This window comes from Rutilus rutilus (genome assembly GCF_951802725.1).
Source record: "Rutilus rutilus genome assembly, chromosome: 3".
NCBI lineage: Eukaryota > Metazoa > Chordata > Actinopteri > Cypriniformes > Leuciscidae > Rutilus > Rutilus rutilus.
In genome coordinates this window covers 50583027-50798682 of record NC_140211.1, presented here as the reverse complement: position 1 = coordinate 50798682, position 215656 = coordinate 50583027, and the positions used below count along the sequence as shown (strand labels likewise).

Sequence of the window (215656 nt, the reverse complement as noted above, 5' to 3'; positions counted from 1 at the left end):
CCTACAATTTGAATCAAGTGAACCAATTAGTCGATCAGCACTGCTAATAAAGGCTACACCTACAGTAAACCTCAATAAAGTCTGGTTTGTACAAAATCAGAAAACTGGTACAGTCAGAGAATTATACTGTTGTACAAAATCAAAAAAGCTGCCTGATCTCTAACAAGGATGTTGGAATGGAATTTAAAGCCATTTTAACACTATAATTATAATGATTTTTTCTTCTTTTTGAATGAAAGTCTATGGCCCATAGAACCATTTGGTAAGAAGTTATGAAAAGTGGTACAGAGGTGGAGGATGGTTGGAGCTTTAACCTGAAAAATGTTGGTGTAGGTCTTTAAAACTCTATAGCGCCACCAATGGGTCAAAGATGCACTGTTGGTGAAGCTATAACTTCAAACCCATAAGGCCTAGAAATAAAATTCCTTTCTTCTTATTCCTGGGCTCATGTCGAGTCGAATGCACACTATGCATTTTCAATTTTCCTTTTCAGTTTCCAACCAGCCAATGCAATAGTCTCTATTTGGAGACCACAGAACCACTGCTGCGACCACCAAAGCACGCAAAAAAATTGATCATACTTGTTCCATTGACTTGAATGGTCAATATAAGTCTTCAAAGCCCTGACCGGACAGAGATTATGCAACTGTAACTGTAACTGTTCCTCTGACTCAAACAGGGGAGAGAGTCTGTAAAGTAATAACTTGAGACCTAAAGGATGTAGAGACAATCTTGGTCAAATATTCCTGGATCAAAGTCCATTCAGGTCACCAACTCTCTTAACAGGTTGTGTTCGGGTCATTTTGACCCGGAGAAAATGTTCTTTTCCCCCAAAACACTAGTTAATGTTATCGCATTGGACTGAAACTTAGTGACTTTGTTCACAAATCGTATAACTACTTCTCAAATGTTTTTTGACAATTTTCGTACTTTTTTAGGGGGGGTTTTGTCACCTTGTTACACTTGTGATGTTCCCGGTCAAAAATGACCGGCCTACAAAAAATAGCTTATAAATCACTCATTATACTATATTATCACCCAATATTGGATTCAATCTTTTTGTCAACTTGTTCTCTTTCAATTAGGACTGGTTTTATATTTCTATTTGCATCTGATTAATCGTAGGCCTCGTTTATCTGAGAGTAGGCATCACATTTTTTGAGTAAAAAAAGCATTATTTATGAATAATTTTGGAAATATTAAATAAAACATGAAAAAAAATTGCACTGTTGATCACACTAGTCTACTTTAATGTTTCACAAGGAAGTTTGTTTTGAAAAACGTTTATTTTGTATAAAACCATTTTGTAAAACGATTGCTTGACGTGTGAGAACCAATGAGGTTTGTTTTTGCGTGTCAAGCAACTACGATTGAGCTCAGAGACCAGCAGGCAAATGTGGAGGGGAAAGGAACTGAACTCAGTTTTATACCAAGCAATTGAACCAAGAGTGACATCATCCTAGATACTTCTTGGGCCTGCTGTATGTATTCACATTATACAAGCAAACTAGATTTTTCCGGTATGGAATTTTAGAAATGGTTAGATTACCTTCCTAAGCCTCTGACCTTATTGTTCTCTTCCTTTCAAAGGCCTTCATCTCAGCTGTGGTTCGCACTAACAATAGCCATTCTATTTTTATCCTCCGTCACATGCAACACATGCCAAAAACAATGTGTGTGTTTGTGTGTGTGTGTGTGTGTGAGAGAGAGAGAGAGAGAAATAGAGAGATACATATAAATAAATAGAAAAAGGGGGAGGGGCCCAGAGGCAACCAGACAGTGTCTCATGCAGGTCTAACAGATATGCATAAATGGTGCCAGACTATAAAAAAAAAACAAAAAAAAAAACATAGAAACAACACACACTATCAACACTTAGCTATCTACAGTAAACAGGAACAGTTCATAGAATTCTATTGTTTTTATATACAGCTATGGTAATACATATTATAACCAAACCCTGCACGACAAATCCTACCTCTAGAGAAAACGTTCTGCATTTTTACATTTCTTTTTAAAACAATATTTTTTAAACAAAACTTAATTTACTCTATTGTATACCATTTTTACAAATGTGGATTTTTTTTTGTCAAGTAGCTCACTTCTGGGAACACATTTGTCCCCAAAATATGGCTGAGGTACATGCATGCAAAGTCAGTATTAGAAAGTTAACAGTTTGTTAACAGACAGTTTGCCGCTGAGAACAAAATTTTATGAAAACAATTCAACAAGGGCATCAGTAAACTATTATAGAAAGTCTATTAATGCACATTTGAGTGATTCTGAGAACTTAAAGTTGATGAAAAATTTGAAAAAAAAAATAATCAGCTCTAAACATTCATGTACAAAATTATTCAACCCTCAAAATCAACTTTTGTGCAGAATCTCTTATACTTCATACTTCATAATTCTCTTGTACTTTATACTACTCTACTGCAATCTTGGCCTATTCCTCGCTTGATAATCTTTGGTTTTCACGTTACCACTGCTTTCTTCAAATTCCACCAAATATTTTCAATGAGATTTAAATCTGAAGACTGTACAGTCCACTCAAGAACATTCTATGACTGATCCCTGAACCAAGCTTAAGTAGATTTGGATGTATACTTTGGGATGGCTGTTCTGCAGGAAAGCCCATTGACCATCAAGTCTCTGCACCGAATGCATCACCATCTTTGCCAAAATGGCTTGATACTTCAAATAATTCATGACGTCCTTCATACGGTCAAGATTTCCACTTCCTGCAACAAGCACCCCCTTAACAAGACTGGAGCACCTCCATGTTTGACCATGTTGATGGTGTTCTTCTGCTCATAAGCTTCGCCTTTTTTGCACCAGACATACTGCTGATCCATGTGTCCAAAAATTTCCATTATATCTACATTCTGTGACAGAATAACAGACCCTCAAATTGAGTATATTTAAAAGAAAGGATGGACTCACCAATGTTGCATCTCCTTCTCCTCCTCCCCAAGAACCGGAATTTGCTGGGATATTTGAGCTGGATGCTCTGGAACGGCGGCCACTCCATCACGGCCTGCGAGCCTGAGGCAGCCACAGTGTTTGTCCTGGAAAAGGAGCCGGCTACCATCAGATCCAAGGAGTCTTTGCACGCTGCTCAGTCCATCCCAGAGCCAGGAGCGGACCTCTGCCTTATAGATCTGTGGTCCGCGCATCCAGATCCCTCCCGAGTTCTTCACCTTCCACGCCAGTTCCGCCCAGCGATCTGGATGCTCTGGTCCCATCCGGAATTCTTCCTCCTCCAGAGTTCCTGCCCGACTGCCTGGTCCTATCCCCACTGCTGGTTATGTCCAGTACCCTAGCTCAGAATGAAGCTGAGCCCCGACTGCACCTCAAGCTTCCAGGCCCATGTCTCCACTTCGGCCTGTCAGCCCGTCGGCTCCGCCCCGGCTCTCCGCTCCCTCGACTTCACCGTGGTCCTGATCTGCTCTGGTGGTCTTCTGATCTGCTATAGTGGTCATCAGCCCATCTGCTCCGCCGTGGTGGACTTCTGCTACGCCGTAGGGATCTTCAGTTCCTCTGAGATGGTCTTCAGCCCCATCAGCTCCGCCGTGGTGGTCCTCAGCTACGCCTTGGTGGTCTTCTGCTCCGTCGTGGGGGTGTTCAGTCCCGCTGTGGTGTTCATCTGCTCCGCCGTGGTGGACTTCAGCTCTGTCGTAGCGATCTTCAGTTCCACTGAGGTGGTCCTCAGCTCCGTCGTGGGGGTGTTCAGTCCCGCTGTGGTGTTCATCTGCTCCGCCTTGTTTGTCTTCAGCTCTGCTGAGATAATCTTCAATCCCGTCAGCTCCACCCTGATCACTTGCCATGCCGGTTCCACCCTGGGTCCTCGATCCGTCTCAGTTCCAAGTCTTGTTTCCTGTCCATGGACCTGGCCCTCCGGCAGGGGCGCAGGAAGATGTTTTAGGTTGGGGGGTGCTGTGTTTTTTTTTGGGTGGGGGTTCACCACTTTTGAATAAGAAACAATATCAAGTCTATAAAACTTGTCAAAACTCCAGACAACAAGCATATCGGTTAGTACACTTGTTTAAACAGCATACACACACCCGTCCCGGACATTTTGACTACACCACATTTTTGACATTAGTGATACGGCTTTACTCAATTGTTATGCAACGGACCGGTCTATGGGACAGAAATCAAGCCTTTAAATAAAAGGGTTATTGAGCTGTTTACACTGTCATATAGACCCCCAGCATTCCTGTTCCCCTTCCGCCTCCGTGCCACCTCCCTCCTGGATTTATGTGACTGTTACTTAGTGCTTCCACCTGTGTATTACCTCGTTTATGTTCTCATAAGGCCTGGGACACACTAGATGATTTTCAAATCTTAACCGATTTTAAAACTGTGGGAGACCACAGACATAATGACAGTTTCAACCGATTTTTAGCATTGTAATCCTCTGAACGCACACACTAGATGATTCAGCCGGACCGTGAGCCCACACACTTGTTGACTGTAGGAATGATTTCACAGTGAGATGAAATATCACGGAGACTCGTGAGATCAAACCTGACAATCGACGTCATCAGCTGGCTCTCCAAAGTAGAAAGTAGAAAAAAAGAATATGGGTGATCTTCTTTCTCAATACACTTTCATGGCATGTTTGTGGCTGCTAAGTTTCAGTTATAGAAGCACGCAACATCCGGTAGGTGACGCTTGCTTGCTCTCATTGGCTATCGCGGGTATCACGTCAGAGGCAGCCCGATCAAGAGTCGTAAATATAAAACATGTTTGATATTTGCGATTTGGGATCGTGGAGGCTCTGATGCGATCGGGAGCAGTAAAATAATCGTAACGCAATCGAGGTTTTTTTTGGACAAAAAGTCGGTTACGACAAGCCTCAAATCGGGCCACACCCACCAGATCGTTGGGGGTGCAAATCGGGCTCAAAATCGGCCATAGAAGCCCTGTGTGTTCAGTCATTCTTTGTGAAGTCTTGCTGCATTTCTGAGCACTATTTCTGGTTTCCCGTGTCATGGTTTTTGATCTTCTGCCTGATTTTCCGGATTTTCCTGTTTGCCTGTGTTTTCTGACCTTTTGTTTTCTGGATTGTTTGGCTTATGGTTTTGATCATTTGCCTGTTTTGTGGACAGATTGTGCTTTTGATCTGGTCAGTTTGTGGTTTATAGTGTGCTACAAACACATTACAGCTTATCTTAAAAGATTGCACCTCTCCTAAACACCAATTCCATGAATGAACGTATTTGAGCTAACATTTTGAGAACATGTTCAAAGACCAGATAACTTTGAACAAACGTTCGATTAATGTTACTGGAAGAATGTTCATTCACTCAAAACTTTGAGAGAACCTTGCCAGAATGTTCTGAGAAAGTTTCCTGTTAGCCGGGAATGCATGACGTTCCAGTTATATTGATGCCAATCAAACCAAAAGAGAATACTCGTCCTGGAAAAAGTGTGTGCATGTTCAGGCCAGCTGCCTGTTTCTGATTTGTTGTCATGAATATGCTTGTGTATTTTCGTCCCTCATTAAAGAAGCTTTGTGATAGTGTTTGGAAGAACACACGTTTGGCTGACCCTGGGATTGTAGCATGGGTTTAAACACAGCTGCTGCACTACGTCTTCTTCTGAAAATATGCAGTGAAACTACAAGCCTTTCAACATGATGTCATACAATAAATCGCACTATGTCATTGTTATAATGTTCAACCCTGTGTTATACACCCTGTGAAGTATAGCCTATTCAAAAATTAATTTATATGGATATTTTTTCATAGTTCATAATTTTGAATGCCTCCTTGCATGTAATAACTAATGTGTGACTACTGGAAAAATAAAGTTTGGCAGAAAAATATGTCATAATGGCTTCTCAAAAAAGTCTGCGCGAGTACATGCGCTAATGACTACAGCACACAAGTACGCTCTCTTGTGGTCATACAGTAGTATTGAAATTCATTTTCAAGTAGGCTTATAAAGACCTTTTTACAGTCTATCTATGATAAAGACCCATTCATACTATTGAACAAAAAAGTTACATTACATTAATTTTTTTTCTATTCTCTGTAGTACTGTACTGTTAAATGTATTATTATTTTTATATATTTTTTTATATTTATATTTTACATTAATATTTTTGTTTATTTATCCATTTAAATCAAATGCATTTGTTTATTTAGTTAATTAGTTGAATCTTCTTTATGATTTTTTTTAATTATTATTATGTTTACACTGCTTTTCTCTAAACCTTTACACAGACGTTTCCACTTGTCGTGTGGCCCCCGTTTGAAAACCCCTGATTTAGGGTATTTTTTTAGGGTATATCTTTATTGTTATTTAAATTTTTTATGAATCACTATAGTTTTTCATGTCTGTGTGATAACAAGCAAATCTTTCTGTCTCTAAAATCACACCAAACAACAAATTAGTAAAACAATGCAGTAAATATTACGTCCGCTCACGCTGAACAGGGGGAAAAAAATGATTTCAGACCGTATATGGTCATGTTTAAGAACGATTACGTGACTGTGGGCGTGTCTGGAGAAACTAACATCGAAGAAGTACGGGAAGAGCATGTTATTTATGATACTTGTTTAAATAATTTAGTCTCATAATAAAAGTCTAGTAATTGAATAGATTTGTTTGTATAAATTAAGTTCGTTACGGTTAAGTGCTTGTTACTGCAGGTTTCGTAAGTGTTTATCTTCCACCCGTGACACCCTTTCAGTTGTGTGTTGGTCTGGTCGAGGCTTGCGGAAGCGACAGTGAAATCCGGAAGTTTGGGCGGTGGTTGAAACTAAGCAGCTGTCTATCGCGGGTGTTCGGTGAGAAGCTTATTTTTCTTTCTTTTAAATTCTTTGATCTGTAGTTACCGTTAGCAAAGATTGTTTATAACGTTTCATTTTAAAAGACTATGTATTTTCATAACGTTCAATACAACCTATACGAGCAGGGAGATTAAACGAGCCACCGTGTGCCTGATTGCTGACGGTTCGGATTAACAATCTATAAACATATTGCCTATAAAATGTTATCCACTAGAAGTATAAACTGGCTTTACATCGGGAAATATGTAACGTTAATCTATTGCTAAAGTGCATTTACTTGCTTCCTGTCTCATGTTATGGTTAACTTTGACCTTGTCATCGAAATTAGGCTAAAATAGTTTTGAGCCTCGTCTGTAAATAGTGGATCTGTATTCGGTAACTAATGTGCTATAAATAAATCAAATGGGTCACAAATGTAGGTTATGATGATGATGATGATGATGATGCAGAAGACTCCCGGCCTCCTCCCGCACTCTTTATTTCGACGTTGTTTTCGTTGTCCTTTGAAATAAAGTTTGCTTAAGCAGTAATTGTAACTTACATGTTTTGTTTTTACATTTTTCTCAACGTTTAGCTTTTAGGTCCCAGTATAAGGAAAGTCTAAAGTAGATTTTGTTATGCAGTGGACTTGCCTCAGCACGCCAACAAATATGTAGGCATTTTAGAAGATACCATCTTAGTGTTTATTGCATCTAGAAGGAAGAGTTACTATTATATCATTAGTAAAAGACATGTTTGCTCTTACTTTTTTGAATGCACAATTCTTTTTGCAGAAGAATCTAGTGGGGATGTGTTTGGGGATGTGTGTGATATGTCTTTTGTCTTTTTTAAGCTTGTAGGTAAAGCCAAATACAGCCAAAATGTCGAGCAAACGTGCCAAGGCAAAGATAACCAAGAAGCGCCCTCAGCGCGCGACTTCCAATGTCTTCGCTATGTTCGATCAGTCACAGATTCAGGAATTTAAGGAAGCATTCAACATGATCGACCAGAACCGGGATGGTTTTGTCGATAAGGAGGATCTTCATGACATGCTTGCTTCTCTTGGTAAGATTTTATAGCATTGAGGACCACTATCTGTGCTCTTTAAAGTCCCCTGATGGGTTACAATTCTTGCTGTTGTTTCATTATACATTTTAATGTTTTCAGTTTAATCATATTCTTCAGAATGCAGATGTGAGAGGAACTGATGACATTTGGAAGATTAAATATGTCGGATATATACGTGCATAGCACAGTTCTCTTATTAATGACTGTTGAAGGATTGATCCAGATTACAAAACATCTCAAAGGAATAGTTCACCCAAAAATGAAAATGATCTCATCATTTACTCACCCTCAAGCCATCCTATGTGTATATGACTTAATTATTTAAGCCGAACATAATCTGAGTTGTGTTAAGTCAATATCCTGGCTCTTCCCAGCTTTGTAATAGCATTGAATAGTGCATTGAATAGCATTGAATAGTGTCTTGAGTTTTTGAAACTTCAAAAAGCACATCCATCCACATAAAAGTAATTCATACGACTCCAATCAATTCTGAAGCGAAGCAATGGGTTTTTGAAAGAAAAATATCCATATTTAAAACGTATAAACTATAATCACTGGCTTCCGGCAACGGCCGTACGCGTGATCACGACAGAATAGAGTTCGGGTGGAAGTGTCACCTCTGACCTGACAATAATTTAATTTTTTTTTATACCAATGCCAGATAACAAGTTTAATACCACAGTGGAAAATATCCTATTAATAATTTATATGTTAATATAAATAATACATTTAAGCAACAACATCTACCCTTCAAGCAACTAAAGTTTATTTTTTATTTATTTTTATCTAGTAATAACTGTCAGTAATAAAATTAAGAAACACATTATAGTCAACTGAACAATTAAAAACAATAAAGCAAGTACTGTTTTACTAAAGTACTGTTTTTCATGTATCTGATAGCAGTATCTATATATTCAAGTAAATATTCAGAAAGTGGTTTAAAAATCCAATTGTGTGAGCCATTCAATACATTTTTTTAATGTCAATATAGTGAGACCAGCTGGCTAAAGAATGTTTTGCATATGAATAGATGGTTAAATATATTAAATGACGTAATTGCAGTTGTGGAACTTTGGATGACGCCAGCAGATGGAAGGTTTTTAACCGTTGTTTACAATAAGTTTTTGTTGGATTACTGTCGTTGTATTGACTTTTTTCTTTTTGTGTGAATAAACGAAACCGTCGTATTATACCATCTCATCATCGGAGCACTATTCAACTCACTGTAATGGCATCTAAATGCAGTGGCATGAAAACCACACTTTAGATATAAAATAAAACGGTTTAATATAACATTACAAACTGCTTGTAGGGCCTGGCAATATGACCAAAATCTTATATAATTGTGTGTGTGTGTGTGTGTATAAGCATGAATTCACATAAATGTTTTATCTAAAAACTAGACTGAGTAGATTCACAGCCTAATAGAATGAATCTGTTTTTCACTCTTTCAGGGAAGAACCCAACAGATGACTATTTGGAGGCCATGATGACAGAAGCTCCCGGGCCTATAAACTTCACTATGTTCCTCACTATGTTTGGAGAGAAGCTTAACGGCACAGATCCAGAGGAAGTCATTCGCAATGCGTTTGCCTGCTTTGACGAGGAGGGAACAGGTAAAATGATTGTCTCATCAAATCCATCCATGCAACACAACTTCTGCTACAAGTTCTGTTCTGCATCACTGAATCCCTTTAGAATGAATTGCTAAATACTGCAGCTGGCTTCTGCACAAAAAGAAATAACAATTAAAGATGTATGCATTTGAATTTAACATGAACTTAATGTGATGGTTTATTATGAACTATTTTTATGCATATTTGATTGTTTAAATCATAAAATAGTTTTCAAAATGCATTTAAATTTCATGAATCCACATAAATTGCTAATTTTAAATAAAAATCATATTTGATTTAAAAAGTATGAACATGGTTAAAATATGACTAGCTGTGGAACAAGCAGTATTCAGTGAGTTAAAATATATGAGATTGAAACAAATTGGAATTATTGATGATAACTGTATAAACTGGGTGATTGTGCATTTAAAAGCATTGTTTATAAGTGCTATTTGTAGAAATCTTACCCGTTTAATTTATGAATGACAGACAAATATGCATCACATTTAAGCCTGCTTTCACAGACAGGGCTTAGATTAAGCCAGGATTAGGTTTTAGTTCAATTAGGACATTTAAGTAGCTTTTATAAAACATTACTGTTGTGCATCCTGAGACAAAACAATGACACTGGTGTATTTTAAGATATGACGGTGCAAGTTGCTTTCAATTTATACAGCACAAATATGTATTTTAGTCTGAGTCTAGGCTTAAGCCTTATCTGCGGGGGTAAGATTATTAAGGCGATATACTTAAAGCGAAATCACAGAATTAACTGATGTGACGTCATTTCAAACAAAATCAGGCAGAAACGAAGTTCTCTCTCTGGAAAAGTTGGCTCCGGCTGCTAAACACCTTCATGCTCTCATTGGTCCGTGGCGATTACATATTAGGTAGATGTGCGCGGAGGCTCCGCCGCCTGTCACGTTGAAAATCTTTTCTGGTTCATGTGGCCTGTGCAGTCGGTCGAGGTCAGACGTCAGTGAGTGAAAACATGAACACACTGGAGAGCTGCTTTATGATGAAATGAGACACTGACGCTGTTTATCATGTTTAATATGGTAAAACTGCTTGATTTTAAGCTATCTAGTGCAGTGGTTCCCAAACCTGTCCTGGAGTACCCCCAACACTGCACGTTTTCTTTGTCTCCCTAATCAAACACACCTGATTTAGCTCATTAACCCATGTGATAATGAGCTGATGAGTTGAATCAGGTGTGTTTGATTAGGGAGACAAAGAAAACGTGCAGTGTTGGGGGTACTCCAGGACAGGTTGGAGTGCCGCAGAGCTCCAGCAAACATAAACTCGTTGCTATGATCATATGCTTTATTAAAATGTCTGCCGTGTTGTGTGTATCTCTTATTAATTATTCATCTAACAGTCGCTCTCAGCAGGGCGGGCGGCGTCAGATGTTTGATAAGATAACAGCATATCGCTGCTCCTTTGTTTTACCCCTAAACGTTGAATGAATAAGAACTTTGCCGTGAGCATTTCGAGGCCTTTAGTTTGTTTGTGTTGACTGTACTCCAAATTGATGGAAGTTTTATATGCAATTCAGATACTACTCAAAATCTCTTTGAGTGTGAAGAGTTCTACTCAGTTTCTCTCCAAAACGGCATAGCTAAAATATTAAAACACTGAGGAAAGAAAATCACACTTGGAGACTTTCACCAGACCAAGAGGATAATTTGTTTCTTTCTTTTTCTCCCCGTAGGCTTCATTCCGGAGGACTATCTGAGAGAACTTCTGACCACTATGGGCGATCGATTCACAGATGAAGAAGTCGACGAGCTCTTCAGAGAAGCGCCGATCGATAAAAAGAGCAACTTCAACTACGTGGAGTTCACCCGTATTCTTAAACATGGAGCCAAAGACAAGGACGATTAAAAAAAGCAAACAAAAACCGCCCTGCATCTGTTTTAAAAATCCCTTTTAGGCTAGAGAAATCCCGTGCTGTCCCCTGGAGAATCCACCTTTAACTCTGGAAATTAAGTGTTCACTCTTCACCACTCACTAGACCTCATATTTTGAACGGGTTATGATACGGTATCGCAGATAAAGTCATGTCACTCTAATACTGAAATCCTCATGGTTTGGGCTATCAAAATCACTTCGGTTTTGAGGTGTTTAAATGTTGTCTTTCTTACGTTAGCATGCCAGTGTTTTGTTTTTTAGGTGTATGCCAACTGGAACAAATTCCACTTTATTCGTCACCTTACTGTTAATTGGGGAGGAATTTTGTAAGTATAGGGCTCTCATGGATCATGTTTTCGTATATTTTGTCCATGTCTAAGGTTTTTTTTAACAGTGTAACTTTGTAGTTACATTTAGCTAGTCGCACACAGGTAAGTTATCTCAGACCTCTAAGACAGTCTTGTTTTTGTTTAATCAGACAGTAAAAAATGTGAACATGTTGATGTGTTTAGATGCATTTGATCTCATTTGATTTCATTGCCTAACTGAGTTTTTACATCTGATAAGTATTTTGAATAAATCTCTCATATTAAAACATTTTGATGTGTAATTTTTGTTTTTGTTGTAATTATGAATACAGTCATAATTGCAGTGCTGATGATAGTTTTATAATTCTGTTCAGACAATTAGCTTAGCTTGTTGGCTTGTTGCGAAGAATAAACAATGCTGTACAATGTCACTGTTTAGCCTGTTTTCATGTGCAGTTGTATTTAGCATTTTCACATAATCTGAGAGTGTAAACTTTGATTTGAAGCAAAAAGTATTTAAAAAAATCTGACCAAAACACAAAGGTAGAAGACTGTGTGTCTAACTTTATGAAGCACAGCTAATCTGTTGGCTTATGCATTGTTATTTTTAGTTTTTCACTATGCATTTGCAAGCATGGTGTAGTGTTTAGATGCGTTTATCTGCATTTATCATTATTCTGGAGTTAACTGAGTTTTATTGCTTCAAATCTAAGCGACATTTGGATTTTAAATCTATGCCTGAGTGTATCTAGTATATTATATATCAGTTAGTATTTTTATACATATATTTAAAATACAAAGGTGTGTGTTTAAAATCCACACACACACGTATATGTATATAAATAAAGTGGGCATACCTATCACAATTCACAACAATACTATTTTAAATTATTTTTATTATTATACATTTTAATAATGAGGCAAGAAAGAGAGCTGGTCTCCGGGCATGTTAAGGTTACCATATATAAATGGTATCTCGCATGACTCGGTTGATATTTTGATATATTTACCCCTAGTGGTTTTGCAAAGGAAACAGTAGGTGGCGGTAAGTGATTGCACGAATGCGTTCAAATACGAAGAAGAAGAACAACAAAACAATTCCGCTTACTTATGGTTAAAATTAGCCGGTAAGAGCTCAAAGGCATATGAATTTATGTCCTTTTGTTTAAGAAACATACACAACTGGCTGAGTCAAAACACGTTTTTCATGTGTTTCTTTGAAATACCGGAAAAATAGCTCGCACGTGGTCTTTATTTACTGTTCGAGACCCTTGCTTCCTGTTGATTTCTATCTAACGTTAACGCAGTTGTTTTTGAACACAGGAACGCGCGTAGTGTCATTTTTTTATTACATGGCAATGTGGAAGACTGTAGAACTGAATTACTTATAGTTGTTTTACAACTAATACTAATGTATTTGTATGTTTCCCCACATGAGACACGATGTCAGTTTTCCCTCAGCTTTCCATGAAGTCAGAAGTGCGAGAACATCTTTGCAATGTTTATACAAGGAAAGAGGTTAGCACTTTAACTCAAATTCATGTTAATTGACCTTTAAGGTCAAGCAAATTGGTGTTGTTGTTTTTCCCAAATGAGTTATATGGAAATGTTGGTTAAACTTTATTTTATGATGACGTTCTTTACAGTGTAATTACACAAACAAGTACTGAGTAATATTAATTAACTACTATACATGTACTTACTGTAGGGTTAGGGTTCGGTTTATGGTCAGTTGCTTGCAATTATGCGTCATTTACTATTATTACTATAGTAAATACATACTAGAATAAAGTGTTATCAAAATGTTCTTCCTTATGACGGGCAAAGTTTACAATATGCCATTTAAAAAGACAGTGACATGTCTGTTCTCATATCTTTTTTTAGGTGGTGTCTGAGCTTGATAAAGATGAGGTGTTTGAAGCTCTGCTGTCCTGTCTGTCTCATCCACCCTTGTTCACCTGTCTGAGAGCCAGCACACACCTGCATCCACTACTGGAGATTCAGCATAGACTGGAGCAACATTTAGAACAGGTCTGTGTGTGTTCGTATGTGCACACACAGACAGTGTTGGGAAGGGTACTGGAAATGTAATAGGTTACAGATTACAAGCAACCCTATTTAAAACCTAATAAGTAGTGTGACTATTTCAATTAGGGCTGGGCGATAAAACGATAACGATATGTATCGCGATAGACACGTAATCAATATCAATAAAAAATGCGTTCGATAAAACGTTCGATAAATTTTTTTTTTCTTCGTCGGAAGAAACCAGAGGTTGCGAAAGCAAATTTGGTTGAATGAACAAAGGAACTCAACTCTCTGGTAACCTTGCAACGTAGGGGGTGACACGCAACAGCCAGTCAGTATGGTTGCGCAATATTGTTGTCTCGTGTTGGATTCTTCAGTAACAGAACCGGCGTGTAGTGATACAGCGATTGTTGATAAAACAGGAAAAGTCAGCTCGCCTGACTTGAAGTCTGACCGTAGTCAGACCATGTCGTCTGCAAATTATGCAAGACCATCGTCAGTTTCTCTGTTATTCGCGTGCTTATGAGCTGTTTTAACGTGTGCGTTTCTCAGCGCGTAAAGTTACATGTGAAGCTCACATGCACTCTGTCTACCAGCGCCTGGATACTGGACTGTATTTCGAGTCTTATTGTGCTAATACTGTTATATACACACAAGGTTTACATAAACTAGTCGGATATGTCTAAAGTGAAAGCAAACTTGAGAAAATTGAGAGAAAATCTACTTGTCAAATGAGTGTATATTAGACGCGTCGCGCGCAGCTCTTAAAGAGACAGTAGTTATAGTAAACACGCTGCCGCTTGTCCTTAAAGGGATAGTTCACCCAAAAATAAAAATTCTCTCATTATTTACGCACTCTAATGTTGTTCCAAACCTGTATTAATTTCCTTCTTATATTTTCAAATATTAATATTTTGAAGAATGTGGCTATCCAAACAGTAAACAGAGCTATCCCTTTAATGTTAATAAAACAACAAAATGCAAAGAGAAAATCATTCACTGCTCTTGACTGATAACTTTAATAGTAGCTTTAATAAGTATCAATGTATAATTTATACAGTGAAGTCTGTTTTGTTTTATTTTCATATTTGTTCATTTAATTACTTTCTTCAATGCTACTGTTAAATACACCTACTGTAGCTGAAAACATAAAGCACTGTTTATTAAATCTGTATATTAGGTTGTGTGTACGTGTAATGTGTATCTTTGATCTTAATATTTAATAACAAAGAACATAATGAGAACTTTTTTATCTTCACCCCTGTCTCCCATTCTTTTTTTATTTTACATTTTGTTACCTAAGGCTTTGAGCATTACAGCCAAACTAATGTCCATATTTTAAAAACAGCCACAAAATAGTAAAACCAACATAAAAAAGAATCGTGATAAAATCATTAATCGTGATTTTCCTGAAAAAAATCTTAATATTATATGTTTGCCATATCGCCCACCCCTTTATAAAGCATTTCTTACGTATTCTTTAATTTTGCACCTTAATGTTAGGAGATAATTGTTAAGTGTTCATTCAGATTTTAGACTAATTATTTGAGTGTTTTCCATGGTCGTGTTGACATTTCTGCCTTTATAACTGATGGGATTATAATCAGAAAGTTTAAAATAAAAAATCTTTAAATGTAATGTATTTGTCTCCTGGACTGGACCTTATTTTAAATATGTCATAAAAAATATCAATAATTATCGATATCGACCGATATGAAACACTTATATCGTGATACAGTTTTCAGCCATATCGCCCAGCCCTAATTTCAATTACTTTATTAAAGTGGATTACTTTTTCATTACTTTCTAACTTCCAGCGCTGGAACGCATTTTTATCACTTGCCATGGTGGCAACTCTCAGACAGGTCTTAGCCTAAAGCTTTCAGTTGCAATGTGGATTGATGTAATTGGCAGATGTGGTGCTGCAAATTCAAACAAGAGAACCAATCAAAAGCATCAGAATAGAATCGCTTTACTAAACGGCCTTTAAATGGCTGGAGGCATCGTGCACATCAAAAACAGGCAAAGCAACAAATTAATATTATTCAACATATCCTAGCTTTTTACAGAAAATATTCAGATGTAACACCCTTTGTAATCGTTAACATTTTCATAAGTAACTAATTTAATTACACATTTTTTCTCAGTAACTGATTACAGTTACATTTATTTTGTAATTAAATTATGTAACTCCGTCACATGTAAGTAGTTACTCCCCAACACTGAATACAGATGTTGTCTTACTATGGAAGCTTGTATTTGCATCTTTTAAAATCAATTCTGAGAAAAAAAGTCCGAATTGCTAGGTATAAACTCGCAATTATGAGAAGAAATGTCTGAATTGTGAGATATAAAGTCGCAATTACCTTTTTTTTGTTATTTTGTTGTGAAAAAAAGAAAGAATTGTCAGATGTAAACTCAGAACTCGGAGGATAAAAAGTCAGAATTGTGAGATGTAAACTCGCAACTTTGAGGAAAACAGTCTGGATTGCAAGATATAAACTCGCAATTATGAAAAAAGGTCGTAATTCTTACTTTTTTTCATAGAATTGTGATATATTGTGAATAAACTCACAAAAAGTCAGAATTGTGAGATACTATCACAGCTAAAAGAGCCATATCCTATAAGTTAATCCTTTTTTCTTTATTAGTCAACCAAATAAAATAAAACATGCTAATAAAGATTAAATATTTTATTTGTCTACCAGCACGTCAAATGACCCTTAACTGACATCAGAGAACCGTGAACATGCAAATATTTAAATATCTAAAAATCACTTTGGTTGGTTAAAACTTAAAAGTAATTAGGCTACATTAAGTAACAAAGTTACATATGAATACTTTTTGGGGTCACTGTATGGTGCTATGAGAAATCAGTGTAACTTTAAACATGAGTTTAAAGTGAAGTGTTGATTGCAATGTATGTTTAAATATATTTGTTTCTGAATGATTTTCAGGATCTTTTTTTTAATGATCTCAACGTCATGTCTCTTTGCAGCAGAAAAGAGCTCCAGCTGTTTACACTCACCCACAGCTTCCAGATGTTCTACTGCTTCCAGTCCACGGCCCGAGGTATGCTGAGAATGTAGTGGAATATTAGAAAATGCTTGTATTATCTGTCTTACTCTTATTGTTTTTAAAATAGAAGTTGTATTTAAGGTCTAAGATGATGATGAACTGATCATTGGCATGACATTTTTTCTCTCAGAAGCTTGAGGGGCTATTCACACAGAACACGTTAAAAACATGAGACGCAGGTCAATTGAACTAAAAAAGCAAAGTCTAGGGTACGTTTGAACTTATTTTAACTTGAGCTCCTTGTTTTTAGAATGCTGTGTCATTCGTGAGACACTGCAAAAGACTCGAGATGCCAGTGCAACAGTCAGACGTGTCCATGTAGCACGTGTTTGCATAGAAAAACAATGGAAAAGTAGTTCGGTGGAATGGAAAAACACATTCTGTGTGAACGGCCCCTAACTAACTATAGTGTCTCTTCATTTATGTGCATGCTTCTTGTTCTACAGGCATGTGGATTTGCTGACCGCTGAAGTTATAGTTGGCGCTCAGTGTGGCAATGCTGTTCTTCGAGGTGCTCACGTATTCACGCCTGGCATCCTCAGCACGCCAAAGTGTGAGCAGCACATACACGTCACTTTGCATCTTTATAATGTACTTAGTATTATTGGTAACACTACAATAAATAAGGTCGCATTTGTTAACATGAGTTAATGCATTAACTAAGTGGACTAACAATGAGTAATATTCAGGGGCTGGAAACTGAAACCTTTTAGACCACAATAATTTATTAGTATGGTGTATGGCCTCTTTTGCGGTCAATACAGCATCAGTTTGTCTTGGGTATGACAGATACAAGTCCTGCACAGTGGCCAGAGGGATTTTGAGCCATTCCTCTTCCAGAACAGTGGCCAGGTCACTATGTGATGCTGGTGGAGGAAAACGTTTTCTGACTTGCTCCTCCAAAATACTCTAAAGTGGCTCAAAAATATTTAGATCTGGTGTAGATTTTAGTTGGCAAGTTGCTTGAAAGAAATTATGCTTGCTTAATATTCTGAGGCCATTTAAAAAAAAAAGTTGTCCACTTTATCAACATAGCACTGGTTATTTGTTTAATTTTTTTGATTATGACAACTAGTTGTCCAGTCCGTTTCCATTCACACAGACCAAGTTTTCCCAGAATGCAGTTGTGAGTCCTGAAAATTTACGGATGTGAGTTTGGTTGAATGCGGTTGTCATCCTGTAAATAACTGTAAGTAACTAAGTATTAAGGACTCAAATACAGGACTTACAACTGCATTCTGCAGCTGTGTGAACGTGGCCTAAGTATCAATACTAGCTTCTTTTAATAAATAATTAATAATCTAGTGTGATCCGCCCGTTTATTCCCAATTTCTGGAGGGCCATAGGAAATCTCTTTAGTTTGGGAACGCCTACATTTTGATTGAGTAAAATGTTCAGTGTGTTTACCTTGTTGCATCCATCTGTCTGCCTTTGTGTGTTTCTCAGACATGAAAGTGGGTGACATGGTGTCTGTGTTCTCTGATGTTGAGGGGAAGTGCACACGTGGAGCCAAAGAGTTCAAGGGCAAGAAGGTATTTCTGGGTAATGGAATTTCTGAGGTGGATCGCTCAGAATTATTCTGCTCAGATGGACCTGTCAAGTGAGTCAAGTTCTCTTTTTACTCTGTTGAAAGCCAGTTCGCTTTAACATGTGGATGTGTGTTTCTGTCACTCAGGGGTGTTGCGGTTAGAATGACAGAGCCTCTCTATCAAAGTCCTTCCTTTGATGGTGTTCTTACTGATGAGGTCTTTCTCCAGGTACTCCTCATGTTTCTGTGTCTCAGATAACTGCCATTCCTTGCGTTCATTACCATTATTAACAAATAATATATACACTATATGGACAAAAGTATTGGGACACAACTCTTAATTATTGAATTCAGGTTTTTCAATCAGACCCATTGCCACAGGTGTATAAAATCAAGCACCTGGCCTGGCCTCTGCATTTACAAACATTTGTGAAAAAAATGGGTCGTTCTGAAGAGCTCAGTGAATTCAACTGTGTGGTACTGTGATAGGATGCCACCTTTGCAATTAGTCAGTACGTGAAATTTCATCCCTGCTAGATATTCCACGGTCAGCTGTAAGTGGTATAATTAGAAAGTGGAAGTATTTAGGAACAGCAGCAACTCAGCCAAGAAGTGGAAGTCCACGTAAAGTCACAGAGCGGGGTCAATAAGTGCTGAGGAGCATGGTGTGTAAAAGTCTCCAACACTCTGCTGATTCCATAGCTGAAAAGTTCCAAACTTCCACTGGCATTAATATCAGCACAAAAATTGTGCGGCGGGAGCTTCGTGGAATGGGTTTTCATGGCCGAGCAACTGCATGCAACTGCCTTACTTCCAGTGAAGGGTTCTAGCATACTTCAGCATACCAAGACATTTTGGACAATGCTATGCTTCCAACTTTGAGGGAACGGTTTGGGAAAGGCCTTTTTCTATTCCAGCATGACTGTGCCCCAGTGCACAAAGCAAGATATATAAACACATGGTTGGATGAGTTTGGTGTGGAAGAGCTTGCCTGGCCCGCACAGAGCCCTGACCTCAACCCCATCCAACACCTTTGGGATGAACTGGAATGGAGATTGCGCGCCAGATCTTCTTGTCCAACATCAGTGCCTGACCTAACAAATGCTCTACCAAAAATTCCCACAGAAACACTCCAAAATCTTGTGGATGGCCTTCCTAGAAGATTGGAAGCTGTTATACAGAAGCTGCAAAGGGGGGACCAACTCCATACAGCTGCCATACACTATGTCTATGTATATATGGCGCTTTTCCACTACACAGTACCAGCTCGCCTCGGCTCGGCTCTGTTTGGTTTTCCACTGTGTAAAAGTTGTACCTGTACCTGCTTCCAGGTACTTTTTTTCGTACCACCTCCGGCGAGGTTCTAAGCGGGCTGAGGCGAGCTGAGGCGATACTAAAATGTGACGTGAAAACACGGCAGACTGCTGATTGGTCAGAGAGAATCGTCACTATTCACTGCGTCATCATTGCACGCGCCAGACGGAGTATCCTGAATAAAAAACAGCAAAAACAAAAACATCCAAAAACAGCATACACTCGATTTCCTCCATTGTCCTGTGTGTGTGGGTAGCTGTGTCTCGCACATCTCGCGTAAAAGATTAAGTCACGGCAGTTTCCTGCGGCGTTGCTATGACTACCAGGTACTATTGTGGAGGTATCTGCAATGGAAAACGGAGCGAAAAGCGAGCCGAGCCGAGCTGAGTCGAGTCGAGTCGAGTCGAGTCGAGTCGAGTCGAGCTGGTACTGGTAATGGAAAAGCGCCATTAGAATGTCCTAATACTTTTGTCCATATATATTGTGTGTGAATATATATATATATATATATATAAATATAATATATATTAATTGTGTGTATATATATATATATATATATATATATATATAATTGTGCATTAAATGATTTTAATACAAACAAAGTGCATTCAGATCATGTTATGCACAGCTAGCTGTGGATTATCCGCTTACATCATGGTCATTTGCCAATATTGACCAGTTAAAGCTGTTATTCATGTTTGCAGCACATAATATGTGTAAAAATTATGGTTATTTTTGTCAGTTACAGCTCATTAGATCTAGCATTCTGTCTGCTTTAAATCTGACAAAGAGATAAAGTAGTGTATGAATGAATGAATGATTTATAGCATTTATTAGAATGAATTATTGAGAGAGAGATGCGTGTGTGAATTACTTGCGTCTTTACAGCATCTTTCTATTAATAGTGAAGAAATATAATGTAGCGATTCACTAGTGAAGCTCTTTTATTAATAAAAGTCGCGGCGCAGCGCTAAGTTCTGTGCTCCTGAATGTTTCTGTGTGTGCGCAGCGCGATCTCTGTGTGCGAGCGATATGTGTGTGTGTTTTAAATCACACCTTCCAGCCATGAATACATACAAATCGAGGTGTTTTTTGTGAACTGATGTGTTTGTATTTTTCATACAGAATCTGCCGTCAGTAGTCGTGGGTCATGTTTTAGGACCTCGTCCTGGAGAGCGAATCCTTGACATGTGTGCTGCTCCTGGAGGAAAGACGACACACATTGCTTCTCTTATGGGAAACCAGGCAAGTGTTTTTAGCAATTCTGTAAGGACAGTTTGTGATAAGTGTCCTAGTTAACATGAACTAACAGTGAACAATACTACAAGCATTTAATTGTCTTAGTCAGTGGCATAATCATTTTTAAAAACCAAGGTTTTATTTGTTAGCATTTGTTCATGCACTGTGAACTAACATAGATTTTTACTACCTAACGTTAACAAAGAGTAATAAATGCTTTACAAAAAATATATTGCTCATTGTTAGCTAATGCATTAACTTATGTTAACAAATAGGATCCTATTGTAAATTGTTACCACAAACTCATATATATTTGCTGTCTCTACAGGGTACTGTTGTGGCTTTGGACAAAATCCGATCCAAAATGGAAAAGATCATTCAGAATGCAAAGATGCTGAAGTTGGACTGTATTAAAGCATATTGCTGTAACAGCATACATGCGGTGAGCTCCGACCCTGCTCAGGAAAACAGTGCTGGTAAGCCTCTATAGTCTAAAACCAGTGTTACAAAACATAATAATCACCAATTATATACATTAATGAGTTCATTTCTTTCTTTCTGCTAATAGTGTAATATAACTACTAGAACTTTTTCACACGTGGTGAATTATTGCGACACGCAGTTGCATTATGGGCTGTTATTCATGCTTTTTATTTGAGTAAATACTTTATAAACATTTCAGGTTCCTCTTATTTCCTATTATTATTATCACTTTGTTTTTAATCTATCTTTCACAGTGATTAATAATTACAATATATAATTACAATTATATACACTGACAGTCAAAAGTTTAGAATAGAATATTCTTTCAATGTTTCTGAAAGAAGTCTTTTATCCTCATCAAGGCTGCATTTATTTGACCAAAAATACAGCAAAAACAGTAATATTGTGAATATTATTACAATTTAAAATAACTGTTTTCTATTTAAATATATTTAAAAATGTAATTTATTCCTGTGATGCAAAGCATCATTACTCCAGTATTTAGTGTCACATGATCATTCAGAAATCATTCTAATATGCTGATTTAGTGATCAATAAACATTTCTGATTATTATATTTGTGATCAAATTAATGCAGCCATGGTAAGCATAAGAGGCTTCTTTCGAAAACATTTAGAAAATCTTAATCATGCCAAACTTTTGACCATCAAGTGTATTATTTATAAAAAGCTTTCATTTCAGTTTAGATCAGATTTTCAGCTGAACACATTTTTGTTAAAAACTTTTTGTAGACTTACTAATTGCAACTTTGTGTATATTTGTTGATGGTCCCCCATATCCTGAGGAGAGTTTTGACCGGATATTATTAGACGCTCCCTGCAGTGGACTGGGTCAAAGGCCCAACATGACCTACAGCTGGAGTCTGAAAGAAGTCTGCTCCTACCAGCCTCTACAGAGAAAACTCCTCACTACGGTAACACTCATCCAGAACATGTTGTCTTTCCACCGTGGTTTCCACGCTGCTTATAACATTCTTTATTAAGTTTAAAATGCTGTGTGACAAGTAGTGTACGCTTATTTTTCTCACGCGCTCCACAAGCAAGTTCACCGAAACTGAGACACACAATGTTTTTTGAATGTCTTGATCTATTATCTGCATGACCAAAAATGACAAAGTATTTTAAGTTCTTTCCGCAGGCGCCTCAAGCGCGCACACACACACACACACACATATCAGTTCTAGCATTGCTAACATGACATCGCAGCCTGTTCATTATCAAAATAAAATACAGTCAACCAAACATAGTTTATTGTATATATTATATAACAAGTTACTCTGCTCGATACACTTCTCGTACAATCAGCGTCCACCGCCCCAGCAAACACATTGCCGGTTTCAGTTTTGCTTTAAATAAATTCATATTGGCTTGATGTTTATATGTTATTTATAAAGAATGGCACTATTATTAGTGTGCTTTAGCTACTTATGTTTTTCATTCTTGTTCTGTTCTGAATACCGTTCAATTTAAGGGATTTGTCGTGGAGTGAGGGGAACTAAAATAGCCTAGGTTATAAGTTTATAATGTTTGTAAACATTTTGTTTTATTTACCGGTATTTTACATTATTTCTGAATGTAACCATAAAATGCAACATGTTTTTTTTTCCCTCTCAAAAACTATTTTGACTGATAGTGTAGCGTGCTTCTTTGAATAACTTATTTAGCCGTTTAACTGATAGTATTAATCAGTCAAAAGCAATTCCTATTGTCGGTTAATGGGTTAATTATGGTCGTCCCTAATTGACAGTGAAGGAAAAAACAGTTATTAAAATGTACTTACTTAGTTATGCTACTTCTTGCTTTTGCCATGTCTTTATCACCGCCATAAATTAAAGTCTCTGAAGTTAGGAACAGTGATATTATTATTCAGAGGCTAGTGTAGTATTTATTATATTTTTCATGTTCGTTTTAGTAATCTTTTGTGCTTTTTTTTTTATTTGTTTTTATATTTTTTTATTTAGCTGTTAATTTATTTTTATTTTAGTTGTATTAATTTTAGTATTTCAACCTTTTATTACAGCTAGTTGCCAAGGCAACATTTCCAATTATCGTTTTAGTTTATTTACGGTTTACATCGAATATATTTTATTTCAGCTTTATTTAAATTAACGAAACCGATTAGTGATAGTTTTAGGGAAGGATAACACTGTTTGGAGCCATCTTTCTCTCTCATTTTATTTAACTACCCATTGAACGTGTTTCTTTAAGTCAGTGAACAGAAGGTGGTGCTGTGTACTACATGTTACAGTGCAGGTCTTTTATAGCTTATAGACTGTGTCTGTTGCAGGCTGTACGTTTGTTAAAACGGGGAGGTGTTTTGGTGTACAGCACCTGTACTGTGACTCTTGCGGAGAATGAAGAGCAGGTTGCCTGGGTTCTCAAGACATTCCCCTGTTTAACACTAGAACCACAGGTAAGAATGAAATACATTGCTAAAACTACAAACGTTTTTTTATAACCCAGAACTGTCCAAACAAATTGAGTAGTGAATACTTTTAAGTCTAGCTAAAACAGAACAAATACGAAGGGAAACAATGAAGTGTCATTACCGGATCTTTAAACAAGGCACAGAAGATCAGACATGAAAGTCACCTCAAGTGGCCAACAATATTGAATCTTTGAATCTTGAGTCTCTCATAATCTACCTCGTTTTACAGTTGGACTGTTGGACAGTTTTTATAAAATCCTGTTACCAATACCAGCGGCTTAATGGAAAGCCGAAACAGTGAGTGAAACCTTGTGTTTGTCATCTCTTCCAGGTGCCTCATTTAGGATCTGAGGGGATGCAAGGAGCAGGTCTGTCATGTGACCAACGACGGCTACTACAGAGATTTCGTCCAGAATTAGCATGGAGAGGAGCTCGCTTCGCACATTCCCCTGAGAGCTTTCTACAAAACGCCAACACTGATACTATTGGGTTTTTTATTGCCAAGTTTATTAAAAATGGTAAGAAGTGCACACAAGCCTAATACAGAACAACTGGCAGGGTTTTGATTATTAATATACACACCATTTATCATCTCTATAATGTTTTGTTTCCAAGGATTGTTTTCATCTTTTTTTATGCAATGTTGTACATATTAGTAAATATTTGTACTGTATAACTGTATTCAATTAAAATAAATAAGTTAATTTATAAGACTGACTTGAACTATTTGTTTAAATACAGACCATCTCCAAACATAAATGATTTTTGTGGACTTGGCTCATTAGCCATTTGTGTCATAATGTAATATAATACCTAGAAGTCACATAGAAGTAAATAATTAAAAGTTAGATAAATAAAAAAAAGAAAATTGTGTCATCATTTACTCACCCTCATGCCATTTCAAACCCGTAAGACTTTTGTTTATCTTCGAAACACAAGTGAAGATATTTGAATGAATTTAATTAAGATTTAATTCAGGCTTTTATTCACATGCTCGCACATCAGTTGTGGTAAACGGAAGCTCAAGCATGTTCGCTTGACGTGCGAAAACCAATGAGATTTATTCTTGTGTTACGCAGCACGTTTGAGCTTCTGCAAGAACCAATGAGATTTATTCTTGTGTTACGCAGCACGTTTGAGCTTCTGCAAGAACCAATGAGATTTATTCTTGTGTTACGCAGCACGTTTGAGCTTCTGCAAGAACCAATGAGATTTATTCTTGTGTTACGCAGCACGTTTGAGCTTCTGCAAGAACCAATGAGGTTCATTCTCGTGTTACGCAGCACGTTTGAGCTTCTGCAAGAACCAATGAGATTCATTCTCGTGTTACGCAGCACGTTTGAGCTTCTGCAAGAACCAATGAGGTTCATTCTCGTGTTACGCAGCACGTTTGACCAATGAGGTTCGGCTGAGCTTCTGTTTATGTTTGCTGATCAATGTTAATATGTGAATAAAAGCCTAAATTCAATCTGTTCGTCATATAAAGCGATCGAGTCTCTTCGGAAAAATTGGACAAAACCGATCAAATCATATGGATTAGTTTCACAATCTCTTTATGAACTTTTTGAAGCATCAAAGTGTCAGTTGCATAGCTGTCAATGGAGGGACAGAAATCCTCAGATTTCTTCAAAAAGGATTTGGAGTTCCAATTTGGATTTGTAACGGCATGAGGGTGAGAAATTGATGACAATCTTTTAAGTTTTCAATACACTAAAACATTGCCAAGATACAGCCTCAAGTGCCTTTTGTTGTTCTCGCCATCAGTGTTAAAGAACTGGCGAACGGTTTGAACTATCATGAAGCCTTTGTTTTTTTTTCTCTGCCATGATCTAATGCCGAACTGAGTCAAATTTTGTGAAGATACAACGAACAGCCTAGAATAAAAAAAGTCTTGTTTGGTGGAAATTGAAAACATGGTATGCATTTGGCAACTCAGGATTGGAATAAGATGGGGGAAATGGTTCAATGTATACAATAGGTGCCATCGCAAATTTAGTCCTAGGTCCCTAATTGCAACTAATTGCTTATGTCAGATATATATAGATATATATAATAACCCCCAGTTAAAGGAATAGTTTACACAAATATAGAAAACTGTCATCATTTAGTCACAGAGAATCTGCTTAGAAATTGAACACACAACAAAGATATAAATCAGTTGGTTCCTTGGACTTTTATTGTATGGACAAAACAACTTACATTTTTCAGAATATCAGGTGACGTTTCTGCAGTGGGTTTTCATGTGCCTGAATCACTTATTTGAGGGACACAAATTACATTACAAAGGTTAAAAACATTTATTGATACTCAAAAAGACAATACAAGGGGATGTAATCTTTTCAATAGGATGGTCTGTGTAAATTATTCAATTTTTCTTTTGGGAAATATTCAAACATTTTACTGCTCTTCAAAAGATATATATTAACGTATTTCCGAAAGAAACAGTTTTACTGCAGTGTGTTGCCTTGACCATCTAATTATTATTTTTCTTCGTAACAGTAGCGTGATCGTCCAGGGTAAAAAAAGCTGGATCTCAGCATCATATAGTCACTGTTTAACTATCCCAGAAAAATCTGGGATTTATGAACAACTATCACATGACATACAAACAGCCATTGAAAATGAAAGAAGTTACAGAGCATAATAAGATCATAGGGGAGGTAGAACAGGATCATTTGTGCAGTAAATGTTAATAAAATAATAATAATACAAACACTTTTTATGATCCTTATTTAATTTTTTTTAAATGATAAACATCTTGCCACTTCCGCAAACTTATGAGCACAACTGCATAGAATCACATAGAATCAACGACTACCCTGTGTAATTATTAGGTTTGTGGGTATATTATTATCAGCAATATGTAGACGACAATACTCTTTACTCATTTTACCCACTCAACAGACTACAGATTCTGTATTATTGCATCAAAACGAATGGGAAATGCGAACACTTTCCCCCGGTTTCACGGACAGAGGTTTTGAGGTGTTTTAACTGAAAGCAACTTGCCCTGACTTATCTTATAATATGTCAGTGCCATTGTTTTGTCTCAAGATACACACCAGTAATGATTCTTTCTAAGGCACGTTTATAAAAGCTACGTAAATGTCCTAATTTAACTAAGACCTAATCCTGGCTTAATCTAAGCCCTGTCTCCGAAACCAGGCCTAAATGTTATATCAATATAATACATAATAAATCAAAATATATTTAATCGACAATTAAACAATTTTATGTGTAATTTTGAAATTCTGATTGACAAATAGTAGTGTGATTCAAATAGATGTCTGACAAATTGTCACCAGTTTTCAAATGATGGCCAGAAGTATCTAGACTGCAGATGCTGTTCCCTCATTCTGCGGGTGGTTTTGAAGTCACAACAATCAAAATGACTGAATAACACGGTTTTACAAATTGCTGTATTATTATTATTTTTGGACTGGAAAGGTCATTTCTATGTTTGCATATTATATTTGACAGTTTTATTTCAAAAGATCATGGAAATTCATAAATTTATTTGAGTAAGTCTTTGAAAGACCATGTTTGAATTAACCATTTTTTTGTCCCCGCCCTGACAAATTCAGTGATCCAAAACCAGAAACGTCCAGCTGCAAGACTATAAAAACATAAGTCCCACTGCTAAAAGACAACGTTACAGCTCAAATAACACATTTTGATCAAATACTATTATGAGCATCTTTCAAATCTCTAAATAATTCATCTTTTAATTTAACTGTGGCATTTCATTAACTCCTGGTCAATTCGTCAGGACAGCAGTTTAAGCAAACCAAAACTATCATGTCATTTTTGTAATGTCTTTATCCTATATGCAAGGCAATACACACCTTTAACACACAATTACCATTAAATAACAATTCTAAATGACATCCACACAACATATAATAAATAAACTATATTGTTTTAGAACTAACCAAAAACAGCAGTGAAGATGCATTCACGACACATTTTACTTCTGTAATGTGACATCTTTCTGGGAGAACAACAGCAAAATAATAATTAAAATGATTACTAGTAATCTAGGAAATATATCAGATACAAACAAACAAACAAACAGATTTCTAAACGAGGCACATTCTGCCATTTTTGTCACTTTCGCTGGAATTTTTCATTTCTGAAAATGTCACTGACATACGTGACATTTCAGAGGCAGAGCAAGTTATTGGATTTTTCTTTTTCTTTTTTTTTTCTTTGGAATAACATGCACCTATGATTCATTCAATAAGACCAGGAATGCAAATATAAAAATAAATAGGCAACCTTTAAAAGACAAAATTTCATCATTCATGCCATATTAAATTAATATATAACTGTCTTTAATTTGTCCACACTTGGAAAAAAACTTGTATGGATGCACGTGTCATAAACATTACACTGCCCTGTAAAAACACATAACATTGACGTGAGGCCATGGAAGAGGTCAGCAGTGGTGTGTGTTTGTATCACTGCTCTATGTATTGCTCTCTCGCCCATTCCCCCTCGCCTCGCTTCCTGTCCCTCTCGTGGTGATGTTCTCGCTGCGATCTCGGCTTTCCTCTTTGCCTGCAGTTCCTCTCATTGTGGTCATATTCTTTCTCTTTGTCCCCGCGATGATGATGATGGTGATGGTGATGATGGTTCGGCTGAATCGACGGGTCCAGTTCCTCCGCATCTCTGTGAGTCTGTGCATGTCCAGCAAGAGGCTCGGGATCCGTGGACTCTAACGTCTCTTGTTTGGAAAATGTCCGCATGGTCCGATTGTGATGGCGGTGATGATGGTGAGGATGGCTGTGGTGTTCAGTCCGCGTGGTTGAGGAATGGTGATGTTTGTGACTGCTTCTCCATTCGCTCTGTAACTGTTGTTGGTCTTTAGCATTTCTCTCCTCAATGTTGTCTTCTTCCAAACTTTCTTGCTTCTGATTTTGGTAGTGATGATGATGATGATGGTGATGATGGTTTTCAGAAAAGCCTGTCCTGTCGTCCATTGGTCGATCTGCTTCCTGGTCACCGCCTGTGCCCTGTTTTAGCAACACGCGCATAAATCAATGCAGTTATATGGATTTGCACACCCAAAATTGCAAGGATGTTTATATATTTTGACTGGAAAACAAGACAAAATCTGATATCTTTAGGAAAAAAGATCCAAGGCACTTCTTCCAGTCCAAAAAAGATAAGCCTTTATTCACATCATGGCTTTCAGTAGAAAAATAACAAAAATATTTGAGTCATTTTTCATGTTTCTAGTGTGAGCCATGATGTGAATGAAGGCTTTTTAACAGTTTTCATCTGGAGGAAGTGCTTTTTAGAACTTTTTTTTCTAAAAATATGTTTGAAACCCAACCAAAGATCATCCTCTGGGATTACTTCACAAGGTCCTTCCAGCAAGTAGCGTTCCAAGATGTTTTCCTTGAAATGATGGTAACACTTTACAATAAGGAGGTCCCATTGAAGGGTAGTTCACCCCAAAATGAAAATTTGCTGTTGATTTACTCCGCCTCAGGCCATCCAACATGTAGGGGTCTTTTTTTCTTCAGTAGAATAGTAAAGAAGATTTTTAGCTGAAACCGGAGTCCTTGATGATTCATATAATGCAAGTCAATGGCTACCATAACTTTGAGAATAAAAAAAACATAGGCAAAACAAAAGGCTGTGGATTACAGGTACTAATGTTGTAAATAATGTTCAGTTTCTTGCACAGACCGATCGTTTCGCTTCATAAGACCTCAATGAATCGTCAGGAGCCATTGGTATTAATTTTGTTTTGCCTGTATATGTTTTTTTGACTCTCAAAGTGACGATAGCCATTGACTTGCATTATATGAACCATTAAGGACTACGATTTCAGCTAAAAATCTTTTTTAAATGTTCTACTGAAGAAAAAAAAGTCACCTACATCTCGGATGGCCTGAGGCGGAGTAAATTAATAGCAAATTTTCATTTTTGGGTAAACTATCCCTTTAATTAACACTAGTGTATGCATTAACTAACAATGAGCAATAGAGTGTTGCAGGTATGACATCATTTTGTAGGCCAGAACGCAGAAGCGAGTTAGCATTTTAGCACGTCCGGTTCCATCGTTACGAAGTCAATGGGTTTTTTGAATGGGGTTTTGGTTAAATGGCTGAAATAAGGTCTGTGGTGAACACGAGCTCAAGACACTTTCACGTTTTATTCTACAACATAAAATACATCAGTATTACCCAACTCATGATTTTTTTTAAGCTGTTAAGTGTCTTGAAAAAGGTGGTTGCTAACAAGTGGCTAAATGCGACTACAGAGGCTGTCGGGGAGATTAAACATGTAAACTCAGTCCGCTTTTAAAGCCTCATTATGCTTATAATTGTGTTCTTATAAACTATTCTTATGCAAACGTTCTGGGAAAATGTTTTTAGATAAAAACTGAAAGCTTAGTGATGGTGACGTTGAAGTCGAGCGACTGTTGTAGTTCGTTTATAGCCTCCTTTAGCTTTTAACTTCTGGCGACTGCATTTAGGCTTCAAAAGTTGTGTTCATCTGTGAAAATCTTGATGGACAAAACATGCAAGTATCATAAACTTTTGTTGATTATAGAGCTTGTTTTTTGTGATAATCCAAAAGCCTATGGGAAATTCCTATTGGGTTTTTGTCGAGGGAACCAGTGTGATGCTAACTGCCGATTAGCCTATAAAGTGACGTCATACCACTCTATACATTTGCTACAATATGCATCAATCTTTGTTCATGTTTGCTCAGGTCCATTAAACAGATACACTTTATTTTAATAATGTATTAGTAAATGTTGAAATCAAGGCAAGACACTACAGGTAAATATAAATTTTTTACTAATAGACGTCACCATACTTCCCCAGTTGATTAATCACAGTTTTCTAAAATGTTGCGTTTAAATATGCAATTGAGGCGTTATCTAATTAAAAATGCACTCATTTGCCTGCATTTCCAGAAAACTGTAATAAATCTGAACATTGGATAAAGACAAGTTCAACATTCTTGTTTCATTTTGTTTACATATGAGTTAAAAGTTTTTGCAGAGGGGATATTTTGGATAGCTCTTTTTTTAATCACTCCATAAATCAGAAACTGCAGTCAACTGGGTATTTTTAACTCACTGCCTTTAAAGATATTTATTGTAATCTAAATCCACAGACACAAATAGATTAAGTGTAATAAAATAAACTCTTAAATGTGTATTCTGGATGTTTTCTTTCCACTATTCTGAAAAAAAGACCAGGCCAAAATCTCAAAATTGACCAGTGCATGAAATAACAATGGGTTTGCCTGTAGTGTCTTGTCTTTACATTAAGATAAAAAAATGCTTTAGAAGTATTTATCATTGTTAGTTAGTAGTATGAACTAATGTAGATAACCAATGTTAACAAATGAAACCTTGTAAAATGTTACCAAAATTACTAGTTATTTTGCACCACAACACACACGCACATGCAAAGTCTTTAAAAAGTCACTGCAAACCACTTTAAATCTACTACCACTCTTCCTAGAATGCCAATGTAATAACTCCATATTAAAAAGCTTAAAAGTCATAAATAAGATCAAAGGAATAGTTCACCCAAAACCGACCTCATTTACTTATCCTTATGCAATTTCAAAACTATGATTTTCTTTGCCCTGTGGAAAAATGGAGGTTGATGCTGGTCTTTTACATATAATGAAAGCACATGTGCTGTCAAGATTAAAAAAAAAGAAAAAGAAAGAAATGACAAAAAGCTCCAACGTACCATAATAGTAGCCCATATAAACATCCATTAAAAAAGCTTTGTGCACATAAATCTCATTTGTGCTTTGCATATTCAAACTTGCCCTTTTCTCTGGAAAACAGCAGCTTCAATTTTTTTTGCGTTTCATAGAAGAAAATATAATATGGGTTTGATGTAAATGATGACAGTATTTTCATTTTGGGGTTTTGGGTGAGTAATTCCTTCAGGCTAAATCCTAATGAAATGTCACCATTCTGAACTTGTTCAAATGAAATCATGACCAAGCGTCAGTGTTGCACATACGCACACACTCACCGTAACTGAGGCTACTAGTCTTTAATAGGAGTAACCTCCTCAGTCTGAGCAGCAGCAGTGTTTGTCAACAGAACAATAAGCATATTCGCAAAAACATGAATATTATAACATGTAGTATGGCTTGTAACTATGATAAGAGTCTTGATAATAGTTTAAACAGCTACGCTCCCAACAGCTGATTTTACAGCTGTCAACACTGGAAACTCAGACGATGCACCATTAGTTAATATATGGCCCGTTTATGTGTAAATCAATATTATTATTAAATGTTTATTTACAAGTGTAATGTTTGTGACTTTTATTCAGGATTTTTATGAATTTTTGTCTATTTGTTGCGACTGTTTCTGAAAATTCCTTGATTTAAAGGTACACTATGTAACTTTTGGCCCTCTAGCCGTAAAAAAAACAAAAAAAAAAAACGTTTTTTTTTTTTTTTTTGTGAAAGAACATTGTTTTGGTTGTGCTTTGGCTCTGCGTGGCCATAACCATACCCATCTGCACATTCATTACTAGGCTTAAGAGATATAACTAGTTTAGATGGAAAAGATCTCAAGTAGGGCTGCACAATATATCGAAAAATTATCGTTATCGCGATAATAGTATATGCGATATCCGTATCGCAGAGAGGTGCGATAAATTGCATTTATTTAATGTGCCAAGCATTTGTGTGATGTTCGACCAAAATCCAAATTCGACAAATCAAATGGGGCCTTACTATATTTATACCCGCCTCCCCAGTAGGTGCTACTATGCTATTGGCTAGATTGGGCCCAAAGGGGAACCTAGTGGCTCAGAGCAGAGAGTGGAAAATAAAAACTAATGACGGGAGTAGAGACAAGCGAGGAAAATGACAACAGCGAAGAACCTGTGTTTAAAAAAACTGTACATCTGAAATATGGCAATATTTTGGCTTCAATAGAGAAGACGTGTCATAAATGCAGGAGCTGTGTAAGGGGCCATTCACATATCGTGTCTAAAAACGCATCTCCTTCTTTCCACAAGCGCATGACCTGTGTCATGACCAGCTTGCGGAATTCTGAAAAGTTGAGATGCTCTCATCTCGTCGCGGCATAGGCGGGCCTAGAAAAATGTGCTTCCATTTTGAGCGCGCTTGCCACGTGCCTGCATTTGAAATAACGAATTTTCACGTGCAAAAAATGCGATATGTGAACATAAGTGACGGTGTCACTAAGTCGAAAAATTTTGGCCACGTCAAGAGGAAACTAATCTCCACAGTCATCTGGAACGCAACCTCAGGGAGCTATATGAAGACTTCAAAAAGTGTAAGCCCAAATCTACCAAAACTGCTAACAAAATGCCAAGTAACAAGAACACAGTCTCACAGACAACCATTAATCAAAGTGTTGCATGTGTAACATAACTCCTTATGAAAAAACTGAGATATTCTTCTGAAGATCAGAACCTGTTTATTTTAGTATGATCATTACATATATAAATTATATAATTTTTTTTATAAAAATAGCACTTCTCTAGGGAAATGTTATATCGCAAGAAATGCTTATCGCAATACCCAACAACAATATCACATATTTTCCCAGTATCGCGCAACCCTAATTTCAAGCTCACTAACTGAAGACGTTCACCCATTAATAGACATTAGTGGTTCAACTGATCACAAAACTCACGGTTCGGATCATTTTTGATTCAAGGGTCGGATCATTTTTCTGATCAGCAATAAAGAATGTTTTTTGGGAGCCGGGGGTGGCAGATGTAACTGCTTTCCATTTATAACTTAAAGCACATTTTAAGAACTTTGATACAACAGCAAAAACTACTAGCCTAAATAATAAGTTCAAACGTTATTAAAGGCAAGTGAACAGTCAGTAAAAAAATAAGATCAAATACACTAATTAAGTATATATAAATACAATATAACACTCTACTGTAGTGTATATAATTAGGACTAAATGTAAAATAACACTATAGTGTTCAATTAAATATAGATTAATCTTTGTTAAAGCTTTGTTTTGTGACTGTTAAAGGCAGGGTAGGTAGAAATGGTCTAAAAATTTTATTTTTCAAATTTGTTTAAACTTTATGTACATATCAATACATAATTAAAATGTAAGTACTCTGAAAAAGAAAGTATCAAAATCGAGTGTCTGTAGACCTCTCACGACTGTTTTAAAGACATCTCATTATTTCCATTCACTCCACCCCCTCATTTCTGTGCTTCTTCCAATGCCACGCCCCCAAAACACATGAACGCGCGACTCCGACCGCTGAGCTAGAGGACGCATTATTTACCTGAGACAAGCGGAGGGGAAGGGGCATTTTTTTGCCTGGTTTGCCTTCACTAACTGCATATGCCGGTACTGTAAATTTAGATTGCTCTTTCTCTGCCATTGTTTTGGTATTCCTAGGTTCAGTGCCTTCTTCTTCTTCTTCGATAGATTTTATTGGCAGCTTGCAAACATAGTGCATTACCGCCATCTACTGGACGGAGGTGTGATCAGGTTCCGTGCCTCTCGCACTCCTCAAATCAAACGGTCGCGCGCAAGTGGGCAGGTGCTGTGTGGCAAAAGGGTGGTTGCCATGGTTGCGAGAGAGTGACAGTCGCCTAAGCCAATCCTTTGATTCGTCCCGAATCGAAATAATGAGCTGTGTTTAATACAGATTAAACGGTCTAGAGTCACTTGATTTTTATACTCTTTTTTTCAGAGTTTTTACATTTTAATTATGTATTGATATATATAGAAAGTTTTAACAAATTTGGATCTTTAATTTTTTATAAATCCTACCTACCCTGCCTTTGAATGTATTGAATTTTAATTTTGAACAAAAAAAAGTTATATAGTGTACCTTTAAGCAGTCTACATGATTTAGCTCAAGCAATATTCAGAAGCATGTGTGGTTATTTTAAAAAATATATATATAATAATTATATATATATATATATATATATATATATATATGTATCTGTTTAGGATTAAGAATACTTGGTATTTTTTAAATAATATTTTTTAAATGAGCTAAATTACTGCCAATTTTATTCAAACTGCAATTTATACAGATTCCAATTTAACTTTTTACATCTGCAGAATTAAGTGAATAATTTTTTTAACTTGCAACGTTATGAAATAAAAGAAATGTGTAGTCCAGAAAAAATATATATTGACAAAAACAAGGATGAGTGAGTGTTTTTTTTGTTTTTTTTAAATCTTTTAAAATATTATCTTTTTAAAATGGTATATTATAATTCCATAATAACTTCTATTGTGTTTGAAAATGGGTAAAGTGTACTGCCGCATATACTGACATGCATATTATGGTAAACTAAAATATACATGAATGTAATTTCTATTCAAACACGTATGTCATGTATTTAAATATACTGTAAATGTCTAAATCATGACTCACATGTCTAATGAAGTTGCTATTTTATACGTTGAAAATATATCAACTTTAAATGTAATATCGAATAACACACTGCAGTTAGAATTATAATCAAGCACTTGTGCTTTAGTTTGTTAGTCAACACATTCAAATAAGTGTACTTCTTTTAAGCATGACAAGAGATTATTAAAATGTACTGAAGTTTCATAAGCACCTTCAGTTGTGGATTAGACAGTGCTTCCTTGCAGGCCATTGCAGCCGCAGCCACTGCGGTGAGCTTTTCTAGCAGAGGGTTTGCCTGAGTGTCACTGGGAGGATGAGTGGACTTCCAGTACGCCTCCAGGTAATCAGCCATGTGCTCACAGGCGTCTTCCAACTGGTTCTCGTCCAGGATGATGTCAAAAAGCTCCTGGACGGAGAACAAACCAGGACAGGAAAATTAGTTGTTAGAGAGTGGAAAATGTCAGTTGTATCTTAAGTAATTATTTATAAAATGTTTGCTTTACACACAAATTAGTTTGGCTAGTTATACAAAATACATCACGTAAAATCATTTTGCGTTGACAAATATCAACCATCAAGGGAGAGAAGCACTTTGGGATAAAGTAAACTTTTTAAATAATGAAAGTTTAGTAAATCTAGAAGAAATCACAATTTAAGTTATACAACAATTATTTTGTTTATACAGTTAATGTTTGTGAACTTTTGGGAGTACAATTGGAGTTGAGTTAATTTGTTGTAAATTATTTTAAAGTGTGTGTGTGTGTGTAAACTCACTGAAGGGCACTGGGCCAATTTGTCTGCTGCCACCATCTGCACATTGAGATGTTTTGCCTGAGACTTCCCTCTAGATTTTATTAACCTTTGCAAAACCTAAAAGATGGACAAGCCAGAAACAATATTTCAGCTAAATTTCATTGTTGAACAACAGACAATGTGAGAGACAATCAGGGTCCCTTGTAAAAAAGAAGTGTGCTTAATTGTATTAAATGTACACTTGAAGTGTACATCAAACCTTAGAAATATTTTTTTTCCCCAATATTAATGAAATAAAACCGCACTTAAGTGTGCTTAAAGAGAGTACACTTTCATGACTGTTTCTTAAAGTCTTAAAGTTGTGATAGTCTTTTCTTCCCTATTGTGACATATATCTGTGTATCTGAGAGAAAAATGTAAGCTGGGACTAGATTTTGTCCTCGGGAATGATTGGGTTGTAGGAAGTTGGACGTTGCAAATTAAATGGAGGCAGATCTGAATGCCAATTTGCAGTCAGTGGTGGAGGATATTTAGTCCCACCCTCCGGCGGGACACGCCAAGAACAGAACAGATATTTAGTCCCACCCTCCGGCGGGACACGCCATGAAGAGAATAGATATTTAGTCCCGCCCTCCGCCGGGACACGCCATGAAGAGAACAGATATTTAGTCCCGCCCTCCGCCGGGACATGCCATGAAGAGAACAGATATTTAGTCCCGCCCTCCGCCGGGACACGCCATGAAGAGAACAGATATTTAGTCCCGCCCTCCGCCGGGACACGCCATGAAGAGAACAGATATTTAGTCCCGCCCTCCGCCGGGACACGCCATGAAGAGAACAGATATTTAGTCCCACCCGCCGCCAGGACACGCCATGAAGAGAACAGATATTTAGTCCCGCCCTCCGCCGGGACACGTCATGAAGAGAACAGATATTTAGTCCCGACCTCCGCCGGGACACGTCATGAAGAGAACAGATATTTAGTCCCACCCTCCGCCAGGACACGCCATGAAGAGAACAGATATTTAGTCCCGCCCTCCGCCGGGACACGCCATGAAGAGAACAGATATTTAGTCCCGCCCTCCGCCGGGACACGTCATGAAGAGAACAGATATTTAGTCCCGCCCTCCGCCGGGACACGCCATAAAGAGAACAGATATTTAGTCCCACCCTCCGCCAGGACACGCCATGAAGAGAACAGATATTTAGTCCCGCCCTCCGCCGGGACACGCCATGAAGAGAACAGATATTTAGTCCCGCCCTCCGCCGGGACACGCCATGAACAGAACAGATATTTAGTCCCGCCCTCCGCCGGGACACGCCATGAACAGAACAGATATTTAGTCCCGCCCTCCGCCGGGACACGCCATGAAGAGAACAGATATTTAGTCCCGCCCTCCGCCGGGACACGCCATGAAGAGAACAGATATTTAGTCCCGCCCTCCGCCGGGACACGACATGAAGAGAACAGATATTTAGTCCCACCCTCCGCCGGGACACGCCATGAAGAGAACAGATATTTAGTCCCACCCGCCGCCAGGACACGCCATGAAGAGAACAGATATTTAGTCCCGCCCTCCGCCGGGACACGTCATGAAGAGAACAGATATTTAGTCCCACCCTCCGCCAGGACACGCCATGAAGAGAACAGATATTTAGTCCCGCCCTCCGCCGGGACACGCCATGAAGAGAACAGATATTTAGTCCCGCCCTCCGCCGGGACACGCCATGAAGAGAACAGATATTTAGTCCCGCCCTCCGCCGGGACACGCCATGAAGAGAACAGATATTTAGTCCCGCCCTCCGCCGGGACACGCCATGAAGAGAACAGATATTTAGTCCCGCCCTCCGCCGGGACACGCCATGAAGAGAACAGATATTTAGTCCCGCCCTCCGCCGGGACACGCCATGAAGAGAACAGATATTTAGTCCCACCCTCCGCCGGGACACGCCATGAAGAGAACAGATATTTAGTCCCGCCCTCCGCCGGGACACGTCATGAAAAGAACAGATATTTAGTCCCGCCCTCCGCCGGGACACACCATGAAGAGAACAGATATTTAGTCCCGCCCTCCGCCGGGACACGCCATGAAAAGAACAGATATTTAGTCCCGCCCTCCGCCGGGACACGTCATGAAGAGAACAGATATTGTCGTGAGGGGAAGGGGATGTTAATATTTTTGATTAATAAAGATCTACTTAAGTCCTACTTAAGTGGGACTTAAGCACTGTAAAGTTCAGCTAATTGCATTTAATAAATTTAAACTACATATTTTCATTTAATTGCAATAAGTGTCTGAAAAATTACATTCAGTTCGCACTTAAATATGTTCTTTTAAAGGATATTATTTCTGTAATAAGCACTCATTTTAAAAGTATGCTTAAGTGTGTTTCTTTTTCACAAGGGATAGTCAGTGAGAGAACAGGTCTTTCACACAAATACCCTTGATTGTAAGTTATCTATGTGTGTACCTTTGGAGAGGTGATCTTGATGTAGACAATAATAGGTGCAAGAGAAGTTTTTCCCAGTTGGGCTGGGTGGTTTATTGTGTCCGCGTCAAGAACCACCAGCTGCAATGTCCGAGCCAGCTCAAAGATCCTCTCAATCTCACTCTGTACCTCCCCTATAAACACACACACACACACACACACACACACATACACACGAATTAAAGTGTAAAGGTAAAATAAAGCAAATCACCTTTTGAAAGTAACTTCGCGCTTCAATGGTTATATCAATTACATTGTTACCACCAGGTAGCAACAAGTGACTGGTAACATTTTTTTATTTGTCATTGAATCATTCAAGAGATTTGTTCAAAAATGCAGTCATCCAGTAATGAAACAAGTCAAGTATTTATGAGTGAGTCATTGAATCATTCATGATTTAAAAAAATGTATTCAGATTAATTAAACATTTAAAATAGACAGCAGCATTTAACATTTTGTCAGAACCTCTAGTAAATAAGATTATTTATTTTTATACTACAGAGCCGTTGAATGCTTGAATCTGATTGGTTGACGAACGTTCTAATCTAAGGTGTGCAATTATTTTCAAGGAAATGCACGGCTAAAGTAGTTCCAGGCAGGTCTTGACCGGATTACAGTTCCATATCACTTAATACTGTAATAATGGAAAATAGGATACAATTCATGACAAGAAAAAACATGCAGCCCCATGCGCTTGATCTGCAATTTTCGATGTTTAACTTCACAATCAATGGAAACTTGCAGTTTAATTTGAATAAATAAAGTATATAGTCCTATCTATAATCAATAGAAAATTAAACTGAATATATAAATAAATTGATAGTCCTGCTGCAGAGGTTTTCGTAATTATTACAGATAATATAACAAATAAATAATTATTGATAGGTCTACTTGTTAAAATGGCTTTGTGTTTCATTTATTAGGCTAGTCTACCGTCAATAATAAAAAAAAAGAATGAGCGAATTAATTAAAACGAAATGAATTAATAAATAAATAATAATATAGACGCACATGCTTCTCTCTCTCTCACACTCTAATAACTGCATTAATAACTGCATAAAGCCGGGGACACACTTACTGTAAGGCTGGTTATGAATGTAATTAGATACTTACAGTAGGCCTCTGACTGATCATGCCCAAACACGTGTTCAGCGCGTTCATTCTGTGTTTAGGTCGGTGTTTAAAATCTGCTGCAGTCGATGGAAACAGTCAGTCTTAAATGTCTCAGCTAGTCGTTAAGTGTGTCCCCAGCATTAGTCTGCTATCCTCTGTCACTAACTTTAACATGACGGAATTAGCAACGGAGGCATGGGATTAGATGCGTAAGAAATTAGTCCTACATACAGGAGTGTTTTAATGACAAAAACTTGACTAACGTCTTGAAATACATCATCTGAACAATGTTTCGAGGTGTGGTAACTGTAGTATTAGTGGAATAATTGACTGCCAACCGCTTCGCGTCGTGACCGCATTACCACCTCGGGTGTGCATTATTTTTCTAATAATTCAATTATTCCTTACTTATTTTTAATTTATTTTTAGAATTGTGTGAGAGTCTCTGCTTGAAACCAAAAAACATGATTCTCTCTCTCTCTATATATATAGTTCGGAACGGATAGTTCCAGTCCTTGATTCTGATTGGTTGAGCTGCGTTCGAAGCCATTGTAAATTACTCAACAAACATACACCTGTGACCGCATTACATTAGTATTACTGCGCAACTGCCGTTTGTGATTCTTGTGTTGCTTAGCAACCTCTTTTGAACTACATTGCTTGGCGGAGGAATTAATGTGTTATAACGTTATAGTTTATGTTGCTGGTGTTTATTTTATGAATAAAATAAATATTAAAATAAATATTTTTATGGAGTAACCGGTTTATACTCCGCTCCGCGTCGTGCCTTACAACGCCCCTTAGCTGTTCTAAATCCACTGTAAAACACAGCTTCAAGGGGCTTATTGCTTAAATATATACAGTGGGGAGAACAAGTATTTGATACACTGCTGATTTTGCAGGTTTTCCCACATTTACAAAGCATGTAGAAGTCTGTAATTTTTATCATAGGTACTCTTCAACTGTGAGTGACGGAATCTAATTGTATGATTTTTAAGTAATTTATTTGCATTTTATTGCATGACACAAGTATTTGATACATCAGAAAAGCAGAACTTAATATTTGGTACAGAAACCTTTGTTTGCAATTACAGAGATCATACGTTTCCTGTAGTTCTTGACCAGGTTTGCACACACTGCAGCAGGGATTTTGGCCCACTCCTCCATACAGACCTTCTCCAGATCCTTCAGGTTTCGGGGCTGTCGCTGGGCAATACGGACTTTCAGCTCCCTCCAAAGATTTTCTATTGGGTTCAGGTCTGGAGACTGGCTAGGCCACTCCAGGACCATGATATGCTTCTTACGGAGCCACTCCTTAGTTGCCCTGGCTGTGTGTTTCGGGTTGTTGTCATGCTGGAAGACCCAGCCACGACCCATCTTCAATGCTCTTACTGAGGGAAGGAGATTGTTGGCCAAGATCTCGCGATACATGGCCCCATCCATCCTCCCCTCAATACGGTGCAGTCGTCCTGTCCCCTTTGCAGAAAAGCATCCCCAAAGAATGATGTTTCCACCTCCATGCTTCACGGTTGGGATGGTGTTCTTGGGGTTGTACTCATCCTTCTTCTTCCTCCAAACACGGCGAGTGGAGTTTAGACAAAAAAGCTCTATTTTTGTCTCATCAGACCACATGACCTTCTCCCATTCCTCCTCTGGATCATCCAGATGGTCATTGGCAAACTTCAGACGGGCCTGGACATGCGCTGGCTTGAGCAGGGGGACCTTGCGTGCGCTGCAGGATTTTAATCCATGACGGCGTAGTGTGTTACTAATGGTTTTCTTTGAGACTGTGGTCCCAGCTCTCTTCAGGTCATTGACCAGGTCCTGCCATGTAGTTCTGGGCTGATCCCTCACCTTCCTCATGATCATTGATGCCCCACGAGGTGAGATCTTGCATGGTGCCCCAGACCGAGGGAGACTGACCTTCATCTTGAACTTCTTCCATTTTCTAACAATTGCGCCAACAGTTGTTGCCTTCTCACCAAGCTGCTTGCCTATTGTCCTGTAGCCCATCCCAGCCTTGTGCAGGTCTACAGTTTTATCCCTGATGTCCTTACACAGCTCTCTGGTCTTGGCCATTGTGGAGAGGTTGGAGTCTGTTTGATTGAGTGTGTGGACAGGTGTCTTTTATACAGGTAACGAGTTCAAACAGGTGCAGTTAATACAGGTTATGAGTGGAGAACAGGAGGGCTTCTTAAAGAAAAACTAACAGGTCTGTGAGAGCCGGAATTCTTACTGGTTGGTAGGTGATCAAATACTTATGTCATGCAATAAAATGCAAATTAATTATTTAAAAATCATACAATGTGATTTTCTGGATTTTAAGTGTACCCATGATAAAAATTACAGACTTCTACATGTTTTGTAGTAGGAAAACCTGCAAAATCGGCAGTGTATCAAATACTTTTTTTTTTTTTGGTTGAGCGACTTCCAAGGGAGTTGATTAAGGAACAATCAACTCTCTCTCTCTCTCTCTCTTTCTATAAATAAATGATATATATAAATTAATATATATATAGTTCCTTAATCAACTCCCTTGGTAGGTGTTGAATAGATGATTGAATAGAGGTGTTCAATAGATGAGAAAATAACAAAATGTAACTGCCTAAACTAAATTTTCCTCTACACTGTTCAAAATCATTTCCAGATTTGAGAACATACTGTGACAAATATACCTACTCTATTGTGTGAAAGTGTGTATATGTCTTCTGGATACTGTAGAAAGTAAATTCAATAATACAAACTGTAAAAGAAATTACAATTCATGTAATCAATAACTTTTTGTTGTCAGAATGTCTCTGAAGGAAATTGTTTAATTCCCAAGTCTCACCATTTCACAAAATATTTCATTTCTTGGTCATTCACACCAAACCATCATACCAAATAAAAAATAAATTCAAACACTTTCACTGACCTAAATTGGAGCGTATATTTGAGCGCTCAATGATGGCGTGTTTACTGGGGTTGTTCAGCACAGAGCGCTTGGCCAGAGAAATATCAGCAGCTACCCTTGTGATTGATATCCTGAGTCAGAGAAAACAAGAAGGGTGAAAGAGACGGTGAGAGCAGCAATTACCAATGTCCTGAATCTAGATCTACAACTGTGTGTATAGCTTCTGTGTATTTGGCTATGAAATTCTAGTATTTCAAATGCATTAAACACAATGTTTTCTGAGGGTTTCTTAGTTTTACACTAGTTTTTACAAGATTTCCATTTAAACTACAGTGGAATTAGTCATTGCACACATCCGTTTCTCTATATCCAGTCTACTATTATTTTTCTTGTATATGCCTAGGAGATACTAGAAGAAAACATGAAATTAATATCTTTGCATCCATTGTACATGACGTTGCATATACATGGCGCAGATGAAAAATGTTAGAATGAAATGCATTTTTTTATTTTTTTATTAACCGGATTTCAAATCATAATGAATTTGGTCAGGATTAAGTTTGTAAAAAAAAAAAAAAGATTTAAAAATGACCTGAATGAGATAAACCAAAACATTCACCACCAGATTTTTTTTTAAATGTCATACTGGAAATACAGAGCAGTGATGACTCGTGTCGGGAAAACTGCAGTCAAGGGAAGGTACAAGCATGTGACCCAGCTGTGTTTATGGACCAGCATGGCCAATTAAGGCAATGAGATGGGACTATTTTAAGAAACACTGAACACTCACGTGACATACACATACAAATATATAAACTATCCCTAAGGAGCGTGAAGGACGAAGAGAAACAGCTTAAAGACTTACCTTCCCTCAAAGCGGTGCTTCAGAAAGTCAAACAGCGCTTTCTGCATCATATCTGTAACCTGTTTACACGCAAAAATGGAAAATGTCAAGGTTTTTTTGGTCCTGTTCCTGCCTTAGCCTTAACTTTTGCACATTGTATTTCCAGAACATTCATAAAGCCAACATACTGTAGATCTAAATGCTTTACAATTAAGTGTAAATATGAAGTAATAAGGAAGTAATGGGTAATAAAATGTATTAAAAGCTCTCAAATACTGTGCATGTCTAAAAAGACGGGAGTAATGATGCATGGAGATTTATGACATTTAAAGAAATAGTTCACCCAAAAAAATGAAAATCCAGTCATTACCAACTCAAATTTGTGTCACTGAACATATGAATAATTTTTGTCAGTTGATACTTGTCATTAGTTATTTACACGTTAGATAAGCAAAATGTCCAGGTTTCGCTTTTCAAACTGTATGCTGAAGACATCAGGAGAGCTAGTGCATATGGCAAGATTTTCAGTGAAAACCAGTCTGTTCCTCATAGAAACATAAGACTTTAGAAGACTTGAAGTATAGCGCAAACGTTTTAGGGGCCGCTATACACATGAAATAGTTTTAACATAATTGCAGACATTATTACGAGAACAAAATAATGTTCTTATGTTTTATCAAGAGTCATCTGGGTAATGAATTCAAACACCGCCGACATAAAGATGCAAAAACTCCTCACAGAATGTAATATTATATTAGATATTAAATATTACACAGATCTGTTCTTTAAGATGAATGTCACTACTTGCATTGAAACTTATTTCTTAAAGAAACACTCCACCGTTTTTTGATATTAATATTATGGCGGAATAGCACTTGGGAGCACTTCGACTCGGCGCAGTAATATCATCACTCCTGAAAAATCCTCTCCCACTCACTTCTATCATTAGAACCAACGTGACTTTTTACTGCGCCGAGTCGAAGTGCTCCCAAGTGCTATTCCGCCATACATTATAGTTATCCTTTTTACCCGCTTAGAAAAGCGCCACGTTTTATTTTGTGTTACCATACTTGGTCGTGTAACTACTCGTGTAACTGTATTTAAATAGGGAAAACGTGGAGGTGTTTGGTCATCTCTGTTTGGACCCTAATGAATGAACTGGGCTAAGCTAAGTGCTATCAAAGTGTTGCCGCGCACCAGAGCGATTGAGTGCACGCACTGAGACGAGAGAGGTATGTATCAGCACGTCTTAGTTAAGGGAATAACATAGTTTAATATGAAAAAACGGTGGAGTGTTCCTTTAAAGGTGCTCTAAGCGATGTTGGGTGACGTCACTTCTTGTTGACGTTTAAAGTATTGTCAAACAAAACGGAGGCTAGCTAGACCCCCCTCCTCCTCATTCGTGCACTAACCCCCCCACCCCCACCCCCAAATCCTTCTTGTCGGTTATTGGCTGGAACTGTTTGTTATGTTTTGTGGTCCAGGCTGGGCCAGTTTGTTTTTCTTGCCGTTTGTGGAGCCTGGGCTGTCTACAGAGACCGCGGTTTTTTTACATTGTGTTCAGGGGACAGGCAGCTAGCGGATAGTGAGGAGATGTTTGCTGTATGTGACAAAAAAGGTTTTGGCCTAAAAAACACGTGCCATCGCTTAGAGCACCTTTAAAGGGAAGAGAAATAAAATTTGCCTTGATCTTTTGACAGAGGGTTTTAATACGGTTTGAGCCGCCCCTTAAAAATGGATAATTTCAGACAGGGCCAGAATGAACGTTTTTATTTATTTGCAATTTTTTTTTGTTAACATTAGCATATAAGTGACCCTCAAAATCCATGTCATGACCTCTTTAATGTTTTAATTTGTTTAGTTTTTTGGCTGAACCAAACAGTTATATATAATTGTGGAAGCTTATATTCTATTTCAAGTATTTAAATTCAAAGATAAAAACACTGCAAACACTTTCTCCTAAAAAAAAAAAAAAAAAAAAAAAAAACTAATCCATACAGTGATGTTAAAAGCTAAAAGTGATTAAAAATTGTGAAAAACTTATTGTAATTAATGGTGACCAGGTTTTGCACCTAAAATATAATTTTTTTCAGTAACTACAATATGTCAACATCAGTTAACTACATTAGTTAATATGAACTACCAGTGAAAAATACTTCTAAAGCATTTACTAATCTTAGTTAATGTCAATTTCAACATGAACTAATACATTATTAAAATCAAAAGTCGTATCTGTTAATATTATTTAATGGACCTGAGCTAACATGAACTAACAATGAACAGCATAGCATTTTTAATAACTAACTTTAACAAAAATTAATAAATATGTAACAAATGTATTGCTCAATGTTAATGTTAGTTAATGCATTCACTAATGTTAACTAATAGAACCTTATTGTAAAATGTTACCCCTTTTTCAACAAAAGGCCATGGGCATGTTATTTTTTAACTATTTACAGTGCATTTATTTTTAGTGCTTACTGATTTCCCTTAAAACAACCTATGTTTGCAATGTTTTGTAATTTTTACACCTCGACAGTACTTTAACTTTATGGAAAACAGCAGCTTGGACATTCTGCTAAATACATAAAAGACATGATAAGAGGTTTGAGTGACATAAGTTCATTTCTGGGTGAATTAGCCCTTAAATATCTTCTCAATGAAGTCACAATGCTTTTTGCAGCACCTGACCTCGTAGCCCTTGAGCGAGGGTCCCACTAGCACCACTGGTCTCATAGAGGGCACCACATCATATGGAGGAATGTGCTCTGTCTGTGGAGCACCACAAAAACACAACATTAACCTCACAGAATACAAACACACAACACCCCATTTACAATCACATCTAGGAGGGATAACATTTGTATTTGATTGCAAATACTAATTATCCATATTCAAGATCAAGATCTACATCGCAAGTGTCAAATTTAATGTCAGCAGGCTGAGTATGTCCTGTTCGGCTGTATAGCTAATTATTTCATTTCATTTAAAGATTAAAAAAAGTAGTTATAACTGTAATGCATTAGTTTTGCCTGTGCTCAAATTAAGCTTGACACCCAACTGAAAACCCAATTTACATACAAACATCAGGTGTTTCAAACATACTGGGGAGATAAAAGGATTTGTCAATAGCAAGCTTTTATAACAGCACTGTTATTAGAAAATTATTATATATACAATTTTGTAAAGAATTGTATAAATAATAATTGAATTATTTAAACATGCACACACAACAAATGCTAATTCAAAGCTGTATAGGAGAAACGTCAGAAGGGAGACCCACACAGGGTTAATAGGAAGTGGCCATCCGATCATTCCTGTCGTACATCTTCATGTCTTAATATAGATAATATAATATAGATATGACCAAGAGTAGGATTCATAGCAGATTATAATAGTTACCTTTCTTATAATTAACTAAACATAAGGTTAGTTAACATCTTATGCCATTTGGTGGAAAAACAACAGCACAAACATCTCTTGTACACTCTTCAAAATAAAGGTTATTGGCATATATGGTTCCATGAAGAACCTTTAATATCCATGGAACCTTTCCAATGCACAAAAGGTTCAAATTAAAATTCACACTTAGAATGTTTTGTTACACTTTATTTTAAGGTGTCAGTATTAGTGTAATTATACATTTAAGTACTGAGTAATAATAATTGACTACATGTAGTCCTACTTTAGGGTTAGGATTAGGATGAGGGTTTGGTTTAGGGTTAATTACATGTAATTATGCATAATTTATAGTTATTACTAGAGTAATTACATGTAACATATGTAACAATGACACTGTAAAATAAAGTGTTACCGAATTTTTTATTTAAGAACTGATCACTGAAAGGTTCTATGAAGGACCAAAAATGATTCTTCTATGGCAGGGGTGTCCAAACTCAGTTTAGCTCCAGCTTGCCTCAACACTCCTGCCTGAGAGTTTGCAGGACAGTGGCTGTCCAGGAGCAGGATTGGACACCCCTGTTCTATGGCATCGCTGTGAAACCCCCTTTTGGAACTTTTATTTTGAAGAGTGTATTAAGGTGCAGTCACATTAGCAAAATTTCACAAGCAAAAAAGTCCATTCTAATCAGTCTATTGTCAGTAGTGATGTATAAAGCACAGCTCAAACCAAGCAGCTTTTTATTGGTTTTGTTTCAGTGAATTTGCGTGACCAACTTAAAAATGAGCGTAAACTGCGTGGGGAAGTTCTTTACAAAACTCCCAAAAATGGATTTCTATTGAAATAACTGGATTGACTGTGAAATTTCGCCAAACACCAGTAAATGTGTTCGCACCTTTAGAGATATTTTATGGTGCAAGTCGGTTTCACTGTAAACATTCTATTCTGTTATATATAGTATAAATCCCTCACTGAGCAATGGCTCTTTATTTCTGTTTCCCCTTAGGCATCCTATGTCATTTTTCCATTGTGTAAAAAACAATAAGCTATAATGAATAAACTACAGCACAAGCACAGGTACTGGATAACAGGAATGACCAGCAACAGGCCTCAGGAATACACTGCACGGTTCTCTGGCCTAACTTACCGACTTATGCCTCTGTATAGCTGAGGAAAGGAGGAAGGGATACAGACAAAAAGAAAAGACCAAGGGAGTGTGAAAGATTGGGGTACAGAGGAACAAAGAAAAGACAGGGAGAGAGAAGAGAAAGAGTAAGCTGGCATGAACATTGAGACAATGACAAAGAGAACAGGCTCTACATGAAGCTGCTGCTGCAGTGCAGGAGGTGACGGACACATGAAGAACGAGGGAGCGTCCATCGGCAAGCTTTACCTTCTTAAAGAAAGGCATTCGTTTCTCGCGGGCTAAAGGGGATATTACTGTGTTTGGGCTGGCTTTGGGAGATCGCTGATGGGGAGGAGGGTCACTCTCCTCTGGATCTAACCCTGCAGCATCTATGTCCACAGCTAAACACACATATATAAATGCACACACTTACATATGAGCCTCAGCAAAACACAAGGGGGAATTCATACAGACCGTAAGAGAGACACTTAGCTGTTGTAAATGCACAACATTCATTTTAAAACAACACTTCATAAGGCAACAATTTGGTACTTTAAAGAATAAACACAAAAATGAAGCATACTGCATTTCATTAAAATCAGACCCTTGTGAAAAAGTACATATATTATTAAAAAGAGTACTTATTATGGAAACAATATACTTTAAAAGAATATGCTGAAGTGCGAACTAAATGTAAATGTTTACAAACACTTAACTGAGTATTAACTGTAATTAAAGTGAAAATTGTTTATATTTATATTAAATGCAATGTGCTGAAGTTCTTTTTTGACCCACTTAAGTAGAACTTAAGTACATCTTTATATGTAAAAAGATCCATGGTCTTTGAAATATGGTTAAAGTGAATGTTGAATGTACTGACAAGCATTTATGGTAAACTAAAACATACTTTAATGTCATTTCAATTGAAATTGTATTTACGCATTTGTAAAGATGAAGTTGCAATTTAGTACATTTAAAATATATTAACTTTAAATGTAATTAAATGATTATATGATTATTAAAACATAATTTCATTTGACATTATTACAGATTGGACTTTTTAAAAGTGTACTTAAGTGTGTTAAGACAGAACCATGAAAATATGATTTTTAAAATGTAATTTCATTTGACATTATTACAGATTGGACTTTTTAAAACTGTACTTAAATGTGTGTAAAGACAGAACCATGAAAATGTCCCTTCTCTAAGTGCACTTAAGTTACCGTTTATTTGATTAATATTATATTATCTGAAAATACAGTTTAAGTACACTACAAGCACCCATTCAATACAGTTAAGCACACTTTGTAGTGTTTCAGTTTGCTCTAGTCAAAAAATTCTGTCATTTCTATCACAATTTCCAATCAATCCTAAAGGATTTTAACTGGAATTGTCTTATAGGATTCCAACATTACACAAAATGGTGTTATTAAAGGGATAGTCCACCCACAAATGAACATTCTGTCATCATTTACTCACCCTCATGTGGTTCCAAACCTGTATGCATTTCTTTCTTCTGAGGAACACAAAAGACGACATTTTGAAGAAGGCTGGGAACCGAACAACACTGAAGCCCATTGTACGCACAAAAAAAGAGAGATTTCTCAAAATATCATCTTTTATGGTCAGCAGAAGAAAGTTTTGAAGTGACAAGAGAGTAAGTAAATTATCACAGAATTTTTATTTCTGGATGGAGAATCCCTTCACACAAACAAAACTTCAGGAGGAGCAAGTCCATTCTCCGACCAATCAAAATGCTCGAGTAACATATATAAACCGCTGCTTCCCTCGCACATTTGGCTCCACAAACTCATTATGGGTGGTTCACTACTCTCAAATCAAATAGTGTGTTCTCATCATTTGATGAAATTTCTTCATCCCAGTTTACCGGGATGTACTTCAGAAGCTGACACAGCAACTTACCTTTTTAAATATTTTCTTGTAATCGTGACTGCCACTGCATTTCCAGCGCTTTCTTCCTCCATTCTTTTCTCAATTTTTTTACTCTCCACAGTCCCCAGTATTGTTAGCTTTAACAAACTCTCAGCATTAAGAGAGTTTCCCTTTTGTTGCTTTCAATGCTTGCACATTGACCAAAAACCTTTGCTGATCAAGCACAGACCGATTTATGATAATAAATTATAACTAAAATTAGTTCCATGCTACAATAGAAAATTCCTAAAAGTGAATCCTGTTCACATTCATCTAGAATTTGTTTGACCAGGGCAGAGGATGTGTACTAAGTACATAAAAAAATCAAATTAGTTTGATGCACTGAATAATGGTGGAAATATAACAATTTTGATAACTTACCTGAGGAGGGAGGGGTTGATTTACGTGAGTTTGAAACTATGTCTCCTAAACTAGATGAAGAGTTTGCCCCTGATTTACTGTGAAGAAAAATAACATACAATCAATTAATAAAAAAGAAAGGTGTAAGGTGTATATATTTCTTCTTTTATGTATTTAAACGTACACTATGTAATTTTTTTCGCCGCTAGGGGTCGCTAACCTCTTTCAATAACAAAGGCGTAGTTTGATGACGCAACATTTGCTAAGAATTATGGATCTTGTCGTCAACGTCAAGCCGACCGATCTAATAATGTTTATGGATGAGTAAATACATCTATGTTTTTATCATGACTGTGATATGAAGCAGGTCGGGATTGCTAAGAGACAGCTATCAGCTCCACACGCGACGCGAGTCCCGCGGATATAAAAGGAATATGGACATTTCATTCTTCTGAACTACACGCAAGTGCAGAATTACTACTTACAGGTCAGTTTATAAGACAAATTAAACTTGTGAGGTAACGCAGCGCTGTTTCACTTGGTCTAACATTACACTATCACACTAAACTGCATTTGAATGTGTTGAAATTTATGTGTTAGTTTGTCTGTATGAGACTAGCAGTAAGCTAGATCAACATTAGAATAACATACAGATCATATTCTGACATTTTATCATTGTTGAACTATATAACATTGATTAGTTTTATGTAAATGTGCTCACCTGTTTAATAAAGTACAAGTAGGAGCGGTCGAAGTCTCGGACATGGAGCTCTCATTTATATACTGTCTATGGGAGCTCTAGGCATCTCGAAAACACCGCGCTGATATTGATTCTCCTTTTAGTTGTCCTTTTTTATCCAAATCTGCTTGCCATGGTCCATAATGTTTGAACGAAACAACAACAGCGTGCAAATAGACATTGCGAACTACACAGTTGTCCACGTCTGTCGCCTTGGTTACTATCAGAGGGCTCTGGTTGCTATGGCAGTACAAGCGGAAACCAGGGAGAACGCGGATATGACGCCATTGGCGGCGACAAAACGGAAATAAAGAAACGGTACGTGTCTTCGAATTAAATTACAAATTTCTCCTGGTTTGAAAGTTGTTGGAAACTTAGGGATAATGTAAGTACACAACTAAAAAATATATATAACATAGATATAGTGATTTTTGCTATTTTTAAAGCAAAAAAGTTACATATTGTACCTTTAAGAGTGCTCTGCTGAAGAAAAGACACAGCTTACACCAGCTGAGCAGGTTCAGTGGGCGACAGTTTAAGGGTATACGTTTACACGACAACAATGTACTAAAAACAGAAACGTTTTTCCTTTGCGTTTTTTATGTACAGACGACAACGTTGTCAAAGCGATCTCCGCTCTCAGGGATCCGCGAAAACGATTAAACCGCTGTATTCTGCTGCCAGGCCAGTAGTTGGCGATATCACTTTGTAAAGAAAAACTAAATGGGTATAGACTGAACATGTTATACGCATGTGCATGACGTCATAGTTTTCACAAATTCAAGTTTTTTTGGTTTACATGGAGACAATAACGATATCATTTTCAAAGACGTGCACTTTGAACCACGTTTTTGTTAGCGTTTTCAGGCCCCCAGTCGTGTTAATGAGCGGCCAAACCGCATGAAAAGTTTACCGGTTTACCGAGCTTTAAAAATTAAGATAAAAGGCATCATAAGTCTAAGTACATTCTAGAAACCATTGGCTCCAATGGTCTCTAAATCTAAAGCAAAAGAGTGCTTATTACGGAACTGAACTTAATTTGACATTATTACAAAGTGCACTTTTTAAAGTGTACTTAAAGCCATGAAAGTGTACTCTAAGTACACTGAGTGGCATTTTTTAATTAATACATTATCTGCAAGTACAGTTTTTAAAAAATATATACTTTTAACATTTGAAGTACAATACAAGTGCACATTCAATACAGTTATGCGCATTTCTTTTTCACAAGGAATGCCTTTGAGAAATGCAGTCTAAATCTAGTTCTGTATGTCAAAGCTATATTTTCTGTAACATTTTGTTTGGTGAAGAACTTTATGTATAGTGCGTTTGTGGAACAGATACCTTGAGTAAAATCTTCCTTGTTTTGCACGTTGGTCCTGGTGGATGCGAGTGTTTTCAAGCTTCACTGGACTTGGGATGAAACCAATGTCACACCCTTCTTTCACCAAGCGACCAATCCACCAGTCGTTATTAAATTTCTGTCATTAAACACACAAAGTATACAATACCAATCTCACAGAACCTTACAAAGTAAAAATGTCTATTTCAGAATTGGCCATAAACAATTGTTTTATATGCGTGTCTGTTTGAGTAAAAGACTCTGTTTGAGTCTGCTTTGTGTTTATTGTGATATAGACATACGGTATTAATTTGATTTGTTCAGGTTTGTTCAGCATTAAAAATGATTTTAACTCAACCGTAATAAACAATTCTTAATTTTTTTTCTGTATGTGTATATACATACCTCTTTAACATGGAGGAAATCTTTAGCCTCAAATGATATTCCCATTCCAGGCACAGGGACATCATCTTCAAGGGAGGCGCTGTAGCCAACATTAGTACGTACTGCAAATGCCACAGGTTTAGCCTGTGTAGAAGAACGAAGAGTGAATACAGTATGAAATATTAACGAGTAAGATTGGAACATTACAAATCTAATGCTATTCCAAACCTTTGGAACACAAAAAAAGTTATCAGTGTTTTGACATTGTCCGTACAATGAAAGACAATAGGGTCCGATTATGTTGTTTGGACACCAACATTCTTTAAAACCTTTTGTGTTGCATTCAGAAATGCACACAGATTAGGAACGACATGAAAATAAGTAACAAGAGTAACAGCAACAGAATTTTCATTTAAAATGTCACAGAATTATCACAGATTTATTCAGTTACAAGCTAAATTTGAGTTTTCTCTTCTCCTGTTCGGGTTTAGCAGATTTACAACCTATTACTTTTGTTGCTTTTTTGTCAAATAAGGCAAGACACTACAGGCGAAAACATGCACATAACTGGTTATTTCAGACTAGTGCAAAGAAAACATCCACAATCTATTTAAGTGTTTATTTTATTGCATGTTATCAATGTGTTTGTTATTAATTTGATTGCATTGCATGTTATCTTTAAACAGCCTTTAAGGATACGCATAGTACATTGTTAATGTTTTTTTTTTTTTTTTTTTTTTTAAAGGAGTTTTTTCTCCTGCACACATTGAATACATTGAACTATCTAAACCGCTTACAGAGACCTTGAAGGGAGGAAAGCCAGGGCCAGAACTAATTGAATGGACAGAAGAGATGGAAGATGCAGTTGTTCGTATTAAGGAGACTCTTGCTTCCACACCAGCTTTATGACATGCTGATGGCCAGCAAGCCATTTCATCTGTGGACTTGGTTGAGTAGTAAGTCCTATTCAGCAGCCCCGGGTTCAAGGGAGAATGTCATATGGAATAGTAAGATATTCCTCAACCCCAATTCCTACCTCAATGGCAGGACAGCATCACTGCTTGTTGATTTGTGACTGTGCAGAGTGGCCGACCAAAAGGTGGTACACCAGGCATCAGATCCTGAAACTGTTAACAAACAGGCCTAGGCTCAATCTCTTCTCAGAGACGGGCCAAGTGGGAAGCCACTCTTTTGAGCGAAAATGTGGAGATACAAATTGACTTAACTTCCTTAAACTAACTGAACATGTCACCAAGAGCCCTCTAAACACTGAGCCACTACCCAATGCCATGAAACTGTTTGCTGATGGGTCCAGCTTTCATGAGCAGTGAACACGCTTCACAGGCTGGGTGCTTGTAAATGAGCATGGTGAAACTGTTGACTGTGGTTCTCTTTCAGGCGGAAGGTCTCAAGTTGCAGAACTTGTCATTTTGACACGAGCCCTGCAGTTTGTTTAAGGAAAAATGGTCAATGTGTACAGTAGATATTTATATAAAGTGATGTATGATTTCAGACCCGTATGGAAACTCAGAGGATTGTTAACTATTGCTGGACTTCCTATCTGTCACCAACAGCAGGTCATTTAACTAATGGATTCATGTGCTCTCCCTTGCAGAAGGAGCTGTTATCAAAGTAACAGGACACTCAAAGGACGACTCGCCTGAATCCAAGGAAAACCAAGCTGCAGATGCCACTGCCAGGGGGGCAGCAAAACAAACAGAAGGAACTGTCAGTCTAACGTCTCTTTCTCCACAGGAGGAGGAAACACATTTTTGCATTATATGCAGTTGATGATGTTGATGAGGTAGAGCAATGGACAACATTAAGTGCACACCAGAGCTCAGATGGACTGTGGAAATTTACTGAGTGACTTGTTTGCCCTTCTTCTGCTTGTACTGAATTAATGTCTCTGTATCATGGTTTGGCACATGCAGGTCCCGAAAAGTAACATGCAATGATAATGATTTAAAAAAACATGGTGGTGGCCAAAGATGAGAAATGCTTGCTCTGATTTATGCAAAAGGTGTATAGTATGTCTTAAAGTGAATTCTCCGTCAAAGCATAACATCTCTTTTCTCTGCTGACACACCTACAAATTGACTCAATAGATCAGCTTTAACTTACAGGTAACTTACACTTTAATGATTGTTTATTAGTTTTTTTCCACTTAGAAACCTGCACAGCAAATGCAATAGCCACAATCTTGCTGAATGAAGTTTTTCCGAGATGGGGGTTAAAACAATTCTAATTTTGTGTTCTTTGGGGAGGGGGATTTTTCAATGTTTTTAAAACGCAGGGAAAAAGCAGGAGCATGTACTAGAGGGCAAAATCAATATGGACACAAGACGGTCTGCACTGCACACACAATGAATTATGGGTATGACAAACAGAGGACACGGTGTCCTTTAATGGCAGTGGGGATGGTGTGCTTACATGCACTTCATGAGTCTCCATGATCTGTCAAGACAAAGCTCCTTTTAGCTTTCCTTTATTTTGAGCTGCCTTTCACCTTTATTTTATAATAAAAATGCAAAATTATGCAATGTGTAATATTTATTATAGAGCTTTAAATTATATATATAAATATATTTTTAAATAGTGTGCAGTTGTCTGTTCATTTTTAAATCCCTGTTTTGCTTTCACAGGCCACTGTCCGCCTCTTATGTAACACAATTTTCCATTATACATGCAGTATTGATCAGACATAGTGATTGTAACCTTGTGTGTACAAGCTATACGCTTTCATTCATTATCCAAAAAGACATTTGACAACAATTTACTAATTTCAACTGCCTCTCCAGAATATCAGAAAACATTCAGATTTAGCAAGATAACAAAGCTAGAGATTTCAACCAAGGCTGCATTTATTTGAATGAAAATACAGTAAAAACAGCAATATTGTGATATACTGTATTATAACAATTTAAAATAACTGTTTTCTATTTGAATATTTGAAATTGTAATCAATTTACAATTGTCAAAGCTGAATTTTCAGCATCATTACTCCAGTCTTCAGTGTCACATGATCTTTCAGAAATCATTCTCAATCTTAATAAAATCACTTTTGGCTGGTACTGTACATTTCCAAAAAAAGAAGAAAAAAAAAGAGGTATGCTGTCCACATTAATGTTATACCTCTATAATCTTAATGTTTATTATGTTTTTTTGGAGGATGGCTTTAGAAGTCTTGGAATATATTGTGATGTTTTGCTCTTTTTGGAGCATTTCTCTTTATGATAAAGAAAAATAAATGTGGGTGTACTATTCCTTTAAGGATTGATTTGTCTATGCGTGTGTGTGAGAGAGCAGATGCAGATATTTCAAGAAACATGGTCAGTGAAGAATTTCTTCTGTCTGAATATTTTACTGCCATCTGGCTTTATTTCAATATTAATGTGAGTATTCTGCATAAATAAATGATCAAATCTGATTGATGCCAAGCACTAAAAATAGCTACCTCCCCTAGAGGTAAAAAAAGAGAGTGACAATAACAAGATTAAATAGACAGAAGAATAAAAATAGATTGGAAAGACTACTGTAGTGAGATTTCATGTATTGCCTTGAGATGAAGCTTTCAGGCTTCAGGCTAAATCAAGCTTTAGAAGATGGCATTCAATGTGCAGACAAACCCTCAAGTTTTTGAATCAATATGGAAAATTGAATTTAAACTTTAAAATTTTACAATTTAAAAATTGTAAAATAAACCGATTTATGTTTCAGCAACTTCTTGATTCTGTAATCCCATTACATTTACATTTATGCATTTGGCAGACGCTTTTATCCAAAGCGACTTACATTGCATTTCAAGGTACACGTTTACATTCTTATCAGTTTAGTATTATAGTACTTTTCACAAATAAATAAATAGTTAAAATGAATAATAAGGAAGTATACACTTTAGTGCAGCACTGATAATCATACTTTCTCAAAGCAAAGACCAGGTAATGCAAATTGTACAGTCCACAGTGACATATGACAAGAATATGACAATTTATCTTGACATCAAGTACTGCGTTCTCAGCGCTGTTAAAATAAAAGTCCTGTAGCTGTCAAAATAAAAGTCCTGTAGCTGTTAAAATAAAAGCTGCTTCCAAAACTTCGGCCAAACAGAAATACTTATCGCACATGGCTGGTTGCATAAACAGCTTAAATTAGTCTTAAAAGTTAGTCATCTAATTTTTTCTTTAAGACTGGTTTTAAGACTGTTTTTTTCTTTAAGACTGTTTTTTTCTTTAAGACTGGTTTAAGACTTTTTAAAGTCATTTACTTAAAAAGGTAGATTGGTCCAGTTTAAATCGGAAAAGTAAGACGGATTACCTCTTTTCGAACTGCTAGTTGGTCAAACTAGTCTTAATATAATATAGATCGGCCCCTGGTCGATGCCAGTAATTTGAAAATCCCTACTACTAAAGATATAGCATGAGTAATATGATATTCTGAATACAGCTACAGATTAGGCAGAACAACAGACTTGACAAACCCTTATCAAACTGCCAGTTAATCAGACATTGATTCAGTCACAGTAAGTGAGTAAAACATGCAGCCAGACCTTGGCCTTTTCGAGCTGAGTCTGAGCCTGTCTCTCAGCTTCTCTGCGTAAGGTCTCTTTATCTTCCTCCAGAGACACATCTGAGTCCGATGGCCGACTAGTGTATGAGTCCGCAGAACCCTATGGCAAGAGCAGAGAGATTTATTTTTCATGAATAAAAGAATGCTGGTAACCAACAGTTTTGGTTTCCATTGAAACAAAACATAAACAAACAGCTTCAGCAGAAGTTTATCAAACTTAATGCATCAAGGGCCATGTGTGTCAGTATAAAGTCCAAAACCATTGACCGTTTGGGATGAAACAGAGCCAGTTAAAAGTAAACAAAATCTTACTGAGCACATTTTTATGTGCCATGGATAATTAGAAAGAAAGATATACCCTGCTAAAAAAAGAAATACATTTCTGTCATGACAGATCTCTTGAGTGTTTGGCATGGTCGATATGTTTTCTTGGCGAAAATAGATCTGCTGCTGCAGAGCGAGTACAGGACTTGCCACTGCCAATACGTACACGACACGCTGCTGTGAGCGTGTAAGACATTATTATTATGTAAAACACATGTAAAGCCACTTTTCCGAAGAGCCGTAGCTATGTGTGCCCTTTATGCCGAGTTCACACTCGATTTTCTCTCACAAAAAAAAAAAGGGTCTGTGAAAGAGTTCTGACTGAAAACGACATGGGCGATGACCTACAGCCAATGAGAGCAATACAGGACAGCGGGATATTTGGGGAGGAGTTACAGACCACAATTTTTAACCACAACTCTCTTTGAACACACTTGCTCCCCTCGTCTCCCCAATCTGTTTTTCTTTTTCTCCTTTTCCTGCAAATCAGCTCACAGACAATTTGGATCGCAATCTTCCTGCATGCTATCATTTTTAATAACAACTTCAGTCTCACGCGTGATCTTGCATTATTTCCTTATCTCTTCTCGCGTGTGTTTGGTTGTGGAACGTAGATTGCGGACCAGACAGAAGTTGTCGGCAATTCTTTCTTTTGAAAATCGTGCAGTGTGAACTCTGCATTAGTTTTATTTGAGTATAAGAAATGGGGCATGTGCTTGGTCTTGGTATCCCCCCAAGCAGATCTAGCCGTTAGACAAGTTGGCTGCCATGATGTGCATTTAAGGTGTGGTTTTTTTCACTTTGTTTTTTTAAGAGGGGTGTCCCTAGTGATCTACCAGTTAGGGCTATGCGATTAATCCTAAACTCCTCCCCAATATGTGAAACGATTATTGTGCAGCAGCCAATACATCCAAATCTGCCAAATAAGTGAGTGTTGTTAAATGCAGTCTACTGTTGCTAAACTGCGAGACGTGTTGATATTAAACAGTGTTATTAAAAGCATATTAAGCCGCAAAAGAGATGCTGTTCCCTAGGCGGCCTCCAGAGTGCGTGCTCCGAGACAGGGCAGAACGCATGTAAGCAAAGTATACTGTGGGGTTTAGGCACACGCCTAAACGGTCAAATAGCCTATACACAAATACATCAAAATGCCATTTTGGCAAGTATCCTCGTAAACACAGTCGGTTATGTTTCAAGGTAATGTAAACACTGAGAAAGAGCACGTTTGTATCAGTATATTGGATCTGTGCAGCTCTTAAAGTGACAGCAGCCTAATAAATCAGTTGCAGTCATTATTGCTAATCAAACAACAAAAGACAAAGATAAAATCACTCACTGCTCTTGAATGAATAAACTCTCGTTTTAATAAGGATTAGTCTATATTTAATGTATACAACAGCGTTATTTTCCATTTGATTACTTCATTCAATTTCTTTTGTTTGGTATTACTTATCTGAATACCACTGTTAGGATATTTTCCTGAAAAACCTAAATAATTATTTATTTTATTTAATTAGAAAAACGACAAAAAATACAACAGAACAAATTCAGTTTCTTTGTTCTTATTGTACTGCTGAGCGTTTACATCTCTTCTGTAACTGTTTTGAGGACTTTTTACTTACATTAACCCAGTATTAGTTTTTGAAATTTTGATAATTGTGATATTTCACTGACATATCAATATTGAGCAAAATAATCGTGATTATGATTTTTGCCATAATCGAGCAGCCCTACAAGTGTGGTGTTAGCTACATGCCTACACTGTAAAAACAATTTTTGTAAAAAAGGGCCAAATTCTGACAGTAACATGCTGTTTTCCATTAAAACACCAATATACCGTAGAAAACAATGCATTCTGGGTGATATTTGTCATTTTCGAGAAAGTAGCCTACAGCAATATACTGTGGATTAACACCCCTCAAAGTCGACACTCAGAGGCTGTGTTCCAAATCACACACCATATACCTTCATTTACTATTCCCTACATTAGTTCACCAATATAGTCCACTTGACTGAGTGAATAAAAATAAGTGAGTTAATTTAGACAATGATGAACACCTGCTGTTAACAAGCAGAATCACTGAAGAACAGAGAAAAGTTTAAATCAACTGCAGATAAAAGAAGGCATTATATCTCTGAAGATCTCAGCAGAGGAAGATTAAACAACTCCACAAACAGCATTACCAGCTTAACTTATTACTAACCAGATTGACCTTATTTCTGTCATACGTTTATAGAAGTTCTGATTAAAAAGTGACAGAGGTTTAGATGTCATTTTATTGTTTCATTTGATGTTACCATGATGGTGATCAGTGTTTGCTTCAGTTGGGCTCTTGACCCTTGACTTTTGAACATTAGTTTTTCTTTGGCTGCTGTAGCTGTGTCTATAAAATACATTTGCTATGGCAAAAAAGAGCTGAAAGAAAACGGGATCAGATGACAATGGCTGTTTGTTAATGATCACAACCATCATCTAGTGGCCTGATAAACTGATCTCATTTATAGTCTAACGTATTTATATGGGTGATGCTTTGTATTTTTGAGTATGGCATCACTGTGATTCTACAGAATGAGATCAATCTGTGTTTTGACAACCAGAAAATATGAAGGATTTTGAAAACAGTTTATGCTTGAAACGTTGTGAACTTCTATATCAGCCAGACACACACAGACAACAAGAATCGGCGTATGAATCTCAACAATTTTTTTATATTTTTCTTACACAAACTCATCGCTTTGCTTCAGAAGGCCTTTATTACTTAGTCTCCAGGAGCCGTGTGGAGCTTGTTTATGATGGATGGATTCACTTTTTTGAGCTTCATACTGTTGGTTGCAATTCACTGCCATTATCAAGCTTGGAAGAGCCAGGATATTATTTAATATAACTCCAACTGTATTCGTCTGAAAGAAGAAAGTCATACACATCTAGGATGGCTTGAGGGTGAGTAAATGATGGGCTAATTTTCATTTGAAAGTGAACTACTCCTTTAAGACACTACAGTGTTTTATTACTTTATCGCAACATTGCTAGCGTGCTGTTGATAAATAATATTTGCTAACATTGCAATCTGAATTAACTATACGCTGCTGCTGAACAAAAGTACTAGAACTGCTATAAGGTCCATTGAAATATGCGAATACGAAACCAAACAAGTCAGTTAAATTGCCAGCAATGCTTTGTCACTGTATCCTCATAGCAACTGCATTGTCCACTTGCTGCTGCTGCTGCATAAACGCAATATTGCACATACGCTAGCTGCTAGCTTAGTAATTCACTCTAAGCATTAAAACAGGACTGTTAACATGACGCATGATTTTAAACCTTGTGTATGGTTACTTCATAAGTAATTAAGGCAGACCATGCAATAATGCATGGTATTGCACAAGAAAGACTTCACTTATCTTAGATGTTGAATTTCAGAGGAATTCTGAAAGCGTGCTGCAACTGCTACAGCAAATGCTGACCAAGTATTTGAAGGTTGAGCAGCGAGCTCATTGGCTACTGATACAGCAGGAACCAATCAGCTGTGCCCTATAGAGAATGATGTGATTGCAAGCAGATTGACAAAATAGTGTTGTCTCTGAGGCATGGTACAAACATGTTACTCATGGTAAATCAAGAAAAACAAGAGATATAAACAAGACGACTAACCGCGTTGAGCTATATAACAAGGATTAGTTTTCTGTCAATGAAGGTATCCAAACAGTTGCTCACCTGTCTAATAAAACACATAATATATTAAAGCGGAAGTAAAACCGGAAAGTAAAACCGGAAATCGAAGGTAACGCGGATATGAGGTCACTGACAAGCAACGCAATGATGTTACACTGGTTAAAATTGTGTATTTCTCTGGATTTAAACATTTTTGGAAAAAATTGGGATAATGTAAGTACACAAGTCAACTAAATGTATAGTGGTTTTTGGATATTTTAATCCAAAAATCTTACATATTGTGCCTTTAAGAGTGCTTTTTGACATACTTAAGTAGGACTTAAGTACATCTTTATATTTTTGGATTGTTTTAGTATGTTAGTCACATCAAAATAAGTATGACAAAAGATTTTTAAAACATAATTTTTAAAAATGAACTTTAAATAAAACTTTTAGGCCTGGTTTCACAAACCAGGATTAGGTCTTAGTTAAATTAGGACATTTAAGTAGCTTTTATAAACGTGCTTTTGCATTACTGATGACAGTGATGAAAGTGATACAGTACAGACTGATACAGTAATGTAAGTGTATTCTTTAAGTACACTTAAGTTGCTTTTTATATAAATAATATTATATTATCTGCAAGTACAGTTGAACACTACACATGCACAATCAATACAATTAAGCACACTTATAAGGCTAGTAATAATAACAAAACATATTAGAATGTGTGCATCTCTGTATGTATTTCTACCCCCTTTCGTGCACTCGGCTTTAGAGAGAGATTCAAGGAACTGTTTAGAGATTAAACCTTAACACTGAATAGACACTATGTTAACATCGAATCATGGTAACCTAATGTCAAGCAAGGTCAGAAGTGAAATGTGGGTGTTGTTATCATTCAAGAACATGCAGACAATAACTCACTCAGTATCATACTAGCATATCCTTTCGCTGTTAATTTTCAAACGCACAACTCACTCAAAAACACAAATAGTGTTGATTAAGAGCTTCTTACGCCAATGTTGTTCTTGACTCGGTTTCCTGTTGCTCGTTTCAGCAGTCGTATCCAGGAGGCCTTCATCAGCCAATCCAGTTAGAGCATCTGCTCTCCTCACCATACCAACCACAAACTTCAATAAACTCTAAAAACAACTATACACTGACCATCATCTACCAAATTATATGCAAACATTATACTTAAACCTGAGAGCTGCTACTGTCAAAAATGAAATGATCGTAAAGTTAAGAAAAAAACAGCTAAATCTATATCAGAGTAGAAGGTCCTTGTTTGATAAAGTGCACAAGAAAAGCTTTGACTAAAACTACAATTTAACCCAGATAAAGTCAAGTGCTACCTAATATCTTGGCAGTTGCCCGGGCTAATGTTATCAATGCTAGATGTGCTGTCGCTGTGGGAACGAAGAGTTCTGCTGTGTTGTTGACGATGGCACGCAATTCCATGTGCTTGCTCGCGATCCCTGCGCATAGTGTAGGCTATGATGAGAGCTGCAACGGCCTATGCATTTCCTCCTAAAATGAATGAGACTCGGTCCATCCCGCTGCAGCAACACCACCGAGCCAGGCTGTCATGCTCCTCTATGAAGAGCCCTTCCCCGCTCCCCAGAGCCCAGCACTCCGACGCTAAAGATGCAAGCACGTTTGCTGCAGTGATTTGCACCTCTAACAGCCAGGTTTTATTTCACACGTTGTCATTCCCGCCTTCTGCATATTCCTCAGTTAAACCATCAGGCATCCAGATTTCTGTAAGATTTAGTCTTCCTGTGTCTCTGATACGTCCTCTGTTTTGCCTCCACTCAGCCCTCTTTTCTCATCTCCCACCCTCCCCATCCTCCTCGCTCTCTGCCTCTGCGTTGGTCTTCAGTCTCTCCATCTGTGAGTCGTCTTCTGTGATTTTAATCCTGCTGCACGTTTACTTGTGTGTGTGCGCGGGAGCATGTGTGCGGTTTCTGCAAAATGTGCATCTGCCCTTGTGAAAAAAGAAGTGTGCTTAACTGTATTGAATGTGCACTTCAAATCTTAAAATATTTACATTTAAAAAACTGTACTTGCAGATAATGTAAATTAAACTAATTGTAGCCTACTTAAAGAGAGAACACTTTTGACTGTTTCTTAACACACTTAAAAATGTAATGTCAAATTAAAAGTTCTACTTGTACATTTTAAATAATTATCTATGTTTTAATATTCTTGTTGTGTTTTAAAGAAGTACACTTATTTTGATGTGTTGGCTAACATACTAAAGCACATGTAAAGTTCTTGATTATAATTTTAACTGTAGTGTGATATTTTGTTGTTGTCGGGGAACTGGTTAGTTCCTACCTGTGCGAAAGCCACTTAAGTGTCCAAAAAACATTGCATTAATTTTACGGTCTTCTTAAATATATTAAAATATATTATAAGTACACTTTTTAAAAGGGTTTGAATGGTTTCCCAAGAACCCTTAAAAACTGTAAACAGCACATAAATTGTCTCTCATTTTATACTAATACACAAAGGTCTTATAAGCATTTAGTCTGAGATATAACAGGTTATTTATTGCATTAAGTGGAAGAGATTGTTGAGAAACTTGCACAACTGACACTTGCTAATATTGTTATTATTAAATAAACCTATTAAATTTACAACTGATTGTCAGTATATTATTTAGGCTATATCAGTCTACAAAATGAAATTTTTGAGAACTGTCTTGCACTGTCTCTATTTTGTCTTACCTTGTAAAAGTCAAGGACTGATTTACACAAAGTCTAATTTTCCAGCACCAAAAATATTATATATATATATAGATAGAGAGAGAGAGAGAGAGAGAGAGAGAGAGAGAGAGAGGCCAATCTACTTCTAGTGTAACTAAAATGAGCCAATGCACATTGGGATCCCTGCAGGGTCGCACATATGGCCCCCAGCCTAGACCTGGTTCTCAAGGATTCAGTGGGATATAGGCCTGGCGCCAGACGCTCCGGGTGCCGAGGGTAACGGAGGATTCAACAGGTTTTTCACTCTGGAGACATGAGCGCAACATTAACCGGCTCTACACGTAAAAAGTAACCGGCTCAACACGTAGGCTATAGAACCTAGCGAATGTGTTGGGTGTCCCCAGCCCACAGCTCTACAAATATCTGTTAGCAAGGTGCCACGTGCCAGGGCCCAGGAGGATGCAACACTTCTTGTTGAGTGAGCTCGCAGCCTAAGCACGCAAGGCACGTTTGGGTGCTTCGTATCCACTATCCAGTGGGCCATCCTCTGCTTGGAGACAGCCTTTCCCTTCTGCTGGCCTCCGTAACAGACAAAAAGCTAGTCTGAGGTCCTGAAGCTTTGAGTTCTTTTTACGTACCGTCGCAGAGCACGGACGGGACAGAGCAAAGCCAGGGCTGTGTCTGCCTTCTCCGAGGGCAGCACTTGCAGGTTTGCCACCTGGTTCCTGAAGGGAGTGATAGGAACCTTGGGCACATAGCCAGGCCGGGGTATCAGTACCACATGGGGGTCGTGGCCCGACACATAATTTTAAGTCTGCTGACTGCAAAGGCTCGAAGGGAGTGTTCTGAAGCACCAGAATAAGGTCCCAAGAGGGTATGGAGGGAGGTCGAGGAGGATTTAACCGTATTGCCCCCCTAATGAACCTGACGACCTGGTCATTGCTTCCTAACTAACTTACCTCCTATGGGGTCGTGATATGTGGAAATAGCAACAGCATAAACTTTGAGGGTGGAGGGAGACAGCCTTCACTCCAACCCGTGCTGCAGGAAGGAAAGTACGACACTAATTGAACATCTTCAGGGACCCTCTCTGTGAGAGGAACACCACTCGACGAACAGGCTCCACTTCAAGGCGTAAGCGTGTCTCGTAGACAGTGATCGTGCAGAAGTGATGGTGTTAAAGTATAATTCCGGTATTTAGCACTTTGAGTCTCTTTTCTGGTTTGTTTTGGATGAACTAGAGTGGTGGACACAGAAATTTTGACGATGGGTCCTGTTTCGACTTTTTGACTCGTTTAGAATCGCCTTTGACCGCTTCAAAATGTGGCTGGCTACGGGCATGCATGAACATGTCCTTAAAACAACCCTTAACGTTGGTTTTCAAAACTGTGCAACTCACCGAGTGGTTAGTGGTGTTCGTTGATGATTAAAAACAAATATATCGGCGCAATGTATGATATCAATCCGTGTTATTTGCTATAGTGGAAATATTTTTTTAGATACCTCACAACCGCGTATAAACTTCCGCTCGATATTTGAGTCTGAAGCGCAGTAATATCAACGAGCAATGAGTCCTCTAACAGAAATCAATGGGATTTTACAAAATGCCAAATAAAACACGACAGAAACTGTATTTCGCTACGCTACTTGTTTTGGAACATCAACGAACATCACTAACCACTCTTTGAGTTGCACAGTTTTGAAAACGAACGTTAAGGGTTGTTTTAAGGACATGTTTGTGCATGCACGTAGCCAGCCACTCTGAAGTGGTCAAAGGCGATTCTAAACGAGTCAAAATGTCGAGACAGGACCCATCGTCAAAATTTCTGTGTCCACCACTCTAATTCATTCAAAACAAACCAGAAAAGAGACTCAAAGTGCTAAATACCGGAATTATCCTTTAAGTACCTCTGGGGGTAAGTCACCTAGAACCTCTGCTTCCCATTCAGGGACCAGACATGGAGTTTCCAGAGGTCTGTGCGCAGGTGGCATAGGGTGCCCCGTCTCTGAGAAAGAAGGTCCTTCCTCAGAGGAATGCGCCAGCAAGGGGCTGTCGCAAGGAGCATGAGTTCTGTGAACCAGGTCCGGTTGGGCCAGTAGGGCACAACTATTAAGACCTACTCCTCGTCCTCCCTGACTTTGCACAGAGTCTGTGCAAGTAGGCTCACGGGGGAAGCTCCCAAGTCTGCTACTGACTGCAAAGAACTGCTGGGCCAGTCCTCGACAGTGTCGCCGAAAAGGCCACCTTGTGAGATGGGAGCATTGAGAAAGTGTACTTTGACGACCTCTCGGACCTCTGCAAGGCCAGCCAGGGGGCACTTCTGGACCACCAAGGTGGACATCGTCTGGTCGAGTGCCTGCGCCGTGACTTGATCACGGTCAGTCAATATGCGCAGCTCAACCCCGACTCAGAACTACCCTTGTGCAATAAGAGTGCCTTGGCCTAGCATGCAGGGCGGAGGTGGCCTTCCAGAGGCATAGCCACCCCACCGTCAAGGGTAGTGAGAGAGGTGAAAACTTTTATGTAGAATTTGGCACTTTTGGCGTTCCATATTTGGCATATTTAAAAGGACCAGCAATCCCATCCAGAGGCTGCACAGCTTGTGATGCGCTAGAGGGGGAGGGGCCCTAGGGGGTTGGTTCCCCGAAGGAGAAGCCCTCACCGCTCAGGTCACCCAAGCTATTTTACCGAAGTAGACCCTACAACAGAGAATAGGCAAGGGGGCCGCGCACCTAGAGCGGCGAGCGAATGCTGGGTTGCCGTGACAACCCGCCCTGCAGCCCGGCAGCTTGACAGCACACAACACGCTGAGGAGCGATAGACCTCGTGATCTCCATGGTCTCCCAGAGTGTCGAGCAGACCAACAACAGAGGGGACTCAAGCTTTCCGGAGAAAGAAGTACATTTACTTCGTTACATTTACTTGAGTATTTTTGGGGTAAATTTGTTCTTTTAAGAGTAGATTTAAATGTGGATACTTTTACTTTAACTCGAGTACATTTCTTCTAAAAAAAACGGTACCCTTACTTTGTTATGCTGGGCAACGTTCCTCTAGTTACTTTAATGCAATGCATGATAAACGTGTAGTTTATTCCAAGCGCGCCGTCTCTTTTTTTTCTGGGGCATGAGCGATGCCCTATTCACAAATGAGAAATGAATCACTCTTTTGAGTCAATTCTGTTTAAAGACTTGATCAAACAAGTTGGCAAACCGGTCTAAATTGGTTCGCGAATCTGAGTTTGAATGATTTGTTCAGTTTCCTGCATGCACTAAATCGTCTGAAGTGGTTTCTCACTTGGGAGTCGTAACAGGAAATTAAGAGCATTGGATGAAGTGGCCGTGGACCTACAGTCAATTAAAAGCAAATCTGCAAATGCATCCTATTGTTTGCAAGCGATGATGAAGATCTTTATTAGTTAAACATTTATGTATGCTGTCTGTGAATGATTCCACAGGTAGAGCTACATTCGATTTCAATTCATTCAACAGATTACGCCACGATACCAGTACTACAAAGTATGACATTACCATTTTTTATTTATTTATATTATGCATTAAATAGCTACCATTGTTTACAGAGTGTGAAATGAACACCTGCCAACCCGCAGTCATTTTGGGGTTTTGCGCAGTGGAGGCAAACTGTTCATCTAGAAAACGAATGCCTTTGCTTAGACACAATTAACCAGTTTATACGCGCCTGCAGAAATATACATTTGATTGCATTTTGAAGAACAGACGGAAGAAGATCCGTCAATGTGCATTTGATCGTAAATTTGTGTTCAGATGTTCAGTAGCGGTATAAATACACAGAAGGTCATAACTGAAAAGTTCAGGGAGTGGTGCTAAGGTTAATGTGTATAGAGACCATGTTTGAAAATAACATACCATCTACACTAAACCCTACACTAACCTAACTAATAGTGTTATCAAAATCAAATATTTGCTAAAGCAACTATACCATTGCTTCCACAAATATTTGAGTTCTTTTGTGGAGTATCATGACATTCTACATTCTACATTGCTTTGCAAGGACACCCGGAATGCTGTACCAGATGAGCTACCGAGCAAGTTTACTATATCTGAAAAGTTGTACGGCATATGGAGTTGATGATGTTACGCAACCATCAAAATGTATTAGTTTACAAATCATGCAAGTGTTTTGAGGTCATAACATAATATTGCACAAGGAAATGTGTGAAAATAAGTTGTTATTAATCGAATTTCTGCCCTTGTAATCATAATTGGTGTGAAAAGGAATACAAATTGGTGTTTACTGCATCTAATGTTCATTTCAGCTGGAAACTGTAGTGACTTGTATGTACGTTTTTGCAGTTTAGCAGAAATGCAGGTAGAGGCACATTTTTCCAATGAGCCCATGTTCATATTATTTTATCCCTTATAATTGTCTCGCTTACTCACACACACAATCACATAGACTCAGCTGTGCTCCTCAGGCAATTTAGAGAGTGTGAAACACACACACACACACAAATTCACTTGGATGTATTCGACCATGTTGCACTCTGTCATTTCAAATTAGAACACCACACATCAATGTGGATAATTACACATATTGACTAAATCCCAAAGATTTACATACACACACACATTGGGACAGTCACTATGTAATCTTACATCTATGATTTAAGAGATTAGCTTACATTTTAAAGTGTTTAAAGGTTGCAGTTAGTAGTGCAAGTTATTTGTCTCTTTTTCTCACTTGTCTTTCCTTTTTCTCACACTTTAAATATTAAGCTGTTTAATTTGTTGTGTAGTTATTTGTCCTCGAGATGACTAGCAAAAAATATTACCCTGGTCTAGCCACCTACAAAATCACATGCTACAAATGCACACATTTATATTATAAGTGGAGCACCCATTAACTGCATTAAATGGTATTTTCCACACCTTTTCACTAAACAAAAAACAATAAAAAATTAACAGTTGTATTTACTATTCTTGTTTTCGGCCTATATGCCGAACCCAGTAGGAAACGTGTATGAATGTTATAAACGAGTCTTAAAAGAAAAAGTACAAAAAGTGATCCAGACATTACAGATGAATTTCTAGTTATTATTACTTGAGTTTTATCAAGCCAAGCAGTTGCAGACAGTTCTTAAGAAACCTAAAGTTCAGTATGTCTATGTACCATGGCCTACGAAAGCTGTACTTATTCTATACTTGATGTTGAAACCCATCGCATACGTAGTTAAGACAATCACAGGCTTGTAATAACACCTTTACAGTCTCTAACACATTCAAACATCAATGCAAGGTTGTGAAAAAGTCTTCTGGAAACTTTCAGGAAATGTGTTATTACCACCCACAAAATCCTAGCCTAGAAAATTCCAGAAAGGAGCCGTGCATTGTTTAAAAGAGAAGAAAAATGGAAGTTGAACGTCACAAAGACTGACAAAAACTAGTGTGTAAGCAGCTTAAAACTCATATTGGGACTCACCAAATCAGACTCCTCGCTGGTTGAGAGGTACATGTCTATGAACATCTGTCTGTGTGTGTGTGTGCAAAATGTGTGTGTCAGAGAGCACTACTCCACCCAGTTGCTCTACAAACAGTCCTAGTAAGAGAAGGGGGGAGAAGGAAGAGCGGTTTCCTCTCGCTCTTGTGGGCTGAGTTTGAAGGGGCTCAAATATGTGCTTGTAAAATGAATGGTCTGTTAGTCTACATTCTCTCTCCTCCCAAAAGCACGTCAAGTTGCTCTGCTAAACCCAGAATTCTCTCTCTTTCCCACGCTAAGAAAAAAACCCACTGTGACAGTCCATCCCACAAACAACCCATGCTCTCTCAGACATGCACATAACCACATGTGGAGTCACACACGTACCAAAGGTTAGTAAAAATTATTCAATGCAAATAAGGGTAAAATGACTAAATAAACATATTAAAGTGACAGCCCTATAATTCAATAATACAGATTTGGGATATCTGAATACAATTAATGCGTTACGTATTCTGAATCCAGCCCTATTCAGCCTTTTTTTGAATACATATGTTGTTTTGACTATGTACAGATGTGAAAGAAAATCAAGTGAGAAACGCTTGCTCTCCCTTCCCCAACGTTGCCAAACTCCTCCCCCTAAAAATTGCCCTCAAAAGTGGTTTTGTGAAAAGTTTTATTCAAAAAAGAACCATTTTCTTCCCCTCAGTGTAAAGAATAACAATGTAAAGAACCCTTTTCCACTATAAAATAACCTTTTGTGGAATGGAAAGATTCCATTGATAGAACCATCAATGCCAATACATTTTTTTTAAAATGCTTTGTTTTTAGGAGTGTGTTTGAATAAAAGTGTAATTTTGAACTAAACTTTGTAACTTTGTACTGTACATGGCCTGACTGAGCGCAAACGTTAGGTCAAGGCAGGGCACCCCTTACAAAAAAGTATTCAGCAAATTCATTTTATTCAGGAACTTTACATAAAGTTCAACAAAAACAAATTGTTGAAGTTGTAAATAAAATAGATTATTGGGGTAATTTTTACAAGAAAATTCTCTAAATACTTCAAAATGTCATGTTTAATGTAACGTTACTTGCAATTTCTTTATAATTATTTTTACAAAACCAAGGTACTTCTAATTTACTTTTAAGTGTATTTCAATATTTCTTGGAACTAAACTGGCCCGCTGTAAATGTATAATAATTTATATTTTATAACTGTACTTTAAGTGTAACAGATAGAGTTTACGTCAACATTTATTTTGTATTGCAAGTATGCTGTAACTATATACACAAGTACTTTTTATAAACTAAAATTGGACCAATTTAGTTCCAAGTATTGAAATAGTACACTTACAAGTATACTAGTACTATATTGACTTAGAGTATACATGAAAAATTTACTTGAACTTAAGTTTACTTAAATAAATGAACCTGAAGTATAATTGTTTTGTAATGGTTATCATTAAAAAAGTTTTCAAAACTGTTCCAAACACACAATGCTTATTTCATATGCAAATATAAAATCAAAGAGCCAAAATATATATATATATAAAAACGGACAATTATTTTTTATCACCGTTATCTGTTTTGATGTAAAAATCCTACAAACATGATTAGTGTTACGTCTGATCTTTTGATTGTTTGAGTTTTGTTTGATTTGGATTTCCTGTTCAGTTTCCTGTGTTAGTTAATGGGTGTGTCTCAATCAGCTCCCTAGTTTAGTAGTCTGGGCACTGATCAGGTAGTCGGCTATTTTTTATTTTTTTATCTCTATCGCGAAATCCTTCCAGTGCACTGAAACGTTTGTTTTCTAAAAAGTCCCACAATGCACCGTTAAAACCAGGGAGCATCAATGCTATGTTCCCTTAACGGAAGTTCAAAAGGGTGAAACCACTACAGCCAACTCACTACACATAATGACACGCGATAGATGTTTTTTCAAATACAAACCATTATTCAATTATTTGTCAGCATAAACATACATCGCTAGACAGGAAATGAACATAACCGTTCAAGAGGGAATTTTGGTGGAATTGGACTGCCTGGAGAGGCTGATCAACTTGAGTGACATTGAACCAGTTCCCCTCCTTGTTTCAGTCCTTGAGCAACCTCCTTCCCTGCCAGTCCCATCCTGCTGTTTAAATGTTTCAGTTCCATCTGAAGTCCCACTCTGCTGGTTCTGTTACCCAACACCAAGCTTGTTTCGTTGTCCAGTGATGATGCTCCAACCCTGTCTCCCACTTCCAACATCTCTGCCTGTCCCATATTGGCCAAGGAGGCTGTCTGTGAACTCTGTCTGTCATGTATTGACCAAGGAGGCAGTCTCATAACAGTCTTCCTATGCTAGCCAGTTCTTCGGCCCAGTCTCCGCTGGCTCCCTTCGGCTCCTCCTTCGTTGGCTCATCCTAGCAGCTCGGATCTGCCTTGGACTTCCAGTTCACCAGCTCCGCCCTGGTGTGTCGACCCCCTGGCTCCACCTCGAACCACCATGCTCGCCATCTACCTCGGCCCGTCGACCAGTCGGCATCATCCTGGTTCCTCAATCACTCGCTCCACCTGCGACCATCGTCCTTATGACTCCCTCCGGCTCCATCTTGGTCAGTTGTGGCTCTGCCTACACCACAGACTTCCGGCCTTTGGAGGAGCCTGACGGAGATGAAAGTCTCTTCACCTTTTCAGCTCCGTCGTGCTCCTCCTTCCTTCGGCTGCGCCTGGGTCTCCACCTCCACCAGCTCCGCCTCTGTCAGTTGACTCCCTGGTTCCATCTTCCTGGTAGCATGGTTTAGGGTCACTTCCTGGCTCCTCCTGCCGTCGTCTCCTCCCTGGATCCTCCCTCGTCCTGGCTTGTCTCCTCTGCCAGCACCTCATCCTCTGCCTAAGCCCTCTCCTGCCTTCCTCTGTTGGACATTTTTGTTAAGGCGTGCTTTTTTGAAGGGGGGCTAATGTTACGTTTGATCTGAGTGTGTTTTGTTTGAGTTGGACTCAAGTTGTTAGTTTTGCACTGTGTTCTGATTTAACCCAAATTAAAACTATTCAGATTGTTATTCAGCTAATACAGTTATGCTTTGTTTCTCAATTTACTGAGTTTACAATCTAGACATTACATCAATATTCTTTTATAATCACATATTTCTTGTATGCTGTCTATGACATGAAAGAAAGTCTTATTAAAGAAGACTAATGCTGTACTCTTAAGACAAAGAGTTTTATATGGTTACTTAGATGCACACCAACATATGCACACACTCAGTTTCTCCCTTTCTCACCGTAGCCCCAACACTAAGTGCGTAAAAATATAAATATATATGGCCGTTACAAATGAAACAGAGACCATTTCCTTACCTTGACCTTCTTAGACATGTTCACTATCTAACAGTGGGGAAAAAAGGATGGTTACTACTGCAACTGTCCCTCTGATCAATAATTCAGACTTGAATTCACAATGACTACATGTAGTTTCCAATTACAGTTATCAGGTTAGTGAAAGAGACTATGTTAACAAACAGCAATCACAAAAAGCTGTTCGTAAATTCTTGTAAATATCGGGATGTAAAGCAATTCGTCAAAGGGAATCTATAATGCTTAATTACCCTAACCCTTCTAGAAAAGGTTTCATGCTTAAATGTTCAAAAAACAAATTTTTGAAATATTTTATATTACTGCAGCACCTCTCTTCCCATCTGTTTGGTTCCTGTCTATATGAAGCCCCTCCTTTGAAAAGCACAATGTGCTCTGATTGGTCGGCTGGAGCAGTGTGTTCTGATTGGTGAGCGTGTTTGGGAAATGTCACTCCCCTAACCATAACCGCGAGTTTCAACACAGCGCTAACGCAACTCAACCACTTTTTACTCTTTTTTAAAATAAGACTGCTGTGAATTAAAATGTTGCAAATATGAAATGGTTTGCAAAATCAAACTGGATTACAAAACCTTAAATGCTACTTGTGTTTTTTAGATTGTAACAAGACTCTTCCACAAATCTGCAGTCAAGGGACTTGTGGGTCTGCAGTATGATTTATATTAACTACAGCAATGTTGATATTAATCAAAATTGTATGTATGTTGCCAAATGTCCTTAAACTTACCATTATGCAAAATAAATGCACTTAATTGTATTGAACACTTGTAGTGTACTTTAAAAAAAACGTACTTGCAGATAATATATCATATTAATGTAATGAAAGGCCACTAAAATGTACTTAAAGAGAGAACACTTTCATGTTTCTTAACACTTAATTACACTTTTAAAAAGATCACTTTGTAATAGTCTGTATTACTGTCTTACTTTTACTTTGTAAAGTTTATTTTAAAGTACATTATATTTGAATATGTTGTTGTGCTTCAAAAGTACACTTATTTTGATGTGCTGACAATCATACTAAAACATGTAAAGTACTTGATTGTAATTTTAACCTGTGTTATTCAATATTACATTTAAAGTTTGTACTAAATGTACTAAATTGCAAATGTGTGATTGCAAATATATTTAAATACATGACATACATACTTTTCAATACAAATTACATTAAAGTGTATTTTCAATTCACCATAAATGGTTGTCAGTACATTAAGAAGTACACTTTAACTATATTTCAAACACAACAGAAGTAATAATACAATTTAATTAATTTTAATTTTAATTAAGTGGATCAAAAAAGCCCTCTTAAGTTCAGCTAATTGCATTGAATATCAATTTAAACAATAACATGCAATTAAGTGTCCGGCCTTGCAATCAATAATTATCAAAATTCCATTACATTCTGAGCTCATGGTTCTCAATATATGAAAAATGAACTTTAGATTGTATAATCAGGACCACGAATGGGGTCAGTGGTTTTGGATACAAATAATGCAGATATTGCTCAGGTATAGTGTTCAGATGAAGAAGTAATCATGGATTTGGAATAGACATACAAGTTCCACTAAGACTCTTCCATTACATAATAGGATACCAGCCACCACTGGTATGGGGACCCCAGTTATCACCCATCTTAAGTAATATGGCTGTCAATCAGGGCTTAAGTGGCCTAAGTCCCAGGTATGTTGGTCCCGTCAAAATCCTAAAACAAATCAATCCAGTTCCTAGACAATGAGATTTTGTGACATGATATTCTGTGGCATGCAGATCCCTCTCCAGCCCACCAGAGAGAGCTCTCGCCTCAATATTAGTCCAAAGCCTCAGTTTGTTTTCCAACTCTTGGTTGTTATACTTCCTGTTTGGAGCAAATGTATGTTGCTCTCCTGCTTTCCATACCCAGGTGTGCAGGAACTCAATGAGGATGGAGCACAACTTTTAAAAATAATAATTCCCAGTAATTTACAGAGTGTATAAAGAGAGCTATAGCTTACTGTATATCTAAATATGCTAGTACATTTCTTAAAAAGTAGGCAGGTACTGGACCTGCAAAATGGATAAAAGTAATATTTCAAGTGAAATATTTCAAAAAATGTTTAATCTCACTAACTACTGGGTAACAAATGCATCAGGAAAGGTAGCTACATTTTTTAAATGTCTATTTGCATATTTGTATGTCTATCTTGTCTAAATAGTTTTGGAGTAAAGAAATAACCTAAAGGTGATACACAAGTATGCTCGTTAAATTGGAATAAACCTAACTGAGGAGAACATTCTAAGTGTGACTTTAAACATAACAAATCTGTTACAACAAAATCTTATTGGAAACACAGCATTCTGAATCTGTTAATTCTGAATAACAAATGTTTAAGTCCCCATGCTTTGACCAAAAACACAGATAATTCATGTGCATTATCAGTGATCAAACTGAGCATGTTAGTTGGACCCTCAACACCAAACTTTATATTGCAAGTCATTGCTGTTTATTTTATGTTACTCATACTAAATTTTATAATGTGACATTTTTCTATATTTATTTGATAGTTTAAATAACCTTTGACTAAATGGAAGTTGGATTTTTTTTATTAGGCTACAGTGCAGAATTATATATATATATATTTTTTTTTACACTAAATGACTCCAAATAGGTATCAGAAAAAATAAACATGCTTGCTTTTGGACTGTCTTCCGATTGTTTTGAACTGTTTTATGCATGTCATCTTCTTTTCTGCTGACTGCTTTTGAACTGTTTTTTATTTATTTAAGTTTTTGCAGAGAATGCAGTCATGTCCCGGATGGAAACCAAACCATAAATAATGTAAACATGCCCTTGTGTGTCCTTACTGTGTCTGTTTATCTTAGAAGTAAAAAAGAAAAAAGTTTTCCATTGAACCATACACTACTGTTCAAAAGTAAGTTCGTTTTTTTTTTTTTTTTTTTTGAAAGAACTTAATACTTATGCAGCAAGGATGAATAAAATTGATCAAAAGTGTCAGCTGTTCTTTTTAACTTTCTATTTATCAAAGAATCCTGAAAAAATTAATCTCGGTTTCCACAAAAATATTAAGCAGCACAACTTGTTAAACATTGATATATTAAGAAATGTTTCTTGAGCAGCAAATCAGAATGATTTCTGAAGGATCATGTGACACTGAAGACTGGAGTAATGATGCTGAAAATTCAGCTTTGCATCACAGGAATACATTACATTTTAAAATATATTCAAACAGAATGTTACAGTTGTTAAATTGTATTAATATTTCACAATATTACTGTTTTACTAGCCTGGGTTTCCCCATGCTGTTTATTCACGCTGCTAGGCAGCCTGGACACCATGGACCAGATTTTCCCCTCAAAAAGGGAACCAATCACAGAACGGGGAGGGAGCAGCAAGACGATGACGACGTCTATGCGACACACCGAAGCAGTTTGTTTATATCTATGGATCCAACATGGCATTAGACGCGAAGTTAACTTTCGATGCAGCCTTAGATAGTGTTCTAAGTAGTTTAGTCGCTGAACGCCATCTTGTACACATAAATCTCTGACCCATCGTCTTCTTCCTCGTCGCATTTCTGTCGCTCTACATACGTCATCTGGTATAATTGAAACGATTGGCTATGAGCTACGTACAGGCGCATTTGATAGACATTCGTAGCGCCCAATAAACGGCTCTGGGCATTCGTAAACCACGCCTCAAATACGAGAAAATGAACATGTGGTTCCCAGACCACGTCTCAATGAGACGAGGTCTGACGTTTGCCAGGCTACTGTTTTACTGTATTTTTATCAAATAAATGCAGCTTTGGTGAACTGGAGAACTTTAAAAACATTACAAATCTTTCTAACCCCAAACAATCTCCTCAACCACCACCAATGTGCAGCATCCACCTGGATGATGCGACGGCAGCCATATTGCACCAGAACGCCCAACACACACTAGTTTCATGTAGGAACTATCGGTAGAAAGAAAATAGTTCCTCATGAAACTGCTCACAACTGCTGCAAATTCAGCTGTGCATCACAGGAATAACATTACATTTTAAAATATATTCAAATAGAAAACAGTTGTTAAATTGTATTAATATTTCACAATATTACTGTTTTACTGTATTTTTTTATCAAATAAATGCAGCTTTGGTGAACTGGAGAACTTTAAAAACATAAAAAAATCTTACTAACCCCAAACTTTTGAACAATCTCCTCAACCACCACCAATGTGCAGCATCCACCTGGATGATGCGATGGCAGCCATATTGCACCAGAACGCCCACCACACACTAGATTCATGTAGGAACTATCGGTAGAAAGAAACTAGTTCCTGATTTTACTATTGATATTATTGTTGGGCTTGTATTAATGTCTTATTTTTTCTGTAAGGTGTCCTTTGGATGTCTTGAAAGGCGCCAACAAATAAAATGTATATTATTATTATATTAATGTATTATTATTAGTTCCTACATGAAACTGCTCACAACAAATCTGTGGATGACTTGACACTTTAAAATACATTAAACATGAGGAAAACATCAACATTACCTTGGACAATCAAGCGAGGGGTGCTTGGTAGCGTCACAATCCCTTCAACGTCAGTGGCACAATCCTGCAAAAATAATATATCAATAGAATAAGAGTAGAATAAGACTCAACTGTTAACAGTCTGTACTATGGTAGCATAGAGTCAAAATTTGCACACAAATCATCCCTTGCCCCCATCGTATTTCAAGGGGTCATAGACTGGATTATTTTATTATTTTATAATGTTTCCTGGGGTGCCCTTATAATGTTAGTATGATTTTAACATAAAAAATTGTCATAATTTATAAATAAAAGACATTTTTCCAAGCCTGATTTTAGCCTCTGATTTGAACACTCTGTTTGAAGGGGCGTGTCTGCTGTGAGACTTCAGTGTAAACGCCCACTGCTGTGATTGGCTGACATGTTTGCATATGAAATAGCTAGTATTACATGTGGAACTCTCTAAAACTTTTACTACGTTTTTACTATAACAGCTATCGAGATTAAGGAATCGTGAAAAGTATTGATCATAATGATCTAATCTCATCACATGAAAGGTTGCAGTGAGCATGGAGCAGATGACAGCCAGTCTGTTGATCGCGGATGAAATTACACCTCTGGCTTTCACCAAATAACAATGCAAACACATGTAGTAAAAGCTTCGTTGTACTGTACATTGTAACAGCGTCATGATTTTGTGATGATTGATTTCAACGAGTTTTGACAAGTGTCCAGATAAACTCGCGCTGTTTGATTGACAGCTTGGGCAATTGGAAAGGGAGCGTTCTTTGATGCTTTCTTTATATCATTTAATCACAGTTTAAATAAGATTATTTTCATCCTACTGAGAGAAACGACATGAAGTTGATTGCTTAGTCACTGATTTACTGATGCATAAACAGTATTGAACGATATTTTGAGAGATGATACTTGACTGTCGACTTGAATAATTACATCAGAAATCACTGATCACAGATCAGACATTAGAATAAACATGACTACTTACAAGTTTGTGGCGTTGCTGGCTGATGCATATCGTAAAAGTCTGTTTGGAAAGCCTCCGCCGAAATTTACCAAATATACACAGTGAAATACACAGAATACAAACAAATAATGAGACATTCACATTGTTGTGGAAAAAAAAACACTATCCTAGCATTAGGATCGTTTGGAAGGTAATGGTATTATTGATCCTGTATCGATCTTTTCTCGTTCTCATGTCACTCACTAACGCTCCAGTGGGCGGGGCCAAAGCTGAAGTGTGACGTCACAAGTCTCCACTTTTTAGATCCTGTCGTTTGCTGGCCTTGGTTTCAATAAAAGCAGTTTTTGGAATAACAAGAAAGTTTAGAGTTTTACAGGGTATACTATTTTTATAGTATAATGAACTCTTAACTGTCAAAGGATCAAGGAATATTTGAATTCTCATTCTATGACCCCTTTCAAACGCATTGATCAATATGCTTGTGTAGACTTCAGTGAAATGTGCACTGGTTTCTCTCCTCGTTCTGGTGAGCGAGTCTCGTCGACAATAAACACAGGCTCTTATCAGCCTCATCCAGTGCATTTACATTAAATGTGATTAATAGTGGATCATTTCACGCGCTTCCGTGTCAAAGTGTCTGTTATCAGATTTGTTGAAGATGCAGCTTCTGTTCATGTGTGCCAAAATATTTGAGAAATCCCGACCAGCTGATGTTTTACGAACATGTCCGGAATAAATAGTAGGCCTATGTATGTGCAGTAGATTTTAATTAGATGAGATGAATTATGTTACTAACCATGAAAATCTGAACTTAGATTTTCATCTTATGATAAACTTTTATTACACTTCCCATTTTCTTGTCTGATGATGGTGACTAACTTTCCATTCCAGATCTAACAATAAAACAGGATAACTTTTATTTCCTCTTTTATTTATGTAGCCACCAGATGAACTTTCGATATGATCTATAACTTCTAACAAACTTTTGACTCAATGTAACCTTGGTCGAATGGAACTTTGAAAAAGGACTCAATGTCCTGTTTATTTTGACTGTATTGTGAAATGATTGACTGAAATATTAACCCCTTACAATGTTTTTGATATTTTGCTGATTTAGCTAACAAAGGGTAATGAAAGGGGGGGCTGGTTTTAAACAATTTAACCAATCATATTATAGCGCATGACATGTTAGTCATGATGATTCTATTTTGATGTGTCTGGCTTTACCCTATAAAGCCTATTGTAGCCTATTCTTATGTTGGGCCGAGAATCTCTGAGTAGCCTATTGCTCGAGAACTCCCGGCCGTTTGAATAAACCATCTGAGGGACATTTACTGAAGTCTGTCTCGTTTATTATTTATGCTGCGCAGCAAGAGAACTAGTTAGTAAGGGAAAACAAGTTAGACTAGGAGATATTGAGTGGGGACGTCGATTTGTAGATAGACTAAGCGTCGACAGTAGACGTTAGGGGACGTCGATTTGTAGACGAGACCCAGATAGACTAAACGTTGACAGTAGACGTTAGGGGACGTCGATTTGTAGACGAGACCCAGATAGTCAGATGCAGGGAAAAATCCACAACATATGGTAACCCTATACAGTTAGGGTGATATTAAAGGACATAAACCATGATATAAGATTTCGGGCATATTGCCCATCTCCAAGTCATTCATTCCCTGTGTGACCTGTAAAGACACTTCCACAAAACTCTTGCGTATGGTTTGGTCACACCACAGGGTGTCACTGTGGCCTCAAAGCTTCAGCACTGCCACTCAGAGCTCCATTGCTATATCTGAGGTAAAACACGCCCCCTCATTAGCATACAGAGGAAGACATGTAGAAATAAATAAATGCAGAAATAAATAAATGTGGAAATAAATAGAAATAAATAAATGTGGACATAAATGCGTATATACATAAATAAATGTGGAAATAAATAAAAGTGGAAATAAATAATTGCATAAATAAATGTGGAAAAAATAAATAAGTGTGGAAAAACTACAATTATTCATAAATAAGGAAATAAAAGTATAAATACTCATTTATTTATTTTACATTTATTTGTATGATTATATATATATATATATATATTTTACATTACATTTCTTCATATATTTATGTATTTATTTATTATTATGTCAGCTTTGGCATTCCATACCCGTTCATTTCTTGTTTAAAAAAATGCACGCTCAAATATACGTGGCCTACGTTAAAGGTTGTATCAGTGATTTCAGGCCCCAATTTTTTTTTTATCACATTCATCTAAACACAATAGTGATTAATAGTGATTAACACAACCAAAACAAATAGTGTTCCAACCAATCACCGACAGGGGGAGGGTGTTGTGAGGTTTTGTGCTCGTGCACGGCTGCACACGAAGTCGGAGCTGAAGAAGAAGCTGGCTCAAAACCTCACAACACCCTCCCCCTGTCGGTGATTGGTTGAAACACTATTTGTTTTGGTTTTGAGTGGTTGGTGAAACCAGTTGTTTTTGTGTGCAGATCTCAGAGCCTAGGCTGCCTACAGAGACGCTTTTTTTTGACGGCATGCTTATGGGGCGGGCAGCTAAATAATTTACAGTGTATAATTTATTTCTGTGATGCAAAGCTGAATTTTCTAATCAATTCATCAGTGTCTCTACAGGGAAACACCCTGGATGGATGGCCTTGATTTTTTTTTTTTTAGTCAAATATGTTTCAATTAAAGATAAAGTATTATATTGTATTATCAGAAGTAAGGTGCACTTTATTTTACAGTATTTAAAGGGTTAGTTCACAAAAAATAAAGAAAAAGTAGTTCACCCCAAAACAAGAAAGTACAGCGTAATATAAGGTAACTACTTGAACTTTATATGAACTAAGGTTGGGTTCAGGGTAAGGTTCAGGTTAATACCTAGTTATTATATTAAGTACACCGGACTGTAAAATAAAGTGCTACCAGAATTATTTTAAACATAGTGTCAACACACCTCCACAGAGAAACAGATGGTGTTGCAACAGTGTTTAATATTCATCCTGTGAATGTTATTCAAGTCTTTGCAAAGTAGTGGCGTGTCCTTGATAAAACAGATGGCTTCTGAATATGCAATTCCTTCAAAAAGACTTGCAGACATCACACAACAGACTGTGTTCAATTTATCACAGCAAAACTTTTGATTAACATCAATCCAGAAATGGAATCAGTAAAGAAACACTGCTGGTAAACCTTTTAAAAATGAGAAACCTTCTGCTCAGCACAATCAAGAGATTTTGTGGGTGTGAGTTTGGTTCGTTTTGGTTGGTGTGAATCAGGGTTATTACTAAAACTATTAAAACATTTCTGTTAATTGATATAAAGCTGAAATATAATATATTATTGAAAAACTTAGATGATAACGTGTTCCCTGTCAGACAACGACACCACTGCGCAGCCTGTTCACGCAGACATCATACGTCATCAGCGTATTTCACGTGAGCTGTGCAGGCAGAGCGAGAATGGCTGGCAGAAAGTTGTTTATGTTGGTTATTGTAGTACTATTACTCTACTGTAAAGTTTTCTCACCGATGAATGACACATGATGTAATCAAATAACGTTGTGTCTGGTCCGTTCATGTGTTTTGGAGGAGGCGTGGCTTTGGAAAGCGATTTGCAGGGAGGGTGGGATCGTCTGCTTTCAATGCTAGCCAGCTAAAGTTAGCATTTCCCAGATCACCTATTCATGCAGCTTTAATCTACACGAAAATTAGAAATGTTTCCTTGGCATTAAACTGAAATAAGTTTAAGTTGGAGCACTAAAATTATAAACTGAAGATAAAAATAATTAAAAATAACAATACAACTAAAATAACAGTGGTGTGTGAATGTTATGCTTGTGCGTGCACTAGCGAACCAAAACCAAATCTGCTTAAATACAAAGGGGACAACTAAATAACACAGTAAAACAGGCTTCTCTTCTGGGTACTCCATCGTCGTCCGATGATGACTTCTCCTATAATTTGTGGGTTCTTTGATGACTGTATAGTCAGATGCGGGATGCACACTGTCTTTTACAGACAGGGCATATAAAAGTTTCTCCTGATTGTCTTAAGGGAGCAGGAACAAGCATGGCCTGCTTTCTCGGATGTGTTTTAGGCGATGTTCAGTTCTCCAGGCTTCTTAACTTTGTACTCCATTCTGACAAAGTTCCTTCCAGAGCGTGCGATTCACTGCACTAGTTTCTAGGGATGTGGAATAAACTTTACATAAACCCACCCCAGGAACGCGATTTATAGATTATCAAGACAGAATATGCTAATCAGTGACTAGAAGATAATAAGCTACATAAATTCACCAACTAACCATTCGGAAATGTTGCACTTTTCTCAAGTCTCTCCATCTTTCTGACTTCGGTTTGAACATAATAGGCTAAACGTTTTTGAAATTTCCAGTGCATGTCTGTGTGAGGTAAAAGGACACGAGCTCTTGAAGCTCCGCCCCCTGTGCTGGGAGCATCAGCTTATTTGCATTTAAAGGAACAGACACAAAAACGGTGCATTTTTGCCCACTCTCAAAAAGTGACAACTTTATCATGCTATATAAAAATATCTGTGGGGTATTTTGAGCTAAAATTTCACATACACACTCTGGGGACATCAAAGACTTATTTTACATCTTGTGAAAAGGGCATTATACCATGCCTTTAAAACACACCTACACACTGGTTTAACTAAAGGCTTAACTACGGTAAACAGCAAATACTCCTGTCTCCTGGTGGATACAACATATCACCCACAAGTAAAGAGGAAAGATAACTGCAGGAAGAAGGGGGAAATTGTAAAAAAATAAATAAAAAAAACGGAGTAAATGCATGAAGTAGACTCTCGCTACACATTACACAATTTATTGATTAGAGCTAATGCCATGATATATTATATCTACAAATTGCAACTGAATATAAAAAGTCATGATTTAGCCACCATATTTGTAGAAACCATTTCCAGACAATATGGCCATCAGAATTTCTATTTAGTTTGTAATGAGAGTTCTGAGAGTTCCTCTTCTAGATGGGGTTGACATGAAAGGAAGAGACAGTTTGCATAAACACAGGACAAAAATATGCTATTGATGTTATGAAATATTCATTGTTTGTTATACCCCATGTGCTTCACACAACCTTGGAAGTTGCATTGCAGGTCTCCCAAAGAGCAGGTGATAAAAATTGTGTTTTCCCCTCAAGGTGTCTTGTCCAGTTGTTAGTTTTTTTAATGTGTTTTAAATGTAAATTGTACTCCAGATTTGTTAAGTTGTTTCAAGGTATAGCCTTTTTTTTTCACAAAAAAATAAAAAAATAATAAATATAAAATAGACTAAAAGGTAAAAATAGTAGGCTAACTACATCCAGGGAGAGAACATGTGGCCTAATTAAATTCCATCCAGAATAAACTCTAACGACTTTCATTAAAGTCAGTATTTTGAAAATAAACACATCTATATGCATATATATATATATATATATATATATATATGCAAACATACCTACATAGTATACACATCTATCTATATAATAATCTCCTTTTTACACTTAGCAGCTAAATCAGACCTTCTTTCTGATATATTCAGCCCATTTCCTCCATTTTTCCAGGAACACACCCTTCTTTAAATTAACAGAAAAGGTGATCTTTATTGCCTTTACTGGCTGCCAAAAGCACACCCATTAGGTGTTTATACCGATACTATATCTGGACATACACAACCAAAATAATTTGCTTTCAAGAAGTATATAGCCTATTATAGGCTAATACATTTTCATTTGTGTAGCCTATGTAAAATGCCTATATAGGCTACCTTTCATTTCACTTTCTTTCAAGTGTCTGAAAACATTATGATCAGTTCACACTATATGTTCATTTAAAGTATCCCTATAATAGGCTATTTGAGTAATAAGTATAAGTGTGCTTCGTTTTTTGCAACCAATTTGAGGTAAAAACAACATTCAAATTGATTACAAATAACAATAGGGAAAACACTGATTTAGAAATAAAATATGAGACATAGGCTAGCCTAGGCTATAACACAACTTTAGGTTAAATCAGAAAATTTGAACTAGGTCTCAGAGCGACCACATATTGATGTGAAAATATTCACAGATCTTGATAGATTATAGGCTATGGCATTAGTAGGCCTAATTTACAGGAATATTTTGTTTTTGTTTTTCTGACAGGACCAGTGGTTGTAAAGCTATCCTACCATTCAGTAAATATTCTGGCCAGATAAAGCGTGCTTTACAATAGTAATTGAAGGCGTCAGTGTTCGTGGGCTAAGTACAGTCAACTGGCCTATTGACGTCTCCTTATTTGACTTGGATTGCCTCACTTTTGTATAAGGGCCGCTGAATAGTCCGCCGTTTGAAAAGGGTTCAAAGAACTTCAAAGTTTCCGTGGCGAGTCACAAGCAAATCGTATTCCAGAAAAATAGTTGTTTTCATTGAACTTACAGAGCGGCAGAAACCTCGAGTGCGAAGTTAGAAAAGTTTCTTACTAGGGAACGGCGATGTGTGATTTGTGCCCTCTGTTTCCCACTAGATATCTCGCGCTGAAATAGGAACTACCCCTGAAACACACATGGTACAATCCAATGCACCTTTTGATCATTCCAGCAGAAGCAGCAGCGACTGACTGTGGAACAACATTTCAAGGTTCTTGGTGGAGTTGCGGCGTCCTGATTTGTCTGTATAGTTCAACTTAACCCGTAACCTAACGGGATCACAGACGCCTTAAACAATGGTTTTTAAAGAGTTCTTAATCTAATTCAGTTGATCTGAAGGGTGCTGATACTTAAAAAAAAAAAAAAAAAGAGAGAAAAAAAAGAAAACATTTGCGAAAACAGCACGAACGAAAGAGAGGATTCTTCACGATGAGGCTCACTGCGGTGCTTTGTGGCAGTCTTTTAACTTTCATGCTTCTCGCCGAAGGTAAGTGTTTTGGAGTTCTTCGCTTTTGCTTTGAGAAGTAAACACGTCGTTTCTTGTAAATATAGAAACACAACAAAAATAGCCTACAGAACAGTCGGAGCGAACAGAATTAAACCGTAGCCTATATCATCAAAGAGTTATCAGACATGTACACAAACAAAACAAAACACGAGAGTCGTGATAGATTCAAACCGCGTTAAAGCAGAAAATCACCTCGCGATGGTCAGTTTGCCAAGATATGAAACTAACTACTGTCTAGTTGGTGATGTTGCCTATATAAATAGAATTTAATTTACCGTGCAGAGAAATTTCCTTGCAGTTATGCTGCCTGGCTGAAGCGAACTTGATGCTTTCGGACGTTTCTAAAATATAACACGCAAAGTAGGTTATCTTTTGAATACCATCTGTGTTTTATGAAATAGCCTACATAAACCAAACGACACTTCGTTGTAAGTCAACATCGCCGCTCGCTGTATTCGCAACATGTTGGAACAGCCGCTGCACGCGGGCAGGAATGTAGCGACTTCAAAGCGCAGGTTCGGCCTTAATAAAGAAATACACGGACGCAGCTTTGACAGAATTACACAGATCAGTTACATAGTGTTGCATCAGTGAAAATGCTATCAATGTATGTAAAAATGCCTGTAAATGTCAAGTTGTCAACTAGATATCTACCCCTGTATATCAGGAAACAAAAGACCCTTGGAGCGATTGCAAAAAAGTGTGCATAATCTCTGTGAGATTCAATATTCACTGTATGCTTTCCAAACAATTTCACCTCTTACATAACACGTGTAATTATATATAGGCAATCTGTGTTAGCCATGCCTTGTTATATACATATATTATTATTATATTCACATTATTCTGACAAATCTGTCATATTGAAATGTTATGTTTCGCTAGCTTGATGTCTTGTTCAATAATAGCTTATAATATTATCTAAAGAATAAACTTGAAGACAAATGAAACTGCATTGAGGTTCACACACTGTTCAAGATGTAGATCATGTTTTGTTTAGGTGCACAACTGAATTTTTTTTTTGTTTAGTTAAAAAAACAACATAAGTTTGGTAAGACACTTCAGCCACAATTCAGTTAAGGTTAGTCACATGGACATGATTTGTTTCTTTACTCTAGGTTTTTCTTTCTTTGCAAAACTTTGCAAAAGAATTGACCACTCAGATATAGTGAAATTGAGTTGGAAAGAGACTAATTTCTATCCCGCAAGGAAACCAGAAAAGGTTAATGTGCCATTGCACAAACCAGCCAACATATGAACCAACATCCACATTCTGCATGACCTTTAAACTTGTTTCCGTATGGCATACTGGTTTTACAATTTTGTCATTAATGTTAAAGATGAACTTCAAAATCTGTATCATCAATGGGTCTAGTTGTTCTGAGATGTTGAAACCTCATTACAGGATGATTCTCTTTGGTGTATTTTTAAGATGACGCTTCCTTATTGTTTGTTGCGTTTATAGTAACTGGCAGCATATATGACTACCAATGTCCTGCTTACAAGTGTATGGGCTTTTTATAAAGTGTGTGAAAATGTGTGGCAATGTCTTAGGTTTCTCACAACCCCCTGGGCATTAGCTCTAATATCATGATCTCATTCAACTACTCATAAGATGCATATATAGAAGCTCCTAATTGCCTACGGAATCCGGCGGTCAAAAAGAGCCCAAGTTGAAGCATTTTCATTGACGCAAGATCACGCGAATGAAAAGATTTTGAATATTTGTAATAAATCAGTAAATTAACTCTTCTTGAGATGTTTTTTTATATATATGAAAATTGTATTATGTGTATAAATAGATATTTGATATTCTGAATAACATAAATCAATATATCAAAATATTAAATATTGTAAAATTTAATAAAATAAAAAATAACGTGTAAAAAACTGAAAAGGGAAGCAACCAATCTCTGTTAACCTCTGCTGATAATCAGTCAGATATCAAAGACATCAGCAATCTCATTAGCTGAGTCGGAAACATTGAGGACGGTTTCTGTATCTTATTTGGAGAAAAGTTTACATTTAAACAAAATGCTGTGAGCTCTTGGTGACTTAGGAATTGTTTGTCCTTTTTTTTTTGTATAATATTTTTTGTAATTATTATATATAGGTCTGCGTGAGAGTTCATACACTACACTTTTAGAAGAAGTTCTTTCAGGTGCTTCATAGAACCTTCCCATGATGGGATCATTTTATGGATTTAGTTTTAATTAATTAATTTTGGTTTAATCATTTTTTATTTTATTTACATTTATATGTTATGAATTAAACAGCACGTAAGCATACTTTAACACTAGGTAAAATTGAAATAACCCATTAAACATGAAAGTCAAGTCAAGAACCCTAGGGTTCTGTTTACAAATCCACTGAACCTTTTTTTCTAAGATTAAGAAAAAGGTGACAAGCTTGAGCCTTGAGTTAAAAAGGATTTTATGCGTATTCTAGGCTTTTGTTAAGGAACATGGTGTCTACATGTTAGTACATGTTTGATAGGTAATGTAGTAATTAACATTTATGGTCCATTTTTCCATGTTTGATTTGGAGGATCCATGTCAATAATGGGAAAACATGTTCTGTGCCTAGGGGTAGGCGATACGACTAAAATATTTCACGTATGAGTTTCACAATAACAGTATCGTCACAGTATAGTTATTCTGATTTCATTTTATCTTTGTTAATATAATATAAGAATAAAACAGAAAATGACAAACGATAGGACAAGAAGTTTTCAGGTGCAGTAGGTCTATCCAGATAAAGCTTTTAAGTATACTACAGAAATGGTAAAAATCAAATGTAAAATAAAAAAAACATTAAGTGCATGAATTAAATATATATGGATCCTTATTAAATCACACAGAGTGATTTTTCTTTGTCTTTTGTGGTTTGATTAACATTAATGACAGCAGGTATATTAGGCTGCTGCTATCACTTTAAGACCGGATGCACAAATCCAATGTATAGGGTCCCATTTTATTCTTTCACTTAAAGGTGCCCTAGAATTTGAAATTGAATTTATCTTGGCATAGTTAAATAACAAGAGTTCAGTACATGGACATGACATACAGTGAGTCTCAAACACCATTGTTTTCTCCTTCTTATTTAAATCTCGTTTTTGAAAAACCCCCCTGAAAAATAGGCGAATCTCCACATAACACCGACTGTGACGCAACAGTCGGGATCATTAATATGTACGCCTCCAAAAATGTGCATATGCCAGCCCATGTTCAATGCCAGGCGGAACTGCGCAGCCGAATCATCGTCCGAATCATTTTTCTTCGAGAGACATCATAGCTTGCAAACGAGCGAAGCATGGCAGTTGCTTTGTGTTTGGATGTACAAATGAACATAAAGGTATTTTTTTAGTTCCTTCATCCGAGCCTCTGAAGAACCAGTGGGTTATGTGAATGTCTGATGTGTAATTGTTCAAGTTCAGACAGATAATCTTTCTCTCAAAGTCGTTCAATACTGTTTATGCATCAGTAAATCAAGCCAGTGACTAAACGATCAACTTCACGTTGTTTCCCCCAAATCGGATGAAAATAATCTTACTTTAAACTGTGATTAATATACAGATAGCGATCAAAGAACAATCCCTTTCCAGTCGCCCAAGCTGTCAACCACACATCGCGAGTTTATCTGGACATTTGCCAAAACTTGTTATGAAATCAATGACGCTGTTACATTGCACAACGAAGCTCTTACTGTACGTACATCATGTTTGCATTGGTGAAATCATTAGTGAGAGTGCAGAAACTGTGTTGCAATGATAAGATCTTCATTCACGTGATCAACAGGCTTACACTGAAGTCTCACAGCAGCCAATCACAGCAGTGGGCGTTTACACTGAAGTCTCACACAGACACGCCCCTTCAAACAGAGTGTTCAAATCAGAGGCTAAAATCAGGCTAGGAAAAATGCCTTTTATTTCTAAATTATAACAAATTTTGATCTAAAAAACATACTAACATTATAAGGGCACCCCAGGGAACATTCTAAAATAATAAAATAATCCATGCAAGGGCACCTTTAAGACATAACCGAATACTCCCAAAGACAAAAGCTGGTATGTATTTAGCCTAGTAAAGCCCAAAGTACTTCGGTTTTTACTAGGGCTGCACGATTAATCGAAATTAAACTGCAGGCTATTTGGCAAAGGCTGCGATTATTTTATGCGCAGCTTGTCAGTGAAGCACGGCTCTGTGATCAGTAGTAAATGCTGCTCCATCTGAAAGCCAGAGGGTGCTCTTGCGCAGAAACCCCAAATATGCCCCCAGAATGCACGGCGTTCCAGGAAATCCCTATGGGCATCATACTATAATAAACAGAAGATTGAAGCTCTTTGATGAAACACGTCTAATAAACACAAGTCTACTACAATATATGGTTTATCTGAGTTCTTCAAGCCTTCTCTGGTATTTTCATGATAATAAAGTATATTTTAACTTCATTGCTAATTGACAGCATTCATCACTGTATAGAATATGATGAAATATGTTGTGTGCCTTATTCTGTGTAAGAAGCCACATCATCTCACAGAAAGATGTTTTCAAACACTCAAATGACGTTATGAAGTGAGTTTGGAGTAAAAACATGTTATTAATGTTGTCTATTGTTGGACAAGAGGTTCACGAACGCTTCTCATGTTTAGAAAAATGCTTGAGGCGTGTTGCTTTTTCAAATGCACGTTATAAGCGAATCAAACTCGCAGTGAGTTCAGATGGAGCAGCACTTACTACTGATCATAGAGCCGTGCTTCACTGACTAGCTGCGCATAAAAAATGATCGCACTAAGCCAAATCAGTTTAAGCGCGATTTCGGGTTAATTGCGATTAATCGTGCAGCCCTAGTTTTAACGCGTACGCGAGGGGCCGCATACAGTGTGTGTGACTCAAATTTCATCACCAGAATAGTACACTCGCCGCCTGATTTTTGTTTGTACGCACACGTCACACATGCGCATTGAATTTACTTTGCACTTAATTAGTTGTTCCACATGGTGGCAACACTGGCCCGGGCTGTTGTTTCACAGTAAAAAAAAAAAAAAAAATAGAGTCACTGGACAAAGATGAAACTTCCTATAGCACATGTCGACTGCATGCTATCAAATGGAGTATACTTTGAAAGGCTATGCGTTCTACTGTACGCAAGTGTTGTTTGGGCTTAAGTTGTGAAAGACAACTCAGTTCGGTACTGCCACGCTGACAGATAGACCAAACATTCAGATGGCTATTTAAAAAAAACCCAGTTTTATCTTATTGGTTGATTTTAATAGTGAGTAGGGAGTATTTTACTGTTGTTTGAAATGTGGGATAAAGTGGGCAAAAAAGTTTCGGGCCTGCTCACCCCTGCTCTCTGACACTCTGCCCAGTTCTGTCTCAGATGTGTTGCTGTGCTGATATTTTCACCCCGTGTATGACATTTATTTTATGTTGTACAGTACATGACAGCATTTATTTAGATTTTCAATCTGCGCACCATCACATTTAACCATGGTAAAGAGGGGCCATTCATTATTTTACTCAACCAAGGCTCATTGGAAAGCATGTGGCGCCTTTTCTGCAAAATATTACGTTTGCTTTTGTGTGTTTTTAAATGTCCAGAGTGGTGCTAAAAGTGCATTCAGTTTTATCCAAAAGATGAACGTGAAGGTGGGAAGGTTTATTATGTTAGTTGTTGGATGTATTGCGGCAGTTTGGAAATGAAATGTCTGGCGAGTGGCGCTAAAAGGTTAATGCTCTATTGCGTTTGAAAGTAACGCACACTAAACCCTACACTAACCTAACCATAGTGTTAAAGGTACAATCTGTAATTTTTTCGCCACCAGAGGTCGCATTTTTAAAACAATAACAAAGATGAAGCTTGACGCTATGAAGGAGAGTGGAACGATGGGAGATGTCTTTTTCACCATCCAGAGATAATCATATAAATTATATATCAGCTAATGAATTAGTTTTTGTATTACCTGAACATTTAATCACACTATTTTATGTCATCATAATGAATTATCTGCAATGAACGTGAAATGTAATGCTATATTAGCCTGTTACTAAAATGTGACTATTTGTCAAATGATTTGGTGGGTTAATGCTGTACAGTTTTACATGTTTAAAACAATCGTACTAAAAGTACATTTGAACAAACCCACAGTATTTGCATGTAATGGCTAAATATCTTTGTGCAACACATATGCTACTGTATTTAATTTCACTGCCATGGTCACCAGACTTGATCATAAGCGTTACTGAAGTACAAACAAAGTGCAATATAACTGTATGTGTACAATTAATAATATATATTTGCTTACCTGTCTATTAAAATACATGAGCGGAGAGCTCATGAACAGGCTCAGAGTTTCTGTTGACAGATCAAGTCCAAGCCCAAAAACGGCACACCAATATTGATATTTGTTTTATTTCTCCGTTTGTCCCAAAGCCTGCTTGCCTCATTTGATCTACGTTGAAGTTTTTTGGCATTTTCTGTACTCTCCAATCAAAAATCGTGAAGAATGATGACAAAACGACACAACAGTGGCGTTTTCAAATTCAAATTTCATCATAGATATGTATACAGATCCCTCATTAGCGGCTTACATAGCGGCCTATAGGAATCTGTGTATTATGTCTATGGTTTCTACAAGCGGAAACAGAGTAATAAAACTGTAATTTCTCTGGATGTACAAATCCTTGGGAACTTTTGGGATAATGCAAGTACACAACTGCATGAAATATATAAAGTGGTTTCTGATTTCAAAAATCTTACATATTGTACCTTTAATAAAACCAAACGTGAGAGAAAAACACATTTGCTGAATCAACCATGCCATTTTTGTTGCTTCTACAAGTCTTTGGGCTCTTTTATCATTACGAATTTTTTTGAAATTAGATATTTCACGGGACTTGTACCCGAGTGCTTTGCATTTCAACTGCAATGCTGTACCAGTTGAGCAATCGAGCAAGTTTACTACATCAGAAAAGTCAAACTTATGTAGCTAGTTTATGTGATGCAAACTTCAAAAAGTATTAGTTTACAAATCATGTACTATGATAAAAGCATTTTGAGGCCATAACATAGTATTGTGCAAGGAACCGCTTAAAAATAAGTCTTTATTAGTTGACATTTAGTGACATATAAGTTGAAGAGAAAAATGAAGGTTGCTGTGTAAAAAGATCATTCAAATGTGAAAATGTAATTTTAAGAGAATGCAACATTAGTATGTGCATTGAGAAGGTGTTTAGTGTCTGTAATGCAATTACCCTTTTAATTGGTATCTGTTATTCATTCGTGCGTTCACAATAGCTGGCATTCCTAGTGTTTAAAGAAAGCATTTTGAATCTAGAACAGCTTTAGAATGAAGCAGTAAGTAATTTTATTTACTGGGTGCATTGTGTCTAATGAACTCTCTCTACTCTTTTTCCCAGGCTGTCTCTGTCTTTCTTTCTCTCTGTCAAAGGCTTTCTGTGTCCTTGGCCTAGAAATCTTTCACTCATCCATGTCACGTTCAGTGGTCCCTCTTTTTTGAAAACCCCTTGTCCAACCCCCAACACACACATACTCACACAGAAATACATTCACACCACTATGTCTGCATACCCTAAACCATCCAAGAGGCCTCAGCAACTGGCTCTGTTAAAGAGACAATATGGGTTTCTAATAGTAATAGTCCTACAACACAAGGCTTTAAGTAGCAGTACGCAAGTTAAAAGCTCCACTCACTAATGAAGTCAGAGAACTTAAGTGGTCCTTTAGTGTCGGGACAAAATGTCCAAACAAGCCAGCCTCTCTCGCTAGCAGTATAGGATGTATGCAAACAATAGCTTTTGACTCTGTGTAGTGTCCCTGTTTGTTTTTCCCCCAATCAATGAGGAGGCATTTGGAAAAGGGCTGGAAAACAAAAAAGTGGTGTGCCTGCGCTAAAAAATTGGTCTACACAGTCAAAATAATTTTTTTAAAGTTGTAAATAAAACCAAGATCATTAAACGTGCCGAGTACGCTTTACACGAAAACACCATTTCAGTCTTTAAAAATGTCATGTTTAATTCATTGTGTTACTTGCCGTTTCTTCTTCGAAATTTACTATACATGTATAAATTATACACCAGATTTGTTCAGTGTAGGATTTACTTTGAAACAATTTTCACTCAGAAATTGCTAGTGAATTCCACAATTAATTACAAAGAAACTGCATGTAACACTGAATTCAATTTGGAATTTTGCTGTAGAAAGACTGGAATAGTATTTTCTCGTTAAACTTGCTTCAGTAATCTTTGTTTTGTTTACAACTTTGAATTCTCAATTTAAGTGTTTAGTAAGAAATTAGTACTATTACTGTTAACACTTTAAAAAAAGAGCTTGTATCTGTATTTGTTAACATTTAAATAACAATGTTTTTGTATACAACATTATCTAATCTTTTTTTAATGTTATCTTGTACATATACTAAATTCTAATGCATCTCTTAAGATTAATGCTGAATTTGTTAGCATTTCACTAATGATGATCAGCACCTTTTTTGGCATCAATTGGCATACAATTCTGTACAAACTGTGCAAATAACTAATGCTTTAAGTAATGTCAATGTAGCATACCTTGAATGTTAAGAAATGTTAATGTGTAAATTAACATAAACCAAAATCAGTTAATGTTGTAAAGATCATTATTAGGGAACGTTAACTAATGCATTGAAATTATTCTTTTTTTCTTGGTTTGTGTTGGTTGTGATAGAAATATTTTGATGTGGAAGAATGGAATGTGTGGTTTAAAAAAGAAGAGAAAAATGATTTTTATCATTTTCAATGAGAATTGCAAATTATAATAGTCACACCAAGCCCATTAATAGCTCTTTTATTGTGACTTGAACCTGAACACTCCACAAGTTTAGTATGTCACAAAAGAGCTTATGAGATGCAAACAAAATCATGCACTATAGGTAAAATTGTTTTGTGGTCATAACATAGTATTATGCAAGAAACCGTGTGCAAAATAAGTCTTTATTAATCGATAATCTGCACCTTTAATCATAATTTTTGTAAAAAGGAATGAAAGTTGTTGGTGTTTTACAGACACTGTTGTTCATTTCAGCTGGAAACTGCAGTGAATTGTATGTATAGGTACACAACTTCTGGGCATGAGTGCTTCTAAGCAAAAAATGTCTGCGCAGATATCAATATATCATCATCTTCATCAAGTGTTTTCATTACCCATTTCTTTAATGACTTCATTTACAGCTGTTATCAAGATTGGTCTTGGGTCACCCAATCGTAAAGCTTATTAATACAGGCCCAGAATGTGACTGGAATGGTCTGAAGACTGGAGTAGTGACGCTGACAATTCAGCTTCGATCACAGAACTAAAGTACTTTTTAAAATATCTTAATTTAAATAATTTAAAATTACATAATTGACTGTATTTTTCATCAAATACAGCCTTGGTGGAGACTTCTTTCAAACACAGAAAAAAAAAAAAATCGTAATTATTTCAAACTTTTGAAGGATGCAAGTCCTTTGAAGGACGATAAATAAAGCAATAAGTCCCAAGAAGCTCCAACTGTATTGCTTTTATAAAACGGTTATTCCACATACCAGGCAAGATTTCATAAAATAAACACACAGATACAAAAATGTAATGCTATTGATAAATATTATTCTCTCCAATCAATGTAGTTCGTCAGAAGCGAAATGGTTGCCAAGCAACACAGAAGCTGCAACACAAAATGCTATTTCCATCTTTATACTTCAAAATTTCATGTTTAATTCAATTTTTTATTCGGTGTTTATAATTATGTGTGAAATTAGCCGTTTCTGAGTAAATCCTCCGCCAAAGTGGTGCATTGTCTTGCTAGCTTTATTTGCTGTTCTTCAACAGTACACAAATTGTGCTCAAACTAAATTGCACTGTAAACATTCATGATTACAACCTTATTATCACAAACAATTATCTTCAGCCACAATCTTCACTCTTACATTTGTAGTTCTTTTTTTTTCAATTTTTCTCCCCAGTCTTGTTCCAGCTCTGTAGCTTTTCAGCTTTTCAGGTAGCAGAGCCTAAAGACCATGAAAACCATGGCAACAGTGTTTTCTATGCTATTTTGTAGAAGGATTTCCAATCTGTAGTTTCTTCACTGAACTGACTGCAAAAAAAAAAAAAAAAGTTAAAGCAGAATGTATTTATTAAAATATATTAAAGCAGAGTCTTCATGATTTTTGTGTGACTTCTAATAAGTCGTGAGCTTTGTCAACAAATAAATATAATAATCTAAGTTATGGGATGATTATTGCTGTGGTTGCTTAGCAACCAGTATATGAGATTTGGAAATATGAAATCTCAGGCTACAAACCCATTTGAGATGTGACCTTGAAATCTCACGTTTTTCTTATGAACTATTTTGCATTTTGGATCCATCATTTTTAACACAATTTTTCCACCTCTACTGCCTAAAGTCATATACAAGTTTAAAGTCAAAGTCAGTAAATATACAGCATACTACAGTGTCATACCGTATTGCTGAGTGTGACAACAGTCGGGATCAAATGCTTCTATAGCCAGTAAAATCTGATACTGTCTGCGAGTGGTGGACAAAATATTACTGTGCTGCTGAAACTAACATCTCTGTGTACATACACTGTAAAAAATTTCTAACCCTCCCAAATCAAAAATTTAAAGTGACCGAACATCTAAATTTTTCAATTGGCCCAAGTGAAATTCTGTACATTATAAAATTAAATGTACAGATTTTCACTTGGGGCAACTGATCGGTCACTTGAAATTTTTGATTTGGGAGGGTTAGAAATTTTTTACAGTGTATTTGTAGTGTATTACTATTTCTCCGTCAACTCTTTAGACCCAAAATGTATATTTTGAATTGCCTTTTTCTGCATGATTATTAATGTCCCTTCAATCCTCTTTCCTTTATATTGGCCAAATTTTCATATGCATAATGTTTCTTCAAAATAGCCTTCCTTTTCCTATATAATGAAGTTGGTAAGATAGTTTGACAAGGCTCTTGCACCTTTGGTATTGTCGTAAATTGCAAACCTTCACCTGTATGAATTTTTTGAGCTTTTGCTTCATGTGTTGCTTTGGGTTTGCATCTAGTCACACTAACTGACAACAAAGCTGTTTGTCTGTGGTAGAGGATTGCAACTGACTGATTCTGCAAATTGCCTTTGATTCACCGTTGTTTGATAGTACAACACATTTTTACAATGCAATGCTGTATAGTTTGCTGAATGAAAATCTGTAAACCGATTACACAAATATTGCTTGTGTAGTCTGTCTCCTAGTATTGCATGGTATGCTGGTTCTGTGGTAGTATTACAGTTCACAAGCCTCAAAATATTGCCATAATGAAACACAGTGGGATTCTCAAGCTCCACTGACAGCATCTTAACAGAAGACATGTTACAAGATGCGGAAAAAAACAAAAACAAAGAAGCGATGCAATGGCTAAAATGTTTATCTCATGAATAGACAGTTTTAAAAAGAGCACATGAGATATGAGAAAATGTACACATTGTTCTACGCCTTGTTGTTCAGAGTTTTTGTGCGATACGCGACTGTCACAGCTGACAGCTCAGGTACTGATTATGATTTAATAAAAAATTTAAATATTCGTGCTTTCGAATTATAATAGCCTTCTATCTGTACCGCCTTGACTTTTTCTCTTGCTTTCATCACTTTCGCTTTTATTCGTTCGCTAAGCTGAACAGCCAGTCAGAGTTCGCTCTCTCTTTCTCACAGATGGTACAGACTCCAATTAAACATGCTGAATCGACCCAAAAAGCCCGATGGTGTCCGACTAGAGCCAACGTCACACCAAAAAACTAAGTCGATTGATGCTCAAAAATGGCCGACATTGGCTGACGGTCGACCGTCGGCTTGTTGTGCCCCGGCCTTAAAACAAACAAGTGTATTACTTTATACTTCATTACTGCCACGGAGTACGTATTTTGAATGATGTTAAAATGATTATGTACTTTTTTATTTAGTTTCATTTAATTAATTGTTCCATTTAGTTTGCTTGCAGAGAGACTCCTCCCACACACTCTTCTGATTGGCTGTTATTTGTGATTCATTTTATTCTTATTGTGTGGACAGACTAATTGCTCTAAGTTGCTGGAATCTTATCGCATCAGGTCTAAAAATGTTTTTTCAAAGCTGTAAATAAATATTATTGTTGAGTATGTTTTACAAGAAAATACTATTTCAGTTTTTTTTCAAAATCAAAATTTTATGTTACTTGGAGTTTCTTTGTAATAAATTATTTGTGAAATTTGCAAGCAATTTCTGAGTGAAAGTTGTTTCAAAGTAAATCCTACACTGATAAATGATGTAGAAACAATTTTCACTCCGGAATTGCTAGAAAATTTCTCAGTCAATTACAAAGAAATGGCAAGTAACACGTAGAATTAAACATGAAATTCTGAAGTAGAAAGACAGAAATTATTCTCTTGTAAAACGTCCTCCAATCATCGACTACGAAAAGCAAAATGTACACCAAATTGTGTTCAGTAAAGGACAGGTTTGTGTATATATATATTGTTTAAGTTGTGGCAGTTTTTATATTTTTAATATTCCAGTATTCACAATAATAATAAATATCTTTGTGCAACGTGTAATGAATAAATACAAGAGACCCTGGCACTTCCAAAGTATATGGATGGTATGGCGATACTACTTGGCATCATGATACTTCAGCTGGGACTAAATTAAGGTATTGTGACACCCCTAGTCTCCACTGCTTGGCCAGTGTTGAGATACTTTGTCTCCTGCAGGTTTCATAGTGAATCATGGGGATTTGGGCTGGAATGTTGTGAATGTGCCAGTGTTCCCTCAGCCAGTCTCATACGTAAGCCCTCATTTACAGTCTGACAGGTGCCGCGGCTTAGTTCTGTGTGTGTGCACACTTTTATCTATGCGGGTGTGTATTGGTCATGCTCCACTTTTTGCAGTTTGACATGCACAAACCTTATTGCATATGTGTCTACAGGCTCTGTTTTGTGTGTGTGAGACAGGTGCACGGCGCGGGCCAGTTGCTGGGCAGTCGTGGCAGTGGGTTGAAAAAAATGGCTCATTTGGTGCCTGCCTGGCTTCATAGTCAATGGTCAGATATTTTCCATTGGCAGCCTGCCCTTACTTCCACCCACCCTCTCTTTTCATGTGGTATTCTTTGAACTCTTCCCACATAGTCAGACATACAAAAAAGGGTTGTATTTTTATTTCTAATTATTCTAAAACACTCTAAAATTAGTATTTCTGCTCAGTTGCTATGGTATTTATATGCCCTATTGAATCCATCAACCAGGCTTTGTTTTCTAGATTGTTTCTGAATATTGTGCATTGTTTTCAATATTGTATCAGTAATATTGTGCAGTACTTCCTCATTTTAATTTGGTGATAAGAATTACTGCATATGGTAAATTCTCTTTAAAGCTTATCGTTTATAGTTATTATAGTTAACATTTAAATGCTAAAAAGTGCTTTTTGACTTCACGTACACTTGCGTACACACATTTATTTGATTGGAAACACTTTACAATATGGTTTCAGCATTTAACTGCATTAGTTAACATGAACTGGCAACGAACAATACTTCTACTGCATTTATTAATCTTAGTAATTGGCAATTTCAACATTTACTTGTATATATTTTTTATTCGTTGTATTTGTTAACATTTAATGCACAGTGAACTAACATGAACAAACACTAAACAATTCGATTTTTACAAACTAATGTTACAAAAGATTAATAAATGCTTTTATGTTATGTTAATAAACATTTTATTAGTATTATATTATCTGCAAGTACATTTTTTTTAAAAACATACTTTTAAGATTTGAAATGCACATTTAGTACAAAATGTTTAATGATGCAAAAATGCAAATGTTAAATGATCTTTAAGATTATTGAACAAGTATTATAAATCTTCTATACCACAGCTTTAATTATATTATATGGTGTTTTATTGGCAGTCTTGAGTGCGTCTGGTAATTATTGATACATGACACCTTGGTTAAATGGTAACCACATTTTATAATTCGACTTATGATTGCTCAACAAATCTTATTGCTCATAATTTCATCAGCATTTTACAAGTCATAATAGCATTCATAAAACTTAAACCAAAAATGCATGCATCTTCTATAAACGCAGATGAAAATGTCCATGAATAGATTCCCCTTCGATACTCCAGTGGAGATCCATTGCATGTTGTCACAGATTGTAAATAGATTTGTGAAATGAATCATTCAGACCTAAACTGGTTTGACCGATTGATCAAAATATTTGGAGCAAATCCAGAATCGTTATCATCTTCCCGCATGTACTGTAGGTTCAGGTTTTCTGTTTCATTTATTTTTTTTGTAGTTTTTGTATCTAATGTAACAAAAGGGTCTGGAGAATTTTGGAGTGAAAGTATTATTTTTTTCCATCTAAATGTAGTGAAGCAAAAGTCAACAGAATCTCTTGTACCTAAGTGAAGTACAAATATCACAAGACTCCACTTAAGTACAGTATTTGTACTAAATACCTCTGGAAATTAACAATAAAGTTACAGCATTTTATAAGTGCAGTTTTCCATATACAGCCTCAAACATTGCAAACCTCACCCAACCCCAATGTGTTGTCATCGTTGATATTGTGGCTAACTGGCTTTATATATGTGATCATACTTGCATGTGTCATTATATTAGTAACATTTTACCAAAATCAAGCTCAAATGAAGTCACATAGTTTTTGACCGGTGAATGCCGGATATAAATACGACATGTTTTGTCCGTCATTAGAACCGCCGCATCTGAGGCAGCAGGTGCATCACATTACCTTTTCATGAACTTGCAGGTTATGAAGTTCATTGTAGCTGTATAGCTATGTGGGCTCCCAGTTTTTCTGTCATTTGGACAACATCTCATGTTATAAATGGTGAAGTGCTATACGCACAGGCTATTTAAGACAGTATTGGCTATGACTCAATGGCAAATGCTAGACTAAGACTTATATATATTGTTTCTTGTACTTATTCAAACAACCAGTTCTTCTTTTACAAGGGTTAATCACAAGCTCCTGTTATTAGTTAAATATTTGCAAAACCCACATACAGATGTAAAGGGTGACCAATAGTAATGATTTATGGAAAAAAAGATGAAATATTGAGGTACGCTATTTCTGCTCAACAGCGATAATATTGTAATGTATTAATTCTTAAAGTAATTGCCTTACAGAATTGTCGCATTAGAGTGAAATAATAATAATAATTTTAAAATATGTATTTCTCCTCATTGTAATTTGGCCTCCCCCTGGATGTGCAAGCATAGGCACGTGCCTAGAATGCCTATGCATAAATCCGGCAAATCAGATATTGTTATCATCGTCCCACATAGCTGTTTTTTTTTTGTGGCAAATGGTTCAGGTGTGTTGTGGCCATCCAGGCCCGAGATTGCCCATCCTTTTTTGTCACCGTTTACCCATTATGTTATTACCTAGTGAGCCACTTGTAAAATAAAATTACTAACAATATTGCTAACAATGTTGAGGCAGCAACAGCAAGCAATGAATAGAGTTCAGATGAGGGCCTTGTGTCAGTAGTCACATGATTTGTAGAAAAGCGCCAAGATCAAACAAACCCTTTGGCTTCTTCACAGTGAATTCATTCATAGGACTAAGTTCCAAGCACGCAAGATAAGAATTTAAAAGAAGAAGCCCTCAATAGTGATAATGGGTGGATTGCCTTTGGCTTTTGTCCCATGACTTGACAATCATTGCATTATTTTTGTCTCTGTCAACACTGAGTTTTGTATACAGATAAGTTGTCGGTTGATGGTCATCATTTCTATTCAGCAATGTTATTTTAAATTGATCCCTCTCTTTTAACATCTGTAATAAGTATGCTAAAGTGTACTTCTTTTTCACTTAGGTCAGAAAGGCTGTTTTTTTTTTCTTTTTTTTTTCTTCATCTTGTTTGTTTAAAAGCGAGTGTGTAAATGAAGGTTTTCTCCCACGGGAGGTCAATCGTTCACTTAAGCCATGTACTCTAATGGCGTCTGGGCTTTTTTCAAAGTGCCTCTCCACATCCCACTGGAGCTGTTTAAGTATGCACCAGGTACTCTGATCATTTTTTCATGAGCATGGTGTCCAGACACGAGGAGGCTGCAGATGACAGGACATCATGGCAAATCTGGGTCATAGTGCTTATCTGCAAACATTTTAAATGTGGCTCCCTGCCGGCGGAAGAACTTATTTGTATGTGGACGGGACTCTTTTCTGCACTGCCCTTTTTTGTATTCCTGAGTGTGCAGTCAAATGAAGGTGGAGGATTAATGTAGTCTGTCACAGGCGTCACAGCTTTTATATCCCGGTCAGTAGCCATCTGTTTCCATATGTCTAGAGTGATCTCTAAATGTCCCCTCCAAACATGGGACACAGTCAACGAGAAATGCAAAATCCGCATAAAAAGCACTCCAACTTGCAAAGGTGATGTCAAAAGTACAAAAGCGCTGTTACTTTGATACAAACTTGATACTACAATTTAAAATGATACCCTTTTCTCTGCAATACGTGCAGTATACAATACCACCTTGGGTTATTTGGCCAAAATTGTGCGATTATATAAACCTTCTCTTTTGTTGATAAGCGCTTCTCATTACCAGTGTGTGAGGATGGCTGGCACATGTTTCGTTCCCAAATGCACATTAAAGCGACTCAAACTCAGAGCAGATACAAATGGAAGTGTTTACTGTGAAGCGAGCCGCTCTGAGATGCTGCAAATACACCTCCCTGAAATGACTTTTTTGCAGGTTGGGATGTCTGAAAACACAGTGCTGCACTTCACTCTGAATCATGCAGCGGATATACTCCACCGATCAAAAGTTTTTAATGTTTTTGAAACATTTAACTCACCAAGGCTGCCTTTATTTGATCAAAAATATAGTCAAATTAATATTGTGAAGGATTGCTACAATGTAAAATAACTGTTTTCTATTTGAATATATTTTTCCCTGTTATGCAAAGCTGCATTTTCAGCATCATTACTCCAGTCTTCAGTCACATTATCATTCAGAAATCATTCTAATATGCTGATTTGGTGCTCAGGTACATTTCTTCTTATTATTATTATCAATGTTGAAAACCATGATACAACTACCATTCAAAAAAGATGAAAAGAAAATGAATTAATACTTTTATTGAGCAAGGACCTTTATAATGTCTCAAAATATTTCTATTTTTAAATAAATGTTGTTCTTTTGAACTTTCTATTCATCAGTGGTTACCACAAAAATATTCAGCAGCAACACTGAGAATTATAACAACCATCATTAAGTAAGCATCAGTAATAGTTGATGGTAATAATTAAGCACAAAATCAGCATATTAGAATGATTTCTGAAGGATCATGCTGAAGAAAAAATACATTGTGGCCGTGAATTAAAAATTAGTTTTCTCGTTTTAGTACATGCTGAAGAATTCAGCTTTCCATCACAGGAAACTATTTCATTTAAAAAATATAAATATAGATATATAAGTTGTAACAGTAATTCACAATATTACTGTTTTACTTTTTTGATCAAATAAATACAGAGACTTCTTTCAAGAACATTGAAAAATTCGTAATTATTCCAAATCGGTAGTGTGTTTATTTAAATAAGTCAAAGCCTTTGTGATTTGATAATCGCACTAATCCATATTGCCATTTCAATTTTATTTTGATTAATCATGCAATCTTTACTTGTCTTAACTGAATCTCTTAGTTTGGTTGATGCATCATGACTCTCATGCTTGTTTTGCCATTAGTTATGACTTTCCCTCATCCCAGCCTTCTCGTAAGTTTCACGCCAGCTGCTTGGAGAGACTGGCCTAATGCACCTTTCTTGAGCCATTGTCTGATCTGCAGCTCTCTTGGGGAACCCCTTCCCCCTTTTCTTTCCTCCACTGGCCCATCAGCTGTGCCCAGTCAATAGCAGTCAGTCCCTCTGGGACTCTCTTGAACTCGCACTCCGTTTTAGCACGTCCTGTCTAAAGGACGCACGGCCTGTCTCCTTTTGTTCTTCCTCAAATATGATCAGAGCTTTATTTTCTTTGCACTTGTGTCTAGAGAAAATGACACATGTGTTCCTCGCTGGACTATTGGTCTTTGACAGGTCTATCAATCAGAGGCCCCATGAGCCTTCGCCAATACAGCTTCCATTCTGCTGCTCTAAAATGTGTATCTCTGAGCCAGCGAGGGCCTTTTGTACTTGTGTGGCAGGTGGAAGTCAGTAAAAACTGACATTGTGGACACTGAAAAAAAATTGCTAGTAAATTTCATGAAATAATTACAAAGAAATGGCAAGCAAGACATTGAGTAAAAATCAAGTTGAAAGACTGACAAGAGTACTTTCTTGTAAAACTTACTCTAATATTTGGAGAACTAATTTGTAACAGACTTGATGTGTTTGAATACTGCATTTTCTCTACTCTTTTCCTTAGCCATTTGTTGCATGCAGTTGAAAGTGAATTTATTAGGAGCACTAAAGGCTTGTTCACACCAAGTGTGATGCCTATAAAGATAATTATAACGATTACTATATTAGTGTCCACGGTATAGCGGACAGTATCTTTGTATTTGTTATAAGCGTGCGCCAGGCACGGCTCCAGGATTCCAGTTTTGGATTGGCCAGACCAATTGTGGGTGGGCCTTAAATCAAAAACGTTATCAAATCACTGTTTAACCTAATAAAAATGCCTGACTAATATACTGTTATATTATCTGTGCTTATATAATAGAGATTTTAATAGCTTGATGCTCTTTAAATATTTTGTTGCATTTTAAAACTAAACATTTAGACTATTTTAGCACAAATTATGAGCTTATTTGCCGATTTTTAATAATTCTTGACAAAATTAAAATATATTAAGTTTATTTTATTTTTGAAGAAAAGTTTTGGGTGGGCCTGTTGAAAAGTGGGTAGCACCCATAACGCCGTGCCTGGCGTGCGCTCTAGTTTTGTCGGCTGCTGCTTTAAATGGTCGCGCTCTTTAAATTAGGATGGATTCTGATTGGCTGTCTATGTTTTTATCGTTCCTCAGCTTGAAAAAAAATCTTTCTGAAAGTGATTCCAACGATATCTTTTCTCTGCACTGTTATAGTTGTGGTGTGAACGCTGCTATTCTTTACATCTTTATCATTATCTTTATAGTTATCGTGCTTGGTGTGAACAGACCTCGAATCATTTGTTTAGCTGATCTTGGACTTTATACCAACATCTCGTCATGCATGCAGAATCACACAATCTTTCGGCTACGATGTGTAGAAATTATAAGATATGCAGATAAAGTAAGTATTCAGCTGTGATCTCAACATGGCACACAGATTTAATAGGCCACTGATGTGAATGGAGTCTCATGCGAGTGTACATTTTTTAAATGGGGAAAATGTAAAAAAAAAAAAGCATTAGAACACACTAAAGCAAAATGCCTAATCTAATAAATAAACTTTCACTGTCAATAGCCATTTAACTCAAACAGACCTTATCCGTCTCCAGGGGATGGTTTATCTCTCTTACCTTGCCACATTAGAGAGACACAGGAAGCAGTAGCTTGAGACAAATGGCTATAATGAGCTAGGTTTATTCTTAAACATGCTCCTGCACTGCAAAAAGAATCATATTCCTAAAGGATTAGTTCAAATTTTAAACGACTAAAAATATCATTATAAAAGTGCTCAACATAACTCATGCACTATTATCCAATCCATACAATATATATCTGTGAGGAACAGACCCTGAATTTATATACACACATACTTACTCACTCACTCACGCACACGCATGCTAGTGGTGAATATTGGGATTTCAATGGCCGATTAGGAATGCTCGGTGGCCGATGACTGACATATGCATGCATGCAAGGTTTCTCGGTGGCCGACGACTGACATATGCATGCATACAGGGTTTTTCCTGGCTTCAAAAATGGTCTTCGGTGGTGGCTGACGAACAAGGTCATCCACATAAAACAGCACACACACAACTGCATAAGTAAAGTAATAAGTCTTTATTTAATCTTGAAAAACTACACATCTTTAGAAAGGTCAAAGATGACGTGTTTAGCTTATATTAAATATCTTATAGTGACTTTAGTAAAAAAATATATATATATTTTTTTATATATATATATATTTCCATATGGAGATTCGGATCACAGTATGGGGCATAAATATATTTATATGTGATGCTAAATTCTAACCATTGCCATAATATAAATAGACATATAATATAAATACGCATAGAAATACCTGAGTGTGCTTGAACAACTTAGACGAAGCATATATGATTGTAATTATGTATTTGTTTGGTTTCGTTGGTCTCTTCCCTGTGCCTTTGTTGCTTCTGCATCCGCATATGTCATAAATGACACATACTCCGGTTAATTCGTGAGATCGCTCAAACTTCCTCAGATCGCATAATTCCATGGAAAATGTATATAAATTCTTTCTAAAGAAATAAAACATAAAATATGATAATATAATAGTATTTTTTTTAAATGTGTAAGCCTTTGGACTTAGTTTTATGCATTGCTGTGATCACAAATAAATCGAAGCTGGCGCCACTGAATAAGTATGTGTTTTCTTTTTATGTGAAATAATGATACAGTTTGATTCAGCATGTTTGCTGTGCACTCCCGATCTAGTTAGTTTTCAGTCCTCTAGCTTCCCCATGCTGGTGAAATGGTGGGGTTGTGTGCCGTCGTTCTGTGTTTTAGGGCAGCGCTGTGGGGGCCCGACAGTGGAAAGGCAGCTTGATTTTGGCCTCGGTGCTCGAGGTCCGACGCTACTGGCCCCGGCCGGCACGTTGTTAGCCCTGGTTCACACTGGCCCGACCGTGGAAAAGCGGCTAATCACTTTAATAGCCACTGTTTTATGCTGACGGGAAACATGAACACCAAGGTTTTGTGTGATCTTGGTGTCACTTTTCTGATTTCATCATGCTAACATGAAACCTTATCCTTTTTGAATAGTCTCAGAGGAGGTTACGTTTTCATGAAAAGTCGCTATAGCTTTATAACTGTTGTTTGTTGTAGTGATTCATCGTAGATCATGCATTGTGTGAGCACATCAGACACCATTTTGAGATTGTATGTAGGGTACCTTTATAGTTATGGAAAATTTTTACATTGTTGATTCATCATTGCTCCTCGACGTTAAACTGCTTTTGTGTGTGTGTGTGTGTGTGTGTGAACCTTTCAGGAGTGCTAAGCTGTCTTTGAGTCCTGTGGCGAACTGGCTTTGTTAGTGTTTTGGTATGAGATTCAAGTATTTCCTACCTACAGCTTTCAATCAATCAGCCTCTTTCTTTTTGCTTCCTTCTTTTACCCCTTTTCTGTGGCTCAGGTTTTCTCCGAGGTGGGGGTTTGGGAGATGGGGGGACATTGAAAAGAGGGATAAGAAAGTGTGAGTTTCACGACTCCCTTCTACTTTTAACTGCAGCTCGTTCTGCCTATGGTGCTTTTGTTGGGCCCCTCGCACCCCTGCCGAGCATTGTGGGACAAACCCTCCCCAGTAAAGGCTTGTGGGAAAAGCTGTGGGTTCACTCATCAAGGCTGACAAAATCAAAAGGTCCCCAGGAATCTGCTTCAATCTGGAATAAGCGAGCAGTGAGTTTCACTTGACAACTAATAGAAAACTGCTCTTTTGAATTATTATTATTATTATTATTATTATTATTATTATTAGGGCCCGGGCACTGATGGTGTGAGGACCCTCTTGAAATTGCTCTGTTTTTTTATTAATATTATTTATTTTTTATATTTTTAAATGGAGCACATACTGTTCATAAAATGTAGTTGTTCATTAACAAAATTATTAGATGCTAATGGCAAAGATGCAAAATTACAAAGGGTTTTGCGGACAGAATTGCAATTAATCACTGTTTTTGTTTAATAATTGTTAATCTGAGTGTTTGATTGGTTTGCTACCTACCTAATTGTGATGCAATAACAGCCAGATAGACAAAACTGTGCAATACACAGTAGAGCTACACGATTATGACAAATCATACTTGTTGATTAGTTTACTCCATACACCGTAAAAAAGTATTCTTTAAAGTTGTAAATTAAACCAATATTATTATAGTTTGTACAATTAAATACAATTTTAGTCTTTCTACTTTCTAAATTTCACATTCATTTCAATGTTACTTGCCTTTTTGTTTGAAATTTGCACTCATAAATTGCTAGTAAATTTCACAAATAATTGCAAAGTAAATCTATCCCCATTTTTTTCAGTGTAATTGTGAATATTAATGTAATAGACTTTACATTCAAAGAATTGTGTAGGTCAATTTCATGCCATACACTTTTCTGCACGTTCAAAAGCTGAAAACAATTTCTGAATTAGATTATTGCTGTTACGCAAAGTCGAGACGTTGTTTTGATATCACTATATCAATCACTATTTAAACATGGTTGCCACTGACAAAACTCAGCCTAGTTGTAAAACGCATTACAATACAAATATTTTCACAGAAAAAAAGCCCTTTCACAACAAACCCGATGCGAAAAAGAATGAGACAAATGGTGTATTCGCACCAAGAGCGAAATGAATGTGCGTCAGGCTAATTAAACATGAACGTTATGTTCACCTAAAGTCATGTCGTTATTTATATGGTCTTATTTACTGATTGAAGGTCAACATAAATAACATTGGTAAATAAAGTGAGATTAAATCCATAAAGTGTTTTTGTATTATTTTAAAGTCGGCATGAAACTGAAGTTGAGAGAGTCTTCTCTTCGCTATTGTGAGACATGATGTGTACGGATAAATAATTTCTAATAAATACTGCAATATTCCATAAAATTTTATGTTTGCATAAAGTTCAGTCTTTGTAATTCCCTGTGCATTTTTTTTGTAAAGCATATTGAATCTGATTTTGTGGGCACTGTATAGGGCACTGTTGCAGAGAACGAATTCAGAATGTAAAAGATTTGGTGAAAATGTTGATGGAAACAGTTGATCTGACAATTGCGGGCATGATGTTTACAGTGGATTTGATGACTAAATGACTTATGTTTTTATAGCACATCAAGCTCTTATCTAAAATATGACATAGGTTTCCTTTAAAATGATATAAAAAAATTCTTACCGCAACTTTAATTCTTAATTTTATTTGTGATATTCCGATTGCTTTGGATGTCCTGTGTTTTATTTGTGTAGTCTTGGCCACATGCACTCTATTAAAAGCACGCCTGTCCTTGTAGGAATTCCTTTGACCGATACTTTTCTGAGCAAATGCCATCACCATATGAACAGCTGATAATTTGGGCTATTTAAAACACAGTATGACTGTCCACCTCCTGCTAGTAGCTGTCTTATACATACATACATACATACCCCCCCCCCCCCACACACACACACATACATACATGTGTGTGTCTCTGTGTCTCTGTGTCTCTCTCTCTCTCTCTCTCTCTCTCTCTCTCTCTCTCTCTCTCTCTCTCTCTCTCTCTCTCTCTCTCTCTGCAAAAAGTGCATCAATCTGGGGCCAGTTGAATAAACTTTGCCACTATGTTAAGACTGTGCTTAGACTGAACTAGTTTGACCCACTAGCATTTTACCAGGGGGTAATCCATCCTACTTTTCCAATTCAAATTATACAATCTACCCTTTTTTATGTAACTGACTTTAAAAAGTTATGACCAGTCTTGAAGATTTTTTTTTTTTTTTTTACTTTTAAGATTTGTCTAAGCCGTTTATGCAACTGGCCACAGTAATTATTTAAAATGGTATTTATCAGACGATTCCACAAACTTTTGCAAAAATTATCACATGAACAAATTGCTTTTTTATTTAGTATCGTCTTGAATAGGCTCTTTCACTTAACAGATTTCTTAAATTCAACAAGACAAAATAATAACTGAATTTACACAAGTCAGTACAAAAGCTTACAAAAGCTTACATCTCTTTTCATTCACACAGAATTGATGTAAAAGATTATGATTGCCACTTGCCTACCAAAATATCCCTCTGTCACCCTTTCCCATTCAATGGCGAGCTTTAAAAGCACCATAAACATACCATAAAAGTAGTCCATGCCATCTTTTCCTAGTCTACTGCTGATACGCGTTTTGGTGTGAAACAAATGTAAGTGTAATCATTATTAAAGCCGCGTTTGTCTTTTCTTTTCTAATGTGGCGTACATCTGAGTGAAACGGCTTCTAAAAAAAACAAAAAAAATTGCTGGATCTCTTGTGGGTGACAGGTTGTCCCGCCCTCGCATCCGTAAACATGTCATCAGAGAAGAGATGTTGCTGCAAGAGGGAGGGGAAGTTTTATTGTTTAAAGATTATGAGGCACATGAATTAAAAAAATGATGTGCACGGATAGGTCAGTTATAATAAAAAATTAAATAAAATTAAATATTGATTTCTGCCAGTCATGCTTGTTTGAGCTTAAAGTGAATGTTCACGTTTTTTTCATGAGTGAAGTAGCATTGGTATTGCTTTTGTCTGAAGTGCCATTTATAAGCACACCCGAAAAATATAATAATAATATTATGTCTGAAGGTGTTCTGTGTGATGCATGTAATATGTATTAAATGGACACAATATGCACAGCTAAAGACACTTTTTTATTTTTTTTAGTGACTGTAGATTGTGAAGCCCCTTGACTCCAGGCCTGCTAGCATGTACTATTCTGGACAGTGTTTGAAACTTTGTATTGCTGTCACTTATATGATTGCCTCAAGATGAATCGCTTGTTGTATTCCTCATTTGTAAGCATCTGCTAAATGAATAAATGTAAATGAAATGTAAATTAATGAAAGTCATTTGTATAATGACTCCATCGAAAGGAACTTTAACTCCAAATTCACTGAACCCTTTTACTAACTCCCCAAAACATTTAATTTGGCCACATGGCCCCCTTCTGTTGTGCACTGAAAGAAAATGAGAAAGACTCTTTACGTGGAAAGAAAAGATATAGTGTCCCATTAACCGAGGACAATGGCAATGTCTTTTAGGCCTGGCCTAGCGGGAGACTGTGCTTTATGCTACAAATGATGTTTAAAATGCTTAAAATGCATTTGAAATACTGTGGGAACTCCACAGAGTAAGTTAGTTGGCATTGCGAGAAAGCTGCCTAAAACATGAGTGGCATTTGCTTTTACATGCACTTACTGGCTTGCTCTTAACCCATGTGTACATGCGGCTCAGTCGGTAAGCAGCTTTCTCCACACCTTTCCATTTCTTTCTCATACCTTTTCACACATACTAGAGTGCCGTTTATGAGTGCGTCTTAATCAACTTCCTAGCTCACGAATCAGTATATCATATGCACAAATTCGAGCACTGGTAATGACTTTGGCTCAGTACTGACACACTGATGACTAAATTTCGGATCATATGTATAAATATTTGTGACATAAAATGTCACCACTGTTTTTTTTTCTTTTCTTCAATTACATACAGGTCTGGTATCTTGATTACCAATATCTGACTTTTTTTTTTTTTTATGCTTTCCGGGAAAAAAAGTATGTGTTCTGTTAATGTCCCAGGAAAATTTTAGCAAATTTGAATTAAAGGGTTAGTTCACCCAAAAATGAAAATTCTGTCAGTAATTACTCACCCTCATGTTGTTCCAACCCCGTAAGACCTTCGTTCATCTTCGGAACACAAATTAAGATATTTTTGATTCAATCTGAGAGCTGTCTCACTCCGCCATAGGCTTCTAAGACATTATAACTTGCTGGCCCAGAAAATGTATTAAAGACATCGTTAATATAGTCCAAGTGACTACAGTGGCTCAATCTTAAGTTTATAAAGCGACGACCTAACCCTTAGGTGAACTAACCCTTTAAGTTGATTAAGTTCACTACACTCTAAAAAATGCTGGGTTGTTTTAACCCAATTTTGGGTCAAATATGGACAAACCCAGCCATTGGGTTACATTTTTATAATACATTTTTAATCCAACGTATGGGTTTGTCCATATTTGACCCAAAATTGGGTTAAAACAACCCAGCATTTTTTAGAGTGTACCTAGCGACGTGTGTACACGCGCACACACCACTGATCTATATATTATCGTTTTTTTTTTTTTTTTTTTTTAGAACAAGAAGCAGCAGCATTACTATTGCCTCGGAGAAAACAACACGGGAATAGCGACAATTGCATATAATAGCATATAAATTACTACTTACAGGGCTTGAATTACAACCTGTGGGCAGTTTTTCTACATCCTTTTGTGAACGTCGTTTTACACTTGTATGCTGCACACCGGATCATCTTAAAAGTGCCTTCGGTGCTACCAATCTCTCTATAACGGCCGTTGGAGCCTCTGCTGGTAGGGAATCGTAAGATGGCCGCTCGAACACTTCCGGTGGCTTCACTGCCTGCTGGTAGTTTAGAACGTCATGAGCTACCCAGTCATTATATAGATCAGTGGCGCACACACACACACACACACACACACACACACACACACACACACACACACACACACACACACACACACACACACACACACACACACACACACACACACACACACACGCACGCGCGCACTGCTTTATGCAATATACATAAAATGTAAATCTTATGCTTAGGCGTGGCCTGTGCAAATTAATAATGCTCATTTAGACCACAATAACCTTGTTTCATAACAAACAATAACAGTTTATTATGAAGTATTTTTCATGGTAGTATCAAGGTTTTCATTTTGTCAGCTCTTGGATATTGTGCATGTCAGCAAATATGGATCGGGCATCGCTGGGAACGATGCACAGAAAATGTCAAAGAATTGATATGAAATAAGGTCAGTCAGGGTCCTGAGAACTCACAAACATGTGTGAAACTTCATTCCCTGTCTTCTATTTCTTTTAATTTGTTTGTCTTTCACAAGACGGATTCAGTGCTGGAGGAAATGCTGATGCTGAACATGGTGGATGTATTGAGCAGGGCAGAGCAACATGAATTGTTCAGAGCACAGGCAGTATTGTTCATCTCTGTCTTTTGATGAAGACAGAAGCTTTCACACAGCATGCTCTGATATCCTGCTGGGCTGGCATGGGAAAGCCTTCTCAGTGGTTGATTTAAATTAAATCTGGATGATAATGCTGAGGAAAATTGGAAGATTTAGACATTTATTTACGAACAATATTTTCTATTGTTCGTAAAAAGGTTGTGAAATATGTTTATTCAGAACTCGTACTAAACCCTCTATCAGTGTTCAGTTTCATTTTCATTTAATTAAAGGGCTAGTTCACCCAAAAATTACAATTGTCATCAGTTACTGAACCCATAAGACTTTCATTCGTCTTTGAAACTTTGCTTCGCAAGAACCAATGAGGTTTGTCCTCGCACGTCAAGCAAGCATGCTTAAGCTTCCTTTTACCATATTTGAGTGCTCTACGTTTGTTGATCAATATGTAAATAAAAGCCTAGATTAAATCTAATAATCATATAAAGTAATAAACCGCTTGATTCATATCTCGCTTCAGAGTTTTGGGCGAATAGACTTTGCATGGAGGGACAGAAATCTTGTGTTCCGAAGATGACCAAAAGTTTGGGAAAAATAAATACAGAAGTTTCCAACATATTAACACGGTACATGGAGACCAATTTTTACTTTCTGTCTGGGAATAACATCAATACAGTGGCAGTGCCCATACTGGTTACAAGTCTTAAGTACATAATTATTTATTTTATTTGGCAGCTATGTGTATTTTTCTTTCGTTGTGAAAATCTTTATCAGCTGATAGTATCATATGGTAATAAAGCAACACTGTTTTGCTATAAGCAATTGTATTATGTTATACATGGCTATAACTCTGGCTTTAAAACCACTTTTCTTTTTATTCACTGTAGAGGATGCAGTACGTTACATTTTAAGTAGTAACAGATCTGCCACTTTTGCTGTTGGTTCTGCGGCTGCTGTACTGTATTTCATAATCTTTTTTTAGTTACAGCTGTTACCTTTCTTATTACCCTATCTGAAACAGGAAAGATGAATACAGTTGCTAACTAAGTAAATGTAAAAGATTTTCAGAAACAAATAACAGAAGGAAAAAACAGGATTTCTTGAAATCAGTTCTAACCTATGAGAGCAGAGAGATGAGCTGTAGTTCAAATGAAACAAAAGTGTCTTTGTGCGATGAGGCATGTACCGCAGGGGAACAAGTGACCCTTGAAGAAAACCGCTGCTTCTTCCTTAAGGACAGGATGTTAGTGAGTGTTGTCAGATGAGGGATTAGAAACAGGCATGATAGATGTCTGTTTGAGCACATCTGTGAATTTTTTTTCTGAGAAATGTATGAGTAGTATCATTATGAGTGGAAGACATTGTGTGTAGATAAAGAAAAACATCTGATAAATTTTTTCCTTTCATCTGACATAACATCAAGACTCAAAAAACTGAATCTCATTAATCTCCAGTAACTTTTGTATGTGTGTGCCTGTAACTCTGTGACCTTCTTTGTGAGTTTAGCTATCATCTTGCACTTCTCAAGGTGAATTCCTCCCTGCTGATGGATAACGACAAATGAAACATCTGGCACTGTATGCAAGTCAAGAAGCCTTGACTTTATGCACAGTGGCATTTATAGTCCTTAGCAGCGGGCTTTAAATTGATGCAGGATTTTAAATCAAAACTTGTGGCAATGCAAAGTGATGCACACTGTAAATGTACACAAACTCATATATATGTGCTAAGTTCTGGCAACCAAAAATGATTCAAGATTTGCCAATCTTTGCAAGATTAGTGACGTAAAAAAAATCATGACACTTCTATTATGGTTTTTCCGAATATTCCCTTTCATGCAGTGTGTAATATAGCTGTTTGTGAATGTAAACATTCTGCAAAGTTGTAAAGTTTTAATTGCACGATTAAGTTATTGTCTCCCAAAAGAAAGAATCGACTCAACCGCCTTAACGAGCCATTTTTAATTCAAATCCGACTGCTTTACGGTTCTACGTCACTAGATAAGACAATTGCATAACGCCCGCTTATGTTGTACAATGTTCGCCCACGAACATCTTGACCAGCCCTTAAACTTCATTTTACTGACGACTGCTTCTCAAATCTCGGAGTTCGCAAAACGCTTGCACTTGAAGGATGGGTCAGTACCCAGCCTTCTCCTGCTCCTGAATCACAACCTCGAAGTATGAATAATTATTGATGTATATATTTTCTACCGGGTGTTCAAAATATGTCGTTTTGTATTGTGTAAGTTTCCGGCTAACCGACTAACTCGCGTTATTTCTGTAATACAGATGTGGGCCACTATTACCTAAAACTGTTTCAAGTTAGTGCTGGGCTAACATATGCGCTGTTATTGATAAAGTTAATACAGTTCTCGCATGAGCACTGCAATAAATTAGAAATATACACATCAGTTGTTAATGGACATACACTTGTTAATGCTGATGGTGGGGAATTACAGTTGCAACATCTCATAATGTACCTCAAACTGAGTAGCGTATTGCTGAGAAACGTCCTGCTCAAGTCACCCTTGCGATGGAGGTTCGGGTTGAATAACTAGTTCTTCAAATGTTTCATCATCGGACTCACGCTCGTATTGTATGCTAAAATCGACGCCATTGTTACTGTCTTTATAGTGTGTACCGTCGCTGAGCTTTAGGAAGCCTCCGGACGGAGCTGACGTTCAGTTATGGTAATGGAAGTTAGCTTCTGACGCGCGCTGTAAGCGGTAGACCAATCACAACAGACTGGGCCATCTGGCCAATCAGAGTAGAGTAGGCCCTTGGAAAGGAGGAATTTAGAGTTGACTGATTCATCCGACGAGTCGTTTGAGAATCATTGAACAATGTGGTGATGTGCAATGTATATTATGTGAAAATTAAACTTTTTTACCTTGATGCATGTAAACCTGTTGTAGGAGACCTCTAAAACAAAATTAGGGGCCTTTAAAATAGATATAACCAGTTTAGATGGAAAGGATCTCTAGCTGAAAACGTTACTGTAGCTACACCCATTAATAGACACAGTACTACCTTAAAAATAAACTCCAGCACAGAGCTACAACAACCATAATGAACTGATCCTTCACAATATATAATGCTTTACAATGTACTGCATCAATAAAACACCATACTCATCTGTTGAGAAGCAAAAATGCCCGTCTACAAAAAGTCAAGCCAATATTGACTCTCATTTTATTTCGAGCTCTGTCACGTTCTCTTTTCGCCTACTCTTTTCTCCTCGGTACTTGAGTTTTTATTTTTAAATGGGTGATTCTCCGGAGGTTGGAGACGGCATGCTCCATGTCAACCTTTCTCACTTTTTTTTTTTGACAACTAACCTATGCCACTCCCACGCCATGCGTCAAAAGTAGGAGCAATTTTTCTCTATTTACGGATATAACGGACAATTTCCCACAAAAAACATCCCACCCGGTCTAAAATATAAACGCTTATAATAAGATAAAAACACGTTTTGGAAGGATTCATAGTGTATTGACTCATTGTTTAAATTTTGGTCATTCTGAACATAGTGTACTTTTAAATGTTCCTTAAAATGAGAAAGGTGTTTTTTACATTGGTATTTTATTGGGACTATCTCAGATAAACACACCCCTAAACTGCTTGTTCGAATCAAGACCAACTCGCTTTGAATCAGTCAGATGGTCTAATTGGGCTGGTCTTGGCCAGCTGCAAAGTGTACTAGACTTCATGCCGATAGTCAAGTTTGGCTATAGAAGATTGTAGGTTATCCAGACAAGCTTCTTGAGCCTCAAGACAAATCATTTCAGCGCTGGAATTGTTTAGTCATTACATCTGCTTGGATCAGCTTGATCCAGAGATGTTTCAGTCTGTGTGTGTAGGGAGAGTTTGCTGATGCATGCGTCCTGTGAAAGGCTCTGTGGGTGGGCTTACTTTTACACTGGTGTATTTCTGAGCTGTTCGCTCAGACAAGAGCGTGTAGCAGTGATTGTAGAATAGAGTCAAACAAGTATTTCGTAGTAAGAACATCAGAGGAATGTGGCAAACACTGACAATTAATAAAGGAAGTCCAGATGAGCAGCCAAAAGAAGAGATAATGCAAGTTAGTTGAAATGGTGGTGATATTTCTTCATTATTCTCAATATTTTATGATCATGATATGTAGTAGTATTAGTGTAGGTGTCATAATATAGAGATCTACTTAAAACATAAATGAAAAGGACTAAAATGTATTAGTTAAACATAACTATTGTATAATCTATTGAAATGTTAACCATAGTAATCTGTAGTACTACAATGGGAGATTAGGATAACAGTAAAGTAATACTTTGGAATGCCATGGTGAATTATTAAAATATATATTTTTTTATTTTTACAATGTCATAGTCACATTTATGACCATATTGTTTTGTTAATATATACCTTGACATATAATTAGTGGTATTAGTCTCCTTTTAATCTCCTGTCTTCTTTATTCTTCCCTAGAGGACAATTTAAGTGTGGCACTACTGATTTTGCATGACAAATGAACTCAAATGTTTTAAAATCTTACCCTTGCTTATAGTGGTTTTACACTGTTGCAAATCGTTTCAGCTGACTGTAAAACGATCCAAGATATTACGGATTCCCCTTCCAAATTGAGACTGAGTAACTTTTAACTGCTATGAATTGAATCCAATTCCATTTGATTCGCCCTTTTCAGAATACATATTGTTCCAAAAGCAGCCAAAACAGACAAATAGTCTGCTTTATAAAAGAGGCAATTCTTAGGTTATACTACATTTGAAGAAATCTTGGGAAGAACAATGACAGTTTGTCTCCCCCTCCAACTGCCAACAATTCTGTGGTTCTTTGTGAAGAGATAGGACTTGCGTCTGAACACAACAGCGGATTCCTTATTCTGCACAAATACATTTGGAATTCGGGTCAGAGGAACATATGGAAAAACACACCAACATTTTTGTGAACGTATGCGCACTTTATTTTTTTGCCTCAAATATTTATGAAAAAATGTCTACTCAGGCAAACAGCTGAAAGCAATGGTGTGCACTGCACATCGAAAAATGACTCTAAAGGGGTCCCTTGTGTGTTAAAAACTGACGCCTATGGGTCCTGACCAAACGTCAATATAGGTTTGAAGTAGAGAGATTGAAATAGTCTTTTCTTGTAGAACTCAATAATCTTTGTAAATCATTTTAAAATATTTTTTTATAATTTTACAATACTATTTCAGTATTTCTACTTCAAAATTTCGTTTCATTCAATGTGTTGTGTGCCATTTAATGTCTTTGTAACTGTGTAATTAATTGTGAAATTTACTGGCAGTTTCTGAGTGAAAATTATTTCGAAGTAAATCCTGCACCAATTATTTTTATTTTTTTCAGTGCTCAGTTTTTTTCATGATGTCAAATTTTGTATTTATAAAATTTGGTTCACGAACTTCACGCAAGTTGTCTGTACTGTCTTGCTCAGAAATCACTCAGTCTTCACAGAGCATTTCAGGTGTTTTCAGTACATTTTGTGCAATGACAGACCATGTTTCTGTTCATTTCCCCTAATAACATACATTAGCTGTTTGCAGAATCATCCTGCACATGCTAAACTTATGTCTAAACGTGTTGTTCTTGAGGAGGGCACCTTTACCTCTTACGCTACTTAGTTTGCATCTGAAACATGCAAGATGAGTCCCAACCGAGTCGAGGATACTAATGCTGCATTTTGAAGTCCTTTCCTCTCCTTTCACGTTCATGCCACCGTTACACTTCCCCCTTTCCCATTCCTTCAGCCCACTGACTCTCAGCTCTGCCTCAAATGCAGGCTAGAACAGCCAAGTTCATTAAAAATGGCTGACTGATGGAAAAGAACCGACACTCAGCGACAAGCCCTATTTTTCTTTTCCAGTCCTTTTCCCTTTTTTTTTTTTTTTTTTTTAACCCTCTAAATACATCATATCTTTCCCCTTTACTGTACCCCATCATTCAAAGCTTAAACTCTGAACTTGGCATCTGCAATAGGATACCCTTGTTTTAAATCTCAGACAAATGTCTCTTTCCATTTTTTTTTTTTCCTATGGGGTTTTAAAAAAGGGGTTATTTTACAGTTGTGTTGCAGATATTTTAAACTTTAAAGCCAAAAGCCAGTTCAGGTTATCTTTTCCCCCAACCTTTAAGAAACATTGTGAAGTGTGAACATCCTTCTCGGTTCAGTAAGAAGGGCACGGAAGTAAATAAATAAATGTTCACTTACAGAAGGAGATTTCTATCTGTTCAGTTCAGTGGAAAACTGTCCAGCAATGTTAGCTTATTTTGTGCTTTTGTTTTTCTGTATTACATTGTGACTGATTTATATTGTCGTCTCCAATTTGCACATTTGTCTGGAGGAAAACATGTGGCGTTTTCTACCCATTCTCCAAAATGCTTATTCTGTAGGGTCGCGAGGATGCGCGTTCAAACTTGAATTCTTAATTCACTATGTTTGAATGTGTTCATGATAAAATGTTCTTGTTTAGTTATTTTAATAAGAATTGTTTTGTTTTTTATTTCTTCTTATTGCCAAGTACCTCACGATATCATACTCATGACTAATCAAATCAACTTTATCATATTAGGTTTGATGTTTTATGTTGAAACACAGATCAGTTGTATACAGGGATCAACCAGTGTTATTTTATTGATGTATAATTATAGTTTTTATTAATGATTTATTGATGATTTTATATTATATTATATTATATTATATTATATTATATTATATTATATTATATTATATTATATCTGTTTCCATCTTGATTTAAAAGTTTTAGTAATTTCGTAGGTTTTGTCTATATATTTTTGAGTTTGTTTATTTTACTTCAACTTAAACTAAATGAAAATGAGAAATGTTGTCATGGAAACTAGTTTTCCAAGTAATGAAAATTATTATTTTTATTTTATGGTTTTAGTTTGTTTATCGCTCTTACTGTAATAACCCTGGTTTCAACTTGGACATTTTTTTGAGTCCAGTTTCAAATAAATGTTTCGCTCTTTTAGCTCTGAATTTTTTTCGCTCTTTTGAAATGAGCAAAATATATATATTCCATTTGTTTCATTTATAACACAGTGAATAGATTAACCAGCTTGCAGTTCTGCTTAACTGTTATAAACAAATCTTTCATTAGTGTTGACCTTTTTTAATGTAAAATCTTTCTTTTCTTGCTGAAAGGGTGGCTCCCGTTCATACATCCACAGCTGTGTCTTTTTTTCGCATTTGAGGGGTTAAGCTTAGAAGTCTGACAGCTTTCTGGAAAGACATGTTGATATATCTTTGTGGTTGAAGGGTAATTTTACAGTATAGAAATTAGAGAGAACGGCAGTTACACATGCACACACACTGAGGTATTGGCATTTTTTGTTGCCAGTGTCTGTAACGGAGAGCAACCAATGCCACAGGGGGGAAGAGAAGAGATTCCAGATGTGAGGGGTTTTCAGCAAATGGAAGGGAGGAATTGAGATGGAAAGCTGGAAAATGAAAAGATGATGTTTTGGATAATTTGAGTACAGACTAATCTGCTTCTCTTTTATTGTATAAGTGATCTCACTTAATTGGTCTCCTCAGCTTAGCTATATTTATCTGTTTTGAGCAAAAATAAGGAAATTAATAAATGATTTTTTTTTATTTTTTAGGAAATGCATATGTGGGTGCACCTTTGCACAACTTCATTGCTTTTAACTTCAGTCGGTCTTCTAATCTGCAGTACAACATTCTTTCATGATTAAGCATTTAGTTGGTATGATCTTAGATTGACAAAGAATTCAGGGAATCCTCCCACTTAACCTGTTTATTTCAGGTTTCTGCTTTGGCATAAAAGATACCCATACCCACTGGTTTTAGTCTAATCTAAACCATAATTATTACTGAAATACTATAAAATGACTCTAAATCAGTGGATGTGGACAATTTATGCCATGGTTGCTTGCTGGGATTTAAGCACAGAAAAAAAAAAAAGTTTTTGAAATAAAGGCAGCGTAATTAATTGATTTAAAAGCATTTGTTGCATTTATCAATTATTCAAAATGACTTAAAATGGATCTGAAAAACAGTATCCACAAATATATATTTGGCCAATTAAGGCACACTTCAAGTATAAATTTCACTTCATTTAATTGTTGTCATTTTGTTGTCACACTGATAAATGTATAACTTGAATGCATTGCAAAGGATAAAAGCATGCTACTAAATTAATATATTTAAGTGTTTTATCATTTAAAACCTAATAAATGTATTTTTGTGGAAATGTTGTGATTTTTAAAATCTATTTTAGCTCTCTTTTAAAATATGACGACAAAATTTCTAAGTTGCTAATTTCTTAGTGCCCAAATATGTATGCATGCATGGATGTAAATAATGTTCACTCACAGAAAGACATTTTTACCCGTTTAGCTTCTTTGAGCTAAAATAAGGAAATTCATAAATAACCTTTTTTAGGACATATGTGGGTACACTTTTGCACAACTTCATTGCTTTTAATTTGCACCTTTGAGATACGCTGTTGAAAGTGGATCGGGACCGAGCTCCACAACACACTTGTAGCTAATTAGAAGTAGGGGGCGTGTCCACTCCTGATGAGGGAGGAGAGAGAGTGAGCAAGAGGGAGATTTGAAGAAGGACTGTAGAAAGAGAGATGGCTGAGAGACATTACAAAAAAGAAAAGGTCAGAGGAATTTCACTGGGAAAAAAAAGGGTTATGATCAGGCAAGAGCTTTAGGATCTGTGTTAATATTAGAAGACAGAAGCGGGAAGGCCTGAATACGGATGCCGAGATTTGGTTGTTTCTGCTGCATACGTGAGTAACATTGGTTTTGCTATGTTTCACAGAACCATGATATGCTGGTGTTGTGATGTTAGCTACAGTAATAGGACAGTTTTGAGTGTCATTGTTTGTCTGGAGCTGATGTGCTTCTTGTGAACTCTTGCTTGTTGTTCATTTTTTGTTCTTTCCTTTCATCTTCAGCTATGATAAAGAGACATCCACTATTGCATTGCGGGTTTGTGCATTTTTGGGGCAGAGCAAGGAAGGGAGGAGTTTGGGTTCATTTCAAATGTCAACGTTTTTTCTTAGAAATTGCTTGCTGCACCTTAAATAATAAGTGTGTTTTTGTACAAATGTTGTGATTAAAGTCTGCTTCAGCCATCTTTTAAAATATTGTTACAAGCGCCCAGATTGCTTTGGGACCATGTATATAAAATATATTTAGATTTTATCAGTGATGTTGTTTACTCTGTTTTTAAAGATATTAAGGAGTTTTTGACTTTTAAAGAGAAATGGCAAGTCTTTAAAGCATACATGATGAATGTCTTGCTCCATTTAGTGACTAAACATGGCATATATAACTTGATCTCCCACAAGAGAAGGGCTGTAATTATTCAAGCTTGCCAAAAAGGAACACAGAACCATGTGCTTCTACATGCCAAGTTCACTACTTGATTCCCTACACTTTTTTTTTTTTTTCACTCAGTCACTCTCTTATAATCCTGTCCAAAGCAAGCATATTGTAATACAGTGAGATGAAGCAGAGGAACAAATAGATGCAAATGGTCTGAGTACATTATTTGCATGAAACATACATGATGAACCACATACTTGAATGAAGGGAGGTGGGCTGGAATGGTTATTTAAAGGCACTTCCCTAAATGATTGTGTTTAGAAGAAATTGCAAGCGTTGAAGCACATTATTGAGAGTAGTATTGTAATAGTCATTTTTAGTTGGAACAAGATGAACTTGTATTCACCGTATTGGATTTAAAGTGTTTATTTTGTCTGTGACATTACAAGGGTCACCTTTATTTTGTTAAATAATTTGCCTCATGTGATTTTGGGAACATAAGCCAGTGGTGATTCTCACAAACATTCTTTGCATTTCCAGATAGAAAGATGCAATCAGCGATTAAGACAGGATAATGATCTGCTGTTTGTGCCTGGTGAATCCTCTGCATTTTCTTGAACTTCAGATCCCAGACTGACAGCTAGACAGTGAGAGACCAAGAGGACGGGGGTTTTGAATTGAATGGAAAAGAAAAATGATGTGTTTTTTGAAGATAATTGGGATTATTATTTGTTGCTGGATGGATGCATTACAGTGCAGTTATCACAGCATGTTATAATTTGTCTTTACAGACACAAACTTTCAACTCTGGGACTCCTCTCACATTTTAAGTATAACAGTGTGAACTAACATATAACTGTTGTATTGACAAAAAAGTTTGGAACTAAGTGTTTAATTGTTTAATATTTAGAATTAAATGTCTAATTCAGACCCTTGAAGTACTTTAAAATCAAACAGGACAATTCTTATTTCTGTCTTTTATAAACACACACACAAATTCTGCCTGGCTAAAAAATAATTCGATGTTTGAATTTAAATAAGCACATGCATAAGAGACAATGATTTGATCATTAATGCAGTGATTATTACATTTCTATCATGTTATATGTTTTTCTAACCCTAATTGATTGAGTGTGTAGCTTTTCATTTACATTTATGCATTTATCCAAAGCGGCTTACATTGCATTTCAAGGTACACATTTACATTCTTATCAGTTCTTGCTTTCCCTGGGAATCGAACCCATGACCTTGGTGTTGCAAGCGCCAACGCTCTACTGTTTGAGCTACAGGAAAGCTTGTACACTTGTATTGTATCTGTGTTGTATTTCTTAAACAACAATATAGGACGACACATCATGACCATACAGGATGGCAATGTCAAGATTTATCAGACAATTGTGAAAGAAAAGTTAGGCGGGAGCATGAAGAATCATTTTAACACATGAATAAGCACCTTTGAGTCCAGGCCTTAAATTCAGTGAAAGTCTTTGGGATGTGCTGAAGGAGACTTTACAGAGGGCTTGACTCTTGCATTGTCAATACAAGAAAATTGATGCGCCTCTTGATGGAAATAAATGTTGTGATATGTTTTTTTTAGGTCTTGAGAACGAAAACACATGTGTATCAGTGTAATGGATCCATGCACCAGGTGTTAAAGTGACAGCGGCCTAATATACCTGCCGCCTAATTATGAGATATTAAAAATGTCTATATGGCTGTTTTTTGCTCCATGGCATCGGTCAAATTGTGGCCAGTGAAAATGCAGAGTGGCTAGTAACTTTGGAAAACCACTAGCCACAGTGGCTGGTGAGCAAAAAAGTTAATGTCAAGTCCTGATTATATAGAAAGGCTTTAAGTATAGTGTTACCGTAGATACAAAAAATATATAGAATATCCCACATTGAATCTACACACCCTTTTCTCAACTCACATTTTCTGACTAATGAACTAAGTAAATGCTCTTTAGTAGCTGACTTCATATGTTTGTGTATTTCGCAGGTGTTTTAAGTGCTGCCGAATGCTCCTGTGGGAGAAATCACTTCACTTGTGCGGTCAGTGCATTTGGCGAGTGCACATGCATCCCGGCGCAGTGGCAGTGTGACGGGGACAATGACTGCGGAGATCACAGTGATGAAGACAGCTGCAGTGAGTCTTTTACCACGCACGGTCATGAGAATACAATAACATAATCATATAATAACATAAAACAGATACACACACACACACACACACACACACATGCATTTATTCAAAATGTTATTCAGTGCTTTGCTTTGACTACAAAGGTTATTTTGAAAGGTAGTGTACAAGTACATGTTTGCTGGAATATCTTTTTTCAGTTGTTGTAGTATTGAGCACACTTCAAATGATTTTTCCATTTATTAGTCAAACGGGTTTGCAAACTTGTTCTGATTTGGTTTGCGATTCAGTCTAAAACATTTGCAAATTAAAACAGTGACGTGATTCTTTTAAACAGAGAACAAAGGAGCACAAGGATTAAGTGAGAATTTATCTACAATCAATTAAAATTGATTGTACAATTGAGTTGTACAAATTGAATACAATTGAAATTGATTGTACATCACAAAGTGCATTTACATGCACTTTAAAAGTCAATTTCTGTCAGACTAAAACCATCATTTGTCTTTTTAAAATGTCATGTAAATACTTCAGCATGACTGAAATCATGTCAAATCAAGTCAATTTTTTTGTGAAATATGACAAACAGATCTACATAATGCAGTTGTTGCGCAGCTTTGTCTAGGATGTGTATACAACCCTTGTGGAAAAGATAGTTTACTTTTTATAAAGAGTACTTATTAACGAAATAATATACTTTGAAAGAATATGTTCTACTTAGTGTGAACTGAATGTAAGGTTTTCGGACACTTGACGTGAAATCATACATACGTTTATTGTAGATTGAATTTATATTAAAAGCAATTAACTGAACATTAGAGGGTTTTTTGACACTTAAGTAGGACTTAAGTATATCTAATTTCATAATTACTTTGGTTGTCTTAGAAATATGGCGAACGTACTGACAAGGATTTATGGTAAACTAAAGAATACTTAAATGTAATTTATATTTAAAACATATATGTTATGTAATGATGAAATTGCAATTTAGTATATTTAAAATATATTAAATTTAAATGCAATTTTGAATATAAAACAAAGCAGTTGAAATTAGAATCAAATGTGTTTTATATGTTAGTCAACACCAAAATAAGTGCTCTTTAAAACACAACAAAAAAATAAATAAAAACATTTTATTTGACATTTATTACAAAGAGCATTATTTAAAAGTGTGTTTAAGTGAAAGTCATGAAAGTGTGCACTCTTTAAGTGCACTTAAGTGGCCTTTTATTTCTTAAAATTCTATGTTATTTGCAAGTACAGTTTATTAAAAATATACTTAAGAGTACGACAAGTGCACATTCAATACAATTAAGGACACTTCTTTTTCACAAGGAATGTTTCACAGTGGGGCACAAAAGGCAAAATTCAGGATGGCCCTGACATCATTCTTCAACAGCACAATAGCAAGCATCTTTTTGAACAGCACCAATGCCTGGTTCACAAACTGCACCTGACAGGGCTGAATGACGCTGTGGAGGGTGATGTGCTCAGCTGAGCGTATCCCTCTTTACAGGGCCATAGAGGTCTTCTACCCTCACATCAGGACACTTACTCCAGGAGGTTCAGGACAATCACCAGGAAAATCATTAAAGACCCTCACCATCCTAGCAATGGCCTCTTATCAATGCTGCGTTCAGGGAAAGTCTACTGTAGCCTGAAAATACAAAGACTCAGGAGTCTCTTCCTCCATATTCCTAATGAGGAACAAGACTGAAGAGCTTTCTACACGGCACACACAGACATGCGTAAAATAACCATGCACACACATTTCAATGGACATATACGCATATAGATATACGGTTTCTGTACAGGTTGTTTTATACACACACTCCTGGGCAAAAAAGCAACAAAAAAATGGCTAAACGCTAAGCTTTTTAATTGTCTTAACCATGGTCATGAAATTAGCAAAATTCAAGTAAAAAGCCATTGATGTCTCCGAAAAACATCAAAGCCAGAATGAAGATTTTTGCCAGATGTCTGCGGAGTGATGATGAATCACAATGAAACACGAGTTGCATGGTGATGCTCCAGAGTCGTGTCTTCGAAAATCTGGTGAGAAATATTCTAATAAATGGATCTCTACCACAGTGAAGCATGGAGGAAGTGTCATTGTTGTGTTGCTATTGGTGAGCTACTTCACTGTGAAAATCGTTTAATGCTTTGGTGTATGAGAATAACCCAGAATGGCTTGCTTCCCACAAATGAAAAGTTGTCTAAACCGGAATGATCAGATGCAAATACAACCAAGTGGCGACTTGAGAACAAGTCCATAAGGCTCATGTTTTGGCCTTGGTTAAAGTCCAGATTTGAACCCTATAGTGAATATTTGGTCTCACATAAAACTCAAACAAACTGGGAGATGTTTTTCAACTTCTCAAACTCTTTAAAGCCATTAACATCCACCAGTAAGAAGCTGTCTGCAAGTTGAGGAAGGCTATTCCGTGCTTTAGCTACAGTATTTGTGCAATTCTTGCTAATTTCCTGACCAGTGATTTGTGATTAAAATGGTTAAGACCAATATTTTGCCATTTGTGGCTTGGCCCTTTTTTGCCTTTTTTTTTTTTTTGCCCTGGAGTGTATACTGTTTGTGTACAGTGGACACACACACACATAAACATGTTGGATTTATGCTTTATTGGGACTTTCCATGGACAATGATTTTTAATACTGTACAAACTGTATATTCAATCCCATAAACCTACCCATCACAGAATATGTTCTGCATTTTTACCAGTGAAACACAATTCAAGTACTTGAGTAAAAATTAAAAAGTAAAAGTCTGACATCATTATGAATTATGAACGGTTTAGCAGCTTGCCCTTTTACAGCAGAATTATTTCACGAGCAAACTGACATTTACTAGAATTAATCCTAAAATTCTGCATTAATAACTTACTTTTCGCACCATCATTCACACACGCTCTCAAGCTCCAAGGATCTCCTGTTTTTGCCTCATTTTGAGTCAGACTTATGAATTCAGTGAATTGTTAACTGGAGACTCGCTTTGACCGAATCATTTGAATCAGTGAATTGTTGACTCGAGAACCGATGTAGTCGGATCAGTCCAATTCATGAACGAATGTATTATACATTCATCAATTAACAACGATTATAGCTAGTAATATTCATATTTTCATAATTTAGAATTATTTATCGTTCATAATGTCAGAAGTTGAAATATGTTTTTGCCTTTTTTAATTGTTCTTAATTTGATCTCATTCCTTCAGTTTTGCCCACGTGCTCGCCTCTAGACTTTCACTGCGACAATGGAAAATGCATCCGACGCTCATGGTTATGTGATGGAGACAATGACTGTGAGGATGACTCCGACGAACAAGACTGTCGTGAGTATATTTATCCTTTTTTTTATAGTTTAAAGATAAAAGAAAATGTTTGTTTGGTGGTGATGTTTGTTCTTTCCAAGACTGATGCAGTGATGCTGTGCTGAACTGCAATTCTACATTTTACATTTTAAAGTGTAAGTTGCAGGTTAAATTTTTCACGAAGTAATGCAATGTGTTTATTAAACATAAAGATAAAAACCGCCCACCATTGTTTTTTATAGCAAAATGCTGATATAATATGAAAAGTTGGCACTTTTAACAGTGGTTTTAACCGCTCCCGCTCCCTTCCACTAGATGGGGCGTGACGTCATAAGAGGAACTCACTAGTAGAGTTACCGTACACTAGCAGCTATATTCGCCTTACATAACTTCAGAAAAGTTCGTTGTATGTTTTATTTGATAAAAAAAATTATGAATAAAATAACTCCATTGTAAACATGCTCGTGTGTGCTGACTAAAAGGGGAACGTGATCCAGCCTGAAATGAGAGTAAGCTAATCGCAAAACAAACGGGTTCAAGCACGTCAGATCAGCCGGTCGCAGGTCAAGCTGTTCGCGTTCACCTCACGGCAGCACATACTCTCCACTGCTGATTCACCCACACAAACACAGTGATGGGGACATCGATCTCTCTTTTTCTTTTCTGACAATAAACATCGCTAATTAAATCGTGAGAAATTGATAATGCGTGGATTGAGGAAGGGTATTAATAAAGTTAACTTACATGACATTTGAGGCGTCGATGAGACTCGCGATTGATGCCTGTGCAGTGTGTGCATCTCTACAGCTCTGATTTTGACTGACACCACCATGTACTGTAAGTAAATAATGTCTTCAGTCGTTGTCCCTCCTTGCTATTCTACATGACCTGGACACCAAGCCAACCCTCCACTAATTAATTCTCCTCACACCAAGCATTAATAACTCTTTGAGTGCCATGGCTCCCCTCTCTCACGCCTGACCAGTTAAAAATTGTATGGCTGTCGTCCATAAAGAATTTGATGGTTTCCCACATCCTCAGTCGTTCTCCAAATAGCCATAATATAGTAGGAATCTAGCAGAGTATGGGTTGCGAGTTCCTCTTATGACGTCATCACCCAGTAACTGAAAAAACGCGCTACCTTTGAAGAAACCCCAAAAAATGTTATTTTAACGCATTTTAAGACAGAAATAATTAAATATATACATATAGAGCACTTTAATTTACACATTTATTGGCTGTGGTGGTTAACCTGCAACTTACACTTTAAACAGTTCAAGTATATTTAATTCATTTAAAACGGCATGTTTAAATTTTGACCGAAAAATGTAACATTTACATTTTTTACAAAAATATTTTATTTCATTGGAATGGTATGTATGACACTTGGTGACTTTTGTGGCACTTGCTATGTGAACACAAACTCACAAAAATTGTGGACCTAATTCAAAAATGTTAAATGGTCCTAAAAAAAAAGAAAACTCTACTCCTCTGTTAAAAATGACCACCGGAGAAATGAATGGAAAATAAAAAAAATGTAAAAAATGTTTTGCCTGTACAATCTTCAATTCAGAATAGCACACAGCAATGAAGGCATTTATTGAAAAATAATCATACTAAAAAAGAAAAGAAAAAATTGTATGGATTAATTGTATTGTAAAACCTGTGGAAACAAATTTATGATAATTATTGCATTATTATTACTTAGTGCCATCAAATTCCCTCAAAATAAAAAATAATTGAACAAATATTACTTTTATATATTTTTACTGGGGGGAAAAGGGTTACTTTTTTAGGTGTTTTTAGGTGTTTGTCCACTTTTAACCAGAGTGTAACCCATAAATCAGGAGGCCTCTCCAGGCCACCCAAAGCCTCTCCCTGTATTACTTCCAATGGACAAGGTTTTTACTGGGTATTTTATTCAGTCATTTAATCATAGACGTATTCAATTCAAAACGTTTCGACCTTCTTTCTTCTGTGGGGCACAAAAAGAGAACGTTTGGAAAAATAAAATGATTTAGACCTCATGCTGTATATTCTGGTGTTCTGAAAGCACATTATTTTGGTGAGAAACAAACTGAAAGGACATTTATTATTTAGTGATCTTGACCTCAGCATGTCCCCTCCTGTGTTCATTCATGAGTGAATGAGAGCAGCAGTTCTATCATAAAATAATTATACTATAAGTATTTTATGAGAGCTTTTGTTTCCTTTTGAAGTTCAAAGATGTTCACTATTACGTTTCCATTCAAATTAGGGAATTTAATTTGTGCACAAAATTGGAATATAGCATACAACATACAACTAAAGCAGCGTTTCCAAATCACGTGTTCAAGAGAACAAAATCGTCACATTCTGGGAAATTGGCGCAAAATATCTGTGGTAAAAATGAAAGTTGCTGCGAGCGGGGAAACCAATGTGGTTATTTTTTTTCCCTACATCATAAGGCTGCGTTTACACTGAAACAAAATCCAATCTTTTACTCACATCTGACACAGATCGGAATTTGTCGCACACGTGTAAACACAAAAATCTGCACGAGATCCGATTTTTTTTTTTTTTTTGTATACGATCTGAGCCACTTCCAAATGTGGTTTTAAATCAGATACAGATCCGATATCTGGACATCCGACCTCCGTCTAAATGCATATCCAATTCCCCTCTGAATTCCAAGCCACTACAAGGCGAGGACGACACATTTATTCATAAAGATGGCTTTTTAATGTTGTATTATGAGGCAGGCGTGCCTTTTTATTGAGGTGGGAACTTTTATATTTATCTTTGTAAAGAAAAGAAATTGTGCGAACACAGAAATATTCAGGAGCTGCCCGTGACTTCTATAAATAAAACAACTTCACTACTGAAACCTACATTATTTTCTCAGCAATGAGGTGATAACTTCGCTGCAATTAAACCAATAAGCTTCATTATTGGGTATCTCTCTCTCTCTCTCTCTCTCTCTCTCTCTCTCTCTCTCTCTCTCTCTCTCTCTCTCTCTCTCTCTCTCTCTCTCTCTCTCTCTCTCTCTCTCTCTCTCGCTCTCTCGCGCTCGCTGTCTCTCTCTGGTTAATTAATTTGAATTCATTAAAAAAATATATTACAGGGCTACTTTATTTCACTTCAGAATTATAGATCTGAGCTGTAGATAAACGAAAATTATTTCCGGACTATATATATCTGTTCCGTCAGATTTCATGAGTCAGAGTCATTTCATTTCAGAGTCATGACAGCTGTTATCTTGTCCATGCTGGAAAATAATCATGACCACCCAACATGAATGATATAAATCATTTTAATAGCACGGCCATTAAAAACCAGGGTGTGCCATGTGGACAGTAAAACCATCACCGAAAATCAGATTGACCGGGAATTAATGTAAACACAGATTTCGGATACCCACCTGTCTAAAGTGAGTGTAAACAGGCGGGCCAGAAAATCGGATCTGTGCATTAAGACTTGCAGTGTAAATGCAGCCTAAATGATGTGGGTTGCCAGGTCCACTGTTTTCCCCACCCCACACATTATTTGTAGCGCACCTCCCACCCAATAATAAGAGCGTTGTTACTTCTGATAAGAAACGAAGTCTCAGCTTTCAAATTCTTTCCATTTTATCACGAAAGTCAAACAATAAATAGCGTTTTGACAAAATTTTTCGATTTGACACCTCAGTTCAGGCAGCAGCTGTATGTATGCGTGTGTATGTATGTATGTGTGTATAAAGGAACAGTATGTCTATCTGTGAGTGTGAGGCAGAGAGAGAAAAACAGAAGCATCTTTGCATCTGACCCATATTTCTCAGCGCTGTACTCTTGAGGCTCTTCTCATGATGGGGGGTCTGTCTGCCATAAGCTTTCCATGAATTTTTCATTGACATGCTTTGTACAAGTGAGAGTCTTTTCCACCACACTGCTCTATGTCTGCCTTATCTCTTACATTCAGTATCTCTCTCTCGGCTTCTGTCTGTCCTTTTGTTTTATGTTATCATTTAAATGGCATGATGTGATCGTTCTCTGTGAATTAGTGGCATATAATAAACATGGAACAAAGACTGCTGTAAGACTGCATGTCCTGTGTATTTTGATTAACGTTGAAGAAAAGCAGTTTTGTGCAATTTAAGACCTTTTGTATGTTTTTAACTATATGCGTTTTGCTACAGACTGTCAGGGCAATATAATAAAAAGGTTCAGTAATAAATATGAAAATTTTTACATAAAGATAAAATACTGTAATGTGAAACATGTTTTAAACAGGGAGTGGGGGGGAAATGTATTTCAATCAGAATTCCCCCCCCACACTTTTCCAGCGTGCTTTGATGCAGTTTGATATTGTTTTGTTTTGTATGGCGAGGAAAAAGTGCAGCGGTGCAGAAATACACTTGTGTCTGGTGTCGATCTGTCTGGCGCGTTGGGTGGTGTAAATACAAGCAGCATCACATTTTAATGCTGCTGTGTCAATAAAATGATGTGAGCGCCACCAGTGCACTGGATTGTGTAGCTGCAGAGTGTTGCTATATTTTTCTGTAGCACAGAGGAGCACAAGTTTAATAGTTAATGTAGGGCCCTATGAAATAATACATTTTTTCCCATATTCCTTTTTTTTCTCATTTAGAATTGTTCTGGATTGGCCTGGTTTTAATGGTTAAATTAAATTTTAGTTATCAAAAGTATGTCTAGTTAAAGTCATGAAACTTATACAATTTAACAAATTAAAATTTGAACAAAAAATACATTTTTAGGGCCTTTTGAAATTGATTATCTAATTACATTTTAATATTCAAAAAATCATGTATAGCCAATTGTTCATTAAAAAAAATGGAATAATGTATTAACATTTATTTACAATAATGTGGCCCTAAGAAATATTTTATTAAATATTTTAAAATGCAATTAAATTAAAATGTAACATTTTAATCCTTTTATTAATTGATACTTTTTTTTTGGCAAACAGTGCTCCATAAGAGGTTTACTGTTAAAATTAAAACATGGAAAATGTGATACTCCCTAATAAATGTGTGATATTCACAAAAAAAGAACTGCAATTCTGAATTTCTGCGATTCAGTCCACGTTTTCCTCCTTGCGGAAATCATAGGGCCCTACTTAAACTGAACGAAGTGACTTTGTTTTGTGGAAAACAGTTCATATTTTTGATCTATGTGAACCCATTGCTGACATTTATTTAATATCTGTCTCATATGGTTTTTGTTTTTGAGCAGCACCAAGAGAATGTGAGGAAGATGAGTTCCATTGTCAGAATGGATACTGTATCCGCAGCCTGTGGTACTGTGATGGAGACAATGACTGTGGAGACAACAGTGACGAGCAGTGTGGTGAGTTCCTTTATACTTCTTTATGGATGATTTGTAAAACTTGCGCTACATCCTAAATTGAATACTTCCCTAGTATATAGTATGCAGAAAAACAGCACCACTAGAGTCCGAATACATACTGTAGTAGAAATTTTTTTTTAAAAACTGTAGGCGAAAAGTATCTGGATGACTTACCACTTTTGGTGAGATTCTGAAAGTGCGCATTCGATGGACACTTTACTATCCCATAAGGCTACTGGAGGGGATTTATAAATGGCAGTGAAGTGACGCAACTGACACTGGTAGGTCAGGTGACCGTAACAACATGGATGTAGTACGTCTGAATTTCATTCATACTACCCATATTCATACTGTAGAGAATATACTTTTTTAACGGCCACAGAGTTAGTTCAAATTCAAATGTACTACTCGGACAGTTTCAGATAATTCAGATTTCAGATGCACCCTCTGGTCTCAGCATGTCTTGAATTTTGGAGGTGTTACACCCTCCTTGGTCCGGGGAAGAGAAGAAACACCGTACAAAACCAGTCATAGAATTTAAACAGCAGCATTAAATCTTTCACCGCCAGCGTTTTTAAAAGAATTTGCCAGCCACCACCAGCATTTTTGATCATTTGCACACAATTTTCATGGCCCCTATACAATTTTCAGGTTGTATGAACATGCAATATATAAAAAGAAAGAACACACCCTCTGCTTTTAAACTTTATCTGTGCGTTCTTCTTTTATCAACACTTGAATGTGGGTAAGTTTCATTAAAAAAAGCAAAACGCTGAAAAAATTGTGTTTTTGTCAAAGACTACACGCAGATGGGATTCAGAACGCTAATCAGATGGAAATGCTTGTCCTATACCTCGTCCATTTCATTCTGTAACATTAGGCAGTTTTGATTTATATGCTGTTTAATGTTGATGATTGTGTTATTATACACATGCATCTGCTTGCATATGATATCGCTTGTTTCTGCTTCTTCTTCACATGTCTTTTGATCTGGAGATTCTGTACTCTTAGAGGAAAATGTGTAATAGCGTATTACAGTGAAAATACGGAAAGCCGGAAATTTCCGTCAATGGCGGGGAAGCGGTGTCTAATAAATGATGGAAATTTCCATGAATGTAGGGGAAAGAGATAAGTTTAGCAACAAGTTGGTAGTTAACATATGGTGTAGGAGAAAGACATGCTCCGGAGAGTTGTGTGGTGTGTGTCAGGCATTAATGCGTTCCTCCTATTCCTCCTATTAACCAAACACAACAGACAGGTCGTCCTTGATTGTAATTGGGGCCAGCTGGTCTTAATCGCTTACCTGCCAGGGGACAAAGGAACGAGCAATATAGAGCAAAAGGGACAGAAGAGAACAGAACAGACCATTTAAAAGTTTATACCATCAATAAATAATTTCCTGAGACTTAGGGGCTGTTTACACGACACCATTTTTAACTAAAAACGTAAGACTTTTTATGCGTTTTGGCCGTTCATTTACACGACAAAGGTGGTCCCTGAGAACGCAAACTTTTGAAAGCGGGTTTCAAAGTGCAAGTTTTTGAAAACGGTCTCCGTGCAAACAACAAAACGCGAATTTCTGAAGACGATGATGTCATGCACATACGTATTACGTGTTCAATCTATAGTGTTTCATCACCATCTAATGGCCTGGCAGCAGAATACAGTGTTTTTATTCGTTTTCGCGGATCCGTGTGAATGGTGATCGCTTTGACAATACGCGGGAAACTCAAAAGAAAAAACTTCTCCATTTTTAGCATATCGTTGTCGTGTAAACGTACCCTTAAGAGAAGACTATGCTCTTCTATCTCAATTAAGTGCACTAAATTGTATTGAATGTGCACGTATAGTGTACTTAAAATCTTTAAAGTATATTTAAAAAAGACATACTTGCTGATATGTTCTGAAATAAAAGACCACTTCAATTTACTTGAAAAGAGAACACTTTTTAATATTGTCTCTATCTGTCTATCTATAGATCGGTCGGTCTCTATGAATGTTGGTTTCTATGTCTGTCTGATTAAAAGTTTTACTTTAAAGTGCATTTTAATTTATTATTTTAATATTTTTGTTGTGCTTTAAAGAAGCACACTTATTGATGTTGACTAACATACTACTGAACCACATACGAAGTAATTTATAATGTTTAACTGTAGTATTATTTGATATTACATTGAAGGTTAATATATTTTAAATGTACTAAACTGCAAATCCATAACAAATGTGTAATTACAAATATATTTAAATACAAAACATACAAGTTTCATATATAAATGACTTTTTTTCGTTTTAATTAAATGCAGTGTTCTTCAGACTCGCTGTTCATTAAAGATTCCTCCCCTTGCAGCAATGACAGCTCTTCAGACCTTGTGCTTTCTTGTCGTGAGTCTATTAAAATATTCAGATGAACTTTACAACACAAGGTTGTCTAATCAGTTCTTCAAGGTCTGCAACATGACTTTTTACTTGGTCCAAAATGTTGGCCAAAATATTCAACCCAACATATTCAATATATTCAATAGCATGATCGATTTTTCACACTCCGTGAGTGGGGCGTAAGCGAACATGGTCACGTTGTTTTCTCATACTGGTTATGTGTCCTACAGTATGCATGTCAGAGCTGCAGCTCTGCTAAAAAAATATATTTATGTGAGCCTGCTCTAATCATTGTCTTTAATATCAGGCACAAATTATAAAGAGTGTTTTAGGAGGGAGTAATCGAGAACATTGTCATTTGCATGTAGTGTATATGGATGGCAAACAAACACAACATCATTGGAGTTCTGAAATGAGGCGGCAAAGTCCTCAGTTTTTTTTTTTTTATGAATCAAATGTAAATTAATTTCCCAGTTACACTTAATGTTGTCACATTTTACTGGTATAAAAAAAACATGCAATATAAAGTAGGGCCTTTTGAAGTTTGATTCTGACATGACAAAAAGCTTTGACAACTAAGTGGCTAGGTTGTTTACTACTTAATTAGTCTTATAATAATACGCCATCATTTATTAAGGAGGCACTGCCTCCCTTGCCTACTCGGAGGAAACACCAAAGCATGAGTACAGCGTGAGCAGCTAGACGGCAAAAAAAGTCTCTGCGTGTAGGACACAACATCCCATAGCTCATGCTCCCAGTGTGAATGCTATAACTTTAAATATAGACACCAAAATAAAAATATGCTGTTCATGCGCATTTTCCCCGCACAAGATACTCGCTATGTGTACAACAGCCCTGAAACTGGCGGGTCACACATTTCATGAGCTCTCTATTTGTCAAAAGCTATGAATAATGGTCCTTTTTGTAGCATCTAAATTTGTCTCAAAGGCCAGAGACATGGCTACCGCCCAGAAATCCTTCATAACCTTGCAATCTATATGCATTGCCTATTCTTACAATTGGTTCTTGCAGCTGTATTTCCATTTGCTTTTATTTCGGCTCTGAGAAATCTTCATAGTAGTACAGTACAGTCCCATATGCACATCTCAAACCCTTTTTGTGCATGACTTGTATGTGTGTCCAGATAAGAGGAAGTGCTCCGATAAAGAGTTCCGCTGCTCTGATGGAAGTTGCATCGCAGAACACTGGTACTGTGATGGAGACACCGACTGCAAAGATGGAACTGATGAAGAGAATTGCCGTAAGTTGATTCTGAGTTTCTTAATGTGTCAAATGAACATCCATCCCATCCTATCCCATTCCATCCAATCCATCCCATGCCATGCCATCCATTCTATCCATTCCTTATTGGTGGAGCTGTAGAGAAAATGTACGGTTAGGTCAAATCTCTCTAGTTATTTGAGATTTTTCTACTCACTGTATGCCATCCAAAACTCTGCATGTATAGTGTAGAAAAGTTCTTGACAAAAAGTATCATTTTGCAGATGCCAGCCAAAAAATATTCAGACTTGAACTTAATAAAATTTCACAAAACCAGGTACACATAGACTCTGCAGAATCCTGAGAAAGCTTTTTTTTTTGGTTTAAAGATTCTCATAACTGAGGTTGGTCACAGGAAATTTGCCATTATTGACCAAAAACTGCTAAATTGTGGTAAATTTTCTGTACATGCTTGGATCCCAATTATTGCTGCTTGAGACCAGTATTTCTTTCTGTGTTATATTTGATTTTCTTTCATTTATTGCAAATAACTGTGCAGAGGGATTTGTTGGACTGTTTTCATGGTGCATGTGTGTGGGTGTGTAACTCGTGTTACATAATTCCTCTCTCCAGCATCTGATGTGATGACAGCCACATGCAGTGTTGAGGAGTTTCAGTGTGCTTATGGTCGTTGCATTCTGGACATCTACCACTGTGATGGAGATGACGACTGCGGTGACTGGTCTGATGAGTCTGACTGTTGTGAGGATCATTCGTTCTTTCTTACTCTGTTATAACTTCCTTTTGTTTGAAATGCCTCTTTTTACTCTCTACTCACAATCATTAGAAATAATTCCCTTGTGAAAAAGAAATACTTTTTAGCATACTTATTAGGGTAATAATACATTTAAGTGCAAACTGAATGTAATGTTTTCAGGCACTTAATTGCATGGTAATTGTAATTAAATGAAATGTATTGTAGTTTAAATTTATATCAAATGTACTTGGCTGCTTTTTGGCCCACCTAAAGTAGGACTTAATATGAAATATACCTAAAATATTTTTAATGAAACAATCCTTATTATAAAACCAAATCTTTTTCTGGATGTGCACTTGTAGTGTACTTCAAATCTTTCTATTTTTAAAAGCTGTACTTGCAGGTAATATAATATTAATGAAATAAAAGGTCACTAAGTGGTAAGTACTCGTACTTTAAAGTAAAACTTTTAATGTGACATTATTACTAAGTAAATTTTAATCATTGGTTTAATAATCTTTTGTTATGCTTTAAAGAAGTACACTTATTTTGAATCAAGTACTTTGCATGTGCTTTAGTATGTTACTAAACCGTTTTAACTGATATTACATTTCATTTTAATATATTTTAAATCGCAATTAATTACTAAATTACAACTTCATTACAAATTTGTAATTGCATATAGGCCTATATTTAAATAGATGACAAAAAAAGTTTCAATAGAATTTTTATGGGAGTTGTGTTTTAGGATGATTTATGATGATTTAGTGTCGTATGTCTGATTTGGTTGTTTGTGTTTGTGTTGTGCGTGTGTGAACGCAGCCTCCCACCAACCCTGCCGTTCTGCAGAGTTCATGTGCAGCAGTGGCATGTGTATAAATGCAGGCTGGAGGTGTGACGGAGAATACGATTGCGACGACCAATCAGATGAAAAGAACTGCAGTGAGTAACTGTTTTATTGTAATATTTGTGTGTGTGAGTGTATTTCACATGTGTCACATGCCTCTTTCTAACCGTCAGGCACATCGATGTGCATGGCTGATCAGTTCCGGTGTATGTCTGGTCGATGTGTGCGGTTATCATGGCGCTGTGATGGAGAAAATGACTGTTCTGATGGCAGTGATGAAGAAGGCTGTGAAAAGACAGGTGAGGAATATAAAAGCCAACACATACTTTTGAACTCTTTAAGGCGCAGTATGTAAGTTTTGCTGCTAGAGGTCGCTTATTCTGAACAATAACAAAGACGTAGCTTGATGATGCCGTGAATTGGCGTGGAATCATGGGAGTCGTTGTCTTCACCTCCACAGCCGATGTAAAGCAATCCGACAGGACTCAGGCAGAAATCATGTTCATGTGATTTCTGCACAAGTTAATGTATTACAGTTTTATGAAGCAGGGCGGAGCCCAGAGCCTAGGACGTTTTACTTTGCTCTTTTAGTTTTGTGTATGATTTTTTCTTTTTCACTTAAGTTACGTTTAACATTTTCCGGTTTCTGCCGCCTCCTTCCCTATTTTATTCTAAAGAAATAGCCGCAAGTGCTGAACTACTACTCATACAGTCCTCTTTATTTGACAAATTAAAATTGTGGGGGAGCACAGTGCTGTTTTACTTGACCAAAACAGAAAACCCTCGTTTATTTTTAATAAATAAATAAAAGGGCTCATTGCTATTTTTTTCCCGACACATTCATAATCTTTATTTTTGCTAGTGCTTTGCAGAAAGCTTTATGTGTGCACTTGAGTGCGGAATAGGCATAATCTGCCCCCAACCTCCCAGTATATATTTAAGTAATTAAATTAATATAAACGTGCGATTTAGGTGACTAATGGCTTAAATATACGACTACTAGTCGACTAGAAAAATCTTTAGTCGGGGCAGCCCTACAAAATAGTATTGTCTCTGACAAAATATATAACATTGTTCTTGTGGTTTTTGGATAATTGAATCCAAAAATCTTACATGTTGTGCATTTTAAGTGGCCTTTTATTTCATTAATATTATATTATCTTTAAGAAGTATTTTTTTAAATAATTTATACTTCAAAAAAAAAAAAAAAAAAAATTACGAGAGTTGTTAAGAATTAAACTTTCACACGCTGTGCATACTTAGTTTTGCTTTCTGAAATGGTCGACACTTATATCTTGACAATGTGCACAAAAAGCTTTAATATTTTCTAATATCTGCTCAATCACCTTTGCTGCATTACTTGCTTTTTTATTGTCTTATTCAGTTTCTTTTTTACATTCCCCTGGTTTCTTAGAAACTCCTCCATGCGCGTCGGATCAGTTCCTGTGTGAGAATGGCCGCTGTATTGGCCAGCGTAAGGTTTGTAATGACATCAAAGACTGTGAAGATGGGACTGATGAACATCCATTCCAGGACTGCCGTGAGTCTACAAAAATCCACTATTGCATGCAAACAGACAAGCGCATGTGAAATCTCACATAAGACAACTGTGGTAGTTCTACTGAAAACATCACATTCCCCCCTCTTTGTTAACATTCAAATGTTTGCCTGTGTGTTTATAGGCTCCAAGTCAAGTGAAGCAAATTGTAATGTTAACAACGGAGGTTGCTCACAGAAATGCCAGATGTCTCGAGGTCTGGTGCAGTGCACTTGTCACACCGGCTACACATTAACACAGGATTGGAAGACATGCAGAGGTGAGCAATAGACAAGGGGAAAAAACAAAGGACAGCAGAAAAGAAAGTTTCTTAGCAAGGGGATGTAAACTTTTAAACGGGATTCTCTGTGTTTTATTCTTCGGGTATAGGTAAATATCTAATATATATTTTTTGACTCTTATATGTGGATCAATTCTGCATAGGATTTATAAACTGATTTATGATATGAATAATGCACTTGTATATTTGTACAGTTTATATACATTCATTTTGATGGATTTCTCCAAGTGTCTTGGAGATGTTGCAACAGTTCTTATAGATGTAGTTTCTCTCAGATTTTTCTGTTTCTTCATCTAATCCCAGAAAGACTGGATGATAGTGAGATTAGATCTCATTGTGGAGCACACAGTCTGTTGTCAGACTCCTTGTGCATATAAAAATGAATGGCAATTACAATAAATGGCAAAAGAACAATGTTTGGCACACAATAGAAGTGTAGTTTAGCATACTTTTTAAAAACTACTTAAGGAAATAATATACCCTACTTAAGAATATACTTAAGTGCTAACTGAACGTAATGTTTTCGGAGACTTAATTACAATTATTTGTTAATTGCAATTAAATGAAAATGTATTGTAGTTTAAATTTATATTAAATGCAATTAGTTGAACTTTAGAGTGTTTTTGACCGACTTAAGTAGGACTTAAGCTCATCTTTATATGTAATTTCATAATTCTACACTTTAAAAAAATATATTTTTAAAGTGTACTGGCGAATATGACTGGCAAGCATTTATGCTAACCTAAAATATACTTAAATGCCATTTCTTTTTTATTGAAACGTGTATGTTGTACACTTTAGAAATATTTCAAAAACAGTAGAATTATGAAATGCATTTAAAGATGTGCTTAAGGCCTACTTAAGTGGGTCAAAAAAGTGTATATAAATGTATTTAACATTTGTAATGAAGTTGCTATTTAGTACAATTTACTGTTACATATTTTTTTAATAACACTTTGAAAGTGTACTTAAGTGTGTTAAGAAACAAAGTCATGAAAGTGTGCTCTCTTCAAGTACACTTAAGTGGCCTTTTATTTCGTTAATATATTTCCTGCAAGTACAATTTTTTCTTCTTTTTGTTTTCTTCATAATTTAATTATAAGATTTAAAGTACACGTACACATTCAATACAATTAAGTGCACTTCTTTCTGAAAAAAAAATCAAGTCACTTTTATTTATAGTGCTATATACAATACTTTATAGTGCTGTATGTATACAATACAGATTCATGTTTCGAAGCAGCTTTACAGTGATAAACAGTTTATTTAAAGAGGTTATTTATACAAGGGTATAAATAACTTTTATGGAGTAGAATCTAACATGCCAAAGACTTCACAGTACATAAACACTGAATTACTGAGCGTAGGAGGGTAAGAAATATGGTAGTTTAGTTTTGATCGCAGCAAGGCCAGCATACAAACAAAACAATTTATAACATAAATTAGAAACACCATCAAGAAATAACATATAATCCACGACAACAACAGCCACAGACAAAATCCCCTCTGCCTACTACACCCTGTTCCACCCATAGCCAAATTTAACATAGAAATAGCAGTGGGAATGAATGAGTGTCTGTACCTGTTACAGAGTATAACCTGAACCAAGATCCTGAGGGCAAAAGCTGAAACTCGTAATAAAGAGGGCGGGATCAAACCATTAAAATAGATCAAGCTTTCCTCACTACCTGGCCATTATACAGGTTGGTAGGGTGACTGCTGGACACATAAAACCTTGCTACTGGCATGAACTATTTTTAAAAGAGCAGTTACTATTTCACACTATACCAGCATAACATTGGGAATTTTAAAACAGACTCGATATAAGATTTATAAAACCAAGTCATCAGGGACCTTTCAACATTAAGCTTGACAATCTCCGGAGACAGGACAGGCGAGGCTGAACCTTCTTACACATCAACTCCCTATTGAAATTTTTTAATTCAGCTTCGAACAATATCACTGAGCAATGTTTGCTCTTATTACAGCTTATTTGGATCTTTAAGTGGAGAAATCCAGGGATGTTTCTGGCTAATAAATGTTAACAAATAAATAAACCAATAAATGTTATTCATGTTTTGTATTTCATCCTCTCTAATCTTTCCTGCTTCTGTGTCTGAACCCAGATGTTGATGAATGTGCGGATGAAGGTTATTGTAGTCAAGGCTGTACCAACATAGGAGGAGGATTCCACTGCTGGTGTGTTCAAGGTTATGAGCTTCGACCTGACAAACGCAGTTGCAAGGCTTTGGGTGAGGCTGAATATCTATTATAAAATCAGCAAAACATTGGTGGTTTGGAACAGAGTCGTCCAACTTTCATGTTCTCTTTTCCCAGGTCCAGAACCGGTTTTGTTGTTTGCAAATCGGATCGACATCCGACAAGTTCTACCGCACCGTGCTGAGTACACGTTGTTACTCAATAATCTGGAAAATGCCATTGCGTTGGACTTTCATCATAACGAAGAGCTAGTATTCTGGTCAGATGTCACACTGGACCGTATCATGAGAGCCAGCCTCAACGGTAGCAATGTGGAGGAGGTCGTGTCCACGGGTCTTGAGAGCCCAGGTGAGCAGTATATATTTGATCAGTTCAGCAAGCCATTTTCACAATATATTCCTCATATCCACTGCTGTCATTTTAGGACTCTTGCTTGCATTTCACTATACGCCACAATGCAAAAAGTAGTAACCTGCAGTTACTTTAAAGAGCTATTTCTACCTGATTTAACCCATATAATGTAGTTTTGGTGGTATAAATTAATGTATTTACTGTAGGTTGATGCAGCCACATTACATTCATTTTTGACTTGAGTAAAACTATTAACACAACTTACTTAAATGTATGGTTGTAATTAAAAAATTCTAATTTATTGTTTTAATTAAACCTTTTAAGTTGCAAGCATTATTTTTGATGAGTCCTGTTGACAATATTATCATTATCATTGTCATTTTAACTGAAATTTCTGCTTTAATGTTTTTTTTTAATGAAGTTGTATGAAATCATTCAAATCGTCTTATTAACTGAAAATTGGGCAGTGGATTTCTAGTTCCCAGCATGTTTACATTGGAGTGGATAAAGAGAGTAAATGATGCAATTAAAGGATTAGTTCACTTCAAAAAGAAAATGATGTCATCATTATAAGTTGTTATAATAAATCGCCCTTAAGTTGTTCCAACCCTGTATGAGTTTCTTTCTTCTGCTGAGCACAAAAGAAGATCTTTTGAAGAATGCCGGTAACCAGACAGTTGATGGATCCCATTGACTTCCATAGTATATTTTTTCCGTACTATGGAAGTCAATGGGGCCTATAAACCATTTGGTTACGGACATTCTTCAAAATATATTCTTTTGTCTTCAGCAGAAGAAAGAAATTCATTGGAACAATGGAAAATTTGAACTTTAAAAGTGTTTCTGTTATGTTTAAGTTTTTGTGGTTATCATTGTGCTGAAGAATAGAGATTGTGGTTATGGTTATGGGAGGTGATATGAAGGTATTGATTTGGCTACTCTGAACAGTAATGTCTTACTTAAATAAGTTACATTTAGCATGTGCTATGCTATGGTTCCAGGAATCCAACTAAATTAGTTGGAACAGCTTAATTTTTTTTGAGGAGTCAACATAGTTAATTATTTTTTTTGTTGAAAGCAGTTAGTGACAATTTCATTGATTGATAGTGGAAACATCCCAGTATTATGTTGCTCGCTTTGTGTATAATTTGTTGAATTTTTTTTTGCTCAGTTTTGTTCTTCATGCTGTTTAGAGAACCAATGTGAAGTTTGACAGTTGATTAATAGATGTATAAAACAGCAGTAAAGTAAACATTTATTGGCTTATTTCAAATGCTTTTGTTGCTTAGAAGAAGTTTTTTTTTTTTTTTTAATAAAAGCTTTGGTTAAACAAAATTACAAAAACAAAAAAATATCAAGGTAAATAATCAACAATTACGTTGTTTATAGTCATGCAGCACTAATACACTGTCTAAAAGATTATATTACGTTATAAAAGATTATATTCTATGATATTAAAACTATTTTGTACTAAGATGCTCTAATATTCTCTAATGTGATGCTCAGTTTGATTCTCTGCTTCCCCAAGGAAAAGAAATGCATAACATTTGAATAATAGTTACATATAGATGACTTTTTGTATTATTATTCTTTATTTTCTTTAAATTATTATTTTTATTTTATTCTTATTATTTTTATATTATTATTATTATATCTTAGGTGGTCTGGCCATAGACTGGATTCAAAATAAGCTCTACTGGACTGACTCAGGAACGTCTCGTATTGAAGTGTCCAATCTGGACGGCACACACCGTAAAGTGCTTTTATGGCAGAGAATGGAGAAACCCCGTGCAATTGCTCTGCACCCCATTGAAGGGTAAATATTCAGACTGTTGTGTTTTACTGAACATATACTGTAGAATGCAGTTTGCAAACAATGCTGGATCCTTCAAAACGATATTCATCGCATGCATTGCACAATAAATACACAAATGTCACTTAACACACTTAAGTAATTTTTAAAAAGTACAATTTGTAATAATGTCAAATGAAGTTTTACTTTGAAGTATATTTTAAATCATTTTATTTTAATAATTTTTTGCCATGCTTTAAATAAATACACTTATTTTGATGTGTTGACTAACATACTAAAGCACATGTGAAGTACTTGATTATAATTTGAACTGAAGGTTAGTGTGTAATTAAATTTTACATTAGATTTTTGTGTATTTTAGTTTACCATAAACGCTTGTCAGTACATTTAACAGTAAATGTGAACCACATCTCAAAGACAATAGAAGTAACTACATACATTACATAACGTGCAATTAAGTGTCTGAAAGCTTTACGTTTTTCTTCTTTAAAGTCCTCTTAAGTGTACCTCTTTTTTTTTCACAAGAGAGATCAGACTCTTTCCTCGTGCTGAGACCCCTTTAATTTATGTGTGTTGAAATGCAGTGCATTTATCATTTTATATACTGAAACTGTCACTGCCTCTGTTCTTTTGCATGGGGGAAAAAATCCCCTCTTGTGACCAGAAGTTGTTGTTCTGTAATAAGCAATGGTAAGCAGAGCATGAAACCATTCTGGTGACTTCTGGCTAAACTTCGTAACTCAATTTGCTCAGAGAAAGTCACAAGGCTTGAGTTGCAGCCGACGCTCATCATGGCTCTTTGTCATGAAGGACAAAGGGGTTTATGAAATCTGGCTTGAATTCTCCCTCTCCAACAAGAATTAGCTCTTGTTTCGACAGGCTTTGCGTCCATTGATTCTTACACACAGATGCATGTAGATCTTGCTGTATGCGAGAAAAGCCAAAGCATTACATAATTTATCTGAGGGATAAGATGAATGATGGAAAATGTAAAGAAGAAATAAAGAAAGAAAGAATAAGGATTATTTTTAGAGCGACATTATTAAAATTAGTTTCAGTCCTTACAAAAAAAAATCGCTCATGTTTTAAAAAGCAGCCATAAACAAAACTTGGAGTACTTTTTATAGATTTGGTGTCACTAACCTGGAAAACTTCGGCAAATATAGTAAGTTCTTCTTCAAAAGCACTTTTTGTTTTAGCCCTCAAGGTAAGAACCTATGCACAGTAATTACTGTAAATTGCATAAAGTCATAGAGTTTTCTTTCATTTTTTTCCAATGTTATGTCATTATCAAAAGGACGTTTATTTTTGATTCATTAGGCCCTAATTGCATATTATTACATACTTAACATCACTTGCTCTGTCTTTAGGAAGATTTACTGGACTGACTGGGGAAATATGCCACGCATTGAATATTCCAACATGGATGGCTCTAATCGGAAAATAATTGCTGATACACACCTATTCTGGCCCAATGGACTTACCATTGACTATGCCGGTCACCGTATGTACTGGGTGGATGCCAAACACCACGTCATTGAACGAGCTGACCTGGATGGGAAGAATAGAAAGGCTGTCATTAGCCAAGGTAAAAAAAAAAAAAAAAAAACTTTTAACTTTTATTCTTTTCCAGATGCTTTTGTATATTACACATTAGATGATACTGTATAGAGAGGTAAACATGGGGCATGGTTTCACAATTATTGTATTTTATGCTTTTTTTTTAAAGAAGTCTCTCACCAAGGCTGCATTTATTGCATCAAACGAAGACAGTAAAAACTGTAATATTGTCAAATATTATTACAATTGAAAATAACTTTTCTATGTGAATACTTTTCAGCATCATTACCCCAGTCATCAGTATCAAATGATTCTTCAGAAATCATTTTAATATGCTGATTTGCTGCTCAAGAAACATTTCTTATTATCACCAGTGTTATTTTGTGGAAACTGATGCATCTTTTTCCAGATTCTTTAATGAATCAAAGCTCAAAAGAACAGCGTCTTTACTGTCACTTTTGAGTCACTTTTGATCAATTTAACGAATCCCTGCTGATTAAAATTATTCATTGCTTTTTTTCCCCTTTCTTTTAAAAACAATCTTAATTACCCCAATCCTTTTAATGGAAGTGTCAAAAAATTAAGCAGCACAGCACATCGATTTCTAACATTGATAATAATTAGAACCATTATTAATAATTGAGCACCAATAAAGAGAATAATAAATCAGATGATTTCTGAAGGATCATGTGACACTGAAGACTGGCGTAATGATGCTTTGGCATCACAGGAATAAAATGCTTTTCAAAATATATTCAAATAGAAAACATTTTAGTGTGATTTAATATTACATAAACTAGTTCTGTTAGTTTGATTTCACAAAAATCTGACTGGTATGATTCAAGTCAGACTAAACCACTTACTTGACAATTTAAAAAGAGACATTATTGTTTTAGTCTTAGTTTAAACCTTTAAAGTGCATCTTATGGACAAATTATTTAAAACACAAACATCAATTCTATTGTCAGTTCAGTGTTTCAACAGCTGGACAGATTTACAGATTGTCCTTTAAGAAACTTGGTTGGTAGGCTGCTGTGCTTTTTTTTTTTTTGAGTAATCTGTTCATTCGAGGATAAGTGATGTCTTGTAGATAAATTCAGGTGTCTCTCTGATGTGTGATAGAGTGCAACCAGTGTTCCCTCTAAATGGCACACTAGAAAGGAAGACTAAGCCTCGGGGTTTGCAGGAACAAAATACCTGTGCACCTGGGAAAGGTGGGGGAATATTTAGACTTGAAAACCGAGCTCTAAAAAAATTCAGAGCAGATTTGCTTACAGTGGTCATCAATGACAGATTTACTAGGGAGGGAGGCACCAGCATTATAAAAAAATCAGAGTGCACACACACTGAGAAAAGATATGCTGACTGGGAAAACAAGATCAAAAGCGAATGATGATTGAGATGACAAGAGAAAGGTACCAGCAAGGAGGGACAGCAGATGGCAGCGGAGCTGGAAACAAAAGAAAAAAAGGCAAACAAACCTTCTAACTCAAACCTATCCTTGCTCCTCTACAAAGATAAGATCACAAAACAACCCCACGCTGTGTGTGTACACCTGGAGAAGGGTGAAAGGTGCAGAAAAGGCGGGAGATACAGGCAGGGCGCTTTACACACATATAGCTTGGCAGAGTGCCAAGTTTAAAGAATAAACTAGAATAGCACAGAAGTAAGAGCAGAATGCAATGCAGAAAAGAAGAGAAAGAACTGAAAAAATATGAGTTTATAAGTATAAAAAAATAGGAGGGTTATAGAATGCCTTTTATGCCTTTTGATTATGACGGAGGAGGTCTTTAGCTGTAGATTTAGGTAGGGATGATAGGAACAACTTCATCGCTGCCACCTCTGATTGACTGTTGCTGGAAGGGAAGGATTTTCTAATCCCGGATGGATGGAAAGTAGCTAATTAGTAGTTTGAAAATGGTTTACCTCATCTGCTTTGAATTCAAAGTTTACAGTACACCAGATTGTCGTCATGTCTAATTTTATCCCAAATGGATTCCCGTTAAACCCTTGTGAAAAGAAGTACAGTTTAGCATACTTAATACAGAAATAATGTGTTGTTTCCGACACTTAATTCCATGTTAATTACAATTAAATGAATATGTATTATAGTTTAAAATCAGTTTATATGCAATCATCTGCACTTTAGAGTGTTTTTTGACCCCCCTTAAGTATATCTTTATATGTAATTTCATAATTATTTCTATTGTGTTTGTAATATGTTTAAAGTGTACTGCTGAATGTACTGTCAAGCATATACAGCAGTCAAAATTTGAAGTGGATCAAAAAAGTGAATCAAAGTTGTCCTAAGACAAGAACGGTTATTGTTCAAAAATCATGTATAACTTTTGATGAAAGGTTTTGATCCACTTCAAATGTTGACTACGTAAGGGATAATGTAGAGCGAGGCGGTTGTTATAGCGAATACAACCCCGACAGGCTGATCAGGACCTTGGTCTTGAATCAGCCTGAAGGGGTTGTATTCGCTATAACAACCGCCTCGCTCTACATTATCCCGCTTATTACATGACTACCTACCAAATAAATCAATAATTTGACACAAAATATTGATTTTAAAAAGGAGTTTATTGATTTTAAAACGATTGTATTGCTTCCGCTAAAGAAAATAGTCCATTCCGTCTCTACGGTTAGAATCCTGCGTCCATAGCAACGCTCTGTTTTTCATGGCAGCGGTCTGTTATCAAGAAATAACAGACCGCATTCTACATTAGAATTCAACCAAGCCATGTAATAATGTTTTTAATGTCATTTCTATTTAAACTTGTATGCCATATGTTTATATTTGTAATCACATATTTGTAATGATCAGGTTGCAGTTTAGTACATTTAAAATATTTACATTAAATGTCATATAAAATAACACACCAGTTAAAATTATAATCAAGAACTTTACATGTGCTTTAGTATGCTAGTCAACACAAGTGTAAGTGTACTTCTTTAAAGCATGACAAAAGATTATTAAAACAATGATTTAAAATGCACTTTAAAGTAAAACTTGATTAATTTGTCATTATTACAAATGTCACAAGTGTGTTTAAAGAGTATTTTACAACAGCTTAGAACGCTCAGCTGATCGTAATCAGGGACTGAAACAGAGTTAAAATGAAAATAAGCACCTTAGAGCATCTGTGAGCCGATCAGAATCAAGAATTTTAGAATGCCTTGATATAAATACAAATACCTTTTGTGTGTGTGTGAGAGAGAGATCTTGTGACGCTCTTCACTCAAGAAAACACAGCTGCATTGAAAAAAAGCATTATATACCCCTGGGTCAGATTTGACCTGAACTTATGGACGTAACAGTAGAAGGTGTAGACAAAAAGCTTGACATTCCATATAGCCTACAAAGGTTTTTTAATTTTTTTTTATTTTTACGATTAATTACAGAAAAATGTGGAACTAAATTGTAATTTTTTTTTTTTATTCACAGCACTCTCTCTCTCTCTCTCTCTCTCTCTCTCTCTCTATATATATATATATATATATATACAAATACAATTAATGTCAGCAGTCCACTCATGATTCCAAACTCTCAACCTTCTTTTTGTCTTCCAGGTCTTCCACATCCTTTTGCCATTACAGTGTTTGAAGACAGTCTGTACTGGACCGACTGGCACACCAAGAGTATCAACAGTGCAAACAAGTTTACTGGCAAGAACCAAGAGGTCATCCAGAACAAGCTGCATTTTCCCATGGACATCCACACGCTGCACCCACAGAGGCAACCTGCAGGTCAACCAAACATGATCCTTATTACTCGTAGTATAGTAGACCATGCTTATAGTATACAATGTTTCCAAACACAAATCATATTAAAGTTAATGCAACATCGGCTCATTGGAAAAACATACCTCTACCTACATTTCTGCAAACTCCAAAAACGTGCCTATACATACAATTCACTGCAGTTTTTAGCTGAAATAAACAATAGTGTCTGTAAAGCACCATCAACTTTTATTCCTGTCCACACAAATGATGATTACAGGGGCAGATTATCGATTAATAGACTTATTTTCATCCGGTTTCTAGCACAATACTGTGTTATGACCTTAAAACACTTTTATCATATCGCATGATTTGTAAACTAATATATTTTGACATTTGCATCACATAACAAGCTTAATATTTAAGGCTTATCTGATGTACAGGGTTTCCGCGGGATCTTAAAAAGTCTAAAATTCTGAACTTTAAATTTAAGGCCTTAAAAAGTCTTAAAAACGGCCAGATTTTCATCCTAGGTCTTAAATTTCATTTAGTCAGGTCTAAAAAAGTGTTTATCCTCGTTCATTTCCAGAAACGCTGTCCTCTGAAAGTTATTACAAAGTAGCAAAAAAGTATCGAGTTGTAGCCTACAAAGCGGAGCCCTAGAGCAGGGGTCTCCAACACGTCGCTCGCGTGCTACCAATAGCTCGTGGCTTGATATGAGCTAGCTCGCCAGAGGCCGTTCACATATCGCGTCTTTTGTGTGCTCAAGTTTGTTCAAATGTAGGCGTGCGGCAAGCGCGCTCATAATTGAAGCGACGCGCTAATTTTTTTACCGAAAAAATCGAAACTTTTCAGAATGCCGCAAACGCACCACAGGTCATGTGACAGGAACCAACCAATCACCTCTTTCCATAACAACATTGAAAGCTCAGTCAACATGAAGGATGGCGGTGCACCCAAACACTACTAATAAATATAAGCTAATGTGTAAATGTCAGTAATTTATCTTTTGACTCATTCTTTTTATAAAAAACTATTTAAAGGCTGAAATATGAGGTTTATCTTTGTATAAAACCTTTTTTGTCAAAACTTTTTGAACTTGTACATGTTAGTAGATAGCATGTTGCAAGACACTCTTTTAAAATCTGGCCATCATTTTTAATGGTATTTTAAGGTTTACGTAAACAAAAAGTGCATATTGATGCCAATCAATTTGTTATTTGCGGTTTTTCGACATAAAACTTGTTGAATTGACTTCATTCTGTAGTATTAGTACTTTTTGAACAGGATTCTGTGATAACCGTGATAATTTTGGTCACTTTAATCATCTCATCATTTCCTCACTAGTTATGATCAACTATGATTGTGTTTTTACAGTATAATATGCAAAAGTACAATTTTCTATTAAAAAAAATCTACCTCTCCCTCTCTCTCACACGCACACATCAGATAATCATAGATAGATAGATAGATAGATAGATAGATAGATAGATAGATAGATAGATAGATAGATAGATAGATAGATAGATAGATAGATAGATAGATAGATAGATAGATAGATCTAGTGTCGAGTAGGTCTTAAATTTCAATCTTTATGGTCTTAAATTTGACTTACTGAAACCTGCAGAAACCCTGGATGTAGTAAACTTGCTCGGTTGCTCACCGTGAAACACAAGTCACGATAAAAGAGCTCAAAGACTCGTATAAACAAGCTAAAATAGTATGGTTATTACGTTTTTACCTCCCGTTCGCATCGGTTAACACTATCGGTTAGGTTTAGTGTAGGGTTTGGTGTAGGTAGTACGTTTTTTTCACACGATAGAGCATTAACCTTTTAGCACCGCTCACCAGACATTTCATTACTGAACTGCCGCGATACATACATCATCCAACACAGTAAAACATTGCCAGATTCATATTTATCTCTTTTGGATAAAACTTCATTCATTTGAATAAAACTTGAACATTTCATTTTGAAAGTGCAAAGAAACGTGCATTAAGCGACATGACGTTGTTTTGTCGAAATGTCGCCACCGTCACGTTTTTTCAACGAGTAAATAAAATTCATTTTAAAAGCGTTATTTTTTTTTTCTTGTTGTTTTTAGGAGGGAGAAATCGCTGTGGGAGCAATAATGGGGGCTGCAGTCACCTGTGTCTTCCAAGCAATAAGACCTACACCTGTGAATGTCCTACAGGCTTTAAAAAGGTGGACCACTATAACTGTGCCCAGAGTAAGTACTTATTGTTTTAGTTATTTATCTTTATTCATGCTACAACATAAGCCCTTTACCCTAAGGGGACAGTTATGTGAGAAGTGCAATGCAAACTTCCAGAAAGTTATTGTGTGCGTCATTGTGTTAATACCACGGGGAGCCTTTGGCTACGTCTACATTCAGTTGAAACGGGTTTTTCGTTTCAAAACACTCTTCCTCCACACTTGCGTTTTCAAGCGTTTTCCAAAAGTTTCTCATCCACACTGAAACGTCGGAAAACGCTAAATTCACCTTACAGCGCATGCGTAATCCCTCATAAAAGCTCACTGAGATGATACAGACAGAACAAGTCATAATCAAGTTATCACGCATTTCGTCTGGCAGGATCATATACAGTATATACAATACATAGGTTCAATAATTTTCCTTTCATTATGATCACATCTCTGACTTTGTGAAATAAATGCTTGTCTATACTGATGAACTTTTCAAATCTGGAGAACTGACAGGAGACCTTTGGTCTTTGATCAGGTCTTGACAAGTTCCTGCTTTTTGCCCGAAGGACGGACATCCGTCGAATCAGCTTTGACACTGAAGACAAGTTGGATGATGTCATTCCACTGGCTGATATTCGAAATGCAGTGGCCCTGGACTGGGATTCCAGTGAGCGATATATATACTGGACTGACGTCACCACCGATTCCATCAACAGAGCAAAATGGGACGGCACCAAACAGGAGGTTAGCAGGAATTTAGCCTGAGACCCAGAAACAGATTTATTGTTTTGTCTAATATAAAAAAAAAAAACATAATTAACTGGTAATGATGAAGCAATAATGACGCGTCCTTTATAACTAGCAAAAGCATATTTAAAAAAAATCAGAAAGTAGCTTTAGAGGAGTAACAGGTAGGTAGAACAGTTGTTGTTCTTTGTGGCTGTTCCTCATATACTTACAAAAATGTAAAACTCTTGCTACTGCATTTCCTATTATACCTGCAGGCCGTACTAAAGCTTTCTATTTCAGAAAAATGCTGTTCTTTTGAACTTTCTATTCACCAAAGAATCCGGAAAAAATTGCGCACAACTATTTTCAACAATGATAATAATCAGAAATGTTTCTTGAGCAGCAAATTGAGCAGAATCTTGTGGCACTGAAGACTGGAGTAATGATGCTGAAAATTCAGCTTTTACAACACAGGAAAAAATTGCATTTTAAAATGTATTTAAATAGAAAACGCTCATTTTATATTGTTAAAATATTTCACAATATTACTGTGTTTTTTTTTTTTGCTGTATTTTGGATCAAATAAATGCAGCTTTGGTGAGCGGAAGAGACTTTTTAAAAAACAAAACAAATCTTAAAACTGATCTAAAACTTTTGAGTGTGTGTGTGTGTGTGTGTGTGTAAATATGCATTTATTTTATGAATGTGTAGGTGAGAGAATGGTGAAAGTAGGGTGTTAGTAGGGAGTGCCCTTTTTGTTAATCCTCTATCCTTGCCTTTGCCTTAGGTCTGTGGACGTCACTTCTGTTGGGTGTCTAATGTATGAACTATGCATGTTTTTAGTATATAGACTAAATGGGGAGAAATGTGTAAAATACTGACCCCTGGAGAACAAACTAGCAAAATCCAGCAAATCCTCCCTTATAAAGTAGGTGGCTGTAATGTAGTTTCATGTAATTTGACAGATGATATTCAATTTGGTTGCAGGTTGTGGTGGACACAAGTTTGGAAAGCCCTGCCGGTCTAGCTATTGATTGGCTTACACATAAACTGTACTGGACTGACGCAGGTACTAATCTTTGATTGGTTCATCTTTCAGACCAAGCGAAATGTTTATATGTATCTTTTTTCTCAATAATTATCTTCATCAGGGTACATTGTAATAATTTTTTTTTTTTTTTTTTAAGCTAAACTTAGATATTCATTTTCCCCAATGATGTTAAGAAAAGATTGATTTTTCAATTTTTAACACCTTTAGGCACAGACCGGATTGAAGTTTCAAACGCAGATGGAAGCATGCGTACAGTTCTGATCTGGGAGAATCTCGATCGTCCCCGGGACATTGTTGTTGACCCGATCGGCGGGTAGGTCAAGAAGGGTCTCACCTTGTTTTGCTCACCACCTCATTTAATACTTGCAACCTCCTTTTGCCCAGATAACTGCTCTGAGTCTTTTCCTATAAAGTTGATGAACACATGACCAGGGATCTGAGACTATTCCTCCATAGGGAATCTCTCCAGATCCTTCAGTTTCAGAGCTTCTTGCTTACGCTCAGTAAACCATTTTGGTGTAATTTTGAGGTGTGCTTTAGATGTAGGACATTTACTTCCCTTGCATATTCACAAATTTGTGTGCAAATTCTGCATAACAAAAGATTTTACACAGAAATCTTGAGTAACAAAAGTTATTAAATTAAATTATATATATATATATATATATATATATATATATATATATATATATATATATATATATATATATATATATATATATATATATATATATATATATTGTTACGTCCCAGTTGCATCCAAAGGATGTGGGACCAACAATTAATTTATTTTCCGGGGTGGAAAGTCAAGCAAGCGACACATGAATTCAAATTTTAACAGATATTTATGATAGATCTACAGCAAACGGAGAATATAAACTATATATATAAATATAAACTTTTTGCAATCGAGAAATGGATGATTGACTAATTCCTTTGTAGAATGCATAAGAGTATTCAAGTCTTGAGGAGAATTTGGCTAAATTACATAAGTGGAAAGAACTTGATTTTACTATTGTGTTTATTGTGTTTCTGTACAGGAGAGGTTGTGCACAAAGCCCTTAATGGAATTGCTTTGCCGTTTTATGCAAATTACTAACCTTAGGCACACAGACGTTCATTTAGAACACTCTGAATTCATTAACATTAGACCAAGGTTAAGAACTAATTAATGCACATACACGCCTGTTGTGAATTGTGCGGAAGGTTTTTGTGAGAAGTTCACGAGAACTTCTCGCAAAAACCTTCCTGCATGTGTAAAAATACAAATAATCCACATAATTATTAGTGAATGAGACCCAATATCCTGTCATGGCCAGTTCAAGCTTACTGACAGAGTCAGTCAGGTGTTGATTTAATATCTGCTGATAATTGGAGTTAACAAGTTGTCCGGGGCCTTTGGGAGAGAAACTACTCCATAACATCAAAGATATACACCATATTTCACAGTTGGCATGAGGTACATCCATCGAAATGGCCCTTTTCAATAAAGAAGCTTTTCTTAGTCATTTCCTAATTTGTGCAACTTACTTTATTGGGTCTTTCCCATAGTGATGGATGAGTAAAGGAAATTTGGCCTGTGCATGACCTCTTTTTTTGAATCCCAGTGAAACAGGAAATCATGCATGGTGAACCATGCAGGTGAACTCAAAACATTTACATTTATGCATTTGGCAGATGCTTTTATCCAAAGCATTCAAGGTTTACATTTTATCAGTTCATGCATTCCCTGGGAATCAAACCCATGACCTTGGCGCTACTAGCACCGTGCTCTACAGAAATGCTTAAGATATTTAAAAACGAATGAATTCAAATATAAAGTAACACTTTACTTGAAGCCTTTATGTATGTGCATTAAAAAGGTATTCGGTAACACTTTATTTTACAGTGTCCTTGTTACATATGTTACATGTACTTACCATAGTAATAACAGTAAATGATGCATAATTCCATGCAACTAACCCTCAACCAAATCCTAATCCTACCCTAACTCACTACAAAGTACATGTAGTAGCTTAATATTACTCAGTACTTAAATATATAACTACACTGTAACAATGACACCTTAAAATAAGGTTTCACCAGGTATTCATAATGTACATTATAATGCATTATATCTTTCCATAAATAATTGTAACCAAAGTTAAACTGCATTATAATTTTTTGCAGATTCCTTGTGACATAGGAACATGGTTGTTTGCATTATAATTTCTAAAGGTGTAACAATGAATAGAGAAGTATTGTAATGTATTATAAGGTGCATTACAGGGAAGAATTAATGCATTAAAATGCTTTTTTAATGCAGCATATATAAAGGCTTCAGGTGAAGTAAAGTATTGCAGTAGTAGTTGTGGATGCTTACACAACATAAAAAAGTACATAACCTTATTTGTTTTGTCTCATCATAGATTCATGTACTGGACAGATTGGGGTGCAAATCCTAAGATTGAGCGTGCTGGTATGGACGCATCCAACCGTACGGTTATCATCTCAACAAACCTGACCTGGCCTAATGGGTTGGCAATCGACTACCACACCGAGAGGCTGTACTGGGCCGATGCTAGCATTAAGACCATTGAGTATGGCAACTTTGATGGATCAGGCAGACAGGTAGAAATGAGTGTGTGTGTGTTTCTTATTTAAATAGGCTAAAGGTTGCAATTCATTCTTTCCCACTCATTCTTCTGCATTGAAGGTGTTGATTGGCAGTCAGTTGCCTCATCCGTTTGGTTTGACACTTCATGAAGACAGAATTTATTGGACAGACTGGCAATCCAAGAGCATCCAAAGTGCTGACAAGCTTACTGGTTTGGACCGAAGAACGCTGGCAGAAAACCTTGAAAACCTCATGGACATTCACATGTTCCACCATCATAGAACTACAGGTAAAATGGCACAATAGAGTTATGTATCAATAATCACAACTGTCATTATCACGATAGAGCTATAATTTAAGCAGTAATACTGGTACGAAATATACAGTACAGTCAAAAGTTGGACATATTGTTGCACTCTGTGCACTTTCTGATGTTCTCTCAACCTACATCATGAGGTTCATCTTGAGTTGCTTTTTAAGTAGTACTGAATGAGTTCAGTTTGCAGTAGTAGTATCATATAGTATTGAATGGTTGCTTTGCCTTCGCTGTCCAGTCCAGTAGAAAAAAAAAACAAAAAAAAACTTTCTTTTACATTGTCTTATGTTTACATGTACTTACTATAATTATTACATGTATAATTATATGCAGCTAACCCTAAACCAAACCATAATCGCATGTAGTTAAATAATATTACTCAGTACTTAAATGCATAATTACACTGTAATAAGGACACCTTAAAATAAAGTGTAACCAAAAAGCTTTTAAAGTTTAACTAATTTTATGCATAAGCCTTACACTATGTTCTAACTGGCGTAACCCCTTGTGAAAAAGTGCGCTTAATTGTATTGATTGTGCACTTCTAGTGTACTTCAATTCAAGTATATTATATGAAATCTTTACTTGCAGATAATATATAATATTCATTTAAAAAAAGGCCACTAATTTGAACTGTAGTTTGTTATTTGATATTACATTTAATGGTACTGTAATTGTACTAAATTGCAACTGTATAGTTACAAATAGATTTAAATACATGACATACAAGTTTCAATAGAAATAAACGGAGCAATTCCAAGAGGGTCCTCACACCATCGGTGCTCGGGCCCTAATGACATTAAAGTATATTGTAATTTACCATTATGCGTGTCAGTACATTTAGCAGTACATTTTAACCATATTTCAAAGGCATTTATGAAAAGAAATGTGAAGATGTACTTAAAAAAAGTAAGTACATTTAAAAGTAAATTTAAACAATAATACATTTTCATTTAAATTAAAATCTTATTAAGTGTCCAAAAACTTAAAATTCTGTTCACACAAGTGTTCTTTAAAAAAAAAAAAAAAAAAATATATATATATATATATATACAGTGCAATGCATAAGTGAATACACCCATGCTAAAGTTGACTAAAAAGAGGAATAAAAAATCATATTTTGGAAATTGAACTTAATGCCTTAATTTAAAAAATTAGGAAAAATCCAACCTTTAAGGACACCAATTTTCTTTGTGAATGAATAATGTATCGTAAATAAATAAATGTTCTTCCTTAAAATACATGGTGCATAAGTGAGTACACCCCTATGTTAAATTCCCATAGAGGCAGGCAGATTTTTATTTTTAAGTATTTTTTATTTATTTTTTTTAGGATACTATGCATCCTGATAAAGTTCCCTTGGCCTTTGGAATTAAAATAGCCCCACATCATCACATAGCCTTCACCATACCTAGAGATTGGCATGGGGTACTTTCCATAAGATCATCTCTCAATGCAAATCAAACTAGCTTTTAGGCTAACTGAAATAAAACCATGCCAATCTCTAGGTATGGTGAAGGCTATGTGATGATGTGGGGCTATTTTAATTCCAAAGGCCAAGGGAACTTTATCAGGATGCATAGTATCCTAAAAAAAAAAAAAAAAAAAATACTTAAAAATAAAAATCTGCCTGCCTCTATGGGAATTTAACATAGGGGTGTACTCACTTATGCACCATGTATTTTAAGGAAGAACATTTATTTATTTACGATACATTATTCATTCACAAAGAAAATTGGTGTCCTTAAAGGTTGGATTTTTCCTAATTTTTTAAATTAAGGCATTAAGTTCAATTTCCAAAATATGATTTTTTATTCCTCTTTTTAGTCAACTTTAGCATGGGTGTATTCACTTATGCATTGCACTGTATATATATATATATTTATTATTATTATTATTATTATTATTATTATTATTATTATGATTGACTGTTTTATGGTTGATGGTGTCACATACCATTTGGGCAAACAAATGGCTTGTTGCTAAAATCTCGCATCACACCTTGTTAGATTGAAATAAAAATTAATCAGATTCCAATTGTTTAAATTAAGTCAAGTTTGACTAGAGGTGTATTAACATATCTGAACTTGTGTTGCATGCGTGTTATTGCATATTTGAAAATATTTCAGTGTAAGCTATTTTTAAGGGCTTTAATGGCTAAAATGTTTACATATTCTGTAAGTTAGTTTTAATGTTGTATATCCAGCACGTCAAATTCTATCCATTCAAGTATAATAAGCTTAGTATAATTCATTTTTAAGTTGGCATCCCGTTGACAACTGAAATTCACACACATGCCTAGCAGATATGTGTTAAAGAGGAATGTGGGTCTCTGCCATATCCAATGTCTTGGGTTTTCAGACGGCGGATTAAGGCCAGTGATAACTGATCTTCAGTCTGGAGTCTCATTCGTGTATTATGATCTACCGGGACACCCAGAGGCCTGATAGGCATCTGTTACATCTGATTGAACGTCCATTTCTTCCCCTTTCTCTCTCACCTGTCTCCACTTTTTTTCCTTTCTGTCTAAAGTCCAGACGCCCTGTTCGGTGAATAATGGTGGCTGCAGTCACCTTTGCCTCCTGGCTCCTGCTCCCAAAGCCTCAAGCTGTGCATGTCCCACTGGTATCAACCTACAGGCGGACGGCAAGACTTGCACTCACGGTAATGCCGAAAGTCCATGCTACTTTACCCATCTCGAATATCTAAGGACCCAGCAATAACTGCTCATTCAGTAGCCATAACTACACAATTGAGATGAAATTTAATGAAATGGCTGCAGGTGTTCTTTGCTTTTGGGATTCCAGGTGACAGTTCAGTCCATAGTTTTTTGTTGCAAGGACAGGAGAATCTTTGAAATTTGAGGCTCATTTTGAGTTGCCTTAGGGGTTTAGGGGTCACCGTAATGATGTGTCAGTGGTGATGATGTCATGGTGCATGTCTGAAGGCGAGAGTCACTGACTGAAAACCATTTGGTTGGTTTTCAATAGAATTCACTGGTGGATTTGTCTCTTTTTGCTCAACTTAATTGCTGCGTTGGCAACTCTCGATCAGATTTGATTGGGTAGGCTTGTTCTATGTACACTTACACGTAGGGTACAACGGGGCTAAAGCCGCATTTGACTTCATTCTCTTTGAAACTAATAGATGGCACAAAAATTCTAATATTTTGTCATGTAATACTGTCAACAGCCATTTTCGCCATTTTTTTTTTTTTTTTTTTTTTTTTAGGAATGAAATTATATATATAAAATTATATATGAACAAACCCCTCTGTAAAAACCTTCAGAATATAGATAAGAATAAAACTGTTAAAGTTTGGTATATGTAAGTGTTACTGAAGTGGAGATTTCTGGCTCAATGTAGGAGGAAAAACTCATTTTGAGAAAACGGCCTTCAAAGATATACTGTTATTGAAATCTACAGATGCAAATAGATAAAGTGCTCTAAAAAATACAGTTAAAAGTCTATTTTGGATATTTTCTGTCCACTAGTCTGAAAAAAACAAAACACTTTATGAAAAGCCAAAAAGCTTCACTAAAGGTTTTGCCTGTAGTGTTTTACCTTAAAAAAAAAAAAAAAAAAAAAAAAAGAATTTGGGAAAAAATTAAACAGATTTCATAGGGCCCTAAATGTGAATCAGGTGTGTTTTGCTTTTGTTTGTTTTTAATTAATTTATGAAGCCACTTTAAACTTTTTCGTTACATATTATTGTAATAGCTTACTCTAGAAATGCACCGATACAAACAACCGCCTACTACGCCACGTCGATGACAACACCACGTATCCGTAAAACGCCTAGGGGAAACACTGCTTTAGTAATTCAGATGTTGTGTTAATTGTTAATTGCCGTGTTGTGTTCTTATAAATACCTGTTGTGAGTGATAATACAGTTACTAACCTTTATAAATGCATCATTGATGGCTTTAAGTAAAGTGAAAACATAGGATCAATGTTAAGAAATCATGAAGATGTGCTCATTATACATTATACATTTTAAGTTGTTTACTAGTAAATGTAGCTAATGAACAATAATTCCTGTAGTACAATAAAGAAAACAGAAATCATTAATACAAACAAATATCTTTTTTTATGTTTTAATGTACTGGCAAAACACAGCAACAATATTTTTTTTTAAGTATAATTTAAACTGCTATAAGCAATACCATGCATATTGAGGAGGAGATATAGATTTTAACAAATCAAAATAACCATTCATGACCTTAAGTAATTCTAAAAAATAATATAAATAACTATAACTGTTCTTCTAATGCAGTAAAGGTCTTAATGAGTCTATAAATATATTTATAGAATAGTAATACTTATAAATAAGAATGAATGGGGCTATTCATTATAAGCATGGTCTTCATAGAAAGTGTTACCGTGAAAAACACATTTTTCCCAAGGTGTGCCTTTAGCCTGTTGTAAATGGCACCTACAGTACTATTCCTGTGCATGCAATTAAGAAGTTATTTTTTGTCATTATGATAATGATGCACTACATAAAAATAGCCCGTCTTGTTGGCAAAGGCTATTTACGCTAGCTTGTAGCTTCACCCACCATTTTCTTGAGTCAGACAAAATTACAAAAGAAACCATAAGGATTACTGGAACAGTAACGTGGAGAGTAGACATGTGTAAGGTACACATTTGGTAAGATGATGTTTTGTGGTAATGAACACTTTATTACATTATTGTGAATTATTATGAATACCATATTATGAATTTAGATTTTTAGAATGCTTCTTTTCCATCAACCGTTTAAAAATCTGTTTGGAACGAGTGAAGGAGACAGACTGAATAAAAATGCAAATTCACTCTCTGACAGAATGATGGCACTTATGGAAAGGCAGAAATAATGTGGTTGCCCTGGTTACCCGTAAACTAAACAGGCTGCGCAACTTTCTGTTTCTGACACCCGCTTGTCACAGAGAAGAAAGGAAGTCAAACAGTGCTTGCATGTTTTTAGATTTTTGTATTCGGTATGGTGTTCATCAAACAACACCCGACCCAATACTTAAAGACTTAATATTTATTTTCGGTTACACTTTATTTTAAGGTGTCATTGCTACAGTGTAATTAAATATTTAAGTACTGAGTAATATTGAGCAACTACATGTACTTACTATAGGGTTAGGGTAGGATTAGGATTTGGTTGAGGGTTAGTTGCATGTAATTATGCATAATTTACTGTTATTACTACGGTAAGTACGTGTAACATATGTAACAAGGACACCGAAAAATAAAGTGTCACCTTATTTTCAAACATTGGGTTTCATTTAAAACATTTTTACAATTTAATCTGGACTAAAACATGCCAAATATCTGATATGTTCTATGCCATACATCTCTAATGTTCTGATTCTTTATTATTGTTCTTTATACAATATATTGCACTTTTATACTTAATTAGTGTGAAACATGTTTACTTTTAACATTTAAATGCAATTAAAACAATGCACTATATGTATATATAATCCTTCATTATTATTCTCTCTTGTCTTACAGCAATGAACAGCTTTCTTATCTTTGCCCGGCGGACAGACATCAGAATGATTTCTTTGGACATCCCATACTTTGCTGATGTTGTTCTGGCGGTCAGTGTGTCTATGAAGAACACGATTGCCATTGGAGTGGATGCCGTAGAAGGTACAAGCAAATTCTCGACATATAGACACTTTTGCATATAACGCTTATTCAGGGAAAATCATTTTGGATATTTTCATGCTTCTGCAGGTAAAGTGTACTGGTCAGACAGTACATTAAAGAAAATCAGCAGAGCCAATATCAATGGTACAGAACATGAGGACCTTATTTCAACTGGTAAGGGACTATATTACATCTACAGTTACCCTCAAAACTACGCACAGTAATTGTATTAAATTACTTTTATCCAGTTGCTCAACTTTCATTGAGTTGAAGTGTTTCCCCCTCTCTTTCAGGTCTAATGACCACAGATGGTCTGGCGGTGGATTCAGTGGGCAGAAAAATCTACTGGACTGACACCGGGACAAACCGCATTGAGGTTGCTAATCTCAATGGCTCAATGAGAAAAGTGCTTGTGTGGCAGAACCTGGACAGCCCTCGTGCAATCGCCCTGTTCCATGAGATGGGGTAAATGTTTTGCCCTACACTGTTTTGACTCCAAACAATTCGTTTCAGGCCAGATTTAGATTGACTTGATCAATTCCTAGTCCTTATATAGAACGCTATATGTGTTATTCACCATGTGCCCTTGTGAAAAAGAAGTACACTTTAGTACTCGTCATACACTTATTACTTTAAAAGATTTTACTTATGTGGGAACTGAATGTGATGTATGATTGCAATTAAATGAAAATGGATTGTAATTTAAATTGACATTAAATGTAATTAGCTGAACTTTGGTTTGCTTTTAAACCCACTTTTTTCCTAATTGCTTCTATTTATGGTAAACTAAAATATACTTTAATGTAATTCTATTAAAACGTATGTCGTGTTCTGTTAAAAATGTATGTCATATATATATTTGTAATTACGCATTTGTAGTGAAGTTGCAATTTAGTACATATGTTAACTTTAACTATAGTAAGTTCATCAATATTACATTTAAAGTACTTTACATGTGCGTTAGTATGTTAGTAAACACATCAAAATAAGTGTAAAAATGAGTAAAGCAATTTTTTTCCCAAATACACTAAAGTGAAACTTTTAATTTGACATTGTTACAAACTGCACTTTTTAAAAGTGTATTTAAGAGTGTTAGTAAAGGTTCTCTTTAAGTACACATAAGTGGCCTTTTATTTCATTAATATATTATCTGCTCAAACAATTTTAGGAATCTACTATTTAGATTTAAAGTACATTACAAGTGCACATTCAAAACAATAATGCGCACTTGTTTTTTACAAGGGTAGAACTGAATGAGTGAGGAGGACTTTGAAGGCAGGTGGTATTTCTAATAACTTTTATTATATTCTGGGTCTGAAAGCATTTGATTGGACAAAATTCGACTTTTTTTCTGGGTCCGTATTCCTAGAAAATGGAGAGACCGTAAATATTAAATGTCAATGTTTAGAATTATACTTGCACCTTCAAGCTAATCAACAGACTAAAACTAAATTGTTCATTTTAAGCCAGCTGCAAAAGACCCTCTTAATTCAAGAAAACCCCTCAGTGATTATAACTATGGGGTTTCTTAAAATAAGGGGTTTCTTGCAGCTGGGGACAGGCACAGTATGTAATGATTAACAATATAAAATCTGCTTTTAGGTACATGTACTGGACCGACTGGGGTGAACATGCCAAGCTGGAGCGCTCCAGTATGGATGGTTCAGATCGTGTAGTTCTGATCAATAATAATCTCGGCTGGCCTAACGGACTTGCCGTAGACAAAGCTGGTTCACAACTGCTCTGGGCTGATGCACATACTGAGGTTAGTGTCTAGCAACGATGCACACGTTTCTGCATGAGTTTGAGTTCAGAAAGACTTGAATGTCTAGTAGTGTTTGATCTTCAGTTGTTTAATGTATGATGGCAATCTGATTCGATTTTAACTGTATATCCTGACGTATGAAATAATAGTCAGAAATATCACCTTTTTTTTATGGAAAAGCGTATGAACCTTTACACACATCAAAAACTTAAAAACAAATTGCATGTGTTTGAGTATCATATGCTCAGCTTTTATGGCTTATACACTATGATATAGGAGAAAATGGAGAATGCTTGTATTGTGAATCAATGACATCTTTATAACAGTATAACATAGATTGTGTACAAAAGATTTTAAGTGTTAATCATGTTGATAATTTAGTCTCGGAAATTTGCATAAAAAGTATGATACAGTTGGCTTTATATGGTTAAAGGTCATGTAGTGTATTCCAGCCTTTCCCTACAGAGGAATGATAAGACTTATATAAATGCTTGCTGGTTGAATTAAATAAAATAATCGAATCTTTTTGAACCTTTAGCGGATAGAAGCATCTGATCTTAATGGTTCAAACCGGAAGACCCTGGTGTCTCCTGTGCAGCACCCGTACGGCCTCACTGTGTTGGGACCGCACATGTACTGGACCGACTGGCAGAGCCGCAGTATTCATAGAGCTGACAAGGGAACTGGAGCAAACACCATCACAGTCCGCTCTAACTTACCTGGTCTCATGGACATCCAGGCTGTTGACCGTGCAAGACCTTTGGGTAGGTTACAAAGTTGTACGGTGTTGTTGTTTTTAATTTCTTTTTTGTCTAGTGTTCATTCTCAAAGCCTTTCGCATTGTGAATAAAATAGCCTTCATGTTTATTAAAATAAAAAAATTCAGCCATTTTTAGAACCAAAATTTGTGTTTTGTCATGAACTAAAACTTTTTTTTAAATGTTAATCATTTAATTTAAATAAATCTGAAATAAAATAACAATATTAGATTTTGTAATAAATGTAAAAAATAATAAGTATTAGAAATATTATATTAGAAAACTTAAATGACAATGAGAAATTTTGTTTTGGCAGCTAAATTAATTCATATTATTTTAAAATTACTTAAGAAATGACTAGCAGTAAAATAACTAAAACTGAAATCGAAATGATCAATTAAAGCTAAATAGAAAAAAAGTAATATAGAAAATTTATAGAAAATAATAAAAATGACAAGCACACAAACTTACTATTAATACAATTTAAATAAAATGAAAACATTGTATAAAAAAAAAGCTACAAATACACTGCCAGGTAAAAAAATTATATATATAATAATTTAAAGTTTAAATAGGCAAACACTTTTTCTTCAAATAGATCTGGAGTCCACAAGATCTTGACCAGAAATTGATGCACCTCTTGATGGAAAAAAATGTTTTGATCAATATTTGGTCAAGATCTTGTATTGTCAATGCAACACTCTGTAAAGTCTTTCACTGAATTTAACTCTGGACCCAGAGGTGCCAATTCATGTGTGAAAATGATTCTTCATGCTCCCTCCAAACCATTCTTTCACAATTTGAGCCTGATGAATCTTGACATTGTCATCCTGGAATATGACCATGATGTGCCATACATGGTGGTTTAAGAATTGAAAAGCTACACACTCCATCAGTTAGGCTTAGAAGAACTGTTGCCAAATATATAACATGCTAGAAACATAATAATCAAAGCAATGATGATCCAGTCATAGACTTTTTTTTTTATATATATATTTGCCTATTTAAATCCAAAAAGCAACTTTTTTTGTGTGGGCAGTGTAGTATAGAAGTAATATTAAAATAACACTGATTATTTGTCACAGAAAGTGCCTGCTAAATGTAAATTAACCATTAACCACCTGAACCTTTATATCATTTTTCCAGTAAATAATTAAAACAATGTGCTTGAAGTACTTAAATAGTTGTTAATAATGGTGTGCAGTTCAAGGCTTAGCGAAGCTTGGCATATAATAATACAAAAATGATGGTACTTTTTTGGCATGATCGTCCTCCTTGTTCCTGCAGGCTTCAATAAATGCGGCAGGAGGAACGGGGGCTGCACTCACCTGTGCCTTCCTCGGCATAATGTGACGTCTTGTGCTTGTCCCACGGGTATTCTGCTGAAAAGTGACGGAAGGTCATGTGACAATTTGCCTGAAACATACCTGCTGTTTTCTAATCGCATCAGTGTTCGACGAATCTCTCTAGACACTAATGACCATACAGATGTGTACGTTCCTGTGCCCGAGCTGCAAAATGTTATTTCCTTGGACTATGACAGCGTGGAGAGGAAACTGTACTATACAGATGTGTCTCTGGATGTTATCCGGTATGATGTCTAATACTAAAATGAATCATTAGTCTTGAAATATATATTTTTTACTGCAGTAGTGGCATGCTATCATTTATCCTGCTAGTTACTGCAAGATTTTTCAAGGAAAGTTTAAAAAATCTCCACCCTGGCATTTACTTCTATTTTAAATGCGATGTATTGTTAAGCTCTGTTATATTATTTACACAATATTTCATTGTTTTCAGACGGGTAAATTTAGATGGCAGCAATATGGAAACTGTGATCAGTCATGGTCTGAAGACCACTGATGGACTTGCTGTTGACTGGGTCGCCCGCAACATGTACTGGACAGACACTGGCCGTAACACCATTGAAGTGGCTCACTTAGATGGCACATCTCGCAAAGTTCTGGTGAATAACAGTCTGGATGAACCAAGAGCTATCGCTGTCTTTCCTAGCAAAGGGTGAGAAAGGCAAACGTATTATCATTTACTTCCAGTTCTGTTGATTTATGGATTTCTTTATATTTACATTTAAGGCCCCGATATACTCACGGTGAAGTTCTTTTTCATTCTTCGCTTAAGGGTAAAAGAAGATTAAAACGTCGTGACCAGCGGTATACTGTTAGCGATGCCGCCTACACTGCTGAGAGTGGTGTTTACATAAATATGAAAATATGTGCTGCACGCTTTCCTCTCAATAAAAAAAAATAATAGCGGTAAGAAAAAAGCATTTAAAAAAGCATCTGATCATAGGGATGTGGATATGTTTGCACAAGCTCTGCAATTCGCTACTCCAGTCGTCACGTTATGTTTATTTATGTAACACTTTATACAATACATTTCTTCATAAAGCAAGCAGCTTTACAGTATTGAACATGAGAAAACAAAATCGTATCAGTGTCTCTTACTATAAAGCAGCTCTCCAGTGTGTTCACGGCGTTTTTACACTGGCAGTTTAGTTCGGAACGGAGCACGGTTCGCATGAAAAATTGGTAATGTGAAAGCTGTCATGCGGACCCAAGTACCGAACCCGAAACTACCTGAAGGAGGTGGTCTGGGTTCGGTTGCACTCGAACTGTGCCGCGATTCATGTGAATGTGAAAACAACACGGACTTTAACGGAATTGAATGGCAATCCACTGTCTCCTCAAAATAATCTGTTTGCAAGCAGCAGAAAGCCGCCTTCATGCGACGGACATACAGTAAACCTCTAAGTGTCATTTACTCAGCTGCGCATAATTGCACCAAATTAATAAAAAACACTATATATTGACCACGTTCTGTTTTCTTTCATGCGGTGTGCACGTTTGTGATGTAAGATGAACACAAGTGCACCAGGGTTCGATAGAATCAAGTTGAGTGTGAAACCAGACCAAAGCTTTTACACTGGATTATGACACTCGCAGGTAAAAGAGGAGAATTAATTAAAGGGTAGTGTTTCGGATAATGATTTTGTTGAAAGATGGTATACATGTAAAAAAAAAAAAAAAACATTAATCCATATCAACAACATACAGTGTAAAAACGCCCTTAGACTAACCTCGACGGACTGAACAGAAGAATTGAACTGGAGAAGAGTTTTACGTCAAAGGCGGCAGAGCCACACCCATCTATTACGTAATCAGCATGGACCATTAGTAGTTCGATTGTGTTTACCAGACAGAGCAAACTTTTCCGGAAAGTTCACTTTGGCAAACTGTTTCAAACTCATGAAACGGACTCCAAACAAACTTATTTTGTTCGAAATGATGTCACACCAGTTCGAAATGACTTCACACTTGAAGTATATTGGGGCCTTTATGCATCTGGCAAATGCTATTTTCTAAGTGTCTGGCAAAGAGACTTACATTGCATTGAAGGTATGCAACGTATCAGTTCATGCATTCCCTGGAAATCAAACCCATGACATTGGCGTTGCTATCACCGTGCTCTACTGTTTGGGAAGAGAAAAAGAGAAATGTCAATATTATTCAATCCTGAAATGTATCTATAAATCCCTTAGTCTAATTCTAAATTGACAATTTTACCCAGTGTTTGTAGTTTGCATTTTCTATGTATTTTGAATACTTAGAGCAGTGGTATGCGGTATGGAAGATTACACGCATGCATGTATGTATATATGTATGTATGAGTAATATTATATTACACGTATGCATTTTATTTTATTATTATTATTTTATTTCTAAAATCTGGTTATTACAGTTGGAATATTTTCTTGATGAATCTCTTGGATGAAAAATGGATGGTTAATTTTCTTTAATTTATCTACGGGTAGTTGAATCTAGAAATCTGAAATTATAATAAAGTAACGCATCAAGATTGCATTTATTTAAATAAATGAGAGAGAGAGAGAGAGAGAGAGAGAGAGAGGGGAGTTACTATATATAGTTACTAATGAATGCATTTCATCATTTTATTTTTTGGCAAGGTTCTTGTTCTGGACAGATTGGGGTCATATCGCAAAGATCGAGCGAGCGTACCTGGATGGCACAGACAGAAAAGTCCTCATTAACACAGATCTGGGATGGCCAAATGGCTTGACACTGGACTATGACACTCGCAGGTAAAAGAGGAGAATTCATTAAAAAAGGGGAGAGTTTCGATAATGATTTCATTGAAAGATGGTACACAGGTATAAAATGGACCTTAAACCCATTAACCCATATCAACAAAATTCTGATGCACTTTTTTGGCCACATACACTGTCCAATGTTCCCTGTTGAATGCATAATGCCTTTCTGTACAAACACAGTTTGGTCATTTATGGGAGTGACAACTGCATTCTATGACCAAATTCGCTGCATTAACAATAAATCCATATATGTTCAAACATTAAGTGATTGACAACTGGAAGTTATAAAAGGGTGTGACACTCAAACTGTCCTGTTCAAACAAGAGGTTACATACAATATTTAAGTTTCTATTAAGTAGCTATGTTTCCATCCAAAGTTGTGAATTTATCTTATGCTCAAAATTCGAATATCGCATTAAAACATTTGTAAATGAAGCTCAGTTTCCATCCCATGTGTTCAATCGAGCAAAATCGTCACTTGCTGGGAAATTGGCGCAAAATATATGTAACAAAAATGTAAGTTGCTGCAGTCGAGGATCTACTGTGGCTCTTTAATCATACATTATAAGTTACTTGCGCCTTAGAGAGCGCAGACCAAATCCATTTTTGCATTTGGAAGCAGATACCCGTTGTTTGGGAATGCAGTCGTGTGAGACAGTTCTTGGAGGTCATTATACCAAATCATTTTGATGACAGACTTTGGCTCAGGCATTTCAGACTGACTAAAACAACGTTTGAGATGCTGTGTGACGAGATTTGCCCGCTGGTTAGTTCAGTTATCCGATCACATCTCTTTGTTGAGGCGAAGTCACGCAAGTTGACACACTGAGGGATTTATTCGGTTTCCATCGTTTGTGCGTTTATCTGCTTATCGGATAAAAAGTGATCTGCCTCGATTGAGTGCATACTTTTTTAAAGTAAACCCATTAAGTAAATATCATAGATGGCAAGATCCATAAACACGGAAAGTTTTATCACAGTTGACTCAACATACTTCCAAAAAGCTCAACAAAACAAGCCAAAATAAAGAGATTTGCAAGCATCAAAATAAGCCCAAATATGTGACCATATTCAGAAAATAAGACCAAACATATATTTAGTGTTTGGCCTTATTTATAAGCGACCAGAAAACCTTCTGTCGTTGGTAATTTCACCTTTGAAAGGCACCTTTGCATATACTTAATATTACTTTGGTCAAATCAAACAGGTTGGCATTCATGCTTCTTGTTCACAGTCATGTTTATCACTTTCTCAGTCATCGCTATTTAAGGGTAATGTACACCAAATGATTTTTGGAGATTCACTACCACATTTAAACACTCCTGTCACTAGATTGCAGTGTGTATGTGGCCTTAGATGAAACATACACACTATTTCTGTTTTTGAAAATCATTTTAAATTTTGTTCTCTTTTCTTTCTTTCTTCAGTTTTACACCTAGCTATACTTTTTCAATGCCACTTTACCACTAACATCAACTGGCTTTGACTGTTCAGGTACTTTCCATGAATAGGGTACAGTTAGTGTCCCATTTTGGGAGGAAATAAGGGAAACTGGCTACTGTAGTTCTGACTATTCATTTCGGTTACATTTGCAAACTTACTTATTTAGGCGTTGTGTTTATACATTTCAATCATGACAACTCTCAAAATAAATGTACAAGGTTGTTATAGTTAACTAAAACTAAAGTAATTAAAAAAATTACTTTAAATAATTTTTTCCCCTTTTTTTTGTCTATTTGTCAAGCAACAGTTTTAATTTAACTTGATGTACTAAAACTGAAATAAAATTAATAAAACTATATAGACAAAAAATGTTATATAGATTTTGTATATAGAAAAACAAAAACTAAATAATCGACACTAATCGATTACTGAAACTTTAACTAAAATTAAAATGAAAATATAAAAAAGAATATTCAAAATATTGAAAACTATAGTAGTATCTCAATTATACTAAAATAAAACTGTAGATTTACCGCAATTAGGATTGCCTGATACATTTATTTACTTGTGCCGTTTTCATTATAATAAAACAAACATTACATCACAAATTGTGATTTTAACAGTATTTCGACATGTCCTAAATGTTGATAATTGCAAGAGCTGATAAAACATTTATTTTGAAATCCTGAGGCTTAATATCAGCATTTTCTAAAGGCACCTCTTTGGACTTTCTTCATTTGCTTAAAAATATGTCTTCCTTAAAGCATTTCAGACTCTATTTTGTACCATAATCATGGCAAGTACCTTCAAACATTTTGGAGAATTATCACTGAATTATCACATGATTTCATGTATAGGATCTTTTGGGTGGATGCACACTTGGACCGCATAGAAAGTTCTGACTTGAATGGCAAACTGCGTCAAATTCTCATCAGCCCCGTCTCACACCCGTTTGCCCTCACGCAGGTACCTTTCCCAATCTGATCCTCACCCTCACTTATCGACTCAATGTGTCTCACTCACATCACCTCCTGCTCCACTGACCCATCCTCTCTTCCACTTATGTCTTTGCATTAATAACCTTAGCATGATGTTCTCTTCCTTTGCATCTTTCCATTTTCTGATCCTCCTTTTTCTTCCCATCTTTCTCTCCCCCCCTCTCCCTTTTTTTTTATTATTTTTTTTTTTTTTACCCCTTTTCTTTGTCTCCAGTTGAAACCGGTATACTCTCCTTTAACTCCTTTTTCCCGAATCTCACAGCAAGACCGTTGGATTTACTGGACGGACTGGCAGACCAAGTCTATTCAGCGAGTAGATAAGCATACAGGTCGTAGTAAGGAAACTGTGCTGGCTAATGTAGAGGGCCTCATGGACATCATAGTGGTGTCACCACAAAGGCAGACTGGTAAGATTGACTTATTCGGCCTGAATTGAAGAGCTCTACATGTTTTACTTTGAAGGGTTTTACAATTATTATGCATAGAACATCATATTTAAACATTTGGGAGATGCACCTTATCTTTAAAGGGATAGTTCACCCAAAAATGACAATTGTAATTTACTCACCCTCAAGTTGTTCCAAATCCAGTTTCTTTCAAAATCAGAAGATATTTTGAAGAATGTTAGTAACCAGACAGTTGACGGTAGCCATTGACTTCTATTGTATATATATTTTTTTCTACTATGGAAGTCAATGGCTGCCGCTAACTGTGTGGTTATCAACATTCTTCAGAAGAAAAAAACGATTAGAAACCTATGTTAAGCATCTTTACCAGTCCCTACACAGCAGCGGTTCTCAACCCCTTTGACCCGAAGGCCCTTGATATGGACTATTTCTGCTAGAATTATGACAAAGCTGCTTGTTTTCAAGATTCTTATTTCAGTTAGTTGCCTTTTTTATATAAGTGTTTAATTTTTGTTTTGTTTTCTAGAAATTTGAATAACATATGCCTATATTCATCAGAATTTTGGCCTATGTAAACACACTCATTTAGAATATCCATTGGAAGTGAATATTCATTAATTATCCACAATTCATTTTGTCACTTCAGTTTAAAGATATTTGTTCTTCAATTAAAAGCAACAGTTTTGAAAAAGGGAAAAATATTTTGTAATTATTATTTCTATTTTATTATTCAACATTATTATATTCTTGCTATATAAGAGATATATTTTTGTTAGAATAAAAAAATCTGAATTTAGATTACGCTTTGATTATTTTAATATATTACCGGTAGTATAAAATGTATTACCTAAATACTTTTTAGTCATCTTGAGGACGCCTGGTTGAGAGTCACTGCTATTCATAGTTTTCAGTCATGTGATGCCACAGAGACCTGGAGGGAAAAACATACGTGGAACTGCAGCACAGACCTATCAATTTTCCATCTCAAAAGAAGAAAAATAAAACCATGTGAACAAAATGCGAGTTTTGGGTGCTTGTGATCCATATACAGCATCTGCCGCAGTATTTCAACCACTAAAAACAGTGGGACCTTCTGAAACGCTTGACATGAAAAACACTTAAAGTGCCTTAAAGTACTGAAACAGTGATGATAAAAGATCAGATTCAGTATAAATATTATTGATGATACATACTAATATACAGGTGAGCAGATGAGCCCAGAATATGAATGCAATGTGCTGAATGGTTAAGTGTTTTCTTTATATTGGTTCATCTGCTTGCCTGTATAGTATGCATCATCAACAAGATTGGTCTTTTAATATCACTGTCTTACTACATTAGTATTTAGCACAAACCTGGTAAAAATGACTGGCAGGCAATGTTGGAAAGCCTTGTTTTGCCTTCCAGGTGGGCTTTCCTAAAAGTGTGACGTCACGTGAAAACTATGAATGCTGCAACATTGGCTTTTGAATTTCGCTTTAAATTGAGTAATTAAGAAATTCAGATTAAATGATTTTTGTAAATTTCCACACACAAAAAAAAAAAGCATCTCTGGAAACAGAGAAGTGTTTGGATTCTTAGGGGAAATGTTATACATAAATCCTCTGATGGTCTTTATCTGTGGTCCAAAACAGTGTTTCCCAGTCCTGATCCTGGAGCCCTAAAACATCACTGCACATTTTGTATGTCTCCCTGTTCAAACAAATACGATTCAACTCATCAGCTCTTTAGAGGAACACCTGAAATGTGTGTATCAGATCAGGGAGACGTCCAAAATGTGTCCTGGACCAGAGCTGGAAAACACTTGTCTCATATATGGTCTTTTGTTTGTGTTGTCTATATGGTGTAGTTTTATCATATGCAATATATGTTCAAGATATTTTCAAGATTGTTATTGGTGCATGAACAGTGAGCACATTAATGATGATTAAATGTTATAGTTGCCATTAAAATATATTAGTAACGTTTACAATCCTTTCTTTCAAGGCACAAATTATTGCAGTGCGAATAATGGTGGTTGCACACACTTGTGTCTTGCGAAGAGCAACGGTTTTGTGTGTGCGTGTCCAGATGAGCCTGACAGCAGACCGTGCTCTACAAGTGAGTCCAACACGCACAGGAATCACTGTTGAACATTGAGATTACAGAAATGAATATTATATTAATGATATGACTGCGTTTACATCTACCAGATTACCATTTTAGTGTTATAGTATTTGTGATTTTTTTATTTATTTTGACTTTTTTTTTATATATTTCTATTTAGCTTTTATTTATTTTTAGTAATTTTAGTATTTCAACTTATTTCAGTTAGTTGCCAAGGAAACATAAAAATGTTCATGTATTATTTATATAATTAACAAAAACTATTTTTAATTGTTTCAGTTTTGTTTTCTAGAAATTTGATTGATAGCTTACATATGCCTGTATTAATAAGAATGAACACTCATTTCAAATATCCATTTTAAGTGAATATTCATGTATATTTGCATGTCCTTATTATTTATTATTAATACATTAGCATAAATAGCCAGTAGAGTTATCACTATTCCAATTCAGCCCAGTGTTATTTTTGTCATCGAGATACTATATTTTTATCAAGGGTTCAAATTAATTTTTTATATACTGTATATTTTCTTTGTTCATTTTAATTTTAGTTCAAGTTTTATTTTATTTTTTGTTTGTTTGTTTTTGTCATTTTTTTTTTTTTTTATGTCTAAATTATTTTTTATTAATTATTATTTTAGTTTTAGTTTATTTTAGTACATCAAGTTTCAAATAACGTTCCTACGGTATAATAACCCTGATTCTATCTCTGGACTAGTCTCTGGTTACATTCCCACGGCACCTGAGAAGGGCACCATGGGTACTCAGGCCCCTAAAAAACTCCCCACAGAGAAACCTCACAAAGGCCTGTCGGTTGTCAAGTAAGTCAGCTGCAACTATCCAGTCAAAAAAAAAGAAAGAAAAAAGGTTTTCTTTAAAGAATGAAGTCAAATCCAATCACTTTCTCCTCACAGTTGTACAGAAGCAAGTCTCAATCCAGAGGACTGCTCTCAGAACAATGTGGTGTCTGCACCTCGGGGTAAATGGATTACAATTCTGTTGTATTAGAATAATGAACATTATGAAGCAAGTGTGAATGAACATTTACATTTTGACTCTTTTTATAAAGATCAGAGCCCTCATATCAGCTACGTGATTGGCGGAGCTCTGTCAATTTTGGCGATCCTGATACTCATAGCTGCATTCATTATTTACAGGTAGGCCTCCAGGTTTTATGAAGCACTTTATAAAGTTTCATGAATTAATTATTTTTCTCAGCTGCTCGTACTTATTTTTTGTTGTTGTTTTTACTTTTCAGGCACAAAAAATTCAAGTTTGCAGATCCAGGAGTCAGCAACTTGACTTACAGCAACCCTTCATACAGAACTTCAACACAGGAGGTTAAAATAGAAACTGCCCAGAAACCTGCAATAAACAACCAACTGCGATATAAAAAAGAGGTATTGTTTATTGTTCTTTCCGTTTTCACCTTCACATTTAGATCAATGTAATTTGTTGTTGATGTTGTTTGGCATCAGCCAAGTCAAGTCACCTTTATTTATATAGCGCTTTATACAGTACAGATTGTTTCAAAGCATCTTTACAGTGATGGCAGGAAAATAATGTTGTTCACGACTGACATAATTGTTCTCATCATTTTGTGAGCAGTATTCGGATGTCTTTACAGAGTCCCCACTCATCTTTTTTTCCCCATGTTCTCCACGGCAGCTCAATCATCCTTACAACTCCCTTTCTCCTTTCATCTTTTGACATCCCCCTTTTATTTTCATCAGAATGGCAAACAAGGTAGTCAAAAAATTGGGAAAATGTCCTTGCTTCCCTATTTTGAAGTCAAATCCAGCATCCCAACTTTTTCTTCGTGCATGTAATTTCTGCATGAACGTGCAAGCAAGATAGCATTTATAGATGTTACTAAGATGATGATGATGAAATTATATAAAAGTATTTTCTTAGCCTATACTGCCTGAGGTAGCATGAATTGTGAACCTTTTCTTTTGAAGTGCAGTGGTGTTGGTGGTGTTTTTCTTTATTCTTAAAGTCAGCATGAAATCAAAATGTACCTCGTTTACTTTGTTAGTGCACATTACTAGCCTTGTGGTGAACAGTTTATCCGTGCAAGTTGATTCTTTGCAATCTTTGATCAAAATCTGAAAATGTACTTCCCTTCTGGAATAGCCGTCCTTCTCTGATGACGTCAGTTTGACAGTTTTGACTGTTAGTCTGCTGCGAGCTGAGCCGAACGGAACGCCCACTTTTTCAAGATCTAATCAATTTTTCTCATGCAATATTCCGTTTCACTATGAAAGTACGTCACAATACTGAAGTCGGTCGCAACTTCCGGTTCACTGTGACTTTAATGCCATAAAATCAACATTAAAGGAATAGTTCACTTAAAAATGGAAATTCTGTCATCATTTACTCACCCTCAACCTGTTTGGTTACCGACATTCGCCAAAATATCTTCCTTTGTGTTTAGCAGAAGAAAGAAACTCAAACAGGTTGAGGGTGAGTAAAATGATGACAGAATGTCCATTTTTAAGTGAACTATTCCTTGAAGCCCCCGAACCAGAAATTGTCAAATTATAGAAGTAAATGGGTTGTAATATACTAATAATAAAAAAGAAGTGCACATAACTGTATTTTATTGAATGTGCACTTGTAGTGCATTTAAAATCTTAAAAGTATATTTTTAAAAACCTGTACTTGCAGAAAGAGTAATAACAATGAAGTAAAAGGCCACTTAAGTGTGTTCAGAGTACACTTTCAAGACTATTTTTAACACTTAAGTACACTTGTAAAGTGCACTTTATAATAATGTCAAATTAAGTTACTTTAAAGCACATTTTAAGTCTACGTTTTAATCATTTTTGTCATGTTTTTAAGTACACGTATTTTGATGTGTTGACTAACATACTAAATCACATGTGAATCACTTGATTATAGTTTATTCAATATTACATTTAAAGTGAATATATTTTAAAATGTAGTAAATTGCAACTTCATCAGTATGTGTAATTACAAATATATTTATATTCATGACATACACGTTTCAATAGAAATTACATTTTAGTTTACCTTAAATGTTTGTCAGTGCATTCAGCAGTAACTTTAACCATGTTTCAGAGATAATAGAAACAATTTTGAAATCACACATAGAGATGTACTTAAGTCCTAATTAGGTGCGTCAAAAAAGTTTCATTTATTATAAATTTAAACTATATTACAAACATTTGAAAACATTACATTAAGATCACACCTAATTATATTCTTGTAAAGTATATGGTTTACTTAGAAGTGTACTACTTTTTCACAGTAGTATCTCCAAATTGAGTTTAAAGTCACTTCTAATGGCAGCTGAATGTCACCTGCAGGTCCAGGGTGTTGGGGATGGAGGCTACACTAAAGAGAAGATCCGCATTGTGGAAGGCGTGTGTCTGCTCTCAGGAGAGGATCTTTACTGGGAAGACTTGAGACAGTTGAAGGTGTGTCGAGGAGCTGGGCTTCACGCCTGCATGCGCACAGATACCGTCTCGCTACAGGCAAGCTCCGCCTCTCTGAATGATGGAGAAACTGAACAGCTGCTCCAGGGCGACCAATCAGAGTGCTCGAGTATCAACACCACCCATGCCATAACGGCCCAACATCATAGTGCTCATCCTGACACCGGCTGGGTCCCGAACCGTAAAGCCTCTACTGAGAGCGAAGTGTGAAAATGTACGAACAGACGCGGTCAACATGGAGGCAGACATATACGGGAACACAGAAACGTCATTGGCGGTTTCACTTTAAAATCTGCCTGAAAAAGGCTTGAATGCACACTGTTATTAAAAGTAAAACAGGTAGGTACAGTCATATGGACCATATATATATGTATATATATAAATATATATAAATATATATATATATATATATATATATATGTATATATATAAATATATATAATATATATATATATATATATATATATATATATATATATATATATATATATATATATATATATATATATATATATATATATACTTAAGCAGCTGGTACAGAGGAAAGCTAATTCATAAATACACCAATAGCCAAATGAACTGTAAATAGATTTGAGACAGACCTCATACTTGAAAGTTTCCTTTGCATTACTCTAAACGTCAATAACACATATATAAAAATGGTACGCGACATTCTGGATTGGGATTGCCTCTAATGCCTTCTGCCCTCTCGCTTTGGACTGCGCAACACTTTTTTGTGTCCTTTGAACTATGGAGAAGGTCACAGCACGCTGGAGACAAAGAACAGACCTTGTGAGTAGGGAAAAAAAAAAAGAAACACTGACCGATATTTTGAGCCTTTTTGTACACAAGAGAAACTCTTTGAAGTAAACTGCTTTTTGTTTCTAATGCAAGCTTATATTATCTGTTCATGGACTATCAGTTTAGGAAATGCTCAGCATCCAGCTCTCATTTTGTCATGATAAAAAAAAAAAATGTATTTATGAACTTTCTGTACTTTGGATTGGGTTTTTAATGTTTTATTCTTTTGAAGTAGTTTTTAAAAGCATTTTAAAGACTCGTTCACAAAACCTTGTGATGGTGCCAAAGGACAGAATTTACACACTCATGAAGAATCACACTGAATAAATTAGTCCATTTTAAAGAGTATTACAGTTATTTTGTCAAAGATGAAGCCAGTGTGTGTGTGTATATATATATATTATATATATATATCATTCTGGCATTTCTTGTTTGATGCTAAAATATGTTCCGAGTTTATATAGCAAACAAAACAAAAAACAGCCAACCAGAATCTGTAAAGCACCTTGCACTTGCACATGATTTAGCGGCCTATGAAATTATACGGCTATGCTAATTGTGTAGGTGAATGCAACTGACTGGGTGAATGTCACAAAACCTGTCAGGATCACGTCCAGGTCACGTTTCCCCCAAAATGAAAAGGAAAAAAGTGAGCCCATTTTTTTTCATGACTGTAATGCTATAGATTCTCATTATTGCAATATATTTAAATTGTGTTAATGAGAATCCTATTTGAGAATAAATTAGCTTGAGGACCATGTGGAAACTGTCATGGAAAGAATCTCAGATTGCAAAAGTCACGGCTAGCTGTGCATTGAACTACAAGGCAAAGAACCAACCGACGTGAAACGGAGTGCTTTCAAATCACTTAATGCACAGCTAGCCGTGGATTATCCTGCTTATACCATGGTTATTTGACAGCATTGAAAAGTTAAAGTTGTTATTGATATTTGCAGCACAATATTTGACCGGAAGGGTAAAAATTACGGTCATTTATGACTCTACATAGATCTAGCATTTTGTCTGCTTTAAATCACACACAGAGATAAAGTAGTGCGTAACTTTACATTTATTTGAAAGAATGAGGCATTTATTTGCATTAATTATCGAGAGACAGAGAGAGATGTGTGTGTGAATTACCTGCATCTGTGCATCTGTGAGTTTAATTCCTTAAAAAACAGTAACTTAACCCCTTCATTGCTAAGAAATATAATGTAGCAATTCAGCTATTTTATTAATAAAAGCCACGGGTCAGTGCTGACAAGTTTATGTGCTCTGATCTCGGTGTGCGAGTGATGTGTGTGTGCGCTTCAATGAAAGCAGCGTATTAATATAGAACAGTGATTAAACTGACCGGAACTACCTGTGCTTTAAACAGTTTTATTGCACACCTTCCAGCCATTCAGTATTGAGTATTCAGACAGGCTAGTCATCTAAAACCGACTTTTTATGCAAAACCATTTCTTTTTTTTTCTTCTTTTTTTTTTTTTTATTGGGTTTAATTTTACTTGGACATGGTTTTGTGAAATTCACCCTATATTTACTGGGAAATGTTTATGATGCTTTCAAATTTGTTGTGTACATGTTTTATTTTATATAAAGATTATTTGAGGATGTAATAAACCCATATGTGTTTGAGTTCTCAAAACCACCTTGGAGTCGGTTCTCCGAGGTTCAGGACTATGTTTTTGCTGCTAAAACACATGGCGCATTTAGGCCACATAGTAGTTTATTGGTCTTGGCAGCTGGAATTGTTGGCTGATGAGGCAACCGGAGATGATTGCGGTTTACCTTCCCTCCCTCCACTCCCTCCTTTTTCAGAAAAGAAATCAGATTTTCAAACTGGAGTCAAAAACGGTTAATGTATACAGAGTCTTTTGAACAAACATGCATTAATTTTATTCATTTTAAATTATATAACCACTTCATTTGTTTGTAGGATTGGTGCCAGTTATTTAACAGAGTGCTGTTTTTTTTTATATATATATATATATAAGTCCAGAAATTTCAGTCTCATGTAACTGCTGTAAGTTAACTAAGATATATTTATAATTTCTTTGGTTGTAACTTGTATGTAAATATGAAGATGTTGTATATGTAGTTCTCCTTTGCAATACTAACAAGCTGTGTGTGACAGTGATTTACTTTGCTTTTTTTCTATCTTTAATATAAAACTGCATTTGCTTTTGAATACAAATATGGCACTTATTTGAGTCACTTTCTTTTAAAGATGCTACATGTATATTCCATTTTTGCAGGTTTTGTATATGGGAGACCAGGGGCAGTTGCTTTTGTGCTTTGTCTTGCTTTAACATTTATTTAACATTTTACATAATTCAGATTTCTATAAATCTGCCAGCTATCTTTTTGTATAAGGCAGATGTATATGAGTCAAGTAATATGGTCATTGATATACTGACATTGTGAAAAACTACTTCCTAAAACTGAATTTACAAGATATGAAAGTGTTACTACTGCCCCTGTTATGGTGCCGACTTGGAAAAATAAATAATATAAACCTGCTGTATCTCAAATATGAGCACATCTCAATGGAATAATATTTATGCTTTTAATACTTAAAAGTGCAATAGGTGATTATCAACAGAAACATTCTTGTTATGCTGGTTGAAAGGCTCCTCATTTCCTGATAGCAGTCACAATGTTAAACAATCAATGTATTTTTACAAATATATATCTACTGTAGGTGGCGTAGGACCATAAAATGTTACGTTTAATTATTGCATTCGGTGGACCCTGTCAGTCAATGTGTGTTTGCATACCAGTGCACAGCCTGTTCACGCAGACATCGTGTCATCAGCGCGTTTCACGTACACTGTGCAGACAGAGCGAGAATGGCTGGCAAACAGTTGTTATGTTCGTTATTGTAATACTATTACTCTACTGTACTGTAAAGTTTTCTCAACGGGCGGTGAACGACACATGATATAATCCAATAACTTTGTCTCTGGTCATCTCACTTCTGGTCTGTGCGTGTTCATGTGTTTTGGAGGATTGTATGTTTCAATGCTAGCAGGCTAAAGTTAGCATTTTCCAGATCACCTATTGCACCTTTAATGTTACTGAATTGTTTACTTCGTATGGTGCTGCTATTCAAGCTTTCAGGAATAATATGTTTAAGTTGTACCACATAGCGGGATGAGTTCTCTTTCGCAGCTTATTGCGGTTCAATGGTTTAAAATATAAAAATTTTTAGCGCAATACTTAAAAATGCATGCAAATGATATACTTTCATGACCACGCAGCACAGCAACGGCACATGTAACTTACCTTACCACGATCTCAACCAGTTGAGTCCAAAATCTCAACCAGTTGATACATTTCTACCAGTTATACTGGTATATCGCCCACCCCTACAAGGTAATCATCTATGGAAGCTTGTTTCTGCCATGGAATAAAACAATTTAAAAGATAATTGCAACTTTAAATCTCACAATTTTGACATTTCTTTCTCTCAGAATTGCGAGTTATAAAGTCAGAATTGCGGCATATAAAATTGCAATTGAAAAAAGTCTGAATTATGAGGAAACAAAATCAGAATTGTCTATCTCACAATTGTGAGAAAAAAGTTCACAATGGCCAGTTATAGTCAGAATTGTGGGACACAATGTCACAGTTGCCAGAAAAAACATCTGAATTGCAAGAAAAAATGACAAGAGTTTTTTCTCGCAATTTTGACTTTTCCTCGCAATTGTGAGTTTGTATCTCGCAATTCTGACTTTTTCTTGCAATACAGACTTTTTTCTCGCATTTGCGAGTTTATATTAGCCTGGCTAACGTCAGACCAAGTCTCATTTGAGACTTGGTCTGGGAACCACGTGTTCATTTTCTCGTATTTGAGGCGTGGTTTACGAATGCCCAGAGCCGTTTATTGGGCGCTATGAATGTCTATCAAATGCGCCTGTACGTAGCTCATAACCAATCGCTTCAATTATACCAGATGACGTATGTAGAGTGACAGAAATTCAACGAGGAAAAAGACGATGGGTCAAAGATTTATTTGTGCACGATGGCGTTTAGCGAATATTACCGTTTGTGCAAGATAAACATGAGGGTAGAAGGTAACGTCGAGTCTGATGCCATGTTGGATTCATAGATATAAACAAACTGCTTCGGTGTCGTCATCGTCTTGCTGCTCCCTCCCCGTTCTGTGATTGGTTCCCTTTTTCAGGGGAAAATCTGGTCCATGGTGTTCAGACTGCCTAGCAGCGTGAATAAAATCGCGCTGCGAGCAAGGCAGTATGGGGAAACCCAGGCTAAGTTTATATCTCAATTCTGAGAAAAAAAGTCAGAACTGCAAGATGTAAATCGCAATTGCGAGAAAAAAGTCGCAACTACCTTTTTTATTTTTTTTATTCAGTGGCAGAAACAAGCTTCTAATCATCTGCACAGACTCTTTAGCAGCTTTAAAAAGTCTGGAGTTTGCTCAATCTTACTGTAAACAGGATATAATGGGCTATACAATATTATGCAACTTGTATACGGGCTCTATAATCAATGAATATCATTAATTTTCTTTGGGTTCCTTGCGCATAGGAATAGAAGGAGATGTGGGCAAACTAGCAAAAAATATATTCAAATGCAATAATGTCAACATTACAGTTCACAAACAAATCTGAAGCCAAGGCATTTATTTGAAAATCTGCTAATAATATCTGGAAGAAACTGTGGGATAGAGAAACAAAAGGGAAGACACTTATGTAGTAGGTTACTATACAAGAAAATGTGTGTATAGGAGGAGGAATAGGGAATACTACTATAGAAAGACAAGAAACCATTGTACCTTAAATTGCAAGAATAAGGAATCAAGTACTATCAGAATAAAGAACTGAATGCACCAAAAGCTGGTTGCTAATAAACAAGAATAATAATTTCATGGATTCGCTCTCCAGCACATAGATGGCGGTATACACTTCTTCAGTTCGCTTCAACCCGGCAGTGAATCCCCTGAAGAAAAGGCTTCGTGAATAATTTAGTGCGTTTCTGTTGAATCATTTGGACTGGAGTGAACAGTTTGTAAGCTAGATTTCTTGAAATGAAATAAGTATAGGCTAAAATCTGTAATAGTTGAGCACTCATAGATTCGTTTGATAAATACCTTTTATTTTGGCAGAAATTGTCATGAAAATGACAGAGGTAAACAACGCTGTTGAGCCAAGTGTTGCTGAAGGGGATGTACGACTTCTAATAAAAAGAAAGGATGAAATTGAAGAGCAAATCAAAGCATACTACGACATGCTCCAAACTGTAAGTTCGAACCATAGATATTTATATACATATATGAATTTAAATATGTTTTATGATTCAACCTAAATGCAGTAAATAGACACTTTGTTGTTTGCTTTGAAGTTGTTCATGTCGTTCTAACTAATGCACGCAACGCAACGGTCTCGAGAGCAACCATTTAACAAAGTTTTTAACTTGCGAGTCTTTTTCTTGCGTAACTCGCTAAACTGCGTTTGGACAACTTATTGCAGAAGGGCTACCGCTTATTATTCTGTATTTCATAATGTTTTTGGCAAAATATCAAATTAAATTAAACCGTCCACAGTCTTGATATTAAAGCCACCTGTCACGCTACGTATCATCTGTCTCATGCATCATGAAAACGAGAATGACTGTTATAAAGGAAATACGTAACGTGACAGGTGGCTTTAATATAAATTATATTTAGCGTGCTGTGGATGGTTTAATTTAATTTAATAATTCGCCACAACATTATAATACAGTATAAGCCCTGCTGAAATAGCGTCTTAAACCAGCTGCCTTGTATGGAGTCAGGATAGTGTCGAAGTTAATGGACAAAATAGGATGCACACGTAAAAAGTAATTCACATGCGACAACAACAACAAAAAATACATTAACAAATTGTTTTGCAAATGAAAAACACTTTTGCTCACACACAGTTTGAATGTTTTATATGGGTGTAAGAACAATATAGCGCTATACAAAAATGTACCAATATTGTATTGTGGATAGTTCACCCAAAATACAAATTTTAGTTTGTATTTAGTGTTTTAGTTTAGAGTTTTAGTGTCAGTACTACATTTAACTACTATAAATGCTGAATATAATGTATAATAATGCAATGGGGGAATATTTGTGGGTCCTGATAATGTCAAATGTCTTACGTTATTTTAAATATATCTAGTCAGTGACAGTGCCAGCATATTCGTCTAAAATAATTCTGTATTTTCAGCTTCAGAATCATGGATATTTTTTATTCTGGTGTCACCATTGTCCAAGCCTATTCTTTTACACCCCCAATGTAATACCAAATTTACCATTTTAATCAACAGTACATTTTTTGTTAACCTTTTACCATATGTCTTGTAGTATCGCAATAATATCGTATTGTGATATGTATCGAATCGTACCATGAGGCTATCGTTACACCCCTAATGATTTACATTTACAAACTGATTCATGCATTTGCAATTTGTGTGTGCTTATTTTGAGACTTTCCTACCTCTATACCAGATTGCAACAGTTTGTTTCTTGAAGTAAAATTCCCATCCATTTCCCATCTAAAAGTCATGTTAACAATGCAAGAACTCTTGGTGAAGAACTGTAGGCTACTACTACCTGTTCCAGAGAAGTATCCACTTATATAATTGCAGCAAGCAGCAAATTATAAATTAGTATACATTTGGGTATTCTATAATAAACTTCAATTATGCTGTTTCTATACTTTTAATGAACAACTTTAAATCAATAGTTTTTTTTTTCTTTTTTTTTTTCTTGCATTGTTCCCAATGCTTTGTGGTTCACTCCTCCATTAATAGTTTTCTTATGTCTTTTTGTCTGATTTTCAAATACTTATTTGCTTTAAATAAAAGTCCTCTCTGTTATATAATTTCCTGTTCCCACAAAATTTTTGAATAAAATAATTAAAATAAGTAACTCAAAAAGATTAGATTGTTTACCCTCTAGGTTGGAATCTGGGTTTTGACAGAGAGTCTCAGCCATAGATTTGAAAGAGTTGACCTGTAGCCAACTTATGGCCTTGCTGGTGTGTTTACGTTTAGTACTATGCAGCTAACTGACCTTTGATGACTTTTAAAGAAGACATTTCTTCATATGGTTTCTTCGGCAGGAAGGCGTAGGCATCGACGGTCCTCTGGTTGATGGCGAAGGCTTTCCTCGTGCAGATGTGGATTTGTACAAGGTCCGATCAGCCAGGCACAGTATCTCTTGTGAGTACGTTTTTCATCTTTACCGGTAGACACAATAAACCAGTAGAAATTTGTCAACTGGTAGAGATTTTGAACTATCATCTCTTTTGCAGATATGCTCACATGACTTTGCCTTGCTGCGCCGTCAGGAAAGCAGATCATTTAAATGTATTTTTAAGGATTATGGTGGTTTAAAATCAAGTGATAAAATTCTGGGCTGAAACTGCACTTGGCTGAAAACTGAAAATAAATAATAAATGAATCAAACTTATTTAATAATCAACACTCAAATAGCCAAAACTGAGTTCTACAAACATTTAAATTGGACATAAGGAAAATAGCTGTTTTGGTCGGAGATTTCCGGTAGCTGAAATTTCGGTGCATCCTTATTTTAACCCCTTCTACTCTGATGCATGTTTTCACTCTTCAAGCACTTAACAGTTTTTAATCAAATGATTTTTAAAGGTTTACAGAATGATCACAAAGCTGTCATGGTGGAGATAGAGGAGGCTCTTCATAAGCTCCATGCTACAGCACGGGTCAGAGAAGGGAAGGATGAGACAAAGATGGAAGCCACTGGACAGACCGTGTCTCTGTCATCCCCCTTTGCCCTGGTAGACGCTGTGACACAGGGTTCCCCTGCTTTTCAGGCTGTGAGTTTGTGCCCGCAATCAGCCATTTCTAACCTTCTGATGGGTCCAAGTCAAAACACAGCCTGTTTGCTTAATACACCTTCATGTTTTTTAAATCCTGACTTACTTTTTTATCACTATGTGTCCTGTTTTAATTGTAAGTGTGCAACATTACAGAAGTAATTTACAAGGTTCCAACTTTAGGTTTTTATTAATATTTTGAATAATGTTCAATTTGTATAGTTTCCATTTTAATTTTTACATTTTTTGTAATTTTGTTGTGTGTTGTTATTTTTTAAATAACTCTATATAGTTTTACATTTTTATTTTAGTTTCAGTTATTTTATTACATTTTATTACATTATTACATGTTTTTTAATGGTTTTAGTTAACTATAAAAACAGAGACTCTATATTACTGATTGGAAGGTTTATTTCATCTCACGTACTTAAAGGATAATTCCGGTATTTAGCACTTTGAGTCTCTTTTCTGGTTTGTTTTGGATGAACTAGAGTGGTGGACACAGAAAGTTTGACGATGGGCCCTGTCTCGACTTTTTGACTCGTTTAGAATCGCCTTTGACCGCTTCAGAGCGGCTGGCTACGGGCATGCACAAACATGTCCTTAAAACAACCCTTAACGTTGGTTTTCAAAACTGTGCAACTCACCGAGTGGTTAGTGATGTTCCAAAACAAGCAGCGTAGCGAAATACAGTTTCTGTCGTGTTTTATTTGCCATTTTGTAAAATCCCATTGATTTCTGTTGGAGGACTAATTGCTCGTTGATATTACTGCGCTTCAGACTCAAATATCGAGCGGAAGTTTATACGCGGTTGTGAGGTATCTAAAAAAATATTTCCACTATAGCAAATAACACGGATTGATATCATACATTGCGCCGATATATTTGTTTTTAACCATCAACGAACACCACTAACCACTCGGTGAGTTGCACAGAACGTTTGAAAACGAACGTTAAGGGTTGTTTTAAGGACATGTTTGTGCATGCCCGTAGCCAGCCACTCTGAAGCGGTCAAAGGCGAGTCAAAAAGTCGAGACAGGACCCATCGTCAAAATGTCTGTGTCCACCACTCTAGTTCATCCAAAACAAACCAGAAAAGAGACTCGAAGTGCTAAATACCGGAATTATCCTTTAAGTCTCTTTTTGAGCTTAGGCACTAACTAATGATGTAAATGGAGCATTTAAAACAAATACTGTTTGTTTATAGTCAAACAGTATAGTCATAGTTTTTCATGAGGGACAACATCTTACAGTTCATTGATTTTTCTTCTGTGTGTAGGGTTTGCGAGTTGGTGATGAGATAATGGAGTTTGGGTCCGTAAAGACACAAAACTTCAGGAATCTGCGTGACATCGCTTCTGTTGTCCAGCATAGTGAAGGGGTGTGTTGTAACTAACTTTTTTTATTTTTTTTAATACTCTGCATTCCTGTTTGTGTACTATGATGGTTTATTCTCCTATCTATCCTGCAGAAATCCCTACGCGTTGGAGTATTTCGAAATGGACAAGAAGTGCATCTTAGTTTGACTCCGCAGCATTGGTCTGGTAGAGGGCTACTTGGGTAAATAATGTATTTTTGGATTAATTACTTATATCAATAATGTAGACTCAGGTGACAAGTAATGAGGTTAAATGTAGATCATCTGTCTTTGCTGACCCTCATAGCTTGACTTGACACCCTCAAGTCTTGTAATGTTTTATATTAGTAGGTTTTCTTTTGAGTATCATTAATTAATAGATTTTTATTCTTCTGCCAATAGGTGCAACATAGTACCTCTTCATAGATGACCAGTGAAAGCGCAAGGATCATCTTTATGCCAAACGACACATTGCTGAACAAGATACAGTTTCTTGCTTGTTTTGCATTTGCAAATTGTAAAATTGAGTCAAGTAAATAAATACCCAGGAGAGATGACAGACCATTCAGTATCAGACTGACTTAATCTGTCAGAAAGAAAATGGGTTTTCACTTGCCTTTTTCTCCTTTAAAATTCCCTGCATCCATTTTTTGTTTAAATTCTTTTTCTAATATTGGTGCACTATGGAACAAATCTGGTGTGCAAAATTTCTTAACATGTTAGGCTTTCATACTACCGGTTTCAGAACCTGGTGCAATTTCTCCCTTTGTTCGGTTAGTTTAGGCATATATAACACTGCCATCAAGCTCGAGTCCGCACCAGACAATCACTCCAGGATCGCATTATAATTTCCATACAGTATATATACAAGTTAGAGCAACGGCTATATTCATGTTTTGCTGTGTCTCGACAGCTACAGATAAAGCCATAATAAGCTCGCAGAACGAACTTGTTAATCCATCTTGATTGATGACTCAAAGGAAACTGACCAATAAGAGGACATATTTTCTCACATGTGACTTGCATAAACACATTTTGGTACGCTTTGAAATGTCGCCTTGTGAAATCGAATCGAACCAAGAAAGAAAATGCAACATTGTAACAAATAACGTCCCTGTTTTGGAACAAAGCAAATAATCTACAGTTCAGTATTACACCCTTAATATTAAAACGAAGCAGAATGATAAGAACAGAGTCATTCTGTATGAAGGTAGCACAAGCTGCGTTCCCTTTATGCCACTGTTTGCATTAGAACAACACCAGGGTGAATAAATAGTCAAGTCACCTTTATTTATATAGTGCTTTACACACTACAGATTGTTTCAAAGCAGCTTTACAGTGATAACAGGAAAATGAATCGATGCAGAGTTAATTTTGGCTGTACAGCAGCTCTAAAAGAAAATCAGTTCAGTGTTGATTCAGTTCCATTGTAAAGATCATCAATTATTAATTTAGTTAATTTCATCTATAAAGCAGTTCTGCAGAAAACAGTGATGTCATTGTCCAGCACAGTTCAGTTCTCATCCAATAGTGTCAGTGCAGTCAAATCAATAATGTTGGATATTAAGTGTCCCCAACTAAGTATTCCAGAGGTAACAGTGGCAAGGAACCCAAACTCCATCAGGTTACAGATAGAAAAAAGCCTTGGGAGAAACCAGACTCAGTCGGGGGACCAGTCCTCCTCTGGCCAATGAACGAACACGGTGTGATAGCGAATCAGGCTGCATCACAGCCTACGTCAGAAATCAGATTGTGGATCTCTAGCATTCAAATATTTCATCCAGTTCCTTTTGCTTGAAGACTGGATTCATCATGCCGGTATGGAGATGAAGTTGGTCATAGGACTTGTTCTTGTGGTCTCTGCTGAGGATCTGTCCCAATGAGGTCTTCACAGGGGAGAGTTTAGTTGAAGTATCTCTGCTGACATTCAGGGATGTGTTGTGGTCGTGTCTTTAAGTGCAGGTCCACCATCTGATCTGGATATGGACCGGATATGGCTGACTACTGTAACCTCGAGATAAACAGATTAATATTAACAAAGATGCCATTGTTCTGACAATGTAACAAATCCGGTTGACAGTTCATGCAGCCTAACAATCCTTTAACCGATGTGAATTATAGAAAAGTGATAATGTTTTTATGCCAGGTTAAAGAGAAGTGTTTTTAGTCTAGATTTAAACTGGCAGAGTGTGTCTGCTTCTCGAACAATGTTAGGTAGACTGTTCCAGAGTTTTGGTGCTAAATAGGAAAAGGATCTGCCGCCAGCGGTCGATTTTGATATTCTAGCTATTATCAACTGGTCTGAATTTTGAGATCGCAATAGACGTGAAGTACTATAATGCGTTAAGAGATCGCTCAAGTACTCAGGAGCTAAACCATTTAACCATTGCGTTGTAATTAGCAATATTTTAAAATGAATGCAAGGTTTAAAAGGGAATTTTTTTTTTTTTTGGGGAGAACTATCCTGTTAATATACGTGATTATTATTAGAATTAGTACAATATTATTACTGTTTTTCAACTTTGGGCAGCTTTATGTCCCAGGGGTTGATTACTATTATTATTATTATTATTAATAATAATAATAAATAAATCCGATTCCAACTTTTTCTTTTATGAAAATCAAATAAAAACAGACGTACAAACCATTTACGTGTCTTCATCATTTTTGCTACTTTTCAAATGCCTTTTATGTATAGATTGTATTGTTGTACGCTTGTACCAGAGACAGATTTTAAAATTCTAACTAAATATTCTAACTTCTTTAAAAAAAAAATGTTTATAAAGTATTACATGCTAAAAACTATGATCATCTAAACAATGTATATGAGAAAGTAAACCATTTTTTCTCTTTTCAAAACTGATGACTTTCTCACTTGTGGCATCATTTCCACCACACCAAACAATTTTGCCCCTAATGAAGTTCACACATAATAACTTTTGACTACAGATATCTTGAACCATCTTTCTTACTAGTCAAATTATAATTGCACATATCTCTAACGATCACTTTGACTTAAATCTTAAATTTGACTTTGACTTAGATCTTAAATATAATTATGAATAGTCAAACCCAAGCGTTTAATGATAACTCGGCTTGTCATTTGACACGTATAGGACAGGTGTATGATTCGACTACACTGGTTTGGGATTTTCTTGTAAAAGAACAACTTTGACCTAGAAACCTGTAAATGACATTTAATTAGTAGTAGTAGGTTTTGTCATAAAACAAATTCAATGCATGTACAATGTCAGGCCATTTTGACTAGTAATATCTTAGTTTCAGATGTCGAAAGTATATTCCAGATATCTTTAATAATGAAGAGATAATGATATCGGCAATTAGAATTATGACAGATCAAAAAACAATCAGAAAAAAATGGAATTGGCAATTTTACCAAGAATAATTTAATTAGACATCTCAATTATAATTCTACTTGGCTTGTAAAAACACAATTGTGGATAGGCTATTTTTAATTACAATTTCTACAGATAAAAACTAAAATATTTCCAGTAGAAATTACAGTTGGTAAAACATGTTAGGTTTCCAGTAAAAATCCAGTTGGATTACAAATATCTTAAAAGGATGGTTTACATAATTGACTAACCCTTAAGTTGTTCCAAACCTGTTTGAGTTGCTTTCTTCTATTGAACACAAAAGATATTTTGAAGAATATTGGTTACCAACATTCTTTTATACATTTTTTGGGTTTACTGTCCCTTTAAATGTATTGCATATGATCGGTAAGGGATATCTGGAATTACAACTAGTTATGCTCTAAATGCTCAAATGTTTTGTGACAGATGTTCATGATTTTTTTGTAGGTACGACCATCCCAAAAACCAGGCAAATAGTATCCACTTTTGATTACAAATACTGTTGATGATTCCATGTTGATGATCTATCAGTCAAATTGACTGTTCATCTTTTTTTTTATCTCATGCACTCAAATATTATCTTGAAATATATGTCTAATTGGTTGGAAACAAAGGTCCAGTCACTTACGTTTTAATGTTGTTGAATGAAAAAAAGCTGAATTTGTCATTAATTTAATGTTGATTCTGGGTAAATTGTTTAAATGCAAGTGTATGAAGACAACCTTACTGTATTCTGTATTTAAAAGTGATTCTCTTTGTAGATAAGTTACATCATTCCGTTGTATGAGGAGTAAACAGGCCTGCAAATATGTTAAAATGATAGGAGACTTATTTGGTTTACAGGAAGATGAATAAAAAAAGACCCCTATTTTTGTACACTTTTTTCTTTGTTTCTAATTTATTTGTGTCCCTTGATTTACTGTTTTCTTTTACACCTACGAAAGCTATTTTAAATGTATATTTCGTTTATGTTCTTTAAAAAAAAAAAAAAAAAGGAGTATCCACTTCGTCGCGAAGGAAGTGCGCAGGACTCGCTGCGAATTTCCCGGATAGAGTTTTATCGCCATATTTAGTGCAGGGTCGCCGGCAGTGTACGAGGATTTTAAGCCGCCGTTGCTCCACTAAGTAACTCAATAGCATATTTGTTCACTTTCCTACAACCTTCGCATCCTTCTGCACAAACAACGTCGCTTACCATTTCCACCTCCTCCCGATCCCCAAGTAACCATGGCAGATCGAGAGCATTTGGTATACCAGGCTAAACTAGCAGAGCAAGCAGAGAGATACGATGGTGAGTTGATTTTTTTTGTTGTTTGTGGCGATTTGTGTTGTCACACATTTTGAATTGCCGCAGAGGAAGAATAAGAAGCAGAGCAGGATTTCTTTGTCCTATTACTGGTCTCATTGTTGGTTGAACCCCCAAAAAACTGAGCGCTGGCTAGTCACATGCGCACGTCCAGGTGAAATGGGAAGAAATATCCGTTTGGAAAGGCCTAGACTAACTCAACCCAACCAGAGCTTGCACTGCATTGTTAAGGTTTCAAACTGGGGTCCGTGAAGAGTCTAGAGAAAAACTGTTTTAATAAGTAATACGATTACATTAGAAGCAAGTAGTAGTAAATAGATAATTAAATTAGATTTAAATAAATGAATAAAATTGTGTATAAAATAAACGTTATTAATGGATTAAATCAGATTAAAATAAACATACAAATTGATATACATAAATAGAGTAAAATTAAATTAGTAAATTCTAATGTATTTAACTAGAATATATTTTCTTTAATTATAAAAAGGTAACCATAGAAATTAATAAATTTTTAGGATGGGGTCCCCCCCCACACATATTTCTGTGGCATCTAAACGATTGAAAGCCCCTGATCTAAACTAACTCAACCCAGCCTAAGCTTATACTGCATTGTTAATGTGCTAAAGTGATCTGTGCTCTCATTGCTAAGAACTGTTCTGTAAAATCTGTGAATGGTTACATTGTAATGGATAGGGCTTGCGAACTGGTTGAGATTCAAACCGCTGGTAGAATTAGTTACCCAGCTGGTGACTTTTATCTGGGAGCATATGATAAAAAAAAAAAAAAAAATCAGCATTTAAAAATGCACTAAATTAGGGGTTTTCAATCTATGGACCCTCAAATATCAACATCCCGGTGCAAAATCCTAAATTGTGAAAGGCAGCTATATAGTTTCATGTATAAAGACCAAATGCACACTGTTAAATTGTTTGACATATATATTTTTTTCTAATCATTATTATTTTGATGTTTTGTTCATTTTTTTTAAATGCATTTATTTATTTTATGTTATTCAATTCATTTTTTTTTTTTTTTTTATTATCTTAAAAAAAACACACACAAAAAAAAACACATTTATAATGGTTCCCGGACGCCAGTTTGAAAACCCCTGCACTAACTGATACATTGTTTTCATTTAGCTACAAATGATCTAAAAACAGACTTGGTTCAGATTTTAGGTCTGAAAACAAGTGAGATTTTATACAATTTAATATTTCCAATATTTGTACTGTATCGATGTTTTTTTGTGGACCCTTTTTGTTCATTAAACCCCATGCTGAATTCAGGGCATTGTTTTGGGTGCTTTTAATATGACACGAGGGTATTAAACAGTGCAATTTCCTATTAAATATATTTTTTATATGTTTTTGTTCTGATTTTTCATGGATCCTTTGGATTGATAGGTTGGATAAATCAGAACTAGATTGATAAAGTTCAAGACATCTTTTGTTGTTAGCTTGACATAAAAAATAAGACCGGTTAGATAAACCAATAGATAGACCGCTTAGATGAATACAAATGATTGGACTGCATAATATATTGCAGTTACAAAAGTTTGTTGTTTTTCAAGCATTTCAACTAGGGATGCACCAATTGGATTTTTTTTTGACCGAGACCGATTTTAACTAAACCATTTTCCGATACCGATATTTGTCACTTGCTTTTGTCATTAAAATAGATTAGTTTTTGATCATGTTTTAAATTAGCAAAGTTCAAAAACGCATGCATTGATCAAGGTATGCTAGTTTATTGTTGATATCGTCGGATTGGATCCATTTAACATTCATCAACAGGCCAACATAAATGCATAAATACAACAGAACAAAGACGCATTATGAAATAAACAGGTCTAACAGTAGGTTTCAGGTACAGGCCATGCCTGCTGGATTTTGTACAGATTTTATGTTGTTTTAGCAAGTATTTAATTATTTTGCCAAGATAAAAAAGTTGGATTATGGAACAGACATTATACAACTCAGTGCCTTCACGCAGTTAATCCATCGGTGTGTTATATCAACCTTTTTCATGCTATAGCCGATATGCTCATGGTTTTAAATTGATAAAAAACTGGCTGATAATTATCGGTGGTCGATACATCGGTGCATCTCTTTCAACATAAAGGCTTTTTATGTGTTCTTTTTTTTTCTTTTTTTTTTCTTTCACACCTAAAACCTTGTCTATATTAGCATCCACACGAATGCGCAATAACATTCGTGTGCTGCAGCTTTTGTGGTCTACCGCTTTAAATGCTTGAGCTCTTTAGAGCAGGATGGATTCTGATTGGCTGTAAATGTTTTTATCGTTCATCAGCTTGAAAAGAATCATTACGAAAGTGATTCCAACTCTATTGTTTCTCTGTGCCGTTATAGTTGTGGTGTGGTCTCTGCTATTCTTTTACGTTTAGGACATGCATACAAACTAAGTCATTATTATAGTTATTGTTCTTGGTGTGAACAGAACACTTCAGCTTAGATGCCAAAACAAGAAGTATTTAATTTGAAAGAATTAAAATAGAGAAATAAATGCAATTATTATTAGGGAAGTGTATATTTTCCTTCCACTGCGCTGCTTTTCAGTAAGTGGAGGGCTGAAAGCATTATCTTTTACATTATCTGCCATTTCTATCACTCAGCTTTATCGCTGCACATCACACTGTTGAAACTGCTGATCTGTTGTCAGGTACTGAAATATGTGCAGTGCTGTATTTTAGCAAACACTCCCATAGTATTTGCTAAACCTTCAGTATGTAATTTTTCTGTTTTCTGCTACAAACAATAATGATATCTAAATTTTCTATTGTTACAATTCATGAATGTACGCCACAACAATGTACAAATGTCACAGACTGGGTAGTGAAATAAGGGACATTATCTTTTTTTGTTCAACCACTCAGCTTCCCTTATTTCACTACCCAGTCTGAGATGTGCATGTTATGGAGTAATTTTATGAATTGTGACAGAAGAGCTCTGTCCTTTTTCCCTTTGATTTCCAGATCTTTGTTGATGGGTTCCCTTTGTGTCATTAGGATCAATCTAATCTCTCTGTTTCAGAAATGGTGGAGACGATGAAGAATGTTGCAGGGAAGGACATCGAGCTCACAGTAGAGGAGAGAAACCTGTTATCAGTTGCGTATAAGAATGTGATTGGTGCGCGGAGAGCTTCCTGGAGGATAATCAGCAGCATTGAGCAGAAAGAGGAGAGCAAGGGCGGAGAGGACAAACTCAAAATGATCCGAGAATACAGACAAACGGTGAGACTACATTTTATAAAAAAAAAATAGTCGTTTTAGTTAGCTTTCGCACCAGAGGAACATTTTCATAGTTCCTATAACTATTGGCGGAAGTACCTGCTTTTGGCGTGTTTGCATTACAGGAACTGGGAACGATTTTAGTTCTATTAACTCCTTTTTGAGGGACTAAATCAGCTCCCACTTCTAAACCAGCACAATAGGAACTACCAGTGACGTAAACGTACGTTGATTGGCCCGAACGCGTGCCATACGGAACACCAGCACCTGCCATTTTTAAAAAGCCATGTAAACTCACAGTTCACATACTCAATGAACTCAAATAACTGTTAGCTTTGTCTGCCTCGTTGTTCTTTTCTCAGCCTCGATGATATGTAGCACTGCAAATTGTCGTGGGAGTTTTCGTCTTTCGCCTAAATGATGTCGCTGTCGGCTGGCTTACTTCACTTCAGAGTTCATACTGGCGGTGTGAATGCAACCCAGAAAATGGCCCTAGGGGAAAATTTAGTTCTTGGGGAACCGCCCTGGTGGCTAGTTCCTATAACTACCCGATGCTTAGTTATAGGCTATATGACTTCGGTACCAAGTCGGTACTGAAATTAAAAAAATGTGACGATCCCTAATATCTCCACTGATAGATGGATCCGCTGATACGCCTGCTTTTCAACGCGGCCCGTGTGTATAAGGCTGCGTTTACACTTGGCATTAACATGCGACCTGTATCCGGATGTTGTCCACACACACATTGAAAAGACAAGTGTAAACGCGCTTCCGATCAGCGTGTCCAGGTTCTGAGGTAGTGGAGGACGCATTGTGATCGGATCTCACTGTAATGTAAACGCAATCCAGCCATCGTGTCTGCATTCACAGGTGGACGTCACACAAAACCTGCCCGCTGTCATCATTCCCCCTCCTCTCTCCAGGAATTGCTGCATGTAGCTGTGTGGTTTTGCGATAGTCGAGTGCGAAGTACATCGCAAATGTACTGAAATGTTTGCCTTCGCACCCGAAAGTTGCAGAACCATTCATTTTCTGGAATGCGCATTTTTCCCACCACTGCTGGCAACGTTCTCGGACCTATACGTTTCTCTGTACCGCTTCCATTATGGCATCTATCCACATTATTAGTTCTTGCGGCCTCTTCATCATCCTCATTTTGCCAGATTTGTAAAATGTTTTTAAAAGAAAACCCACCACTTCAGGTCGACTTTGCACCGGAGCCATCCTCTTTTTTTTCTTTACTTTTTTTTACGAGATCCGATCTGTTATCCAGATATCCAGATTGGCTTATGATCCGATCTGCTTGATCGGATCACGGTGATCGCATGTTAATGCCAGGTGTAAACGCAGCCTATGTGCTCAGTGAAGGCATGTTTTTGAAGCGTTGATCATTGTAGCCAATCAGAGACATATGTTGAGCACGTGAACACAAAGGCCAATCAGAGACATATATGTAGAGCATGTGAACACAATGGCCAATCAGAGACATATATGTTGAGCACGTGAACACAATGGCCAATCAGAGACATATATGTTCAGCGCGTGAACACAATGGCCAATCAGAGACATATATGTAGAGCATGTGAACACAATGGCCAATCAGAGACATATATGTAGAGCATGTGAACACAATGGCCAATCAGAGACATATATGTAGAGCATGTGAACACAATGGCCAATCAGAGACATATATGTAGAGCATGTGAACACAATGGCCAATCAGAGACATATATGTAGAGCATGTGAACACAATGGCCAATCAGAGGTGTTTAAAAACAGTGCTCAAAATGCTAGAGGAAAACGTGCTTGATGCTAGACATGGTACCGAAGTCGGTACTTTTGACAGCATTTAAAAAAATCTAAATAACCTTTTGTGCAGTGGAAAGATTCCATGGATGTTAAAGGTTCTTCATGGAACCATCAATGCCATATATCGTCACATTGCGCTGCGTGTGTCCGGTGTAGACACGGTGTTACATGGTGTCTTGTGAAAGGCTTTTTCATATAAACTATCATATCTAATCCAATATCTAATTAATTTGCCATTTCTTATCATTCCCATTGCAGGTTGAGAATGAGCTGAAATCTATTTGTAATGACATACTGGATGTACTGGACAAACACCTCATTCCTGCAGCCAACACAGGAGAATCCAAAGTTTTCTACTACAAAATGTAGGTGTTTGACAAATCAAAGTACATGCATTTAGAGCTTCATAGGTCTCCTACGCAACAGTTCTATGGGCGAGGGTCAGAGTGTTCAGTATATAACATAAAAATTAAAATAGTCAACTTTGCCAATGCAAATTTGATGAATCTTTTCACCCACACTTGTTTTTTTGTGTGTGTTTGCAGGAAGGGTGACTACCACAGGTACCTAGCGGAGTTTGCCACAGGTAATGACAGGAAGGAAGCAGCAGAGAACAGTTTGGTGGCGTACAAAGCTGCCAGTGACATCGCCATGATTGAGCTCCCACCCACACATCCCATCCGGCTCGGCCTGGCACTCAACTTCTCTGTCTTTTACTACGAGATCCTTAACTCCCCCGACCGCGCATGCAGGTTGGTTTTTTTCTTTTGATGTTAAAACTTCTAGGGCTGCACCCTAATAGTCGACAAAACGTTATTCGAAGAGAAGAGGCTTAGGGGCTGTTTACACCTGGCCACTTCATGCGTTTTCTCAGATCGGATAGCTATCTGATTTATCAAAACGATTCCATTTACACCTGGTCACATAAATGTGTTTTTGCGAAACGGATTTAAATCCGATCTTCAGTTCCCACGCTATATGCAGATTTAATGGAGTGCACGTCACCGAAAGCAACAGATATGAGCTGCATTTTTTTGATGATTATCTAACATTTCAAAATCAAAGACCGCATTAAGAGAGAGCAGCAACAGCCCTGGTAAGATCATTTCGTTTCTTTTACTTTTAATGATGATGATTGTGTGTTAAGCGTCTGCGACTTACTTTCACTTTGATTTGATGAATAGATGCTCAGCTTCTCATCTGCGGTGACGCGCGTGTTCCAGTAGCGTCGTCATATCTGGCTATAACATTACATATAGCCTATAACATGCTCTCACACGTTTATTTTTTAGCATTTTTGGGAGGAGTACAATTTACATATGTGGTTTCAACAACCAGATGCATTTACACTTGTCCAGTTTCGTCTGGAATGCGGCCCAGACCACCTCCTGAAGTGGTTTGAGCGATCGGATTCAAATCCGTCTCGAATGCGTTTCGGAGGGCATTTACACCTGGTCTTTTCACGATCGGATAGCTATCCGATCTGAGAAAACGCATTAAGTGGCCAGGTGTAAACAGCCCCAAAGTCGACCAAATTTGAATGAGTCCGTTAGTCACATAAACAAAAGACCTCCACAGGAATTGGCGAAGTCACACAGACAGATCATTAACGGCGCTTAATTTATATTTTGAAGGCTCATTATTATGGTATTTCTCTGTAATGTAGAACAATGTTACATAAAATATTTTTTCGCAGCCCTGAAACTCAAACCATTTTCTGATGCCCCCCACCCCCCCAGTATATATTTAAGTCATTGAATTAATATATCATAAATGTGCAAGTATAACAGCTTAAATTTATGACTATCGTAGACTAGAAAAATCTTTAATCGGGGGCAACCCTAAAAACATCCTTTTTTCCCAGATTAATATGCATAGACAGCTATGGCTAAGCACTGTTATTTTAGTAGCATTGAGATACTATTATAGTTTTTTTTTTTATATATATATATTTTCGGTTTTAATTATAGTAATTTTGTTGTGTTTTTGTCATTTATATCTATTTTTATTAATACGTCTATATATTTTTATACATATTCATTTTAGCTTTAGTTTAAGTTATTTTCCCTCATGTTAAATCATAGTACCTCATGGTAAACTAAATGAGAAATGTTGCCTAGGAAAATGACTGAAATAAAATAAGTTTAGGGGGGTTTTATGTTTTATTTTTCAGTTAACATTTATTTCCACGTAATGAACAAAAATAAAAGAAGCTTAATTAAAATATTTAAATCTTTGCCAGTTCTAAATCTGAAATATTTGCATAGAAGGCCCTGTTTACACCTGGTATTAAGATGCGTTTGGTCGATCGGATCACAAGTGGACGACGCTAAACGCGTGTAAACAGGGTCTAAAATGTTTTGAGCTTGTCCACTTTTGACCAGTCAAAAACTCATTAGACTGGATTGCTTTCGTAGTGTAGGTAGGACAGCTAGGCCAGGGCAGCTATTTCGGGCATCCAAGACCAAGTCCAATCTATTTGATTGGGGGAATCCTGAAATCTCAAAAACTGCTTGCCAAACTCACAAAATAAATAACATATTTCAAATCGGCAACATAATCTGACATGAAATGTTCCATAAATGTTGTTTCTGTTTAAATAGTGTTAAAAAAAAAGCTTGTTTTTCAGGCTAGACGAGCCAAGCGATTGGATCTTTTGCTTAGAAGGCGGGACGCATTCCACCATATTGCGTGTTGCAGTTTCTCCCATTCATAAGTTATAGGAGTGAACCATCTTTCTATATCTATAGTTTTTGATGTGGTCGAATGTGTTCGAACAACTGCAAAAATCGACTTCTCTCCGCCTACTGACACATTCTTCACATTATGTGACGCACGTTAGCCAGACGGGATTTAAACTTTGTTAGCTGAAGACCCAAGTTTGGTTTGAAGACAAAAAAAACATACCAAGCACAATGTTCTCTCACCATTCCTGATTTCTAACACGCACTCTTGCGGCTCGCGGCTATCAGAGCAGAAACGAAAGTGCTGCTCTTCGTATGTTGTTCCGTCGTCTCCGGTCATGTTAATATGTAAATTGCGCAAGGTTATTTTGTCCATTAGATAGAAAGATCAGAAAAAGCCCATACATTTACCCGCTCATAGACTCTCCCCTCAAAGAAATCAGGACAGAAATGGTTGAAAGTGGACAAAAGAGACGGATCCGATCGACCAAAATTTACATTTACATTTACATTTAGTCATTTAGCAGACGCTTTTATCCAAAGCGACTTACAAATCAGGACTAAATTAAGCGAGTCATCATGAAGAGGCAAAAGACAACAACAACGCAAGAAGTGTTCAGAATACGAAGTTCATGCATTATTCAGAGTAGCATAAGCATGATAAGTGGGATTTTAAGGGAAAGGTTTTTTTTTGTATTTTTTTGTATTTTTTTTTTATGAGTTTAGGTGCTCATGGAAGAGATGGGTTTTCAGCTGTTTTTTGAATGTTGTCAGGGATTCTGCATTCCGGATGAGGGTGGGGAGAGTGTTCCACCAGCATGGAACTGTGAATGAGAATGATCTGGAAAGTGATTTTGTGGCTTTCTGTGATGGAACCACGAGACGTCGCTCGTTGATTGATCGTAGGCGTCTGGTGGGGATGTAGGCTCGTAGGAGTGAGTGAAGGTAGGAGGGAGCTGAGCGTGTGATAGATCTGTAAGCAAGCGTCAATGCCTTGAACTTGATGCGAGCAGCGAGAGGTAGCCAGTGCAGAGAGATTAACAGAGGGGTGACGTGGGCCCTCTTGGGCTCGTTGAAGACAAGACGAGCTGCAGCATTCTGGATCATCTGAAGAGGTTTGGTAGCACATGCTGGAAGTCCGGCCAGAAGAGCATTGCAGTAGTCAAGCCTAGAAATGACCAGGGCCTGGACGAGGAGTTGTGTTGCGTGCTCAGTTAGGAAAGGCCTGATCTTCCTGATGTTGTGCAGCGCAAACCTGCATGATCGAGCTGTCTTTGAAATGTGATCTGTGAAGGTCAGCTGGTCATCAAACGTTACTCCCAGATTTCTGACCGACCTTGATGGGGTGATTGATGATGAATCAAGCTGGATGGTGAAGTCGTGTTGTAGAGACGGATTGGCAGGGAGGACGAGCAGCTCAGTCTTTGCCAGGTTGAGCTGCAGGTGATGTTCCTTCATCCATGTGGAGATGTCTGCCAGACAGCTCGAGACCCGTGCAGCTACTGTGGAATCATCTGGTCGAAATGAGAGGAAGAGTTGTGTGTCATCAGCATAGCAGTGGTAGGAGAAACCGTGTGCCTGTATGATGTGTCCCAGTGATGTAGTGTAGATGGAGAAGAGGAGGGGACCAAGAACTGAACCCTGGGGAACCCCTGTGGTCAGTTGATGTGCTCTGGATACCTCGCCTCTCCATGCGACTTTGAAGGACCTACCTGTGAGATAGGATTCAAACCAGTCGAGTGAAGTTCCTGTTGATGCCCAGTGATGAGAGGCTGGACATAAGGATCTGATGGTTCACGGTGTCGAAGGCAGCAGACAGATCAAGGAGAATGAGGAGTGAAGATTTGGAAGCAGCTTTTGCAATCCGTAGGGCTTCTGTGACCGACAGTAATGCAGTCTCAGTTGAATGCCCTTTCTTGAAGCCAGATTGGTTGACATCCAGCTGGTTGTTTAGAGACAAGAAGGATGTTACTTGGTTGAAAACAGCTCTTTCAAGTGTTTTTGCAATGAATGGTAGGAGAGAGATGGGTCTGTAATTCTCTACAAAAGATGTGTTTAGCGTTGGTTTTTTAAGCAGTGGAGTGACCCGAGCCTGCTTGAATGCTGTAGGGAAGGTGCCAGTATGGAGGGATGAGTTGATGATGTGTGTGAGTGCTGGTAGAAGTGTGGGAGAGATGGCTTGTAGAAGGTGTGAGGGGATGGGGTCTAGAGGGCAGGTGGTAGGGTGACTGGAGAGGAGAAGTGTAGATACTTCTTCCTCTGTTAGCGGCGAAAAGGAGGACAGAGGGGTATTGGCTGTGGAAGGGGTCGGTCTGGGTTCCTGTGTGTGTGGAGCTGAGAATTGAATTAATATTCAAAATGTATATTAATACCAGGTTTAAACATGGGCTTGGATACTCAACAGCTGGTTCTCAATCTTTTTTACTTGAGGCCTATGAGTATTGATATATAAAATGATTTTAACCATGATGCATTTCAAGTTTCAAGAACTGTATGTTTAATAAAAACAAGTTATTGTGGGGAAAAAAATTATATTTCAGTCTAGATCTTTATTTTATGTTGTTATTTTAGCATTTCATTTAGAGTTAGATCATTTTAATTGAATACATCATCCTGTAGCCCCCTGGTTAAGAGCCACTACCTCAGTCTGACTCTCCACTCGCTCCTCCAACAGGTTGGCGAAGGCAGCGTTCGATGATGCGATAGCTGAGCTGGACACACTGAGTGAGGACAGTTACAAGGACTCTACACTCATCATGCAGCTGTTACGGGACAACCTGACGCTGTGGACTTCAGACATGCAGGGAGATGGTGAGACATACACACCTTAGAGAAGGGAAAGCTGCTTTGCCATTTGCCATAGTAGACTGAAGCAAACACTGTGAGATGCAGAATTAATTATAACCTCTGGATTAGATACTATTATAATAAGAAAAAAAATCTGAATTGCACAGTGCAGTCAGTGCCATATCATTTTCTTAATTGGTATTGTCAGTAAAATGTATTTCTTTTTAACATTTTTGAGGTTAACAGACCTGGCATTTCTTTAGTTTCTATTTTAGTTAAAGTCCCCCTGTGGTGAAAATCAAGCTTTTACTGTTGTCTATATGTCTATGTGGTGTTTTTAATATGCTTTAAGACAAACCATGTGCAAATTCATATAAGTAAACAAACACCATTGCTGAGTAATTTCTCCTCAAAACTGCAGTGAACCAAAAGACAGTTTCAAAAACGCGGTTTGAAATCGCCCTTGTTCTCCATGTCACAAACGTTGTAACCAATCACGTCAACGTGCGGGTGGGCTTTAGCACATCATTAACTATATCATTAACAGACGAGTCTCCAGAGAAGCCAGGTTATCCCGGTATATTTTTCTGTCGAGATGAAAAATCGGGTACATTTAGCAATACAGCGGGTGAATTAGGTATATGATGAATGTAATGATGAACTATATACCTTTCTCCACTGACTTTCAAAACGTTTCTAAGGATGCTGATTTTTAGAAGGCAGCTGTCCGACTCTGAGATGGAGAACGGGAACATGGTTTTGTCTAACATTAGCAATGCGTTATTAGCTGTTTGATAACGTAGTCAAGCAAAAGGCTAATCATATTAATAACCGTTATGTGACTTGTAGACAAGCCTGTATAATTCACTCTTCCACTTCTTCCTCTGGATCAGTTTCTGGTTTAAACGTATATGGCTGAATTAAACCAGTGTTCCCACTTATGTGCATTATTTACTACAGTAACTTGAGTAAAGTTGATCGAGTGGATCTCTGAGCTGGTGTGAGTGAGTGGAGGCGGTGCTAATGTACATATTCATGGCTACACATAATCTAAGTAAAGCAAGGGTGTAGAGTTACATTCAAGCTATTTTAAGGCATGCACAGAAATGTCATTTTGGTGATCAAAGATGAGTTTCAAGACATATAATTATAGACTACAGGGGGACTTTTAACTCAAGTATGGTTTTCATCATGAAAAAAGAATAATTAAAGTTATTATTGGGCTAGAAAAGGTTGTATTGATAAACTGCAATTATTTTCCATAAATATAGCATTATTGTCATATTGTTTTATTCTGTTGATTCCCTTAAACTTTATTTAATCGAGTTAATCCAGATTTGGTTTTTAAATATATCTTTAGTTTCTATTTCTATAATTTTCTTTAAATTATTGTTTGTCATTTTTAATAACTCAAGTATGGTTTCCGTCATGAAAAAAGAAACGTGGTGGTATGGTGTTTAAAACAAACGAGCAATATATTTAAATGAATAAGTTATTATCTATTCTTATTCATTAAAAAATAAAAGTTAGAGTTAGAAAAGGCTAAAAAAGATTGCATTGATTGATTAATATGACTATATTTATGGATCGTAATTACCCATTGACCCATGTTGTTTCTAATAAGCACACTTAAAAGGATGGATAGTTCACCCAAAAATGAAAATTCTGTCATTAATTACACCCTCATTTTGTTACAAACCTGTAAGACTTTTTGTTCATCTTCAAAACACAAATGAAGATATTTTTAATAAATTCTGAGCCAGTTCTGTTTTCCCCATAGACAGCTACGCAACTAACTCTGACACTTCAAAAAGTTAACAAAGAGATTGAAAAACTAATCCATATGAATCAAGCGTTTTAGTCCACATTTTCACTTTATATGATGAGCAGATCAAATTTAGGATTTACTTTTATAAAATGAAAAATAGAATCTTTGGTTAGTGTTGACGCATTAATTTACACAGAAACTTTATATTTTCTACAATGAGTTAAACATTATTTGTAGCTTTTTATTTATGTTATTTTTAATTCTGAAAACAAGCACATAGCTTGAGGAGCATGCCAAACCAATGTGAATGTAAAGAAATGTGAGCGAGCACTAGTCGGGTGTGAAATTGTTTGTAGCATCTGAGACTAGTTGCAGCGTGAAGAGTGTCGGCCATGCGACTTCGGCTTTGTGTTGCAGGCTTATAACGTGAGGTGTCGAGTTTCTCATAGTGTGTGGCTTAAACTGAATGCCACTATAATAACAGAGACTCTTTGTTTTTTCAGGTGAAGAACAAACTAAACCAGCACAGCCAGATGCTGAGGAAGAAAAGCAGTGAGATGTGTCCGCCAACATACTAAACCTTCTCTCTCTCTCTCTCTCTCTGTCTGTCTGTCTGTTGCTCTCTCTTTCTCATTCATCCCTGCCCTCAGGGAACCACATGGTGTCATAGAGAAGAGTTCAGATGCTGAATGCTGTTGTCCATCCTCGTTTATCACTTTATCTGTGTCTTTTTTCCTCTCTCGCTTTTCTCCTCGTTTCGTACCTTTGCTCTCATCTATCTGACCATCTACACGAGTTTGGAGTCATTGAGAGTTTTCATGTTTTCTCTTATGTTCACCAAGGCTGCTGCTTATTGGATCAAAAATACAGTAAAAAAACGTAATACTGTGAGATTATTACAACTTAAAATAACCGTTTTCTATTTAAATATATTTTAAGTTGTAATTTATTCCTGCGATGCGAAGCTGAATTTGCAGTGTCACGTGATCCTTCAGAAATCATTCTAATATGCTGATTTGCTGCTTCATTATCATTATTAGTGCTCGATTATTAATAATGGTTCTTATTACTGATGTTGAATACAGTTGTGCTGCTTCATATTTTTGTGGAAACCACGATACACTTTTTCAGGATTCTTAAAATGCTGTTCATTTGAACTTTGTTCGAAGAATCCTGAAAAAAAAAAAAAAAAAGTATTGTGGTTTCCACAAAAATATGAAGCAGGACAAATGTTTTCAACATCGATAATAAGAACCGTTATTAATAATCGAGCACTAATAATGATAATGGAGCAGCAAATCAGCATATTAGAATGATTTCTGAAGGATCATGTGACTGCAAATTCAGCTTCGCATCGCAGGAATAAATTACAACTTAGAATATATTTAAATAGAAAACGGTTATTTTAAGTTGTAATAATCTCACAGTAATGATGCTGAAAATTCAACTTTGCATCGCAGGAATAATAAAAAATAAAAAAAATATTTAAATGAAAACCAGTTCTTTTAAATCCTAATAATATTTCAGTTTTTTTTTTTCTGTGTTTTTGATCAAATAAATGTAGCCTTGGTGAGCAGAAGAGACTTCTTTCAAAAAACCTTAAAAAAATCTTAACGACCCCAAACTTGTTAAGCGGTAGTGCACATTTTTAGAAGGTTTTAGGGGTTTCATTTTATTTTTTATTTTTTAAATCTTAAGCGTTTTTTAATAAACTATTCACTTAGATCTTTATATGATTATTTGATGCCAGAATGGAGAGTTTCCTCTGTAAGGTTGGGCTTTACTACCTGATGTGAACTTCCTTGAGAATCACACTTTTAAATTTGCTTTGGCTTATTTCTTTATTAGTGTTATTCTGTCGATTTGTTGGGTTGAGCTCAATGGCAATTATTGGAGATGTTTATTTTTAGAAGCTTTTTTGAGGTCGGCTGAGAGTTAAAAAAAAAAGAAGAAAAGAAACTCAAGCTGTGTATCGTAAATTTGGCCTCAAAAACATTTTGCCCTCCTTTTCTAAAGTGATGGACTTTGTCAGAAAGTTCTCTGTCTGTGGTATGGTGTCCTGTGGTTTGTTACAGTAAGTAACTATACGCTTTTTATAAATGAATGCAACTCTCGCCTCACCGTTATTCGAAACGTTGCTGCTGCAGAAATATTTCTATAAAGCTGTTGTCAAAGCTGTTGTGCTTTGCCTCAGAGGCTTTTTGTGTTTTAAGGCAGAAAAAAAGAAAAAAAAGAACGATCTTTCTCAAGATCAGATGCAAAACAAGCAAGATGCATTTGTGTTTTTCTTCAATAGACTAGTTAGGGATTTTGGTAAGACTTTATAATGAGGTTTCATTTAACATTAGTTAACTACATGATTTAACATAAACCAACAATAAACGATACTTCTACAGCATTTATTTATCTTAGGTAATGTTCATTTGAACCATTACATTTTTGTTAAAAATTCTGTCATTATTTACTCAATAACTCAACTGTTTGGTTACCCATGTTCTTCAAAATCTCTTTTGTGTTCAGCAGAAGAGAGCAATTCATACAGGTTTGGGACAACATGAGGGTAAATGATAACAGAATTTTTTATTTTTGGGTGACTATGAACCAACAAAGGTTAATAAATGCTATAAAATCATCTGGTTACACTTTAAATGTTACAGTTACGTTTTCTTCCTATAGGTTTAGGGTTAGTTGCTGGAATTTATGCATAATTTACTGTTAATGCTATAGTATGTAAATGTAACATGCAACAAGGATGCTGTAAAATAAAGTGCGACAATCGTTTGCTCATGTTAGATAATGCATTATGTTACTAATGTTAACGCATGACACCTTATTGTAAAGTGTTACCGGGATTTCATTTCTTCGTGTATCTACTCTCATTCTGACTCTTTCTCTCTTCAGTCTGCATCGTCATGTATTTCTTCTGTTCAGTACATGTAACTTGAATCTGATTTGTACTGTTTATTCTGCCTGAAGCCAACAAACACCTGTCTTCTTACGGAGACACAGCATGAGATCGACTCGACCTTCCGAATAAATCAAGACTAAATAAACGAATTAATAAAACACTATCTTAACCTTTCTCTTTGTTTTAATTGATTTATTGGAGTCATTTATATGTTTATGAAGGCTGATAAAAATGAAAAAATCCTGTTAGTACACAGTCAAACCTGAATTTATTCCGACACCTTGCTATCCTCGCTTACATAAATAAACTATAGTGTTCTTCACCCACTAGAATTATTTATAATTTTTTTTCAAAAATGATATCTGGTGTCTGAATAATTTTTGATTTGACTATGTGCTCCTCCACTAGTGACTATCCTGAGGTGTGATTTGAAAGGCAGTAGACTGGGACCAGGGTTATAGTTAACTTAAACTAAAACCATAAAAAACTATTTGTTACTTGAGAAAAAATGTGTATATATAAACTTGATGTATTGAAATAATAACTGAAATAAAAATGACAGACATTTAAAATAAAACAAAAAGAAATGCACAACAAAATTACTAAAACTTTAAAGTTAAATTGAAAATATAAATATTAATAAATTATATCAAAGTATCTCAATGAAAATACTGACTGGGATAGATGTACTGTCCGTTTCTCGCATTTATAAGAAAAAAGTCATTGTCAGTAATATAATATTAAATATCTGCAATTTGTAAGCTGCTTAAGTTATTTATTTTTTTATCCAAATATGTGGACAAACATGAGACTATCTGGCCCTCGCTAACTAGTCAAACCCTGACCTCTTAAGGACACTGGGAAACTGATTGTTCATACAATGAAAGTCAATGGGGTCCAAAACTATGGAAGCTTGTTTCCGCTGTGAAATAATAATTAAAATTCGCAATTCTGACTTTTTCCAATTATGATTATTTCTCACAATTCTGAGTTGATAACTTGCAATTTGTTTTCTCAATTGAGATTTAAACTCAGAATTGCAAGGGTGAAAATATGTGAGAGAAAATGTAACAATTACCTTTATTTTTTTATTCCATGGCGGAAAAAAGCTGCCATACAAAACAACATTAGACTCAGCTGACTTTCATTATGTCATTATATGACAATGTAAATTGCCAGAGTCGATTTTGTCCATTAGATCGAAAGATCTGAAACACTTACCTGCCCATAGACTCTCCCCTCAAAGAAATCAGGACAGAAGTGGTTGAAAGTGGTCAAAAAAGACAGATTAAAACACCAGGTGTAAATGGTAATGTGCCTCTGTCATCTACTTGTGATATAATCAACCAAAATCCATCTTAATATCAGGTGTAAACAGGGCCTAAGACACCTAATACAGTGCTGCAGTGAGACAGAAAGGTCAGCTGATCATTCTTGTAGTGCAAAATCACAGACGTATTCAGTCATTTGTAGGTGCCTTAGTGGAAGAGTGGAGTAACATGTCACAGCACATCTGGCTCAGTCTATGAAGGTGAGTTTCACTGTAGCCACACTGTGGACACACCACATACTGACTGCTTTTAACCGGCTCTGTTCAGGGACTCATTATTCCAATATGTCAAATGTATGTCTCAGTTGTAACGTGTTTTTATGTTGTATTATATTTCTTATTTTGTTAAGAGATAAAAAAAAAAAAAAAAAAAATACAGTTGAAAGTGAGAATAACACTCATTTTTCTTTTCTTTTTTTGCTGAGTTTATATATAGCCTATATATACAATGCAAGGGACAATCCACATGTGTGCCTTACAGGGTTTTAATGCACACCTTCCAGCCAGAAACCAGTATTCACATTGCAGACAGTGGTATACAATGGAATTTATTTCATCTGCATTTTGAGAAAGCTTGTACGCAGTACGCTTTTGTGAATGTGAACTCCCTCATCCAATATCCAGCGCTTTCACTCTGACAGCGTTTTGGAAGAGTCCAATTGAACCGTCTCAACACTGATGGTTCACAGATCCGTGTTCATGTTCCTGTGTTGATCATCATCTGAACCAGTTGACTCTCTCAGATGTCTGTTGTTGCTGTTGCTTAGCTCCATGTTCTTTCAAATAGACTGTCTATGTTGTTGTCAGTTTTTAGGGCTGTCTAATGTTATCATCACCTAGCGGTTCAGAATAACAATGGCTTCAAATTGTATTATATGGCCATTGCAGCCAAAAAAAGAAAGAAAAAAAAGAAAAAGTTGCAGGCCTGAAACTTAGGGTTTTAAAGATATAAATGGTTGTATTAACATCTTGAACTGGATGTGTAGGCTGGCTCGTTTGATTGGGCGAACCCATTTACACTCATGAGACCGGATTCAAAAAGATTGCATGAACAAAGCCTTTTATTAACAGGATACAGCGTTCACACTCTTCACATCCACAGCATTAACTGAAATGTTGCAAAAAAGAGTCTAGATGGGCTTTTGTCAGTAGGCAGGGCCGGATTTATGCATAGGCATTCTAGGCACGTGTCTCTGCTCGCAAGTACAGTAAGGAGAAATAATATATTTTTTTTAAATGATTATTATTTCACTCTAATGCTAATATGCAAGACAAATTACTTCTTAAATTAATACAGTTTATAATATTGTCGCTGTTGGGCAGAAACCTCGTATGCATATTTCATTTTTATTTTCCATAAATCATTACTGTTCACCCTTTACATCTGTCTGTGGGTTTTGCAAATATAACCAATGAAAAGTGTTAAAAACAGCTTGTGGCTAAACCTCGTAACTCCATTGGATCTTCAAACTGTCAGTCAAACCTCATGACTCCACCGTCTCAATCGTGAAAGAAGTGCTGCACGCTGGATCGCTTCTGCTTGTTTGCAATGCAAAGGAAAAAAATAACTGGTTGTTTGAATAAGTACACTGTTTTCTTTACTCAAGAAACATAGGTTTATGTTTTTATGTATTTGAGGAGCGGAGAACAGTGTCTTATTAAGGTGCGTCCCAATTTGCGTACTTATTCTATGATGTTTTGTAGTATAAATAGTGGGAGTTGTGTGTTCATACTGAAAATTCCAAAAAGAAAAAGTGCATTTTATAATACCCGGATGATGCATTCAATTAACCGAAAAAAAGTGTAGAATGTTAAGACACTTCATGCACTCAACTGTCACAGTTTTAATGATGTTTTGCAGAGGGACTATCAGACTTCAATGTTGAATGACAAAATAACCCAATTAAATTCATACACTACACACTTGAGTACATAGTGCATTAGTGCAAACTGCATAGTGTATAAGTGCATAGTGCATTATTTAAGACACAACTTTAGTCTAGCATTTGCCGTCGGATCTTAGCCAACTGTCTTAAATAGCATGTGCGTATCACCACCATTTATAACATGAGATTCTGGCCAAATGACAGAAACAAACTGAGCGCCCACAAAGCTACAGTAAAGTATAAACTGTAAGTATGCAATACACTTACGGCCTCACATGCGTCTGAGACCAGCCACCCGGACAGCTGTTGCAACAATCGGTTTGCATAACCAAAGAATTTCTGCAGAAACTGTCTCAGGGAAGCTCATCTGCATGCTCGTCATCCTCATTGGGGTCTTGACCTGACTGCAGTTTGTCGCCATAACCGACTTAAGACTTTAGTGGGCAAATGCTCACATTCGATGGCGTCTGGCACTTTGGAGAGGTGTTCTCTTCACGGATGAATCCCGGTTTTCACTGTACAGGGCAGATGGCAGACAGTGTATGGTGTCGTGTGGGTGAGCGGTTTGCTGATGTCAACGTTGTGGATTGAGATTCCCATGGTGGCGGTGGGGTTATGGTATGGGCAGTGATGAGATCCTGAGGCCCATTGTTGTGCCATTCATCCACGACCATCACCTCATGTTGCAACATGATAATGCACGGCCCCATGTTGCAAGAATCTGTACACAATTCCTGGTAGCTGAAAACATCCCAGTTCTTGCATGGCCAGCATTCTCACCGTACATTGAACACCCATCGAGCATGTTTGGGATGCTCTGGATTGGCGTATACGACAGCGTGTTCCATATCCAGCAACTTTGCACAGCCATTGAAGAGGAGTGGACCAACATTCCACAGGCCACAATCAACAACCTAATCAACTCTATGCGAAGGAGATGTGTGGCACTGCGTGAGGCAAATGGTGGTCACACCAGATACTGACTGGTTTTCGGACCCACCCAATACAGTAAAAGTGCACATTTTAGAGTGGCCTTTAATTGTGGCCAGCCTAAGGCACACCTGTGCAATAATCATGCTGTCTAATCAGCATCTTGATATGCCACACCTGTGAGGTGGATGGATTACCTCGGCAAAGGAGGAGTGCTCACTAACACAGATTTAGGCCCTGTCCCAAATGGCACACTCCGGACTTCCTCAGAGTCCACGCTTTGGTGACGTCATGTAGTGCAGACCTATAGGGCCCTTGGCGCGAGTCCACGAGGGTGCATTGAGAGGTATTTTTGGGACAGACTCGATCGTCATGCCGGAAATAACGGTCTGGTTGTTGTTGGACAGGAGAAATCACATTTTTGCGCTCCGACATCTTATCTCCATGTCAACTACACAGCCTAATTTTACACTTCTATATTTTGATATTGTGCATGCATGCCACCTGGGCATTAGACAATAGATACATCATGCTTATTATGACCGCCGCTAGCGTAGCTAGCGAAAGCGGTCATATAGGGATTGTCAAAAGTTTTTTTTTCTTTTTTTTTTTCGTCAATCTACTGAATTTTCCGTCAACGATACCAGGGACACCGAAACACCGGGGAACATGAAATTTGGTGGGCATGTAGCCCCACTAGACTTTTACGGAAAAATTTCGTTTGGTCCCCGGGGGCCACTCCCCCCCCGCGCTGGGCCCCCCCAAACCCCAAAAATTCAGTTTTTCCTAAATAACTACCTGAACCGTGGCACCGAGGATGAAGAAATTGGCAAAGTATGTTGGTCTTAAGGGCCCACATCAACCTAGCCCATAATCGATTGTCAAAGTTTTTTAGTTTTTTTTCCCCGTCAATCTACTGAATTTTCCGTCAACGATACCAGGGACACCGAAACACCGGGGAACATGAAATTTGGTGGGCATGTAGCCCCACTAGACTTTTACGGAAAAATTTAGTTTGGTCCCCGGGGGCCACTCCCCCCCCCCCCCCCCCCCCCCCCCGCGCTGGGCCCCCCCCAAACCCAAAAAATGCAGTTTTTCCTAAATAACTACTTGAACCGTGGAACCGAGGATGAAGAAATTTTTATGGTATGTTGGTCTTAAGGGCCCACATCAACCTAGCCCATAATCACTCATTTGTGATTTGCGCCCCTCCCATAAAAAATGAAAATGCAATATTATTCTGCTTTAATCGCCACTATCTTCAGTTGAGATGTTCAGAACTGCACCATATTTCATGTGTATGATTAACTTGACATCCTCTGGGGGTATGCTAAGTTTCGTAGAATTTCATCCATGGGGGGTATAAAATAAATTCATTGATGTGCACATTTAGTGACTGTACACTCATCGGCCTGTAGATGGTGGTGTTGAGCGAAGGGTTGCTGGTTTAGGATGATACTGTCACACACACACATGCAGGAATACAAACAAACGCAAGCATGCACACACACTGACATCTACACGCACAGACACACACCCATACACACACATACAAATCCACATGCACAGACACACACACACACACAAACACACATGCGCACACACAAACACACACACATACACACACACACAGACAGACATGCACATACTACTACTTTTTTTAGGTATATACATAAACACGCAATACAGCCAAATTGCTCCACGTCATTTATTTTTGTGGAAAGCCAGTGCAGGCCTGAGCGGCGGTCATATTTTGTACCGCCATGCGGTACATCTAGTTTAAATGATGTATACAGTTGTACATAATGTTCCATTTGAACTAAGATTACAATTTTAACACATAATGAAAATGTGCATGAGTTTCAGATTAATTTACAGGTTTCAATATTCATACTATGTTTACATATGACTCAGTAAAGCCCTGACATTCGGTTCTATTTATTTAATGAATCATAATGTGATCGTATTATTCAACGCACTATTATTATGTTTGAGACATCAACCACTGGTCGATGACCATAATGTTTGTATAAACTGTAGGTAACAACTGGTAAAATGTACATCTAGGTCATAAGAACCGTAATATTTTCTTCTCAGCCATGTCAACAATTATCCGTGAGTGAAATCTCCTCCCATCCGTTGTCTGATTGGCCTTTTGCAAGGATTCCTGGGTAGTTAAAGTGTGTGGAGCCTGCATCTATGCGGGCTTCGCGGAAGACCGCTTCAAGGGTACAAAGGGGGCGCTGCTGAGCACACTTCAGAGCGTTAAAATGCTGAATGGGACGGTCTACGGACTCGTAGACTCGGCGAGCACGCGCAATTTAAGTCCACGAGACCGAAAGTCCACATGAAGTGTGCCATTTGGGACAGGGCCTTAGACAGATTTGTGAACAATATTTGAGAGAAATAGGCCTTTTGTGTACATAGAAAAAGTCTTAGATCTTTGAGTTTAGCTCATTAAAAATGGGGGCAAAAACAAAAGTGTTGCATTTATAATTTTGTTCATATATACACACGTATTGTCAGAGTTCTGTCACTCTTGGTTTTGTGACAGAGCCCTGACACTCCTGTTTTGTCTTGTCTGTGCCTTGTTTCATGTGCTTTCATGTCATGTTTTTTCTTGTGCTGTGTTGCATGCAGCTTGTGTTTATCACTGTGTGCTTTCATGTTGCCATGTTTTGTGTGAACATGTGGCTTATGAGTGTTCTCATTAGCTGCGTGTTCATGTCTTGTTTCGTTGGGGCACATGGCTGGTGATTGTGTTTGCTGGCCATGTGCTCATGTGTTTGTCACGTTTGGTGTGAGGCACATCGATTGTCATGTGTTTCCTTGTGCCATGTGCTCTCCTGTCGATTGTCTAACCCCACCCATCTTGTTACCTGATTATTGATTCATTTGCCCCATCTGTCCTCCCTCGTTACCTGCTTTGTTTGCTCTCCCTATTTAGTCTCCCTGCGTTTGCAGTCCTGTGCTGGTTTGTCGTATGTACGTCGTAATTCTACCTAGTCTGTTCCTCAAAGTCAAAGTCAATCCCCCTTGGGGTTAGGGTTTGTTTTATTTTTAATAAAAGCCTTCATTCTTCTGCGATTGAGTCCTCGCCAAATATATACACTTGTTACTTAAAATTATCTGGAAAAAAAAATACAGTAAATACACTTTATTTCATCTAGTTGAAATGGTTTATGGTTTCATGGAAATGGTTTCATCTAGTTCAAATTTTCCTTGAAGCAAATGACTAAACCAAAACCAAAAAACAAAAAAATTAACATTAACACAATAATGACTACAACTTTTAAATGAAAACAAAATAAAATAAACACTGATCCAAACTGTTAATTAAAAATCTAGTATCTCAATGATACTAAACACTGACAGAACCACTCATTCTTCTTATTGCACATTTTATTGCACACAAAAACAGATTTGTCTGTAGAACAAAAGCCATGAAGCATTTGATTTTCCCTCTCCGCCATTATTATTATTTAGTGGCATCCCTGTTTTGTCTTTGCACTGATCATTCAGTCTCTAAAACCAGAAGCAATTGTGATCTTTACAAAATTTGGTGCATCTCACAGGACAGAAGTAACAGAATACATATCTATATATATATATGCCAACATATGAAATGGTATCAATAGTGAAAATGTACAGCAGTATACTTCTTCATCTTAACAGATGTGGACATCAATAAAAGACAACTCAAAAAATGTCTAGCGATCTTTTAGCAGAACATAGACTAGACATTGTTATACTCATTGGTTTTCTCCAATCTAACACACAACACTACAGTACTCACACCATATCCATGAAGGTATTCATGTCTATAGAAATATTATAAACACTTCAACTTGACTTTATAAAACTAGGCAAATTGTAGTAAATATAGACAGTAAAACTTTCTTTCTGTGTACTCTCATGTAATAACGAACAAGCCTATATAAATAACGAATATCCCTAAAAATACCTAAATATCTTTTTTTCAATAACATGAACATTTTATTTACCATTAAAATTACCCTTTTTTGACTGCAAGGGGGAAAATCTAAAAAATTCAGTACACATGTATTATCTTCTATAACAACCAGTTACAAACTTTTTTTTTAAAAAACGTCCAAAAAACTACTATCAAAAATACAATCACGTTAAATTACTACTACAGGAAAACCTGTGTTGTTGTTTTGTTTATCGCTTAAAGAACTACTGTTTCTACAAGTATTCCCACACTCACTTACAGTGATCATCAAAGACATATCAAATCATCAGTCTATGAATTCAGAAGTATTGCTACAGTCAGTGCAAACAGATTAAAGACAGAATTACCACAACGTGATTACTTTGTCAATAACTACAGTAAATAAACAGTCTTTATATAACAAGTGCTATTACAAAAAACAAGTACTTGTAATTAGAGTATACATTACTTTTTTAAAAAGAAACAAACACGTAATCAGAGTACAGTTACTTTTTCATGCTGACATATTGATTATATTATATCAGTCAACAGCAATAAATTAGTTCATTAAATTGTAACTTACTAATAGAGAGCTGTCTGAGCCAGAGGCTGATCTTTATGTGACGTGTCCTTGATTTACAAAAGATGTTTATATCCACAGCAAAAGTAATAGTGAACTTTAATAGTCTGCTGTTATTTTACCATGTTTATTACTATTGTGCAATGAAAGTGGAGTTAAATGATACTTAAAATAGTTCACTCAATGATGAAAACTCTATCACAAAAGAAGATTTTTTGAGGAATGGAACAGTTGAATGGGGAAAAAAAGATGCATTACTCAAAATATTTTCTTTTCAAAATAAGTAGTCATACAGGTTTGGAACAAAAGGGTGAGTAAATGATGACATAATTTTCATTTTCAGGTGAACTATCCTTTTAATTCACAAATTGTTTTTATTAATCAAAACATGCAATAATTGAAGAAACAATTAAGGCTGTTTGTGTTGATAATAAAGGCGTGTATAGTTTAAGGAAAATGTTCCTTTTTGGTCTTTTTTGTATTTTTGTCAGTATTGTGGAAATAATTAAGAGTTAGCTCAAAAGCGCTACAAAAACAATTAAATTATAATACTTAAAACTTGTAATCTAAAAGACAGTTATTGGTTACATTTTTAGCCAT

At 36.4% G+C, this 215656-nt stretch overlaps 6 protein-coding genes across 15 annotated transcripts; 5 read left to right on the top strand and 1 right to left on the bottom strand.

The window, feature by feature from the left end:
• The first annotated feature begins 6499 nt into the window (after positions 1-6499).
• Positions 6500-12116, top strand: myl12.1 (myosin, light chain 12-1). Of its 2 annotated transcripts, XM_084403781.1 has the most exons (5): positions 6500-6536; positions 6663-6800; positions 7643-7847; positions 9305-9466; positions 11178-12116. In XM_084403781.1, exons 3-5 carry the CDS (start codon positions 7664-7666, stop codon positions 11348-11350), a joined length of 519 nt encoding a protein of 172 aa, XP_084259907.1. In that variant the 5' UTR covers positions 6500-6536; positions 6663-6800; positions 7643-7663; the 3' UTR covers positions 11351-12116. The 2 variants fall into 2 exon arrangements, with proteins under 2 accessions (XP_084259907.1, XP_084259906.1); XM_084403780.1 differs by lacking the exon at positions 6500-6536 and having other exon boundaries at positions 6687-6800; positions 7636-7847.
• A 620-nt stretch (positions 12117-12736) lies between these two features.
• nsun6 (NOP2/Sun RNA methyltransferase 6) lies at positions 12737-24519 on the top strand. Its single transcript, XM_084403770.1, has 12 exons — positions 12737-12812; positions 13124-13203; positions 13570-13716; positions 16712-16785; positions 17238-17344; positions 18238-18391; positions 18467-18548; positions 20759-20878; positions 21201-21348; positions 22140-22288; positions 23662-23787; positions 24134-24519. Exons 2-12 carry the CDS (start codon positions 13129-13131, stop codon positions 24341-24343), a joined length of 1392 nt encoding a protein of 463 aa, XP_084259896.1. The 5' UTR covers positions 12737-12812; positions 13124-13128; the 3' UTR covers positions 24344-24519.
• Positions 24520-27611: 3092 nt separating this feature from the next.
• On the bottom strand, positions 27612-69396 carry cacnb2a (calcium channel, voltage-dependent, beta 2a). Of its 5 annotated transcripts, none has more exons than XM_084404137.1 (13): positions 69280-69396; positions 57112-57231; positions 52584-52706; positions 52181-52317; positions 50119-50195; positions 48073-48206; positions 45971-46051; positions 43301-43359; positions 42457-42566; positions 38412-38563; positions 35961-36056; positions 35398-35592; positions 27612-28817 (listed from the first exon to the last, which is right to left on the bottom strand). In XM_084404137.1, the coding sequence occupies exons 1-13, from the start codon at positions 69322-69324 to the stop codon at positions 28263-28265; spliced, it is 1884 nt and encodes a 627-aa protein (XP_084260263.1). In that variant the 5' UTR covers positions 69325-69396; the 3' UTR covers positions 27612-28262. The 5 variants fall into 5 exon arrangements, with proteins under 5 accessions (XP_084260263.1, XP_084260265.1, XP_084260264.1 ...); XM_084404139.1 differs by lacking the exon at positions 48073-48206 and adding an exon at positions 47827-47846 and having other exon boundaries at positions 27618-28817; positions 69280-69373; XM_084404138.1 differs by lacking the exons at positions 48073-48206; positions 69280-69396 and adding exons at positions 47827-47846; positions 62126-62963 and having other exon boundaries at positions 27618-28817.
• Positions 69397-84602: 15206 nt separating this feature from the next.
• Positions 84603-176881, top strand: lrp4 (low density lipoprotein receptor-related protein 4). 4 transcript variants are annotated; one of them, XM_084403873.1, is made up of 39 exons: positions 84604-85061; positions 123365-123511; positions 126736-126852; positions 132045-132158; positions 135679-135795; positions 136389-136517; positions 137335-137454; positions 137533-137658; positions 138774-138899; positions 139042-139176; positions 141324-141449; positions 141535-141765; positions 143428-143584; positions 144952-145169; positions 148718-148894; positions 150973-151098; positions 151612-151820; positions 152793-152874; positions 153064-153169; positions 155265-155466; positions 155552-155741; positions 158301-158432; positions 161277-161417; positions 161505-161591; positions 161711-161882; positions 163020-163182; positions 163721-163946; positions 165228-165531; positions 165741-165959; positions 167926-168060; positions 170370-170478; positions 170773-170917; positions 172904-173017; positions 173742-173844; positions 173938-174002; positions 174093-174180; positions 174282-174423; positions 174692-174769; positions 176356-176402. In XM_084403873.1, the coding sequence occupies exons 1-38, from the start codon at positions 85004-85006 to the stop codon at positions 174731-174733; spliced, it is 5400 nt and encodes a 1799-aa protein (XP_084259999.1). In that variant the 5' UTR covers positions 84604-85003; the 3' UTR covers positions 174734-174769; positions 176356-176402. The 4 variants fall into 4 exon arrangements, 3 of the variants coding, with proteins under 3 accessions (XP_084260000.1, XP_084259999.1, XP_084259998.1); XM_084403872.1 differs by lacking the exon at positions 174692-174769 and having other exon boundaries at positions 84607-85061; positions 176356-176881; XR_014626703.1 differs by lacking the exons at positions 170370-170478; positions 173742-173844; positions 173938-174002; ... (2 more) ...; positions 174692-174769; positions 176356-176402.
• Positions 176882-182213: 5332 nt separating this feature from the next.
• Positions 182214-187567, top strand: psmd9 (proteasome 26S subunit, non-ATPase 9). Of its 2 annotated transcripts, XM_084404008.1 has the most exons (7): positions 182214-182319; positions 182417-182550; positions 184401-184500; positions 184945-185132; positions 186412-186513; positions 186604-186692; positions 186892-187567. In XM_084404008.1, the coding sequence occupies exons 2-7, from the start codon at positions 182425-182427 to the stop codon at positions 186917-186919; spliced, it is 633 nt and encodes a 210-aa protein (XP_084260134.1). In that variant the 5' UTR covers positions 182214-182319; positions 182417-182424; the 3' UTR covers positions 186920-187567. The 2 variants fall into 2 exon arrangements, with proteins under 2 accessions (XP_084260134.1, XP_084260135.1); XM_084404009.1 differs by having other exon boundaries at positions 182228-182550.
• Positions 187568-190890: 3323 nt separating this feature from the next.
• On the top strand, positions 190891-204931 carry ywhae2 (tyrosine 3-monooxygenase/tryptophan 5-monooxygenase activation protein, epsilon polypeptide 2). The gene is made up of 6 exons (XM_084403740.1): positions 190891-191157; positions 194226-194425; positions 196490-196596; positions 196777-196983; positions 201590-201726; positions 203974-204931. Exons 1-6 carry the CDS (start codon positions 191094-191096, stop codon positions 204024-204026), a joined length of 768 nt encoding a protein of 255 aa, XP_084259866.1. The 5' UTR covers positions 190891-191093; the 3' UTR covers positions 204027-204931.
• The last annotated feature ends 10725 nt before the right edge of the window (positions 204932-215656 follow it).

Coding starts and splice junctions, on each gene's coding strand:
- myl12.1 (XM_084403781.1), top strand. CDS start 7,664: ATGTCGAGCAAACGTGCCAAGGCAAAGATAACCAAGAAGCGCCCTCAG. Junction 7,848..9,304: donor TGACATGCTTGCTTCTCTTG/GTAAGATTTTAT, acceptor TCACTCTTTCAG/GGAAGAACCCAACAGATGAC. Junction 9,467..11,177: donor CTTTGACGAGGAGGGAACAG/GTAAAATGATTG, acceptor TTCTCCCCGTAG/GCTTCATTCCGGAGGACTAT.
- nsun6 (XM_084403770.1), top strand. CDS start 13,129: ATGTCAGTTTTCCCTCAGCTTTCCATGAAGTCAGAAGTGCGAGAACAT. Junction 13,204..13,569: donor ATGTTTATACAAGGAAAGAG/GTTAGCACTTTA, acceptor ATCTTTTTTTAG/GTGGTGTCTGAGCTTGATAA. Junction 21,349..22,139: donor TGCTCAGGAAAACAGTGCTG/GTAAGCCTCTAT, acceptor GTATATTTGTTG/ATGGTCCCCCATATCCTGAG.
- cacnb2a (XM_084404136.1), bottom strand. CDS start 62,191: ATGAAGGCCTCCTGGATACGACTGCTGAAACGAGCAACAGGAAACCGA. Junction 52,318..52,583: donor ATTTCCTCCATGTTAAAGAG/GTATGTATATAC, acceptor GTTTAATGACAG/AAATTTAATAACGACTGGTG. Junction 36,057..38,411: donor TCAAGATCACCTCTCCAAAG/GTACACACATAG, acceptor TCCATCTTTTAG/GTTTTGCAAAGGTTAATAAA.
- lrp4 (XM_084403872.1), top strand. CDS start 85,004: ATGAGGCTCACTGCGGTGCTTTGTGGCAGTCTTTTAACTTTCATGCTT. Junction 132,159..135,678: donor CAACAGTGACGAGCAGTGTG/GTGAGTTCCTTT, acceptor ATGTGTGTCCAG/ATAAGAGGAAGTGCTCCGAT. Junction 137,659..138,773: donor AGAAGGCTGTGAAAAGACAG/GTGAGGAATATA, acceptor CTGGTTTCTTAG/AAACTCCTCCATGCGCGTCG.
- psmd9 (XM_084404008.1), top strand. CDS start 182,425: ATGAAAATGACAGAGGTAAACAACGCTGTTGAGCCAAGTGTTGCTGAA. Junction 184,501..184,944: donor AGCCAGGCACAGTATCTCTT/GTGAGTACGTTT, acceptor TGATTTTTAAAG/GTTTACAGAATGATCACAAA. Junction 185,133..186,411: donor GTTCCCCTGCTTTTCAGGCT/GTGAGTTTGTGC, acceptor TTCTGTGTGTAG/GGTTTGCGAGTTGGTGATGA.
- ywhae2 (XM_084403740.1), top strand. CDS start 191,094: ATGGCAGATCGAGAGCATTTGGTATACCAGGCTAAACTAGCAGAGCAA. Junction 196,984..201,589: donor TCCCCCGACCGCGCATGCAG/GTTGGTTTTTTT, acceptor CTCCTCCAACAG/GTTGGCGAAGGCAGCGTTCG. Junction 201,727..203,973: donor TTCAGACATGCAGGGAGATG/GTGAGACATACA, acceptor TTGTTTTTTCAG/GTGAAGAACAAACTAAACCA.